Raw genomic sequence first — 284036 nt, forward strand, 5'->3', positions numbered from 1 at the left:
AGTGTAAACGACCCAATTTCCCCACAGGGATGAAAAAAGTGCAATTATTTCATTATAATTTTCAAAAGTGATATTGTGCTGAAGGGGCGGTATGGTGGCGCAGTGGTTAGCACTGTAAGGGGCTGCATGGTGGCGCAGTGGTTAGCACTGTAAGGGGCGGCATGGTGGCGCAGTGGTTAGCACTGTAAGGGGCGGCATGGTGGCGCAGTGGTTAGCACTGTAAGGGGCGGCATGGTGGCGCAGTGGTTAGCACTGAAAGGGGCGGCATGGTGGCGCAGTGGTTAGCACTGTTGCCTCGCACCTCTGGGACCCGGGTTCGAGTCTCCGCCTAGGTTACATGTGTGCGGAGTTTGCATGTTCTCCCCATGTCGTCGTGGGGTTTCCTCCAGGTACTCCGGTTTCCCCCCACAGTCCAAAAACATGCTCAGGCTAATTGGAATTACTAAATTGCCCATAGGAGTGCATGTGTGAGTGAATGGTGTGTGAGTGTGCCCTGCGATGGGCTGGCCCCCCATCCTGGGTTGTTCCCTGCCTCGTGCCCATTGCTTCCGGGATAGGCTCCGGACCCCCCGCGACCCAGTAGGATAAGCGGTTTGGAAAATGGATGGATATTGTGCTGACAGAGTTACATGAGTCTCTGCATAATCTTTTATCATTTCATCTGCTATATGTTGAACTTGCTTATGCAATTGAGTGACCAGAGAGGAATTATTCTATAAACAGGAAAATTCAAACAAATAAGTGGACAACTCAAGCTTGAAATTAAAATCTGTCAGCCAGTTGTGTTGCATTCCACGAGCATGCAGGTAGCTCTGTGGCTCGGGGCAGTCGGTCGTGAAAGAAAATGTGTATAAAACATGATCATACAACCATATATTGGGTTCAAGTGGTTTAATTTATGTCAGTCATAACAAACTTACCGGGTTTTGGGACAGCACCCTGACCATTTAAAAATCTCTTGAAAAAATAAATTAATTATGGACTAAATATTTTTCGAAGCTTTTGTTCTGAACTATTTCACTGAGTAGAGCATAAGACCCCATTGCACTTCTTTGTAGGCCTTAATAACTTACCGCTAAGAAAATGACTAAGGCGAATACTTGAAATTCCCGGCAGGCCGCGTTCCTCTTCTTAAATTGCTCCCCCTCGAGACTGTTAATCACTCTACATGAAAAGATCCTAATGGAATAGTAGTAACTTAAAATAATTAAGCAGGGGGGCTATTTTAAAAACATGACTCTGGCTACGTAGTTGTCATGAGTTAAATTTAGCCCTCTTGCTCTAATTTGCTTCATAGCTGTGACATACCAAGAGAATTTGACCACCGGTTATGTTAAATAACTGTATGACCACGGTCGCAGACGATCATGTGGATCTTTAAATTAATTTCATTAATTTAAATTAACGTTTAAAAAATCTATACAAAGGACGTGAGCAGTAAAATGTCGTGGACCACGGCAGTATCTGCAGTCAATATCCCCTTCCAACACCTGCACAAGATGCAGAGAATGATGCAACTACGTTCATGCAATTTCCAGCCCCATGACAAAGAGACACTCTCTCGCATTGCAATTTCATATATGATGCTGCACTGCTAATGGCCTCAAATAAGACACCCTGGTGCAAGAAAACGGTCGTGCATCCCGATCGCATATTCAAGGATTTACGGAAACATACTCACGCCCGTCTATAAAATGACGCGAAGCCGCTTTTCCCTGACAAATTCTAGATTCTTCTTTAATGGAAAGGAGGCCAAACCAATCGGCATTTAGGTAAGAGAGCAGGCAGACAATGAGGGCAGGCGGGAGGCGGGTCTTACAGGTCTTTACATCCTTTTCTCGGCAATTGCGCATGTTTGCTTGTGCTGCCGGCAGCTCGCTGCAGTGGGGGTCTAGAGAATTCTGCAGAATCGGTCTTTCATTCGTGGCTGTCTAAATAATCCTAATTTTACTTAACATCTAGTAGTTCGGCTTGGCAAAGAAAAATCTTAAAGCCGCACACAAAAGGAAAAAAAAATCAGGCGAGCAGAAATTCCAACCCTTTAGGGCCGTGGAGGAATAAGGTTCTTTTTTTCCCTTTATGCAAAAAACTGCATTGCTAGGGGAGCGTTAAGTTTGTCAGCATCCCCCAAATCACCATGTCAGTAGTGGGCTTCGATTTGGGTTTTCAGAACTGCTACATCGCGGTAGCCAGGAGCGGCGGCATCGAGACCATCGCCAACGAGTACAGCGACCGCTGCACGCCGTAAGTACCGCGCCGCAGCCCGGCGGGCCGCTCCGGCCGGTGACAGCCCTCCATCCCTGCGCACACCTCCGCCTGTCATCCTCAAATGGGTCGCTTCGCCCTCCCTCCGACTCCATTGCATTTTCCTAGACAGGGTGACCTTTCTGCTTGACTATCTCACCCAGAGACAATGGCACCCATTTAACTCCCGTGCCGCCGGCGTCTGGAGCGGCGCAAAATGCGCAGAAGTGCGCGGCCAGGACGCGTTAACATGGTCTGTCAGTGATTATCCTCTCAGCCGACAAGGTTATATCAGCGTCGCTGTGGGTGTCGCACCCCAGGTCTTTCCAGGCTGGGAGTGACCCCCCCACCCCGAAACATAATCGCTCTTATCATAATCCTTTTTGTTATAAAAACCCAGAAACATGCCTTTGATGTTTTTTATGAATAGTGCGCGATGCTGTGACCGTAGTAAGAAACGTTTCATTTTGTTTAATATTTCACGCGGCTTCTAGTGCTGGATCTGTGATGCTAAAATCCTCCGATAAAAAACAGGGATGGCTGCGATGCATCCCTGGGATGGGAGAAAGGCAAGGATATAAATCCCTTCAGTGCATTATGATTACAGAACTGATTGTGCTGCATATTAGTGGGTGAACTTGACAACGGTGTACAGCAGAAAATTCTCAGCTAGCACCTTTTTAAGATCTTTCACCAAAATACTTTTTAGTTTGTATTTTTTATACAGCATGGTTTTGTGACTTCCAGATTTGACATATTGCTAATGTACGCAAAATCCCCGTGCATGTCTGTTCTGCAAAGCTGTCATGTTGCAAACGACATCTGGAAGCTCACAACCACAACATCAGAATCTTCAGCCAACACTTTCTCTATAATGCAGATCTCCGTTTTATTTCTGCCCCATGACCCTTCCCAGATAAGACGATTGTTGCTGATGTGTTAGAAAGTTGTATTGCATCATTTTGGTCCCTCCCTGTACAGCCAATTACCCATCCTGTGAATACCCAGAAGGCCTTGCTTACCACCAGATAGGTGCTTGGGGTTTCAATCCACAGCAGGTCACAGGTTACCCTGCATTGTGACTCGCGAGACTAATGACTGAAAGTTGACTGCAGTGTTGCAGTTTTCTAGTTGCACGTTCTGGTCCTTAACCATCGACGCTCATCACTGCCGCACCTTTGCTGTCGAAGCCGTTTCCGTGATCGTTAGTATTGAGTCTGATTCTTGCCGTTTCTGAGTCGATCGCCAGAATTCCCATCCGGTTCATGGTAACACGCGTTGTCTCGGGGAAGGAGCGAAGTGCTGATTTGGTTTGGGTTCCCAGCCTGTATGACTGGGACCTTGGTGGGAGGGGGGTTTACCGGACACCCAAGGAAGCTGGTCAGTAAGAGAGACGTGGAAGTTTGTCCGGCAAAGCGGCATCAACTTCTCGCTTGACGTGATTGGCCGTGAGAGGACTGAGACGTGATTGGCCGTGAGAGAACCGAGGGAAGAAGTATGTCGCTTGACTGAGTTTAAGAAGTGATTATGTTTAAATGAGGTTCCTCCGCCTTCCAAGGTGATCTGTTCCGCCTTACTGCCCTAATTCTGGGCTCTTTAGTGATCTCCCGAGTGGAATCAGAAATTAACTGCACATTAACTTCCAACCTCCATCCCTGCCCCTGCAGAGGGGGGGGGTCTGTGATGCACCCCCACTGACCCCCCTCCCCCCCCTTTGGAAAACCCTCTGAGAAAGTCTGAAAAGCAGCCGTCCAATAGGAGGCTCCGTGTAGAGCCTAATAAGGTGGGTGGGATGCAGGAGATGCGGGTGCAGCTGTGCAGTAGCGCAGCCTAAAAAGGTTGCGGCCTCTTGTGCCATGCGGCGGCCGCAAATGCGACCGAACTCCGAGAGCATTGCTGGGTGGCCTGGTGAGGGCGGAGTCGCGGCGTCCGCGGTGGGGTTTCGTGGAACATTCCGGTTACGGAGTCGTGTTTAAAAGTTTCCCTCAGCTGTGGCAGTGGGCCAAACCCCGGGGTATTAACAGGCGCAGGACGAACAGCCCGCAGATGCCAAGTTCATGCCTTTGGGCCCAAATCTCACGCTCGTGCAGCTACGCCTCGTTCGGGTTTACGAGGAGGAAACACAATTAAGGCATTTCACCAGTGTGGAGGAAATTCTCCCAGTTTTGCCACCTGAGCTGCGTGTAACTGCTACTCCGCGGACTGAAGGGCTCAGCTTGGGGTATGCAGTACATGCTGTTGTTAAACCATCATGTTCCTGTGGCCCCGTATCTGACCTCACACACCTCCACGTTGGACAAACAATGTAGCAATTCATCTCCAGCATAAACACACACACACCAGTGGCCATTTTATTGGGTACGTCCGCCTAGTGCCGGCCCCGGCTCATTCCACGCACCACTGGTGTGCAGGCGTGTTGTTATTGGTCTTCCAATTAGCGTTAACGAGTGTGGCCATTCTGCTCCGACCTGTCTCATCAGCGAGAGGTTCTCACCCTCAAACATGTTTACTGACAGGAAGGTGACTGTTTTCGAGAAGCGGGCACCACGTCCGGACCAACAATAACACGACGTTCGAATCCGTCTACTGATTCTTCATCAAACTGTAACTGGACCCCGTGACCCTGTCTCCGTGCTATATGCGGTATATTAAGTTTCAGTCACATGATTACCTGTTTGGAGAGGCAGACTGTTTGCATTGACAAACAGGTTTCCCTAATGTACTGACCATTCATTAGGTCTAGCAGTGAAGATTTTGAGGGGACAGCCCTGCTGAGGGGAAGTGTGGTTGTAAACGACCTGAATGTGCTGAGAAGGAAAGCCGTCTAACTTTCTGTGGAGACATTGATAATAATAGATCCTACAATTGCCCTTTTGCACATCAGAATTCTTCTTTTCACCGACCCCATCTTGGGGGGTGACAGTGCAAGGCCAGCCAGCATTGGGCACCTTTGAGGCTGGGGGTTAAGGGCTTTGCTCAAGGGTCCAACACATGTGACTGTTCGTCCAAGGCTGGGGCTTGAACCAACAACCTTCAGATCGTAGCCACGCAGGATTTGCCCACTGAGCGGCTCATCAAGTACAGTTTGTTGATCAAATCCCAGTGCTGGGTTCTCAAGCGGTACAAGCATCTCTTAAGTTGAGAGTGCAGCTGTAGACAGAGCTGCCTGCTTTTCTGCTGACGTCCCTGGGTAACTGGACACAGCGGGCATGCTGAGGACAGTCCCAGGGGGTCCATTGCAGTGCTGTCACTGGTGCTGCAGTGCTTCCTCTGACGCTCTGTGCTGGAGGTCCAGTGTAGTGTCATTACTGGCCTGCCAGACCCAGACTTCTCTGCAGTGCCAAGAGCCCCTGAATCATGCTAAGAACCGCTAGGCAGAGATCTGCAGTGAGAGTTGGACTTAGGGGGGTAGATGGGGGAGGCGAGGGGAGGCCAAGGTGCTGATGGGAGCAGGGCAGTGACCCCAGCCGGCAGCCTGATGGAGCACGGCGGCAAAGGCCGCCAAGCATGTCCACGGCCTTCATCAGGCCGGCACCATCCCAGGATCTGCTCTCAGATTCGCTTTACCTGTCATGGGCTCATTAAGCAACAGCGTCTTAAAAGATGAGATATATTTCCAGGCAGCATGTGGCTAAGCGGGTAGCAAAGTTGTGGATTTGATTCCTGCTCCTGATCTATACGTCTTTGCCCATGAGTTTGCCGATGTCAGTATCTCGACATTATTACTGATTGTCTGTGTGCCTTTTGATTGACGGGCATCCCGTCCAGGGTGTATGGATGGATGGATCCTCCTTGGATCAATGCCGAATTTCTCTCTCTCTCTCTCTCTCTCTCTCTCTCTCTATCTCTCTCATCGCATCATAATAACGTTCCCTTGCGTCTCTTTTGTCTTCCCAGGGCCTGTGTGTCGTTAGCATCCAAAAACCGCACCATCGGCAACGCGGCTAAAAGCCAGGTAGGTCTGCCGACCCAAACACCGCATGAGTCCGCAGGGTTAACGTCCCCAAAATGAAAGAATCCTGTTTCCTTTCACGCTTTGGGGATCCGTACCTGTGCTGGTGCCTGTGGTCACTTTTCGGTTGATTTAGGTGGTTGTGAGAGTGATCAGAACAAGTTGTCAAACCATGAACATAATTCAGGTTCTTCTTGGAAGGACAGGCTGTGATTAATGCTGTTCCAGGCCGAGAACTGTGAGGCCACAGTGTTCCACGCAAGGGATTTCCCCTTAAGATGGCCGCAGAGTCAAGAAACGTTACAAAGAAATATGCAGGAGTATTTTTTTTATTGAGTTTGTGATATTCACAGTATTCATGAGTTTAGGAATGAAAGAAAATGAGTCCCAGTGGAAAGATCTCTGTACTTTTAAGAGCTTCAGTAGTAAATTAAAATTTTTATAACTGCAGATAAAAGGAAAAACTACTAGAGCAGCCCGTCTTTGGCTCTCAGGAAAGGTCGGCTTCTGGATATCAGTCCTTATCAAACGTAGATCTAAAATTTATAGAGTTAAAATGGTGAAAATCACTCCAGGCCAGGAACCTGAACATTTTCATCGTCTGTCTGCAGAGGTTTTAGGGACTGTGCGTCTGTCTGTGTTTCTTATTACGTATTACGATCTGCTGATGTCATCCCCCCCCCCCCCCCGTGCTTGACCACCATGCACCCCCTTCTGGCCCCTCCTTGTGCCCAATGCGTCATCTTTTTTTCCAGATTATAACAAACTTCAAAAACACAGTGCATGGCTTCAAGAAGTTCCACGGCAGGGCCTTCGATGACCCCTTTGTGCAGGGGGAGCGAGTCAAGCTGCCCTACAGCCTGCAGAAGCTCCCCAACGGGGGGACTGGAATCAAGGTGGGCCCCCGACAGCCGACACTAGCGGAGTCGCGTTCAGCGCCGTGGGATAATCAGGCCCAGTGTTGGGAAATAGACACACAGACGGCATCCAGGAATGTCTGCCAGTGGAAATCACTGTTTTGATGTGTCATGCCTGCTTGGATGTCTGAGGGGTCACTCTGTGCCTAGGGAATGTACACTTAGCAGATTGACTTAAGTCTGGTCTATTTAAAAACGGTGTTTAGGACTCGTGTTTGTGCGACACGTCCCTGGCAACGCGAGCGAGCGCCACATTCCACAGAGCTCTGCTATGGTCGGGGCGGCGGCAGCGAGGGCGTTGAAGTTTGCGCCGGGGGGCGTGTCGGTGCAGGACATGCGGCTGCATCTCTCTATCTGTGCAGAGTCATCTCTTCATCTATTCATCTATCTATTTATCTGCCTGCCTGTCTGTCTGTCTGCCTGTCTGCCTGCCTGTCTGTCTGTCTGTCTGTCTGGCGGTCAGGTACTTTTGGACTCCCAGCTTTGGTTATTGTGTTCATGAGCTTAGGTTCTTTGCGGTGCTGGTAATGAATCACCACGCATAGCTTAAGGACTTTGTTAGTTGCTTGGGAGATGTCTGCACCCCCCACCTCTCCCTCTCTGCCTCCCTTTATAAGCTGCCTGGCACCGTGCCCACAGGCCGCCTGGTAACCGAACAGGGCCTCTCTGTGTACAGGTGCGCTACCTGGAGGAGGACAAGGTGTTCACGATCGAGCAGATGACGGCCATGCTGCTCACCAAGCTGAAGGAGACGTCAGAGAGTGCCCTTAAGAAGCCGGTCGTGGACTGCGTCATATCGGTGGGCACCGGCACAGCGACCGGGCGTGGTGCAAAGCTGTGTTCCTCAACCTGCCCTTGTTTCAGTGACGGTGCCTGCAGCTAGGCCTCATGGGAAATGTAGTTCCACTGAGGCCTAAGGCCGGGGTGGGATTACTGAGGGATTGCTTAGTTTTTTTTGCTGCTGTTTGATGGTAATCCACGGTGGGGGTGGGGGTGTCCTCTGCAGGTTCCCAGCTTCTTCACAGATGCCGAGCGGAGGTCCGTGATGGACGCCACTCAGATCGCAGGTCTGAACTGCCTGCGGCTGATAAACGACACGACCGCGGGTGAGTCAGGGGCCGTGGCTAAAGGGTACTCGGGTTTGAATGGGCGGAGCCAAGGTGGGAGGAAAAAAAAAAAACCTTGTTCTATACGAACAGATGAAAGAAAAAGTGTGTGGGAGGAATATCCTGACATCCAATCACCTGACTGATCTGATATTGGCCCCGCCCCCTTTCACAGACGTCCTAAAATGAATTAAAACGTAATCCCTGACTTCAGGCTGCCTGTTCAGATTTATTTTCTTAATAAATACAAGACAAACGTCCTGTAATTGAGAGTAAAAGCCGCGACATGATGAACAGGGACACGCCCTCAGACTCCCCAGAAGCTACTTACTGAACGTGTCTGCGTTCGCCTTCAAGAGTGAAATGTGTCTTTGGGTTAATGTTACTGTTACAAGGACAAATGCTGCTCAGCAGAATTCTATCTTTGTTTCAGTGTTTTTTTTTTATTTTAGCACGAAGTTATCGTTCATTTCATGTTGAGGTTATTTAGTAAATTAAAATCTAAATAGGGGCGGCATAGTGGTACAGTGGTTAGCACTGTTGCCTCGCACCTCTGGGACCCGGGTTCGAGTCTCCGCCTGGGTCACATGTGTGTGGAGTTTGCATGTTCTCCCCATGTCGTCGTGGGGTTTCCTCCGGGTACTCCGGTTTCCCCCCACAGTCCAAAAACATGCTGAGGCTAATTGGAGTTACTAAATTGCCCGTAGGAATGCATGTGTGAGTGAATGGTGTGTGAGTGTGTCCTGCGATAGGTTGGCCCCCAATCCAGGGTTGTTCCCTGCCTCGTGCCCATTGCTTCCGGGATAGGCTCCGGACCCCCCGCGACCCAGTAGGATAAGCGGTTTGAAAGATGGATGGATGGATGGATGGATGGATGGATGGACATTTAAATAAATAGCTTATCCTACTTATCCGTAACCAGCAGTTACCCTGAAGTACACTGAAGCTTTAAAAGCAGGCCGGCATCCCATAGAGACTGGAGCCTAGGATGCAGTTGGTCCCATGGGGGGGGGGATTGTCACAGGGTCCAGATCAGGGGCCTGAACACCAACAGCTGGTTTGTGCTCCAACAAGTTCAAGTCAAGTGGAGCTTTATTGACACACCAGCCGTACACAGTGACAGCGTGTATCTATCAGGCTTTTGGGTGCGGATGTGACGTTCAGCGATCGCAGGGACGGGACTTCTGGGTGGGAAGCTGAGGCTTTTGTATCTCTGTGGCCCGCAGTATCCCTGGCATACGGCATCTACAAGCAGGACCTGCCCACTCCGGAAGAGAAGCCCCGCAACGTGGTGTTTGTCGACATGGGCCACTCGTCCTATCAGATCTCCGTCGCTTCCTTTAACAAGGGCAAGCTCAAGGTCCGCGTCCGCCGCCTCTCACACGCTAATGCTAAGTATCGGCGCCGTCCAATGAAAACTGCGCATGTCCGCTTTCCGATGATTGTGACTTTTTGCTATAGGTGGAATACGCCCGTTCCTCCTCTGTCTACTGATATAACTGACCAATGGAAAAATGTTTTATGACGTCATCTATTTACCTAGTATTTATGTTTGTGCTATTTAACATTTCTGTGGTCATTTGTGTGGATTACTTTATATCTCAAATTTTAACAACTTAACGTTGATAGCTAACTAACTAACGTCGTTGTTAATTGTGAGTATAAAGCGAGATTAGTTTTGTATCTTTTTAACACTGACATATTGTATTTGGCTCTCTAATAACGATCTATTTAAAATCATTCACTAACGCCTGTGTAAGGATAGGTTTCTATTTCTGGTAATAAAGGTGTCGAATTACGCTGTTTTCTGTTCGTTCGTAAAGTAGTTTAAGAGAAAGTATGTTTTTCACGCTGCTGAAAAAATGGATTTTTGCATGAGAAGCATGTTTTTCATTGGACAGGGACATTACTATTGTCTCACTGACTTTTCGAATGTCAAATTGGGCCCTAAATGTCTTTGTTGCTCCCAGGTGTTGGCCACGGCCTTCGACCCCTACCTGGGAGGACGTAACTTCGACGAGTCCCTGGTGGATTACTTCTGTGAGGAGTTCCGGACCAGGTACAAGCTGAACGTGAAGGAGAACCCCCGCGCGCTGCTTCGCCTGCACCAGGAGTGCGAGAAGCTGAAGAAGCTCATGAGCGCCAACTCCTCCGACCTGCCGCTCAACATCGAGTGCTTCATGAATGACATTGACGTGTCGAGCAAGATGAACAGGTGAGGGAGGCGTGTCCTGGTGGTGGTGGGGAGGGAGCTCCCAGAGGTGGCTGACTGAGGCGTCCTGCTCTCCTGCAGGGGCCAGTTCGAGGAGATGTGCGCCCACCACCTGCTAAGGGTGGAGGCGCCGCTGAAAACCGTGATGGATCAAGCAAGTGAGTGTCGACCAAACCTCCGCGCGCTTCTTTGCCTGCGGGCGTGTAGATCGAGGCGTTTGACTGGCCGTCTTGTTTGTTTTGCGTTACATTTACGCTTCATTGATTAGATCGTGCTTTCATGCAAATGCTCTTTCAGTCTCTCGCACACCCGCATTGCCAGAGACTCTGGGATTATTCCAAGCTGCTGAAACTGCTTCGCGGAATGCAGCGCTGCACAAGCCTCGTTAACATGCGTTGCCTGGGAGGCGGTGATGCCGATCTTCAGTCGCTCTGCCGATTCTGAAGCATCACGGCTCTTTTGGTCTGATTTTGTTCTTGAGCCATTCAGCCTGACCGACTAACCACTAATAAAACCAGCTGTATCCCATTGGCCCTCTCACATTGCCAGCCTCTAAATTCATCCATCCACTTTCCGAACCACTTATCCTGCTGGGTCGCGCGGGGTCCGGAGCCTATCCCGGAAGCTGCCTCTAAATTCAGTTAATGAAATTAATTTCATTAATTTCTATCAGTCTTGCTTGAGGTAGGCGATGGATGGATAGATGGATGGATGGATTTTATAATTAAACGATGCTGGATCCCTGTTGGTTTCTTTATGTTTGTATTCTAGCTCTGCCCTCTAGTTTGGTCAGACAGGTCATTCTGACAGTATCAGCAAAGCTATCAGAATAGTTACTGCTGCGCTTGCTGTCAGGGTGGTGCAGTGGTGCAGTGGTGCAGTGCTCAGCACTGTTGCCTCACCCTTCTGGAGACCAGGGTTTGTATCCTTGCCTGTGCATGTTCTCTTTGTGCTGTTTTATTAGGGTGTCTAAAAACTCCGTTACTAAGTTGTCCATAGGTGTGAATGTCCTTGCGATGGGCTGGTTTTCTGCCCATAGTATGTCAGAGACTGCACACCCCCTCCATATCCAGTACCCCTCTGTAAAAAAAGGCAGGTAGAGTAAATGGATGGATGGAATTTGCTGTTGGAATAGCCTGAGTGAAGAATTGCAACTTATGTCTGACATCAGCTGAAATAAATTCTTTGTCACCTTCCTTTGCCGTAGTAAATTAAAGTTTAAAGTAGGCAATCAAGCTTTTAATAGGTTCAGGCTGCTACACCGTCAATATTACTGTCATATTGCGCTCGTTTTTGTGATGATAAAGATTCAAAGCACTTCTGTCAGCTGTTACCCAGCTGGCTGGGTTCTGCAGATAAGAACGTTTAGTATGGAAGTATCTCTGTGGTCGCTTTCTGAAACAAATCTGTGAGATGAGGTGGTGGTGTGAAGGGCCAGTCAAGCTGCTGCTTTGTGCCGTCGATGTTCGCATGGCCAGTACAAGGAGATGTAACATCGACATCAGTGATTGGTTCTGGTAAAATCACTAGTAACCCAGAGAACTGCATAGTGTGTAGAATCCCCCATGGCAGCCTTGGGGAAAATCTTCCAGTTTGAAGAGGGCATGGAAAGAATGAAAGTGTGAAGTTCTGACAGTGTGTGCACGAAAGATGGCTGTGTCCGTATGCGGCTCGCACACATCGGCAGTTGAAGTCTGGGCCGCGGTGACGTGCCTTGTGCTGGTGCCGCGCAGAGCTGACCCGTGACGACGTCTACGCGGTGGAGGTGGTGGGCGGGGCCACGCGGCTGCCCGCTGTTAAGGAGCGCATCTCCAAGTTCTTCGGCAAAGACGTGAGCACCACCTTGAATGCGGACGAGGCTGTGGCCCGTGGCTGTGCTTTACAGGTATGCCAGTGACCTTTAACCTTTACTGTGCCCTGTCTGACCTCTGACCCTTATTGCCCTGTACCCTGTCTGACCTCTGACCCTTATTGCCCTGTGCCCTGTCTGACCTCTGACCCTTATTACCCTGTGTCCTGTCTGACCTCTGACCCTTATTGCCCTGTCTGACCTCTGACCCTTATTGCCCTGTCTGACCTCTGACCCTTATTGCCCTGTGCCCTGTCTGACCTCTGACCCTTATTGCCCTGTGCCCTGTCTGACCTCTGACCCTTATTACCCTGTGTCCTGTCTGACCTCTGACCCTTATTACCCTGTGCCCTGTCTGACCTCTGACCCTTATTGCCCTGTACCCTGTCTGACCTCTGACCCTTATTGCTAAATTAATCAGATGTATATTATTGGCCTGTGTGTGTCCTCTGACCTTTACTGGCCTGTGAACCACATCCTGAGTACTGCTGTACTGAGACAAGCATGAGAGAGAGTTACGCTAACTGTGTGTGTGTGTGTGTGTGTGTGTGCTTGGCATGCAGTGTGCCATCCTGTCCCCAGCCTTCAAGGTGCGTGAGTTCTCCATCATCGACGTGGTGCCGTTCCCCATCATCCTGCGCTGGAAGTCGTCCACAGAAGAGGGAGTCGGGTGAGTGGTCACTTTCCTCGCCGCAGCACATCGCAGTTCCTTCCTGCTTACCTTTGTAACTTTTGTTTACTTGAATCTTTAGTTTAATTGGGTGTCTGTGCAGGAGAGCTTAGTGACGTTCCACTTGGCACTATCACTGGACACAATTTTTCCCTTAAGTGATTTTGGGAAATTGCTTCCCTGCTGGAGTTGCCCTGGTCAGTCGCAAGTGAAGCGATTGTGAAGGTCAGAATACCCTTGGCTTCGGGCTGGGATGCTGAACAAACTGGAATCCGTATAAATTTGGTCATATAGTCACAGATGAGTCCATTCATCCTTATTGGATTATATAACAATAATACTGCAGTGTTTCGGGTCCTACTTGGAGCGTTTCGCAGTACACAGCAGCTGTGGGCTCTGTCTGTCTGTCTGTGGTTATCTACCTTCCTATGGGCAGGCTTGTCATGTGGCTCCCACATCTGCTCCTAGGGGCCTGGTCTTTGTGTCTGGTAGTCATTGGTTTTAGGTTTTCCAGGTTATTTAGTCATTTAATTGCGTCACTTATTCAGTCAAACTTAATAAAAAGGTTGGTGAACATACATGGTTTCTGGCAGGACCGGGTTGACAGACACTGGTTTGATGATATTGTTTCATTGGCAAAGGACACATCCCCAGAGAGAGGCATCGCAGTGGCTTCTGAGCCAGAAAGGTTTTGCTAACTAACTTGCAAATGTACTTCCGGCGTACCTGCCTTATTGTTTTTATCTAAACTTTGACACTAAGTACTATTGACGTTTGAATCAAACGTGTGTGTTAACACAAATTAGCAAATGATTACTGATATCCCTCCTTAGGTACATTGATTTCTGGGAGGGGCTCTTGGGAGTGGGGGTGCTTGGCGATTATTACGGCTCTGGGATCAAAAATACTGCTCAGCGGATGTTATTGGGAAATGCAGGAAACTGGGTTGCTTTTTAAATATAGCCACAATACAGTATGACGGTATTAAAACGTATATACCGCCCAAGCCCAGTGATGGCGGGGGTTACGGCGGTTAATCTTCTTGCCGGCTAATTTTACTTCCACGGAATAGCAGAGTGACAGATTTCCGGTACATTTGTGGGTCAATTTTCAGGAAAGATCGGGTTTCTGTTATTAAAGTTAACTGCAGTATTTGGCCAGAACTTAAAAGGCCTGCTAATTTAGCGAATAAATCAAATGTCTCAGTTTCTTCTTAAGTACCTCTAGAGTTTGTCAGCTGACCATACAGTGTGGTACATGCGCGTGTTACAGAGGTGGATCATTCAGGTCCAGAAAGTAAAAACCCTAAAATATTTTGTGTTAACTAACCAGTGGAATATAAAGAGTCACAGTCACACTCAGCTGGTTGGTTGAAACAAAATCCTGGTCCGCAATTTACTGTCTGGACCTGAACTATCCATCTGTGGCATGTTACCTGTAAATACGTCACGGTTTAGGTAAATTGTGGAGGAATTTGTCACCTATACTTACAGTTAATTTCATGTGAGATCTAAGTTATTAATTGGGCTAGACACAGATTAAATTTCAGCCCTGGACTTTGGGGTCCCGGACAACCCCGCTGTAATGGAGGAGGGGGGTGGTCCTCGTAATAACTTTTGCCAAGCAATACGAATTTAGAGATTAATGGTCATTGTTGACACACCACAGTGCACAACAACGAAATGCATCCTCTGCATTTAACCCACATGTGACTTTCGTGACATACAGGGGGCAGCTAATTCAGCGCCCGGGGAGCAGCTAATTCAGCGCCCGGAGAGCAGGGCTTGGGGGCGGCACCTTGCTCAGGGAACCTCAGTGGTGCTTTGCTGGTTGTGGGTTCAAACCTGCAATCTTTCAATTACAAGTGCGCTTCCCTAACCATCAAGCCACCACTGCCCAAACTGCTGGGATGCATTTTGCCATCCGGGGGGGGTCCCCACGATAATTATGCAGATCTGGGGGTGGGAGACCCCATGATAACTTTTGCCAAGTGATACATTTTGGCCCCCTAGGGGGGAAAGGTCCCCATGATCATTTCTTCTGTCCCACATAACCGTTGGTCCACCGGGAAAACGCCCGGTATTCCAGGTGGCCAGTCCTGCCCTGGTTATTAATATATAAGGGTAATTGCCCTTGGTACTGTGTGTTCAGATGCTGTTCTGGATCTGCATTTCACAAAGACATTTAATCTGTGTTGACAATAGATTTATTTCTGAATATAGTTTGTGATTAAAAAGCCCTTCCTGTTCCTTTGAGCCCTTATTTAAAAAGCCCTTCCTGTTCCTTTGAGCGTATTAATGCCACGGTTCACAGTATGACAGGCTTCAGTCTGTGACATCGCTCTCTCAGTTTACACATGAATACAGTCCCGGCTGATGGCTGATGTTTGTTTTAAGGGGATGCTGGGGTGCCGTGCTCTCTGCTCTGTGATAAACATTCTGTGACAGTCGGCAACAAAACGAATGAAGTCACACTTTGACTGATATACTGAAATATATTTCTTCCTAGTTGGAGAGAGGCACATTTACGAATAAGGCTGGTGGCATCTTGGAATCTGAATGTGCTGGTTTTAGGAGAAGGTCATTTTTGTAAGAAGTTCTCTCTTCCCCTCTATATGCGTTTTTAAAGTATGTTCTGTTTTGGAAAGCAGATTTTTCTGGAAGTAAGTGTGTGTGCGGCTGTGTGGGGGTGTGTGCGGCTGTGTGGGGGTGTGTGCGGCTGTGTGGGGGTGTGTGCGGCTGTGTGGGGGTGTGTGCGGCTGTGTGGGGGTGTGTGCGGCTGTGTGGGGGTGTGTGCGGCTGTGTGGGGGTGGGGAGTTCACTTTCTTTCCAACACTGTGTGCCAATTGACTGCTTTGTATCTCCCTGTCGTACCGTCTCTTATCTGTATTGTTTAAACCAGTTTACTAACCGGAACTATTTAGCTGATGGACTGAACTGGAATGTTTACCTGGAGACCTACAGTACAGCACTGTGCCGAAGTCTTAGGCAGTCAAAGGAAATGTTACACGCTGTTTAGCTGGGTAGTACGTCTATATGTGCGTGGCACAAAAAAACACTATATTTTTTCCATGTATTCGTTACGTTTCTCAACCAGCTCACATAATGAATCTAACTAGTTGTAAAAAGTCGATGAGGTATTTATTAGCGATAAGTGTTGTGCGAGTGGTCGAGTTAAAAAAAAAAATAAATGCCCGGGTGTGTTAAATGGTCGCTGCAAGTACTGGTGTGATTTGGGAGAGGTTTTGAAAAGGTTAAATTGACACTTTGACAGGCATAATATTATCGTTCTGCACCAACATAAAGATCATTTAAACATCATATTCTTCAGCTGCGTAAGCCTTAGGCACAGTTCTGTTGATCGCTCCAAGTCCTCTACTCCAAGGGGACACTATGTCCTTGTTAGGATAAAGCAGCACTTCCCAACCCGCTCCTGGGAGACCCACAGACGGTTCACATTTTTATTCCCTCCCAGCTCCCAGTAGGAGCAAAATCCTGGGCTGCCTGCAGGTCCCCGAGGACCGGATTCTGAAACACTGGCATAGAGCATTACATGGCTTTGTCTAAAGGGTCCCCCCCGTTCCACTTGTGCCCGCAGGGAGTGTGAGGTGTATAGCAGGAATCACCCTGCGCCCTTCTCCAAGGTCATCACCTTCCATAAGAAGGAGCCCTTGGAGCTGGAGGCCTTCTACAGCTCCCCCCAGGACCTGCCGTACCCGGACGTGAGGATCGGTAGGTGCAAGCAGGGAGATTAAGGGCACTCTTCCACCGCACCAGCTACTGTACCTCTGGTACTTCGAGAAAGTACCAAAAGTGTGGTTCTTGAAGGTGTTGGTTTTCCACTGCCGTAAAAACTGGTACCGCTGCCGAATGACATCATAACACCAGGTGGGGTATTTTGTAATGAATTAGAAAAATAGCTTTAGTGTATTATAGGGCTGGAGGATGTGCAATATTAATACCAATATAATTTTGTTTACTTAGTTTATCATGAGTTCGTAACTGTTTTCAAGGTGGCGTTTGTATTGTGTGTCAGCAGCAGGCTATTTGCATAATCAGTCGGCGTTTGAAGTTTCACCCCAAAGTACCAAAGAAGTACCCCAGCTGGTTTGGCACTTTTGGTACTGGAACTTTTGGGTACCTAAATTGGAACTTTCGGTACTGGAACTACAGGTACTCGACCGGAAGTCAATGGGAAAGCGAAAGTACCAAAAGTATCATAGCAAAAGTACGATATGTGGTGCAGTAGGAAAGCACCTAAAGTCTGATCTGCCTTAATATTAAACCTTCAAGGGAAGTAAAACCAAAATGGCAGAGGTGGAAGGTTCAAGTTCAGAAACTACAAATCCAGACCAAGATTTTGTTTCAACCAACCAAAATGGCATCTAAGCAGACCATTGGTTGTTGGCTTGTCCCTTTGCTTTTAAAATACCATAGCAACCATCATGGTCTGTATGCTGGATGGCTCATGAAAAATAGTGACTGATTTGCTCCTTAAACTTCAATAAATAGGGTAGGATGTCCTAATATCAAAGCTTAGCTTAGCTTGTCCTTATGAATTCAAATCTGAAAGAAAATTCCCGTAGCCCTGGTCAGTGTATGCTGCATGCTAAACGTCGTCATCAACTGCTCCATGACAGTAAAGTAGACAGGAAGACTTCATGAGAAATCAAAAGTACTAAGTCCCTTAGCTAAAGTAAAGCCCATATATCTGTATCATTCCAATTATGGCCTAAAAGTAAGGTGTCTTCAGGCTAGCAGCTCCAATAGAGTTCATTAATTTTTTTCCTCAAGCATTGACCCATGTGTGGGTGGCACACTGGGTAGCTTTGCTGAATCGTACCTCCAGCTGTAGCGGTTCGGGGTTGGCTTGCTCTCCTCCTGTAGCCCAAAGGCATGTATTTGGGTTGACTGTCAATATATTACCTCCTGTTATGCGAGTCTGTGTCCTGCGATGGACTGTTGCCCTCTGCTGCCCAGGATAGGTTCCTTGGCAACCTAGACCTGTTTGGAAGATGGATGGATGGATGGATGGATGGATGGATAACCCATGTGCTGAAGAAGCCATTTGTGGCTTTTGTCTTGGGCCTCCCCAGGGACCTTCTCAGTGCAGAACGTGGTGGCCCAGCCGGACGGGGAGAGCTCCAAGGTCAAGGTGAAGGTGCGCGTCAACGTGCACGGCATCTTCAGCGTGTCCAGCGCATCCCTGATCGAGAAGCAGAAGGGGGAGGGGCCGGACATGGCCATGGACACGGAGCCGGTGGTGCAGAACGAGGGCCGGCCCGAGGACCAGGTGAGGATGTCCCACAGATCGCGGAAGAAAGACCATACGGGTTCTTGAGTTCAGCTCAGACTTGGCCCGAGTCGGTGGTGGGCCATTTGTGGTTCCTCTTCTCCTCCAACCGCAAGCCTAGTGGAACATGACTGGTGGGGCAGAACCTGAAGACAAGGCCTCAGAGCAGGCTTGATAAATGTGCCTGTCTGAACGTAGACAAGTTCTCATGGATATCTGTGCTTCGGAAAGCGTCGAGGCCAGATACAGATGTCAGGCCTGTAGATCTCGAATCTCGATTTTACGCTCGGCTCGGGCGGATCCGCCTCCTCTAAATGCCCCTTTTCTGTTGCCTCCTCTAAATGCCCCTTTTCTGTTGCCTCTTCTAAATGCCCCTTCCCTGATACTGTCTCTGATCCGGTGTTTCTCTGTGCCCCCCCCACCCCACCCCCCCCACCCTTCCTGTACTCACCTCCTTTTTCTCGCTATTCCTGGCTCTGAAGCTGCACCCCTCTGTTCTCATTGAGGACGACACCTATAACTATGAAGAGGAGGTTTGTGATCCTCGTCTCGCATTACCCGCCCCAGAGCAACACCCCCCACGCCCACGCCCACGCCCACCCCCACCCCGCGGACAGATGCGAGTTCCGTGTGCGTGCGTCCGCGTTGTTTGTGTCCATCAAGGCTCGGCCTGGATACGCAACTGGGAAGCGGCGGAAATACTGCCCCCTTCTGAGTTGTTTATCCACTGCAGTGTGTACCACCATGTTCATGATGACGTATCGTTTCACCCCGATGTCCAACCCCCCCCCGGCTCCCCCCACCACTGTAACGTGTGTCGTTTGCCGCCTGCAGTGGCCTTCTTCCTGCGTCTCATGGCCGGTGGCCATTGCTTTTCAAAATGACTCTGTATATAAAGCGAAGCCACACTGCTTAATCAAACATGATGTGCTATAGCAGGTATTTAAGAATGTTTTGCGGGAATGACTGTTGGGGTAATGAGTTCTGACGAGGTCTGTCGTTCTTCTGTTGGATGTTGGACATTTACCTTTTATTTTATTTATCAGACAGTTTTGTCCAAAGCAATGCAGAGGTGAGAAAAATAGCACATCGCAAACATTTTGCGATTGGATAAGGGATTGTTATGTAAAAGTGATCTTGTCTTATCTCTTCCCTAAATAGACCAGCAACTTCTATATCCGGATAAATGATCGTATCGGAGTGAGGAATTCCTGACGTTGAGGGTCTTGGGTGTCCAGCTTTTAATGACCCATCAGCCTATAGTATATGGTCAACATACTATTTGTCCAGTGACTGAGCATATCTATGTCCTTTAGGCTTGAGTGCTTCATCCAGGCCTGAACCCTGAGTAGAGGAGTTCTGTGTTTTCTTTGCGAGACGCACCGTCCATAAAGGTTTCAGCCCTTGCTCTGCACCAAGAACCATGAGGGCCGGAATCATTTACTTACGGCATTTTGACAAGGCAGTTATTGGGCGGTTAAACATACTGTCTTCATACAGAACTTTGTAGATGAGAGTTTCTCATTGGAAAAGCATTTTTCACAATGCATGTCATTTATTACGGCACAGACCTGTTGACCAGCACTAAGAAAAATGAAATGTGCTTTGTGTTCTGCAGTCTGCAACCCTTAACATTCTGCTGCCTCATATCGAGCCTTATAACTGTAAATTGTAATATGAATCCATTGCCTTTTGTTTGGGGTAAGAGCAGGTAATGCATTGGCTGTGTAGCCTGTCATTTGTTAAGGTGTCATTTCCAGATTTTGCTTACGTTTCCCTTTTGGTCCATTGCTGTTTTTTGGAATGTATTTTGTGAATCGTGTCTCGATGTCCAAGGTGATTAATAAAGCCACTAAACCCCCTGAGGTTAATGTAAGCGTATCTTCCATGAGCTTGGTGGCTGTACAGGACCCCTGTGCTCAGATCTTGACCTTTAACCTTAAAGCTTAGATTTCCTTATGGTCAACAAGTGCTCAAGTTACAAGCTTTTCATGCAGGAAATTAGACCCTCAACTACAATCCAGTGTGACGGCCAATGAGTTGATGGTTTTATAAAGGGACTTATGTTTGTAGCAGGCCTTCAGTGTCACTGGAATCTCGGCCTTCTGTTTTGGACCCATGGACTTATTCAGGCCTGATTTATGAACTTCACGACAGGTCGTGTAGCTCCAGCGAGCCACGGGTCTCGCCTGCATCGGCCCAGATCCTGTGTCACACAGCGGGTCCCACACCAGAGCCTAGCCTCAGGCGAGCGTGAGGAGTTAAGCGGACAGGCGTGGCCTTTGAGGGAGTGTGACAGACTGTCGTTCTGTTTTTCAGACCAAAATGCAGGTGGAGCAAGAGGGCCACACCCAGGGGGAGGCGGGGAATCCGGCTGGAGACGAGGGCACAGCCGCGGGCTCCACTGGCAAGGTAAGTGCCCGGGACACGTACAGCTGTGCCAGTGTGAGTCGGCGTGGATCTGAGCACATCATTTCCATGAATGAGTCTCTCTGAGGGCAGCTTCCTCGTGTGGGAAGAGCGGATTATATCCTGTCTGCACACAGACAAATTCTCTCTTCTCTATAACATGAAGCCAGCTGGGCAGTGTTTCACTGAGAATTGCAGTGCTAGGCTGCCCAGTTTAGACGTTGCTTTTGAACAGGACTAGCCAGTAGTGAACAGGACAAGAATGACTAATCCTTAAATACCTTCTTGGCCAAAACGGTGCCGATCTGCCAACACTTGTTTTGGGGGGTCAACTCTGGGACAAACCTGCCCACACTTATAACGGGGGATATACACCAGGGCAGACCTGCCTAAACTTATCGCGGGGGGGTCTACACCAGGGCAGACCTGCCTAAACTTATCGCGGGGGGATATACACCAGGGCAGACCTGCCTACACTTATGGCGGGGGTCTACACCAGGGCAGACCTGCCTAAACTTATCGCGGGGGGGTCTACACCAGCCGAGCTCTTCATGTGCTGCCCCCATAGACCCACCGGCCACTTTTCTGCCTGCCTGGGGGCTTCCCCAGAGCGGCGACTGGCTGCCCTCCCTGTGGCGGCTGGGCAAACCCATGTCCTCGTTTGCAGGAGGGGACCACCGGGGAGAAGCAGGAGCAGGGGGCAGGAGCCTCCAAACCCAAGGTGAAGGTGAAGAGTGTGGAGCTGCCCGTTGTGACCAATACCATCCGGCAGCTGGACAGAGATGTCCTCGCCAGCTTTGTGGAGAATGAAGTAAGTGCCGACTGTGCCCCCGTGACTGTGCCCCCTTGCCTGTGCCCTCGTGCCTGTCCCCTCGTGACTGTGCCCTCGTGACTGTGCCCTCGTGACTGTGCCCACATGCCTGTTCTTGTGATTGTTCCTGTAATTGCGTCTGGTGATTCTCATGGTTGTGCCTGTGCACGTTTGTCTTTATTCTTCTTGATTCAGTGGGGCAGATATCTTTCTCTGCATGTTTCTCTGACCTTCTGATGCCTCTCTATATCTATTATTACCTGTATGCATAATGGAAATATAACAGTTCAGCCTTTGATGCAGAGCTCACTGTGGCCACTAGGAGGCATCAGTGAGGCATTTGGTTACAGTAAGGCGGCCGCTCCAGTGCACTGCTCCTCTGTTTTTAGGGGAAGATGATCATGCAGGATAAGCTGGAGAAGGAGCGCAACGATGCCAAGAATGGCGTGGAGGAGTATGTCTATGACCTACGGGACAAGCTGTGTGGGATCTACGAAAAATGCATCGGTGAAGATGTAAGGGTGATGCACACACAGACCCAGAGAAGCATGGTCACAGAGGCTGGCAGAGGGGTGGAATTACTGAGCCAATATAGCAACACTGAGGCTCAGAGTAGGGCAACCAGACGGACGGCACAAACACTCAGGCTCAGAGTAGGGCAACCAGACTGACTGCACAAACACTCAGGCTCAGAGTAGGGCAACCAGACTGACTGCACAAATACTCAGGCTCAGAGTAGGGCAACCAGACTGACTGCACAAACACTCAGGCTCAGAGTAGGGCAACCAGACTGACTGCACAAACACTCAGGCTCAGAGTAGGGCAACCAGACTGACTGCACAAACACTCAGGCTCAGAGTAGGGCAACCAGACTGACTGCACAAGCACTCAGGCTCAGAGTAGGGCTACCCCAATGGATGATACAGACACTCAGGTTCAGAGTAGGGCTACCCCAATGGATGATACAAACACTTAGGCTCAGAGTAGGGCTACCCCAATGGATGATACAAACACTCAGGCTCAGAGTAGGGCTACCCCGACAGACAGTACAAACAAAAGGCATAAGCTTGTAGAACATTGCCACCTAGTGCTTTTCATTCCTCACCATTAATTCTCTTTCACAGAAAAAATGTGTATCTTTTTGTTATCAGTTTATTTTGTTTCCATACAAAACATTTTATGTGAGTAAGCATGTAAATGAGCCCCGTCACTTAAGCAGCCCTACCCTCCATGTGTGCAGGAGAACAGTCGACTGAGCTTGGTGCTGGAGGACACAGAGACCTGGCTGTATGAGGAGGGGGAGGATCAGCCCAAGCAGGTGTATCTGGACAAGCTGGCGGAGCTGAAGGTGACCGAACAGTCGCAATGCAGCCACTCGGCCTTGCTTTGTAACTGCAGCTCTCCTGCTTTGCAGCTGCACTGTCTGCCATACAAACAAAACATCACCTGTTCTACAACTGCACTGTCTGCTTTGCAGACAAAACCTCTCTTGCTCTGCAACTGCACTGTCTGCCATGAAAACCTCTTCTCTTTGCATTTGTTTAGCACTTGCTTTTATCCAACATACAATTGAGAAAGCAGAGTCAGTCATTTCAGGGAACAATTGAGGGTTAAGGGCCTTGTCAAGGGCCCAGTGGTGACGTCACCCTGCCATCCCTGGGAGCTGAACAGGCAACCATCCAATCCAGTAGCACAATATCCTATCCCACTGAACCACACACCACATCTGTAAATGGTCAGAGTGGAGGTGATGGAGTTTGAACCTCGGATTTCAGGCCAACATGCAAAAAGCGTCGGTCGCCATTTACCCAGCTTGCCTTTTCTCCTCAGAGGTTCGGAGAGCCCATCCAGGAGCGGTACAGGGAGCAGGCAGAGAGGCCTCGGGCGTTCGAAGAGCTGGGCAAGAAGATCCAGCTGTTCATGAAAGCTGTGGAGGCCTACAGGCAGAAGGTCCGTAAACGCGTCCTCCTGCCGCTCGGCGTGAGCGATGGAACCTTGTAACGAAGGTGCCTCTCCCTGTGCAGAACGAGCGGTACGACCACCTGGACCCGGCAGAAATATCCACGGTAGAGAAGAGCTGCAGTGAGGCCATGGCCTGGATGAGCAACAGAATGAACGCTCAGAGCAAGCTGCCTATCACGCAGGACCCCGTGGTCAAGGTGGCGGAGATCTCAGCCAAGACCCAGGTGGGTCTGCCTGTGTGTGCGTGTCCCATGTGACCAAAACGATGGTCAAGATTGAAGATATTGGAGAGATCTGTCACCAACTCCTCAATGCACAGGACTAGCCCATGATACCAGAGTCACAATTCAGTGCACGGTTCAAACATGATTTTTCCATTGTGTCCTGATGGTTAACACTCCAATATTGCAATAACGGAATTACTGAAATTTAAAACAGGCCAAATTTTAATTAAAAGCCATTAGTAGCCTTTAATAACCGAGGGTGAATCAGAACCTTGCATGAAGTAATTGCACACTTCCAGGTGCATAAACTGTTCACTTCTTGGTGCATATTTCTGTTTTTAAAACCGCAAATGTGAAAAGAACACAGACTGAAACATTTGATTTGTACTTTAACATTTCTGGGTGTTTTTGCATTTCAGTACACTTAGCATTATGCATATATCATAGGCTACATAAACAGCATCTTTTTAATTAGCAAATATCGAAGCGGTGTTTGTAAACTTTGTAAACATTCTATCTGGTGATGATGAAAGGCACTGCTATAAATGAATAAATTGTTGCAAAAGTTAGTTGCAAAAATAATCTATGAAAAAAGTGGTGTAACAGTTAATCGCAATACTGATGCAGCTCTAATACATGTGTGTACATCACATGTGAGTCCCATGGGGCTACATTTGCTGAACGACATTCTGCATACCTAGAATTACTAAGATGCACTTGTTGATTTGATAATTTGCTTCACGTACGACATATTGTAAAAGTACGAAGAGGGATGCAAAGATATACTTCATATAAGCTGGATGTAAACAGAGTCTGAAGTGCAGAACAGATTTTGTTTAAGTGTCCAAGTGCTGAGGGTGAGGTAGCGATGTGAGGAGGTGCCAGGGGGGGTTCAGCTTCTAGGGGTGGGAGCCAGCGTGGTGTTGATGTCACTTTCCGGTCTTTGCCCAGGAGCTGGACGGGATCTGCAGTCCCGTCATCAACAGGCCCAAACCGCAGGTGGAAGAACCAGAGGAGGAGCAAGACAAGGGCAACGGCGCTCACAACGGCCCAGCTAGCCAGCCCAGCGGCCCTGACGCCCAGCCTGAGCCCAAGGCGGGCCACAACCAGCAACCCAAAACCGGCACCGGTGAGATGGAGGTGGACTGAGATGGAGCAACCCCCGAGGCCAACGAAACACACGCCATCCACCTGGAAACGTCCCCTGGATCCACCATCAATGGGCCGTCTGTCTCCTCTTCACAATATCACCTTTATCTTCCTCGTTGTTAATTCTTTCTTTATTCCCTCTGGGTTGTCGCAGAGTGTCCTGTGTCGGGTGAGAGTTAGGGCACCTAATTTCCAGTCGTACCTGTATGGTTAGAACCTGTTTGTGTTACCCAGTGCCGGTTCAGATCCATTAAAAAAAAAAAAAAACAACAACTCTGACCGTACCTGCCAGCATCTGGGGAGATGAAGGAGTGTTTAATCTCAAGTGGTGAACATTACTGCAGTCTAGTGGAACATGCGTAGAATTACTGTCTGTGACGCTCCAATGGCTAAAACGGAACAATATGTATGCAATAATACATATATATTTATATTTAAGATGTGAGTCTGAAAACTTGAGTTTAAAATCTGTAAATATTATTTTAGTTATTCAAATTGGCCTGCAGGTTGTAAATAGGGGGTGCATATCCCTCGTGTTTCGACATCAAATCTGCGTGGACACTGTCACCACTGTGGGAGGGACCTCCATGCATTCCTGTGTGTTCACCGCTAGAGCAGAACATGGTGAGAAAAACCTACATCTTAGTCTATATTACAGATATCACACAGATTAAGGCCACCGGGGGCTATTGGCATAAAAAAAAAAATAAATAGAAGGTTTCTCTGCCAGCCCTGTTAGATAATCATCTAAGACCATCAGACACGTTTCCCCGCAATTCAGTCTGCCTGTAACAGATTATATGCATTAAAAACACGAGTATCAGCATTTACCAACAATACGAAGTGTGGCACGATTTCAAAGAGTTTAGACCATCAATGAAGATTATGCAAGCTGGGAAGCGGGGTGAGCTTACTGGGGGACGCCCGCCCACGTGGTTGGTGTCTGAGGGGGCCTTTCTTGGGTTTGCACTATTTACTGATAACCTAAGACGAAGTCTGACTCTTACTTAGAATAAAAACCCTTGTGGAATGTGGACTGTTTCTCAGAAGGAAGGGTGTCCTTCGAGGGTGCTAAAGATCACGTTAGGAGCGTACCAGCGGCGCGCGGGACCGAGCACTTCCCGGGCATGCAGACAGGGGGCGCCGTCACTCCTGAAGTAGACAGCTTCTGTTTCTGTTTCTTAATGGCTTTAAGACACCAGTACGGCTGTGTTGCTACTGGGGAACAGTAATAAACCTCTAGCCTTCCTAAGCCTCTCCTGTTGTGCTGTGCTCGCCATTTGTCTGTGTGCTTTCTAAGTAACTCGGTGGAAGAGAGCGGCTCGCTCTGCTGCCCGGGGTTTCCACCAAAAATCTAACCCCCTCTCCGGACCGGCCCCAGAGAAGCCGTTTCCACACCGGTCAAAGCCTCCTGCTTTCCTCTCTTTTTCGCTCCAGCGTTGTGTCAGTGAAGATCAGACCTGCCCGGTCGATCTCTGGGGGCTCTGCCTTAGCTGGACTTAGCTGCCCGTTGCCGCCTGCAAACCAGAACAACCTGACGTTGCATCGGTTTCCCAGGAAACCTGTTATGCTCTTGCCAGAGCAGACTGCGTTATGGAATTTACAACCCCGTTTCCAAGAAAGTTGGGACGCCATGTAAAATGTAAATAACAGAATGCAGTGATTTACAAACGGTGTAAACCCATATTTAACCGAAAATGGAACAAAGAACAAATCAAATGCTGAAACTTAAAAATTTTATCACATATGACAAAAATATGCTCAGTTTGAATTTGATGCCAGCAAAACATTTCAAAAACTTTGGGATGGGGGCATTTTCACCACCGTGTTGCATCACCTCTTCTTTTAATGACACACTAAACGTTTAGGGACTGAAAAGACCAGTCGCTGGAGTTTTGAAAGTGAAATGTTGTCCCATTCTTGCCTGATATAGGATTTCGACTGCTCAACAGTTTGGGGTCTCTTTCGTTGTATTTTTTTGTTTCATGATGCGACGAAGGTTTTCAGCGGGTGACAGATCTGGACTGCAGGCACCCAGCCTCATCTACTATGGAGCCATGCTGTTGTATTACACACAGAATGCAGTTTGACATTGTCATGCTGAAATACACAAGGCCGTCTCTGAAAAAGACGTCTGTATGTCAGCATTTGTTGCTCTAAAACCTGTATATATCCCTCAGCCTTAATGCTGCATTCCCAGATGTGTCAGCCGCCCAAGCCATGGGCACTAACGCGCCCCCATGCCATCATACTGGCTTCTGAACTTTCCACTAATAACAAGCTGGATGGTCCCTCTTCTCTTTAGCCAGGAGGACTCAGCGTCCATGATTTCCAAAAAGAATTGGAAATTTTGATTTGTCAGACCACAGGACAGTTGTCCATTTTGCCTCAGACCATCTTAAATGAGCTCGGACCCAGAGCAGTCAGCGGCCTTTTTTGGATCCTGCTTAGATATGGTGTCGTCTCCGCGTGGTAGAATCCCATCCTGCATTTGTGCATGCAGTGACGCTGACAGTGGTTTTCGGAATGGTCCCAGAGCCCCAGCCGTGATTTCTACTATATAATCATGTCTGTGTCTGATTCAGTGCCACCTGAGAGTCCGAAGATCACATCTGTATTGGCTTCCAGCCTTGTCCCTTGCGTACAGGGATTTCTCAGGATTCTCTGAATCTTTTGATGATATTATGTACTGTGGACGATGAAATTCCCAAATTCTTTGCAATATTACATTGTGGAACATTATTCTTAAATTGTTTCACTATTTGCCCATGCGGTCTTTCACGGAGCGGTGAACGACTCCTCATCATCACTGCACAGAGACTCAATCTCTTGGAGGCTCCTTTTATACCCAGTCACACACACACACACACATTCAGAACCCTGGTATTTCTGCAGTAATAGCCAACAGTAACTGCTAATTCCTGCAGTAATTAGCAGTTGCTGTTGGCTACACACTACTTAGCCACAAAGTTAATTATATTTTGTAACCTTCGACACAGCGATAAGCTGCAGAGTTATTTGGGGCTATGATATACCCCAGACGATGGGCTGGCCCCCCATCCTGGGTTGTTCCCTGCCTCGTGCCCATTGCTTCCCGGATAGGCTCCGGACCCCCCGCAACCCAGTAGGATAAGCGGTTTGGAAAATGGATGGATGGATGGATACACTCATACTTCATTAAGACATTTAACTCAAAACCACGTTTATGTTGTATTTACAGAACGCTAGTTTTCTTAGTAATACCTTGGACGTTGATAAAAGGTGGGCAGTGATTGGCCAGCTAGCTGCCTGACCTTCCCCTGACCTGGCAACATGAGGCAGCAAACTGATGTTTCTCTCTCCATGCTGATAACTATAGCAGGATTAAAAATACAAGGCTTTTAATAGTACCCTTAGCTACCCACAAGGCCTGGCAAAATAAGCTGGACTACTTCTGCCATTGTTTTTTCCGATCCCCTGGCATGCTGAAGTGTGCTAAATGTCTAAATAAAAAACCAAGTGGGTCATCGTAGCAACGCTGAACTAATTACTGAAGTGGGTGAGGCTCCAATACTGTCTCTGGAATTAAGAAAAAAAGGTTAATGTTAAAAAAAAATGTGGATTCACGCATGCATTTTTTTTTAAATGACAAAATCACAAATATTCTGACAGTGTTTTCTTTACCCAAATAATGCCCTAGAGAACAGGAAGGATCTGCATGTGTTGAAAGAACAATCTGAAAATCTCACAGGGGAAATCTTAAAGAAAAAAGGTTTGAAAAAATGATAATAAGAGGTGTGATTGCTCTTTTATCTACTAGCGTGTCAGCTGTTAAGTGCTGCTTCGGAGGGGGCGATCCAAAGGAAGTGAATACAGATGAATCCAGATGGAGGTTCTGAACAGCTAATTATACTTCTGTGTCATCAGCTGGACGTTCCGTGGAGGTTTGCCTTAATGAGCCCTAGCTGTGACCACACAACTGACAGCAGCCGCCATCTGCCTTCGGAACATCGGCCTATCGACTTTCACTCGAAGGGCACGGAAGCTGCTCTTCCGCATTTGGAATAAGATGCAGATCCAAATATAAAAGGCTTATATATATATATATACATACATACATACATACATACATACGTATGGCTGCAAGGAAGATATCCAAATACACGTGGGGGTGTTACTGGCCCTATAAGTAGTTCCTGTATGGTGAGTAAGAGATGAATATGTGAATGAGGAGCTGAGGATTATTTGATTCTGATTGTACAGCAGTCTGAGCTCAACTGGTTAGCTGGGGCTACGGGGGGGGGGGGGGGCGGGGGGTTGGCAGGAGCTGCAGATATTGTTGATTGATTATTATTGAAATGATTTATCGGGCTCAACACAATGGCGAATTTTGACGGACATTTTGATCAAAATGCTATTTTTACCATAGACATAGTATTAAATCCGTAGCCTATATATTTTTTTTCCTCAATCAAAATGTTTTAATACGGACACGGCAGGTTAACTATCCCTCACGGTTACAATACTGTGAAATGGGAAGTTAATTTGCACTGCTATTCTATACATCAAATATTCAATCAAATACTGAAAATGTCATCAGGACTGGAGGTCAGGGGGAAAAAATTGAAATCACCAGCTAAATTAATTAAACGTTTAAACTTTAAGATAAAGTCTTATCAAAGTTTAAAATCCCAAATCAGGCTGGTGGAGGATTATCTTCATTGATGGTCTAGAGTTGCGGCGGATACGGTGTCTGAAGCAGCATGGGAGGGGACGCGACACACCCCGCATAACTTCCCTTTAAAATGACCTCTATGGGGACTGGCATCCCAAACACGGTGGCCGGAATCATACCCAGTGCTACAGATCATCGCAACAATTTTATAATTATAAAATTATAAAATAATACAATAATTATAATCTATGCCTAATGATTAGAAAGTGAAACTAACACGCCTCGTATTATTATTATTATTATTATTATTACTGATTATTAGTGGAAGGGTTGCAACGCAAAGATCCTAAAAAGGCGCCAGCATTTCTTTCCGTCAACGAGTGCTCAACGAAACGCCCCTGATTGGCCGGATGACGCCGCGTGCTTTGCTCTGTGAGGGCGGCGATTCGCTGACTGTCCGATGACGCTGACTGACGTCTGCGCAAGACTAACGGGCGCATATTTTCAAAATGGAGGAAGCGCTGACAATTTTCCCTGAGAACAAAAAGATGGAATACAAACGCTGTTTCAGAAGTTGCGTTTCAGCTGACAGGCTTAACAAATGAGTAGATACGCACGTACGCATAAACGGATAACTGTGTGGATTACAAGTTTGACAAGATGAGTGTTTCAATCGGCAATAAAATCGAGGTGAGTGGCTAACATTGGACCTGTAGACACATCGTAGGCCGTGAATCATTTTAAAACACTGACACCCGTGGAAGCAGGTCGTGGTGGACATTTATCCCGTCCGTGTTTTCCGTCTGGCGTGATAACAAACATAAAGCTTCTTATTGCCAAGCAACAGTCGATTGCGTCAAGTTATATTACTTTGCATTAGTGCAGAAGTACACGCCCTCACTTTTCGTCTGCTAAAATGACAAAAAGATGTGGCTGAATATATAATCGCAACTATACATTCCGGAGTTATTCATTTACAACACATAATGTAATATTTGCATTTTCGGGCGGTTTACAAATTATTTGAACAACATTAATAATTTGCGGCGCAGTTGTTGACAAGAAATTGTAGTTGTTCGTTTTGGGATTTTTATTATGTGGCTTGTTAACTGTGGCTTGGTTGAATAAATTACTTATAAATGACCTCTAGTTTAATATCTGCGTTTTAATATTTTATTTAAAGAGTGAATGGTAGTTGTGAGGATAGTGCGTTCTGGGTGTGTTTTCAAGCGCAGCTGTTGGCTGTGAAGAAGCACGCAGATCTGTAACGCATATGGACACTGCATTGTCGATTTTTCAGTTTTTTTAGATGGATTTGTTTTCTGTTGTTAAATCGTGATTAATAACAGGCATTTTTGTAACTTATACGTCATGACTTTTTTATACCTATGACATTACAATCAGTGCAAATATTAAAAATAGAGACGATGCATGTGTGCACGTGTAACAGAGGCTGCTTTTCTTCTCCGGCTCGCGTTAATTCGCTGTTTATCCACACAGTCCCGACCAGCAGCAGATGGAATGACAGCAGTAGTCTCAATGTTATTCAAGAATTGGTCCCGTGTGCATTTAAAGCATCCCATGGGATACCTGTAATGTTGCTAGGAAACGGTGACAGCGTCGTTTCTTGCAAGTATTAGCGCCGTAGCGGGAAACAAACCGGGAATATGCTTTTCAGTTACTGGGATAACAACCGCAAACATTCGATTACCCATCAAGGCAGAGAGGGCTACACTACCGGCGATCTGAAAGTATTTTTAAAATGTTCGATCGGGTCCTTAATCTATTTCAAAATTTGACAAACAAAAGCAAAGTGGCAGAAGATGAGAAGTTTCTTTCATCTGCAGCCCACGAACTCGGGATCGAGGTAGTTCTGTTCACGTTTGATCGCTTTGTTGCATATCATGTCATGAACGCCGGACTCGCAATGTACTGGGCAAGTGTCTGGCAATAAGTGTCTGCAATTACAATTTTATAAGCAAAATGCTTCTGTATTGTCGTTTTTACCATTATTTAGTTACCTTTAGTTAACTGTTCTGGTCTGTAATGATTGTGGTGGTCGTACTGCTTAAAAAAATCACCATTTACAATTTTTTTCTTTTTCCCGCAGGATTTCAAAGTACTCACCCTGCTGGGGAAGGGGTCGTTTGCTTGTGTTTACAAAGCCAGATCTGTAAACACAGGTTTGGAGGTTGCCATTAAGATGGTAGGTATTCCTTTTATTTACGTTTTATTTTAAAGTGCGAACTTCCATGCGACCAGTTAATTTACGAAGCGTCGCCGAAAGTGGTGCCAGACGCAGTTAAGCGTATTAGTAAGTTCTTCGATGAATCAAGACTCTGTCTGTAAAATAACCTTAAACCTGAGAGATTAGGTGACCGCGACGCGGAGGAGTTCGTTACGGAGACACCTGTGCGCAGTAATTACCAGCTGCCGCTGTCCCGCCTCCGCAGATTGACAAGAAGGCGATGCAGAAGGCGGCCATGGTGCGGCGTGTCAGCAACGAGGTGGAGATCCAGTGCCGGCTCAAGCATCCCTCCATTCTCGAGGTAGAAGACTGCAGGTCGCCAGAAGCTCATTAACGTAGTATAAAAGCAACCGAAGGGATTGGTTTACAGCGTAGTGATGCTGTAAAAAAAAAAAGCGTAGTGATCGTGTCAGTTTTATACCTTAGATTACTGTACGGTTGTTATAACATGGATAACACACTATTGTTTACTGAGTTAATTAGGGTGTCCCACCATTTTTATTGATCTCAATTTTATTGATTCTGTAACTCAATTATATGAAAGCATACTTGAGCTGGACACAGGCCTGTTTTTGATTGTGTTAATAGTTTTTGGTAGATGTTAAATTTAATAAGGCTGTGTGTGATTGATTTCGTTTTAAGCTAAAAATCAAGTAAGGTAGACGAACTTCCATTTTAAGTCTAATGGATTTCTAATGCTACTTCCAAATCTTCAATTATTTGCCTTAACCTAATTTAAATTATATAAAGAATTAATGCAATAGTCCAGGCAAAGTCCTCAGTCTTTCCTGTGCTAACAGCGCCCTCTTTCTTCCAGCTGTACAATTACTTTGAAGACAGTAACTACGTTTACCTAGTTCTTGAGATGTGTCACAATGGAGAGATGAGCCGATATCTGAAGGACAGGCAGAACCCTTTCACAGAGGATGAAGGTGTGTGAAAGTTTTACTGTATGTACTGTGCTGTTGGGCCTGTTCAAATATTAATGTCATTATAATGTTTATGGAAAAAATGTACAAAGAATTTAATCTTACTAAAAGAGGTTTGGTAATGCAGTAGTTTACTGTTAGTTTTCAGCTCTGTTTGGGAGTAAGAAAAGGCGAGAAAGGCTCTGCGTTGCAGGGGTATCTAACCTGGTGTGTTTGCTGTGGGGCAGCGCGGCACTTCATGCAGCAGATCGTGAAGGGCATGCTGTATCTGCACACCCACGGCATCATGCACAGGGACCTGACCCTCTCCAACCTGCTGCTCACCAGCAGCATGAACGTCAAGATCGCCGACTTCGGTCTGGCCACGCAGCTGAAGCTGCCCAACGAGAAGCACTTCACCATGTGTGGCACGCCCAACTATATCTCCCCCGAGGTGGCCACGCGCAGCGCCCACGGCCTGGAGTCCGACGTCTGGGCGCTGGGCTGCATGTTCTACGCCTTCCTGATGGGACGGCCGCCTTTCGACACGGAGACGGTGAAGCACACTCTCAACAAGGTGGTCCTGGGCGACTATGAGATGCCTGCCCACGTGTCCCGGGAGGCCCAGGACCTGATCTGCGCCCTTCTGCGCAAGGACCCGGCCGAGCGGCCCAGCCTCTCAGCTGTGCTGGAGCACCCATTCATGACGGGCTGCGGTGGGGGGAGATCCCTAGGGCTGCCTAGCAACTCCATGGACAGCGGGATCGCCACCATCTCCACCCTGTCCGTTGGAGGAAGCACCAGCGGCGCCGGCAGCCGGCTGCACCGCAAAGCCCGGCAGGGAATGGGGTCGGCCCTACCCAACCGCATGGTTCTTCCGGCTAATGTGGCCCCCCAGGGCCGGGGAGGCTGGCCTGGCCCGGAGGCTGCCGCCCTTGCGGGACGCAGAGCCGAGGCGGGTCAGAGGAGCGACGACGAGAGGCCACACTCCCGATACCTGAGACGGGCCCATTCATCTGACCGCTCCGGGTCCTCGCTCCCGGGAAAGGTGGGGGCCAGCCTGGAGAGGTGTCGCTCCGTGGAGGTCCTACCCAGGTCACATGGGCGAGCCCCCCCGGAGCCCATGTGTCCCCCCTCCCCTCCGGTGAAGCTGACTTCAGAGTAAGACGGACCTGTATAATATATGTGGCTCCAGTCTGATGGATAGGCAGGTGGTGGTAAACTGACTCGCTAAATGCTCTCTCTTCTAGCTCTGGGTGCTTCGTACCCACACATCCATCGCTGTCGTTCGGTCAGCAGGAGACAGAGAGCCGTTCGGGGAGGCCGGCTGATGGTGAGTATGATTCTCAGAGGGGCGCTGAGATGACAGCAGTGATGTAGCTGTACTGGCAGCCTTGATGGTGGCGGTGATGTGGGGTTCAGTTGAAACGAAGCGTAGCAATAGCAGTTAGGATGGAGGACAATCTATCCAGAAGTAGCAGCTGTGACGCGATTGGGATCTGCGGCTTGAACGTGGTCAGAACAAGTCTCTGCTTTCCAGGTTCCTTCCCCAAGCCCACCGACACGAGCTCCCACAGTAACAGCAGCTACCATGGAAACGCAGACACTCGGGCTCTCCCTGGGTCCTGGGGCCGGCCTCCCAGTCCTCACGCAAACCCTGGAGCTTTCGGTGACTGCCAGCCGCCATGCGGAGCAGACCTGCGGGCCCTTCTGCCTAAAGAGCCCCCAGGCGATGACAAGCAGAAACGCCCCCACAGGACGGCACTCACACCGCTGTCTGCAGCCAGACTGAAGCCCATTCGACAGAGGACTAAAAATGCTGTGGTAAGATTAGCCTTAGCTCCCTGAATACTGGGGTCTGATTAGCATTAGCATGCGGATCACTTTAAGTCAGACAAGCATTAGAAGACGTGGTAAGATTTGCATTGTTGCTGGATTTCCCCTAGACTTTGGTTTTGCCTTAAAACACTGTGGTAACATTACCATCAGCTGTTTGAACAGTGTGGTCAGATGGGTGCTGGCACTGCAAACACCGTATAATCATAACATTAGTATTTTGCACAAAATCAGGACCCCTGAAAGAACTAGTGCACCTCTATTGGCCATACAGAACCAGTGACCCACTGAAATAGCAGCCAGTAACCATCTGCTAAATTGATTGGTAAATATAAATTACATTTATTATTATCATACAATTTACGTTCTCCCTGGGATTTGAACCCATGACCTTTGCGTTGTTAGTCCAATACTCTACTTATTGTGCTCCATATTTAATATTTGTTCTAATAAAGGACATAATGTTTAGTGTAGTGTTCATTGTCGGCTCTCTACAAGGGAGAGAGAGATGAATCGCATTCTTAAAATGTGATCATATGCAGAGATGGTGGCATTGCTACATGTGGTGTCCTCTTTCCCATCCAGGTGAGCATCCTGGAGACAGGCGAGGTTTGCATGGAGCTGCTGAAGGGCCAGGGCTCCCAGGAGAGAGTGAAGGAGGTGCTCCGGATCTCCTGCGATGGCTCTATGGTGGGTGTCCGACCTACTGCCTTCCATGTGACAGTCATGGGGACTCGAGCTGCAGCGAGCTTTCGGTTCATATCCTCACAGTGAGATTTTGGTCCTTAGGTGACCATTTACCAGCCGGTTGAAGGTCGAGGTCCCCCCGTCCTGGACTGTCCCCCTACCCCACCTGAAGATATTTTCATCTGCAGCTATGAGGACCTGCCAGGTAAACAGGATGGAAGCCTTAATGTCATGTATGATGTCTGCTCAATGCATAAAGAAGTCGCATCCAACATTTTTATCCTTTTTTTTATTGGAACATGAACAAGTTACATTCAGAACAACCAGTTTCCGATTCCTTTTTGAAAGTATAACCCAGCCACCCCTCTCCCCTCAACCGACCAATAGGATAATGCCTACCAACCCATCGCAGGGCACACTCACACACCATTCACTCACGCATAAACACCTACGGGCAATTTGGTAACTCCAATTAACCTCGGCCTGTTTTTGGACTTTGGGGGGGAAACTGGAGTACCCGGGGGAAACCCCACAATGACACGAGGAGAGCATGTGAACTCCACACACATGGAACCAAAGCGGAGACTCAAACCCTGATCCTAGAGGTGCGAGGCTACAGTGCTGATCGCGCTAACATACCGCTCCCTATCAGATTTGTCCACATCACTGTTGTGTGTGTGGTTGTGCATCCTTGACTGTCACTGATGATGGTTCCATGTGCTTCAAACATCATGAGGAGGTTTCAAGTACTGGACAAAAACCTTCTGCTGTCAGGCCTTGCCTGTTTTTCCATAAGGAAGAGGTGGAAGTTGTCATTTAAATGATGTGCAGTGAAGTCCGATGGTCTTGGTTCCCTGTTTACTTCTGTAAGAGCACTAATACCCTTCCCCCACAAAGCAGACACACCTGAACATCCCCATAAGCATTTATAAAAGTCAATGATCCCATGGGGGCAAAATGAACGATACGGGCCAGGAACCAGTCCCATCTCATACGTACATCTCAGTGCTAGATATGGCAAAATTGTATATACTGATGTCTTTTTATTTTTAATTGTCTTCGTAGAGAAATACTGGAAGAAGTATCAGTATGCCAGTAAGTTTGTTCAGCTAGTTAAATCGAAGACGCCAAAGGTCACCCTTTACACGAAGTATGCCAAGTGTATGCTGATGGAGAACTCGCCCAGCGCCGACCTGGAAGTCTGCTTCTATGACGGTGAGCATGGCTGGCTTGGTTTTTGACCCAGTGTACGATTTCCTTAAGTCATGATCCATGATGTGGTTTCAAACACCAGGTCACTTACAATTAAAGAAAGCGATTTTGAGGTCTGATCACAGACCTCAGTGCTTGAAACACCCTTTCATAAAGGAACTGTTTGAAACCTGCAGGCTGAAGAGAGTTGGAGTATTCTGGGAAATGCACTTAGACCTCTGGGGGAAAAAAAATTGAGACTACAGCAACATTTTTAGTTTCACTTGTTTCTCAGTTTATGAGAATGTGTCTGTAAAATTTACATACAAGGGCTTCTTTCGTGCTTTATGGGTTTTTAAGGGCTTCCAGGAGTCCCAGCAGTGCACCTCACACCACTTAATGCTTCCCATTCTTTTTGAAGGTCACTTGAGGTCATCTTCCGATTTTATGAGGAACTGTCTGATAAGTTGACGGTCACCTCTGGCATTAGAAGGCTGCTTCTGCCCTTTACCTGACTGGTTTCTGGTCCATCCCAGTGTCTCCTGCTTTGCCATATTGTTGTGTACTGCTGTCTTAGAAACTTGGAACCAGCCTGCCTCGCAGCATAGACTTCTGCCAGCAGAACCAGGATTAAACCAAGGTTTAAAAATGCAAAAAAAAAATAATAATTGAGTGGTCTCTTATCATATGGGGAATATTGGCAGTGAGGCTCAACGCTTCACTGATTTATGCTGGATCTGATCGAGGCCAGGCTCACCGCTGAAAACAAGTGTCTGGGTAGGATGGGTGTGCTGATGGTATGTTGGATCTCCTCAGGAGCAAAGACACATAGATCTGCAGAGCTGGTCCGCGTGGTGGAAAAGACGGGGAAATGCTTCACGGTGAAGGGGGACGTGGGGCTGTCTGGCCTGAGCCCAGAGAGCAGAGCCTACGTGGAGCTGTCTGACCAGGTACCGCGAGCGTCACAGACACCGTCGGCCATCTTGGTTCAGCTCCCTGGCAAGATGGCTTCCCAAAGAACAGCACTGTAGAAGCCCAATTTGAAACTGATAGAGAAAAATATTCTACTTCGGATATTTATATGTGTACCTGTTTTGGGTGGGAAGGTCTTAGTATGGGAGGCATTAGTTTGACTCAATATATGCGAGTGCCTTGTGATGATTGACAGCTTCTGCGTCCTATCCAGGGGCACCGGATGTGCCTGGCTTTGGAGGCTGCAGTTGGCGCGGAGGAGCAGCGCAGCGGCAAGTCCACACCCTTCTTCCCTATCGTCGTCGGCAGGTAATGTGCCTCCCTGTAGACGTCCCTCCCCTAACCGACGCTCTAATGTAACGTCGGATGTTGGTGCGCAAACGGTATGTTCATAGATGATGACGGATATTTACTGCGATATTTTTCTTTATTTTGTCTTAAGATATAAATGTGTGTGTCAGCTGTTAGTATGATTGGCAGATATGCATCAGAGTCATTCTTAAGCCTCTTTGTCTGGATTTTGTGGTTCCTCCAGGAGGCCCATCCATCCTGACGTCCCGAGCTCCACAAGCCAGACGACCCAGACCAAGCAGCCCCCCCACAGCCCTGCTGAGGAGCCCGCCCACCAACCTCACATCACCCCCTCGGTGAGACCTCGTGCCCCTGGATGAACCCCACTACAGCTGCCTGCCATTGTTCTCTGTGGTCAGTTTCTCATCTTGGTACTCTCCTGTCTTTTAGATGATGTCCTACAGTGGTTCAGACTTCACCTCCGCCAGCCTGGCGAAGAGTCGGTCTCTACCATCAGCTAACGCAGGGAATGTCCTGAAGTCTGTGTTTGTGCCCAATGTTGGCTGGGCCTCGCAGGTACTGCCCACTTTTTGTGCTGAGCCTCACCTTTTTCTATAGTCTGATTAGCTTTCCTGGAGGTGACGGTATTCGTGTTAAGGTCCCCTCTGTGTTGGTGCTCTGCAGCTAACTAGCGGGGAGGTCTGGGTGCAGTTCAACGATGGCTCCCAACTTACGGTTCAGGCAGGGGTCTCCTCCATCAGCTACACCTCCCCTGAGGGACACACCACCAGGTAGGACTGTGAGCTTCTAACCCATGTTAACATATGATGCCGTCTTATAAAGGAGTGGCTCAGCGTTTGCGTAAACTTCCACTTTAAAAATGAATCTACATTATGTTTCAAAGCGCACGTGCAGGGTTTGTTGTATATTTTATGCACTGATGTGTTATGATGGACAACCCAGAGTATAGACTGCAAATAGTGGGGTGGTGTGCGGTCCAGTAGGTTGTGGGTTTGAATCCCATGTGATCATATCACTTTTAGTTCCTTTGATCAATGTGCTGCTGCCCAGCTACTGAACCACTGGATTCTGCCTGATCCGGCTCTCTGACCACAAACTGGCCTCACTTGTACATTACATTGGACAAAAGCATTTACTAAATGAATGAATGTAAAAATGTGATGTGAAGTGCAGGCAGTAAGTATAGTACTTTTAAAGGGGGAGTCATAAACTTATGGCAAGTACTACAATAAAGACAAAGAGAATAAAATGTGTGAACTCTGTGTTCAACGGAGCAGAATATAAGTGTGTATCTTAACTAGGGCTGCGAAGGGGTGGGATGTTTTCAGAAACTTTCCATTCTATGGGAAGTTAAGCTGGGGAATTTTGGGAATATTCCAGGTTGGAAACTTTTTCCATGAGAATTAATGGAAATATAAAGGAATTAACAGGACAATTCCCGGAATTTCTGTCTGTAGATACAAAGAGAACGAGAAGCTTCCGGAACATGTCAAAGAAAAGCTGCACTGCTTGTCTTCCATCCTGGGACTCCTGGCCTGCCCAGCAGGGCGGCGCTAAAAAGCTTTCTGCCTGTAAATATTTTTAATTGTACAGTTTATTAATATAATGTAAAGGAATTTATATTTTTAATGTTTTTGTACTGTAATGTTTTTTTACACTGTCATACTTCTATACCATAGCTTCGATCCGTTGTAAATGCATAGATAAAATGAACTTAAGCAATAAACATCTAGAAGCTGTGTGTACAAAAAGTCTTGTTAAGTGGTCTTATATCCTAATTTTTCACGTTTTTGCAGAAAATTAAAGGTGGTTACATTTAAAAGTGACGATGAATCTGAAGATTGTGCGAACATAATTGACTATATCTGCTTTCCGTTATCTAAGGCGGAATAGCGAATGAACAATGCGTCACGATGGCACAGGGTTTCGGTGTGAATATGAGGCCCTTGCTGAAATCTACAGCATTGATACATTATTTCCCAGTTACACGCATAAGAAATTTCCAAACCAGAGGAGGTTATTCGGCCCATCAAGCTCGTTTGGGGACACTTTAGGGCACAATGAATACCGCCTTAAATTAAGGAAAATAGACCATCTCAAAGCCTAAGAGACGTTCTCAGAAGGCGTGTATCTAACGCTGGGAAGAATATTTGTTTTAAAATTTAAACATTAATATATACAGCGGGTCTCTGGCTATGGGACTCTGTCTTCTCATTTTAAATAAAATAATACAACCAACTCAAACTGATACGACCTAGTAAATGGTATTCGTGCGTTATACGCAGCTATCTGCACAGCTCCAGTTTCAACAATTGTTGTGGTTACCTTCCGCAGCTCTGCGCGTCTTCCGCAGGTCTGCTTGTGATCCGCAGCTCTGCGCGTCTTCCGCAGGTCTGCTTGTGATCCGCAGCTCTGCGCGTCTTCCGCAGGTCTGCTTGTCTTTCGCAGCTCTGCGCGTCTTCTGCAGGTCTGCTTGTGCTCTGCGCATCTTCCGCAGCTTTGCGCGTCTTCTGCAGGTCTGCTTGTGCTCTGCGCATCTTCCGCAGCTTTGCGCGTCTTCTGTAGGTCAGCATCTCGCATTGCAGCCGCTAGTACCGCCGACTATATTTAAACCGCTACGTTTTAGCACTGCGGCTCCTCCTGCTTCCTTGTGCTTGGTTTGTTTCCAGCTAACTTAATCTTGTTTTACATTTATAGTATTTATAGTTATGCGGTCAGTTGCACTTTGCTTTTAAATACGTTTCATGAATGTAAGAAAAGGGGTAATTAATCCTCTTACCTAGATTTAGACAGTAAATTCTAGCGGGACGGGGACCGACATTCCACGGACATTTGTTTGATTTTTCTAAAGATAAGATGTTAAAACACTAAGCACACAGTATTTTATTGTTTTGGCTAAAGGGTGACTGTATTCACAATATTTACGGCAACTGGTTGCCAAGGTTAAGCTTTCTAATGCCAGTAAATTAATTGCCACTCATTGACTAAATTTAATTTATTGTGTAGCGTCATTATAATTCCCGGGATGCAGATATAACATAAAATCGTGATACTGGGTGGCTTGCATGGAAAAAGTGAAGAAACACAAGCAATCACACGTGTCCATTTCGGACTTCAGTGCAGCGCACTAGGGGCGGGCGGCGGCGCTGCGGCGCGTCCTGCCAGTAAATATACTTGTTTTTAGACTTGATTTTTTTACAGCTACTCGGGTAGTTGTTTAACTAGCTAATGATAATTTATCTAAGGATTTAGACTGGTTTTCACTGGGTATTTACTTTGCCAGCGTAAGATTAAGAAAAAAAACACGGTAATTTTGAAGGCCGTATATTTTAAATTGTTGTTATTACTCCGTGTCTGTTTTAAGTGAAATACACAGCGTCCACTTTCAGAGCTCGGGTGGTCGGCATATTTTAACAGGAAAGAGAAGCGAACTACGGGACGCCCGTGGAAGTTGAAACTAAAGGCGAGGTGACAGCGGACTGCAGACAGAAAACAGCCCGGGGTCTCAGACACCAGAGCAAGCAAATGCGCCTGTGGAGGCACGGCTGACACGAGAGGAGGGGCGCCGAGACCCTAAATCTGACTGCAGGAGCCGGGGGAAGGGGGTCATGGAAACACGGGCAATAGGCAGAACCAAGCCGGACCGTGCAGAAAATGACGGCAGTGAAGATCAGGGGGAGAGTTCAGGTGAAAATATCATTGAAGCACCGACACCGAAAGTAAACCCTTGGACAAAGAGGCAGTGCGACTCCGATGACACTAGAAACGCCAGCATTCAGGAATCAGGTTAGTGGGTCCGTGGTCTCGACAAGAAAACATACTAGAAGAACAGTATGTAAAATAACCGTCAGTAATATGCCGTCAGTAGCGAGTTGTTAATTGGTACGTTTGTGTAGTTTTTGAGGCGAAGTGACTAAGCTACTTTTTTTTTTTTTTAAATCGGAAGTGCTGGAAATTAAGGAATAATTCACGAAATTACTTATACCAGTTTCGTTACCATATCTGAATGCCATTGATTTTTGTTATTTACATACATGGACATGAAAAGTGACCAATCAGCGTCGGGGGCGTGGCTTACAGGCGCTTCTTAATAGCGCTAGTTTAACTTTCTTGATGATCTGGTTGTATAACATCAGCGGGTCTTGTCAAGTCGTATTTCAGCTTCCTCGGTCGGGATGCTGCGTGTTTTTGCCTTCTTCCTTACGATCAAATAGGATTTCCAGTGGAATTCGCAAAAGACAGCTTTTGACTGGAACATATTTGGTTTGCTAGTAAAAACAAGCGTACTTTGTGTTACCTCTTGTCTGAAACGAAATAAAGGCAGATAAGAAAATCAAACAAAGGTCGTTTGAGTAACTGTCAGGAATATGTACTTTATTGCAGCCGTTTAGCTGAAATCTTTCAGGGATATCAGAGAGGTCCCGGGGTTGGTAAAAAAAAAGAAGTTACAATATCATTAGATACAGTCTTACTGCATACGCAGAAAATCTTGCAGCCTTTCTCTAGTTATTTATGAATTAGCTGTTATCAGTAGCATGTCAAGGTTGCTTTAGTGAGGTTTATTGGGCTGCTGATAGTGGAACATTCCGGCTGTCCCACCACCCCCAGGTCCAGTTGCAGTTAAACATCAAATTGGGAAACACTGTGGCACAGGTGAGGGACAGACGTTTGTGCTGACCCTGGAACCCCGCCATGTTTACGCACAGTTCCCTTTACGGTCAAACATATTTGCCAGTGTGCATGGTGTTGAAGCTGCGGAGAAAAGCTGCATGTGTCACACGTTCTCATGCAGTTTGGGGGCCGTATCCCTGTAAATGGCGTTTATTTGCTGCGTATTCTAATGGTAGAATCTGGTAGGATGATCTGAGAACACAATCATTTTCAAAATATCTAGTAAGAGAAATGGATTCACTGTAACATTCTAAAGGATCATACAATAACTTATACCTAGCAGCTGACATCTGTACTGCGCGAGTCACACGTCATACCCCTTGGCCTGTTAGCTCAGGTCGCTAACACATGCTGCTAATGACAGTCATGGCTATGGCCCTTGATAAGCTTCTATGTGGGTGGCTGTCAGGCCTTTGTACTTGTTTTGGAAGGTTGTGGGTTTGAATCCCATGCGTGGTGGAATAGTTATGTTGCCATGAGGCTGTTAATCAAGATCCTTAATCCCCTGAAAAATGCTGTGAGATATTAGATAAACTTTACTTTTACCTGCGTATGTGTCAAAGAAGCACATATCCCAGTATGGTAAAGTTAGAGAATTCCTATGTATATGCACGGGATGTGACACCAGAAATTTAAAAGCATGCGATTCTCTCCTTACGTAAGTGTCAGCATTTGCTGAAAATGAAATTCTATCGCACACATCAATAAGCATGGCCCCTTTATGGAATTACGGCGCGTAGCGGATGTGCAGAATCCGCGATTTGGGGAGAGACACAATTGTACTTATTTCATGTGTCTCGCGTGCGGAGAAGCCACACAGAGTAACGATGGAACGTGTCGCTGCCCCCTGTCTGCCACTCGCTGATAAACATGATGTTATTTTGGTTTAAGACCCAATGAAAAGAGTGAATCCCAGGGACACAATTTAAAAATGTAAATATAAACATCTGTCTATTGTTGGTGGATGACTGAAGCCAAATTAAATATTGGGCTGGGACGTATATCCCCCTCCCCCTAGGTTCCTCCGTCCTTCTTTAAGACGACCTGCCATTTGCACAAACCTTTAAAAGTGATATTTCATTGGAACACATGAAAAGCACTTAAGTTGTCATCCTTCATTTTTTAAAAAGCGAGGTTAGTCCAAATTTAATAGAATTCTTACTTCTACAGGGAAGAAAAGTCCAACCAGAGTCATTCGTGCTGGCAAGCCCAAAGCTAGGAAACCGAGCAAGGTACGATTTATATTACGTTCTGTTATGTGTCTGCTATTGGTGATTTTCCCATGATGATCACAATCTGTATTTGGGCTGAAGTGCTAAACTACCAAAGGCCTGGTCAGAAGAGCAGAGAGGAAAGTAACTATTATATCCACTGGGAGCTGCAACAAATGACTGTGAACATAAGATAACAATCGTATTAATAGCTAATGGCTCATTGGACACCAGATGTGACCTCATCATAGGCATTATGACATAGCACCAAAAGTTCATTTCATTCCTTACAGTGTATAATCAGAAAAATCATCCTATGTTGACATATTATTACGTTGTGGTTTTCAGAATTGTTCTCATTCTAGTTCTCTTTCTGTACTTTAAACGTGTTTTAAATGATCAAGTATGTAAAAAAGAAGCTATTTGCAGGATCAATTTCCTGTAAATAAATGGCATTGTTACGAAAATGAGTGACATATTGCCGATCGTGCATGACGGTGTGGGATCAGGTAGATCAGCCTGGCAGACATTTGCTTGTCCGTGAAGCTGTGGAGCTGATTGCAACCTGCAACCTCCTTGTCTCTCCACCACAGCCAGGCGACTTCAGTGACAACAGCAACTGGCCCACACCTGCAGAACTTGCCCAAAAAGAGGTGAGACAACAGGTTTCGTCTCAAGAGTTTTATGAATTTACGGACTTTCGCCAGTGTGCTGGGTGGATTGCAATGACTTTTTCTTACTTGCATTATATTTGCAGTAAATGGGAAGCACAGTTGCAAAATTAATGTTTCTTGTGATGGAGTTAAAGTTCGTATGTTACGGTATGTTTCATGAGTACAGGGTTTGTTTTCAGTAATTGGAGAGCAAATTCCCAAAACTCACTCGGCTGATCCTTTTGTTGCCTTTGCGATGAGACTGTGAGGGACCTAAAGTCAGGCCTCCTAATCATCAGCTACAGAATTCACGAAAACTCACTCAAGCTTCCTGTAATCCAATGCAGAACTTTCCCTGAATTTCCAAGATTCACTGATATTTTCTTGGGCTTATCCTGTGGACTGAATCATCCATCCATCCGTTTTCTGTAACTGCTTCTCCTATTCAGAATCACAGAGGGTCTGGAGCCTCCAGGCACAGAGAACAACCCAGGATGGGGTGCCAACCCATTACAGGACACACTCACATCTATGGGCAATTTAGCAGAGACTCGAACACTGTTCCTAGGGTTGTGAGACAACAGTGCAAACCAGCACCAGCATGCTACCCTGGAAATTTGCTCTCTAATCAATCCTGGGTTCTGCTTGGTTAGACAGAGGCTACGTGAGATTGTTGGGGGTTGATAGGGGTTAGCAGAGATGATGTAAATCGGACAGGAAATATCCTGGGATTGAAATGGTAAGAGATGGTGGATGATGCATCGCACTTTGCCTCGCAACAGCATCAAGACACCCTCAGCAATCAAGCCAGGAAGGGACCCCTGGCACGACGGAACGACAGGGTGGAGAGCAAGACGGGTCACACCGAGGGCAAGGGGAACCAGGAGGGCAAGGAAGAGACAACCAAGGCGAATACACATAATGGAGTAGTAAGGAGCAGAGGGGGTAAGACTGTAGCAAGAAGAGAAAAGGTATGAGTGCAGCGGCAATACAGCAGGAGTAAAGGGTGTAAGAGTGATACCAAAAAGAGACATCTCCCCCTGCAGGCTGGAGGAGGGAACACAGGGAGGATAAGGATGAGGGTTCCAGCGTGCGTAGTGATGATGACACTGTGCGTGGAGGTTTCCGTGGGAGAGGCCGGGCTCACAGCAGAGGAAGAGGGCGCGATCGAGGCAGTTCGCACAGCGCACACAGTGAGTCCTGAATCTCCTTGCCAGTGGACCTGTAGCCCTGGCAGTACAGGTGAATGGCACACTGCCTCAGGGTCCTTGAGTAAAGTGGTGTTTAACAAGCGTGTTTGTCTAGGACACAGTTACAGCACCAGGGAGCCCCGTCCTCACGGAGCAGCCATGCAGGCTCCCGCCGAGTACAACACCAACATGATGTATTACTATGACGACGGCACCCAGGTTCAGATGTACACCGTGGATGAGAAGTTACTGAAAGAGTACATCAAGCGGCAGATGTGAGTGGGACTGAAATGCAGCCAGACCTTCTACCTACCCGGGACGTTTGGTTTGGGCTGTGATTGTATGGTGGAGCATTACAGAGTAGTACAGCTGGCATCTAGTGACATTTCTTATAGAGTTCAGTAGTTCGGAAGCTGAATGGAAGTACTTTGAGACTGGATGACATTTTCAGCATTTTACCGTTGAGCATCATGAACCACAGCGTGCTGTAGGACCTTAGGAGGTCTTTCCATAAGATTGACACCATGTTCCTGAATGCTCCATCTCCCCTCTTTTTTAGTGAATATTACTTCAGCCCAGACAACCTGGAGAGAGACTTCTTCTTGAGGAGGAAGATGGACAAACATGGCTTCCTCCCTGTCTCCTTGATCGCCAGTTTCCGCAGAGTGCAAGCACTGACCACGGACATCAACCTCATCTATACGGTACCAGCTTTTCCGCACCTCGTACAGAGCTCACCTCAACCAAGGGTCTCCAACTCCGGTCCTTGGAGAGCTATTGTCCAGTAGGTTTTCTATCCTGCCTGGCTTCTGATGAGCCACACCAGCTCTCAGGTAAATACCAGGGACAGGTGTGGCTGATCAGAAACCAGCTGGAATAGGAGACCTACAGCTGCAGGACCGGAGCTGGAGAGCCCTGAACTAAAAGATCCATTTTCCGGAGTCTCTGGCCTTCTGTGCTTATATGTCTTATATATTACTGAGTGTCTGTGTCTCTATGGACACAGTCGCCAGTTTATTAGATTTGCCTGATTGCTAATGCTAACAAGCAGTGAATCACATGGCTGTAACTGAATACGTTCACCACACAGACAGGGTTACGAGGTCCAGTTACCTCCTGACCGCACATAAAAACGGCCAAGATATGTGATCTTAGTGGTTCTGTATGTGTTATGATTGTTGGTGCCAGACGTGCTTCCGGCATCTCAGAAACAGCTGGTCCTGGGATTTTCACACATCACAGCGTCTAGGGTGGTGAGATAAACAAAAACACATCCAGGAGCAGCATCTCTGTGGATAGAAACGCCTAGTTAATGAGAGAGACGGAGCAGAATGGCCAGACACGTTATAACTAACAGGAGGGCCGCAAGTGCGAAAATAACGGCGTAGTCTGTTAATGCCAGATGGCTTCTCTGAATGCCCAACTCACTAATCCTTGAAACGCTTTGGAGGGAAAAGTAGGCCCTACCCGATACTAGCCAGCTGTACCTAACAGAGTGGACGCTGAGTGTTTGTACGCATGTCGGTGTGATTATCCAGGCTTTAGAGGGCAGTACAGAAGTGGAGCTGATTGAGCAGAAGATTCGCAGAAGAGCGGAGCCTGAGCGCTGGCCAATCCCGGGCCTGCCTGCTGTGACCACGCCCCCTACTGACTTCTCTCAGCTTGTCCACTGTCCTGAGTTTGTCCCCAGACAAGGGCCTTTGGCTTGTCCCGGTGAGACATGCGGCGATCTGTCAAAGAGGGAAATCAATGCAACGATAAAACATTTGGTGCTCTTGGAAGTGGCTTGTGGCTGAAGGTCGAAAATTCATAAAGTCACACAGTGGCTGCAGGTGATTCTGTCAAAGGTGTCAGTATTATACTGTGGCCTGTGTATTATTAAATGGTGAATTAAGCAGCGTTGGACAGCACTGAGTAATACTGATCGAGGTTTAGCTGTGTGACGTACAGGAGGTTTCCAGCCCCTGACTTATGACCTTTGACCTGTTCTATTGCTCAGCTTTGCCCCTCAGCCCCCCACCATCCCGAGTGGCTGACGACACCCAGCTGACCCCTAGCCCACCCAGCAGCCTGACCCCCCCTTCTGAGGAGCCCTCCACCTGTCTGCCCACCCCAGGAAAGCCCGTGGTAAAGCAGCTGCCTCTGTAGAGACGCCCAGCCCCGCGTGCAGTATCAGCACAGAGCCGGTGTGCTGTGTAGGGCGTCGTAGGCCTGTGTAGGGCGTCGTAGGCCTGTGTAGGGCGTCGTAGGCCTGTGTAGTGGCTTAAGGTGGCAGCCTGCTTCAAAAGAAATCCATGAAATCAATGTCGTTTTAGCTATAAGATTAATATGTCTATCTCAGTATTTATAATCTATTTACAACCTCATGTTAAAATCAAGGTTTCTGCATTTGGTAGAGACTGTCGTGAAGATCATTGGTCAAAAGGATCGATGTAATCTTAAGTGTATTTTTGTACAATGTGTATTCAAAGAGCTGGAGAATTCCCAGTGATCCGTCCATCAGGCGTCGAACCGTTCTAAGAACTGAACCGTTTTAAGAACTCTTTCATTCCCATATCTGTCATTTGGATGTCATATTACTTGGAAAAATAATCTTAAATAAGAAAAGAAGTAATGGCCATATTTATGTATTTACTTAATCATTCATTGATTGTATTTTTCTACTACCTCGTCTGTTGTGAGGGATGTGTCTGCTCGTGTTTTGTATGAGGGAGGGATGTGTCTGCTCGTGTTTTGTATGAGGGAGGGATGTGTCTGCTCGTGTTTTGGTAGATTTTAGTTTGTCTGGACGTTGTTTGAAGTACACAGCCTCCTGTGGAAATATAAATGAATCTAGACTGTGGATTGACATGATAACAGGACAGCAGACCGTCTGACTGACTGCTGGGCTATAATCATGCTGCCGGAATATAGAGTGAAAACAGGACTTTAGGTTGAGGGTATCGATTGTCTATCGAGCTGCTTGGAGTGGTGCATTGTGGGTATCTCTTTGTGTGCTCCTTCCTGTGCAGGACAACTCTGCAGTGGCGTGTCATGCCAGCCAGGGGGAGCCAGAGCAGGAGGAGCTAGACTTCCTGTTTGACGACGAGATGGATCGACTGAAACTGCGCAAGGGCACCTTCTCCAGCTGCTCCGAGGACGACTCTGACTACGAGCTGGACGACCGCGACGTCAACAAGATCCTGATCGTCACGCAGACGCCCCCGCACCTACGAAAGCATACTGGTGGGGGAAACCATGTGACCCGCGCCAAGATCACCCCGGACCAGGCCAAGGCCATCAATGACGGGCTGCACTGCTATGAGCAGGACCTGTGGATGGAGAAGAGCCAGGCAGACGTCCCAGGCAGCAAGGTGAACCTCGGAGCCTCAGCTGCAGCAGAGCGATGATGTTCAGCCGGGCTAATTAACGAGAGGCTTCCCCCTATTCAGGTGGCTCCCACTCTAATCTGAACCAGCTGGTTATTAGTGACGGTACTTTGGCAGCAGCTGGCGAGATTCTGTGTCACTCCCCCAGGGTTTGGCCTCAGTCCTGTGCCTCAGCCTTGAGTCAAACAGCGCCACCTTGTGGAGGCATAAATGTCACACATTTCCAAGGATAGTTTCTATTTCTCTGTCACGTTCGGCTGGTTTAAGACAAAAAATGAAGCCTTTCTATAAAAAGCTCGTGGACATGCACCTCGAAGTGCCCTGACAAAGCAGCCATTATCCTGACAGTCTCATCTAACAAGCCTTTCATTTTAATGCCACTTCTGCCCTACATCGGGGGACTTACTGGGGACCCACTCTGTATTTGTGCCACTTTTTGACATCACACTAACGATTTATGCTAGTTCTAATTTACTGTTACCACAGAAACCAAGAAAATGCAATATGTCACAAGCTCCAAAAGGCTATTTATTGCATCGGAAGACGTCCTTCATTTCTGGTTTAGTTCTTTCACAGTTGAGTTCATCTCGTTGATTAGTCTTCCAAGTTTTCAACTCCATTTGGATTATTTCACCAGTGTTTTATTTCTTGAGAGGGTTTGTGCTGATGGGTATGGTCTCCCCCTCTAAGGAGGAGATGGAAGACTTCAAAACGTTACATCTGGCCAGTAAAGATGACGTCGTTCACCTGACTGGAGAATCTCCTGTCAATCAAAGACAGGAGGCCCTGCCCAGTGTTTCTCAGACAGGTACAGGTACTTGGCTATTGCCTTCTTGGTCCTGTGCCATGGTCTCCTACATTTAAGGTGGGATTTTCCATGAATGAACGCTGCCATAATGTACCAAGTTATTGCTCTTAATGGTCAATTGAATATCAATATTAATGCTCAGTGTTATTCGGAGAACTCGTTAATGTTACACCTCTATACTCCAGCCACCTTATTTACCATATGTATCATGTAGGTACCTTGTGTATATTTTTATCTATTTGATCACTTAATTGGTACCACTTTGCAATAAGGCTCCCTTTCGCCACTTGTAAATGGTAGTAAGTCATTAATAAAAAGCAAACTGTGTTATAGCTTGTTCCAAATTGTCTATTAATAATTTACAAAGTGTTGAACTTAATTAATAGCCAGATTATAAATAACCAGATTATAATAACCATTCATGAACTCTTTATATGGGTAAACTTTCACCATTTAATTTTTATTGTAAGACCTGCATAGTCTTTGCCACCGTGCATGAATTCCAGCGTACTTGTACTTCTGTATCGTGCAAATGGCAAATAAGGTTTCAGTTCAGCATCAGTTCAGTTCCGTAAAGCTCTGTGATCTTCACAGGTGGCTCAGCCAGCAGCCTGAACGGTGGGGAAGCCCTGATCGCAGGTGTGGCCCAGTCCCTTCCAGCCGCAGTGCCCAAATCCCCCAAGAAGCCGTGTGCCGTGGGCACGCCCAGCCGGCACGAGCCAAGCAAGACGCCCCGCTTCTACCCCGTCATCAAAGAGACTGGCAATATTGACAGAAAGGTAGGAGCTCACTGACTCTCTCTTCATCAATATGCACATGCCAACAAAGATGGTTTTCTCACACTGCCCCCTGGTGGACATAACTTTTAATCCTCCAGGTTGACATAAACTATGCAAAGAATTATGTGCAGCGACACCAGTTGCATAGCGACAGTGCGAGTAAGCGTACGTGTTGAAAGCGAACTTAAACTGGCCTTTAGGTGTAGGTGTTACGCCTGTGGGGGGTGCGAGTCTAATCCCTGTGTCTCTTAGACTCCTCGAAAGAAGAAGACGAGGCACAGCTGCAACCCCCCACTGGAGAGTCACGTGGGCTGGGTGATGGATGCGTGTGAACACAGACCTCGGAGCTCCTCGCTCAGGTACTGCTGAAACCGGGAACACACATGCATGTAAGACATCTGAAACAGTGGTTCCCAATCTGCTTCTTGTGGACCCACAGACAGTCCACATTTTCGCTCCCTCCTGAGAGCTGGGAGGGAGCAAAAACATGGACCGGCTGTGGGTCCCCACAGACTGGATTGGGAACCACTGACCTAGAACCAGCAGCACTCAGTGTGGACAGTCAAGCTGGATGATCGTTCTTAATATTTGGTTCCCTTCCTCGTCCCCGAGCTCCTCGTCACTCACATCCTCTGCAATCTCTCCCCCCCCACAGTAGCTCCAGTGTATCTCCCGCTGATGGGCCCCCCCTGGTTGGGAGCCAGGGCTGCAGCCCTAGCTCTCTGCCTCAGTTCCAACACCCGTCCCACCGACTCCTGCAGGATAACGGCTTCACACAGCAGGTTTACCACAAATACCGCCGCCGATGCCTGAGCGGTAAGTCTGACAGAGCCCAGCCAATCACATCACACCTAGATGGTGTTATTGATACAGGAAACTGCCGTAACGAAAATCCAATTGTTTTCATCTTATGGCTGGGGCAAATCATTGTTTGTACAATAACTTACTTCACCTCCCCTATTTGTACAGGATGTCGCCTTACTTGTTTTACTGCTTGGTTAAACCAGCTGCTTATAATGATAAATAACAACCTGCAACTTTTAAGGACTCTAATGTAACGCTAGTAAAAATGAAAATCTATCCATACTTAGAGCTATTGTTTCTTTAGTTATATTGGAACACACATTTAATGTCTATTGTACTCTAAAAACGTTTTGTTAGCAGATATTGAAACAGAATTCTGTTGTATTTTCAGATCTGTACTGTGTATGTCACTGCTAACAGCATTTCATCGGCATATTTGTTTATTTTTTCTAAACGTGTTTCAGAAAGAAAACGGCTGGGAATTGGTCAGTCGCAGGAAATGAACACTCTGTTCAGGTTCTGGTCGTTTTTCCTGCGTGATCACTTCAACAGGAAGATGTACGAGGAGTTCAGGCAGTATGCGCTGGAGGATGCTATGGAAAACCACAGGTAAGACATTATCGACAGGCAGGTAGGGAGGGCGCGGATAAGCTGACGTCGTTTTTGACGTGATCGTCCCGAGCTGAGTAGCTGGGAACAGGGCAGGGCAGCTTGGATTGAGATTTTCTTAATTCATTCACTCACACCTGAAACCTGAATGAGTTTGTGTGGAATCTCTGGGAAGAGATGGGTGTTTTTCAAGTAGGTCCTCTGTTGTCCTTCAAAGGTATGGGCTGGAATGCCTCTTCCGCTTCTACAGCTACGGTCTGGAGAAGAGGTTCAGGAAAGACATTTTTCAAGACTTCCAGGAAGAGACCCTGAAGGATTATGAGAAAGGTAGCTGCCTCATTCACAGGGTGGGGACCAGCCTGCAAGACAGAATTTCCATAGCGTCCCCTAAAGTGGTGTTACGGCAGTGAGCAGTGCATACAAGCCTTTCTGTTTGCAGGACTGCATGTCAGTGGGCAGCGCTACGTTCCGGTGTCACTGCTTTTCTGTCATCTTCTACTCCAGGTCAACTGTATGGGCTGGAGAAGTTCTGGGCTTTCCTGAAGTACTCTCAAAGCAAGAACCAGCCAACTGAACCCAAGCTGCAGGAACACCTGGAGAAGTTCAAACACCTGGAAGACTTCCGGGTCGATGTAAGGGTGTGTCTGTGCTCAGGTGACAAGAATGAGGTCCTAAATTGTCTCGCATTGTTCACCGCCGGTAAAACTGAATCACAGCTTTCCTTCACGTCTTTGTTTTGGAGAATTTTTTAGAAAACTGTTCTTAGATAATAGATGTATAAACTTTCTAGAAACCTAGAGACCATATTAGTTATAAGAAGGTTCAAGTTCAAGTTTATTTATGTGACACATTTACAGACAACCGTTTGCTGTCCCAAAGTGCTTTACATATAACAGAAACACACCACAACAACCGCAACTGCAGCAAAGTAAAAACAAGAAGCAAAGAATACAAAGAAAATAAGTCATATTACAATTAATAGTGTAACTAAACTATAAAATATATAATAATGTCAAGCGCAACTGGAATGAAAAGCCAATTCAAATAAATGTGCCTTAAGCAGAGACTTAAAACTTTCCAGGGTCTGAAGGGTTAACATTTCAGCTGTTAAACAGGCTTGTCATGGACCCAGAAACACTCTGAAAAGCAGCATTCATAATATCTTTGAAGGAAGTAACCAGATGTGCCCAGGGGGGTGTATATAGGTGTAGATTCGCTAAACAATGCCTGTAGTTGTTAAGGGCTGTGTGATTAAGCTGTTACTACCAGGGGGTACTTCAGTATACTGTACACAGGATTAACTCGGCGAGAGCGGCATGCAAATTGTGTACGGCACCAAAGATAGGAGAAGTTTCAACATCTTTCAGTTTTTCAACAGATTGACTTTTTAAGTTGTACTAAACGGCAGAACAGAACTGAATCTGCATAGGGGTCTGTAAAGGTGTATTACAGTCTCCAAGGTGGCTACAGGTTACGTATTAAAACTGAGATAGATAGGCAAAATAGATTTATTGCGAAGGCTAGAAAATTGGTATAGAATGGCTAGTAAAATAGCTATGAAAGCAGTAATAGATCAGCTATACACTAAATTAGGATATAGCTATTAAGTGTGTATTGGACTGGCTATAGGAATGATACTTGAATTAGTCCGCAGCTCAGTGTTGTGTGTGTGTGTGTGTGTGTGTGTGTGTGTGTGTGTGTGTGTGTGTGTGTGTGTGTGTTATGTTGCAGCCCCCTATGGGAGAGGAGGCGGACAAAAGACGCTCAGGAGATGAAGAGGAAAGCTCACAGACGCGGGCCCTTTCCTGTGCCCCCCCAGGCCCTCCATCTGAGCCGATCTGCTCCAATACCCTGCTGGAGTCACCACACAAGAAAGGCGTGGACTGACTGAGAGGCCCATCCTCCGTGAAATCGGCCCCACGTGCCTGAAATCGGGCATGTGCCCTGCCTGCGATGCCACATTCGGCCTGATGACGGCCCTGCTCTGAGCTTTCAAAGCAAGGCCTGTCTGTCTGCAGGCAACTGGGCTGACAGCGCAAGGAATTTTTACTGTTTACCATTTCATCACTTAATGACGTACTCATTAGTTCATTTCATTTATTAGATGCAGTTAATATCAAAATTATATGGCGGAGGATTTTAAGGAGATTTAAGGCTCATTTACCAAGAAGTGTTTCAGGATCTAATTAAACAAACATTTATTTTCAGTGCTCAGGACGTTTAATGCTTTCTTTTTAAAAGAATGTGCAGTTCCGTTCACATGTGATTTTATGCATATGACTATGGTGCTGTTTGGGGTTAAAATGCCCCCACAGGTAGTTAAAAGTGGACATGGGGTTGCGCATCAGGCAAACGTTCAGCTATATGCAAATGTGCAAATGATGACCAGAGCATAGATTTTTTTTTGTGGTTGTTTGAGGTTGAATGATTTCGTTTTAAGTAAAATGGTCCGAAATTACATATTTGAACAAAGGATAAGTAAAAAAATGATCCCATGAAAATCCCATTAACATCAGTCCCGCTCAGTGCACTTTAACAAAATGTTCGCTAATTCTTTAAACCCTTTAAACTCATAATTATTATTTTTATTTGGGATGTTCTGATTTGTTATGAAATGGGTTTGCAAGTTCCTTAGAGGTTTTGCATGGTGTTTATATATTTATTTATGATTTAAGCAAATGAGCACGAATGACAAGCTTGTTTTGTGTGACATTAAGACCATCATATGAAGCGCGCTATGAAACATGATTAAGTGTGATTCGTATGAACAGGCTGCGATTGTGGGCTTTAAGGCTGCCAAATACCCAGTGTCACGTGCCCGAAGTCTTGGCGTGAATGTTGTATATAGGAGCAATAGTGTTGAGTTTTATCTCTGATTGTTAAAGGAAATGTATGTTTTCTGTGGTATGCATGTTAATCTGAAGTATTTTTTCTAAAAGTATAAAAAATGCTCATTAAAAACAACAAAATGATTTTCAGAAAGCTAAAGCTGCGCGTGACATTCTATTCCAGTATACTTTTTATTTCAGTGTTTAGATCTGCTTAATCTTAAAATTCATTTAGAAAGCGGAAAATGTTGAGTCTTCTGCAAACTTCATAACGGAACAGAGCGGCATCCTGCCAATTTTGCTTGATGAAGCACATCACCAAATCAAATTCATTTACATATACAATCCTTACATATACAATGTTTGTATTTATAATAGGTCGTTTGTTTTCGCAATCAGTTGTATGTACATGGTTTTGTATACTTGAGCACATGTTAAATAACTTTGTATCGTTATTCCTGTTTATCACCATGCAATTCTGCAGAAAGTAACGAAAACATACTTTCTCAACATCGCCACGTCAGTTCAGATGTGATATGCGGCTGATGCGGTAGATTTATCCGATTTATCTCCAATCTCTCCAAGATCTTGAGTTAAACAAATAAATATCGTGACACAGATATATGTCAGGCAGAAGCCATGCGCTGCAGTCTCGTAATTTTACGGCCTCCAGAACATTACAAGGCAAATGATTTTTCCACACAAAGGCAGAGCCATTTTTCTCATATAATAACTACTTTACTCAGATAACAGGCTGGTGGGTCATCAATTCAGATCCAATGACGCGAGATTGAGGTTTCGAAGCCCGCGGTGGGCGGGATTACTTTGTGCTGTCAATCACGTCCCAGTTTAGTCCAATGGGAATCGAGAAACTAACCAATGATTGATTGTGTGGATGATTGACAAGGGCCTTTAACCCCGCCCACCACGGGCTTCGAAGCCCCTGCTTCTCCCATTGCCATTTAACGCAGCCCGCTGACAGCACGAACCAATCACTGTGGCGCTTCGTCACTTTGGGCGGGAGCGTTGTGGGTAGGCGCTAACGTGCAGTATGGCGGACGATGGGGAGGGTAGGAGTGCAGCAGCCGACACCGCAGGCGGCCAGGGGACGACGGACGAGACAGAAACGGGCCTCGGACTAGCTGGCATGCTGCTTGATATCACGGTTTTAGTGCTAGTGGCTGTGCTCTGCTATGCGGTGTACCGGCGATGGGGGAGACGGATGGGCTCGGACGCGGCCGAGGGAGGTGAGGCCTCGCCTCTTCCCAAGATGAGGAGACGGGATTTCACTTTGCAGCAGCTGGCGGAATACGACGGCATCCAGAACCCGCGGATCCTAATGGCAGTTAACATGAAGGTCTTTGACGTGACCAGCGGGAAAAAATTTTATGGACCAGGTAAGGATATCCCCCAGGCGGGAAAGATGCGATCCCCGCTGGCGTCCCGACGTGGCTGCATGGTTAGCCTGTTAGCTTTGCAGCTAAAAACAAAAAAGAAGCTCCTCTGGCGCTCTTTCCGCGGCGGTATCCCTGCACTTCCTCTGCTGTCCTTGCGCTGCCCGGGTAATGGCGGGTTTTCTGGCGCTAGAATGCACTTTAATCAGACGTGGGGAACTGCTTTAGGTGCATGCTTATTTCTTTATTGGTTTTGCAAGCGGTGGCTCCCTGCGTTTATATCGCACAGCCCAGACAGCAGCCCCCTTCACGAATCGGCGTGTCCGCATCTCCCATGGTTTCGCCGTTTGGCTGATTAGTAAAGCCCAGCTGTTTTTCGGTAGCTCGCCTTCCTCTGCAGAAAACCAGGTAGTGACTAATGATCAACTAGTTCAGTCTTGGAGCCACATGGGGTAATCGGAATCCGGTGTGAAAGGCAAGGTATGTGAATGCAGAAGATCGGATCGGTATATCTACGGTGTATAGGTGTTTAACTCCGATCAGATCGCCCAGTAAAGCGTATAATGAGTTCATTAGTCTGACCTTCCAAACTGCAATGTTTACTCCAAATACTGGCAGGGCTAGGAGTCTCCTTGCTACTCTTTCTTCGGGCTATATACTCGTCTTTATTCCTGTTAAGGGAGGGACAGTTTTATGCACCCTGTGCTTCAGGCCAGACTCGTCTTGCTCACGAGTCTTTCCACACGCTCTCAGACGCCGCCTTCTGCTCTGAACTGGACCCTTAAGAGATGCAGTGTTTGTGTCTGTTTCTTTCATCCAGCAAAACACTGCCGCGCTGTTTCACCTGTCTGGCACTAGGCAATGAAACGCGTGGACTGATCAGCTGGTTTTATGCAATTTCATTATTTATACTTTTCCCTGCAGCGCCCGTTCACACGTGGTTGTCCCAGAGGACTTAAGATTTAGCAACAGAAAGATGAACGTGATGGAAGGTGGTTGTGCTGTTAAGAGGTGACGCATATTTGTAAGGCAGTTATAGTAGACGTGAAATTCTGGGAGCATGCCAAGTAGGGATGGAAGGTAAAGGTCAGTTGAGGTTAGCTGACTGGTGATGCGTCCTGTCGCTCTGTGGTAACTGCTCCTCGATCTTTGCCTGCAACGTGACAGATATTTCTAAGCTGTTGGGTGAACGTGGCTCCTATGCTTTTCTCCTGAGTCCCAATGGTTAGAAACGACTTGAAATAGTCTAAATATGCATCTGAAAATTAGTTTGTTGTATTCCAAGTCCGTGCTTTTGCTTTGTCTGATTTTCGGCATGTATTTTTGTTTTAATTTGCTTTTGACGTTTTATTGCTGTTTTCTTATTTAGCCTTTTATATTGTTTTACATACTTCCTTAAGCACAATGCAGGAAGCAAGTGGAAAGACATTCCGCTACACAGTAATACCCTGTGTGATTGTGTATGTGATGGGCACAACTTGAAACTTGTTTTACTTAATGCCTTTTTTTGTCTTCAGGATTAAAAAGAGAATTTCCTCTAGATAGACCTTTGCTGGGGGGCTGTGGTTGGTGTGTGAATCTCTGTGCCTGAAACCTCCTCTCAGTTTTATTTCCTCATCCTAGTTTACTTCCAGGTGGCTGTGAGTCTGTGTGTTCAGTGGTGCTGGTGATTACATGAAGGTTAACTTTGAGAAGCAATTTAATGCATAACCAGAACCTGAGCAACTTCATGGTCGTCTTGCGTAATGCCTGATTTATTGTTTGTTGCTGTTTTGGCGGTTTGTTCTATCCAGCCTTGATAGTGAAGTAGCTGGGTTTAACGTTTAAGACTTTTGCTAAAGATTTTGCTGTGTTTTACAGGCTCCTCTGCCTGGTGCCAATGTTTGTGAATTACTTTCATCTCGCTGAGCGACTGCTTTCTGCTGGTCGACCCCAGGGTACGAGCCAGGAGTCCGCTGTCTAGGGAATGCATGTCCTTGCAGGACAGAAATGTCCAACCCTGCTTTGGTGCTACATAAATGGCTACTGATCTAAGGGGCAGCGGGTGACAAAATAAAACCCGACAGCAAGTCAGCACTATGCTGCTATCATGTGTGGGGGTGGGGCAGGAGGGCGGGGCTGGAGACGACAGGGGCGTGGCTATGAGAGAGGGGGCCGACAGCTGCTCTTGAGTGGCCGTTCTGTGCATTTCTCTGCCATTACTATACTTAAGTGCTTTTACAGAGCCTTGCGATAGAAAGACAGCACTGCAAGGGTCCTTTTGATTGTCATGTGGGTGAGAATTATTACAGTACAAAGATCCTTTGTGATGTGATTGGTCAGTCAGTCAGTTGCTCTCTGAATCCCACTGTGCCCTCCGTCCTCCCCAAACCCTAAAGGGAACTCTAAGCTGCTGCTGGATGGCTGTCAAGGGAGTAGGCTGGTTTGTGGCTCTTATATCCTGCAGAAAGGCCCAGTGTGGAGTAGGCATGTCTGGCTTTGGGGTGTCTACACATATGCCTGTTGGGAAATGTTTATTGATCATCCTCAGTCACCGGGCAGGGTGGTGGCCACCTTGGCTCTCAACGCAGATATAGTTACCTGTGGCTGTGCTTTAAAAGTCACCCCCATCTGAAAATGTTGCCCTAGCAGCTACATCCACCCTTACTGGCTAACATCTTTCCTGTGTGATCTTTCTGGCTGACTGTCACCCCCCTCCCCCATTTACAGACGGCCCGTATGGGATCTTCGCGGGTAGAGATGCCTCCAGGGGTCTGGCCACCTTTTGCTTGGAGAAGGACGCACTAAGGGATGAGTACGACGACCTGTCAGATCTGAATGCCGTGCAGATGGAGAGCGTGCGCGAGTGGGAGATGCAGTTCATGGGTAAGTGTGAGTGCGTGTGAGGGTTTAGGGCATTGAAAACCCAGCTCTGGCTGATGCCTGACTGGTTAGTCAGCATTATTGCAGCGAACCAGCTGCCTGTCATTCCATATTTAGGGGAAGGATGAATGTGAGCTCAGGATTTAATGTCTGTCCCTCCTCCATGTATATATTCACATTGTCAGGGGTCATTAAAGGACAACTGGTGTAGACAGTCAGGCTTAGACGTGGCCCCAGACAGTCGTGCTGAGATTGTTAGGATGAATCTCCTTCAGCTGACTGAAAGCATGCGTCCGACACATCGTGCACATGAGTTTTCGTTAATCTGCCTGCACGCAACACTTGTCTAAGATACCAACACCAGGGATTGAGGGCGTTGGTGCAGGGTAGCAGAGAAAATGCCTGCTCGTTCTCCTCTGGACACTCGCTTCTCTGCACCGATCTTGTGTCCACCTGGCCACCAACCGCACTGGTCCTCAACCACAAAAAAACAAACATGGCAGGTGCGTTTGAGCAATATCTGTGTGAAGCTATTTCTGCGGTCTGCCTTGTTTTGAATTTTTCCATTTTCGTCTATGTAAAATAGGTGGTATGACCGGTTTTGTGTCCGGATTACGCATGCAGATATACTCAGTCTGCATGCAGAGAAACTTGTCGGTTGAAGGGGGTGTCGGTCCCAAGGCTGAGGGCCAACTGGGAAAAGGGCAGGACGTGGTGATGACCTGTGTTAATGCTGTTGGGGTGCATCACCCCAAAACAGATGCTCCCCCTACAGAAAAAGACATCAGCTTGAACAGTATTCTTTAGCACGCTGCTGATATGCACATAGAAACCGCTGATAATGCATCATGTGCTCCCTATGACTGATGAGTCCACAGATGCACAGCTGGTCAGCTTCCCCCATGAGGTGCAGAAGGGCAACAGCGCCAAGGTCGAACATTAATATAATCAGCCCATCAGTGTTGTGGGGGTGCTGCATTATGGCAAAAATCGTGATTATTTTGGTCAATACTGAGATCACGATTATTTAATGCGATTACTCAATGAGTTTGGAAATATGCATTTATTGCACTGTTAAAAAAACTAAAAGAAAATCTTACTTGTGGATTTCCTTGAACTTTTAAAAATAACTCGGTTGAGAAACAAAAAGGAAGTAGAAAGAGGTGCACTGGATTGACAGGACAAAACGGGGGCGTCACTGTCAAATGAAATGAGACACAATATTGCTGTTTGTTTTTGGTTTGATAAACGTTGGAAGCCAAAATCATGACTGCATTTCAAATTCAATTAACCATCCAGCCCAGTGCTGTTGCATGATTGTTCCAAAAATGTTTTCTTCCCTGAAAGTCTGTAGTAATTTGTGGTAAAAACAGGACATTTAAAATCAGTTAAAAGTTGTTTGGCAGAAAGTGTCGAAATGTAACACCATGGATTAATAATAACCTTATTCATGCCACCTGCTCCAGTGATCCTGTCCGCTTAAAGCTTTCTAGATGGATTTATATACAAGTCTGAGCAGTGCCTCTCACTGGAGAAGCGACTGTCCTTCACTCCAGTATTCCTCTAAGTGAAATTTAAAATGTTTTGATTTCCTTGATCTTCAGTGGGTAGAGCTGTCTAATTTCTGGGTTTTGCCAGATCTTATGCATCGTACTTAAATTGCGAAATCCAATGAGTTGGCGGCTGAGAGTGTCTCGTGCTGAATGTCTCCCTCTGCTGGCTCCGCAGAGAAGTACGACTACGTGGGCCGGCTGCTGAAACCTGGAGACGAGCCGTCTGAGTACACAGATGAGGAGGACATCAAGGATCACGTGAAGCACGACTAGAGCGCGCACTCCACCAAAGCTCCCCCCTGTGACAGCTGCAGCCGCCTGGCCCCGCCCTCTTCATCCCCCCCCTCCTTACCTGCTTTCCTCTTGCCCCAACCCCCTCCCATGATGCTGCGGGCCTCTGGACACGACCCCCGAGCTCAAACTGCTCTGGTCGTACCCCCGCTGTGGTTGGGGGGGAGGGAGGGGGGCCGGTTGGGGTTTTAATTATCAAGATTATTGAAAATGTCTCCTTTTTTGTTCCTCTCTCTGGGTTTTCTTGTTTTTTTTATGGAGTAGCATATCGTTTTTCGTGTCTGTCACGGGTCACAGAAGCGTTGGACTGGTCCTGGGCTGTTGGAGGTTGCTGGGAGATGGTCCCAAACATTGGGGGGGGGGTTCCCTGTCATTGGCACCTCGCACAATAATTGGCTCTTGCTTGTCATTTGCTAAGCTTCCCCAACATCTCTGGGGTGGAAACCATCATCTCAGGCTTGGGGGAGTGTATTGTCGCCCCCTAGAGGCAGAATGCAGTTTGTTTTGTTTTTTTTTTACCTGTGTGTCTCTTTGTATTTGCACGAGTGCCCACACACAGGCCAGTGTTCACTAGAGGTCTTTCAGCTTATCACCGTGCAGTCGTGCTTAGTGGGGTAGTGTGGTGCCGCTCAGGTGTTCCGATTCACTTAATGCTGAGGTCCTGATCGGTTATGTAAAGGGAAGGTCACAGGTTCAGCTCTGCTTAGGAGACCACACCCATTCGGCTGTCCTACATCACCTGTTTACACGCCACGCTTATCAGCTGGAAGTCCGTTATCCCCAAAAACGATCAAAGTATTAATTGTGCCTTATTTCAGTTTTTTCCTACTAAAACCTGGATCACTAGGAAGAAAAATGGGATTAAAGAGATTCCCCTTGACATTCTCGTTGCAACGGGCCATTCCTGTGTTCGTCAGACTCAAGCTGTGCTCTTGTCAGTCTACAAGACTGGATGGCTATTCTGTGTCACCTATTTGTATATAGTCTGTACAGTCTATATTCAGTGTTACTGCCATATTTAAGTAGTTAATGAGATCCATACTACGGTGTCGTATTGGCCAAAATCCCATGCTTTACGTAGGTTCTTCTCGTTTTATCTTTATTTCTGTGTGCTTCTTTTAAAGTGTGGGGATGTCAGAGGGTCAAAGGTGGACAGGAGGCCCGGGAACCTGTATATAAACGTACCATTTTATTAAAGCATGTGTAACAGCGGTGAGCCTATGCTCAACTCCAGCTCCTTGTATTTAAGTGTCGGGGGTGTGTGCGTGTGTGTGTGTATGCGTGCGTGTGTGTGTGTGGAGGAAGGGATGATGTTCATGCATAATAAACAGTTTGGATATTAAGCCCTCTTGTCAGTTTGATGTCTGTAGGAAAATGTCTTAGTAAAGGTCGTATCCCAACTTGGGTGGGGTGGGGGGGTATGGAACAGAAGGGTGCGAGGCAGCTGCTCGCATGCATGGAGGTGAACCTGTGATCGGCTGTGTTCCTATCTGTATGCGCGCTCATGGACGGTAAGCAGAGGCCCAATCGGTTTACAGTTGCGCTTCAATGTGCTGTTTTTACATTGAATATTTAAATGGCTGAACGCTTGGTTAACTGAATGCATCAGTAAATGTTCTATTTTCAAAATGAAGTAAATGGTGAAAAAGTGAGTCAGTCAATAAATTAAAAAAAAAAAATTCAGCATGCACTATGGACTGGACTTGAGTTACCTGACGTTACCCAGCTTTGTAGTACCTTACCAAATACTGTTCATTTTGTCTACTCAGGAAGAAGAGGCAGCCATTCATTATAGCCCATGATCTGGTTATTTGTACGTGTAACTGAAATATGCGTATTTCCCCATGTGAAAAATAAAATGAATCGTTGCTACCAGCCACAGGCAATGTGGTAGGGATACAGTTTTTAAACAGGCTCAAATCTGAGACATTTGTGGACAACTTTAGTATATTATCCACAAATAGTTCATGCCTTGAATTTCAGTAATTCAGTAGCCGATCATTTGTAAAACTGCTACAATTTTTAAATGAATTTTGGCCTGTTTAATATAGTGCTACCAAAGTTGTATGTCTAAAGTGGGAACGTTCAGAAGCGACCCCCCCCCCCCCCCCCCCCCCCATTTCTCGTTAATTTGAAACCCATAGATCGTGGTTTAAAGGGGCCCTTATATGCTTATTGTCAGTTCTTAAATTTTTTTGCGGTCTACTAGAATAGATTTACGTGCTTCAGTTTTCCAAATTAATTTTTCCTCATGCTGTACGTCTCTTCACGTTGTGTGTGACTGTTTGAGATGCTCTGTTAGAGCCACCCCTGAGTAGCGCGATGCGCTATGATTGGTCAGCTTGCCCTATACCTCCCGCTGCAGTAGGCAGGTCCTTTCAGGTAGGCAGCCAATAAGGATTGTGTTACGAGGTGACCTCACCATGTCGCAGAAGTATGGGCTGGAATTCCAACAAGATGTTTCAGGCAGATTAGAGAAGAGTGGTGTCTGTGGTGAGAGTTACTCCCTTTGGTGTGTACTTTGATTCCTTGATCTTCAATGGGTGGAGCTGTCTAATTTCTGGGATTTGCCAGATCTTATACATTGTACTAAAAATGCGGTAGGGTTACAGAACTAAATGAGAAAAGCGAAATCCAATTAGCTGGCGACTGAGCGTGTCTTGTGCCAAACGTCTCCCACTGCTTTCTCGCATACATGTAACACACTAAAGGACAGGAAAAGCATAATAGGGCCCCTTCAACAAGATGAGCTTCTTGTTTGTTCTCATGATCTTGCTGACGATGCACCAATATTGGCCAATACTTACCAGTGAATCTGCTTGTAGCTTTAACAGCCGATGTAAACCTGCAGATGGCAGCATCCCCAAAATCTGCATATTTCCATTACGGGGTGAGAAGTAACCTTTGGCATCCGGCCTACAGGCAGGGCCCGGTAAGTTTCTTCCTACAGATGAGGAAAATCCAGCTTTGCTCTGCAGAAGGATGTCAGTAGTGGGGGACAGGATCCCCCTGAAAATGGCTTCCTGTCTGTGTTTCATAAAGGCTGAATTTAGGGCTGTGGTGGAGGTATGTGACTCTTCTTTGCACGGTGTCTTTTGCTTGTGAAACTCCTGCCAGTTCCAGGCATATTCCAAACCTGCAGGACGGCGTAACGCAGCATCTGTCTCGTTCCCTGTCACTTTGCCCCCTGATACCACTAAGGGGGGCATATAATTCAGACAACGTCCGGACAAAACAAAGTCAATCGTGAGGGGAGAACAATCCATCACCACCTTAAAACAACGATGCCACCATATTTGTTCTATGTCACGCCACCCTAGAGGGCACAGAATGTTTCCAAGGCAGCGGACCCACATACAGAGGGCAAATAAATGTATTGTGGCAAGTGTGTGAGTCATTTTAATAAAGGAGATGAAACATCTTTTAAAATGGAAGTTGCTTTCTTTATTAACGGCGAGTATTGGTTTAACACTAGCAGTGGCACACACTGGAAAGCCAACAATTTAAATGACACAGTTACACGCCAGTGAAATACACATTCCACGTACCTACTACAAGCTAAAACTTTCATTCTCTGCACGGATGGATCAGAACAAGGCTTTGGATCTGGCTAAATGGGAAACTAGATATATTTGCAGAGCACTAATACCCCCTTAAGTCTGACGATCATTAGTTTCTTATGAAGTTGACTATGTCAAAGCTAAATTCCACGGCAAATCCGGCTGTTACGTGGGGGTAACGGTGTCACTGAGTTGTCTGATTAGGTCTTCAGCTCTCTTCACGTCAAAGTCAGAAGCGCTTAAGTGATAAACTTTAATCTCTTACTCTGTTTATATTCTTTGTATCTGGTGGAGGGGATCCTTCCGGAATAACACTGGAGTGTCTGGAGACGAGGACGTCTACATGATATTCTGTGCCTCTCCAGACCTCTAGAACTCTTGGGTAGATACATAAATCATCCGTGAATGATTACATCAGAGTCTGCAAACAACACAGCAAGATTGCAACCTAATATAAGGACCAAAGAACTTACCTATCAAGTTCAGCATGAAGCTGAAGTTGATCCACCCCAAATTTCACCAACACTGCAAAGATATGTTTTGTAATCTTCCCTTCTCATGAGTGTCTGTAGAAAAAGGAATATAAAAATCTATGAAGCTGACAGAGTTGTAAGAATATTATGGCATAACTTACAGTACCAGTAAAAAGTTTTAAGAACATAAGAACATAAGCCGCCTACAGAGGAAAGTGACTGTGGTCAAGGATCACCCTTTGGAAGGCGTGAAATTAAGCATCTTCCCCATTCAGCAATCACTAATCATCCATCCTATAGCAGACATCTTCACTGTAGTGTTTAGTGAACATGTAGGGGCCTGTTTATAGAAGTAAATCGTAAAAACCATTGGTGTTAATGATGATAATGAAACCATAGCACTACACATCATACTTCTATATATTATAAATAGAAAATGACCAGACATTCAATTCACTTCAAAGTGGAGAAATACGAAATAGAGGACGCCAACTTATACTGAAATACCGGCAGATTGTTTAATGTGCAGTTCTCGTGTTTTCGTGCGTTTCACGACGTTTTCTTCTACACAGCTTATGCGTTTTAATGTTAACAACGGCAATATTGTTGATTACTCAGGGGCTGGGTGCCAATACAGTCCCGACGTACTTTGTAGCTGTACGAAATGTAATCAGTGTTAAGCTTCTTCCTTTATCCGACAGACTGAAATACCGATCCTGCATAATCAGGGAAGGACAGTTATTCTGTTATCTATTCGTACCACAAATTTTAATATCATACAGGAAGATCCTCGCGGCGAAAGTTTTAAATCCAGGACATGGTTACAGTTCCGGTTCAGAAAAGCATAGTTTGTAATGCTTTCTCTCTCTCGGATCCACGGAAGAAATCAGACTGCCTCCTACTGGCAGGATATGGATATAACCCCAAGCAGCACTAGCATGGCGGGGAAGAGAGACGCGTAACACGATTGAAACCTCTGCAGGCTCGCGTATGTTTTTATGGAACCAAACTCTAAGTAAATGTTTGCATTCAAATCATATAAACGTGCGGTGAATTCGACGCGTTTGCTTTATTAATACAGAATGTATTCAAAAAGGGTGAAATGCTTTATCAAAATGCACGTCAAGTTTTACTGCATTTTCATATTAAGGCATGTCAGTTTAATCGCTTGTATCATATTTTTCCTTATTGTAATCGTAATCGTATAATCGTAAAAACCTAACCTCAGGAATGAGCCTTTTAATTGTTATAACAGCTGAACGGAGTAAGTGCTTGGAGGTGGATAGTTTGATGGTGAAGATACCTGCCGTTTCTAAGATAATGAGTTTATATGAAAATTATTTTTTCGGCGACTCGACTTAGGATTTCTTTAGGGTGAATTATTCGTTTACAGATTAGTTCATTTCTGATACATCCCCCGTTAATATGTTTATTAATACCTTAATAAAAATATTTTTGATTATTCTTCATTATGTTCATTAAATTGTATTATGTTCGCAGGTTCTGTCAAACATCTGTACGCGGGGCTGCCAGATCTCACGTATTTGGGGTGACTCACGCTTTCAGACTCTCACGCAAGAAACCTTATGACAAATCTTTATTATTCTATTATAAACCTATAATATAAATATAGTTAACCTATAATAACATCAAAACCGTTGGGATAGTTTTCAAACCCTACAGACTACATACAGGTCCTTCTCAAAAAATTAGCATATTGTGAAAAAGTTCATTATTTTCTGTAATGTACTGATAAACATTAGACTTTCATATATCTCAAAAAATTAGCATATCATGAAAAGATTCTCTAAACGAGCTATTAACCTAATCATCTGAATCAACTAATTAACTCTAAACACCTGCAAAAGATTCCTGAGGCTTTTAAAAACTCCCAGCCTGGTTCATTACTCAAAACCGCAATCATGGGTAAGACTGGAGACCTGACTGCTGGCCAGAAGGCCATCGTTGACACCCTCAAGCAAGAGGGTAAGACACAGAAAGAAATTTCTGAACGAATAGGCTGTTCTCAGAGTGCTGTGTCAAGGCACCTCAGTGGGAAGTCTGTGGGAAGGAAAAAGTGTGGCAGAAAACGCTGCACAACGAGAAGAAGTGACCGGACTCTGAGGAATATTGTGGAGAAAGACCGATTCCAGACCTTGGGGGACCTGCGGAAGCAGTGGACTGAGTCTGGAGTAGAAACATCCAGAGCCACCGTGCACAGGCGTGTGCAGGAAATGGGCTACAGGTGCCGCATTCCCCAGGTCAAGCCACTTTTGAACCAGAAACAGCGGCAGAAGCGCCTGACCTGGGCTACAGAGAAGCAGCACTGGACTGTTGCTCAGTGGTCCAAAGTACTTTTTTCGGATGAAAGCAAATTTTGCATGTCATTAGGAAATCAAGGTGCCAGAGACTGGAGGAAGACTGGGGAGAGGGAAATGCCGAAATGCCTGAAGTCCAGTGTCAAGTACCCACAGTCAGTGATGGCCTGGGGTGCCATGTCAGCTGCTGGTGTTGGTCCACTGTGTTTTATCAAGGGCAGGGTCAATGCAGCTAGCTATCAGGAGATTTTGGAGCACTTCATGCTTCCAGCTGCTGAAAAGCTTTATGGAGATGAAGATTTCATTTTTCAGCACGACCCGGCACTTGCTCACAGTGCCAAAACCACTGGTAAATGGTTTACTGACCATGGTATTACTGTGCTAAATTGGCCTGCCAACTCTCCTGACCTGAACCCCATAGAGAATCTGTGGGATATTGTGAAGAGAAAGTTGAGAGACGCAAGACCCAACACTCTGGATGAGCTTAAGGCCGCTATCGAAGCATCCTGGGCCTCCATAACACCTCAGCAGTGCCACAGGCTGATTGCCTCCATGCCACGCCGCATTGAAGCAGTCATTTCTGCAAAAGGATTCCCGACCAAGTATTGAGTGCATAACTGAATTGGTCGGATGAAATATGCTAATTTTTTTTAGATTTTCATGAGCTGTATGCCGAACTCATCAATAGTAAAACAAAAGGCTTGATCTACTTCAGTTGTGTGTAATGAATCTAAAATATATGAAAGTCTAATGTTTATCAGTACATCACAGAAAATAATGAACTTTTTCACAATATGCTAATTTTTTGAGAAGGACCTGTACAAGGTAATAAAACGATCACGCACGTGCAAATGAGCATGAACACTTGTGTCAAATTGGAATTCTCACACCAGCTAGCTGACCAAAGTTGGCACTCCTGTGGATTTCCATATTGTCTTTTTAAAGGACATTTTTAGAAATCTTCCTTTCTCCTTTCTTTGTTTTTAAACTTGCAGCCACTGCTCATTTCCCACAGTCGTTATTTCCTATTTTGGGATCATTCAAAGCCACCATCGGCCTGTCTGGCTCTCTTTGGCCCTGTAGGCTTGACTGCCATGGCAGAGCGTCTGTCTGGGAGCGAGCTGGACTACCCTTACAGGCTGCTGGAGTATCTGAATGGCTTCAGAGTCTCAAAGGTATGCATTGCTAAAGCCGTACTCTGATGTATGAGAGTACGTAAGTCAACTGAGTACGATCTGCATTGTTCGCTGATATAAATGGTCCTCAGCAGTGTTTCACCGTGTTGTTCCCGTCTGCAGTGTCCTGTCTCCTTTGCTGCTTTTGCATCTCCCACACACAGGTGATTTTCTCTGCCTGTGAGCTGGGGGTCTTTGACCTTTTGGCGCAATCCCAGAAGCCTTTGAGTGCAGAGACCGTGGCCCAGGAGCTGGACATCAGTGCAGATGGTGCCGAGAGGCTGCTGGATGCACTGGTGGGCGTCGGCATCCTAGAGGTGGAAGCCGCGGAGGATAAAGGTGAATTCGTCTAGGGCTGTTTGGTCAGACGCCATTCAGGGCTCGGAATTACAGCCTCCTTAAATGACAAGCGATTTGGTGAAGCACTTTGGGCCGGAAAATGTTTTCGCCGTTCGGTTTTCCGCCTAAAATTGCTGCTCATGTTTTCTGTGCAGCTTCAAAAATGACAGCATACTGGCAAGAGAAAGTTAAGGAGTGAAATGCGTTGATTTCCTTACATGTTATAAATTTATAAATACATTTAAATTTTGAGTTATAAATTTCCTTGCTGTTGCACCCCTCTGCACTGTATAACTTCACTTTCCATTTTGCTCTATACAATACTTATATAGATAATGGTTTGTATGAGTGATTTTTGTGCATTCTGTGGATATTGGACAGAATAATTCAATGGCACCCTCTAGTCGAATTTAGAGGAAATCTATTGCATGATGACGACATTTTTGTATTACTGCGACTGAGTATTCAGTCCTGGGATAGAGCATAAAAATTTTACTTTTAGCTTCATGCAAATGTGATACTGAAACTCATTCGAAGTTGTTCACGTCAAGAAAATGAACTTAAATCCATATATATATATATATGAGACCTTTATTCTGTCCGGCCGTTACCCACAACAGCTCACCCTGTCAGGTGAATGAAAGCCCGTGTAATACATTTCAGATTTACAGTCACATTCATTGTAAAGTATATGTATGAATAGAGTAATAATTTAGTTACATTTGTTGCAAGGAATCCACTTGCAGAGTTTCATTTTAGCAAAATGATGATTTATTGGACAGTAAAATAATATATTGTAATACAGTGTAGACGTACACTGAGGCACTGAAAGGCCTACAAAATAAGGACAGTTCTTTACCCGCTTAAAATCCCAAAGGACCCTCCCCAATGAGATGCTGTGTGCGATTGAATTTGCACGTAATGGGTGACCGACCTTCTGCAGTTGTTACATTTTATGGATTTGTTACGTTCACAAAGCAAAGACTGAAAGGCAGTAAGTTACAGATTTTGTATTTTTTTTTTTGCAAATGAGTAATAGGTACTGCATTCAATGAAGTGCTATTTACAGGGATGTTTCTAGCTCTTGAAAGAAGTTTTCCGGGGGTTTGACTTTTGGAAGGAAGATCAGAATCGGGGCTAAAATACTCGGGGCTCGGCACAAAATGCTCGGCTGTAGCCCCGAGTGATCGGCCTAACGATGCCCACAGGCATTTCCAAGAGCCACTCGGGTTTTCAGGTGATCTCTCGCAGAGGGCTGTCCGGTCGCTGGCCTGTCTGTTCAGTCTCCCCCATGCAGTATCTGCTTCTTCTGGCAGCCCTGTACAGCGCTACAGACGTGTCCAACACGTACCTGACCAAGACGGGAGGCAAATCGCTCCACGGCATGACTGTTTACCTCTCCCAGACTGTCTACCCGCTCTGGGGAAATCTGACTGAGACTGTCAGGTGGGACACAGTGTGCACGGTCCTCCGCATTACGGTGTATGTCAAGCACGATTAGCTTTCTTCACAACGCAGGAATTTTTTAATTAATTGTAAGTCACAGTGTGGATGATGTGGATTTTATTCATGTCATTTTCATATATATATATATTTTGAGATGCACATTTAAAAATCCAGACCGAGTCTTTGCTTCAGCCGTCCAGCCGAGGTCTCTGTGATCGTGACTCTTCATGCTCAGCTGGTTGGTCGAAACAAAAACTCGGTCTGGATTTTTACTTTCAGGGCCTGAACTGTCCACCTCTAGGCCTTTTACATTATTATACATGCTGACTCTTGTGTGCCACTGTGTGTTTTACAGGGAGGGGAAGAATCAGAATGAGAAAACCTTTGGCATTCCATCTGAAGACATTTTCAAAGCCATATACAGGTTGTTTGGAGTTATTTTACGTCATTATTTGTATCGATTTGGACGGAATAGCAGACAGAGAATTGCACACATTTGCGAAGTAGCCACAGGTACTGTGAGCGAATGACTGTGACCCAGTGGGTTAGGACCAGTGATGGAAAGTTCAGGTTCAGAGAGTACAAATCCAGACCAAGATTTAATTTCAAGCGTCTGTGACTGTGAGCCTTTTTGCCTGGTAACTGGTTGGTTGAAACAAAATCTCGGTCTGGATTTGTGGCTTCTGGACCTGAACTGTCCACCACTGGTTAGGATGCTGTGCCCATGATGGGAAGGTAACGGGTTCGGATCCCGCAGTCGGCGGAGTGATGTCACCTTTGGGCCCTTTGGCAAGGCCCCTAACCCCAGTTCCTCCAAGGACTGATCTTGCTTCCTTAATTGTATGGTTCTTAGGATTAAAAAAATCCACTTAGCACATAAATGTAACAGCTCTCTGAAATTCCCCAGTGGTTCAGTCTCCTTCCAGAGATGTTACTACAACACTTTTGTCCAATCGGCAAAACGTCTAAAAGTCTTAACACAGATACTTCAACTGAAAGTATTTCTTTGTTTGCAAAGGGCTTGGGGCCCCCAGGCTCCACTCTGCCCCGGCTGGGGGCCGATTCCGTAGGCGTCCGTGTTTAGGAGCGTCTCTCTCCATTGCAGGTCTGATGAAGAGATGCTGAAGTTCATGGGGCTAATGAACTCTGCCTGGGCCATTGATGGACATGATGTAGTGACCGCATTCGACCTTTCGCCCTTTAAAACAGTCGTCGACCTTGGAGGTACGAGGACTCTGAGATTCGTGTTTTTCTTTTCTATCCATCCATATTCAGTGAGAGAGAATATAGATTAGTTTTCCTTTTGGTGAGTGTGTTAAAACCTGGGCTTGTGGTGGGTGGGGGTTTCCTGGGTGTGTCTGCAGGCTGCGGGGGGGCCTTAGCTCGGGAGCTGGCCCGGGAATACCCCTCAGCCGACATATCCGTGCTGGATGTTCCCAGGGTGGTGCAAGCAGCCAAGCAGCACTTTTCACAGCCGGACGACACCATCCGCTTCGTGGAAGGTGAGCTTCCTCCTGCTCATTGTTCCGGAAAATCAGTGTGTGTGTGTGTGTGTGTGTATTGGGGGTGGGGTGGGGAGTTCAGTAAATTTAGCCAGACCCGGTCCAGATTACATTGTGTCTCGGTCTGGATGACTGTCATACCCCTAATCTATGATGATTCAAACAGGAGTGAAAACCGCCCCGAATTGACACAAGGCAGGCCAATCGCTCCGCCCCTCACTCTGTCTGGTGACCTCCTCCCTCTCTTCACTGCAGGCGACTTCTTCTCCGGAGAGATTCCGGCATCGGACTTGTACATCCTGGCACGGATCATCCACGACTGGAAAGAGGAAAAGGCTCTGCAGTTGCTGCAGAAGGTCCACCGAAGCTGCAGACCAGGTGTGTGAGCCGCGCATGTAAAGACTCTGCAGTCGCTGCAGAAGGTCCACCTGCTCCGTACATCTTCCAGTCACAGGGGAGTCTGGAGAAATGGGCAAAGAGAAAGTGGAAATGGGATTCAAACCCACAACCCTGGAGGCCTGAGTCAACAGTGCTACCCAATGTCTCACCAACTAGGTATATTGTTGCGAGGGAGCATCCTGGATTATGCAGCTTTGGAAAAAATTAAGAGACCACACTGTGTTGTTTTTTTTAATCTGCATTTTTAAATCCTAATTTAATCCTGGTTCTGCTGGCAGAAGGCTACACTGCAAGGCAGGCTGCTTCCAGGCTCAAAGTCTCTAAGACAGCAGTACACAAGAACAATGTGAAGCAGGAGACACTGGGAACCAGCAGAAACCAGCCAGGTAGAGAGAAGAAGAGACCTTCTAATGCCAGAGATGACCGTTAACTTACCTGGTAGTTTCTCATGAATCGGAAGATGACCTCAAGTGACCTTCAAAAGGAATGGGAAGCATTAAGTGCAGGTGTGAGGTGCACTGCTAGGACAGTTCATGTCAGGCTCCTAGAAGCAGGACTGAAGTCCCATAAAGAAAGGAAGAAGCCCTTCAGTAATGAGATGCCAGGTTGTTTTTACACAGAAGCATACCAATTGAGAAATGAGTGAAAGTGAAAATTTTACTGTGGTCTCTTAATTTTTCCCAGAGCTGTATATACCAGCGTGCCCCCCCTGGGAGGCATGGTGGTGCAGTGCTTAGCACTGTCGCCTCGCACCTGTGAGACCAGCGTTCCGGGCTTCACCAGGGCTCCATGTGTGTGCAGTTTGCATGTTCTCCCTGTGTTCTGGGGTTTCCTCCAAGTACTCTGGTTTACCTCCATGGTCCAAAACCATGCTGAGGTTGATTGGAGTTACCGAATTGCCCGTAGGTGTGCCTGTGTGTGTGAATGTGCCCTGTACTGGGTTATTCCCCCCGTCTTGGTTCGTTCCCTGCCTTGTGCCTGTAGCTTTTGGAATAGCCTGAATAGGAAAAGCAATTAGATAAAATGGATGTGCAGTTTGTACCTGCTGCCCATCGACCGCTTAACAGTGTGTCTGTCATGCCCAAGCAGGGGAAATTGATGTTCTAGGTATACAGACTTTGTTATGGGTTCCTCTTCATACTCTTGGTGTCTGTTGGTGCTTCACAGGCAGGGGGTGGGCAGGTTCTGCCCTTGTTGATTATATGCGCTCCTGACAGGCGGTGGGGTCCTGATCGTCGAGGCCCTGCTGTTTGAGAACAAAAGGGGCCCCATTACAGCACAGATCTTCTCCCTCAACATGATGGTGCAAACGCAGGGGAGAGAACACCCCCCCTCGCACTATCGCCACCTGCTGTCTGCTGCAGGCTTCCACAACGTCCAGGTGCATAGGACAGGAAAGTCGTACGACGCCATACTGGGGACCAAATGAGTCCCAGTTATGTGTTGTATGCACTGGGTCCCAATTGCACTGAGTTACCATGAAAGTGGGCTTGTTCATACTCTCTTAAAAAGGAATGGGTGGACATCTCAACATTTCCTCTACTCCAGAGCCTATCCCAGGGCCTCTAGGATTTACCCTACCCCATCCCATAATCCTCTGGGACAGTTCCCCTGGGGCTATTGCTTACTGTAACCACACCTTTCTATTGACGTGAGGATTTCACGTTTGCTAAACATTGCAGTCCAGTATGTTAATAAAACATGCAAGATAACTGTGTCTCAGTATGAACACCAGCTCACAAATACACCGGAACAAAGATGAGTTACTGATGAAGTATTTTGTTAAAGGATTGAGTGTTTTTGCAAGAATTTTCTAACTTAAACTGCATTACACTAATACTGAAGCAGATTATTTTGTTATAATGTACCTAATGTCCCTTATGAAAATGGTCATCGGTAATTCACACATTCGTGAAACATTAGCTGGAAAAGAACAGGAAAATATCATTTAAGAATAATTTCAGTTTACTTGTTTTTCACTGAAATGCCACCCATTTGAAACACCAGGATTAAATACAACTTTCATGTTTAAATTCTAAGCTCTAATATGTGGTCTACAGTATAAACTAAGCTACATAATGTACAGTAGGCCTACATTAAGTAGAGTAATTAAAAATAACGTAAATTAATCCTCAGGGGTTACAGCAAAGGCATTTGGCGCTGTAAAAAGAAATGTTTTCAACAAAAGAAATATGCTTGGCGGCGAAATATTTTCAGTTAACAAATAGGTGACTAATTAAAATATGGAATACGGATATCATGCGATTCCAGGCGCCAAAATATCTCATTATATTCAGCGTAGGGGACTATTTTACAACCACCAGCTCCAAGCTCAGAAAGGGCATCAGTTTTGCGATAAGAGCAAGAACCACATAAAAAATAAAACACTTTCATATAATTCTCTGGCTAATAATTTTAAATAGCCCAACAGAGCCACAGAAGTCCCGATAAGCGTAGCGCGTAATATGGGTGTGGAGATAACGCTGAGCTGCAGGAGCCCTGGGGGCGAGCGGGCGGGGCCCGTGTGACGGAGCCCCCCACCCGGGGTGCCCTCTGCACCCTCCCCCCCAAAAAAAGCCTGCGCAGAAGCAGTACATTCACTTCAGGATCTCACGCATCAGTAACGCACACGCAGCGGAGCCTTTTATTTTACAAAGATCCAAGCCCTGCCGAATTAATTTTGAGCTTTTTGCAAGCAGTAACAGAAACAACCATTCATCCAGAAATGAATATCCAAGATTCAAGAGGTTTATTCATCACGTGCACAGTGGTACACATGCAACATGTAGTGAAATGTCACTCCGAGCGGCTGAACATGATAAATGACTAACAAAATATATAATGATAATATAAAATGAAAAAATAGATTAAATGTTCAGCTCTACATAATCTATAAATAAGTGATCAGTAAACGCGGTTGTGCTGTGCAATATAAGCGCAAAGTGCAAGACCTAGGATATGTACCAACAATTTGGACAGTATGTAAGTCATAGGATAACAAACATCAACAATACTATTAATTATACGTATCATTATAATATTACAATTTAAATGCGTTATGCATGTTGTGAAAGAAATCGATACATTCCGAACAAGTGATTTTGCAAGGATAAGGGAGGCACAATTCGAATGGGAATGCCGCCCCCTGGTGGCCGCGGCTCGATCACTCAGAAATAGGTTCTCCTTTACCGGGGGGAAACGTACGTCAGCCAGGCGGTGTTTGTGTGTCGATGGCGGAGTTGCACGTTCTGCGGCCGCATGTTTTCATAACGGGGGACGGACGTCAGTCAGACGGGCTTTGCCTGTGCGGTGCCTCTATAAGCGGCTGCGTGGGCTCGCAAACCCGCGAGACAGTCAGACGGGGGTTTTTACCGCGCGCGTTAAGCAAGCGACCGGTTCGCGTAACGGCGCTCCCGTCCCCCCCCGACGCCACACTTCGCAGTGTAGGTACTGTGCGTTTCCTCCATTGCTTTCCGGGGGGGTCAGTCCAAGGCGGTGCTTTTAAAACGCAGTGTTCGCCTCCACCCCTTAGACGTATATTTTAGGAAAGCTGCTTTTCACCTCCCTACTCCTCCCCCCGGCTCCGTGCTGGTAGCAGAGCCCTCGGTTTTTGACGCACTTTAAGCGGTTCGTGTGGAAGCCCGCCCGGCTCGGTTCGCTGCCCGCTGGAAATAAAGAAACGTCACTAAAATGGCGCCAAAAGATTAAGTTCGGAGGCGCTCGGCTGTGCGCCGAACCTGGGGGCTCGTGCGGGACGAGAAAGAAAGTTCGGGCCGTCGCCGCCGACCCGCGCGCGACGTCTTATCGGATATATTTAGCCTATAAATGGTTTTTATTTTAAGGTTATTCGTTTCTCCCCCCACTGGGGTTAATGAAGGCGCCATAAGGCGAACTACACGCAATACGAAGGAGCGCCGAACCTGGGCTACTAACTAGGACAGCTGGCCGTGCACTTTGAAGCCGTTGCGGGTAAATGTGGAAAAAAAACGCCGCCGGTCGCTGTGCTCTGGGGACTGGGGAGACTCGTAATGTTTTCCCGACGCTTTATGAGGAATCGCGCTGGCTCGCCGAGTTCTGGACGGAGCGGCTGTCTGGTCGCGCTCAGCCCGCCGCAGGGCTGCTCCCTCCCCTAAATGGAGGCTGTCACTGGCGGGCTGCGGAGCACAGCCCTCTCGCTGCCGTTTCACTTACACTGGGGTGCTCAAGTTCCAGTTACGCCGGGTATGTTAATGCTCGGCTCCAGACCCCATCGCATAAATTATGTGCAACCCGGGAAAACATTAAGGTTTATTAATAATTGTTTAGGCCCCTGGGGATACAGTTCAACTACATAACTTTGCGTTTTGCATCACGTTTATATATTTCTTTTAAAAATACCGTTACAAATTATTTTTTTATTCGTGTGTTATGCGTGTTGGCTGATCGTATGATATATTGGATATTATAGCTGTCCGGTTATATAGCGAAGTGGATGCCATTAGTTAACGCAAACTCGCCGAGGGGCGTGGTCGCGCTCAGCGGACGGCCCCTCCCACCGCCCGACGTCATCACGGCCGGACGATTATAGTTCCGCACGTACAGTTTAAATACATGTGCTGTGAATTAGCTGGTAGACATAACATGGATATACAAGTCGGGGCTATGTAATGGTGAAACAGCTTGTAGGAATAAAACTGAAAGCACCAAGGGTGTTATTGTATCTTTTCAAATTACTTCATGGAGCTGGCCACTGAATGTAGTTTGGACTAATCGGTGTATTCAGAAGGAAAAAATAATAATTTATTTTGGGTGTTGAAGATGTGTGATAAGACATTTTTAAAGTTGATGTATCTAAAATTATTTAACAGCTTTCATTTAAATTCTTTACTTTTGTTGACATTTGTTTTGGGGGTGGGAAAATGTGTGGTGTGTGTTTTCTGAAAAGTGTTAGTCAGAATGACATTTACGTGCCCTGATGTTGTCACATCTTGTTTATGTGTTATGGGATTTATCTTAATGTGTTTGTTGTGTGTCTTTCATTATCTACCACTTAAGGGAGGAAATGTAATGCAAGTCCGAGTATTGAATTTGGAATAAGGACGGCAGTCGCCTGTGAGCTGATAAGGCACACCGTAAGTCCATTTGAGTCATCTTTACGTTCATTGGGAGGATGGTTATTATGCTCTAACAGAACCACGGTCAAGTCGCGTGTCCTGTTTAACCGGAGGCCTGCAGAATCATTTGAAAACTTTGCAAAATGAATTAATACTTCTATGACAGGGCCAAGGGCAACATTCAAGGGACCCCACATCTCCACCTCTCTCCAGAGTGTGGGAAAAAGGGTGCAATTTGGGCCAAATTTTATTCACAGTCCATTTGTATTTCTTCTCAATTTCTAAAAACATGTAATAGTTATTTTTAATTGTGTTGGGGGTGCCATAGTTCTGGTTTGTCATTGGGTGCTACCTAGCTGAAGAGAGCCTTGTGGTATTGTTTGCTGTTGCTATTGAATTTACGATGCCTTCACCCATTGTTTCCAGTCGGCAGTAAGAGATGCCTAATTTTCCAGTTAACATAGCTATTTCCTGAAATGGGCGTTTTGTTTTTGCTGTTGGGTGAAGGCTAATTTTAGCATTGCCCCGAATGGGTTTATAACAGCAGTTTAAATTTTAACCCAAAACCATTTAAATCCTGCTGTTCCACTTGGATTCATGTTTAACATGGCTGCAGTGTTGATGAGATGTTTAAAAACTGCAGAATGGAGCTCTCATTTATGACTCCAATATCAACCTGTATGTTGATGTAACTGTGGGTTTCCCGTTTAGATGTCTGCAACAGAGCTGGTAATGAGAGAAATCGGCAGAGTTGAGGTAAATGGTCATAAGTATTTATGCTGTGAAACGGAGCACAATAGAAACACTGCAGGTCGAATGAGTATTACAGAAATTGAAAAAGCGTTTGACATGGGCTTGTAACCTGAAGGTTGCTGAAACAACCTTCAGCGCTGTGCGGTCTCAGCCTGCTCTAACTGATGTTTGATAAACGCTTCAGCAAAATGTCTGATTGTATGAACGGGTAAGAGTGTAAAATAGTTTGGGTAAAAGTGTCAGGTAAGCAAATACATATAAATGGCTTCACATGAATGACTGAAGGGATTATAATTTCAAGGCAAAATAACATGAGTCCGTTAAGTGACAGATGCTACGATGGCGTAAACTTACAGTTCCTTTTGACCAAATTATGTAAGGAGTAAATGCCATCTTCGTAAAATACTAAGTGATCTTTATACTTTTGAAATGGGCTTTCACGGGTCATAAGCCATATTGATGGCCACACCTCTTTCATACAAAACGTGAGGTTTAGTCCACGAACCACAGATTAGGCCTGAATCTTAGCTGCATCATGGGATTTTCAGACGCAGCTGGTCATGGTTAATTTTCCCTGTCGTCCTCATAGAACCCAGCGCTGCTTGCCTAGACGTCTGACCATGAAGCGCAGCAAACACCCCAGCAGCAGCGATGAGTCCGATGATGGAAGTAAGACCCGGGTCTCTCTCCTGTTTATTTTCCTTCTTTCACCCTCCGTGATTCCCTTCTTTCATTCCTCGGCTTGCTGCTCATTCCATCTCTTCATTCATTCAGTTCTGTCACCCGCCATTTTTTCAGTCATGCGTTTGTCAGAATATGTTGGATAAATTTCCCCCAAGGCCTCGTGGGAATGCTGAAGAGGGGTATCGGCTTTGCTTGTCTAAGTTGGCTTTTATGATTTGATGGTCCACAATTCTGGAAATTGGAAAATTCAACTAAGAATTTTATTCAGTTTTGCTTTAGTAGTAGTTTTTTTTTTTTTTTTTTTTTTTTAATAGAATAATACTGTACTCTATTATGATAGATCAGCAGCTCAGGTAACCTTAATGTACACTTCTGTGATTGGGTTGCAATATTTATATTTTACACTAATGCTCTTAGAGCAGATGAAGTCCATTGTGGGTAAAATGGACAAAGTAGAAGGATTATAGGAACAGGAACCAATTGTGGACATTTAAGGAGGTGGTACCAGGTCAGGAAACCCGACTTTTCATGGAGGACTAGCCGAAGTGGTTTGGTCTCTTGTACGGTTCCTAGTTTAAAATAGTGCCCTAAGGCAACATTAGCATGGTCATAGTATATGGTCTTGCGTGGGTGATGGGCTTCCAGTTATGCCTTGTTGAACCTGAGGCAGATGCAGTGTAAGGCTCCTCTCCTGCCCACTCCAGATGTTTATAGAGCAATTAAATTCTGTGTCTAGGCACAGGGACCCATGAAGCCCTATACCTGATGTTACAGAAATTGCGGGAAATTACCTCATTCGGTCTCTCCACAGGCAGCTCCACCTCCTGGTCCCAGAGTTCTAAGTCCCATCTCAGGAGAAACACATGGCCTAGAGCCGAGATTAGGAAACCCTCTGAGGTAAGTGGCGCAGGTCCTGTGGGGGGTCGAGTAGCGTGTGTGAGATGCACAGGGCGATGTGAAGTGGTTTAACAGCACTGCCGTGTTACAGGTCTTCAGGACGGACCTCATCACGGCCATGAAGCTGCATGACTCTGTCCAGCTGAACCCGGAGGACTTCTTCATCCTGCTCGACTCGTGGAGACAGGAATGGGAAAAGGGGGTGCAGGTTCCCGTCAGTCCGAACTCCATTCCACGACCTCTGGTCCGGTAGGCTCTGTGTGAAATGCGATGTGACATTCTTTTCAGGCTCATTTCGGGGCGGGTAAGTGTGAAACGGACCAGTGCCTGTTGCTTTTCCAGGGCCACTTTCGACAAAACCAAAGCTATCATGTTCAGCCGGCCCAAGAAGCTGATCCGCTCGTCAGGATCCGAGCCGCCGCCTTTGGGCTATGTGGGACTGCACGCCCTCGCCGAGGCCACATGTCGCTACGACCTGTGCGAGTTGGACTTGGCCTGGCTGGAGATAGCCAATGAGGAGTTCCGTGAGATGGGTAAGAGGTGCCTGTTGCATATCGGCTGTGCGAATTCTCACCGTCATCAGAAATAATGGAATTGTCTAATAATGTATCGACAATATCCTAATGGCTTGGACCAGCCTTCCTTTACAAGTGATTCGGTCAGTTTACGATTGAATGCAGTCATGCACGTCCTGGACAGTGTACCGGGGTATTGGACCATTGAAAAAGAAATCCTCCAGTCTGAGTCATGGACGAGGAGCAAATGTACTTTTGTTCTTCTAGAACTTCCCCAGAAGACTTATTGGTCTGGTGAATGTGGAGGCCATTGACGTTACTTGACTCTGTCAGTGTGTGTATGTGGGGAGCAGCATGAGAGAAGTGTTAGTGCCACAGGGTGGACCTGGTACCAGTAACATGGCAATTATACAGAGTACTCTGGTACCGACAGACATCGTGGGCTGTAGGTATCCATGGGCTTCTCCTGATGCTCATCTGGAGTGAAGGGTGAAAGCTGACCCATCAGATCATAATGCTTCTGTTCCCATTGCTTGGGGGTTCTGCTGTTGTGTTCCTCATGCTGGTTATGTGTCCTCATGTACTGGTCTTAGTATACTTGTGATTTCCTGATGGGAGCCCAGCCATGAATCCTACACTAGTTGCAAAAAATCGTGGGAACACGTCCAATTTTTAGAGATTGCTGAACCTTATTCCATTTTCTCCAGTTACTTATGTAATCGTCCAGTGTCTGATATTTGTAACCATCTTTTGATTGTTTATAAACATTACCGCCAATATTCATGAAATAAATTTTTCAAGCGTAATGCCAAAAATGATAGACGCTTCCGCAACTTTGGCTGCCAGTGTTGCTCTGTGAAGCTCCAGATGTTCAGCTTCTGTTGAGAAGGTATCGCGGTTGTACTTTTGTGGTGTTTTGGCAGATGTCCCGTTAAATGTCCATCTGCCCTTGTGGGTGAGCTTAGATTTGGCACTGCTGTCCCTCTGCCGATGACGTTTGTCCATGTTTGGCATACACTGTCATGGTTTTTGTGACCCTCTGGCGTATTAAGTCATTGGGTCACTGACTGTTTGTCCCCTAATTTTAAAGGATCTTGCACTGCGAGGCAACAGTGTCCCAGTGCAGTTGACTGTACGCCTGATTTAAACATGTTTTACCCTCTACAATTTCGCATGAAACCTCACAGGACTGCAGATCATCGATGAGCTGACGATGGAGCGAGTCATGGAGGAGTTTGAGCAGCGTTGCTACGACAACATGAGCCACGCCATGGAGACGGAGGAAGGACTGGGCATCGAATATGACGAAGATGTTGTGTGCGACGTCTGTCAGTCTCCTGACGGGGAAGATGGCAACGAGATGGTTTTCTGTGACAAGTGCAACGTCTGCGTCCATCAGGTAGGGAGTTGTGCAGGAAGACCGGTGCTTATCCTGTGTCCTCTGTGTCATTCCTGCTCCTGATTGGTTACCTGTCTGTCAGCAGGAAACAGAGTAGTGTAAACCAGATTAAACTACCTTTGTGTCTGTGTGAAGGTGTCTAATGTTTACTTTTCCTGGAAAGTAGTGCAGGCCTGTTCACCTGTGTGTGTGTGTGTGTCTCGCTAGGCCTGCTACGGCATCCTGAAGGTTCCCGAGGGCAGTTGGCTCTGTCGGACCTGTGCCCTGGGTGTGTCGCCCAAATGCCAGCTCTGCCCCCGGAAGGCAGGCGCCATGAAGCCGACGCGCAGCGGCAGCAAGTGGGTCCACGTCAGCTGTGCACTCTGGATCCCAGAGGCGAGTGCTGCGTCCTGAAGCGTTACCGCGGCTACTGGCGCTCGCTCGTGCCTAAGCCACTGACGGCACCTCGGGCATGACTAGTTTGGTGCGGTCGCTCAGGTGTTCGGGTCCCCGTGTCAGCTTGTTAGGTTAGTGCCAAATTGGAAACAAGACGAAGGTTAAAGGATGTGAATAAGTACATGGGTCTATTTGGGCGGTTTTGGAATGGGTAAGCAAAAGGCATATATACTGAGGATCCAGTCTTATGGAACACCTTTGGGTATCGGAGATATGACATGCACATTTGTCCCTCGCTGATCTGAAATGTATTAAATTTGTGATTTCCCTGGAACGGGAGATGCCAAGTTCACGGATTTGGTTTTGGGTACAACATTCAGCATGTTGTGAATAATGCAGGGAGTGTGGGTCTGAAAGGTGCTCAGGCGCTGCTCGCCGTAGCCTTGGGTCACGCCTGTCCGGTTCCTGTCGCTGCAGGTGAGCATCGGGAACCCTGAGATGATGGAGCCCATCACCAACGTGTCCCACATACCCAGCAACCGCTGGGCTCTGCTCTGCTGCCTGTGTCAGGATAAGACCGGCGCGTGTATCCAGGTATGGCTCACCCCATCCACCCGCTCGGAGCTGCTCGGTGCGGGTAGCGTCTGCGTGGTGGAGCCCATTCTCAGGGTGCTGAACGTGGAGGAGTGTCGGCTGATGTAATTGTGAGAATGGATGTGGGGCGTGCGAAGCAGTGCTTAAAAACCGCTTCTGCATCTGACGTTTGAATTGATTTAACCATATATTAAAGTGTGATACAGAGAAGACCAAACTCGTGTATCCTGACCTCCATCCCAAGTAATTGCCAAGGAGAGTAAGATGCATGTCTGATGAGTGTGGTCTTTAAGAATGACTTCCTCCCCATTCCCCACTCGCTTTCCCTGTTGACGTATTAAAATCACCTTCCACGTCTCAGTGCTCCGCCAAGAACTGCCGGACGGCGTTCCACGTCACCTGTGCCCTGCACTGCGGCCTGGAGATGAACACCATCCTCACGGAGACCGACGAGGTCAAATTCAGGTCCTTCTGCCTCAAGCACTCCAGCAAGCTGAGGGCCGGGCGTGAGGACGGCAGGGGTGTGACAGCGGCGACCCTGCAGGCCGGAGGCCAGTATGAGCCGACCGGCAGTGGCCGCAAGATGAAACTACAGCAGCTGGAGGATGAGTTCTTCCGCTTTGTGGTGCCGGGCGATGTGGCCCGGTGCTTGAGTCTGTCGGAACAGCTTGTGGACTTCCTGTACCAGTACTGGAAGCTGAGGAGGAGAGCAAACTTCAACCGGCCGCTTCTTACACCCAAGAGGGACGAGGAGGACAGCCTGGCCAAGACGGAGCAGGACGTGCTTCTCTGTAGACTCAGGCTCTTCACTCACTTGCGGCAGGACCTGGAGCGAGTAAGTAGCCGTGCCGCTATCTGGCCGGGAGGGTTTTGGGTCTGGGAGGAGGGTGGGGCTCTGTGGCCAGGTCACATGATCGGCAATCAGTGGTCCAGCGAAACGGCTGAGAGCTCGGCTGCGTCCTGCTCCTTTGCATTATTTTGCCTGAATGGGCCGATGTGGGAAGAGAATTTGCGTTTCTGCATGTTGCAGAATTAAGGAGCCTAATCCAGATGCAGGGATAATGCACAACAGTGAAGGTAATCAGTTTCGCTGAGGAGGAAGACATGACCATTTTTTTTTTGTTGCAGTAGTGGTCCCTAGAGAAAGTATGCATGAGTCAGGGGGAGGTTCAGACAAGGTTGTGGATCAGGAAGGCAGACGAGGCCAAATCAGTGGGATGGCTGTGTGTGCAGTTATAATCGAGAGAGGTCTGAAGAGAGAGTGGAAAACGGAGATGTGAACATCAAAGCAGAGCTTGCAGTAAGAGGAGAAAAGCTGCGCCTGCCCGCCCGGACTGTAAACACTGCTGCTTAGTTAGTAATGTACATCTCTCTTACTACTGGCATCCCGTGCATGGTGAGCCCCAGCCTTGTGCCCTACGCTGGGATTGGCTCCTGGTCTCTCTGCATCCTTCACCCAGATAACCAGTCAGGGGATGGAACATTACACTTGCTGTAATTGATGACTTGCTGCCCACAGGGTTTACATGAATAGCACCTCGTATCCTTTATAACCTTTAAAGCGTGTAATTATCATGCTTCCACTGGGTCATTGTTTGCTTATTTTCCTCACCCGTCATTAGAGAATTGAAATTGTTCACGTTTGCAAAAAATCAAGTGAAATCTCTGCAGACCCGTTAGTATAAATGCAAACACAGCTGACCGGCAAACCTCTCCATTCTCTTCTGTTTCTTCATCCTTCATGCTGTTATCTCAAAAGTACAAAAGAAAACGATTTAAAGGCATATTCTGCTAGGGAAATGTTATTTTGATTGAGTGGTTATTACAGTGATATTGTCTGTCTGACTAGTAAAGGTCAATTCTTTATGATGGCTTGTGGTGCGTGACTCATATTTCAGCTGCAAGCTTTTGGCATTGTAATTAAGGGTAACCTTTGCCGGCTTACATTTTAGGTAATTAATGGTTAGAGACTTCGCCTCCGCTCTGTCTGGACTTCTCTTCCGCTGTCAATGTTGCTTCAGTACTCAGTCCTTCCTTGCCGATTAGTTTGTAGTCTTTCCTGCCCGTTCGGTGCCTCGGTGCTGATCTGTTTGCCCTGTGAACATCCACAAGCTGTTTTGTCTTTGCGGAGACATGCAATGGAAAAAAATAATTGTATTCCGGCACATTATGGTGAGTGTGAAATACTAAAATATTTTCTGTGCTGTTTCACAGTATGTTATTCCAAATTGTTCCTTTTTATTATTTTGGCTGCAACACAATATATGGACTTCTAGTGGTTCCTAATTGCTTGGCTTTCTTCATCTTCTTTTGACGTCTGAAATAAGTGAGCTATGTGTGAGGTCTAATTAATGCAACGGCGAGTGAATACTTTTGCGTGAAATGTGCAGCTTGTGTGTGGTGAGAAGGTTCAGGCACCTCGCGTGTGCAGGCAGCTGCCCTGGGGAAGGCCCCAGAGGAGTCTGGGCACTCGCAGGCCGGGGAAAGCTGTTTAACAGCTCATCACACCCAGTCATTCAGTTTGCTAGGCGTGTGGATTTTATTTTAGCTTGTTTTCCAAATCTGCCTTCAGTCTTCCATGACAAATCGAAATGTGTAAAAACGCTCCCATTGTATGGCGTCGGTTTGGCATTTTCATATTCATTTATGTGGAATTTTCTGAATATGATATGGGGGGAAAAAACATGAGGGTGCCGGTTTACGACGATGTAACAGCTGGAAATCCCAGCAGTGTGGGCTGCCCCTGCAGACTCCCGTACCGTGTGCCCACTTGTACCGGACTCTTTGCTTTACCAAGCCTCCTTTCAGCCAGTGGGATCTGGTAGCCCCTCTTCCTTATGAGCAGCTGTGATCGGCAATAGCTGTGGTGTGATCTGCATACTGCAGGCTAGTCATGATGGAGCTTCATCCGACTGCTGTTGCAGGCAGGACCTACCATGATACTTGGAGAGTGGGGACTTCCCGTCCCCGGCCTTGTGTGGGTCTCTCTGTTTCTCATGTTCCCATGGTGTAAATTGTGCCGCAGGTACGTAACCTGACCTACATGGTGACGCGCCGGGAGAAGATCAAGCGTTCTTTGTGCCGGGTGCAGGAGCAAATCTTCCAGCACCGCATCAGGCTCCTGGAGGAGCCCCGGAGGGCAGGTGAGGAAGCTTGGGAGGATCTTACTTCTTGGGAATCTTACTGGATGTCTGCGTGTTGGGTTTGCTTGTTGCTTGAGAGTAACAGCTGTTGGTGTTTCGGTTGTCAGCTCCCAGGGGGTCTTCCCGGAGTTCAGAGGACACCACATTCCTCAGCTGGGCCTCCTCGCACCCCGTGAAACTGCGGCCCGGGAAACGCGCCGAACCGGCCCCGCAGAGTCAGGACCGAGGGGGGGGCGGACTCCGTGGCTCGACGAGGAGGCCCCCTGATCATGAGCGCGAGCTCAGCGGCACGAGGAGTCATAGGCGAGTCACCAGGGGGCCCGAGGCTCAGCAAGCATCAGACAGACGCAGTGGCCTTCGGGAGCGGGCCCCCCCCAAGGCCGCCCCCCCCCCGGCCCGGACACACAAGCTCTAAATACAATGGCCATCTGCGGGCCAATCCCTGTCCTGCTCTGCAGCGGCCAGCCACTGCCGTCCTGAAAAACTGGGGCACCTTCAAGATCCCGAAGAAGAGCGGGAGGCAGACACAGGTGGAACGGGACGTGGCCCCACGTGGGCTGGCGGAGCGGAACCCCCCCGGCAGGACCCGGAGTCGTCCCTGTGCCAGGGCACAGCTGGCAAACTCCGACGTGGGGACAAAGGGGAAGTGCCATGTGCCCATCACACGCCGCTACGGCTCGGACATCATGCCCCGCGGCATCCTGGCCTCGTGAATGCCGGCCCTGACCTCTGACCCTTGCCCTTTTGGGCCTCCAAAAAAAAGAGAAACTTCAATCACAGATTCCATCAAAGAGCTGGTATTTATTTTTTATTTTATGTATTTTTACATCGTCTTTCTTCCGTGTGCAGCTTCGAGTCCTGCTCGTTTCCCCAGTGCCTAGAAATGTATCCCCAGCCTACGATCACATTCTGCACCCGAAGCGTCCGCAGAGGCGACCTCCTGAAGCGAGGAGCTGGTCTCTGTCCGTGGCTGACGGTCTCCGTGTGGGACAGCTAGTGGGCGCCTCCGGGTGGCGCTACTGAGCACGTGTTATCGTGCTGACTGAGAGCAGTGGAGCGAGGCGTGCTAAAGTGTTAGTGTGCAAGCTCAGTGCAGAGTCTGACGTAGCCAATAACTTATTGGTTCCTGTAAGGACCTGTGACACTGTAAATTTCCAAAAAAAAGTGTAAAGAATCACAGTAATTTAATAAGCTTTATTTAAATGAATGTCCTTATAATTTGACAGGATTTTCTACTTTAAATTGAAAAGAACTGGACACTTTATGGAGCCCTTAGTGAACTTGTTCGCTAATTGGCGCCAGCATGCCTTCAGGGTTGTTGCTTTTTCTCTCTCTCTCTCTCTCTCTCTCTCCTCTCTCTCTCTCTCTCTCCTCTCCTCTCTCTCTCTCTCTCTCTCTCCATCCTCCTCTCTCTCTCTCTCTCTCTCTCTCTCTCTCTCTCTCTCTCTCTCTCTCTCTCTCTCTCTCTCTCTCTCTCTCTCTCTCTCTCTCTCTCTCTCTCTCTCCTCTCTCTCTCTCTCTCCTCTCTCTCTCCTCTCTCTCTCTCTCTCTCCTCTCTCTCTCTCTCTCCAAATGACTGTGATGCACTAATGAAAACCGTCGGCTATGCATCTTGGCATTCTGTCACTTGCTGACATGTGTCTGGGTCTATAATCGTGAGCAATTAACCCAGGTAATCAGTATTCAGAGATACTTGCAGTCCGTCTGCGGTGTGTGGCCCTGGACCAGCTTTGCAGTGAAAAGTGAAAAATCGCATCTGTTCGTCCACCGCTCGTGTGGCGGCTCGTCCGGAGCAGTGCCCGGCGTGGACGTCTGTGCCGCGTGGTTTAGTGACCCAGACTGTGATCCGTCCTTGTGTTTGTGCGCTGCGCCGTGCCCTCGCACAAGTGCCCCTACCTTCTCAGACAAATTTAATGTTTTCTGACAAAAGACGAAATTGTCACCTTCTGTAGTGGATAAAAACGCACTCCATTAGAGGAGATGGTTGTAGTCATTGTTAGATGAACCCGTGATTTTCTGTGACAAATTGGTTGATCTCTCCCCCCAACCTTATGGATAAGAGGGAGGTTTCACCTTCGCCTTAACTTGGTTGATTTAGTTGGTTCTCACTCCTTATGGCCTGACATAGAACATTCTTTTATGCTTCCATAGATCACTAGTTATCAATAGTTCAATAGTTCTTCCAAATGATTCTTACGCGGTAGCTCAAAACCGTTTTCCATCCAAATATTGAAATGGGAAAAAAAGGCACTCATGGATTTTAGGCAATAAGTAACAAGCTACAGTTTGGTGACAGATGCAAGGAAGTGCTAGGTGCCAGGTAGACAAACATAAAGATGCGGCCGTTCAGGCAGTAGCTTCAGGCTCGCTGCTGTGAGGTCAAATGCCCCCGAAGGCACAGGATTCCCTGAGTGAAACTGGGGAACACCAGCACACACGAAACCAAAGGTATTCAGGTTTTGAATACCCAGAAGGAAATGGTAGTCATTTGGAACAATGTCTCTCTGGTCTTTATATATCCGCTGTCCTTGCAGATTTTGTAGTGTTTTTCCGTGTTAGATTTTTCATCAGACCATCGCGAAACCTTTTGCAGGCCATTGTAAAACTGGAACCTTTTTATGAGAAATGACAGATCTGATGGGAGTGTTAGTATTTCCCCCCCCCTCGTGTCAGGCATGCTTTTTCAATTAGGTCACACCGCCACTGTGGAATGACCGCGGGTGTGTCTCGCATATCTGTCATCGTTGCCAAGATGCAGGGTAATGTCTTGTGTCGCGAAACCAGCATAAAACCGAATGGGTCTCTCTCCATCTGTTAATCTCCAGCATTGTCATTGTGAGCTCACTGGAACCACAGCAAAAGGTCTTAAAAAGGAAAACAAAATGTGTCCCGTGCCTGTCCTGGTGTGATACCGACCCCATGCACATGAGCACAGCAGATATGTTCTGGGGAAATGATTTATACCTGAAATACTATTTTGTAAGAGTGGGCTCTGCTGTATTTTTTTATGCACAGATAAAAAATTAAAGTAGATTGATGGCCGTATAAAATGTCACCTTGTCTTTTGTCTATGAATGTCTACAAAATTCTGTGTGTCCCCCCCCCCCCCCCCCCCAGTGGTCAGGATGGCGGTACCTCTGACCAGGAAACCATTTTGATGTTTACAGGTGTGATGACTTTCATCCAGTAGACAGGTACTATAATTGGCTTGTGTTGTGTGGCCTTGATGCTCTCTCTGTTCTGGGCCAGTGCCTGGTGTTCTGCCAGTGTGTGGGTCTGTGTATAAGTGGCAACGTGCAACTCTTATCCTTCCAAGCCCTGCTCATCTGTTGCAGTGCAGCTTTGTACTAGATGGTTTTGCCCCATCAGACATGGCAGGATGTACAGTTTTCTGCCATCTGGACTCTGTATCGGTGACTCCCACTATCTCGTGTTAGTCTCTCAAAGATATGTCTGTATGCAGGAAATACGCAATTAGTTCCTTTTTAGCTGGTGTGCAGTTTAGCGTACTGTTACTTTTTCCCCCCACATTTCCTCAGCACCTAAGCAGCGACTCTCTTCAGTCCTGGGTCTGTAGGAGCAGTGTTTCTCAACCAGGTACTCAGGGACCCTCAGACGGCCCAAGTTTTTGCTCCCTGCCCGGCAGTCCACATTTCCGCTCCCTCCCTCCCTCCTTGGGGTCTTTGTTGTTGACCTTTTTAAAATGTATATTTTACATGTTGCTTGGGTGTCTGATGCCCTTTTAATAATCAACCTTTTCTCAATGATCCTCGAGAGATCAACAGGCCACTGATGTTGGACAAATGGACATGCATTGGATGGTGTGTATGTGTGTGTAAAGGTCCAGCTTTTCAAGCTGCTTAATGGCAGCAAGCATTAAATATACTGCAGAGAACATTTCAGTACTCTTTGGAGGATCTTTGACACTGTGTTTAATTTTTCTATCCCCAAAATACACGAGAGGTAGCAAATGCCGCATGTGTTTCTTCTTTTGACATATTTGGAACTTGGTGGAGGACTTCTCTACCAATATCCATCATCAACTTTTTAAAACTTGCCTATAAAGGAACATACCCACCCCCGCCATTATGGAGGCGGCCTCTGTCTGGCTTTAGCTATTGGGGGTGGAGGTGCTTTAGGGCCCGGGTGGAGTCCCGCCACTGCACCTGCCAGCACGCTGCCTGCCTCATCTGTGCCTCCATCTCCTCCTTTGCCCGGCTGAGCTCCTCCTGGAATCGCTGCTGGAAACGCTGTGTGACGGCACCGACAAACCGGCCCATCAGCGGCGGACCCGAGACCATCAGGAGGGCCCCCTGCTATCCCTCGAGCTTGGGACGCACGGCTGTAGAAATGGCTTCCAGATGCTTGCTGACGTTACCTGGTAGACGGCCTCGCTGGCCTCCACGGTCTTCCGGTGAGCCAGGCTCGCTTTGGCAGTCGTGTTGGCGCCGTAGCTTCTGCACGCTTCTCCCAAAGGGGGATCAGAAGCCGGCTGCAGATATCCAAGCCCTGGCCAGCTTCTATCACAGAGAACTGTCACTCAGCACTCAAGTGACAGCAGGAAGTCTTACAGGCTAGGATTTAGTGGAAAGAACTAAAGCCAGCTGAGGACACTCAGAACTTGGGTTGATTCAACAATGTGCACCGTAATATGCTGAACACTGATATTTTAGTTAGTGTCTTCAATTCATGTTGCAACTGTATTTCGGTGGCAGATAAATGCAGTTCTACAATGTTCAACAACATTCTGTGAGGCACATCATCTTACCTGAAAGCTTTTGGCATCTGAATACTTTCATCCCCAGAACCCTTTGCAAGGAGTATCGTGGTGGCAGTCTGCTGCATAACTTCAGGATCGGGAGAGAGGGAGGGAGAGAGAGCGCTCACAACGGCTCTTGTGGGGGATACAGTATCTGGAAAAATAGTCAGGTCCGGCGTAAAATGATTTAGATTTCTTCTGTCAAAGATAAGCTAACACACACTCCTATGGAAAGCATGGCGATGTAAATTCTGTACCGCATCACCCCAAATGCTCGACTTGCTATGCTCCTTGGAGGCTGCCAATGAGGAATAACCATGTTTCAATTTAATGAATATCCAAAGGGATAAAGTGGCATACGTTCAGCTTGAAGCTCGTCCACAGTCAGGAGGCTGTCCAACTGGGGGAGCAGTTTCTCTGTCAGCGAGGCGACTGCTGCCACAAACTCATCCCCATGTCTCCTCACACAGGCCTAGGAGATGGGGGCAGCCAGTGGCACACATCAGTTCAGTACTGTTGGTCCAGACCAACGACGGCTACTCCTACATCAACACCGCTGCTTTGCAGGCACACAGTGACGTCAACCTGACCTGCAGCTCTTGCTTCGTGCTCTGGATGGCGCTGGTCTCTTCCCTTTGGCGTTCCTCCTCAGCCAGTAGGAGGGTCTCCAACTCTTCCTGGAAGGCAGGGTGACTCAAGGGGGGCGACAGGCGCCTGTTGTGCTCTGTCTGAAGGAAGACGACGGCATAAGTGTTGGCAAGTGCCTGAACCAGTCATTTTCAAACAAGCACAAATCATGCTTTTGACCTGTAATGTAGTAAAGTTCAACTACTGAAATCAGTAAAATGGTGAAGATAAATGTCAAAGCTGGACCAATTTGTTATCTGAAATGGCGGCAGTTAGCTGCAATGAAGACATCAACACCGACGGTAACACTGCTGGTACACCGACAACTCAGTAACCTTACAGAGCATTTCAGGACACCCAAAAATCATGGTAGCTGACTTGTGTACCTTCCGGTCCTCGTGGGTTTGCAGCACTGCCTTCAGGTGCTCTCGGATCTGCGTGGTATCCTGGTCCAGTGCCTTTATGTGCCGTGTTCCCAGGTGGGCGATCACCACCTCCAACACCTGAGCCAAATGTCCCTCAAAGTCCCTCAGCTGTACATAGAATTCTGTGAGGTGAAAGACGTGCACAGATCCATGCCGTTTAAGTGGCTAGAAAACGGCCAAAATCAGTCATGAATGTGACGGAGTCTCTCGCTGGAAGCTTGGCGAGAGCAGGCAGACCTTGGAGATAGCTTCTGTGGTTCTTCTGTGCTTGGCTGCAGTAGAGCAGCAGCTTGCGGTTGACCTGCTCAGCGCACAGCTCAAAGGTTTCTGGAAGCCTCTCCATCCGTGAGACAGGCCCATGCTCCTTCTTGTAGAATTCCTGCTTGGAGAACATGGAAAGACCAACCTGACCCCAGTGCACTCAGACACCCTCACACAGCATGGCCATCCTAGTCATCCTACATGATGAATTTATGGCCGCGAGGGAAAAGAAGCACGCGTTACCTCTGCCACCAGGAGCATTTGATCGTTTGCCTTCCACAGGATGTTGAAAATCAGGCCTTTAAACGTAGCACTGAAACAACACTGCGTTTAGTCTCAGCCAAACAGCATGTGACATACAATGCCGATGTAGGATTAAGTGCACCGAAAGGTCACTTGTGACTCAACTTACACGCCCTGCTCCACTGGTCTGGAACCGAACACCTGGAATCTCTTATCAAAGCGTGTGGGTTTTGAGAACCTTTTCACCCTACACACCCCAAACATCAGTAAATTAACAAGAAATGCAATGAAGAAGCCACTTTTCTTGAGACACTAGCTGGCTTTCCACATACAGCCATTTCATGAAGGCAATGGGAAAGACAACCGATAGCTTTAGTACTTGAGCTTAAGCCTGAAATCAAAGACTCAAAAGGGTTTGCTCTCATTTCTGACACCAGCAGGGAGTTGACTTCTGACCTTTGTGTAGAGGGGGATTTCCTCCATGTGGTGTCAAGTGGGGGCAGACTGCCCAAGGCACACTGCTGCTGACTGATTGCCACTAGGGGGAGACAGTCAGCAATAATGCAGCGGGAATGTATCTGACATTCATTGTAGAGTGGTATTCTGTATTATGGAGGGAGTCCCCCACCTGAGCGGGCATGGAAGCCTTTCTGGGGGGTACCTGCCTGGGACTCTTGCCGGTCTTTCAGCTTGGCCATCCTATGAGATGGTCAAAAAGTGATTCTTGGTATAGTCTCTCTCAACCCGGTCCTCGGGGACCCCCCAGACAGTCGACATTTTGCTCCCTACCAGGAGCTAGGAGGATGCAAAAATGTGGATTGTCTGGCAGGGAACTGGGAGGGAGCAAATAGCAGGAGCGTTTGGGGATCCCAGAGGACCGGGTTGTGAAACACTGATCTAAATAATATATAATGGCCATGAAATGGACAAGCATCCTGTTCAGGTTATACCCATCGAGGATGGATGGATGAAAGGACGGACGGATGATATCACACCCCCTTACCGCATGAGTTCCTGGACCACGCCCACTGCCGCATCCTTGCCTGAGACCACGCCCACACGGCTAGGCTGGATGAGGCCGTCAGGAGAGGGGCTGAAGCTCATGGAGGACGGCCTCCGTTGTGGAGAAAGTGGTGCTGTGTCGGCCATGACGGGTTCCTGTAACCAATAAACAGTCAGCTCGTTAACACTGGGGTCGTCCTCTCACGGCAACTGGTGAGAACGCAGCAAGCAGCAAAGAAAACATTCTAGAATTGATTCGAAAGAATAAGAGAGCCTCACTGGAGAACAGTGCAGGTACTGGAATCTCTCACTCAGCTCTTTGTTGACTGACCATGTGTAAGACATGAGGTCCTGTTCAGTCACTGCCTGTAGGGGGCAGAATGCAGCATGTACATCCACTTATCCATCAACACTCACATAACAACAAGAGAGTGATGGCTACAGCAGAAATACTACCGCTTCCGCTGCACCAGGCCTGGTGTGTGCGTCCATCATCCTTTGCAGCTCCACCAGCATGCCGCACAGCCGTCTTTTCTGCATACTGCTCCGCGCTACCTGTGGAACGGACCAATCAGAATCAGCTCCATTGGCCACGCGCTTCACAAAGGAACGCAATTGCTTTCTGGAAACCGTGAACACTAAACGGTGGATGTCATGAGGACAGGAAACGTGCAATGTGCATGGGGAGCGAAGACAAGATGAGGAGGAGGGAAGTAGACAAGACAGACTGGGGGCTGTCAGTGAGACGTTAACACTAATTAATAGTGAATTAGTCTCAAAGTACAAATAGGGCAATTTAAGAGTTCAGTTCACATTGTATATTATTTTGTACAGTATTGTGCATTAGTCTTGGCTAATCAGAAAATGTGCAAATGATCATATATTGGTGTAAAGCTGACATCATGTCTATCAAAGTGTTTAGCTCTCCAGATTTTTCTGGAGGACAGAAGAAATTCTTGTTAGTTTTTCTTGTGTCACTGTTAATTCGCATGTATTCTAACGCTAACGTTTCTTAATCTGTTTTTCTAAGCAAATAGACACACAGCACCCAGATTAATGGCTTTAAAACATTCCCTCTGACTTCTGCGCAGTGCTGTACGTCCGCCGCGGAGACGAGGCGTCTCTGTGGAAATGAGAAGTCCGGGTACCTCGCTCTTAATCTGGACCTGTGTGGAGGTGAGCACGCGGTGAAGTTTCTCCAGAAACGTCAAATCCGTGGCTAGAAACTGGAACCTGCCCTGAAATTTGTTTGTCAAATCTTTGGCCTTTACAGGAAAAAGAAAAAAAACTAATGAATGATGATCCAGAGTTTGACAAGGAAAGACCTGCAAGCTGAAACGGTTTTACCTGCTGCATGCACTTGAACTCATTCTCTTCCGCGTCGATTGCGATGGCCTCGTCTGCAGAGTCCATGCGCTTGGCCAGTTTCTCCAGTTGCTTGTGGTACAACGCGATCTCTTTGGGGGTGAAGTTCCCACCTTCTGAAAACAACCTAGGAGCAGAAGAGAGTCTGACAAATCCCAATAAAGATGAAAGCGCTTAAGTTTTAATATTAAGACAAAACTGAGGATGTTCTAATGAAGACAGTTAGCACACCAAGGTTATGGGGTGCCGGTGTCCTAAGGACAGCTTATCGATACAGTTTAAGGCAGAAATACTAAACTTTTAAGCAGTCCTATATTTCTTCAAGTGAAGAAACACAGAAAAAATAGCTAGAACCATAACTGGTATTGAATCAAACAAATCAAAAATAATTCAAGAGACTTTGTCATTATGCGAAGCACAATGAAGTTGCAATTGCATAGATGGTGCATTTATTTAAAAAACTTTACACACATATATACAAGAATAAGTAAAACAGAAATATTTCACAGTAAAAATATTTAGAAAATAAAGCCGATCTTCGCAAAGCAGGCGGGATAAGACATCTACCTGAATGATCCTATGAACTGGGCATTGGTTTGCCTTAGTGTCGCCATTTTACGCTCCGTTTCCTCCCTGAAGTGCCTGTGTTCCATCTGGATGTGTGACGTGTGCTTCTCCAGCTGAGACTGCAGGCCGTTATGCAGCTTCAACAGGCTACAGTAATGAAGACGAAAGACAGCAAATCAGGGGCTGACTGTGAATCGAAGACAGAAAGCTGAATGACTGCCTTATGCAGATGGCCACTGTCCCAGCCTCCGCCCGGCCTCCGCCCGCCTCGCCCAGCCTCCGCCCAGCCTCCGCCCGGCCTCCGCCCGGCCTCCGCCCGGCCTCCGCCCGCCTCGCCCAGCCTCCGCCCGCCTCGCCCAGCCTCCGCCCGCCTCGCTCCTCACATATTGGAGCTGGTGGCCGAGCTGAATTTGTCCTCCATGCTGTAGACCTGAGTCAGGAATTCCTCGGTCTGCTTCCGTTGCTGTGTCAGCAGGTCCTGCAGGTCAGTCCTGGACTGGCTGAGGGAGAGTAAGACCGCTTTGCAGTGTCGGTCCACTCGCTCCTGGTGAAGCACCAGCTCCTCTGGGTGGAGAAGGCAGGAGAAGCTTAATGATCTTGGCCTGCCGGTGACTAACAGGACAGCAACACTGGGGCTGGAGAGGGACGACTGACCAGCTCGGGCATGGTGGACGTCCCTCTCCACGCTCTGAACCCGCGTTTCGTGGAGACGCAGCCGAAGGTCCAGTTCAGCCCGTAGCTCCTCCTCCTTTGTCGCCACGACGTCCATCGCGTTTGTCAGGGCGGTGAGATTCCACTCTTCTAGGTGGTTAAAGAACGCCACACACACACTACAGAGCAAAGGAAACACAGCGAACATCAAACAGGCAAACCGCTAAACAGCACATCGTTTGCACTTACAATTCAAGACAGGAACCCGTCACGGATATCATTTTATTATCCTATTGATGATCTCCAAATTATCAATTCATTTTAAATGCTTTACAAACAATTAGCTATATTCAGCTCTCTCGTTAGTCTAATAGTGTCCTGTTTACTACGGGAGGTCGATATGGTTGAGCAGAGCAGACATACATACATCCATCCATCCATCCACTTATCCAAGATAGGGATGAATAGGATGGTAGGTCCATCAGGTGTGAAATCTACACACACACACGCACGCACGCACACACAAACTATGCATAAACAAATAAAATATTGCAATGTTTATGGCAGACTGTGGAATGTGTTCCCTGTACTATCATTGCAGCCATTGCTCGTACACACATTAGCATTAACAGCCCACTTACTCGTCTTGTAGCTGCTCCCAGAAGCTGCTGGGATACACCAGCAGCCCCAACTCCGGCAGGGATGGCCCCTTCCCCTCCCACTGAAACATCCTGGAGCTCGCATGATACGTGTTGCCTCTGGAAGTTGTGAAGACCCGCGTCAGAGTGGCGCTGGACCCCTGTTCGGAACCTTCGCCATCCTAAATCAGAGTGAAAGATTTGGATGTAAGTTCAGAGTTTATACTTCATGGTAAAGGCGTATTAATGCACATACCTCTATGGGGAGCATGTCTGCAGGCGCCTGTGGGTATTCAGTAGCTGGAGTCCTGCTCTGATCCATAGGTCTGCGGCTTTCCATCTGACCGCTTGCATCTGCAAGAAATGCAGCGAACGTTCAGTGTCGCTTAGAAGATGCATGCAGGTGCAAAGGACTAAACTTACAAGACGCCACTTCACTTTAGAGATGCACACTCACCGAGTTTCACTGAGGGAAAATAACGCCGCAGATCTTCAGAGTCCTACAGAAGAGAGTCTGACTGTTTGTAAAGCAACAGATTGACTGACGACGTGCGACTCACTGCCTTGGCTTCGCATTAATTTAACTGAAGTGTTACGTTGAGGAGGCGCGGTGCGGGGGGTGGTGGTACCATACGGTAGGTCTCGTCGACGCTGAAGAACATGCTGACCACGGAGCTGTAGCAGTGCATCTCTTCCAGGATCAGGGCTGGGTAGCATTCAACACTGTCCACTTCAGCAGAATGTAAGCTGCGATACCTACAGAGCACACAACTGTAGGCAATCATCTACGTTCTTCTACGATGGCGTTTTCACAAGTGGAACAACAATTATAGAATGATTCATCTGGGATACCCATTCTTAATGTCCTCCAGTAAAAGGATGACCTTGCCCAGCGTGACCTTGAGAGTCTCCTCTGAACTCTCCTGTCGAAGCTTGTCCATCATCATGTCCAGGTGGGCCTCTTTTTTCTGGGTGCAGAAGAGAAAGTTCCGTCCTTCATCGATGATAGATTCTCCAACAGCAGCACGCACACTTCCAAAAAAGGTTCTCACCAAACGCCTTGAGCGCACAGAAATGATCACAGAAAAACTAAACATCTAAAGAATTAATGTTACAAAGTGAGGGTATACATCTACTGCTTAGAATGGTACAAGGAGTAGCTGAATCCCTAGATTGACACCCCCTACCCCCCACAGCAAAGACGTGGACTGTCTGCAGGGCCCCGATGAGCAGTTTGAGGAACACTGACCTAGATCACCTAGATTCCTGTGGTGGCAGGCATGGCTAGACTCAAGGCATAACCAGTTCTCGCACTGGTGGACGTGGCCAAACACCCTCCTCACCCAGTTCTCACGCTGGTGGGCCTGACGCACTTCCTCCAGCTGGACCTTCAGCTGCCGGTCTGCCCTCTGCAGCCGCGCAGTGTGCACCTCCCACAGCTCCGCGGCTCCTCTCATGAACCTGAAGAGCGACCGACTCACTGCAGCAGCCCTCCGGGCCAGACGCTCGGACGCTGTCTGTGGAGGAGCATCAAAATAACCAGAGGATTTGTCACTGCAGAGAGCAGCAAAATGTTACTGCAGAGAGCAGCAAAATGTTACTGCAGAGAGCAGCAAAATGTCACTGCAGCAGCCCTCCGGGCCAGACGCTCGGACGCTGCCTGTGGAGGAGCATCAAAATAACCAGAGGATTTGTTACTGCAGAGAGCAGCAAAATGTCACTGCAGAGAGCAGCAAAATGTCACACCATTACCATACTAATAATCACAAAATGAATGTTAAATTATCTGGAAACCAGACTGCATTTATTTAAACTGTAGACTTTTTAGAAATCATTAGAAATCTAGAAATCTTACATGCGGTTGTGTGGAGTTTGCATGTTCTCCCCATGTCGTCGTGGGGTTTCCTCTGGGTACTCCGGTTCCCCCCCCCCACAGTCCAAAGACATGCTGAGGCTAATTGGAGTTGCTAAATTGCCCGTAGGAGTGCCTGTGTGAGTGAATGGTGTGTGAGTGTGCCCTGCGATGGGCTGGCCCCCCATCCTGGGTTGTTCCCTGCCTCGTGCCCATTGCTTCTGGGATAGGCTCCGGACCCCCCGCGACCCAGAAGGATAAGCAGGTTGGAAAATGGATGGATGGATGGAAATCTTACATGCAGGGCCTGTATCTGGTCCTCGGACCGGCTTTGGCACTGATCCATCTGAGGCAGGAGTTCATTCTTCACAATGGCATTAACCTGGGCTGCTGAAAGTCCATATTCACGAAAATCTTCCTGTACAAGGAAAAACAGAAGCACTTCACTGAATATCACCCTCTACTCTCCTCAATACTACCGACAAAAATGCAACATTAACGTCACGACTTGAATAGGGCACGGATACCTTGGATATCTGAATCTGCGTTAAGCAGTCCTGCCAAGTGCTCTCATAGTACAAACGAATTTTCTCCACCGAGTCGATATGCAGGGAATCTGAAACGGCAATAAGCAGCTTAAGAATTGCTCACACAGTGAGACTGATGGTATTCAGTTCAAAGATGACTTCACTCGGTCCAATCTAGCTGGATTATACCGATCGCGTGGTCTGGATCAGGCGTCTCTCATCACGATTTCATCGGCACCCCCTGAAAGAGGAACTCCAATCCCGCACCCCCCCCCAGTCAATAGTTGTACTCACCAATCTGTTCATTGAGTGCAGACAGAGAGGAGTGCCACTCACTCACCAGCTCCCTCGAGCACCTGGGAGGTACCAAGGAACTGCAAAGAGACAGATTAACTAACAGATTAACTAAGGACAGTGGCTGTTTGACTGCCAAAAAACATTAGTTCCCTTAATCCACCCAATTCTCTGTTAGTATGATGAAGACACAATATTTATAATGATAACTTGTGAAAACTAGTTTATAGTGTTATCTTCCCAATGGAACATTTCCACCTGATTAAACAGTTGTTGGTTTCTAGTAAAGAGTTGTATGATAATGATAATGATATTTTCCATTTGGACAAGCACAAGTACAGATAAGGTCGGGCAATTCATCTAATTTTAATTTCAATTATGATTTTGGCTTCCAAAGATTATCGAAACATAACAGCGATAAAACGCTGATAATGGAGCGATAATGGAGCAGGCCGAGGTACGGGGGAATTCTTTGGTCTTCACATCTCTCATCCTGCTTTCCTCTGAAACACATAGAAATATAGGTGACGGCGAACCTAGAGGTCAGAGCAGAGTCAGCCATATTTGTGACCCGTCGCCACGAAATGAGTCTTAAGTCGCACTGGTAGAACTGCACCCATAAGACTCATTTCGTGGTGATGGCTCACATTTGTGTCTTTAGGGTTCATTAGTGGGCATTACCCTGCTGGCCTAGGAATTTTAACTGCTGGCCTTCTGAAGATACAGGCGCAGACAGGCAGAGCCGCATCACCCCTGGCATGCACACAGGGGTTAGGGTTAGGGTTAGGGTTAGGCTCCCCCACCTGACCCCCTGCAGCGTAGTCTGGAGCCTCTGGCTGAGGTGCTCCTGCTTCGCCCGCATGCTCTCCAGGGTGTCCTGCACTCCCCGAGGCTGCTGAATGAGTGGCTTGTTCATGAACTCTCTAATAAAACAGAAGGGGTAGAATGGCGTGGAGCAGCTCAGCTGACTGTCAACATACCGAGAGGATGTGGGGAGGATCCCCAAATGCTCTGGAACACCCGATGGGTCAGGCGCACCTGAATCTGTCCACCGAGGCCTGCACCTTCAGTCTGGTCCAGTCCCGCACCTTGTCCTCCCAGTGCAGCCTGAGAAGGAGCACCTTCTGCAGGTGCTTTTCTGTTGCTTGAAGAACGAGTCTGGCCACAGCTCGCCGGTTGGCCAGTATCGCCTGATTAATCATCTGCGGGCACAAACCTCTCAGGCGAGACCTTCCTAAACTTCTCAGCACCTTAGTCGCATTCTTACCATGGCTTCTCCGTCGATCAGTCGGTGGATGTCAGGGGGCATCATGTAACTGATGTCCTCTAGAAGTGTCGAATATTTCTTCAGTACTGCTGTAATCTTGGTCATATAGGCATACAAAGATTTTTCAGAGCAGGAGATACACTGACGGGATCTCAGGCAGCTCCGGAGTTCCTCCCCCTCACCTTCGTGGTCCTGTCAGACTCGTGCTGTCCCAGAACCGTGTCAAGCTCCATGATCCACTTCTTCTGGTCCTCTGACTTCTCAGCAATAGTGTCCCAAAGCTGGTGCAGATCCTATCAGAGAAAGAGAGAGTACGAATAAGGCCAACAGTGAGCACCTTTCCTCCGATTGACCAGTACTGTTTTTGGACAATAGACAAATGGCTGACCTGAAGGGTATAGGTGACATCGGCATTGACAATCTTCTGCATCAGTTTCTCCATGATCTCATCACATGCAGACATTTTACTTAGGAAGTTCTCTCCTGTCTCTCTTAGAGGTGTCTCATAACTCTGGAGGACAGAAGAACCGTAACATGTGTGGCTTGTTGGTCTAGGGGTATGATCCTCGCTTTGAATGTAAGAAGTCCTGGGTTCAAACCGCACACGAGCACATTGTTTGTAGCCAGTGGTGGCTTAATGGTTAGGGAAGCACACTTGTAATTGAAAGATTGCAGATTTGAAAACCTTGACCAACAAGGTACCCTGAGCAAGGTACTGCTCCCCACGTGCTGAATTAGTTGCCCCCTGTTATGTCATATTGTCACATATGGCTTAAATTTTCCAATGGCATGTTCATCAACATTACAATTTGATAAAAACCCATGCTGTGTCTAATTTCATTGTTTCAATAAATCAGTGTTCCTAATTCCAGTCCCAGAGAGCTAATCTGCAACACATCTTACAGATTTCCCTGCTCAGGAAAACATACTAAACCTGACAACTGGCTAATGAGTAAATAAATCTGCAAACTGAGTTCCTGTCTGGCCCTTAAGGACAGGAAATGGGCAATCCTGCAATAAATACAACACTGTGACTCAGATTAACACTCTGCCTTGAAGTATACAACTCTATAGGTTAACCCTGCTCCGTCCATCTTATGTGTGAGAGCTGCATGGTAATTCAGCCTCCTGTCTGAACAGGAACACTGTTCATCAAACCCGTTCACCTCACTGACAGAAGCCAGGTCCCTCTGCAGCTCCGCCATTGCCTGCGTGTGCCGCGTCAGTCGTCTTTCCCGCAGACGCTCATTGATATCAGAGCCCACTTTTTCGGCCACTGTGGGAACACTCACAATCAGCATATACTACATTTATATTGGCTTTGTAATAACCTTACCGTGTTTATACCCCTGAAGTCATCTTTATTATTTTCATTCACGACCCTACAGCTATTTAACCAATTTAACGTATCGTTATTTAAATAATATACTACATATGTATATAAATATGTATAAAGGCCCTCACCAACAACATCAGGCAGCGTTTCTTCTTTCTCCGTGGCACACGTCCGATCCCTTTGAACATGAACGCACACACGCTTCTTACATATTGCCATATTTCCGGGCTTCCCTCCTATTTTAATAACAAAAGACAGTGTGTTTGGTTCCGTACCAGCTGCGGCCGTCGTCTGAGCGCTCGGTGCCGGCGCGGGTCCCGAAGCCCGGCTGCGGGGGCGGAGTGGCGCTGTCCTGGAGCGGAACCCCCGCCTCGGCCGCGCGTCTCCTCCGAGACTCGTGTACAGCCATGGACAGCTTAACCTTAAGCAAGACACGGGCTGTATCTACACCAACAGCTGGATAAATGTCATGTATCTGCTGGTCGCGTTATAAAACAGTTCAGACGTAAAGTTAACCTGTGCGTCAAACATTTGCCGGTAGACTTTCCCACGGGGCACGACGCGAATCTCAGCCATCCTTCAGGAGACGGTACCGGTACCGTCCAGGTCAGCGGCAGAATGTGTCCCGGGACTGTGAAGCACAGATGTGCATCAGGTTACAGCAGGGCTTCACTGAGCGTAATAATCGGCGTGGAAGGGGGTTTTACTGAAAGCACAGGCTAAAAGTGACAGCAGAGATATACTTAAGATTTGTTTTAATTGTTTTCAATGACATTTTAATCCCGTTTGAATCTGACAAGCTTAATTACATTTAAAACGTGTCACTACACATCAGATCGGTGGCGTTTGGAATAGTGAGACTCACCGTGCTACGTCTCCTGTTGTATTACACTTTTCGACGTCTGTAATCTGGTACTGCCCCGGTACTGCCCGGTACTCGGCCCTCTTGGCCACACCGCTGTTTGTGGTTTCCTTGGAAACGCCAAGCCATTCGCTCACGCGCTACGATCAGCGAAATGCGCCTGCGCCGTGTACAGTCCTCATAGACGGAGACGCTCCGCAGCCGGGCTGTCAGACGTGCAGTCCAGAAGGCGGTTTTATAATGCCAGCACAAATCTGAACTTGAAATAAAATCCCTGCTATTCTTAGTTTTTCCACTTGGTGGAGCACTATAGCGCTAAAGAAATATAATTTGTCTCACTAACATGCTCACCGCTTTTAAAAATAAATGGCATACAGGGCTTCATAATAGCGTAACGGTGGACATATTCCTCCCGCCCCCACATTATTTTTTCACTGAACACCCCCAGTAAAACCTATGGCCAGCTGAGCAAAATCATGCCATTAAAATGGTTAAGTTAGAGAAAAAGAAACGGTTCTCAGTGCATCAGTGCAGAATATAAACATGCATTTGATTTTCCTTTGCTTGAGCATCTACTCCATGGATGCCTGACTTCTGATACACACAGACTGCAGACACTTTTCATTCCAGTAAAGTCCTACTATGGTCTGTTGCAAACCTACCTCTCCCCCAAATATCCGATGAGTCTAAAAGTAAAGCACTAAAAATGCATTTAAATGTATTTAATCACTTCTTGTAGGTTCCTCTGTGTAAAAATATTTGGCTGGAAATCCTTGAATTTTATGATCCATATTTTAGAATTTGGGGATCAGTGGCCATTGTTGATACATCACAGCACAACGACGAATTGTGTCCTCTGCATTTAACCCATTTGTGACTTTCGTGACATAGCAGGGGGCAGCTAATTCAGCGCCCGGGGAGCAGTGCTTGGGGGCGGTACCTTGCTCAGGGTACCTCAGTGGTGCCTTGCTGGTCGGAGATTTGAACCAGCAATCTTTCAATTACAAGTGCACTTCCCTAACCACCCACCACTGCCCACACAGGGTCACAGTGAATTCCAGGACATGAATTCTAGTCCATTAGACACACAATCACACACAGGGAAATGTGAGTGTCCAGCTAATCTGAACTGCATGATTGTTGCACTGTGAAGGAAACTAAGTTTCACACAATGATTTTTCACTGCTGTTGTGTTTCACGGCACACTGGTCATTTCCAATAAGCTTCATTATTACCACAATGTACACATTTTCTTTTTAAAAAAATACAAGTTCTTTTTAAACACTCGAGCTTATGAATATCATGGAAACCCAAAGCTACAGTACTGATTGTCAGCTTGCTCAGTGGACTTGGTTGGATTCATCAATGTTACTATTGCATATTTACTGAATAGATATAATGCTGGTTTCAGAGAATGAAATGTGACACGTATTTTACAGAAGCCTTTCAAAGATGGCAGATCAGTCTTCTATTTCTGTGCCAATGCTTCAAGCAATTTGGAATTTTATACAGTTCAGTTTGACACCACTTACTTTCCCAAGGCATAAACCAAAATAAACAGATTCATAATTTGTCACTTATTCTCAGACTGTGTCCATTTTCATTGTTTCTGTCTTTCCTAAGTGGTGTTTAAGCAGGACTGAACAGGGACTTGGAGCAGCCAGGATCTGTTTTCTGAAATAATTTCAGGTTACTATTTCGCAGGCTAATTAGGTATTTTAAAAGCAACACAATTGCCGCATTGAAAGAGTAGCAAAAATTCATCAGTTGTCAAAGTTAGATCCATCTCCAAATTCAGACATGGTTCACTTTTCATTGTGCCACGCGTCTACGTTCTGTGATCAACTAGGAATCTTCTACACAAGTTTTCCCAGATATAATACCTGTTGACTAAGGCCTTAACAATGCTCTTACCTATGTGCTCATGTATTCTCCCCGAGCTGTTCATATCTATCTTACATTACCCACATTTCAGCTGCAGACCATAAAGGTACTCTGAGCAAACTGCAAACCACCCCCTAAGAAATATCAGCAAACTATTTCACTAGCATGTTCCAAATTATACTTTTATTAAAATAAACATTTCAGCATCATACGACTAAATTTAAAAGATATGCCTATATGTATAGTTACTCAGAACCTTTGCGTTAAGTACCTGCTGTGCAGTGCACTTTTCAAGAAACTAACATTAGGCTTGTTTTCATTAGACAGTGTTTACTATGAATCCTTAAAGGTTTTTTTGAACAAAGGACATACTTCAGTCTCACTTCAATGCAAGGTACGCCCACAGTCACATGCATTCAAATACTTATCTTCAAATTCTCTTGAAACAAGATTCATACCCTTGGAATTTACACAATTCCCGAAAATTTAAACGAGCTACAAACAAGACAAAAACTTTGCTATTAATTGTAACCTAAATCTCTATTACATAAAGACTGTTAAGAGCTACTAATAGTGTCTTTCTGTGTTAAAAACAAATTAACTGCCAGCAAGATGTAACTACAATATTCCAGTCTTATTATAATTTTGGTCTTTATTATACACCTCTACTATGTCAAATGATCTGTTTAAGAGAAAAGTAAAAATGTTCAAGTTTGACTGTAATGCTGTGTAAATCATAAGCTTGGTTCCACATTGCGCAGTAAACATTTTGTGCTTACCACAGGTGCCGAACAGTGCAGATGCATGAAACGCAAACTTAAAAGTAAATTTGAAAAAATAAAATAAAGAACGGACCTGTCCTGACGGCTCAATGAAATTCAAAGAAACTGGGCTTCCCTGATGAAGTTTGCTGTGCAGTTGCTGGTTACTGGTTACATTGTGTGCGATTGTGTCTGCTCCTAAGCCTTCTGGGAGCTCTTAGGAGGCCGGTGTCCATCCACGAAAGGAGGCTCAGCCCCTGTGCTGTCTGCGGCAGGTCGCAACTCCAGCTCGTCGTGCTCCTGGCAGCACCACTGTCCCGTAGGCGCCCACAGGCGTAGCGCCCCCTCCTGGTGGTCCTTGCAGAAGGAATTGGGGCATAGCTGGCAGAAGGCCTCAGAGTTCTTCCCACAGACGTCACAATGGTGCCAAGGACAATCCCATCGACCTGTCGAGCCAGACAACCGTGCTAAGTTTTGAATTTAGACACCAGCCTCATAAAGCCTCTCCCTAATCAAGCAACATATTTAAATGGGTCCCCTTCAGCAGGAGATCTCATTCTGAGCTGCTACAATGGAGCAGGAATACTCACCGAAGGGTCGCTTTGTGCGGTCCAGGCAGGAGAGGTGGTAGGCCTTGGTGCAGCTCTTTTTGTCACACAGCACCAGCTGACCACCATCCCCACAGCGGAAACACTCATCCTCGGACTGCTTCTTGCCCTCAGAACGCGCCCGGCGCTTCTTCACCTTTTTCTTGGGCTTCTTTCCTTTGACCTCAGAGGTCAGACCATTGGAATTCTGTGAGGAGGAGGAGCCATGAAGGGGCACTATGCACAAGGTGATGGGGATAATCTCCCAGACACACAATGCAAATGCATATTCTGCTAATGCTGTAAAGTGTATTAATGTAGCAGGAGACGTCAGGGCTCCAGACTGCGACCATTTAGTGATCTTTGGAGACTGCGGCAAATTTATATATGTATTTTTTTTTTACAAACCAACAGCGTACATCACGTGAAACATCAGGAGAGAGAACTGATGTGCGTGTTTGTATGAGAACCAGGAACGTCTGTCATGGTCCAACCTCAAGAACTCTGTCCGGTTGTATATTCTCAGAAGCACTCCCGGTGTGGGCCTCATAGTGCTAACATGCTGACTAACGTGGGTGACCACAAGCACCAAAGCAGCGGAGTAAAAATTAAGCTATATTAATGGATACCTTTTCGCCTGCATGATTTCCATTTTTTTCCTGTATCTGAAAATTTGACTGATAACCGGTGTACAGTAATCTCTAATATCGCCGGTGCTGGCGGTGAAACTCGCCAGAGCTTATTAGCGGAATAATGTTGCATATTTTTTATTCTGTGGAAATGATCAATCTGGTGGCTAGATTTAATTAAGAATTCTAAACATGTCGGGGGTACTATAAATGAAAGGCTATGCGCCATTATGGTCATGACTGATTCCCTAAGTAACAAATAACTAACAAAATGACTTGCTTGGCATCCATTGTTTTGGGATGACAGTGTGGTTTCCTATGAGATTACATGTGAAGTTTGACCTATGACACTTTGTCTCCCATGCTTGTTTAGCATAAAGGTCCCAGCTCCTCTTGTACAGTGGAAAAGTGACCCCGGAACCAGGAACCAGGCTACTGAAATTTGGTTGGAAAACGCCTCAGGAAAACACCCATAAAACACAACAGCTTCTTGCGACTTTTTCCTTTAAAATAAATCACATTGTTCCTTCGGTATTTTCAGTACCAGTAATACAGTTAAGATGGGAAAAAAATATGCATGTGTTACACTACATGTTGATTTAAGTGGTGCACCTATATTTTCTGCTGGTGTTACTAAAATCTTCAGTAGGGAGCACCAGTGCTGCTAGGGGACAAAGTTGTACCCATTGGACATGGAAGGAAGACGCAGGGTTGGTGGAGCGGTATCCGCACCACAGGAGCAAAGTGCCAACATGAAACAGCAGGATACTCGCATGCTTTGCAGGATTACTTAAGATAAGGTCACTACCTTTGGCCTGTCTCCGAGGAAACCGCTGCAGTTGGGGGCATCACAGCGACACACTGTCTTCTCATTGCCCAGACAGTCCAAGTTGTAGTTAAAGGTCAGTTCTGTGCCTGCAGTGCAGAAAACATCTCTGTTCAACTAGTCAAAGGGAATCAATTGCCTGATACAAGAAGAAAAGAATTAGTTTTTAATGGTGAAGTATGTAATACATAGCAGAAATAATCTTATATTGAGTATACCAAACACAGAAATAATGTCTTGTAATAAGACCTCCTGTCCATGAGGGGCTCTCTTACCTGCAGGGATGTCACAGACGGCAAACAGGCCTACTCGTGTATCTCCATTGACTGTCCACTTTTGTGTTTCACAGTTGGGCTGGCAGCTGTGATTCATAAAGCGCGAGTAGTTCCCTTTGGGCCCAGCGTCAATGATGCGGTCCTGAGAGCGAAAACAGAAGCGGCTTTCTTAGGTCCGAGCTCCTAAGTCAGATACGCCAAACACCCATCACACAGGTACCAGCGGTGGTGAAAGTGCCAGTGTGGCATAATCAGGGAACAGTTCACACTTTTATAGTGTATACATGCTCTCTGCATTTTGTATTTGTTTGCTTGATATACACAGGGCACTGACGCCTACCTTATCTATGGTCAGCATGTAGAAGTGGGTGATGTCATTTTCCTGGGCATATCGGATCCTGGCTCGGCACTCCTCTTCATCAATGAGCTCGCCTACATACTCATTAACGAATTCTCCCTGTAGAAAGATGACATCAGTGTTACCACCCTACACAGAGACTGGTACACTCAAAACTTTCCCTCAAGAGAGTGAACTGAAACTGAGACATGATATTCTGGTAGGTCCTGTAGAGTGGGAGACATATCGAACTCATACCTTCTTAATGTCCCTAAGGGCCAGCAGACCCCAGCCCTTGCCAGCTGTCTTGATCACTTTGGTGTCAGGGTACTGGCGCTTGGTGAAGGCCTGGTTGTGGCAGCGGGCACCAGCTGGGCATACCTGTGGGTGGCACTCATACAGCAGCATGCGGTTCAGACACTCCGACTCAAAGCCGCACGGCTTCTCGTCGCTGGGCTTGCAGTTGCACTTTGGGATCTCCGAGACGTCTGCCGTGTAGATCTGTACCCTGCCGCAGGGTTTATTCACCTGGGTCAGAAGAATCATTGCATCAGAGGAAGAAATTTATGGCCAGAATACCTTCAACAGCCTCTTTCGGGTACTAACAAGCAGCCAGAGATGTTCACAACTCACAAAATTAGAGTCCGAGTCAAGTCTGAAGTCTCCATCGTAGAAATGTAGTCACCGGTTAGGATTTTTCTATTAGCAATTGATGTGACTAAATGGGAATCCCCACTTGAACAGTTAAAAAACGGCACCTCTCAGTTCCTAATGCTTATATACATTTCTAAAGTAATGGTGCACTGATGTGTTTAATGCCCTTATGGTTTGGGAAGCTTGGCATGTGTAGGCATTTTAACAGAGCCTTGAGACTCTCATTCTTCCCGAGTTGCTAGCAGCTTAACCTGGACCATGGACCACAGGCTGTCTGAGTTTAGGATGCCTAGCTTTATTAACCTGGACTCCACAGAATTTTTCACCTGTATCAAGGGACCCAAAATTTCACCCTGTCCAAATGTCCATTTCCACCATCTACCTTACATTAAACAGCCTTTTTTCCTTCCCAGTTTTCACATACGCATAAGGCAGTAATGCTGTATTCTCCAAAACCAGTTTCCGGACACAGTCCTGGGGTTCCTCCCAAATCCCCACCATTTTTGAGGAAAAACTGTCTAGGGCAGTGGTATCCAATCTTACTCGCAAAGGGCCGGGTTGTCGTTGCAACTCCCTAATTAGGTTATTAATTGAGGACTGATTGGCTGAAGAGTCAATCCTTTTGAACAGCTGACCTACAGGTTACCCCCAAAACCTGCACACACACCGGCCCTTTGCGGATAAGATGAGGGTCCCCCTAGACCAGGGGTGGCCAGAAGAGCAGATTGGGAAACTGTCCTAAACAACCTGCAGACCCCGGTGCCACATCACTGACCCGGCCACAGAGCACAGACCTTGATGTACTTGTAGGGTGGGGGCTTTTTGTCATTTTCCTGTGCCTCCTTGGCCTCTCGTTCCCTTTTGGTCTCGACAAAGCGTGCTTCGGCATCCATAAGGGCTGGGAGGGAAGGACAGAGCAAATCACGGCACAGGCACATGTCCCACATGAACACACATGCTTACAGAGAACTAAACGTACCGTTCTTAAAGACTTTGCCGATGCCATTCCCCTGATACTTGCTCCCACGATCGCCCTCCATATATGGAAAAACTCGAGCCTGGTGGGTCCAGAAGTAGTCTTTAGAGCCGAAGAAGAAGACCGGGAACTCGCCGATCTCGTGCCGCAGCTTCTGGATGTTGGTAGGAACACTGCGGGGGTGACGGATCTCCGCAGGCCACCACCTATGGAGCATATCAGTGTTCACAGCTCCATGATAGACCAGCACTAGTTATTCAAAGTGTCATATAAAAATGGATTTTTAAATTGCGTAAAATTATAAGACGCTGTCATTAAACACACAGGAATATTTCTTAAGCGATCCAATTTCTCTTTAAGAATATAAAAGTAAAACAAAGGGTATGGCACAGCAGCCCAAAACAGATATGGCTTTCTAAAATTTTCCATCTCTCGCCATCTACATAAATTTGCCACTGCCAGCTGAGGAAATAAATCACAAATTCCAGTCAACTTTATTTTGTACTTTGCTTAACAACCATGGGAGGCTTTACAGGTGATCATTAAAACTATTGAATTTACAACCACCAGACTACACTTTCACCATGGTTGCATACAGAATGTGCTCCTGTGTGCCTCACCTGTAGTTTCCCAGCTTGACCCAGATGATGTCTTTGTATCTGGGCTTCTTGCCAGCCCTACAGTCATTACAGTACCAAGTGCCATCGGGCATAGAAATATTGAGGCAATCTGGGTGGAAGGCTGCAGGGCATGATTCACAGCACAGCAGACTGCCCCCTACAGATCACAGGAACACAAGGCAGGACAGCCAACATTCCTGGTCAGAGCCCAGTAGCACAATTCAGTTACTCAGAAGAAATGCACACTAGCAGATATACACAATGAACAACAGAGCTTCACGAAGTCATGAGCATGGGCCATCAGAAGGAAAAATCCACTGCTTCTTTATAGTTCAGGTACAACATCCAGTAATGTCATAGTCAGGAAATCTAAAGAATTGAACAAAATGACCTTGAACAGGCACATTACAAAAAATTACGATGCCTCATTTTTCACAAATACCAGTTTCTCATTGGAGAATGTTGCAAGTACAGCTTCCCCCCAATGAAGTATCATAGCAAAATTTAATTTTGTCATACAGAAATGGGCTTAGTCTGAATGGAGCAAAAAGACCGAGGGCAAAACGTATCTACTTTGCCTAGCAAGCGGCACCCTGACCTTTAGAGCAGATGAAGCACCAGCTGACGTTGACGTGAGAGTGGTGGCTGTAGCCCTTCTTAGCGGTGAAGTGATTTGTGCAGATTATGGCGTTGGCAGACAACACCTGGCTGCCTGCAGCCATGCAGAGCTCTCCGGCGTGGTAGGCGACCGGACACCGCACACAGCGCAGCATTTTCCCTGGGGGGCACAGCACCACGCGAGCGAGTCAGTGCCCACAGCCTGGCAGTGGCTTTGTGGAGCTTGACCATGATCGAGTGAGAAGTTCCAGAGAGGCTGGTACGTTTTATAGGCCTGACCTTTGGTGGCCTTGGAGCGGCTGTTGAAGTGGCAGCTGAGGCAGACGTGCAGGGGGCAGCGGAAACCCTTGTTCTTAAAGACGGAGAGGGCACTAAGGCGGGCACAGGCCTCGTGGTAGAAGCGGCCGCACTGCTGTACCACGCAGCGCTGGATGCTGCCTTCCGTACCCTTACAGGAGAAGCACTGCTGGACGCCTGGTGGAGGAGAGAACCAGCATTACACACAGAGGCGCACACACATACAGAGGCACACACACTCACGTACATGTACGCGGTGCACCCACCTGAGCGGCATGTCTGACAGAGAACTTTGCCCTGGGCCTGCGAGGGGGCATCCAGACAACGCGAGTGGAAAGCTCCACAGCATTGGCCCTCACACAGAAGCAGGTCCTCACCAACCCCTTCACAGACCTGTGCAAACACACTTCATCTCAAAAGCCTCTCTCATACAAGTTTGTTTATTTATATAAACACAATTAAAATAATTCACCGAGTAGAATTTATTCTCATCTGCTCATTACTGAAATTCAGCAGATTACTCAAGATGTTATACTTGCATATTATATAATGGCTAACTGAAAGGAACAAAATTAGCCTTAACTAGATTACAGTAGGGCTGGGCAACAAGGCAATTTTTGAAATCTTATTCATATCAGTTGATATTGATAATCTTTTCAAGGCTTTATTTTTGCTTAAAATTTCCTTGGGATTCCTTTATACAGACCACAAATTGAATAGATTGCAAAACTAAATCTAACTGTAATAGACAACTCACACAAAAATAAAAAAATAAATAAATAAAATAAAAATACATTGCCGTAGGGCATATACTAGAAAACACCATCAGCACAGTACAGGTCTTTCCCTCTGGCTGCCTCACTACTCATTCCAGGGGGTGGGAGTTACATTGCTGATGTGTGAGACTAAGGGTTTGAATTCTGTATGACCATTTGCAGTTGGCACAAGCTTTCAGCAGAGTTTAAAATACATAGCATCAGTGTTGCATGTCGGACTTCAAACCGCAATAAGTACTGCAACACCAGCAATATCCGTTTACCTTGTTTATCCAAAATATCTTCTTTTTTGAAAAGAAAAAAGAAACTGTGGCTGCTGAGCTGTTGCCTTCTTCCCTGACACCGGAAGCTTCTACCGAGGAGCACTAACCTTTTCCATGACTCATGTATATTACTGTCGCATGGTGTGTGCACCACTAATATCATCAACTTGGCTGCTTGTTTGTCGGGGACTGGTTGTGTGTTCTGAAATACCATATGTGATTGATGGCATACATCAGCCTATGTTCCTTTATTGAAGTTTCACATTTTCGTATTGTTTAAATTTTGTGTCTTGTTTATACTGCCCAGCAATGCGTTACAGTAAGCAAAACCTCTAGCTGTAATAAAAACAATATTTTAAAGACAGCAATACATTTTGTATAAACATTATTCCTTTAGCTTTAAAATAAACTCCAACCAGAAATGTAATGAATTTACTACATTAAGCTCTGCAGATACAAAAGGTAACCAACTGTGACAGACATTCCTGTTTTGATTCATACGAAAACTGAACAGTAAACGTCTGCAAAAGGTCATTCAAACATAGCAATACAAACTACATGTATTCCTGGTTGCTTTCTAAATGTTCTTTATAGAAAATCCTCCCAAAGAAATATCTCGGCGTGAGAACCCTGGTGTGCCGAAAATGCACCGAACCCTGAGCCCAGAACTGAGGTTTGTACCGAACCGTGAATTTTGGGTACCGTTATACCCCTAATTAACACGTACACAATTGAAATAAGGGAGCAATATGCATCTCGTATGTATTGAATAAGGCATTCAAGTTACATAAGAAGTAACAAGCTGATCAGCTAGCTGAGAGACTCATACAGGTGCGAGGTAGACAGCAGAGAGACAATATGCTTAAAGACACAGTAACACACAAACAGAGCAGTTGCTGGCTCACCTGGCAGACATACTCCTTCTTGCCATTTCGCTCCCCTCTCTTAGCAGCATGCAGGTCATCTGTGCTCGCAGCTGGGGAGTCCGGCTGCTCGTCACACAAAGAAGCCTGCAGAGGAAGAGCAGCCATATAAGGCCAGAAGGCTAACAGAGAGGACCATGGAGATGCCGAAACCACCGGGGAGATTCCTCGCCTCTGGCTCGGGAGACTGTTGAAGGCAGCTCTTCCTGGGTGATGTTGCAGGTGACTGGACCTCTGGCTGCTGTCGACGTTTTTTTGCAGGCTTGGGTTTGTCCTGGGTTTCTGGTAAGATAGAGAGCAGCAGTACAGTACTGCAATAGTGTATAACAACAACAGAATAGACACAGCAGATTAACAACCAAGAACAAACTACATCCCGGGAAGAATAATGATCTGAATGTTTACAATGTTTTATTCTTAGATATAGAGCAAAGACAGTACCACGGATATTGGCCTCATCGCATCGTGGGCCCCTCTTCTTCACACTGGTGGGCTTTACTTTTAACTTTTTCTTCACTGTGGGACTCGGTTCCACCTAGAAAGACAGGGGTGAAGGCCTCAGAGAAGTATGCTGAACATGAGAGCTGGGAGCTAGGCGAAGGGGTGCTGCCTTCTCGGAGCTCATAGGTGGATTACCTTCCGTTTCCATACGCGGCCATCCAGCTTGGCCCGTTTATGGGGCTGCTCAGCCTTCTCCTCGGCCCTGCTCAGCGTCCTCTTTCTGGGCTTCTTCGTTTCTGCTGAGCCCTTGGTCCCTGTGGAATGGTGGGGAAGGTTAGTGTGTGGGGCAACAGTTTGGATTGCAGAACAACAATACCGAGGTGAGCAAATACGATAAAAGTTCAGCACCGTAACCTTCCTAGTTTATCTTCTAACCAATTATCCAGGGTCACAGGGATTATCAAAACATACAAAAAAAAAAAAAAAAAAAAAAAGTGTTGACTGACAAAAAAAGTGTTAAAAATAAAATCCGGCTACACTATTAGTGCTGGTAACCCTGCAGGAATACTAAAATGTGACCATTAGTATGGAAGTAACCATTAGTATTTGAAAGTAACCTTTCAAATGGGACTTTGTCCTCCTCTTCTCTGGAGTAGGACAGATCCTGAAGTGGCCATCTTTCTTAGCTAAAGGACGGGAGGAGAGCAGAGAAAGCAGCTCCAGCACGATATGACATTACCATACCAGAGGAGAAAGGAGTAGGGTTTATACAAGACAAGTCAGTATGCAGTGGCAGTGAAGACCAGGGCTTCCAGGCCTACCTGGTGAAGCTAGGAGCTCAGTCTGAGGCGGCATGCTGCCTTCAGCTGCAGCAGTAACAGCAGCAGCCAGCCGGGCTTTCTTCTGTACTGGTCTGCCACTCTCCTGGGACCTGGGTCCATTTTTCTGCTTTCGTTCAAGTAATTTGGAACCTTCAGAAGCAGCTGGCAAAACCTGGAAGCAAAAAGAGGACAGCAAAGTTAGAGGAAACTGGACGGGAGAATCAGGGATGGGATTTAACACAAACTCATGTGTACAAGGTGTAATACGAGGTGCCTGTGCGGAAAAGGTCATGCGGGTGATCGTGGAATCCCTGTGATTTCTCCCTGGAAAAGTACACTCTATGAAAACCTTATGTTACAAAAAAAACTACATTTGTGGCAAAGACTGACAGAGGAATTGTGGTAGAGAGGGCAGCTAACACCTACCTGGGCACGGCGTTTTCCTTGGCTGGGCGCATGGGGGGCAGATACAGCCTGCTGTCGCTGCCTTGCTGGAGCGGTGTTGCAGGGGGTGGGTGGCAGGTCTCTTAGTACATGGGGATTGAGCTGTGGTTGCCCACCAGTGTAGGTAAAGGTAAACTTGGCTATACGTTCCTCTAGTGCCATACCAATGGCCTCTGTGGCCTGGGAGACACCCATACTCCACTGGGCCCTCAGCTTCAGGGGCACAGAGTGGTGTGTCTGAGAGAGTAAAGCATGGCATTAAACACGTAAAGCATGCCATTAAACACCGACACTACATTCAGGGGGAGAATCTGTTAAAAACAGGCACCTTTTTAGGGTTGACCCGGGAAGCCGACTGCTTGGTCCTACTGTGGCATAGCTCCTGGTACTGCTCCTTGCCTCCAAACGTTACCATGCTCCTCTCGAAGATATAGCCCCGCTCTGGCGTGTCACCAAAGTACTGCACATGGTAGAGCAGACCTCTGCGGCTGTTAGTCGCTGTGTATAGGGAAAAGGGGAGCGTGAGCCACACTCGCACATGCCAAGGGCATCTAAACATACCACACACTTCAAACATACAGAGGAGCCCGGCACGTAATCCCACATAGACTTGACTATTGATTTCGCCACAACTGATAAAACAGCATAAGCAAAAAGGCAGCTGAACATAGAAGGCAGGCCGCATGCTATCCGACGTTACACCAGTCGTGAGACATACCCTTCTGCTTAACATGGTGGTTGAGTACTGGGTCTGTGGTCACCATGCAGGGCCACCATGGGTATCCAGATACTTTTGTCCACACCACATCTCCCACAAAGAAACACACCTCCCTCCGCTCACATACCTGTGAGATGGGACAGGTAGGGCTTAACGTTGCAAATCCCCTGTTTTGCACTGCATGAATGTTAAACAGCAGGATTGATTGCAGTTCATTCAAACACCTTATCTGCAGTCTGAACCAGCCACAACCTCAAAATATAGTAACAGACCACACACATTCATAAGATTTATAAACCTTATACCCCCCTCCACACTTATAGCAAGATTACCCAACCAAACACACACATTCCCATACAGTCTATAGAAAAGTTTACAGGTAAACAATTCATTTGAATGGCACTGAGAAAGACAAAAACTGCAACGATTGTGAACAGACAAGCGTGTGTAAAACAGCGAGTCTGAAAACCAGTATCTTATCAGACAAGGCATAGCCATAAATTGCATTATGATGAATAAAAAGGCAGTAACCAGCCTACTTTAAGCCAAACAGTGTATTCCTAACATGTCCCAAAAAGTCTAGCTTACTCAGAGAAAAGAATACCCACTTGATCAGCTCCCATCCCAAGCTAGAGCTGCTGAGGTTTCCAGAAATACTAGTATAACAGTGTTATCAAATATGGTTCTCTCTAAAAATACATCATTGCAACCTCAAAAACATACCAGAAAAAAACAGAGCACCTCCTGCTCTTGCAAACACGGACCAAGCGGAAACAATGACAAGGTGACTGGATTATTTTCAATTAATCAGAAGAAAGTGGATCTACCTTGCCTGGTGTACTGCTTATTGAATCATTTGCCATTTCAGTACCATCCTTAGCCTCCACTGCCTTCGGTGTCTCCAAAGGAGCCATATGAGAAGCCAGCTGGGGGCGAACTCTAGGAACCAAAAGCTTCTTTCGTTTTCTCCTCTTTCCTGGCTTCCCTTTGGTGGGAAGGGATGGAACCCCATTGGGGGGTGCGGCTTGGGCAGGTGGATCGCCATCTTCCCCAAAACAGGACGCGAACAGCGGTTCGCTCTTGGCCACCATCTTGGTGATATGGATCTGGATGTCCGAGGCCCCTTTGCCCTGGGGGCTGGTGTGCTGCGGTGGGGCCTCCACCACTTTCAGGATGGTGGGCTCGGCGGCACACAACTTGGTCAGCTTTTCCTGCTTGCCATTGAGAACGCGCGAGGTCAAATCCTTCAGCCGCTCGTGCGTGTGACTGTGCCCAGCCATGTTTTGGAGGACGCCGTCCTGTAGGGTGACGGCGAGCTGGGCAGCCGCCTGATCCATCAGCAGGGCAGGGTCACCGCTCATGTCCGCACGGCCTTTGCGACCGCCTAGTGACTCCGATGCCTGCTTCATACTGACCGGATTCAGCGGCTCAGCCATCAAAGGCAGCGAGCGGCCTTTGGCATCCATCCCATCCAAGACCCTCGCGTCCAGGCTCAGTCTGCTGCAGGAATAACAACGAGAGCTTACAGACAACAGCACGGTTGGCTCCTTTTCAGTCAGCATGCTTTATTACTAGAAGATGGCTGCTATCAAAATCACACTAAAGGGACTACTGGAGCCATTAACAAGCTGTTACTCTTCAGCAACATTCAAAGGGCCTGATCCGATTATCAGACCACACCAAAAATATCTTCATATAAATATCTAACATACACATATTCTACGTTTTATACATCTTTAATAAATACTTGTTGCGAAATAATCCTTGAATAACTTGTATGAATCAGGTGAGAAAATGCAGTATAGATTCTATACTGCGGTGGGAATACTGACAGATGACGCCACAAGAATCCTTATGGCAGCAAATTCCAAAAACTCTACAGGAGACATATTTAACACTCGTACAACAAAAATGGGAGACAGTGTTATTTAAATTAAAGTGTACATTACATTTATGAAAATAGGTTCTGCCATAAGTTAATTTTGAAAATAACTCGATTCAGACCTTTATATCGCAGTATTACGATAAATGTATTCAGCTCGGGTGCAGGTTTAGATTAGTTGCATATAACTAATTTCAAAAGTCTTGTAACGCTCCACAAAATGCTTCTAAGTAGAAGAAACAAAATAATTTTTTATATCATTTAAATACTGCTAGTCCTCACAAAACATTTTCCCCAAATGGGCAACAGCGAAAAATAAACTTTACCAGGATATAGTGTTTCTCACGGAATTGGTGCCTGGTTACTTACATAGTCAAGAGATTAAGCGCCGTCTTACGTTTCAGATGCGAATTAGTTTTACTGCTTAAATTCACTACGCGGGCGACTGAGCTGCAAGCCAAACATGGCTCCCCATTCATACGCAAAAACTGGTCGCAAAAGTAACATGTCTCACTAATAATGGATAAAATACCAATACATCGGGTCTAAGCCAAACGGGGTTACTTTCCCTAGCATGAAATCGCCGTCAGACTCACATATTATCGTTTTCCCACGTAAAGTTGATGGAGCCAAAACATCGTTATGTCATCGGCCTAAGTCTACAGATCACTGGAGAGCGAAAGCGCTAGCTACCAGAGATTCGGTACCTCTATCCCAAATCAATGCTATTTAACACAGCAAAGTGCACTGCCGTCGCTAGCTACACAGCAACATTTGAGAAAAACCTCTACACGGTTAAGTAAAAATGAATGGAAAACATTATGTCAAAGCTCAACGTTTCACTAGCTCTTTAGCTGGTTACGTGGGTGTGAATCCACCAGAAGAGCTTAGCTGGCCGGCATTCAGAAACTCATCTCTTATGGGACTTCGGCTAACGTTTAAACTGACATGGCGTAATTATTCAACAAATTAAAAAAAAGTGTTTAAACACATTTTCTTATTCATCATATAGCCAAATACCAGCGTCAACATACCCTCCCCTCTTCATATTCGCGCCCGGAATTTCACGTAAAATACGAAGCACCTTAACAAATACATCCGCCCCAAAATCTCATCCGATCCGCAGGCGATATTTTAAATATGGCTTTAATACGGCGACACATTAGCTTACTGGCTAGCGAAGGGACCGATGCCTATTGATCCGAATTACGAACATTTTCGGACAGTCGAAAATGTGCAAGTGTACAACTATTAACGTGTGATCATTTTATTTATGTGGTTTAAAATGTTGCTGAGCGTAACACATACTAACCGACAGCTAGCTAATACTACGGCTGACTGCCTAGCCCCTGTGCGGACTCTGTGGTCACTTGTAGTGGCCATACTGGAAAGAAACTGTTTTCCGCCGTTACTTCTTCGCAGAAAATTATTCGTATTATTTTCACGGGTAATTTAACAGTGCCATAAGACATTATTAACAAAATAACCTGTTAGGAGCATCTTTATGAACATCTTCGGGAAGCAAGGTTACGCACAACTCCGAATCAAGGCTCGCGGCGATCTATACTCTCAACCAGCGCGAAAAATACTCACTTCCGATTGGCTGGCAGCTCTGGAGAGTTTAACCGGCCTTTTCAAAAAAAATCCCTGGCTTTATACGGTCGTACAAGAACATTCCCGCTTTTCCGTATGATGTGAAGGCAGAACGGGTCACATTTAGTATTTCCGTCAATGTCCGCACAGACTTCAGAATCTTATTTTAGAGCTCTGGATGTATATCGACTGGAAAACCTATGAAGCGGCGACCCGAATTCTTAACAAATGAAACGGAGGACAGCCTCTTGACATGACGTCACACCAAAGAAACACTGTAGGGCCGTGGCGGGGTTGCCTGATTGGTAAGAGGGACAGTAGAGTGAGTTCAGGCAGAATAAAGGCAACGAGGGCCTTTCTATTTTGTGCAGAAAACTATGGACTTGAGGAGCAGAATAAAAGGAGAAAATGTGTAAAGGGTGTTTGAAAATAGTACCCGAGAGTTTAAAGCCGAGTCACGTTCCTTCATAAAACAGCATGACCGAAAGCGGATGGAAAAGATGATCAGCGTGGCCGGTTCTCCGGCAGTACTGCAGGCAACCTTTCATTCACGGAAAACGTTGTCGTAAATGCTACGTTCCTACGCCCCTGCGAGTATACATATATTTTGGCCACATTGATTCATTACACCTGTCAAAAACACAAGTAGATCGCAGACCTGAATATCTGGCAACCTCACCTTGGGCGCGCTTCTCCACTGAAACGGCTACGTGCTTGTCAACGCTAGGGCAAGGTGTAAGCTGTACATCAATAAAACATATAATAATAATGATGAACATATGATCTTGCTAAGCACAGTCCAATGACCTACTATCCTCAAAACGACATCCCCGTTTCAACATTTTTTTATTTATTAACAACAGAATCTAATTCGACGTTAATTTCAAGGGTTACTTATATGACACAGGATCCACAGAGTACGTACACTGGCAGGGACACACTCAGTCACTCGCCAACAATCCCACATTGGGGGCAATTTAATGACGGCAATTCACATAAACCGCATGTCTTTGGACTGTGGGAGGAAACCGGAGTACCCGAAGGAAACCCACACAAAGCAAAGACAGGAATCGAACCCACAGCCCCAAGGTGTGAGGCCGTCTTTTGATTGTACTGAACGTGTGAAACAAGGATAACATTATCAACGTCTGATTTTACACGATTCTGTCCAGTTATATGTTTATTCACGTGTCAAGTTCAGTTCTCTTTAAAGTTGTTTCTACCATCACATAACATCTTTATTTCCTACCCAAGCTAAAAACTATATGGCAGATTTATAATGGATTTTTTTATCGCTATATAATGATATACAGCCTACATCATTAGTAACATTTTGCTTAATTATAATGAGCATTATTTTTATGATAATGACGTTTTCCGCACGGACTACTTTATTAGCATTAACAGAAAAAGACTTTGCATCATACCCAGTCCTTTGCAGGGCGTGGTCTTTCCGATTGAAAGTATTACGGCCGTTGTGATGATTTACATCTTACCAATTAAGAAAGATGTAACTCACTTTTAATTTTAACTGGGACTGCAGAATAAAACACTTATCATCCATCTTTCAACCACTTATTTTGGTCAGGGTCGCAGTGAACACATTTTATTTAAGTGTACTTTTATCCTGAGACAAAATGGTTAATAAGTAACCGACCCACAAACTGCAATATTGGCTATTTTCTAATGTGCAGTAAGCAATGACCGCAACGTGGATTTTATTTTTTTTTTTTGTTAACGTAGTACTAAAAAGGTGCCACGTGCTCCCGCGTATCGCGAGATCTCGCGTCTCAGCCTCACGGGGCGAGCGGTCGCAGAGTTTCCGTGCTGTCCAGTAACCCGCGCCGCTCAGCACCGAGGCGGAATGTGACGGCCCGTGACCGCTGTGACTCATTCCGGATAGCTGGGATCCGCTCCAGTCAGACGCGGAAGCGAGGAATGCCAGGGGCGCACCGTGTTACTCACCCAAGAAGGAAAGACATGAAACCGGCACTCCAGTGACTCAGGATCGGGGCTGTGCTAGGCTAAGCTAGGCTAGGCTAGCGGTAACCATCATTCGCTAGTCATTTAGTTATCATTCAGCTGAATCAAAACCACAATGGCTTTAATCCTTTTTTCAAGATCCCGGTCTCCTCTAATTAAGACGTCTAGGTCACTAAACAAAGAGCTGAGAAGAGGTAATAAATAATTTTGATTATTTAAAACGTGATGCTGCCTTGGTAATTGAGCAGGGCTCGGTTATTAGCTGGCAGGCTGTGGGGCTGAGTGACCTTACCGTTTTTTTAAAGCGTTGGCTCGCTTTCGAAATATGTTGCTGGTTATGTAAGTGTGCTTGTGTGACGGTTAAAAAGACCGATTCGTAAGGTGAATATCAAGCAACACAGTGGCTTACGAGACGTCAAGATGGTTACATAGATCAATTTGCTGTGTCTCGGCAATCGACAGCCAGTTAGCCGCATGTGTGTCCGTTTAGTCTGTGCCGTAAATGTGAATTATGAACGACTCGATCTTTGTTTAAATGATTATCTAAATGCTGCAAATGCTTTTTACCCAATTAAGTAGTTTAGTGTTGTATAATAAGTGTAATCCTAGGACTTTACTGGCTTCTCTGCTAAAGCTAACTATCCGGTGTACCGGCGTATCAGTACGGACATCTTTGCACCTGTCAAGTATTACGTATCAAATCCGAGTGTGATTTTTGAGGTTTCTGATGAAATTCCCCATAAATCCCATTTCAGGACTGTTTTTGAAATCTGTTTGATTCATATTTGGATTTAAATGTAAGAACATTTAGCTACAAGCTTTAGATGATGTAGCTAAATCAAATATTGCATGATCTGTGTGTATTTTGTTTTGATTTATTCCAAAATGACAATAGTAAAAACGGAGACACTTTAAAATACGCCGCTTTCATGCTTTTTTTTCTGGAAAGCGCCTGATGTAGGTGCACCTCCAAAGGTTCTCGCGAGTTGTTTCCAAACCTGTAAAGAAATGTCTGCCAGATGTTTCCAAACTGATGTGCGCATCGTCAATAATCCCGTTTACTAGCAGTAGAAAACGGTTGCTTATCTACATATGAAATGTGAGATGTATGTTGTGAAGCTGGTTGTACATAATTAGAATAAGAAGAAGTGCAATGAAACTTATTAAAAGCACTCCTGTTTTGGATGACAGGTCAGTATATGACTGGTATATACCTGCAGAGTCATTGTTTGATTTCATGTATACATACTTTGTCTTTGTTAACTTGTCCAGAGCACTCTCCTGAAAGTATCTTGCAAAAATACACAAGAGTGGGAGTAGGAAATTCTCTTTTATTATATGCAGTTACAGTGTTTTGACGCTTTTATGGTCAAACATCAAAGGTTACAATAGCATTGTATTGCACACCATGGTAAGCTATGTAAAGTGCTGTGCTTATTGCTTATCATTTGGGAGTCATTTTTATTAGATTTTTTTCCCCACGTTTTTTATTAGTTTTTTTTTTGGATAGCTATGGATTTGGTGTTAAGTATTTTCCCTAATATGTGTATATGTCTTTTGTTTGGCTTGTATAACTTTATTGGAAAAGGTGGTTTTAGTGAAAGCACAGAGTGTCTCTCAAAGACAAGTGGAACTGAATGAAGGCCCAGGGCCAAATGTACTGAGACTGACAGGGCAAACTGCTAGCTAAGCCTGGCTATGAGGCTTTAGGGTCAGAGCAGACTGCCAAGTGCCGTGCACCGTACTCCTGTCTGGCTCGCATGGAACGCCCCTTGGGGTGCGTTTGACTGTGCAGAGAAGACGGGTCATACTGTGGCTAGGGCATCCGAGGTTCTCTAAGGAGGCTGTTCCCAGCCTGTCCTCACCTGCGGCACGGAGGTGAAACATCGCCCCTCCCCGCCTCTTGTGCAGACATGCCTCAGGTTGTTAGTTTTGGCTGCAGTCAATCAGTACTTATCCCACCTGATATTATTTGAATAATGATCATGTCTTGGGTTGACACGTACAGCCATCTCTGCAGCCTCACTGTTTTTCCAGCTGGCGTTCTCTGCTTGTCTTTTATCAGACTCATTCTGTAACCAATGTGTCTGATTCTAAGGTTACATATATGTTAAGACTTGTTTGGCTCCATATCTGTCATGAAAAGGCAACATTGCATTTAATTCTGAATGAATTTTAACTTTGAGACGTCTTCCAACGCTTGGTCTATTCGATGAAGCGTTGTATGCCAGTATTCTGGGTAGTTCCCGGTAGGGCTGAACGATTTATCGATTTCAAATCGAAATCGCGATTTTAAACGCCGCCATTAAGGAATTGCAAAGGCTGCGATTTAGGGTATGCATTATACAGCATGTCTGACCCAGGGTTTTATGTCCAGAGAATAGTTTTACAAATTCACGTTTTACTTCCTCCTTGTGGATTCACACCAATCAGCAGTGCGTCAAGGCAACTGAGTGTACGACCACGTGAATCCCGAAGCAAGCATTACATTTGCGAATATTGCAAATATTGATTCCTGCTAAGCTATCAGTGAATGACCGACCTATTTCATGGCCAGAGATTTTCATGTGTCAGAAAGGTCCTGTTATTAAGGGTACAAACAGCGTTAGCTGCAGGATCCCTGTTACCTTTCCTATTTATGTTTATTTTTATTACTTAAACTTAACACAGTCACAGCTTTTGTGATAGTTAAGAATCAAACATAAATCAATTGGCAATTAAAAAAAGGTAATAAGTACATATTGGAAGCAATTCATCTCTTTAAATTCTTGCATCCTAGACCAGTTAATATTTTGATGGCATCTCATGTGGTAATGCTGCGTCGTGTTTTAAATCTCTTGCACATTTAATATTGAATTGAACCTAGACTTTTAAAAAAATACGACAAATCAAATAGCAATCGCAGTATCTGTCATAATAATTATGATTAGCTATTTTCCCCAGTATTTGTGCTGTGTGATATCTATGATTTGCTTTGGTGGGGTTCATCAAAGCTACGCTCTGTTTTTATAAGATAAGGCTCACTGTCGATGTCTTTTTTTTTTCTTTTCATGTGCAATACTCTGTCAGGCCACCTTGGTGTCACGTTCAAAGGCCCTTGGCCGTGTTTGTACACGAGACCCACCCATAAAGTGCCAGGTGCCCTTTGCACTGGTGAAGGCCGTGCTGGATGTAATCAAGCACATGGTGAAATAGCTCCTTCTATTGCCCTTGGACCAGAAGAAGCTATGCTGGGGAGAGTGGGCATTTTGGATGGTACTGCTCTTTAAGACGGCCTGTGGTATGCTCTGTAGATAGTTATGTAATACAATCTGTCACACAAAAACTAGGGTACAAGATGAAATGAAATTCAGTAATTTGTAAACAGAATTATGACTTTTGAACACTTGTGTCAGTATGAATCTGTAAGTCAGTGTTGCATGAGTAGCCCCTTCAGTGTTACCCAGCCGACCTACACGGAAAACAACACCAGTGTAAAATGAACACTTCCAGACCAAATAAACTCTACATGTCCGTTTTAACACAACAAGAGTTAATTTAACACCGGCGATTTTGCTGTGTACCGTCTGTCGTACCCCTCAGCCTGATGATCACTCGCGTCTCTCTCGTCTTACTTTCTGTATACCTGTACATACCCGTGGACACCAGTCTCTTATTGGAATCCTCAGTAACCAGTGAAATTGCAAAGAAATGCATGTACTCATTTATTTAAATTGGTTATGAGGGAGTCTTTGAACGTGTCGTATAAGCATGTTTACATTCGTACAGACAGACAGTGCATGAAGATGCAGTGAGTGCGATTAGCGCAGCTCAGGCAGGCTGGAGGTCTTCTCACATGTGCTCTGGGGTGTCCACTTATGAGTGTCGGTTAATGTTAATGTTAGTGTCCATAAATTAAGATTGAGAACTTTACCGGCACGGTACGACCCCTGCTGGGTTTTCAACCTGAAACCCCTTCCTCTGAAGTCAGGCCGTTTAACCCCTTTTATAGCAGCTGTCTTAAAGTATTGATCTGTTCTGGTGTCTTTGTCCTAGGCCAGCTGTCAGATACGATCTGTTTTCAGTGCACAGCTCTCAGAATGACGAACCAAAGGTAAGCATTCAAGGAGCGCGGCTCGCTGAGTTGTGTGTTGAATTGTTATTGGAATAGAATAAATGTAAAGCAGAGGAATGATTGTATGCAGTTGTAAACATGCTTGTGCTAGCAGAATGCTAATAGTTAAGTATGCTTAAAGCTAGCTGAAGTGTGAGGTGGCATTGAGTTTCCCGGTGCCTTTAGGACCGACGGGCCTCAAAGAGCGCCGGCCTTCTCCCCGCTGTTCTTCAGCCCGTCACCTGGCAGCTCTCGGCAGTCCCCAGGCGCGTGGAGGCTGTACTGCGGCCAGGTGGCGGGTCCCCCTCCCGGTCCCCTGGGGACGTGGGCGGCCGCCGCCCCCGTGCGATGGTGGCACGGCAGCGCCCGGCTCTGCGACGACTCCAAGGTGGAGAAGTCCCTCAAGTCCCTGAAGGACAAGAACAAGACTCTGGAAGAGGGAGGTCCGGTCTACAGCCCCGCGGCCGAAGCCCCGCTGGTGCGGCGTTCCCTGGGCCAGCGCGTGCTGGACGAGCTGAAGCACTACTACCACGGCTTCCGGCTGCTGTGGGTGGACACCACCATCACCGGGCGCATGCTGTGGCGGGTACTCAACGGGAACGTACTGTCCCGCCGCGAGAGGCGGCAGGTGAGCTATACCCGCCTTCGCTCCGGAGTGCGCAATGGAAGAGAAACAGAAATGTTTTGATCCCATGGGGAAACACTCTTCTTTGCCTATCCCATCCTGCCCTCTAAGACACACTGACACATAATCAGGTGAGAACAAGCTTGGGGGTAACACAGGGTCAGCCAACATGCAGCGCCCCTGGAGATGGGCATTAAGGGCCTCCCACAAGGGTCCTATGGTGGCTTCAGTCTGTCGATCATGGGATTCAAACCGGCAACCTTCTGATCATGGATACAGGGTCTTAACCCTCTGACCCGCACACCTCCCCCACAACCTAGGGGGGCGCTATTTGAAGGAGTTGCCGCCTGTAGTATGTGGTACAACTTCAAAGCTAGATGTAGACTTTGGCATTATTTTGCCTTTTTGTCACAGACTTTGGTGGTTTGGATTTGAGGGAGCAGACTGAAATGTTTGTTGACTGCAGTTGGGTCCCTGGTGTGTACGATCTGTGTGTTTCCAGGAGGCAGAGGACCGTGAGCGGGTTTGGTTCAGTCACATCAGACTCTCTGGTGGTTTTTGGTGACTCTGAGAGATGGCGAGGATTGGATTACCGGGATAATGGCTTCAGTCTTCAGCTTGGTTTCCTCATGGGAATTGGGGGGGGGGGACTATCGTCTGTCTCTCAATAGAGAGGCTGCAAAACCTCCCCGTTCCTGGTTTTTAGTGTTTTAATGATGTTTGCAGCATCAGTGCATTTCCCCCTTGGCTGAAAACCCTGTCATGTGACTCACTTTGAGAAAACAGCAGTGCTATTTATGATGTTTGCCCTCAAAAAAGCGAATTTTGCTGGTATGTCACAGAGCCATTTGCTTCAGAGTGCTGATTCAGTCTGTGATGTCTTTACACTCATGTATCCAGCTGTAGACTAGTATGGGCGGATGCATCTATTTTCCATTTTAAGTGCAATTTGCACTGGTGCTGGGAGATGTAGTTTGTCAGCACTTCCAGTCCTGTTTTCAGCTGCAGGTGTACTGGGAATTGTAGTTTGTCAGCACTTGTATTTTTTTGTGACGACAATGCTCAAATTGTAAGCTTGGGATGGTTAGATTAAAAGAAAGAAATTTAGTTCTAACTGAACAATACTGTGTATATGTACACTTTATTCATACCTGTTGGGAAATGGGGTAGTTTTCGTATTTCTCAACTTGCTTTTTGTGACATACATGCCATGTGATGTACATAGAGCACGTTTTTGGGTTATAGGAAAGGGACAGCCAGTGATGATGCCCTGAAGCAGTTGGGGTAAAGGGTCTTTCTTTAGTGTTTAATGATGTGATTGTGCTGTTGGCTCCACGATTCAATCCCACAAAGTTCTGGACAGGCACAGATTCCTGACCTGCTGAAGTACACACTGCCCACTCGGACCTACTTGAACCCCCTTGGCTGTTCAGACTCTCTGCGCTTGCCTGTGACGTGCCAGAGGCGATGCTGTTCCTTTAAGAGCTTGTTTGTTTGTGTGCCTGGTCCACACTCAGCTCCTCATGGAGCCGGAGCTCGCAGGGTCCATCTCCATGCCAATGGATGGAGGACAAAAGCTCTTTCTCAGGTCGACAGGCCAAGCTTTGTCCCCGGTGGACAGGGGAGGGGTTAAACACCACCTTTCACCCCCCCCCCCACCCCGCATCTATGAACGTGTTCCTTCAGGATTACCTACCCCCACATAATCCTCTGTTACCTACCCCCACGGCTGTCTGAACACAGGGGACGTGGCAGCCGGCCAATCTGGTGGCCCCTTAGCCATTAGCATTAGCATTCGGGGGTTCTCTGTGAGCTCAGTCTGGATGTAAATCATGGCTTCCCATTCGTCAGACCCCTGCCAGTGGTGGATATTCATTCTGTCCTATGGCCAGCACACCTGCCAAGGCTCGGCAAATAATCATTTAGTTTGGTCTTCTCTGCTCATGCTGGGTAGAAAGAAATATACAGGACTACCTGTGGTCCATCGTCAATGGAAAAGATGATTGAAATATGATCATTGGCTGAAGCTCTTGAACCTTTCTGCTCTTATTGTAGTTCTTGCGTACCTGTGCGGACGTGTTCCGGCTCCTGCCCTTCCTGGTCTTCATCATTGTGCCCTTCATGGAGTTCCTACTTCCTGTAGCCTTGAAGCTCTTCCCCAACATGCTGCCTTCCACCTTCGAGACGCAGTCCAAGAAGGTAGGAATGGTTTTGTCCCTGAACACTAGCCAGCATGGTGAGCACTAAAGTGCTAACCTCAGGCCACAGTGTAGTGAGTGCTATATTGTTAGCCCCAGGGCACAGCATGCTAATTACTGAACCGCCAAACCCAGGTCACTGTGTGGCGAGCACTAAAATGCTAACCCCATGAAATAGCATGTCAAGTGCTAAACCGCTAGGCTCAGACCCACAATGTAGCAAGTACTAAAGCGCTAGCCCCAGGGCACAGCATGTCCCAAACACGCAGTGTAACACATGCTAAAACACTATCCCCATGGCACAGCGTGCAGAGTGCTCAAGTGCTAGCCCTAGACCCACAGTGTAGCAAGTACTAAAGCACTAACTCCAGGTAACTCATGCTAAAATGCTAGTCCCAGGGAACAGCATGCAGAGTGCTAAAGCGCTAGCCCTGGCCCACAGCATAGCACTAGCCCCAGGTCATTGTGTGCTGAGTAAGCATTAGCCCAAGGGCACAGCATAGCAAGTGCTGAAGTTCTAACCCCAACTGATAACGTAGTGTGTACTAAAGTGCTAGCTCCAGGGCACAACTGAATGCTAAAGTGCTAGCCTCAGCGTATCGGATAGTGAGTGGGTGCTAAAGCGCTAGCAGCAGTGTACCACATAACGAGTGCTAAAGTGCTAGCCCCTGGCCCACAGCATAGCGAATACTAAAGCGATAGCCCCAGAGCGCAGTGTGCTGAGTGCTAATGCATTAGCTGCAGGGCAGAGCACACTGAGTGGTAAAGCGTTAGCCCTGGCACTTAGCGCCAAGTGCTAAACCATTCATTTCAGGACACAGTGCACCAAGTGGTAAAACGTTATCCTTGGGGTACAGTGTGTCAAGTGTTAAATGTGGTGTATAGCTAAGTGCCATGTGTGCTCGCTACAGGAGGAAAGACTGAAGAAGGAGCTGAGGGTTAAGCTGGAGATGGCCAAGTTCCTCCAGGACACAGTGGAGGAGATTGCCCTGCGCAACAAAGCCGCTAAGGACAACGTGACTAAGGAGTTCTCTACTTTCTTCCAGAAGGTAATGCCCATTGGTCAGGTTCCTGACCCCCATTCCCAGTGAGAATCTATTTGCTGGCTCCTTCCGTAAGCAGCTTCATTCAGAGTAAAGGCTTCTGGGACAGTCTGCTGCATCTTCCTTTATGTTCTATTACCCCGGAACTTGATTCATTGTAGGTTTTGGAGATGATGCAAAGAGTCTCATTATGAATGCTGTGTGTGCTAAGTGTTGGAGAGCTGTGTATGTTACATACGTACTGAGTCACATCCTGGTTATGAGTATGTTTTGTGTGAGTTGGCAAGAGCCACGAGACAGCAGCACATGCATATGTAAGCCGTCCTAAACCATATGTCTGCTTTGAGATGCTTTGCCTTATTTTTCCTGACACTATTCTGTATCTGCTAGCTGCCTGACACATTAATGTAATTTACCCTTTCGCGACATTCATCTTTTCATGTGGACGCACGTCAACAACCATTTGTTGAGCATGTGTTGTGTTAGTAGAGTCAATAGTTGTGGTTTTCTGCCTGAGAAGAATGTCGCATTGGGGCCTGTGTTGAGGTGTCCCTGTGTCAGGCGCTGAGCTAGACGTCGCCATCTTCCTCATAGATCCGGGATTCTGGGGAGAGGCCCAGCAATGAGGAGATCATTCGCTTCTCCAAGCTGTTTGAGGATGAGCTGACTCTGGACAACCTGACGCGGCCCCAGCTGGTGGCTCTGTGCCGCCTGCTGGAGCTGCAGTCCATCGGCACCAACAACTTCCTGCGGTTCCAGCTGATCATGAAGCTGCGCGCCATCCGCACCGACGACAAGGTCCGGCCCCGCCGAGCCGCCGACCTGACCGTCGCGGAATTCGAGCCGGAGCGCTGGAGTATCTGAGTGTCTCACACGCGTGACTGTCGTCTCCCGCCTTCAGCTGATCGCCGAGGAAGGCGTGGACAGCCTGAATGTGAGCGAGCTGCAGGCGGCGTGTCGGGTGCGAGGCATGCGGGCGCTGGGTGTCACCGAGCAGAGGCTGCGCGAGCAGCTCAGACAGGTAAATCGGGCCTCTCCGTCACATGGGGCGTGACGTGGCAGGTGGGGTCAAAGGTCACGCTTCCATCACCTCCGCCCCAGCTTCAGACTTCTCATGGTGGCTGCGTTAACCCAGAAAATGATTCAGCCATTGAAAATACCTTTCGTATTTAAGTCAAATGGGGCTTTATTTCCATGCCATATATACAGAGCTGTGCTTCAGCACAGGATAACTGTCCCTTTGCTCTTGATTTGCATGAATTTCTGTGGTAAGATTTATCTTTATTGAGATTTTTTAATATAAATATTTACTACACTACTGACAAGGTTCTCCATACGTCGTTTTTCTCTTTAGGACAGGGGTGGGCAATCTTATCCACAAACGGCCGGGGGGTGTGTGCAGGTTTTTGGGATACACTGTTCAAACCCAGGTGTGAGGCCCCTTCAGAAAATCAGTCCTCTACTTAGTAATTTAATTAGGGAGTTGCAGCAGAACTCCGCACACACAGCGGCCCTTTCTGGGTAAGGTTCCCTGGCCATCCTTTAGATGATTTCGGGGCAGATGGGATGTTTTTAGAACATGATATTTTCTAAATTGGGGATTTTTTTTGTTTTCCAGAATATTTGTTGGCATGAATTAATCAGCAGCATTTAGTGGAGACAGAGCTCTGAAGGTCAAATAGTAAGATCCTACGTTAATTAATATTATTAACAATAATATAAATTATTATTCTGATATTCCCTGCGCACATACCACAGAAGTGAGCTGGCTAGAGAATTATCATGGACACTAGTGAATTGATCACGCCCAGGGTGTTCAGTGCTGCCCGGGTGCACATTTGGAGTGTGGCAGGCGTTCATCCGCGGAGGTGAACAGTGACGTCAAGCGTGTCGTAAACGTTCGACCGGACACATCCGCTAGTATGCGTGCGGAGAAGCATGAACCAGCCATAACATTCAACAGGCAGGTTAAAGAGACTCCCCTCCTCCCTTTTTGGTCGTGCAAGAAACCACAAGCTACATCTGCAGAAGTTACTTCTGATGCTCTGAGAGATAAATGGATGGTTTCCTCTGTAACAAGCCACGCCTCAGGATCTGAAGTCATATAGATACTTTTCAGACTGGCAGAGTCATGCATTGTGAGAATGGGGCGGACGGGATTTTGCATAGCCTGTACTTCTGTGATTATAATCGATCTGTTTGATGTAATGATCTGTAATGTATTTAAATGACTTTATTAGAAATCTCTACTGAGTGCCTGTTTAATTTCTCTTATCTTTTAAATGCATGTTCTAAATCTGATAAAAAAGCAATTGGACAGACGCAGTGTTGGACAAACCATTGAATGTAATTTTATTTGTACGGTTTGATCCAAAAAATGCACACACCTCTAATTTTGTGGGGTTTGTTTTTTTTTTTAAGTCTGCTGTATGTGGTCTGTATGCAATTAAAATGTCTCTGTCTCCCTCTAGTGGTTGGAGCTGCATCTGGATCAGCAGATCCCCACCTCGCTGCTGCTACTGTCCAGAGCAATGTTCCTACCAGACACACTGTCCCCCGCTGACCAGCTTAAGACCACCCTGCAGACGCTGCCAGATGTTGTGGTGCGTGTGCGTGTGCGAGAGATTGTGTTGAATGCGTTTGATTCCATGTGACACTGCATCTGTGTCTGGCTAAGGCTAAGGAAGCCCAGGTTAAGGTGGCTGAGGTGGAACTCTCCAAGGTGGACAACAGGACCAAAGTGGAGACCACACTGCAAGAGGAGCTGGCCATCCAGCAGGAGCAGAGGGAGAGGCTGGCTGAGGTAAGCCCCCCCCCCCCCCCCCAAACACCGTGGTCACATTTGCTGGGGCAGCTCAGGGCTCAGATGGGCGTATCTCATTCCACAGAAGGAGGCGGAGCCTGTTGCCGCCAAGGCCCCGAAGGCGCAGGTGGCTGGGGAGCCTGATCAGGAGCTGGTCAGTGTGGACACCACCATCCATTCAGAGACCCTGAAGGACACTGCCCCCGTTCTTGAGGGTATCAAGGTACGGTGGGCGGGGCTATGCCTTGGCAAGCTGTGGGGTGTGGCTAAAGAGGGGCTAGGAACGTGTACAAGTCCACTGCTTCCTGCTGGTTTTAATATTACAGTCATACAGTTAAAATGCAGCTTATTTCTAAGGACTGACCGCAGATTGTCTCTCTCAACCTCGTTACTGCATCATTACCCACTGCGATTGCAGTGGCTCTTACAGGACTGAAACCTATACCCATTTGGGTGACTTCTGCCGTATGATTCCAGGCAGGTGACAGTGAGGGCACCTCTGGACTTTAGATGAGCGGGGTTCGAATTATACACACAACGCTGTCATTTATGCTATTATGCTATTTTTTTATTTCAGGAACCTCAATGTATAGAAAATATAAAATATAACCTACAACACAAAATTGAACAGGGGAGCCCCGGTCCGTCTCAGGGGAGCCCCGGTCCGTCTCAGGGGAGCCCCGGTCCGTCTCAGGGGAGCCCCGGTCCGTCTCAGGGGAGCCCCGGTCCGTCTCAGGGGAGCCCCGGTCCGTCTCAGGGGAGCCCCGGTCCGTCTCAGGGGAGCCCCGGTCCGTCTCAGGGGAGCCGTGCTCCCCTTAGCTCCCCCGTAATTCGAACCATGCAGATGAGGAATAGCAGAATACTATCATGTTTACTGAGTCATTGCTCCTCTTTTTACCCTGATCTGTAGTAGTAAAGGACTAAGTTTATGAACTGATGAATGCAGATAGTTGTGGAATGTTGGCGTTTTGGCTGGTGTTTCCTGGTTTCAGCACCTCTCTTATGTAGATGACACAGATGTTTGATGCTCCACCTCACTTATCAGTGTTCTGCCCCGTTCAGGGAGAGGAGATCACCAAAGAGGAGATCGACATGCTGAGTGATGCCTGCACCAAACTGAAGGAGCAGAAAAAGCTACTGACTCTGGAAAAGGAGGAGCTGGAGGAGCTGAAGGACGACGTGCAGGAGTACAACGAAGTAAGGAGTCCCAGCCGCTGAGCTTTACCTCTGAGCCGAACCTCTAAATGTTTCGACTGTGATTTCTGATGGGCTTAACTTGGGACACTAGGACCTGGAGGAGATGAAGAAGGAGCTGTCCAAGGCTGGTCAGGAGGCGGTAGTGCAGGAGTCAAAGGCCAGCAAGCGTCTTTCCCGAAGGGTCAACCTCATGATCGGCCGCATCGACAGCATCATCACCGAACTGGACAAGGACAAGGCGACGCTGGATGGACAGATGGACAGCAGGGCGGCGCCACCTCTGGGGTGAGTGTTCACGTTAGTGCGTTTCTTTAGCTTGACTGATTTAACAAGATGACTTATTTCTGTTGGGATGTGTGTGTGTGTGTGTGTGGAGAGACTGCAGTTTATTCAGTCTGCGTCCGTCCCGGTGATTAAAAAATCCCATGTCTGACCTATGGGATTGGCTTGTTTACAGTAAAATGGTGGTGGGGACACTCAGTGATAGACCCAGGGAATTTGTGCAAATGGGGGTCTCCTAATTGGACGATGCCGTCAGGCGAGTTGGTAACTGTGCAGAGTGATTCACGGAGGCAGGTGTGGTTGCTCTGGGCCCAGACTTAAATCCTCCCAGTGCCATGCTGGCTGAAATATGGCTGAAATATGAAGACTTTTGTGCCGTGTTTTACCTGCCTGTTCCCTTCTTTGGTTCTTTCGTCATGATATTTATGGAAATTATTTTTGAATAAATCATATCAACATGGGATTATTTGTTAAATCTAGCAGTCTGGATGTGATCCAGAGCTGTTGTCTAACTGTTTTAGCTGAGTGAAAACGCAGGGATTACTTTGGACAGTTACCAGTAAATTTATGCAGCAAATTGATTAAACGAGTGCTTCTTAAAATTTATCTCTACAAATCACAGCTACTAAACTTTCTCCAGAGATCGAATCGGCGAATCATTGTGGATAGTGAGACTCCCAATCACAAGCCAGCATGGACTTTAACCCACACCACCATCTTACTCTCTGTCAAATTCAGTGATCAATTCGTGTATGCAGCTTGTACTTCAACTTTAGGGAGAACCTCATCAGCATCGACGAGCTGATCGCCATCATGCGGCAGATCCAGAACATTCCGGAGCAAAAGCTGCAGAGCATCGCTGAAGCGCTGGACGAAAACAAGGATGGCAAGATTGACATCGATGATGTCATTAAGGTAGGCTGTCCATCATGTAGACTGATGGGGGAAACATTGAATATTACGTGTGTTCTCTGCAAGTTATTTACTTCTAGCTGCTGTTGTATGAAGTTCTCAGGTCAAATATCTGTAAGATGATTTCTGGCGTTGATATCTTTAGCGGTGCCAAATGAAGCTCCCCTCATCTCCCTAACTGTAAATCTGTATTTAGATCATCAACCCAGAACATCAGGGATCCATGCCCTTAAGGGGTGTGGCTGACCCTAGGCCCCGCCCCCCCAAGTCACATGTTTACCTCTCCGTCCCATAGGTGGTGGAGCTGATCGACAAGGAGGACATAAACATCTCCACCACGCAGATGGCTGAAATCATGGCGATGCTGGAGAAGGAGGGGATACTGGTGGAGAAGGAGAAGGCCAAAGAGAAGGCAAAGCAGAAGGAGGAGCAGGCTGTGGAAGTGCAGAGCTGAGTCCGAGCCTTAGGGGGGCCAGACCGAGTCACAGCATGGCGCACAGATGAGGCCTCGCTTAGGACTCCCAGCATTAGACAGACATGTCATGTACAATTCACATGTAACAGGACATGTGCACCTCCACATTTAGTTCCAATCTGATAAATCTGATTAATACATTTTAAGCCAGAATACTAAGGACGGATAGTAACGTTTGAGTCCATTTGCCTTTCATTAATATTTATATTTGGGAATGAAAGTATTTTAAATATTTTGCTGCGTAGGAGATCATCATATCATTATCATCATCATCATCATTCCATAAGTGCATATTATCATTAGGGGTCCAAGCATGTAGAAATATGTTCCATGACTCCGTGTCTGTGACACATTGGCCAGAACAGAAGGGGCCTCCTTTGCTGGTCAGTAGGTGGGGTTCTGCACGTCCCCACAGAATGTTGTAGGTTTTACGGCCTTGGCTGCCCATTTGATTTTAGGGCAAAAAAAAACCAACAACATTTGAACAAAAACTAGTGGTGACAGCTACATAAACAGTGTGGCCACCAGCTACGCCCAAAATGCCACGCCCTTCACCACGCCCAAAATGCCACGCCCTTCACCACGCCCAAAATGCCACGCCCTTCACCACGCCCAAAATGCCACGCCCTTCACCACGCCCAAAATGCCACGCCCTTCACCACGCCCAAAATGCCACGCCCTTCACCACGCCCAAAATGCCACGCCCCTTCACCACGCCCATCTTAAACCAACTGCTCTAGCTCAAGAGTGCTTTGGCCAGTCTTCACCAGAGGCGAACTCTGGCAGGCATATCGAGGACGGAGCAGCAAACCTGGTGTCATTGCATCCATAGAGGGTGCTATGACATCTGTACCTGTAAAACCACTGGACCAATCCGGTCTATGCCGCCCTCGTCTTAGCCTAAGGCAATATGTACAGTGATGTAATGATACATCAGCCAATAGGATTTCGGCAGCCATTTTACATGCTACCATATGGTCGTCCATTATAATCTGTCTTTCTGGTCTGCTAGCCTGCGGTGCTTGGACCCGGCTGACCACCTCTTGTTTATTTTTTCGCTTCTGACATCAATCATCGATCATTAAATGTAGTTTCAAGGCTGTCCATTGACCAGTGTGTTAAGTGCTGTTTATCCTAACACGCTTACCTTCGGGGCAAAGTGATTGGCTCGCATGAGGCGGATGAGAAGACTGTCCTGCTACTGCATGTACCTTCTCCTTACACGTACCTGTATATCTATGACGTGTATGTGCCAGGGAAGGGTTTGCAGCGCTGGTTTACCAAAGGCGTGTCGACGAAAGGGCACCATGTCATAGGCGTTGTGATGATAGAACTGTAATGGGTTCATTTGGTCTGGCCTGGTGTGTTGGAAATCATCTGTTTGTATTACTTGGGTGTATTGGGTAAACCCAAGCAGCATAAGGCTTCTTTGTCCTCAACAATCGAGCTATTCTCTCGGGAGTAACTTGAAACTTGTGGCTACTGGCAGCTGAAGCGTCGCTTCATGCTTTTTTGGCTGTGATTGCGTGACGGGCAGGAACCCCCGCCCCCTGGATGTGTGTGTGTAAATCACGGCATGTGACCTGGGGTTGTGGACAGCAGTTTGGTGTTCAGGCCTGACGATGCTGTGAGCACCTTTTATGAACTGAAAAGGCCTGTGTTGGGCTAATCTATGATCAAGCGTGGCTTTTAATTTTTTTAAATTTGGACTCAGGTTTAAACGTCTTCTGCAGGCAGCTGTAGGGAGATGGGATCCGTCAGACCGATTTGGGTCAGAAGTGATGTGTAGTGTTTGCTGCACTGGTCGTTCGACTGAAAGAGGGATACCAAGAATGCAAAAGACCTTAAGTAGTTTTGTTTGGGAATTTAGTGTCATTTAATTTGCTGTTAATTAAATAATATTTCTCATTGTTTTGAAAGATGAACTTGTCTCATCTTGATTCTGAAGGTGTTTTCCAGTTTTTGGGAACTGTATGGAGTGAAATGTTTTGGTGCGTTGTGGCCTGTGAGATCTCAAAGCCGCTTAGCACTGCGTTAATTTTCGCTCCCTGCTCAATTTGTCTGCATCGCTTTTGCGCAGGAATGCAATGGGTACTTCTGTAAATGTCAGTATATATTTGAATTTAGTATGAAAATGCTGGATGCAGTCTTGCATTTATTCCTGAAATAAGCCTTTCAGAATTACTATATCCAGCATTTTGTACTATGTAATGCAATGATATTTATATCAGTTTTATTTAAAGTATTTAACAGATTGACTGACACCAAGGATTAACCCATCAAAATATCGGATATAGAAACTGATTAAAATGGCTAAAATTCTCACTTTTAAAGCTACTTTAAATCAGTAGCTGTGTATTTTAGAATATTCTCCAGCTGTGCATATTTACATACTATGACAGAATTTATTTTAATTCAATAAAGTTTGGTTCCTGACGGAGTTCTTTTGTTGTTTTTTTACCCTGTGCTCGTTTCCATTTCCTTCCTTTAACTTTCTCTTTTGGGTTTTCCTTCCTTAACCCTTTCACTGCCCGATACCTGCCCCTTCATCTCCCTGCCATCATCTCCTCACTTGGCCATCAATGGGCTCTTCTGCTGAACCCTAGAAACACAGATGGAACCGTGCAGATTTGCACTATTTCTTGTCACTGACCAGAAGGTGGCGCCAGTAAATCCTGCCCAGGTGATCCGTAGGTCAAGCTAAACTTCACTGCTACAGCTAAATCACTGGTGTGTGCAGCCTGGTGCCAGTGTCCAGATCCTCAATGTAAAAAAATGTGCAATTTTTCCAGACATTATATGGCCTTTTCTGTCATTCAACACAATGATAGAGGTAATTGTGACCTTGGAAGATGACATCGCCATTCATTTGACCTAGTCCTTCAGTTCCCTGTTATGTAATGCATTGGTAGTTGATGTCTTCTTCACTGGGTGCTTGATGTCTTTAGTGGGATACAGATGCTTATCTCCAGACTTCTCAGATGTCGTGCAGAGAAACGAACATAGCGAGGTGAATTTCTATCCTAGAAGAGCCGTCTTCATATTACGATTAAAGCTTTTAAAGAAGAAACCGTTGCAGCTTTTCTTTATCTGGGTACAATTTCATAGACATGAATGCAAAAAGCCCTGGCCTCCCACCCAGGGTGCCCCCTGCCTTGTAGCCTGTGCTGCCTGGGACGGGCTCCAGCCCCCCTCCCCCCAACCTTTAACTGGAGTGGAAGCTGGGCTTATTGATTTAGCCAGTGTGGATCATACCATCATGTAATTGTAAGAAACAGAGGGGTGCGGATGAATTCTGCTTCGGTGGTTCCCATGACCTGAGCTTCATTTGCTCTTGACAGCTGAAAAATACAATGTATTACAATGTATCCCAGGATCAATTTGAATAAAACTATTGATATTACTTTTGCGTCTAGATGAAATATTGTATCCCCACTCTAACCCCCAAAAAGCTATCGGCTTGCACTCATGCAGAACCTGCTTATCAAATCCATTTTAAACTGAATTGCACCTGTTAAATTTACCAAAGCAGCATACCTTTGATTTCACTTTGCTATTATATTTAGGCTGCTGCATAGATGTTTCAGATTCAAGTCACTCATCCGGTCCAACTGTCCTCTCAACACGGCGAGATCCACTGTCACCACGTAGAGGAAAACGATCCCTAATTTGTCTGCGTCACTCATGGCCGAGCCTATTTTGAGAAGTCACCCAACACGAGTACTTCAGTGGTTCCCCCGTTCTCTCGTCCACAGCTGCAGTGGATCTTCAAATGTCGTGACCTACCATTCGCTAACAGATCCTACGCTCCAGCACCGTTTAGGCAGCAAAGACATTTGGTCCTTCGGGAGCCTGTTGTTATGAAGCTGAATATATTGCTTACCCAGATAATTTGTCAGATTTAAGGTAGTCTTGGATAAATGGCAGTGAACAATGATAAGGGCCATTTAGACTGGAGTACCTTAAATCTGACAAGTTATCCAGCTAAGCAAGAAATCCTGCTTCATGATACAGGCCCCAGGTGTAAGTTGCCTGTCCTGGTGGTCACTGGTATTTTATTGTCACCGAGGCTGTATCGTGTTGCAGGTGTTATACTTACCTCAAGAATGAGATCGACGTTATGGGTCCCAGCTGGAAATTATGGTGCATTCAACAGCAAGAACACAGTGCAAATAAACATACATACAGTGCCAGACAAGCTGCAAACAGATTTACGAAGTAGATGGTACACAAATAAGATTCTCAAAAACAGAATATTGTGATACTGTAAGTAAATGTTTAAAGATAATAAATTCTGTACAAATTAAGTGCCACTAGAACAGAAAGCACCAGAGTACCTGAGCACTTAAGCTCCTGAACACAGTGATTACAGCAATTAAGCCACTTAGGCCTGTTTCAGAGTAATATCTAGAAAAAACAAGCAATTCAGAGGTTCAAGAAATATGCAGAGAAGAAGCCTGTGATTGGTACACAAAGTGATTGATAGTTAGAATTACCCAATGACATGGCACGTATTGTCCACTTTTCCCAGTTACATTCCTCAAACATGAAAGACGTTACATCAGATATTATTTAGCTAGCAACATAAGAAATATTACCACAACGTTTTCTTCCACATTGTGGTGTTATTTTTAGAAGCAGGTTTCATACACAACAAAACTGGTCTATTTCTGCCTATTTGGTATGAGCTTTGTTGCAGGATGCTTAAAAAAAACGCAAAAACCTGTGCAATGCGGAGATCTCGAAGTGCAGAAGGTGGAGTCCCATGCTTGGGCAACAGATGGCGCCAAAGACACAGCACAACGGTTCAAAGATTCCTGGCGCGTCTCCTTCGGCAGCGCTGTTTATCACTGATAAGATGCAGTGTCACACTGTGTTGCAAAGAAACACGTGAGTATGTAATGGTGGATGGTTCAAGAGCCAGGCTGTGATGACGGAACCGGGTGCTTGGCATTCAGGCTGGAGATATAAAATGCCATCAACCTCCCTCTACCATAAAAAAATAGGTATCTGATTCAGAGGCAGCCAACAACATCTCGTTATCCAACAACAGTAAATCTCGTGGTGATGAACAGCACCCATCAGCATCCGGCCATTCAGCTTCTGTCAGTGGTCCCATCTGTTTGACAATAACATTTCCGTGTGCCGGTAAATGATAACACTGAGAGCCCCTCAAAGCCCCAGAGTGTCATTTTATTTTTTGAAATATAACCAAGAACCTATACCATACAAAATTTCATGAAAGTATTATTTAAATTTTGTCTCCTTCCACTCTGAAGACCCAGCTGAGCAATCTCATCGCGGCACTGATCCGCTCCGCCTTCACCGGCTATTCCTTAGCTGGACCCTGGGGTGTCTTGGATGTTCTTACGTTTTTGCACATCCCTTTGATCTGAATAGCTCTTTGTAGGATCTTGCAGTGCCTTTTTAACGGAGTGCTTACCTTTTACTTCGACTCTAACTTGTACTTGATCCTGGTCACTCATTGGAAGCTAACCCTAGCAGCACTTAAACCCAAGGCAGTAATTATAATATATATTGGGAGACATCCCCCCCACCCTTCAGATGTCCCTCCATTGTAATGACGCCTTTTGGTGCCCCGTTGTTTCCCTGAATATGGTCATGCTTAAACCTACGTTTTTTTAACCACCGAACGATCATAAAGTTACCAAATCTAGTATAATCCTTTAAGACGTAACAGGATTCTTGATAACGCGTTAATTGCATGTAAAATATTTCAAAGACATTACATTTCTGATATCAATTAACAACTGATTTGAATTGTAGCCTGCGGACTGGTTTTGGTTGAGGCTGGGATCCCATAAATGTGTGCTTTATTGCTTGGCCGCGTGCTTTACGCCGCTTTTTGTGCGTAAATGCGGCCACGCGGCAAGGCGGCGCGCTGACCTGCGCATGCGCCGAACGGCAGGTGCCTCTGATGTAGCCAGGCCGCGCAAAACTCCCCTGATCTGCAAGGGCATGTTTACTCTACTTAACGTGTTTAACGCATGTTGACACGCTCGGTAACTTAGAAACGAGGTTTATATCATGTCGGGAATTAAAAGCAGGACAGAAGGTGCAGCTTAACGATCTGGGATGAAGCAGGTTTATTTTTAACCGGCTTCTCCGTACAGAAGGAGCCGTCAAACGGGATGCCGATTGATGGGTTTATCTTTAAAGCGATGACTTCATCACTCTTTGTAGGCGACCGTGAATTTTAATCAAAAGGACCCGCTGCCGTTACCGGAGCGGCGGCTCATTAAACTTGCAACGGGAGCTGTCAGACGGGCGCAGAGGATACGCTTTGTAGCTACGCCCGTCACCGAGGATTTACCCCGGGCACGTTCTCGGCCGACGGCCTGCCATCTTGCGGGACGTGCGCGTCTGAGAGGAGGCGGGAGGCTGAGCGGGGTTACCGGCAGGGGCAGGTGGCCTGACACGGCCCACATCCTCTCTCTAATCCCTGTTCTTCACGGAGACATTCTGCAGCTTGGCACGGGCCCCTTGGACGGCACATCTGTCGCTGGCCCGGGCCTCACGCCTTACTGGGACCGGCCTGTGAAGGAGATGAGTCATGGGGCCCTAGAGTGTAAACACTGGGAAAGGAATGTGTCCGGAGGGGGCGCAGCATTTCGCCGTGGGGCCGGCAGATGGCACATGTCTGCTTCTGGAGCCCCGCCCCTTCGGCATTTAGACAATCACATTGCCGCTATCAGGAAGCCCCGCCCTCTCCACCCTAACCCCCGAACCACACACCGTAATTGCTTAAATATTCTTCATATTTTGCATTTATAGACGTGCATAGCTACGAAAAATATGCGGATGCGATTTTAAGAACAGCACGAACCACCCGGTGAAATAAATAATTGAAATTTTTTATAAAGTACAACCCATCATCTTCCTGATTTATGTCTCCATAAAGATAATTTGAAAAGATACGGTGGACATATTTACATTTTAATTGCAGATAGATTAATTCTGCATTGTTGTATTAGAAGAATACGTGTCGCGCTGATGAATGTTAAGAGGAGCAGCTTTACACGCAGTAATATGAAAAGACGTCAGTATTATAAGCTGCATTCTCACGCCCGACCGCGTCCAAGCGCTTATCTGCATCGCTGCATTATCTGTCTCCGCATAATTAGGCGCTGCTTGTTTGGAGCTCACGGGGAAAGCTCTTCCATAATTAAAATACAAATTAGTTGTGTTTTTTTCTACATCGTGTATTATTACTTTATCCAATAGGAACTATTTAATAAAATACATGAAATTTAGTTTCATATTCGTAGCGAGGTCGCACCTATAAAAGCGAGCTGATTGGGATTAAGCAGGTGTAGCATTTATTTCTGTTGTGAGTTTAGACTTGATGACCTAGCTGCTCCTGCGACGAAGTTTTTTTTTTGGTCATATTCCTGGGCGCTGGCTGTTGTGTGTTTCTGAAGTCATACGTCTGTGCGGGTAACTGAAGCCAGCTGGAAGGTGGAGGGTGTCTACATCAGCATCACACGCCTGCACAGACACCAGATACCCCCCCCCCTCAAAAAAAATAAAATAAAACAACAATCAGATCAGAATTCACTTCACTGGCCAGGTATAACCTCACGTACTAGGAATTTGTTTTCACAGTATTGGTGATTCCATTCACAAATAACATAGAACAACAAGACGATAAATTATTAAATACAATTTCAGCATTTATTGGGACTAGTGCAGGTCATCGACTCTGGTGACGTAGGTGGCCGTTTAGGTCGGCAACTTCTGAGGGGGCGCCGAGTTAGCAAGCCGATTCCACTTTGTCTCAGATAGCGCGTGCAGTGCTGCATATGTCCTGGAGGGGGCACTGGTGGTGAAGCTTGCCCAGAGCTCCACATGGGCTTGGACCCGCACTGAGTGGGGCCTCACCATCTCGACGATTTACACATATAGGTTTGCACAATGGGCCATAATTCGTCTAATTCGCACATGCTTGCAGCTCTGCTCTCTGTGTGGGTGTCGCCCGTTTTCTGGTGAAAGCAGTTCAGCATGACCAATAGTAATTAACTGTCGAGGGTTGCGTGTGTGTCAGCGATTACGCTCGAACGTAAACGCAGCGGAGTTGCGGGCATATTCAGGGGCTGCCGCAGACACGTGGGCGTGGTGTCAGACCAGCGTCTGCCAGCCTCACCTTGGCCAAGGTGGCTTTCCCAGCAGCCCGTGGGCCCCGGACTTGCTCTCTCTACCTGCCAGGCAAGACGCCGGGCAGCCAGTAAATGGGAGCCTGGGGGGGGGCAGCAGCGGGGGGGCATTTCACATGGATGTTTGAAGGACGGTTCCCCCCTCCCCCACTCTTCCTTTTGGCACGGCGTTGGTGTAGTCAAGGGCACTCAGCTCGCGGAAGGCTACGTGCCAAGCGGTGCCAAGGCGTGCCAAGGCGATGCCAATGCGTGCCAAGCCCAGCCTCAGGCAGCACAGTACACAACACACTTTGAAAAACAGCCAGGATTGTCAGAGCTGTTACCAAGCAATATTTAATTCAGTTTTATTCTCATTATGATTACTATGACTGTTAGTTCAACCCCTCAATTTAGCCTCTTTTCAGAAGTGGGGACATTGCTCGCATGGAAAATTACTGGTGCTCCATCCCTCCCAGAATGCCGCTCTGTACTGCCAGACGTTTGCCGGGCCTGCATGCATGTTTGTGTGGATGCACACAGAGATACTCAAACGTGCCTAACAAGAGCGTGTATATGAACAGGTAAATGATCTCAGACGTCTCGTAAGTTGGTGATAGCGGAATAACAAACTTCTTAAATGATTACAACTGGAGCTAAATCTATTTTTCTTTTTTTCTGGCCATGAGTACTAACACTGTACATTCTGCAGCCTCTCCTCAGGTTACGATGGGCTTCCGTTCCGATAAAGTTATTGTAAGGCAAAAATATCATAAGGTGAAAATGTATTTTAATAAAGTACACCTAACCTAACAAACATGATAGCCTAGATTAGTTTACCTTAAAATCATGGAAAAACTATTAACTATTTCATAATAAAATGTCGCATATCTCATGTAATTTATTGAATAAAATATTTACTCACTGTAACGTCGAAGTATCATAACATGGACCATCGTAACCCGGGGAGTGTCTCTATAGTGATTAGCATTAGGCTATCGGACCCCCTTAGGCGTCGAAATTACATAAATATTTCCTGCTGGGAAACTGTAGAAAGAAATTGGGTGTAAAATCCACACTGGCGCCATAGCAGGGACCATCATCTATCCATCCAGCTTGGTCAGGGTCATACTTGGGCCTGAAGCCTAACCCAAACCCGTGTATATGCTGGATGGGGTGTGAGCAGTAAGGACCAAGGAAAGCTAATTATTTTCCGAGTGCTTTTAAAGCAGATGTTCTTAAGTACATGAACATACTACAGTCCACTTGGTTGTGCACGTAAAGGGTTTAAGTCTCCCAAGTGTCATTCCTCCTGGTGTGGTGTCTTTTTCTCCTCATTCCTGCCAGGACCTGCCATAACGGGCACTTCGGGAAGGGTGTCACATGACCCAGGCCCAGGTCAGCCATGCTGGTGAGGTCATAGCGCTGGCGGGTTCAGCCGGGAACAGATGGCACGTCTCTCAGACAGATGAGCGGGTAACCTCTACCTGCTCCAGCTGTCTGGGAAGCAGACCGGCTTGTTGGGGCTTTGTGGTAGGGAAACGTGTGCCTGGATGCACATGCCCCTTTACTGGAAAGCACTGCATTGTGGGAAACATGAGTCTGGATGTACATGCTCCTTTACTATAAAGCACTGCATTGTGGGAAACAGGGGCCTCGATGTACATGCTTCTTTACGGGAAAGCACTGAATTGTGGGAAATGTGGGCCTGGATGGAAATGCCCCTTTACTGGAAAACACTGCATTGTGGGAAATGTAGGCCTGGATGTACATGCTCCTTTACTGTAAAGCACTGCATTGTGAGAAATGTGGGGTTGGATGCGCATGCCCCTATACTGAAAAGCACTGCATTGTGGGAAACTGGGGCTTCGATGCACATGCTCCTTTACTGGAAAGCACTGCCCTGTGTGCACTGTACCTTTCCCACAATGCAGTGGTAAGGGAAAACCTGTGAAATATATAGAATCTATATTCCTGCATTCATTTCACCAAAATGGCAATCATTTCTTATCAAAGTTAGATAAACATTTCCTGCTGGGAAACTGTAGATAGAAATTGCAGGTAGAGTCACATATTCGATAGAATAGAGGTCCAATGTGTTGTGTTTTAGCAGTTATTTGTAACATGACTTTTCTTATTTGTTAATGTTTCATCACAATTATGGATTTCCCCACCCGATTCAGTGTATGTGTCTATCGAGATGATGTCTAAAATGAGAGGAAGGTGGTTTAATTGCTTCTAAATGCACAGAAATCGCTAGAAGCAGAAGAAATCTGACTTCTCGGAAGATCTGAGTCTGGACGCAGTTGTAGTATTGTACTTTGCATTGTTAACGTCATGTAATACAGCTCAAAAGCATCAATAGGATGAAACACCTCTGTAGAGAGGATCAGGATGATCCTGATGTAAGCTGATGTTTAGGACAGGTCAAGAACAATGGGGAACATTTTCTAGAAGTCATTGCTGCTCGTCATTGCTGCTTGTCATTGCTGCTCGTCATTGCTGGCATTGGCAACCACTAACTTACGTACAAAGAATGACTCTTGGGTCTTAAAAGGATGCAACAAGAACATTTCATAGAAATTTTTGACATTATTAGGATTTACATAAAGGTCAGATATCGTTTTTGATCTAAATAAAAATCTAATATAGATATTTCTGAAAGTTGCACAAATATTCCATGTGGCAGCCTTGTATTTAATTACCCTCTAGATTAATAACTGTATTAGGGGTTATTGCACATCAGTGCAAGTGGGCCAAACAAAGAATGATTAAAAACTTTGTGTTAATATTTGAAGCCACAACAACAGCCTTTCTCAGTCATCCATAACATGATTCTTCTTATTTGTTAACATTTCATCACAAAAGGCTGTATTTACATGGGGGTGACTGTTTATACAGAAACTCCCCATTGTTGTTTATAAAACGGAGCGTAGTTTATATCGTTTATTAGCACTGGTATATTTATTCTAGTAAAACTAATATATAACAAACATATTGCTGTAATGCATGTGTCCTTGTCAGAGTGCATTGTGGGACCTGGTAGCTTACTGTCAGTGAGAACTGTGTTCTCCAAATGTCCAGCAGGAAGAACTGCCTGAGGAACTGGCATAGCAGAGGGCCCTAAGTAAAATTTGTTTATAAAACCGAGTTTAGATGCGTAATTCTTGTTTATGACGTAACACGGCTCATAAATAGTTGTTCTTGTAAATGTTTTGAAAGGCAGCACAAACCATTAATCCCAACAGACAGATCCAAGACCGCTGAGCTCGCCAGGGCTGTGGCCGAATGATCTGACTAAAGTAAGTCACCACACAAGCATTTTGAATCACTGCTATCCCCACCATTACTGTGGTATAGATATTGCAGCGAGAGTCACATACTCTATGGAACAGATGTGCAATGTTCTGCGTTATAGCTGCTGTCGAGGTTTTATTCTGTTATAGATATTGTCAATGTCAATATAATGGGCTGTTATAAATAGTTCTTAAGAAGTACCACAAGCCCTAAACAGACATATTGAGGAGTTTTAATTGCAATATAATTACAATAACTTTAGGTGTATAGGTGCAGGAAGCTTTACTAAGTATTATAGAAATAGTGAGCTATTGACATTATCCCTTTAACAGCAAAGTAACTGTTCACTAATAGTGCTCATTGTGCTACTAGAGAGTGAAAGCTAGAGATTTATGTCATTTTGGGCACCACTTAATGCAATTGACTGCATTATAATACAGTTCTGTCGGTATATTTACTGCAGTTTTTGTCACAGAAAAATAAAAATAAAGAATGATTAACATTTTCAGAGAATGCTATTCACTTAAACTTTTAGTCCCATTTATTTTTATTTCGCAATTCATAATAATAGCACCTTCCATTCTAAGAGAGATAATGGGCTTATGGAGAAGCCTTTGCATGGAAGAATAGAGAAAAGAACATGGAGACACTCAATGAACGTAATAATCCAGCCTTGATACAGCAGGAACGTAACCAATGAGGTCACTTGCAGTTGTGCATAAGTTTGTGGAGGATATTGTTAGAGGTGGAAAGTTCAGGTCCAGAAAGTACAAATCCAGACCAAGGTTTTGTTTCAACCATCCATTTAAGGCTATAGAGTCACAGTCACAGAGGACTCAGCTGGTTGGTTGAAACAAAATCTTGTTCTGGATTTGTACTTTTTGGACTTTGAACTTTTCACCTCCGGACATTGTTAAGGGTGACATGACCCATGGGTTTGCCCTTAGACTCCCATTTCTGGACCCTCCCCTCTTTTCATAAACAATTCTGTGGCTTTAGAGGGAGCCAAATGTGCCAAGAATGACCCCCCCCCCCCCATTCCGAAGAGATGCCATACAAGGACAAGCTAGGAACACCGAAAGTCTTCAGCCTTAAACAAAGGTGGTTGAATGGCTGCAGACTCCAAGTGTACAAAGTGCCAACAAGCACAGATAGTGTCAGTCCAGTGAGTCACTGCGATGTCAGCCCAGAGAGGCACTGCGATGTCAGCCCAGTGAGGCGCTGCGATGTCAGCCCAGTGAGGCACTGCAATGTCTGCCCAGTGAGGCGCTGCAATTCCATTAGACTCAATAACAAAAAGCCAGAATGAAAATAGATCAGTTTAGGTCAAACCAAAGAAAATATTTTCCTACGTAAACGTATCAGGAGTTTCAAAATATTCCTAGTTGTGAAGGGGGTCCTTATTCTCAGTCAGTCCTATATAAAATTCTAAGAATCCTTATTAAAATTGGCCTCTCTTTTGCTATGGAATGTTTCTGCCCAAGAATCCAAGGAGTCCTGGATTGCCGTCAGCCCCTTAATACCTGCAGGCACTTTGCTCCTCTGTACACACTCCCCTGGCCACTGCCAGTGTTGTGGCAACGAGGCCATCTCTGAAGTTAGGAGTCCGTGAAAGATAATGCTTCGCACGCACAGCGTCTCTGCCGCCAACCCCCCAGACTTACATCGTCTTTCAGGTAGTCTGTCAGGAGTCTTTGAAAGTTCAAAAATAACCTTCATCCCTGGAGCTGGGAACAGCCTCGGGGCCGATTCTGACAGGCCTACTGGGAATAGTGTTCTTCTACGCTTGTTATATGTAAGCAGTAAATGACCTACAGGGAAACAATCTATTTCACATCCTAGTCATATGGGTGTTTGCTATATTTTCATGATGTATCTGTGCTTAAATAAAACATTTTGCATCAGCTACAGTTGTGGTTAGGGTTGTACCAATGGAGTCTGTTCAGTTACCCCGCAAAGCAGGACTCCTCAGTTCCTGAATTCCCTGCTCCAATACATCTTAGTAAGCTAATTACCAGGTTTAGTATGTGTGTTTAAGCAGGGAAATCTGCAAACTGTGTTGTATGGCCCTCCAGGACTGGAAATGGACAACCCTGCCTTAAAGGTTCTTGAGCTTAAATGTATATGGAAAAATGTAGTACTAGAAGATATTATTGTAACGCCTACAGAGTTGTTATAAATCGTTAGTTTCTTATATTTTTCTAGATTGTCATGATCCTGTGAAAGAAATATTTAAGCACGTTTTGCGAACAGGCCGTAATTCATAGGATTCCATCACACGCCCGAGGAATCAAAGGAGCTCCAATAGCCTTGTTGACATACTCAGGTGGAAAGTCAACATGAGATCTTCAATCTTAAGCTTTGAAGCTACAAGCATGATTTATTCAGGTCCATCAAAAAAGGTGTTCCGGGATCAAAAGTCAACAGAGAATAATCAACTGGGACAATGCCCCCAAAATGTCGACATTTGATAAATGAAGGCAACGGTAAATATTTGCCTTTTGGAATTTTGAGAACCTTCCAACGGAACCTTAAATGTGTCATTCATTCTTCAGAGAAAATATCTCTCTGGTGTATAAATCATGTTTGCGGCCTGTCTATGAGTTTGCAAGGCCAGCTCATCCACATATTCTGTGTCCACTGGGCTGTCCAGCTAACAGCTGCTACAACTGGAACAAGGACCGTCGTTCTGCTGTGAAGGAATCAATGTAAATTCTTCAGATTACGATGATTAAAATCTGTTGGTATTAAGTTACATAATGAGCCTCGGAGGGAAGTCCTCTCTGCACCGTTTTCGCTGGGGCCGTGAACAGCTGGACCTCACTAGGACCAGGAAGTTTCCGGTAAGTCCGGGGCCCAGAGCTGTGCTGCTCCCCGGATCTCGTCTCCTTCCTGGAGCATTGCTGTTGTCCTTTACGCAACGCGAAGGGCTTTTGCTACATAGTAGGAGCTTGTCTACATGGGAAGAGCTTCTTAGAGATTGAGGGGTTTGTTGTGTGGGAGATGTCTACATGATACATGTACAGGGATGTACAATGTACACATCACAGTTATGCGTCATGTCGTGTTGGTGGGGGGGGGGGGGGGGGGGGGAGGTTTGTAGCCTATCCCAGGCAGCATGATGCAAAAGGCTGGGGGGCACCCTGGATAGGATGCCAGGTGAACAACATTGTAACATGTCAAATTATGTACACATATATTTTTTATAATGAGGGTCCCAGACAACACAACAACAGACAAGCTGTCTATGGTAAGAATTCCTAGACGCGGGACAGCACAGTAGGAAGAAAGTGCTCTACACAGTCAGAAAAAAAGTATACTTGCCTATAGCTAGGGTACAGTTCAGGGACAGCCCCAGTGACAAGTAATTGTACCCTCGAAGGTACAAATTGGTACTTTTTTTCTGACAGTATATTAGGTAATTATTGGGAAAGAAAAACGTAGAGAAATCTGCACCGTTAAGCAGGTTTAATTCAAAACAAGTTTGCCAGAATAGCAGCCTAACATACGAAAGACCAAAATGCAGATAAAATTCCTTATTCAGCAATATAAAAACTGCAGTCGGCTGCTAAACTCTGCTTTCCTCCTTACGTCACTGTCTCTAACTTCAGTTCTCAGCCGAGATGTCTTTTTATATCATTTAAGGTGCTCTTAATTCAATTACAGGCAGCTGGGATTCATGACTGTTTTTCTCCGCACAGGACTGGAAGTGATTAGGTATCTCAGTCGTTCGAAAATTCAGCCATTCGCTTTCTAACTGTTTCTCGCCACCTCGCAGTTTAGAAGCCAAACACAAATGCAATACATCTGTATCTTGGAAGAGGAAAACGATCTGGTTTTAAGAGAAATTAGATGTAATGAAATGAGTGTGGAGAGATTCTGTCTCAGGTCACTGCAAACATACAATTTTTCAGCAGAGTTATTGGTTAAAGACTCCTGTGGATGAGCCTGGGAACATAACCAGAATCTATGGCACCATTTCTATGGGAAATGCAGTCTGAGCTCATATGAAATATAACCTGTGTGTAAATTGGAAACATCCCATACAGTGGAAGTAAATAAATTGTGAATTTTTCACATTGCAAATGTGACCAGTCAGGATTTTTCAGGCAAGACGGCAGAATGTGAATAAAAAAACGAAAGCTAAACGAAAGCTAAACGAAAGCGAAACGAAAGCGCCGTGCTCGAACGAAACGTCTGGGTCAATGAATCCGGCTGTTGCGCCTTTAGGTTGAATCGCTGATGCCGTCGGGGCTTTTGCTTAGCATTTCACTCCCAGGGTCTCCTACTGACAGACAGATGAGTCTTCAGAGGACACTTAGCTCCAGCAGCAGGATTCTCGCCGTACCTACCCCCCCGTGAAACGTGAACGCCTGCGAGGCCTCCTTCAAGAGCCTTGAATGGCAGATGAAAGTCTGCAGCCCGAACAGCAATAATGACCTCGTTCGCCTGCGGCTTCGTGTCTATTTTACACCTGTCCTCTGATCACCTGACAGTCCACCCTCCCAACATGTCAGAGGCCCAAATGGAAGGTGGAAGGGGAGCAATTAAACCATCATTCCATTACATTTCTGTTTTCACTACACACCAAGTGCACCTTCGCGCTAATGCTACCCCACGGGCCTTACACATTATGTCATGCTTGCAGTCTCGCTTATTGATGGCAGAGATTATTATCCTGTTCTTTAGTCTGGATCCTGCTGCATCTGCAAATCTCAGGCAGCTGTGGGATAATTAAGGCTCTGGAATGCAAGCGAGCGTGGGGGTGCAGTGCGGGCCTGAAATGCCCCCCCCACCTCACATACCTTAAACAGGACATGTGTTTGCAGTTGTAGATAAGGATGTGTCCAGGGCAGGTGAGTCACTGAGCACGTAATAATAGCCAACCGGGGAAAGTGATGGTGATATTGTATCTGATTGTGAATGTGTTTGTCCTGCACAGACTGCAGAGATTATAACATGTGTAAGTGCTGGTTGCTGTACTAGTGCTCTTTATGGGGGTGGGTGGAGTCTGTACAGAGCATTCTCTTTATGGAGGTGGGCGGAGTCTGTGTGGAGCATGCTCTTTATGGAGATGGGCGGAGTCTGTGTGGAGCATGCTCTTTATGGGGGTGGGCGGAGTCTATGTGGAGCATACTCTTCATGGGGGTGGGCGGAGTCTGTGTGGAGCATGCTCTTTATGGAGGTGGGCGGAGTCTGTGTGGAGAATGCTCTTTATGGAGGTGGGCGGAGTCTGTGTGGAGCATGCTCTTTATGGAGGTGGGCGGAGTCTGTGTGGAGCATGCTATTTGTGGGGGTGGGCGGAGTCTGTGTGGAGCATGCTCTTTATGGAGGTGGGCGGAGTCTGTGTGGAGCATGCTCTTTATGGAGGTGGACGGAGTCTGTGTGGAGCATGCTATTTGTGGGGGTGGGCGGAGTCTGTGTGGAGCATGCTCTTTATGGAGGTGGGCGGAGTCTGTGTGGAGCATGCTATTTGTGGGGGTGGGCGGAGATGCATGAAGCACGCTCATATTCCTGGGTTTTTCCCCTCATCCAGGCCACCAGTGTTTCCGTGTGTTGGCTCTTTTATTTATTATAGAAGGAAAATTTGAGTTGCTTTTGTCCCTGGTGGTGGTGTCCCTTCAGGGCAACATATTTGTGTGTAAGGACTAGTTTTCTGCCAGGCAAAAACAAGGTCAAACGAAGGGAAATGAATACGGGCATGAGCAGGCACCTGCACCTGTGTGACGATTGTAAGTCTCAATGGTCATCCAGCTGGTCAAGATAAATGATCAGCTTCTGTGAGTGTGACACCATCAAGTCAAAAGCAGACATGAACATATTCACTAAAAAAACAAACTCCAGCTATTAAGTACCCCACCTAGTTAGCTTTCTGCACATTGCCAAACTGAAAAGCATTTGGCTTTTATTTCACGAATCCTGCACATATAAAGAAAGTGATCGACAGCTGCAAAGTTCTGAGAATCCAGTTTACTTCAGAAATGTGACTCTTGGTCTCACTCGACAAATCCCAGTCAAAACAGAGATAAGCTATTTGACTTGTGCATATAGGGTTTAAGATGATCGGTGTGAATGTGTGCACCTGATCAAATAAAGAGCAAGATTGGGAACGTTAAGTAACTAACACAACAAAACAGCACAGTATAACAGTATAAGAATGAATTACATCTGGGGACAGACGAGTACAAACATATATTCAGTACTTGGTTCCCCAGTAGGGTGCGGCATGGTGGTGCAGTGGTTAGTACTGTAAGGGGCGGCATGGTGGTGCAGTGGTTAGCACTGTAAGGGGCAGCATGGTGGTGCAGTGGTTAGCACTGTTGCCTCACACCTATGGGACCTGGGTTCGAGTCTCCGCCTGGGTCACATGTGTGTGGAGTTTGCATGTTCTCCCCATGTCGGCGTGGGGTTTCCTCCGGGTACTCCGGTTTCCCCCCACAGTCCAAAAACATGCTGAGGCTAATTGGAGCTACTAAATTGCCCGTAGGTGTGCATGTGCATGTGTGAGTGAATGGTGTGTGAGTGTGCCCTGTGATGGGCTGGCCCCCCATCCTGGGTTGTTTCCTGCTTCGTGCCCATTGCTTCCGAGATAGGCCCTGGACCCCCCGCGACCCAGTAGGATAAGCGGTTTGGAAAATGGATGGATGGATGGATGGATGGTTCCCCAGTTTCAGTCCAGTTTGCTGCACGTCTATTAAACATGGTACTTAGCTGATTATTTGAACAGGGAAATCCGCAAACTGTGTTGGACTTAGGCTTTCCAGGACTGGAATGGGGAAGCCCTGATGTAGTATATTTCAGAGCAGTGTTTCTCAAGTCGGTCCTCAGTGACTCGCAGACAATCCGCGTTTTTGCTCCAACAGTAGGGTGTTGGGAGGGAGCAAAAACGTGAACGTCTGTGGGTCCCTGATGACCAGCCTTAGAAACACTGCATTACAAAACATAAATAATATATATTACATTTCTGCTCTGCTATGGTTAAAAAAATACTAATTGCTTTGTGCAGAACTGATTCGCTTTGTGATGAATTTAATTAAACACTGTAATAACGGCATGACAGGAAGTAGATATATTATGTACATGGGTCTGGGCTCGGGTAAACAAGCCTCCCTCAGGAAACTGCAGGGCCACATCATTCCAGGCTTGTGGGAACATCACCCCCTTCAGCCGCTCGTTAGTTGCGCTCTTCAGTCCACGGTTCAGGCTCATTGCCTCGTTGTTCCCACTCTGCTGACCCTGGATCGATTCACTCACTTTTCTCCGCCCTGGGTTCAGACAGGGTTTACAGTAAACTGCAGAAATGCAGCCTGAGTAATAAAACGTGTTCATGCCTGTTTTCGTATTGGAGTTTCCGCTAACTGGAGAGAAATCTCTCTGACTGAAGCAGTACATCAATTAATAGAAATTTAATCATTTAATTTAATCATAATACAAGCGCAGTGCTGTTCTCCTACTTGGTACACTGTGTGGTTTTTATTTGTTTAGGATCTGTGTGATTTTACTCCATGATAAATGGTTTGATTGACTGATTTTTTTCTTTTAACTTGATGGATTCGTCTTTCAGCAAAACAAAGTCTGCTGGAAAAATGCCCAACATCCGTTCAAATTGTTGATAAATATATAGCGTACTTTTCAGACAAGATAAAGGGAATTTTTGTTCGACTCTCTCATGGAATTGTTGCCGCAGTGTTGACGTGAAGTTTCGGAGAATATCGCGTGTTCTAGAAGCCGCTGTGAAACCAAAACAGGATCCTTCAAACGCCATTTCTGAGTTTATTTTGCGACGGGGAAAAGGGGGGCATCCGTGACGGGCAAGTGGAGGTGAGGTCATTAACGGGGGGTCACTTGGTCAAGTGTCTAGATTACTGCTTGGCAGCTGACGGATGCTTGTGAGGGGGCCGTGGGGGGGGGGCACCAACTGCCAGATGTGGTAATTGTTCACAGTTGGGGGGATGTGTCAGGCCCCAGGGGCTTGTGGGGTGTGCATGAATTTGTAGACTAATATGACAGTTGGCAGAGACACACTAAACAGGAAGAACATGCCCCCCTAACCTCCAAAACACCCCCGAATTCAAAAAATGTCCTACCCAGCACTTCCTAACGCAGTCATGCTCTCAGGAAGTCAGGCCTGAATGAGGCTATTGACAGGGCCCGGCTGGGGCCCCACAGCACAGCAACTGTCGTCCGGGTGAGGAGCGCAGGCAGCCGAGGCTGGGCCACCCCTCTGCACAGCCTCTCACCACCCTGCCGAGACCGGGGGAGGCTTCAGAAGGGCCCTTACAATCTCATGATAGCCGTAGCCACAATAAGGCCATTTAACATCCACTGCTACAGTAAACAGACGTCGCTCTGGGTGCCTGTGTGGCTGTTTATGAGTGTTTATGCCGTAAACACCCTCTCATGGGGAAAATGGCCACTGTCACAGGGCGCACATAGAATTACCGGGTAAATACCAAGAGCAGCAACAGGTGGTGCTGCGGGCATCAGAATACCTGCCCCTTCTGGTCCGGGTACCTGAACACCTGCCCCTTCTGGTCCGGGTACCTGAACACCTGCCCCTTCTGGTCCGGGTACCTGAACACCTTCCCCTTCTGGCCAAGGTACCTGAACACCTGTCCCTTCTGGCACGGATATCAGAATACCTGCCCCTTCTGGCCCGGGTACCTGAACACCTCCCCCTTCTGGCCCGGGTACCTGAACACTTGCCCCTTCTGGCCCAGGTACCTGAACACCTGCCCCCTTCTGGCCCGGGTACCTGAACACCTGCCCCTTCTGGCCCGGGTACCTGAACACCTACCCCTTCTGGCATGGGTATCAGAACACCTGCCCCTTCTGGCCCGGGTACCTAAACACCTGCCCCTTCTGGCCTGGGTACCTGAGCACCTGCCCCCTTCTGGCCCGGGTACCTGAACACCTGCCCCTTCTGGCCCGGGTACCTGAACACCTACCTCTTCTGGCATGGGTATCAGAGTACCTGCCCCTTCTGGTCCGGGTACCTGAACACCTGCCTCTTCTGGCCCGGGTACCTAAACACCTGCCCCTTCTGGCCCGGGTACCTGAGCACCTGCCCCTTCTGGCCAAATGAGGGAAAGTGCCTCCCTTTTGGGGTCTGGAGTGCCCCTTCTCGATCATCGAACATTGTCGTCGGCAAACCACAACCTGGTGAAATTTTATTCTTGTTTGCCAAGGGGGACTCCTCCCTTGGCTAGCAAATTTCACTGAGGGGGGAGTAGGCGAAATATAAATACTCACCATTACAATAAACGCTTCAATATACAGGTTGGTCAAACGTGCATTTACAGTCGGCCGTATGTATGCAATGTTTTTGGAAGGATTATATGTTCATGTTCTGGGACTTTTGCTTCCGGTTATGTTTTACTTTCTGGTTTTCAGGCCCATAAAACACCATTACAGTGGGACATTTTGAATGTAATAAGACCGTTGTTTCATCCCTTAATAAACATGCTCAGAAAACAATGACAATTCATGTGTAAACCTACTTTCCAGTCACCCTGTGCATAGGGTCGACGATAAATAAATACGGTTTGCCATTATAAACAGTTGCCTCCAGAAGACCCTAAAAAGTTAAGCAGTAACAGCTGCAGTAAACAGCCACAGCTAAAACTCAACAGAATTCAAAATATACACACAAAATACACACTCATACAACTAAAAATAACATACAGTATACAGCATACCAACTATGGTGAATACATGTGCTCTATTGAATACCCACAGCTACAGAAAATACCCACAGCTACAGGAATGGAAGTTAATGGATGGGGGATTTCTGAAGATGTCAACAGGAAATACCCAGAGACCAAGGAGAAAGCAGTGAGTTTGGAGTTTAGTCTTTGGAGGGAAGCTGCTGTTTCATTACTGAGGGTGTAATGTGGATGGTCTCTGGGGATCAGTGGTTAAGATAGACCAGACCTAACATGGACACAGCTGCTGGGGTCAGCTAAACATGTCAGGTACACAGCTCTGGAGGTCGACAGCTGGCTCAGTGGACCCTAAATCCCAGAAGGACCGTGTGGAAGGTTCTAGGGCCCTGGTTTCCTCCACTGTATTGTAGAGGGCTACTTGATGGCTCTGGTCCTTAGACAGAGGGCTCTACATATCATCTAGACGAATGTTTCCCAACCTGGCCCTCGGGGACCCCCAGATAGGCCACGTTTTTGCTCCTGGTAGAGAACTGGGAGGGAGCAAAAATGTGGACTGTCTGGGGCCTAGACCAAACAAGCAGTGGCCGAGAGGAGTGGGTGGCGACGGGGTCGAGGCCTTGTTTTCTCCGCCGCGTACCTTCAGAGGGTAGAGCGGCAGGTCAAGCACACGGAACAGCTTTTCTCCTAATGAGCCATTGCTTCTCACCAAATAAGTCAACACAAATGTGCCTGAATCGCGCTCCATTTATAGCGGGTCCTTGGCAACCTTCTTCCGACTGTCGTGTTAAACAGGACTTCAGACAAGGACTGCCTGTTACTTATCTCGGCCAGATATCACTCGACCGTGGAGATATTCTCCCCCACTTACAGTTTTTCCACTTTTTTTTGTTTCCCTTCGCTGGAGGAACAATTATCTGCATTCTTCCCTCCAAATGAAACAGCCACTTGAAACACTTTTGCTAACATAAAGTCGCCCGGCCATAAACCAGAAATTAATAAGTAAATAAAAGGAATTAACAGCATTAAGCTCGGCTCCAAATCCATACTTCGGTCTGGTGTTCATTCTAAAGGGCTCTGTCTTTAACTTCTGCGTGTCTCTGTGGCTTTCATCTCGTGGTCCTTTGAAGTCAGTCGTGTTCAGCGCGCGGATACCGCTGAAAGCAACGCGATTAGACATTTAGCAAAGCGAAGAAAAGAAATCGGGGAAATCTCTTCGCAGATAAACTTCTGCGAGGCGTTATCAAGACTCATGGCGGGTCTTCTGACAGAGATTAGTTTTCTTGTTCTCGACAGATCAGAACAATTCGAGTAACAATTCAGGAAATTTTTAGGTAGTGACTTTATCAAGGGTGACATTACAAATGTGTTTCTGTGTATGGGAATACCGGATAGTAATGGCCCATAACAGGGTGATTCCTGTGGAAAAGGGGGGCGAAGGCGATTTTAGTGGGTTTTTATAGTGCATGAGCAGACGGCGTTACCAGAGCAGCCCGGGACAGACATAAATACAAAGAAACTGCTGTGGATTGTATGCTTTACAATTCATCAGCGGCCAGAAGAGCGACGGAGCCATATTTACATCGTGGGTGGACATGTCAAAACATCTTGGAGACACCTCCTAACAAACAGCAGCTTCTCCTCACTGCTTAATCCAGCAATTAGGGAGAGTGCCAGAGAGAGGCAACAGATGGCTCTCAAGAGGCGTGGAGAGCCCGGCCAAAGACACTGGGCCCTCCCGCTCTGCTGGGTCACCTTGGAGAGGAGGGGTGCCTTGCATTGGCTACTGACCGTACTGCTTTTGACTCGATTGCATACCTCATGGGAGTTTGACAGATCTGTTTTTTTGAACACAGAAAAGACCAGCAAGAAAACAAAGGTGCTCTTTTACAAATGTAGTTCTATAGTAATTGCAAAGCTATATGATTAAATTGGTGAGATTCTGAGAAAATTGCTCTAATTTGGAGGCAAAATTATTTTTTGCTAAGGTCGAGCAGCTGTTTAGCGTTTGGGCGTGCTCTGCACAACAGCTGGAGAACGTTGGTCCTCGTTGAGGTTCTCCACCAGGGAGCCTGACGTCAGAATGTCTGGACGCCGCCTACTGGGCTCGGGAGGCCGGGCTGCCCCTCAGCACCTGCTCCGGTGCCTCACATCGCCCTGAGCTCGTTGGGAGGCTGGGCGAATCGCTGAGCTGGCACCTCACCAGCAACGCCATTTTGACTTTGTGTTACATGTACTGAGGAAGCCGAGATAGAATATCACCACATAGCCTCAAGCAGGTCCAGGAACCTCATAAACCTTCCTTAGCCTCCCAAGAGGACATACTGAGCCCAACTGTAATTCTATTTAAACTCTGACCTTGCCCCTTTTACAGTTGCATAGGACATTTACATGTTTGTCCCATTTTTAGGTTCTTTACGGTAATTATTCCCACAGTATGACACCTGACTGGGTTTTTATAATGTAGCTATATGAGTTGTTCTGTACTTTCATTCCAAACAAGACCCAGCCATCCTTGGACGGAATAGCAGAAGATTCATCACTATCCAAGAGGATGTAGTCACACGACTCCATAAAGACATTTAAGTGTATTTACCAAATACTTTTGTCCAAAATGATGGACAACTGAGGAGAGCTTGACTGGGGTCAGGGAGGAGTTGAGGTTTAGGGTTCACCGCGGTGATATCAGTCCTCTGCAGGCCACAGGGTTGAGCCAGACCCCACATTTACTGAATGTCTGTTTCTATCTTTCTTTGTTACCCTGCATGATGCACATGCTGTAAAACAGGCATCTGTGCTACAGACAGAATTGGCCGTGTTTAATCCTGAATACCAGCAGTTTGAACGAACTCTGCTTATTATGAAGTACTAATTTGAAGTGTCCTGGACGGAAACTTGGGGAACGAGGGGTTAAACTACGCCCTGAGAACAGCTGGTGTAGGCAAACTCCACACTGCCAGCGTGCTGCCAGAAGAGGCCTGTCTTGGTGCGTTCACGATCCGCCAAGGCAATTTGTTCCAGGTAATTGGAGCTTGAAAGTAGAAGGTTTTCAGCAATGGATGAATGAATCCCGGGAACTCTCCGGAAGGCCTGACCTGGGTATCGCACCACAGCTCGCAGACTAAATATTTAGCTGTCTTGCGCATTTCAAATGTGTCTGGAAATCAGGCAACGAAGCAAAGTATCTCAGGTACAAATTGGGGGAATAAAATCGATAGCATTTCGCAGGTTTGGCCTGGAGCTGTCCTTTGATAACCCTGGGAATGATGGGAGGGTTTTGGAACGCCATCGAGTAGAAACAAATGGGTATCACTGTACGGCTGTGCTGAGCAGCCCACTGCTTTACTGGAATTTCTTTCCTCCATGTAATCATGAACTCTCTCGCCGTGCCTCGTATTAGTACTAAAGCAATCCCTGGGCCGTGTTCTCCATCTCCAAGGGAGTGTGTGGTTTAGTGGGGGAGGATGTTGGGTTGGGAACCAGAAGGCTGTTGGTTCAAATCCCAGGGTCAGTAGAATGATACTGTATTACAGTTGGGACTCTCGACAAGGCTTTTAACCCCGCCCCATCATTTCCTCAGAGACTGTCTGACACTGCTTGCTTTATAAAAAAATGCTGGTGTGGGTAAGTGTCTGATTATGTATATAATTATACACACACACACACACAGTAATATATAAATATATATATATTACTGTGGTAATTAATGGTGGAGTCTGACCATCACTGTGCCTAGTTCCCTATAGTGATTACGCAGAGGGCGGTAGTCTCCCTGTGCATTGCCCCATGCATTGATCTTCTTCCTGGTGACCTAGGACAGACCCTGCACCACAAGGAAGCTGCCGGCTCTAGCGGGAAGGCGGCCTCGTCCGGGACCTCGGCGGGTCGCGCGCTCGTCCATTTATCACCATTTCCAAGCATGACCACTGAAGCTAATACTCTGTAAGCTGTTATTATAGCAGACGATCGTCTCCTCCGGAGCCCCGACTGTGCCACAGAGCAGCCTGTCTGGGAGGATTATTCCTCTGGCCCACGGTTCAGCGAAGCCTTTCATTCTCTCTCTGGCAGCAGTGTGCAGAGTTATTTCCATACATCAATTGTCCACAAAGTTGATATAAATTGCAGAGTTGTGTTAAACCAGACTTAAACGGTTTCCCCCCAGAGAGACCTTAACCAACTAGATGAGAGTCTAAGAAGTCTAAAGGGGCACGGCTCTGAGTTTGAACCTGGGGGGTGAGGGGTGCCCCCAGTTCCAGTAAAAGGTAGGTAGGTAAAGCCAGAGTTCTTCTGAAGGTCCAGTGTTCTAGCACTTTTATGGACAACATGGGCCTAGAAAGTGATTAAAGACCCAGGAGATATTCTGTAGCAAATCATACATGTTTCCTCACTCCATTCTCAACCACGTCTCAGCCAAGTATGTAGGGTGGTTTGTGTGTTACATCACAGGGAGGCAGGAGTCTCACACAGGTAGATCATTAACATGCTCACTAAACCAGTCACAGATAAGCTGTGGGCAGGAGGGCACCAAATGGAAGCCAGTTAAGCAATCTGTCTTTGACTCAGATGTGGAGAATGGATCAATCTGATTATTTTTTCCTTTTTGGTCATTGTGATTTATTTAAGCCAAGAATACGCTCCAGTCTGCAATCTGCGATCTCGAGATCAACGATGCATCACTGGGTTTGTTAATAAATAAATGTGAATAAACGGTGCCGCGTGACGACGCTTAGTTAATGTTCAATGACAGAGCGGCAGCTTTAACGGTGAACGATTAAGAGAAACACCATAGGGTATGAAACTACAGGATAAAGACACTTAGGAAAAAAAGAAACAGGCATTAAAAATTCCACTCACGAAAAGTATGGTTTGTGCAGTTGAGGAACAGGGGAACAGATAATCATGGTTACTGCAAGGAGACTAATGACGTCCCAGAGAAATCATGGTCAACGGATCAGCCGAGGGAAAGTTTGCCAGTGCTGAAGTGAATATTTTACTGACTTGGTGGTCTGTGGTTTTTATTTTTCCTGTCAGCCCTAAAGTATAGATGCTGACTTATTTACAAAAATCTGTTAAATTACTACTGGTGTACAATTTATGTGCAGTTGGCGAAACATTTTCTGCACGTAAGTAATATCGGTGCGAGGAATAAACACTTGCGATTCAATTTCCCGTTTTAAAACAATGCCTTTGAATTCTGTGCAATCAGCAGACACGCAGCTGCGAAGCCTCTCGCTTCTGCTCTCCGAAAAAACAAATCATGCAAATATGCCCCCCACTTCTTTAAAAAAAAAGCCAGCAAATATTTAAGTTGTGGCAGGATGAAAGGAGACGGTAGATTCGGTTTTACGCTTCGACTGAGAGAATCCTCTTTACATATTTTTTTCCTCAGCAAACGTAAATAATGCGCTCCTCAAAAACTACAACACAGAACTGTTTACATGCAGTAAAAATGACTTATTATACCAGTATTATTCATAGTCTTGTATTGTTCTTCCTTCAGGGTAAACAACAGAAATAACAGCTTAGAAAGTGCATGCGATGCAAAGCAACAAGCTATCCTTTGTTCTTTTATGTTTTAATAACATTCGTACATGGCCATTTAGATTAAGGATTTAGTGGTTACTGCGTAATGAAATAAATAACGGGTCCCTAAATTTGAGTTAATCTAGGGAATATGAAAATATTATTATTTTAAATTGTGTTCTCTATGAACATGGTGAATTAATATTATCTTGGCCCTTCAGCACATCTGCATCCCTGCGTGAAGCTGGTCGCCTGCCTGGCATTTCTTATAGAAAGCATGAAGTTATGGAGCACTGCAGCCGACGTCCCGCGCATTAATCACGTGGAACAGAGATACGGCGGGGGGGGAATTAGGCTGCCTGTCAGTTCTGGGCACTTTGTATGCTAGCGTGCTATATCAGATAAATAAATGTTTACCAGTGATATTGGCTTTGGACATATTTTTCAAAATAAAAAAATTACATCTGCTTTAATACAAGTGTCAAGTTGAGCTCTATCAGCTGAACCTCAGCCACTAGAATCTGATAGAGTAGTAATTGTATTATTGTACTGAGATACTAGCACAGTGGGACGTTGTTAGGCCTATATTAGCCCCTGTGCTTTAGTCCCCCCCCCAAAAATGTGTATGTATTGGCACAAGCCGTGAATAGCTTTTTATATTATATATGTTTGCCACCCCCACCCCCCAGTAAAGACTTAGCCTCCCTATCCATTCATCTCTATTTATGCTCTTGCTAACACAGAAGGCTTAATGTGGTCAGTTTAGCTAACAGAGAAGGGCTACGTCCATTTCAATCAGCAGGACAGCAGGGCGCAGCACTTCAGCTCTCCACAGTGCAATGACCTTCCATAACAAGGCAATAAAACCTCGTTTCAACACCACTGTCACGAATATGGCATCTAAGCCCATAGCAGTTCATTCTGGTTTAAAATTAAAAAAAAAGTTTTTTTTTCTGCGCAGTAATGTAGTCCTATGACCCTCTATTTGTAACTCCATTAAAATTATACCGGCACTTGTTTCAAACGCAAGGCTAAGCTGTGTAATGCCTGCTTTAGGCTACTTCAACAGGGAACCAATTAATGTTGTATTTTTTGCATTTTTGTCCTTAAGAACAATTTACTTGCAAAACATTCTGCTAAAATAATGAGGAAAAACGACAACAACAATAAACAAGGATCAGCTTCCCTTTTTGATGTGCCACCGCCATTTGTTGCAGCGCCACTTAGTGGACGGAGGTTGCATTTGATTTTTGTAATGGCAATTTGTGGTTGGTCCTCCTATAGCTCGGGGGGCCTCTTCCATGGTAAGAGTGAAGCATACAGATGACATGCTGGTGTCTCACATCATAACAAAACAGCATGACCAGCTTGGTCCAGTCCTACAGACTCGTTGCAAACTATTTGCCTGGTCACCCTCAACTATGTGCCAAGGGTTTCTGGTTTTGACATTCCTGTTGCAGACAAATATGTTCATTTTATTAAGTTTAGCAATATAAAGCTCAAACCCCACCCTTCATTTTTAACCAGATTGAAACGATTAATTATTTTCAGTCTTTCCAAATGGAGACAGTTTGTAAATACCCCGAACCACAAAGCTTTGTGGGTTTGAGTGAACTAGGCATAATTAAAATACAACTTGGCGTCGCTTGAAACAGCCACCAGCCACAACTATTAAAATGGCTACGTTCTCAACACCAGAGTGAGGTCACTCTCTCTGGGCAACCTCAAGTCATGAGGAGCCTCCTGCTCCACCATTTTGGGTCTGTTTACCTCTTTTCTGGTCAGGAAATGTTTTCAGTTGTTGACTGAGGGTACACAGTGGCGAGCCTGAAATATCTTTCCCAGTTGAATCAGTCCTCCCAGTCCTCTTTCCCAGTTGAATCAGTGTGGGTAGCTGAAGCCACCAAATAACTTTGTTGCCGCAGTGGAAACTTGCATATTGGAAATAGAGTTAAAAACTCATAAATGCAGGGAAAATAAGTTATTAATGTGAAATGGGAACGATTAGACATAAAGCAGCGACGCAAACATGCTCTGACTTCTCACGGATTCGCCAGATCCCTTCATTTTCTTGCGTATTCGATAACCCCAACCCAGGAAAACAACCACACATCATCAAATCATTCAAATCATGCAAAGGACTGATATGCTGACAGTTGTTGCGAATATTGGCTGTTTATTACAATGGAGACCAATAGAAATCCATAGCTTAATAGACTGCGCTTCTTCAGATGGTGAGAGTCACAGACACCGCTCTGTGGCCAAGGATTTAGATTCTACAACTATGAGATTTCGACACAAAGCTATGATCGAATGAGAAAAGAGAGACTGTGTAGTGAAACAAACACCACACCTTGGAACAAAGACCATTCCTAAACGAGCACGTCCCATATTAACATTGCCTATACGTAGTAACCTTGCAAGATAATGTTTACGTTTATTTGTATTATACACTATACCAGTGTTTCTCAGCCTAGCCCTCTGGGATCCCCAGATGGTGCAGGTTTTTGCTCCCTCACAGTTCCCTGCCAGACAATCCACATTTTTGCTCCCTGCCAGCTGGTCTTGGGGTCCCCAAGGACCGAGTTCAGAAACACTGAACTGTTCCTTCATACTCAACGCCCCTTTTGCATGTGTGCATTTCCCCTCCCGGTCCATAGACATGCTATTGGGCATATAGGTGACTCGCTTTTACCCATATTGTGTGACTGAGTGTGTGAGTTCTCGTCCCGCAAACGGCAGGCATCCCGTCCTGGGTACATCTGCCTTATGCTTCATGGGATGGACTCCAGGCCAAAGCTGTGACCCTCTACTGATTAAACAGCTACAGGAGATGGGCAGATGGATTTATATGAGAGTTTGCTGAATTCCATATAGCGTATATGTATTTGTCGTTGATCTGATCGCTCTTTCCCTGAACTGTCACCTGCAATATGCATCATCTGTGAAGAATACAAATTGCAGACAGTCCCGGAGGCAGGTTTTTGTGTACTTAACAGCTAAATAGACAGCTGGTTAGACATGACTGCATGAGCTATAGCAAGCCAAGTCACAGTACCATGCTTACGGAAGCAGGGTGACAGCGACAAGGTGACAACCCCACTGTGGCAGTACCAGATTTCAGCCCTGGGGGGGCCACAGGAAGATCTTTTAGCCAGGAAGACATGAATGAATACATACTAAAGAAGTGATAAATTATAAAGATATCTACTTTAATTTCTTTGCAAATCACATATTTAATTTTCTTAATGACAAAGAGCATGGAATGCACGTACATTTGATGACTTTTTGTAAGAAAATACTGTAAAGAAAAAGAATTTCATTTCTATAATTTTACAAAACGAATCACACAGCTACATAAAATCTACTCCATGTACAATCAGTTATGTAATTCAAGCTATAAATTACTTTTTTTTTTTTTCTCTAATAAGCGCTTTGTGACACTGTGAACGGACTTTAAAGCAATAACAGTTAAATGGAATAAAAGCGATTAGACCAGTATTGCTATCGGCGCCAGCCTGAGAATAGGAAGACAGAGTATTGCTCGTCTGACTGGCACTTTTTACGGCGTCCCTTTGGTGACGCGGGGTCACCTTGCTGAGCTGAGGGATGCTCGGTCTCCATGGCAACCCGGGATCCCGCTCCCCGTGCCGGGACGGGGGCTTGTGAGTGACACCGCTCCACACCGTCCTCTTGCTGAGGACAAGTGTGACATACATCACAATAAATAAGAAGGTGTGGGGGGCTTTAATAAGGGTCGGGCAGGATAAACCAACATAGGTGCTTCCCGCAGTAAGAAACCCACTGTACCCGTCAAGAGGCCTTCAGTAGTAAACAGGAAGTAAACAGGAAGCCTGAAAAATCATCCCTCGCTCAGCCACATTTTAGCAAGAGAACCTGGAGTGCAACAGTTACCCACAATTCTCTTTACCCGCAACGATATTGACAAGAACCTCCGCAAAGACGCAAAAAAAAAAACACCAAAAAACCGTGAGTGAGCTACAGAAGGTCTAAACATATAGATGGCTCTTTGTGAAGAAGGACAGACGCTGAATAAAAATACTCTCACCATAGGGAAAGCATTCACCCATCTCGAAGGAATAAATTAAAGGACACCGACATGCAGCCGAATGATTCTTGCGAAGTGCACTGCGTTATATTTCCCAGGATTTACCCCAACAGATGAAGCCCGTTGTTCGGCGGCCATTCATTTTTGTTATGTTCCGGTCAGATTGTAGAATAGCAATGCCCGTCTCTTCCCTTTCTGTGTGAGCTTTAGGCACTTAAGAGGCTGAAAGACGGCCAATTAAATGCGATAAAAAGTAAGTGGAGCTCTACTAGGGTTGTGGCTGCAACTACAGTTTTCAGTTTTTAGCAGGCAGTGGACACTTTCCCCCACTCGGATATCACTCTCCCTTTTGCGATGGTTGATAACGTTTTGAAACTTGTGACGACTTAAGGAATAACTATAGATGTGCTATAATTATTTGGCAGAAAACAAACTCCCATTCCAGAGATATAGCTTCAATCTGTGACCCTCTGTAGAGCAGTGACTCTGCTCCTTCACATGTGATGTAGAGCAGAGACTCTGCTCCTGCACATATAGTAAAGAGTGGTGACTCTGGCCCTTTACACACAGTGTAAAGCAGTGACACTTCCCCAAATATGTTATAAAGCGCAGCGACTCTTCCCTTGTACTTGTAGTGTGGAGCAGCAACCCTGGCACAGTACATGTAGGAAAGAGTAATGACTCTGCCCCAGTACACATAGTGCAGTGCAGTGACTCTGCTCCAGTACACATAGTGTAGTGCAGTGACTCTGCCCCTATACACACAGTGTAGTGCAGTGACCCTGCCCCAATACACATAGTGTAGTGCAGTGACTCTGCCCCTGTACACACAGTGTAGTGAAGTGACTCTGCCCCAGTACACATAGTGTAGTGCAGTGACTCTGCCCCTGTACACACAGTGTAGTGAAGTGACTCTGCCCCAGTACACATAGTGTAGTGCAGTGACTCTGCCCCTGTACACACAGTGTAGTGAAGTGACTCTGCCCCAGTACACATAGTGTAGTGCAGTGACTCTGCCCCTGTACATGTGGCAAAGAGCAGTGACTCTCCCTCGATACCATATTATTTGGATCCAAAAATCAAAAAAGAAGACGGAAAGTCTTTGGACCCCTAAACTGAGCTGAAAGGGCTCTCAAGTTTCTGCTTGGTGACACAAAAGCATTTGAAATCTTTCACTGTGGAAACGCATTAAGTTAAGAAAATCACATATAAAGACCATTCAGAGTCATAGCATTTCTTTGTTTGCTTTGTGGAATTCTTTCCTTGAAGTTAAACCACAACGCATGCCTTCATACAAGATGGCAGTGGTTAAATCTTGAACAATTTTGTACAATTCTAACTATTCTACACATTTCTTTGGTTGGGGGTTTATAAGATACAACCCCCCCTCCAAATTTTTCAGCAAGCCACAGTCATTACCTGCTTAAATTCAAGATTTATCCGCTGCGAAATTATTGCAAAAAATCAACACTGCAATCCAGGAGAAAACCGACTAAGAATCAGCTTCCCAGTCTCTCTCGCTCCCTCTGTTTTCATTAACCGGTGATTAATTTTGCTTAGATGTATTAAAGCAACAGTAAGTTACTTTTCATACATTCTTTCAACTGTAAACAAAATAAAGATGGATCAGATCAGAAGAATCAAATGGTTCAGAAAATATCTTGTCTCATTACTATTGTTAATAAGTTATAAAATCAAAATCTGAAAAAAATCACCTTGTTTACAGTAAAAAATCCTATACTAACTTTTAGAAACCTTAAGAACAGATATGTTATGTCTATAAATAACTTTACAAATATACATGTTAATTAGTCAAACTTTTTTGAAATATTTCAAAGGCTTAAATGTATATATGATCACAACAGTGTATCCTAGACTGCAATGCTCTAATTTTAAAATGACATATTTCAAATGTATACTTCTCATAAGTCCACTGATACTTTTAGAAATATGATACATAGTTTCTTTTATATATTTACAATACAAACTTTCTGATAAAATACTAGACAATTAATTTACCCCTGTTTATAGACTGTGGCACTCAGAGTTTCTGCTTTCTCCGTGGGATTCGCTCTGTCGTGTTGTTTTGTTCTAAAACTGGCGCATAGCGTCTGGGTGATTTTATTAAGGAGATGGCGCCTCTATCCTTTATGTCCTTCCTCAGCCAAGAGCTGCTTGGGTGAAGGAAAACAGACGTGGGAGACCTAGCTAAGCTGTGACACAAGGCTAGACTCTCCTCATTCATGCGGAGAGCTCCAAGCTCGTTACCAGTGAATCTGAGCATCAGAAACACATCCTTGTACTTTCCACCCTGTCCTCTGTTCTAGTTTAGGCACGGAATGGCTTCAGTGTAATCGGTCAGGGTCTGGGGAAACACGCGAGGAGACAGGAATCTTAATTCTGAGCTTGGAAGACGAGCTCCTTCAAAAGCGACGTCTGGTGCCTTTCTATGGAGAGATGTGGAGGGATCCACAAGGCCGAGAAGGTAGGGGAGCTGCAAGAAGTGTGACGGCGACCGCCGAACCAGCGGGTGGGTGCAGGTGCTGGCGGGCAGCACTAGGGGGCGCTGTGGAGGAGTCTATGTCCTGAGGGCACCATTGCTCTGGTGATGCTTGGGGAGACATGGCTCCTCCGGCAGAGAGTCATGGGCAAACACAGAGTCATCCCCGGAGGAACAGGAGCTGCTGGAGTCCGGGCAGGCGGGGGAGTATTGCTCGAAGGGCACCGATAGGTCCAGGTAGTCCTGTGAGAAAGCAGCAGGTCTAGAATCACCTCGCGGGCAGGCAGGGGAACCACAGTGACAGAAATACGCAAGTCACACACACCGACATTCAGAAATCTCAGGTCTGAACCTACTGCACGACGACTGGCTTCCCGGTAAAGACATTTTGGCACCTCCATGTTCAATATTTGAACAGCTTATTGCTTAAATACACAACAGTCTGACACACCTTATGTTCGTTTAATAATTTTAGAGGCAACACTCTGTGTGTGTTAGGGATCACGGAAAGCTTTCTGCCAGCCGTGGGCTTTGTACATGCTGGCTTTGCAAGCAACACGTTAATCGGGAGCTTTGTACGTAAGTTTTGTGTCCCCAAAATACATTAAACACGCGAGGAACGATTTTACCTTGGAGAAGAACTCATTCCCAGCGAGGCTTTACTTTTAGAAATCGAAAATATCGATTTTCATTTTTGATATTTCTGACAGATGCACACCTGCTGTTCAGTCTTTACTTTCAGCAAATCCATGCATCTCACGTACTCCTGAGGTCCGGGCAGCAGACATACTTAAAAAATAACAACTCAATACATTAACAGTGTTTCTCCTGATAACCACAGCCACTCACATTTGCATTTAAAACATTCTTATTTACATACCGGCAAACCCCTAATTTAAATGAATCCTGGCAGTTTATGGTGATCATACACTTTGGATTAGACTTGTACCATTTTTTTTTTTAAACATTTCAAAATGGCGGCACAATGATCATTTATTTTATTTCATGAATTGTGCAGGTGCAGTGATAACTGCCGCTGATGTCGGTTATTAAATCCGACAGAGGCTACAGAGGCCTTCGAGAGCCGGAATAAGGAGACGGTCATCATGTTGACAAAAGTAAATGGGAACAGTGGAGGACACAGTAGCTGAGGGACGCCTAATGGTTTTGTAGAAGTGTCAGATACCATCAGCTGTATGAGTATGTGTATGTGAATGCCATCCCACAGCAGGCAAAGGTCTTCCAGTTAACAAAACCAGAGGTGGAAAGTTCAAGGTCCAGCAAGTACAAATCCAGACCAGGATTTTGTCTCAACCAACCAGTTGAGCACTGAGTGTGACTGTGACTCTTTATACGTAACTGGTTGGTTGAAATAAAATCTCGATCTGGATTTGTACTTGCTGGACCTGAACTTTCTAGACCCGAACAAAACAACCCATCAGATACCTAAGTGATGGTCAATACGGATCCAGAAAGACTGGAGTGTACAAGCTCACCCAGAAAAAATGAGCTGCACCGCATGAATTGTGGGAGAATATGTTTATATACTGGTTTCCTGTTCACAGTGTTCCCCTGTCATGTGCCTAATGGTGCCTGGGACAGACTCCAACCCCCCTCCCCGCACCCCCCACCCTGTTACCTTTACCGGGATATGCGCTGGACACTGCATAGATGTGCATATGTCTGTATACACCATCTGTATTTTTATTTTTAAAAATCAACTCACGCAACACTTGTTCGCTGCACTAAGCGCTGTGGCTCTTGTGGCGCCAGCAGATTCTCGCCGCTACACTAATTGGGTGTTAATGCACCATACGGCCGCTATATTTTCGCTGTGTTTCCGGTCTTTTTCTTAAAAACCGGCGGCTGGACTGCAAATACACAAAAACTAGTGCAACACTAAAATAATCATCATAATCCACATTCTTTATAATCTTCTGCGCTGAACATTTAACATACTTAAGGTACGGCCCAGCAATTTATAGTAACTATTTATTTAGGATTCATAACTCAAGCAGGTTGGGTGATGTAACTGGGAGGCAGAACCTCAGAGCCCATTTTAGAACTTTAAAATTAAACTTCAGGATCGGCAGCCGTGGTCTCTTACCACCGTCTCTGTTCATAGCTTAATTAGACAGTAGGATTTATATCAGCTTACACAGTGGGATAATTAACACAGACAGATAGGAAGGAAGCACAAAGTAAAGAGATGCATTACGGCGGAAGATCAAGGAGGAATTTTTGGGGAATATGGCACAGATTTTAATGAAGTGCAAAAGAGGGCCAGCAGGGCTTATAATAAGCAAGGAGTTCTGGTTATAGAACCCATGCACTTAGCTGGACCGGAGACGTCGCTAAGCTGAGGTGAACCCGGAGCGTCTGAGAGGTGACCATGAGGCCTGGGGAGGGAGTGTCGACGGCTGAATAAATCTGACAGCTGGGCATGAGATGTTCAAGCGGAAGCACTGGCCATCAGGGGGTCGTTGTCAACCGTGTGCCAACGGTACTAGTTGTCAAGCAGCAGGACACCACAGAAAGCAGAAGACATGTTTTTTAGAATCAAGTGGTCATTAGGTGCCCGTGAGTGACTTACGTCAGCGGAGGCCATGGAGAGGACGCGGTCGTGGTCTTCCACCAGCTGCTTGAAGGTAGGTCTCTGCAGGGGCACGGCGTGCCAACACTCCCTCATGATCATGTACCTGCAGGGGGCGACATGTCCACCTTTAGCACCTGCGCGGCGTCCTTCTCTGTCCCGTTTATTGGACGGGTGGCTGTGGTTATGTGAGGCCACTCACAGCTCGTGGGTGCAGTTGGCCGGCTTCTCCATACGGTGTCCGTCCTTCAGCAGCTTGAAGAGCTCCTCCACTGGGATGCCTGGGTAGGGCGAGCCCCCCAGCGTGAAGATCTCCCACAGTAACACTCCGTAGGACCAGCTGTGGAGGAGAAGAGCCACTTGTCGTTACCCAGAATGCTCAGCCAGAATGGCCCCTTCGTGAGCCCAGCTCTCTACTCCAGCGGCACCAATTCTTCATGCATGTTGGAGGAAATTGGACTTCTCATTAGTTTACTGTCATCCCATCTGCGATGCACCCCAGCCTAAAGCCCTGTGCTGCCTGGGATTGGCTCCAAGCCCCCCCCCCCTTCCTGTGATCAGAATAAGTAGTTGGAAGATGGATGGATGGACGAGTTGGCCAGGTCACTAACTGCTCACTCTCGTTGGTCTGTTCTGAGTTATTTTGCATAGTGAGCATCTAATGTTTAATTAAAAAAAGATGGGTAATGCGCATTCATCACAGTTTAATGTCGGCTTTTGAGATACACTATTGCAGTATATGTTTCGGCTGAATAATCAGCGTTTCTGTAACAAAAGGAAACCGGGGAAGATGCATCGGATCTGCAGGCGCGTGAAGAGGACCGGGGCGGGGGGGTGGCAGGGAGGAGAGACCCAGTTAAATCAAAATGATAAACGGGAGGATAGAACAGGCCCTGTGCACGTCCGTTTGCACGTCGGTACACTCTGGGACGGTGAAATAATCCTATTTACAGTTTTTCCTTTTCTGCCGTGACCTGGGACAGCCTGTGGGGATGTGAGCAGGGGGGGGGGGGGTCGCTGGCATAAGCACCAGGGCAGCCGGCCCCAGCCCAAACTCACACATCGCTCTGGTGCGTGTAGACCCGGTCGAACAGAGCTTCCGGAGCCATCCATTTCACAGGCAGCCGACCCTGAGACGAAACAAAAATCGGGGAGGCCTGGGTCAACAGCTTTGCAATGGCCAGTGGCACCAGCTTAACCCCATTCGCCATCATCTTCCACAGGCCAGTGAGCACGCCCACAATAAGACACACATTACCACATGAACACCACCACCGGAGGTTAATAATTGATACTTTATTGATCCCCTGTAGGGAAATTATTTTTATGCCTCCCTCAACTTGCTCTTTGCGGAGTAAGTTGACTGCGAAGGGCAGCCACCCGTAGTGGCGCCCAGGGAGCTGGGGGTTAAGGACCCGCAGACGTGCTGAGGCTGGGTTCGAACCTGCGACCTTCTGATTACAAGGACACAGGCCCTGAGCCACACGCTGCCCCAAATAATGGAAGGACACTGACCCTATTGTTTCATGTGGGCCACTTTTAACTGCATATTTTATCCACATGGATACCCTGGGGGGGGGCAGCACGTGACAGAGGGTCTTAAATACGTAAAATCATATGTGAAATTGGGCAGGAAGGGCCTAGAAGTACGGTTCTGATGCTACTCATGTACTTTTCTTTAGTATACGTGGGTGAGTGATGTGGTGAGTTTTCTTTACCTGTTATAAAATTGTTGAATTTGGCCTAAGTGTCCACCTACAGTCATCTTTACACTATTAAGATGGGTGCTGCCTCTTCCCAATTTTGGAGCACTGTACTTTTTGATGAATGTTGAATTTCCGCCCTGTTTTCGGATACACTGGTCAGTATTATCAGTTTCTAGCTGAATGCATGGAAATCGACTCACGTTCGTTGTCTTTTTGTAGTAGTCGATGTTGTGCACGTCCCGGGCCAGACCGAAATCTGCGATTTTCATAACGTTGTCCTCTGTCACAAGGACGTTCCTGGCTGCCAGGTCTCTGTGAATGCACTGTTGAGACAGGAGATAAAGAGGTTATATCTAATAAAATCCAATATAAGATTAAAAGCATTAATCTTCTTTGAGCTCCTTCAAACACAGAACGCTGCACTCATTCAGTACCTCGTAGATAAGTATATTTCTTTTATAAATCATAATTTCAAAATTCAGAGATTTCAAAATCCCAGGGCCAGCAGAGTGATGTCACTGTTGGGCCCTTGATCAAGGCTTTTAACCCCCAATTGTTCCTGGAACTAAACGATAATTTAAAATTGTGATTTCACCCATCCACCCGCCCTTAACGTAGCACACCAACCCAGCATTGAAAATAATGACATACAACCAATGCTGGGCATTTCTGGCTCAGGAACTACAAATCCAGACCAAGATTTAGTTTCTTCTTCCAGTTCAGTATAAAGCCAGTTGAGTATAAAGCCAGTTGAGTATAAAGAGTCACAGTCACAGAATACTCAACTTGTTGGTAGAAACAAAATTTTGGTCTGGATTTGTAGTTCCTGAACCAGAAATGGCCAACACTGAATACCACTGATGCATATCTCTAGGGGCATACAGACCTTCTGAGAGGCCAGGTACTCCATCCCTCTAGCCACCTGATAGGCACAGGATACTAGATCCTTGAAGGTGAGCTGCTCATGGGGTGTCTTGCAGGTGTCGAAAGAGTAGTCCATGCCAGGCGGTCTGCGTGCCCGCAGATACTCCCTAAGATTCCCCTTGGCAGCAAACTCCACCAGCACGTACAGGGGGCCTGGATAAGGGTGAAATGCAGGACAGCAGGGAGATGAAGACCAAATACATTCGAGGGACCACACCACCGTGAAGCTCCGGTTTTGGTATAATGGTTTCCAAGAAAGCTCTTTCAGATCCATGGGAAACATCACTTAGGTGTCTCCTTGAATGTGGTTGTCTTGGTAGCTGCACTTCCTGCTACAGCTGGCTTACTTCTTGGCTTCTGATCCCATTGAGAAAGAGACCAAAATCGACCAAAAACTAGGAGGGCATTTCAGATGGGATTATGCTCATATTTCACATGCGAGTGAAACAGTCGTCGTGAAAGATGACTTCACACCACACAGTCTTTTTGTAGTCTGAGGTCTCCTTCTCTGTGTAATGTGTTTGAGCGTGTTATCTGGTATGTGCACCTACTGGCCTTAGGAGGAGGCTCCGTCAGCAGGTGAAAACCGTCGCCCTTACCGTCCTGAGTGCAGGCTCCCAGAAGGTTGATGATGTTTTTGTGCTTTCCGATCATCTTCATCATCTCCATCTCCGACACCAGATCTGACAGGTCTTTGTCAGTGGCGTCATCTGGAAAAGACATCCCCGGGGGGGGGCAGACAAAACGATAAACCCTACTGTTCACTTTAGCGCCTCTACGAACATGTAGAAATGCAGACAAGAAACCACAGAAAAGCTCAGCTGCACGAAACAAATAGAAGAACCTCCAACCAAAGGACCACAAGGATCTCATTCTCTTCATTTGGAATTTGCACTGATGCATTGTGGTTATTATTATTAGGAGCACAGGCATATGACATTAGCAAGGAAATTCTATTATATCTGATTAAGATGCTGCGCATGGAACAGCTATCATTTACTGAATGGTTCAGCAGTCACAACATGTCAAAGCATCATAGTGGATTAGAGATTAATTCTTTGATCGACTGGTATAGCAGTAGATAGGAGCCTAGAAATCTGGCAAAAGGCCTTTCTAGATATTGCTCTAATTTTACTAGAGGGCCTCATTCTACTCTGGGGAATAAAAGATTCTTCATGAATAATTCAGATTCCTGATTAAATGACTCATAAAGGTGCTTAGCCTATTGGAATTTAAAAGAGACCTACTTGTTTGACTTTAGTCCACACTGACTGGACCTTGTAAATCCTCTGCTGGAGGTTAAGTGTAGCCTCTGATTTTCATGCTCATTAATAAGCTCCCTAAGTCTCGTAAACTGTCTGCTCTGACACCCACCTTTCAGCATCTTCACAGCAACTGTCAGGGGCTTGTTGGGTTTCTCCTTGTCAATCCCAATAGCCTCGGCCATGACCACCTGCCCAAAGCAGCCCTCGCCCAGTGGTTTCCCTAGTGTTAGCCTGAAAAGAGGGACCAGACCAAAGCAATTGAGCATGGATCCCTTGAGCTCCAGTCCATTGGCTACACAATACTGTATCTCATAGTATAACTGCCTTAGATCAGTGTTTCCCAATCCAGTCCTTCGGGACCTGCAGATAGTCTATGTTTTTTGGGAGCTGGGAGGGAGAAATAACATGCATTGTCTGGGAGGGAGCTGGGAGGGAGCAAAAACATGCACTGTCTGGGAGGGAGCTGGGAGGGAGCAAAAACATGCACTGTCTATGTGGGAGCTGGGAGGGAGCAAAAACATGTACTGTCTATGTGGGAGCTGGGAGGGAGAAAAAACATGCACTGTCTGGGAGGGAGCTGGGAGGGAGCAAAAACATGCACTGTCTATGTGGGAGCTGGGAGGGAGAAAAAACATGCACTGTCTGGGAGGGAGCTGGGAGGGAGCAAAAACATGCACTGTCTATGTGGGAGCTGGGAGGGAGAAAAAACATGCACTGTTTGGGTGGGAGCTGGGAGGGAGCAAAAACATGCACTGTCTATGTGGGAGCTGGGAGGGAGAAAAAACATGCACTGTCTGGGAGGGAGCTGGGAGGGAGCAAAAACATGCACTGTCTGGCGGTCCCTGAGGACCGGATTGGGAATTACTACCTTAGATCATCAGGCCAGCCAGGGACATGGAGCACGAAATTCTTGCCCAGGACGAAGAAACATTACGTAAAGGAACTGGCCGTTTTTACCAGAATAGGTTTGCATAATTACCCTATTCTCGCCTTACCTGTTTCGGGGAAACTCCCATTTAGGATCCGCGGGGAGCTCCAGTTCTGACACGTTGGCTAGCATTGGTCCATCACTGGATGACAGACGGGCAATCCTGACCAATGGGGTGTTGGAATTCATGGACGAGTTGGACTCCAAGGACACCTGCTTGGGTGTAAGAAAAAGATACTGTTCTATAATCTGAAAAACGCAGCTAGATACAGAGCCTGAAATAGTGTAGGAGTTAGGGTGGGAACCTATGTGGATGTAATATGCTTTCAACTGCATATTATCAAATTTATATTAAGTTTGTGCCTAGAGGAATATTAGCATAAAGCTTAAAAATCACCTCATGCTCATGAGTGTAAGCTACATACAAACAGACCGATAGAGTCGCCTGCGATTCGGCGCAGATTCCCCACTGGGCCGTTCTTCTGTTAGGGATGCCTGGGGAGTCTTGCACAATCACTCGAGGTGTTCAGATACGGACATGTTCCCTTACCTGCCTTATCTCCCACAACGCCCTGTCAGAGATGCCCCTGTGGAGCCTAGCAAACCAAACAAGCCTCCGAAAGAGCGAGCTTTCCCACCACACCTTGGATTCTGTGTCAGGTGTTACATCACTCATCTCAAGGAGCCACACATGCAGTAATAATTCTGCTAATGTACTAAAACCAGAAGGAATTTACCCTGAAGGGGCTCATACCATGAAGTACATGTTTGCACTGGTGGAGGGTCAAAAACTATGAAAACATAAGCAGGAAACCACATCCAGCCCCTTGCCCAGAATGGTGATTGTAATACCTTGTTTTTCAGCACCTGTGGTGCTGATGTTTGGGAGGATGCTTAATTCGTATCACTTTCTCTGTTAATGAATTTACTTGATGTCATAAGTGCACTTGAGTATGTGAGTAGAGTTCATGCTTACATTGTTTGTTTGGGATCAGGTCAAAGGTGTGGAACTAGCACGCATGTGCGAACCTTGTGTCTATCAAGAGAGAACCGGCAAGATGTGCCTCACGCAGAATGTGCCGGGCCGTAGGGTGGGGGATTGAATGTCAAGGAACCTTGTATCTACTTTCTGTTACCTGTCTCTTGAGAGGGAACTTCGAGAGCTTCTGCACAGGAGGGCTGGGCAGCGTCTTCTGCGTGGACATCCTCATGCGGCACAGGATGACGATGACCACGGTGAGGATGAAGAGCACACAGCCGGTGACGTAGATCAGGATGTCGGCGTAGTCGTCATCCTTATCAATCTCATCCATGGCTGCCGGGGGCAGAGTTCAAGGCAAACCTCCGTCACTTTCCAAAAACTCCATCAGATCAGTCAACAAGAATGAAAGAGTCTATTCTGCATGGATGCTCAACATACTTTGTATGACTTTAATAATGGAGAGGAATAGTTAAAAATAGTACTCTTTGTACCCAGCCGTACATATTTGGTGTCCCTATACCATTTACAGAAACAAAGAGAATTTTAAAAGTACATACCGATTCATTTTTGTTCATTATATTTGGTCTGTTAAATACAATTAAACTCAGTATTGCTCGGTGAGAATAAACATCGCTCAACTTGATATCTCATGTGGTTTCACTTTCACTCCGAGATTCATTTTCGGCTCATTTTCAGTCATTCGTTTATCAATGCCGGTGGGTACTAAGTGGGTACTAAGTAGGTACGCTGTTGTTTTCAACTATTCCTCTCTCACGGAAATCAATACATTTGAACCAGCACATTCGTTACATGGAGGTACTGACTTAGCTTTACTATAAGAGTGATTAGAAACCCATATGTTATAGGCAGTCGCGTTGACAATGATGAAATACTAGGGTGGAAATGTAAACGGCGACCAGAAATGGCACGTAGAAAAGAGGAAGAGGAAGGTATTGGGAGAGGATGTATACCTGGGAGCACCGTCAGCCATGCAGAGTGGTAAGCGTACCCAATAGAGTTCCCCGCTAGACAAGTGTACTCCCCTGCATCCTCAAAGGACACGTTGGTCAAGAACAGAATCTCTAGCTCCTTATCCGTGGTGTTTATTCCGGCCGTCTGGGACACAGGGGAGACAGGGGGGGGGGGGGGGGGGAAGAGGACAGTTCATAAGCGTGGAATCCCAAAAAGGAAGAGTATCCCCACACCAAGAGAAGGCCCAGGGCAATCACCAGGATACAGCAGAAAAAACTCCAACTCCCAGCTGGCCCAGAGGAGGGCTAGAAAGAGCCTAACCCAGTAAAAGCACCATAGAGAAGCGAAGAGCAATTACTCAAACGCAGGGGCGACCAGTGAAGCACCACCTAGAGGCTGGGAGGACTCCTACAGAGAACTCCGCAAACTGAAGCGCCACAAAGACATTTTTGGAAAGAGCTTCACACAGCTCTACACAGCGCACTCCCTACTACTTAAGCTCATGGAAGTTTGACTTACACAAAAATGTTCTGAGGGCAGAATGAAAAGCGATTGGTTCAGAGAGATCACCAATCAGATCGTAGAAGAGGTGAGTCCAAGCAACTAGAGGTGACAGGACCAACTGCTTGGATGTCTTTGTCTTGCCTCCTCTAGTTGCTTGTACTCACCTCCTTTACAATCTGATTGGTTATCACACTCAACCAATCACTTTTCGTTCTGCCTTCCGAACATTTTTATGCACGTAAAACTCCCACCAGCACTACATAAGGGGAAACCGTCCCAGCCAAAGCCTGTCTCCCCATTCCACTGACAGCGCGTATCTTCATGAGCTGTTCCATCAGACGGAGAAGGTGGAAGACTGGCTCTGTTCACCACCGGTTATCCACCCACTGCAGCGACACCAGGTGTTACGGGGATCCATCTGGCCGCAGAGCACGATCTATGAAGATCGATGTGTGCTGAGCAGCGGAGCTCTTAAAGGCTATGCCCTACTTACAAGCTCAAGATGTTTCGATCCGGCCGCGGCAACAGCTGCTAAAGTGGGCAGATGCATGAATCATCTGCTGCACGTTGACTTCGGTGCTAGTGGTGGTGGTTGCGGTGAGCTGGGGGGGGGGGGGAGGGGGCTGTTTCACTGGTGAGCAAGAGACCCCTAAGCCAGGTGGAAACAAAGAGCTACCCAGGGAGAGAGATCCAAACCCACCAAACAGTGCAATAAAGGGTGTGGAGGAGGCGAGTTTTGGGGGTGCATGAATGGACCTGGGGTCCTTTACCTGATTTTACAAATAGCCAGAAGGAATTCTCTGATTTTCCTACAAAATTAACGGCCCGGCATCCATATTTGCCTCCATCCTCCTCTGTGACATTGAACAGATCCAGCATCACAAGGGTCTCGGTACGGTCACTGATCTCAGTCTGTAGGGACACACAGAGGGGTGAGCGACAGCAGCCTGTGGGGGGAGAGGCAGCCGAGAGGCCTGCAGCCTTCCGGCGCTCCGTGTTTTCATCTGGCGCGAAGCATACAAACACTCAGACAGACGAGGGAGCCTCGAAAACAACCACAGCGGGAACTTCAGTACATCACATGTTCCAGTCAGGCTCTTCACATTTTATTTGATCATGGTCAGTTTTGACATCGCTCAAGGAGAACTCACCGGGAACACTGTATTCATAACACAGTACGCTACAAATTAGCATAATAATTCTTGTCTGTGCCTGAATCAGATTTTAAGGGCGGTATAGTGGTTTAGCACTGTAGTGTAGCACCTCTTCTGTTGTTGGTTTGAATCCCATTTCTACTCTGTGTGTGCGTGTGTGTGTGTGTCTGTGTAGATTATGTATACATTGTATTGTGGGGACCAAATACTCCACAGAATGTGATAAAAACCTGCCATTCTGATGTTGTTGGGACCATTTTAATTCAATTTTATAAAACTGCAATACAAAAACTAAAAATACCAAAAGTATTGTATATTGTTTGGTTACTTATGGTAATGGTTACGGATTAGAATACCCCAAGAATGATAGAAATGAATGGACAGTCCCCACAAAAATATGAATACAAGTGTGTGTGTGTGTGTGTGGAGGTTGCACTGTCATCTTGAACCTTCCACAGTCCAAAGACATGCAGTTAGGAAAACTGGTGTCTCTAATTTGCCAGTACAGTATAACTAACTAACCAAATTAAACTCGGATTTTCGAACTTTACTGAGAATTGCTTCCATTAATATTATCAGTCTGACTGTCCAGTTTGTGGAGACTCTGGACTGTTGTAGTGAGGAGGCTCATTGCCGTATGACTGCGAGAGTCTTTGGGCTTCTACCTTCTGCCGACCTGAGCGTGCTTCCTGTAGACCTGAGCGTGCTTCCTGTACACACGAGCGTGCTTCCTGTAGACCCGAGCGTGCTTCCTGTACACACGAGCGTGCTTCCTGTAGACCTGAGCGTGCTTCCTGTACACACGAGCGTGCTTCCTGTAGACCTGAGCGTGCTTCCTGTACACACGAGCGTGCTTCCTGTAGACCTGAGCGTGCTTCCTGTACACACGAGCGTGCTTCCTGTAGACCCGAGCGTGATTCCTGTAGACCCGAGCGTGATTCCTGTAGACCCGAGCGTGATTCCTGTACACACGAGCGTGCTTCCTGTAGACACGAGCGTGCTTCCTGTACACACGAGCGTGCTTCCTGTAGACCCGAGCGTGCTTCCTGTACACACGAGCGTGCTTCCTGTAGACCCGAGCGTGCTTCCTGTAGACACGAGCGTGCTTCCTGTAGACCCGAGCGTGATTCCTGTAGACCCGAGCGTGCTTCCTGTAGACGCGACAGAGGGGTGCGCACAGCCGCACACTAGCGCCTCTGCTCTCAAATTAGCTGAAACAACATTTTTCCTCTATCGGCCTGCTCCCTGCTCCCTGCTCCCCCCCCCCCCCCCCCCGACGACCCAGCGGCTACAAAACGCTTTGTTCACATTTTTTAAAAATACAATGTGGGCCCATTTGAGCAGAGGAGAGTGACGGCAAGTCGCCGGTAAATGTTGCTCCAATTATGTGGATCTAAAACGGTCCGCGGGGGTGGGGGCCGCTCTGCTGGCTCAGCCCTCTCCGTGCCGCTCAGTTTTTCCGCGGTGGGGACCTCCTCCTACACGTGGGGCCACGTCTCACTGAAGGCCCCCGAGCCGCCACCCCGGCGGTTAGCGTGCTCCAAACCAGATGTGCTCTCTGCTGGCGTCGCTTGGGAAAGAAAACAGGCCCTTCACTTCTAAAGGAGCAATTCCATATTTAAAAATAAGAGGGATTTACCCCTACGCCTGTAATGCTAACTGGCGTTCGAGGGTCGGCTTAAGGGAGATGAGGAAAAACAATTAAAGCCGAAGATCTGGAGACCTTAAAAATCCTTTAATCCGGAGGTCCTAAGCTATGGACCGGCAGTGAAATCCACTTTTCACTCCAAACCACCTCTTAATTAGGCTTAATCGGGATATCACAAGATACTGCTTTAGATGCCACATCTAGTAATAACTCCAGCTCAGTCAAACATAGATAAGAGGTTAGACTTAATCTAAAACCTCGTATATACTCAGGACACCACTGATACAGCTATATGCATTTTATTCTTATAGAAATAATAGACTGCAGCCCTACGCTGGATAAGGAAGATGGATGGATGGATGGAATGTGCAACTACCAATTATCACCATATGTACGGAACAACATATGACTGTGAGCTGGGGCTGCTTTAGCGTTTATGGGGTCTAAGATTAAGAAAAGCACTGAGGTCTTTGAAAACACTGCGGATGGGACAAACTCAACGAATTGCTCCACCCAGCCACTCCTGGAGAGCCAATCCCGGGAGGGAGGCCAGGGTACCTTCAGGATGTTGACATAGGGCACGCCGTCGGGCCCGTAGCGGCTGCCGTTGACCTCGATGTGCTTCAGCCACTGGATGTGTGGTTGGGCGTCGCTGTATACTTTACAGTGGAACTCGACGTCGCTGCCGACTACCGCCGTCTGATTGGCTGGGAGGCCTGCCTGGAGGATGGGCCTGTGAGGAGATCGCTCTGGGGGGGGGGGGGGAGGGGGGGGTGTGGACACCTCGTTAGCATTCATCAACTTGGAAAACCCCAAGCAACACCTCCTGACAATGTGGAGTGAACCGCCCGTGCACAGGTGAGATACTTGGCCCCGAAGCTGAGCTTTTCAGTTGCTCTGAGGCCAAGGAACGTTGTAACACGATCATGGCCACCTTCAGGGAGGCGGTGTTGTGTTTGGGTATCACCCAAAGCCATGGCTGTCTGCTCCTTCACTTACGGAGCTCACGTGCTTTACTCCCGGTTTCGAGTGATGTGATTGATCCGTGCCGGTCACGTGACCTTACCCAGGACATCCAGCTGATAGGTGTGGCTGATGGTGCCGTACTTGTTCTGCAGTACGCAGGTATAATTGCCCCGGTCGGAGGGCACTGCACTCTCCATGACGAGGCTCCACTGCTGGTGGCGAAGCTGAAGGAGAAAGAGGACAACAGTTAGCTACTGAAAATTATACAATGTTGCTTTGAATAAAAGTGCATGTTAATGAAATATAACATACAACACCCAAGCCCCAAACTTGGCTATACCTTTCGCATTTCAAAATAAGCAAAATTGAGTTGACCCCTGGAAATCAGAATGGAACAGCCCAGCCACATTTAAATATCACGGTGGGACGCTTGGTACGACCGCACGGTTACACCGCATGAGCTCAATCAGGCTCTGGCAGGCAGTAGGCCGGAATGGGCTGTCACATGTGAGGCATGTAACCATGGCGACGGGAAGGGAGACCCCCTAGCAAGATCTGAGACATTCCTCCCAAACCCACCAGCAAACTTTCACACTGTGTCTCTGCCTGACTCCGCCCACCCCTCCCGTAGTGGTCTGCTCTGCTCAATCGCCCAGTCTCTAATGGACGTATTAGCTCCTGTGCAGAGTTCAACATTTTTCACTGCAGGAGCTTATTATGGGGTTTCCAGCAGCAGGTTAAATGGCATTAAACCTGCCCAACTACACAGGGGAGCCGCATCAAAGCTGGTTCTGATTAAATGACAGGTTTTCCGTCTAACCATGACGCCTTCCCAGGCTGGCAAGCACCTCGGTGCTCCGGGAGCAAACGGGGGCTGTAATTCAGGCCACAGCTACCCTGAATGTTTGTTTATGAAGAGCATCTTACTGACTGAGTTGTGGGTTCTAGGCTAAGCCACTCAGGCAAATATTACCTCAAACACAAAGTTATTTAAAATCTCAGTCTAGAAATACAAATAACTCACATTTTCCGGAAGCAAAATTGTATGCAATGAAATACTTAAAAAGGTACAGAAGTTTCTATAATATTTACAGTCATTAGTACACAAAAACAATATTCAGGGTTCCTCCATATATCAGTTTTAGTCTGAATTCTACTTCTAATACGCAGTTGGTATGAACGACAGAAACTTAAGCCAAAACAGGAAGAATAAAATATGTAAAATGCATTCCAAGACATTAAGAAATGTAATTCGGAAATAGGTGCTAGAGTATCAACTGGTAAGCAAGTTAAAACAAACACAAAGCACTGGCTGCCTGCACTGAAGATATCGCTTCCATCAACACTCAAGCACAACTAAAGCCTCAGACCTGAGATTCTTTGTCAGCCTGTCATTGTCCTTTGACATCTCCATCAAAGCCCTGGCTTTTCGACCCTCCTGACACTGCCACACCCCCCCCCCCACCCCCATCACCTTGACCTTTGACCCGGCTGAACCGTGACTCCGTGTCAGATGTCACAGCGACAACATCGGCTCTTCACGTCCGCGGCGCCGCTTAGGAGGGACTCGCCGCCTCCTCCTCAACGGAGCGGCGGCTTTCAAGTTCCCAGAAACATTGAAGATGTCCGAAATTCGTTGGCTGCTCGTCAACGGAAAGTAACCGAAAATATTTTTCTCGGATTCGCGATGGAAGGCAACGGAATATAGAGCCAGGGAACGACTCCAGCGGGTAAAACAGACAAACATTCTTCTCTGGCCTGAGGAAGCCTACCCCTCACCCCCAAGAAGAGGGGATGAATTCACGTGGATCTGCTGTTCCCACGGTTACCTGTGACATCCGTGCGCTTGGGAACGCTATCACTCCCAGGGGATGAGACACAGTTCGGCTCACCGCCTCGTGTTTGTTTAAACGCTCTGCTGCTCTCTGATTTGTGTATCCGGTTATTTTAGGGAACTAAAACGGCTGAAATGGAAGATTTATATACCAATCGCCCACAGAGTGATCTGGCATCCTGCATTACATACAGGTTTCAAGGTTTTTTTGTTGTCGTTACTGTTTTTTGCAAAACAGTCCCGGTGTGAGTTGTGTTGGCACCAAGTGGCGCAGAAAGGTGTAAGCCAGTTCCGCTGAGATGGTCCGACGATTCTGCCAAGCTCTGTCTGGCCTTAGCCCAACAGCCTGCTGGATTCACACGCCATGGAAACCTCACCAGTACAGCCAGACGGGGCCTTTACTCCCGCCTAAACCCAAGACAACGTCTCAGATATTACCGAGAAGCCACCCGCCTCTGCTTTGTATACGTGCAAGACAATTGGCCTGTTTTCGATTGTTATGGTTGCCAAAGCAATTATCTCTTCATCCATGGTGCGCGCGTTAATATGCATGAGGCCGCCAGGATGTGAGTTCTCGGCCCGGATGGCGGGATTGAGATTTGCTGGAGGTATTGTGCGGCTGTCAGGACTCGTCTCCGGCCTCTCAGATGAACTCATCACCCGCGATGTGAGGGCTTGTCATAGGGGAACGCCCTGTGGCAGATTATGCTGGGAGACTGCAGCCGCACCCTGACCCCCCCAGTCTCAATACACAAAGTCGTGGGCCACCATGTCGCAGGGGTGTCGGGGGGTTGGGGGGCGGGACATGGGGCGTGAAGTTGACCCTGATTTTCGGGGGGTGGACATTAGGCATGTGAACCCTGCTATAAGGACGCACGAGCCTGTTAATGGAGGATCCGGTGGGTTCATACGTGTCCTTTTCCACTTCCTGCTGTGTGTCTGTGTGTCTGTGTGGGTGATTCGCTCTCAGGGTTCCGGCTGTCCATAAACATGAGGAGATGCACTTTGACCTCCAAGCCAGGACCCACCTTGATGCCCCCCATCCGCTGCTCGCCCTTGAATTCCTTGCCGTTCTTTAGCCAATGGATGGCGGGCACGGGGTTGCCGCCTGCGGCACAGCGGAACTTGACTGTGTTCGCCGCTGGTACGGCCAGAAGCCTCTTTTCCATGCGATCTGGTCGGGTCCAGTACGGCGGAGCTGTGGGGTAATGGGGGGGACACACATTGTTTATGGCAGGGTGACCAAATGCATTACTATCCATCAGATGTCAATATCTAAGCTTCGAATTTTATATATTATTTTTTATTTTATAATCTGCGTAAAACTAGGCAGTTCCCTTTAAAACGGAGAGTTAAATGTTGTTTACACAGAAACCTTAAATCCCTTAAACACTCTAGAATCACACTGTGTTTACAGTAAAGCTTTATAAAGAAAGTTATAGTGTGGTGTTACACCCAGTTTGCCCTGTGGAGCTACATGCAGTTTACACTGTGAGATTTACACTGTGATCTTACTCTGTGGACTAACACTGTCCATTTTCATGGTGGAACTGCACTTAGGAGTTAGACCCCATTTATACTGGAGTCATTACTATGTTCTCGCAACTATCAAAGAGCAAAGCAAACTGAGCTGGCTTTCATACCCCAGTGTTTGTAAAACCAGAGCTGCAGGGTGAGTCGATGTCAAGTGGCGGCGAAGCTACAATCACAGCCTTTTACCTCCTGTTTACAGAGGGCCTCATCCACAAGCTGTAAGGCCCCGTTTGTTCAATGGGGTTATGGCGCTGGCCCGGCTAAAGAGCCTGGTTCATAAAGGGGGCATTTACAGTGGTGAGGGCGTGGCACTGCGCCCAAAACAACTGGAAACTGTGATACTATCAGTCTGGTGAGTGTCTGGAGCCTGAGTACCAAGGAACATGGAGGCGGACCGGCCAATGGCATACGAGCTGGTCCCCAGCCAATCACATGCAAGCAAGTCCCCAGCCAATAGCATGCAAGTGGGGCCCGAGAGCCTCAGAAGCTACTCCCGCCAAAGCCGACGAGCAGAACGTTTGCCGTGGGGATCGTCCCTGCATTAGGGATAGTCTTCAGGCTGAGGTTAGGCTCCAGGTTTCAGCTACTTCCAGCCGCCTCCATTCCTTAAGCTTCACATACGGTATTAAGTGGAAAGGGACTTATTTTAATGACGCAAAAGAATATGCCATAAGGACAATGAGAATATTATCCATCGGTAAGCTAGGAAAAGTTACGTAAATGTTATCTTGTATATCAGAGCTGGTACAGCCGCACACCTACATTGTTAGAAAAGTCATAAAGATGCGTCTCTATAAATGATACTACATTACACGCACCACAATAACTCTGCTCTACCAACAGAATTATTTTAGTCTAACATTAACTTTTTATGTTTTTATTAACTTGTTCCAGCCTCTGGGGCAAAGAAACATATTTGGGATTGAATAATTCTTAAGCATAATTACATATGTATGTACAAAAGTATGAACATATTATTTTAGCCCAAATTCAATTAGAAATTTGAATATATTCATAAACACAAAACAATCTCCAGAACAAAAGATATGGGCCGCACCCTACTCACAGTATATCTGCCTCTGCTCTCGAGCTTCTGCAAGCAGACAATCTGGGCTTTTTGGTGGCTGTGGTCTATGTTTACGGAGGGATTCTGAGGACTTGGGTGTGATGGAAAAGCAATCAAGCACACCAGGCCTAGCCTAGCAAGCCGTATTTAGCTGCTGGAGAGATCTTTGTGGCCTCCCTCTCTTTTTATGGAGAATGAAACGTTAGATGTGTAGAACAATTGTTCTGACCGTTTGAACTCAAAAGGCCTCAATATGCAGTTGGCCTGTCCCACTTTACTGGAAGCACAGCTCACAGCGAAAGTCCGTACACTGCAGCAAAGGCGTGAATGCTGCCCTACGAAGTGAAAACCGGAAAACGTCATATTTCATCGAACTTGAGTAACCAGAATCGCGCATCTTTGGCTCTGATTTATCTCATGGCGAAATATCTTTGTTCAGCTACGCTCAGTGAAAACTGCGGCAGATGCGAACTCTGCACCAAAATGATGGCGATGCCTTTTTCTCAGCTTCTGCGTCGGCGTGGTCACCGCCGTCTTCTGCCTTTGTAGGGCAGTATACAACAACAACGAACAACAAGAAATTTATTTTTGTATAGCGCATTATCACAACATTACATCGTCTCAAAGCGCTTTACAGCATCCCCACCCAAAGCCCCCAGTGAGCAAGCCAAAGGCGACAGTGGCAAGGAAAAACTCCCAAGAAGGAAGAAACCTTGGGAGGGACCAGACTCAAAGGGGGAGCCCATCCTCCAGGGGCCGGCAGGGAGAGTCAAATACAGACCCGTGACCCTCACCATCAGACAATGGGTAAGGGGCAGAAGCTCGCCTCGCACAGTAGGAGTATGAGGCTTGCTTTGAAGTGACAGAACATCACGAGCACCAACCGTCGTTAACCAAACCCCCAACCCAACCAGCATTCCAGCCGAGCTTATCGCTTATTCTAAGCCCTCTAGTTCATATTAAAAAATATCCCATCCTACCCTATCAGCTCATATCAGGTACATTACTGCTATGGCTCATCGCACAATTGGCTTATTAATATTAACACAGTTCTAACTTATTAATACATTCACTCAAAGGGCTGTGCTGTGAGTCGTTATCTGCGAAGGAGTTTCCCAGGCTCTTCTCGTTATTTTTCCAGGACTGTTATTTCAGCGGTTGGCATTTAGTTCTTCTAAGGCTCTAAGGTCCGAGAAGATGGCTGCAAAGGTGTTTTGGGCCTGCCATGGGGCCCCATGAAACAACTGTGCCTCGGATTTGCCCCCCCCACCCCCCCCCCCCCCACCAGGGACTCCTGGCCCACTAACATGGAACAGCTGAGACAAATGCTTGCCGGGCTTACCTTAAAAGGCAGATGTCTGGCAGTACTCAGCTGTCTATAATGGTGCAAGCACCACGGCATCTTAGCCCAGCTGGTCCGCAGCCAATTGTTCTACTAGTGTCGTCGACAGCAAACTGGGTCCTCTAGACCTGTGTTTCCTAACCCGGTCCTCAGGAAGCCCCCAGACGGTCAACACTGTTGCCTGGTACGGAGCTGGAAGGGAACGTGGAGCATCTTGGGGTCCCTGAAGACCGGGTTGGGAAACACAGACCTAGACCAATGGTTCTCACTCAGAGGGCCACGGTCCAGTAGGGGGCCTCAGTGAGGACAGATGGGGGGGCTGTGCGATTTATTTGTAAAGCGCAGAAAAAACCATGACTTTGATTTAGGCCTGGGTGGTAGTATATATTGAATTTTTACCTTATTCTGATCATTTTTATAAAAGACAAAATACTGTTTTATACCAATATACTTTTGTTGCCCCTTAAAATTAGGTCTCTATTAAAGATTTTTAATAGAAACCAATAGCATGACTTCCTGGTTGTGAATAACATGACAACACAAAATCCCAGAATTCACAGCTAAAATCCAACCATTTGGTTGGCGGCGTCTTGCAGGGAAGCTGACGGAGGGGAGAGGTGAGGAATCGCCGCTAATTGGTGCATTTCATTTCAAAACATTTCTAAAAATATCGGAATTTTCAATATTTGATTTATTTTAATACTATAATAAGGGTCCTTTCATTTATTAATTGTACTTTTGATGAGGCTTCTGATTTTAGAGCCATTTTGCCAAATAAATTTTCGATTTAGTTTTTTTTTTGTTCTTAAACATTTACTTGAATTCGGATCTGCTGATCAGCGTTTAAGCTAATCCGAGGCTTTGGCTTGTCATTTCGCTAGGCTTAGACTGGGCGTTGTAGCCGGTTATTGACAGTCACTGTATGCTTTAACTAACCCCGGGCTAGTGACTGGAGGCTTTGACAGATCCCGGCCTGTTTTCGGGTATTTGGGTGGAGATATGGTTGGTTTGTGGGCAAAAAGTGAATTTACTGCACTTCTAAAGGATCGTTCTATGTTTTAGCGTAACGTTTACTCCTCCGCTGCTCCGACCCACGTTCCAGGTTGGAGGTCTGTCACTGAGGCATACAGTACACATGCATGCACATTATCAGTACTGTGTCTTCCAGGCCGGACTTTCAGGAGATAGGATCAGGCTAATTGGACCAGTAGCCTATAAGTTTCCCCGCCTGATTGCAGTGGGTATTTGCTTAGTGAGGCCTATGGGGACACAATGAAAACACAGCTTGACAACGAAGCCTCAGAATTTTTGTTTTTGCTCTCTGGCCAATATAAACAAGGACACAAAGCTGAGTAGCACAGCTCATTGTGAGTTAGCTCGGTGAGGAGTGCAGGGCGCCCCGACTTAGCAAGAGGCACAGAATGCCTCTGTTTATTGGGGGGGCACAGGGGCATGAGGCCTGGCCAGCAGCCAAGGAGGCTCAAGACAGTTCTCTTGGAATCCAGACCTATTTCAAATCAAACACACCTGACATGTTATGGTGAACCTGAGCTCCCTTTGAATAACTCAACGTCCATGTCTCGAGGTTTGCCCTCATGCTCGGGTCCAAGGGGAGTTGAGGTGGAGTACAGAATCGACAGCTCCACCTCCGGGCGACACAGCCTGTGCCCAGTTAGAGGGATTCCCAGTGACTAACGCCCCGGAATGTGCGAATGTGGCGGGAACCTGGGCTAATTAGGACCGGATTAGCGACATTACGCAAGATTAGACTAATCCCCTCTAAACATGCCATGTCACGGGACCGAGCAATGGCGTTCACGGGACACCAGTGGCAGAGCAGCTCTTTCACTCTGCACCTGCTACAAGGTGACTCTAGCAGATCAAGCAGGACATAATCCGTCACAAAACAATATGCTGAAGGGCGAACACACAATGGACCTTAAATCCGTGGCATCCACAGGTTACAGGTCACACGTTTGGCTGCCTGACAGAGCGCAGTCTGTGCAGATCGGTCGCATGCAAGCAGATAAGCCACCTGTTGTCTATAACGTGGAGAACGCAGTGATCAAAATGCAAAGTGTCAGGCAATCTACACCGTCGTCCGAAACTGAAGGTTCTGAAGCTATTAGTGTTTGGATTGACTGGATTGCTGCACGTTGTTCTGTTTAAGCAGAACTCATACCTGCTGGTGCAGTAATAGACATGACATGAGCCTGGGATGCTGAGGACTGAAGGTCCGAATGAATCTGAAGCTCAGATGTTTTAACAACCATGCTTGCAGTTTGAGAACCCATGGACACATTCGATCTCTGGGCTAAGCTAAGATGTCTTAAAATCCTAGCACCCCCCCCCCCCACCCCGTATGCTAATAATAATAATAATAATAACAGCTGCCAGCTGTTAATATAGCCTCACACCTCCAGGGTTTGGGAGTTTGCATGTTCGCCTCAAATTGCGTAGATGTTCTCCAGATACTCCTGTTTCCTTCCGCTAGCAGGCAGGTGAACTGTGTGTCTTTATATGCATGATTGTGTGTGTATGGCCAGCAATGAAATGGGATGGGCTGATTGTGTAACAATGATAATAAACAACCTGAACTGTCCACAACAGTTAAATACTAAGACACACTGTGTAGTTGATTCTAGCAGTAACACTCTCTATGAATGCCATGTCTGTAAGAATATATGAACACATTCATAGACCATTATAATGCATTCATAAAGTATTATAAACATGGCTATAAATATTTCTAAAAAGGCACAACACATGTTTATTATGCATTATGAATGCTTTATGAAGCTCTCATCTATAATGCATTATAGATACCTTCATATTGCAGCACAAAGCATCCTTAATTCTTTTCCAGCAATTATAATGTATTATGAAGGTATCTATAATGCATTATAAACGAGAGCTTCATTGGAGGTTATGAAGTATTATTATCTACACTATAATGTAGTCAATAGACTAATAGACTAAAGACTGTCAATAGAAAATGCTGTAATGCTTTACGTTTTATACTGAGCATTATAATGCATTATGAAGGTATTTATATTGCATTATAGATGAGAGCTTCACTATAGCTTATGTATACTTAAGCATTATAATCAACGCTAAAATGCCTTATGACTAGAAGATGTTGTAATGCTTTATCAATTCTTATACCAACAATTATAATGCATGATGAAGGTATCTATAATGCATTATAGATGACAGCTTTAAGTAAAATGTTGCTTTTCATGCAATTTTGTGTAAATGGAAAACATGAAAATGAGAACACACTGTCTCTCTCACCCGCGTCCTCCAGGTCTTCGTCGTCATCTTCATCATCACCAGAAGACGCTGAATCTTCAAAGAGAGAGGGGTGCACGTCACATTTCTGAGGGTCGTGGTGGGATGGATCACGTTTTTTGTATCTCTTTGAAAATGCCACATCACACATGAATTGCAAACACATTTGAACGCAAAGAATTATATAATTTTCTCCCCAGACTCAAACAGACGTTTCTGCGTTGTGTCATTTTCAATCTATTTCAAAGCACAGAATATCTGCCTGCCTTTAACATTCAGTAACTCCGCACTGAGCTGGGATGGGATCGCACTCTGGACAAGCTGCTAAAAGTTCAGCTACTGGGGTTCATAATCTGACCATCTGCTGAAGGGTTTATAATCTGATTCTAAATCAGCTGCTCCGGGTTCACGGCCTGACCTTGGATCAGCGGCTGCTGACCCTGGAGCTGCTTGTAAAAGCCCTCGTGCAGCTAATGAAGACCGTATGGTGCCCTGCCTGTGGGGTCTAACGCGCCGAGTCCGCTGCCAAGGCAAGGAGTTTTTTCAGCTTCTGTTCCTGCCTTTAAAATAACGTTTCATTCACATATAGCTTAAGGACAGTAAGGGATGGTTCGCCGGGGTAAGAGTTCTCTCGCATCTCCGGCGAAAATAAAATAAATAAGCGAAACCTAATTTTCGTAAAGTGCATGGAGACCTTACCACTGGATTCATGCCTGCCTGGTTTCAGGTGCTGCGCAACTGGACAAAGTCCAGTCACCAAAAGGACACATATCTCTCTCTAATATCCGACACCTTGCTCAAATATTTAAAGAAGAACACAATACTCTATTTTCAGACGTTGGGAACCGACATTTTCAAATTGGGTAAAAGGGATATTGGTGCCATAACGAGGCGTTTACAAGCGTAACTGGACAGTATCGCGATCCAGACAGAGGAGCTGTAGTCCGTCTTTGATCACGGCCGTAAAAGTCTTATTTACCTTGGCTAGGTGCCCGACGCGCATGCCAGTGTGCCGTTCTTACTCCTCGCCATCCCATCTGTTTCTAATGATGCAGCGTTTCAGGCTAATTGCTTTGTAATTAGTTGTCAATAACAGGCTCAGCTGGTGCCGTGAATGTGCGACGAAATGAAGCGGCCCACATCGCCCCCCAGCCTCCCACCCCCCCCCACATACACACCCTAGCGCAATGGCTTTTGATTCATTTCCCTTTTCCACATATACTTTCAGCACGGTCAGGTTTACGGCCAGCTGTGCGAGGGGGAGACGCTGCCGGTTCTCCACCGTGACGCTACCTGGCGACGTGACTGTTCAGGTAAACCGTGGGGATTTTACTGGCGCCTGACTCCCGTACCTCGTTCAAGATTAGAACCAAGCCCTGGTGTGTGACGTGCAGCCTAGTTACAGTACTGTGCAAAAGTCTTCGGCAGTCAAAAAAACTGTTTAAGGCTATTTATCTGGGTAATAAGTGTATATTTGCTCAGAAATAAAACACAATTTAACATTGGAACATATGCAAATTAACATTAACACAATACAAAATACACAAGAATTTCTTCTGCTCTCCAAAAAGTTACTGATATCTAGTTGGATGGCTAGATGAACACCGCTTCAGTTCCCAAACCTCTCCTCAGGGGCACCTCAGCCATTATATGTATTCATTAAATTTCGCCACCAGCTCACTGAATTAATTGTCTTATTTAGTTAAGAACCTCAATGAGGTATTGATTAGCCAAACAAGGTGAGGTAAAAAAAATGTATTAGTGTGTTGGACGGTTGCTGCAAAAGCTGGGGGTCTTTTAGGAGACGTTCTGAAATGATTAAGCTGACGCACTTTGACATGAAGGTCATTTAAACATAATTTTCTTAGGCTGCTTAAGACTTTTGCACGACTGAATGTATGGCGAACGCTGTGGAGCCCGTTAGCACGGTGAGGCTGTGATGTGTGCAGGGTAAATCAGCGAGAGTCAAATAACAGTCACACATTCCCATGGGTGGCGTGCCATTGTTCTCGGGCTGTGTTTTCTGTTTAATTACTCTTAGTCATGCCCCCAGAGCCGCCTACGCCCACATCGCCGTCAGCTATTTGATCGGCGGTTAATTAGCAAATGTTTCTCATAGCTCTGGCAAGTCCGAGGTGGAGGAAATCTCAGAGAGCTGTATGCGAGAATTAACGCTTATCTCGGTAACATGCAGCAGAACTCCCTGGTCCTACTTGACAGAGCTCAGCTTGTCCTGCTCCCGGTTCGCCGACTTATTGGAAGTTTAATGCTCCGGTCTTACCGTCGATTTCTGCTTCCTAGTTTAGCCCGTGTTAATTACAAGCTGGACGTACAGTGCTGTGCAAAGTCTTAGGCAGTCTAAGAAAAGGTTTAAGGCTATTTATGAAGCATATATTTGTTCAGAACACAGAAACACATTTTAACATTAGCCACATGGATGGCTAGATGAGCACTGTTTCAGTTCCCAGCCTCCCTCGGGGGGGCACCTCAGTCGTTCCATGTGTACGTTAAATTTGACCACCAGCTCACTGAATTAATTAAACTCAGATAAGGTGTACATGGTATTGACTGAGAGTGAGATGGATGCTGAAAATACTGGGGTGGTTTTAGTAGAGGTTTTGAAATGACTAAGCTGACATACTTTGTCAGACATAATATCATAGTTTTACAACAAAATGAAAATCATTAAACATCATGTTTTTTGTCAGCCAAAGACTTTTGGACAGTACTGCATGCCACTGTGTGTATCATGGATAGTAGCTATGAGAGGCTAATGGAGGTGAGATCCATCCAATTCAATATGCCAGATTGTCTGAGACTCACATGTGACTCTGACAGCTGCTGCTGAGACTCACCTGTGACTCTGACGCTGTAGTTACCCAGCAATGGGCCGCCAGGTTCCAGCCTGCAAGCGTACACACCGGAATCCTCGAACGACACATTGACGACTTGGATGCGCTGTCCTATCCAGGTGCGGTTGCTAGGAAACAGGCCCACGCCATCCTTCAGCCAGGTGACGGACTGGGCTCCGGCCGGCGTGCGGCAAGGCAGCTCGAGGGTCTCCCCGGGTCCCAGGAGAAAGTCCTCGAGGAAGGCCGTCTCGCTCGAGGCTGCATCTGGGGGCAGACACCAGAAAGGTGTTCAGGCGATCCGCAGATCACAGGACCCATGACTGCACTAAATCCTTCTTTAAGGATTAGAAACCCCTTGTTCTCCTATGTGTGGCTAAGGCATTGAACCATGGCTGCCTTTTTCCCATGTTTACACAAGGAGGAGGTGAAGCTCACGCATCGCTCAAAGTGACTGCCTGCAGGGCTGCTTGGACGGCTAACGGAGCTCCAGCATCACTTCCTCAGGGGACATTGGGTTTCTTACTAAACATTGCCGCTTGAGAGAAAACCCCTCTGCGCAACAATAACGACAGCCAATAACGGCACAATAAGAGACAATTGCAACCTGCGTTTACTTCCTGGGTCGCATACTGTATGCCGTCGATGGCACAGAGGTGAGCATGAACTCCTTCAGGGCGCATGAAGAGCCCTCTGCTGGCAGAGTTAGCCATTGGAAATAGATTACACTAGGTCAGTGTTTCTTAGCGTTTCCTTAGCGGCCCTCGGACAGCCTACAGATTTCTCTCTCCGAGCTTCAAGCACACCTGAACCGAACAACCAAGCAACGAAGAACCCCGAATAAATGGTACAGGTGCACTGGGAACGGTTTGGGGGTCCCTGGGGTCTGGGTTAAGAACCAAAAGGTATGGCTAACAGTGCATGTGGTGATGTTTCTGTCATTTTTGGCTATTTTTTCGGTCGTTTCTCCGCTGATTGATCCCCGTTGCCTTAAATGGCAAAGCCATGGCTGTACGTGTGTGTTCCTTCACGTCTGTTCCTCTTAGTTTAGCCATGACGCCCAATAGTTCCGCTTCTCTGACTTTAGACTGGCCCCGCCCAATTAGCCACTCTTCATGGCTCCCCCCACATCGGCTCTGCTTTACTGATTCTGCCAAGTCAGGGAAAACAAACATGTTTACGTGATCTTCCCCTGAAGAAACAGCTCGGGGATTCAGGCCAAAGCGCAGAAGGGAAGGCCTTTAATAAATGAGGCCCTGTGTCCCCACCTCAGGCTCCACACAACACTGAGCTCCTTCTTCTTTCCACCCCCTGACTGTAGAGTGGCGGCGGATTCCGCAGAAAAGACATAAGTGTCTGTTCAGGCAGCCTCAAGCGTAAAGGGAGCGACGCAAAGGAAAGTCCATTAGGCCACTAGGACTTTGGGACAACAGAGGCTGCACCGATACTGTCCTGAGGAATTGGAACCTGGAACCCTGAGCCCTTAGTTTGAGTCTGAGGTACTTGAGGCTCACTTTTCCTTCACGCACCGGCACGTGCAGAAGTTATAGGGACGGCACTTAACTGCTCTCTGCTTGCACAAAGCGCGTCTCGACGTTGGCTGGTGTTTGACCACGGGGCCGTGATCAGCGAGGCGGAGGTAGGCCTCCTCAGACTCTCTACAAGCCGCTCAGCCAGGCCTTTGTTGTTGGTGAACGGCTTTTACAACAGCACCTCTCTTGTTTCCAGTTTTGATTCGTATGAATTCACCTGTAGTCTCACAACAGTATTCTAAATACGAAGCGGTAAGCTTTCTTAAAGTGTCTGACATTACGATTTGAGGAAGATGTAAGACTTTTCACTGTTTTTGATCAACTTGATCACTCAATCAGCTCTTCCGTGATCAACCGGACAAGCTTCAGTCCAATTACGCGCTGAGATTCACTGTGTGCTTCTCTCACTCCATAGGGCTGCTCTGCTCTACGTTCCCCTGTCATACCTGGTCTTCCTTCCATAATAGTGTCTCTTTTCAGCACCATGGATGTTGTCAGAGGTAAAATAGTTAGAGCTGAAATATTTTCCCCTATTCTTCGGCTCTCTGAGGGTCTCCTATCTCCTGTTCGGTGTCGCCCACGAGAGAAGGTCTATAAAACGGGCCAATGAGACTTCAGAGAGACCCAATGTCCTTGTACTAAATAAGGGAGACCCCGCAGTCGCATCCTAAATTCGACGAGAGTGTATGTGGCCTAATGCAGAGAAGCCTGATGTTACATGGTGCTTTGAATAAGTCTAATACGGGTGGTCTGATTTATTTAAAAAATCAGCTTGGAAACCAGTTTCCAAACTGGCATTGAACCAAGATCATCTTCCTCAACGTACATTTAACTTCCCCCTTCTCATTCCAGTTTTTGCATTTCTTCTCATAATTTCAAAACATTACCATGTCATGTTACCATGGGGGGGGGGGGGGGTGGTTAATCGCATTTGCTTTTGTTGTTGTCGCCATGACGATTTATGGTTATTTGTGGAAATAATGCCACGTTGTTCTCTGACTCGTTCCACACGATGTGACGCTCAGGCAGGTTAAGACAGGCCAGTTAAACTAAGATTCAGGTGCTTAACTGGTACTTCGACAAGTGGATCCAAGGCAAATGCCGCATGCCTTTAAAGACATACCTCAGCGTAAATGGCGTTCGGGGGTGACAGCCCCCCAGTCACCTCCTCTTCGGTACACGGGCACAAGCGATGACCAGCAAGCAGCCACCTTTATGCTTTTGCTCCATCCATTAGAAACTTTTCAAACTTGGCAAAACACCTAGAGTGGTTCTAATTGTGTTCCTGGTTAACGGGCGACCTATCGTGAGAACCAGCGTGTGAGCATGTGCGTGTCCGTGCATGTCGAGACCGCGTGTCACCCGTGTGTGTGTGGTGTGTGTGTTCAGGGTGGCGTGTGAACGTGGTGCGTGGGAAAGCACAAAGCCGAGCGAGTTTCTGCGTCTGTGACCTCTGGCCGCCGTTTGACATGCTCGCGTGAGTGTGCTTTGCGCGTTCGTTCCCCATGCAAACGTGTGAGTGCGTTCTGTGCTGTCTAGAAGCCAGCTTGCGGCTCTCAAACGTGTCCCTCAGGACTGCACCAGCAAGTCATCCAGGCCTCAGGAACACCTATTATTATGGGCTATTACACTTTAACAGTGGAAAATCTCTGGGCCGAACATTCCGGGGGTTTGCTAATTACCCTCGGACATACGGAAGACATCCAGGAAAGCCACGTGCCGTGATGGCGGCTGGCCCTCACGCAACCTCCGAAAGCAGCCCCTCCGTGGATCATGCTCCCTTTCTCTGCGTTTCCGTCGTGCTGACCGTAAATCCCATCCCCCATGGTAGCGGCCGCCTCAGAGTGCAAGTCCTAATCTCTGTTTAATGTGGCTTGGCCGGATGTAAATACCCTCAGACAATGTCCTTAATCTACAGCCGCCTGACAACCTCACACTATCAAGGGGGCTTGGGGGGAATGGAGACAGAAAGGCAGGCTTATGGTACAGAGATCAAGGACCGGGGGGGGGGTGTGCAGGGCAGCGGGAGGGGGGGTTTAAGACTTTTTTGCCTCTTTTCTTTGCCCTGTTGAGGCATTCTTCTGAGCAGCTCTGATTGTAAAGATGGCCGCCGATGACAAGCATCCCCCTCCCTCCATAAACCCCACCCGCCACCCCCGCTAATTAGGATCGGAAGCTACTGTACGCTCAGGGAGCGGCGTGGATGCCAAGGCCAGCAGCTCCAGCCGGAGCCGCTTGTGGGTGCGATAATTGTCATTCTGAAGGCGAACTGGCCTACTTTCAACTCCACAAGCGCACTGTATGGGAATTCCTTGGAAGAACACTGAGTCCCCCAAACGTAACCGTGTAATATTATACGAGTGTAGCTGGGGCTAAGGGGGGCATGCTGGAAGCTCTCAGTCTCAGAGAATCACAGGTTAATCACAGCTTCTTCATCACCACCTTCCCCTGGGATAAGTTCCCATTGGCGAGTTAACTGGGAAAGGTACTGTGAGCAGCTCCTGGGCACAGCATGTGGCCTCGACCCTGCATGTTCAGCTAACCTGACCTTTGACCTCTGACCCCCAGGTGACCCCTACGATTCCCCGAAGCCTTGACTTTGGGGACACATGAGGGCACGGCAACGGGTTTCGCTGGATTTACGGCGACACAGTGGAAGAGGAATTATCCCAAACTTTTACACTAACCCAAACTCATATCATTGAAATATATTATGTATTTAAAAACGATTCTAAGTTTATGCTAAAAACGCATTCCAAGCTTTTGAAAGTATACTGCCTCAGGTGAAATACGGCTGCCCAGTTCCATGGTGACTAAAACGATCGCTCTTTGTCTGATATTTCCTTCACCACAGTTTAGGGCTTTATCTCACCCTGTCTCATAGGGTTATAACTTGTAGCCTCACTGTGATACTTTCTTGGATGAGGCTTAATATTATGGTCACTCTAGCGCCTCCCCTGGTGGTTCAGGTGTATTGCATCATTATTTCTGTAGGCACGGTGATGGGGGGGGCAGCCTTTGGTTGCACTGCAGGTATGTTTGGGAACAAATGCATGGGGCCAAGCATCACCACCGGCGCCCCCTGTCTGAGATGCAGTGGAATTGCCCTGCGCAGTGAGCGCTCCTTCAGAAGACGGTGCCCTAGGTGACTGTCTATGTTGCCCAGTGAGTTGAGTGGTACTGGCACATGCTAGCAACGCAATAGCATCAAAGTGCCATTTGACCTGGTGAAGGAAACCTGTGCTGTTGGGCCAGAGGTGCAAACTGAAGGTCCAGAAAGTGCGAATCCTGACCACGTTTTTGTTTCAACCAACCAGTTCAATGCTCTGTGAATGTGAATCTTTATTCTCAACTGGTTGGTTAGAACAAAACCTTGGTCTGGATTTGCACTTTCTGGACCCGAAGGGGAAAAAGGTCATGACTGGAAAGGCCAAACAAACTGGGGAGCTGCCTGAGCGTGCGGACAATGATCAGGGCTGCTTCAGTCCTATATTCCACTCCGAATAAGGAGGGAGCCCGGCCCAGAATGACGACCTCCCTGTGTTAACGGCCTCATGGGGGAGTGTGCTCATGACAGGAGCACGACCCGGGGTAATTTAAACTGGGGAGGTGCCCCCCCCCCAGCACATGTGCAGGCACACTGACAGCAACCATGAGGCTGAGATACAGGCAAATAGAAACCGCTCCTTCAAATAAACCGAAACCCAAGATATAAACCACTGCCGAGCATTTAAATCTTAATTACTCTTTAAAAATGCTCTCTGCCGTTCGCGGTCCCCACAATATCAGAGAATGGCACGAATGCTTCAGTGCGTGTTAAGATTCTCAGCGGGAACCATGTTCTCACTGGGGGAGATGGGGAGAGGGGGGAGGGGCTCCGCCTCCAAGGATATTTCACACCCCCGCTAGCTGCTAACAGCTGAGTCAGTCCTCGTGGGGGGGCAGTGGGGAGGGGGGTGTCTATCTAAGCTTACCTCCATCAGGGCAGGTGCCTGCCTTTTTTTACACATGGGGAAGACAGTGTGTGCTGTGAGTGCCCAGCGACGACAGTGTACAAGAGGTGACTCCCTCACCAGGGAGGGCAGGGCACAAGAGGTGACTCCCTCACCAGGGAGGGCAGGGCACAAGAGGTGACTCCCTCACCAGGGAGGGCAGGGCACAAGAGGTGACTCCCTCACCAGGGAGGGCAGGGCACAAGAGGTGACTCCCTCACCAGGGAGGGCAGGGCACAAGAGGTGACTCCCTCACCAGGGAGGGCAGGGCACAAGAGGTGACTCTCTCACCAGGGAGGGCAGGGCACAAGAGGTGACTCCCTCACCAGGGAGGGCAGGGCACAAGAGGTGACTCCCTCACCAGGGAGGGCAGGGCACAAGAGGTGACTCCCTCACCAGGGAGGGCAGGGCACAAGAGGTGACTCCCTCACCAGGGAGGGCAGGGCACAAGAGGTGACTCCCTCACCAGGGAGGATGGGGTGCAGCTGGGGGATATTAGAATCTGCTCGCTAGTCTGGTAAGATGGTGGCATGGAACGCAGACCACTCCATAACTCAAAGCAAACAGAAAACAGACCCAAACCAGCAAAAATACGGAGCTGCTCAGGACTCAATTCAACACAGAACACCGGCCAACTCATAACTCAAACCCAGTCTGAGCGACTCATAACCCAAACCAACACAGAATAACACTGAACATGTAGCAGCTGGTAGCACTGAATCAGCCATGAGCAACACAGATCAACTCATAATCTAAACTACTTCAGAACTCAACCTAACAGAACAAATCCCAACCCAAAAAAAGCCGACACAGATCAACTCATAATCTAAACTACCTCAGAACTCAACCTAACAGAACAAAACCCAACCCAACCAAAATCGACACAGAACACTGGCCAACTCATAATTCAAAGCCACGCTGAGCAAGACCTAACCCCAACCAACATCAACTCAACATAGAACAAAACTCAACTCATAACCCAAACCGACACAGAAAAATAGATCAAAAGATATATCAGAGAGACAATGCAGACCAATGTCTCAAGAAATATGTGACAAGTAAACGCAGGCACATGGAAACACACACACACACAGAGAGGTTGCAGGTTTGTAATTATATCTTTGTGGAGCCTGTCCATCCATTTCTAGGGCCATAACCCTAATCCCAACAATGACAACCCTAACCCCCACCCATCCCTAACCTTAACCATAAGTAACCAAACAAAATACAAGACTTTTGGCATTTTTAGTTTTTTGATTGCAGTCACAGATTTCTAATAAATTGAGGTTCTCTTTGTGGGGCCGTCAAAATAACAAGATTTTATAACATTGTGGGGACATTTGATCCCCTCAATGTAATATATACATACCCCCCCCCCCACACACACACCTCTGACTCTCTATCAGCTGAATATTGGCCAGTATAAAACACAGCAGTGTTCTTTGTTTCCTGGTTTCTCTGCCTTATCTTTCTCCATCTCAACAATTTCCTTAAGGGGAGAAGCTGTAATTAAAATCCAGTTCTCTGTCAAACGAGCTGACAGGGAGAAAAGGCTGCAAACTGCCACAGTCAATCCGCACCGGAAAGCAAACCTTTTTTTTTTTTTTTGCCCACTCAAAGTGAGAGAGGAGGAGAGTGGGAGAGACAGAGAGAAAGGGAGCGATTTGGGAGCACGGCGAGAGAGAGAGGGAGAGAGAGGAAAAGAGGGGGAGAGAGGGGGAGAAGGGGAGAGGTCACAAATGGAACAGGTGGCCAGCGTGCAGAGTGCATGTCAGTATCATATATAACACAACAGGCAGGGGTTTCCAAAGCGAAGCGCATCACAGGAGCAGAGCTAGACGGCCAGTGTGCTGCCGCCGCCCGCTGCCGGTCCACGGATCATGCCGATTCGCTGAGGCTGTTCTCCTTGTTTACGCTCGAACCGCTGGCATTGACTCCCCGGTCGTGTGCATGTGCTGGATACGTCTGCACCAGGCGCGGTCACTGTCTGCTCGTGCCGGTTCAGGTCTGGTTTATAGTTCACGTTGATTCATGTTTATATCAGAGGAGATGCAGGGTCACCACACCCTGCGGAGATCAAACCCGGCTCAGAGGTGAAGCGTTTTGTTCTCCAGAACCTGCTACAGAACATCATCCTATAGAACAGGGGTGGCCAATCTTATCCGCAAAGGACCAGTGTGTACGCAGGTTTTGGGGGTAACCTGTAGGTCAGCTGTTCAAACCCAGGTGTGAGGACTCTTCAGCTAATCAGTCCTCTAATTAGCGACTTAATTAGGGAGTTGCAGTGAAAACCTGACACACCGGCCCTTTGTGGATAAGATTGGCCACCCCTGCTACAGAACACCATCTCAGATTGCTCTGGGCCTGAACTGCTACTGCACCAAAACGACCACGACATACTCACAGCAGAGCTGAGTCGGAACCGTTAGGGGCCCCTAATCGGGCCGCACAGTTGGTTACTCGAACTGCAGAATCGTGCAGAATTTCAAGAGTCCAACAATCTTAGGTCAAATTTGATGAGTTATGTGTGAGACAGCCAGTGATGGTGTGCGGGAGAGGGTAGGGAGGACAGTGTGGGAGAGCAGTGCATGCTGGGAACTCACCTGTGGGCCGAGCAGTGGCAGGGCGGAGCAGTGAGATGAAGCAGAGGCAGAGGGCACAGCTGAGTGCCATGGCCTCCTGGCGGGACGGGCTCCAGCCTGGCTCACACATGCCCCGCACTCATACTGGGGGGGGCGACGTCACCCTCGCTGCGGCTGCCCCTGTCACAGGGACGAGAGCACACGGTCAGCTCCTTGTTGCACACACATACAGATGTGCACCCGTGCCTTTAAGACCCCCCCCCCCCACCCTGCGGCATTCAGCCCCCCACCCCAAATAATCCCCCCCTCCGCTGAGTCTCCTGCCCTCCAGTGCCACGTTTTTATTACCTATAAGGACTCAGATACACGCTAAGGTTTGGACACAGTCTGCGTTGACTCTGTAACCCCTCCCACCCCCCCCCCCCCAGCTGAAAAATGTCACCCCCAAACAATGCAGACGCTTCATGCGACTCCCAGCTCTGGGTGGGCCTTCTCCCGCTTTTTTTTTTCTTTGGCCAGCCCTCGTCTCCCTGGGTAAAACAGAAGCTCTTTCTGCGGCCCGCCGCCGAAATGAAAAGAGACCCCTCGCCTCCCCAGGTTTATTTATACAACTTGATAAGAGCGGCGGTCTCCGCGCAGACCGCGGCGGAGGAGGCCTGCTGTCGGAGGCCTTGGCTGGGAGTTCTGTTTCCACGGGTACGCCAATGGCCGGGCCTAGGACAGGGCCGTCTCTGTCTGGGCAGGCCGAGCCGTGCTAGTCCACCGGGGCCGCGCCCCCCCTCCCAGACCCCCCACGTGGAGGTGAGCGCGGCCGTACGTCTCCGCCCGGTGAGGCTGAAAAGCTGACACGTTCTTGGGGGGAGCGAGTGTTTGAAAGCAGGCCTACTTTAGAGCCGCTACAGACTTAACGTCTTGACATTTCTGGCCAGAAACAAATGCAGAGTGAGTAATTTTTGAAAATAAGAAAAGGAAAAAAAAAGGTTCAGCCAAAACACATTTCAGCCAAAGAGACCTACAATGGAGAGAGGGCTACACTTTAAATGCCCTTGCTGGGATTCGAACCCATAACCTTATGGGGATTCGACCCTATCAGTAGGTTTCAAGAGGTTCAGACTAGCATCCATAGGCAGTCTAAGCCAGAGCCCATGTCAGAGATATGACACAGCTGGCTGGCTGCCTCCATGCAATCAACTAGGTGTACGGTGCGGTCCAGGTGTGTGAGCACCCTGGGCACAGTAGGTGCTGAAGACGGAACCATCCCGCCCACAGCCTGAGCACTAAGGGTTGCCGTTGCTCCACCTGCCTCGCTCTGCCTCTCCAGCCTCTACCTATTCTGCCTGAATGGCCAGGAAGCCGCCCTCGTATGGCTCACAGGAACCAGAGGAGCTGGCGTCAGTGGCATGGAGATCTGCAGATCGTCCAGCGTCATGGTCCTGTCACACAACTCAGCTTCATCCCTGGCGGCGGCGCAGTGTTTTCATTCAGGGTGTTTGTTGTCATTTTTTTTTTTAAATCCAAGTATTTATTGTTTTCGTGATGTTATTTTACAGACCATTTTGTAGTGTTTAGGATGAAACATGCCTCATTTCTAACACCTAAATTAGCAAACATATTCTTCTTTGCTTTTATGAGCGAATTATGCACATATGACTGCGTTTCTGCGACTGCTTCCAGCAGAAGGACGTGCTTGTCGTCCGGAGTCGTCTGTGTTGACGAGGACCTGGAACCGGTTCAGAGCCACCCTCCCCGAACGCAAGGCTGTCAGGAGCAGCCCGGGGCCCATCAGTCAGCTCCATGATCTGTCAATAGAGAGGAGGCCCCTCCCAGCACACACGAGTCCTTCCCAGCTCCCAAAAAAATGTGGACTGTCTCAGAGGGAGTTGGGAGGGAGCAAAAACATGGACTGTCTGTGGGTTCCCAAGGACCGGAATGGGATACACTGCTCTAGAAGGATCCAAAAAGTAACTTCACTCGAGAAAGGGTTCGAATGTTGGCCTTGTCCATTAAGGAGTGGGTGAAGAGCAGCCCAGTACAGCCAGCAGAAAAGATGTTGATTGAGAATCGTTCCTTGCACCGAGGTACAATACCCAGAAATGTGTACATTGGCAGAAGCTTAACTTCTGAAATGACAGATCACGGAGTCACTGAGCAAACATGAACTCTGAAATAAATCCTAGTGATCAGGATCCTGTCTGACCGAATTATGGGATGGCGGAAAGCGAGAGGAGCCGCCGCTCTCTCCGCGCCCGTGGCAACGTGAGCCTGTCTGAGTCACTCTCAGTCTGGCAGAACACATGGCTCGCGCTAATGCATCCGTTTGAAGATTTGCTCCGTCTTAGAAGTTCCTCAAGCTGATAAGGTAGTGGTGGTTCTGGAATAGTTCTGCGTTCTGTGCTAGAAAAAAAAATATCTCCATCGAAACCAGACAGACCTGTCTAATGCAGGAAAAAAGAAGCGAAATTCAGCCTCTACCTTGACTGATCCTCCAGTTTAGACTTGCATCCCTGAGTGTAAGAATAAAAACCAGACTATTCACGACCCAGCCAGCCTAGCCTTCATAATGATTATGACATTCCAGTTATAACTGTGGCAGAACATGTAAAGAGTTTACTTAATTTTGATTTCCAAGTACATTTTCTTTTCTTTTACTCCTTTCCAGACACTGTCAGTGAGGCATTTCAGAGCTATTCCCTGCGAATGCAGAAGGTCCTGCACATGTCAACTGGTATCACGCTGGCAGACGGAGCGTCGCCTTGGTGTCACGTGGTCACGCGGCTATATTAAAGCGTTAATTAATGTAAAGCTGCCACACCATTTACCCACAGACCCTAAAAGGAACCTTAACCGTAAGGTTCTCTCGGCAGACACGTCACACACAAGAAAACGCAATTATGCATCGACGTTATGTCAGGGGAATAACATATAGATTAATGCAAATGATCACTTTCGATAAATACCCAACACGTAACTGACGAGAAAAACAAGACGTGGACTGTGGCCTGCTGGAGAATTTCATTTTATACTGTAAAGTGTCTTCGAGAAAGAAGTAAGCCTGTAGTAGGCAATGAGATATGACAGCCGGAACAATGAGCGTCTCTCGTGGGTGTTGCGCATATTGAAATACAATGGTATGTCTCCCTGTCAAATATTATATCAGCAACGCCATTTAATGTCCAGCGTTGCATGCCCGGCTCCTTGACAGCCAGGTTCCTGCACCATAGCGTGTCCTTTCTGAACGGGACTTTACTAATGTGGCTGCATTTGACGCAACAGAGCGAAGATTGTATTACCGCTTTAGGTCGTTCTCGTCAGCTCGTGTTAATGGTTCTGAATGGGATTTGTGGCTCTGAAGAAAAAAACTGGTTTTGTACGGTATCACCGGAAATCCGGCTAGCAGAATAGATTTGATTAATTAAGTTTCATATCAAGGCTTTTGGACGACCCATTAGAAACCATAACAAAACAACAACAATAATAATAATAATAATAATAATAATAATAATCATCATCATCATCATCATCATCATCATCATCATCATCATAATAAATTACCCCATGATTATTGTTATATACAATTCTTTGCTACATTCCATGTATTCAAATAATTCAATTGAAATCAAAATCTTATCGAGAACATGTATTAGGCTGCTTTAGGTATTCAGTCCCTTCTCCTATGAAACTGTATACGGTTGTTCGGTTCATTAACAAATATTATTCTATTAAAGCCCAGAAATTGTCTTTGCCTGAAACTTTTTCCCCCGTCTAAGACACTGTCACTTTTTCACTAATTCGACGTGTAAGCAAATTATGAGATTAGAAGACTATGCATTGGCGTTAACACTGAATTTAACTGGGGCTAATGCGACGCGTTGTTTCTTTACGGATCGGATCAAGGTGCATGGCTACCTGTAAGTGAAAACCTACGGTAAACTCAAATCATGACGACCGAGAATAACTACTGCCGCTTCACAGCCGGAGTCCGTGGTTTGACGTTTCGGAGGGATCCGGCATTGACTGTTCACGGAAACCTTTTCATCGGATGGGACGCTCCGTTTAAAATTCGGCGTTTTCAGTTTATAAGCAGCAGATACATTCTTTAAAATTCATTGTAAATTTGGGACTTGGGTCAAGGTTCTGCGTTCTAATAATGCACATTCAACACCTGCATAAATAGTGTCTTGTTCTGCTTTTTTTCTTTTTCTTCAATCGGGATAAATGCGTCTGACTAATAATATTTATTTACAGCAACAAATAACCTTTACATATATAGTGACATGAAACACCAAACATTCATCACAGAAGCACCAGATTCTAAGCTTGTGATGATGTAGAAGGAGATCAAACAGACTATATAGAAATATAATTAACAAGCTATGATCTTGAACTAGAAAACGCATAGTTTCGTAAATCTATCATCCCAGCCGTCTGAACCGTGCTCTCTATAGATACCTGGTTCAGGTGATTTATTAGGGACTCTGTACAGCATATAATGCCTGACTGAGGGACGGATTTCTGACAGTCACATAGAAGCCCACTCCTCGTGGCTGCAGCTCACAATGTGTCTGACTTGCAGTTGTTCGCAGTCAGCAACGACTAATCGGAAATAAATCAAACTCAACTCTTCTCCTCACTGACTAAAAATCTCTCAAAACTACGTCGAAGGAGTTGCGAGTCATGATTAGAAACAGCTTATACAGCATTCAGAATAATAATTCCCTGCGCAAAAAAAGTGAAGAAAAAAGTATTACCTGTAGGTTTCCAATGTTACAGTAATCCTGTGTGAATCGTTTAAATCCTCCAAATCCGTACAAATGTACAGTGATATGCAATAGATTCAAAACGTTTAAATATATTCTAAATCCCAAGACTGAGGGTGTCTTCAACTGTTGCGAAGTCTTCCAAGGGTAAGTTGCAACGCCAGAATTTCTGGTGGAGCAACAATTCCTTATCACCACGTAATCATTTGTTGTAAATTATATGTCCAAGGCGGTTGTGTGAAACGTTTTTTGGTCTTTTTCTCTATGAGAATATGCCTTGCATGGTGAATCGGTCCTGGGCTCCCGTCACTTTCTGAAGGTAATGGAAGTGATGGTTCTCGCGTGTCCGCCGTACGCGACGCTCCCTGCCGGAGTGCCCGGAGTTGTAAGGCAAGCGGCTGCTTTTCGTTGGCTGCTCCGGGGGAGTTACGATCGCTGATCCCGATGCGTGTGTTTTGTATATGTGTGAATGCTGGGCTACAAGACGTACAGACGAGAAAAAAAATTAACAAGGATCGGATTTCAGGCTCCAGACCCGCTATGAGCGTTGCGCCAGTCCCAGCCCCCCTCGAGAGTTAAATGCAGCAAGATAGAGGGAATCTGAAGATACGCCGGGAGGGGGGCTGCTAGCACCTCCCTCCCCGGCTCCAAAATTCAATCAACCAGTAAATAAACGTTAAGGCTCTGTCGACTTAACTTGTCCCTGCTTTGTGAGGAATTTTAATACACTCTTGAGAACGATGCAAGAGGATAAGCCTCTTCATTTACACGTATACAAAGGCATTTTCTCATCGACAGCAACCGCCCGGGTGAAGGATATTTATGCGCTTAGCCGTGATAATTTTGTAAAAATGTGTGACATTTAAGTTAAAGAGAGGCTCGTTTGTACGTCGTTAAAAAACTCAACAATTATAATAATAAGGCAAGAGAGACTAGACGGTTATCATTTACCAAAAATAGTCCCGAAGGTGTCAATCTCAGGTCACCGTGGACAAGAAGTGTTCACAATTGTTTAAATAAGGAATGAAAGTTACATTTAAGGTAAAAGGAAATTGTGGGGTCTATTTCTGTATGCTACCTGTTTGTCTCAGTCTATGTCTCGATTATTATAACTGTAGTCCAATATGAACGTGCGTCTTAAAATGGAAAAGAAGTTTAAGGCGGTTTTTAATTCGCAATTATTCATAGTAAATATCTTATCTTTTACGTTTGAAGTCGTTCTCACGCCCTATCTATGCATAAACACTCAGTGATACACTTAAGCCCCCCCCGCCTACAGTATCTCCGCAGCCCCTCATCTCTGCCCGATCGCTCTAAGAATCACTTGGCCGTCACCTCTGGGCACGTCGTGACGCCCTCCTCGCCTTTATTTGCATATTTATCATGAGAATTATACTCATACATACAAAAAAACTAAGGACTTTCTCCCGCAGAACACTCTTAATTATATTCTCCTCATTTACAGAAGCTATTACACAACCACCGATAACAGCTCCAGTATTCAAGGATTCGTCCTCAGCCGAGTCCATTCATTTTAATTAATGTATTATTATCATACTCCTAATTATGTTTTGTACGTTAAATAACTGTAGTCTACAACCCTTAAGGTGCAACGACTGGATTGTGTGAAGCGCAGCCTACAGAGGCGCCCTGACGCGGATTGCCTGCCGAATGGCTTCACTAAATATTAAATGAAATGCAGTAATTATATTTAATAGCTTACATCTTTAAATGCTTTCTCTGGAATGTTAATTTCGGTTTAACAAAATCATTCTAAGCCAAGCTTCAACGAGGCATTGAATGGAATGCATATATATATGCATTTGTTATTTATTTAACAAAGCGGCTATTAAAAATATATGTATGTATGTATGTATGTATGTATTTAACAGTCAGGACCCAATGCATCTTATCTGATAGTCTCCTAAGATATAGTTTTCCAAGTAATTTTCTTAGCGTAGTTTCCTTAGTTATTTTCTTAACTAAATAGTCAGGAAAGTAAACAGTACGGCATGCAGCGGCATGGATCCATATAGTCTGTTTTCTTTTCTTTTTTTTTTTTTACAATGGGAGAGCGTCTTCATAGCGCAGTTTCTAACACAAAAGCGGGGGCTAAGGGGCGAGAGGGGGGCTCTGGGCGTGGGACAGTCAAGCGAACTCCGGCGTGTCAGGCAGTGACAGTTTTACAACGAGGCGAACAATTACCAGAGGTCCCGAACTGATGATTTCAATTTAAAATGCCCAGGACTGAAGGAGCCCCTGCAGCTGCTGTGACACCACCCCCCCCCCAATTCAGTTTAAGACCCCCATGAAAAGAGTCCACATATCAGCACTGCTCCGTCCTCGGGGTGTCCAGGTCTGAACTCACCCCCAGCGCCAAAGGAGGAAAGTCGCAGGCGTCAAACTGAAACCGCAGACGTATTAAAAAAAAGAAAAATATATCGAGGAATCAGACAAAGCCAGCTTAAGCACTCAAATAGAGCGCGAGGTTTCTGACTCTAAGTACTATGGAAATATTAAACAATCGAAAGGCTTGTGCTATTTTAATCCATTAAAAGAAAAAAAAATAACATGAATAGAATTACATTAAAAATTGAATCGCTAGAATAAAAACATATGAATATTTAATCAGTAATGTCCAATTTATTTGTTTGTTTCTTTCCTTAAGGTAACTCGATGACGTCTGCTAAACGGTATAATAAAAAGCAGCTTTAATTGCTCGTCCGGCTACTGTTTGTTTGTACTACGGTAAATCACCGCCGTAATTATCACTCGTCGCGTAAACCTGTCACGCTCCCATTTAGCTTACAAGCCAATCAGCGGTGTAAAACTGAAGTGGCGGCCGTAATTAAGCAGAGCGATTGGCGAAAAGCACCGAGTAGCATCTCTCCATCCCTGTTTTGACAGAGCGATTTTATGACGCCGTAAAGCTGGTGCCGCCCGTACAGTTTACCCAGTAGCGCCCACCAGCACGCGAGCTGCGTCTCGCCTTCGTCACACACAACGCTAGCTGTGTCCGACCGTGTTCTTCGGGCTGTTAGTCATTTCATGGTGCACTACAATCAACAAAACGCCCAATTCAGGGGGGAAGTAAAGCACTTTCTATGTAAGGTTAGGAAAATATGTTTATTTTCTTTATACTGAAGCATCATTCATTATGATCCCTAATAAGTTTATTTCATAGAGTGACTGTTTTCTTGTCCAGCATTAATTTGAAGGTTGTGAGTTAACTTTGTCTAAACTACATTACTGTTTTCCTTTTTTTTGTGCATGGAGTTTGTGTTTGACTCCAGCGAGGTGGGGGTCTGCCTTGGTATCCCCGGCATTTGCATGGCCTGCCTGACCTTTGTTTGGTGTCCCTGGTCTGCGTTGGGGAGAGTGTAGCTGATTTACTAATACGTCAATGCAAAGTCGCAATGCAGGAGGGGAAGGAAGAGAGAGGGAGTGGAGGGCACAGAAAGAACGAGGGATCGGCAGAAAAACAGAGGGAGGAATGGAGGAGAAGAAAGCAAAAGGAAGATGATTTACACCTGGATGTGTCGGCTTCCTTTCCCCCCGAATCGTACATTTTCAGGTGTGTTCAAACTGGGGCCAACCTGCTTCGACACTCTTATCTAATCATGTGACCTCGGAGTCGAAAGCTATCTTGGCGGACATGCTGGCAGGTGTATCTCGATCTGCACGGCGGATGCAGACGATGCCTCTCCCAGGGTCCGGTTGACTGAGGTGCCCCCCACGCTCCCCTCTTGTCCATTGAAGGTGTTGGGTGATTCGGGGCGAGAGGACTGAAGATGCTTTTAGGTTAGGAATGCTAGGAGTCGGCAGAATTTAACCGTGAAGCCCTCTCGCTTTCCTAAATGTACGGCCTGCTCGGTGTTTGAATCCCCTTTCAGAAGTGGGCTGTGTGTGGCGTGTCTTTCTCTTTTAATATGTAATGGTGTTTATTTTTGGTTATTATTACGTTATGTAAATACACTGATGGAAGTCAAGTGCCGAAATGTTTGTTTTACACTCATAGTGGACCAATAATGTAATAAAAAGAACGAAAGCTGTCTGAGTTCGGTCCTCAATATCGTTATTATCGTAACGATCGTTATATCGTTATCAGTCGAATCAGAGGTATCAATCAGGAGGTAGATTGCTGTAATCCTGCACATTATTATTGCATTATTGCCATTTCCTCCCCTAATAATAGGCCTATATATGCTTGCTTGCCTTTTGTTAATGAGTAAATTTGAACAGTGGCGAGGATAAATATTAGAGGAGATCGTTGTGATTGGGCACAGGGGTGCAGAGGCTCCCGGTTATGTGACCGAGGCCGGAACAGAGAGGTGGCTCACCGGTGGAGCCGCACCGTCATCAGAACGACTCTGAGCATCTTCTGACGAGCCGCTGACAGACGGGCGCTGATCGTTCCTGACTTTCTGAATCTGACGTGTAAGATCTGCAGCTTTGTATGGTTTCGGAAGTGCAGGAGAGGGGGCAGACACGGCTGTAATGCTGTCGGGTGTCTGACATGCGTGTGCGGGGGTGACAGGCCGGGCTCCGTGGCTCTGTAGGGTGTTTGAGGCACAGACATGTCCGTGACGGGGGGGCTTGTGGCTTTCATGCATGCTGTGCTTCTTTCTGACGGCAGAAGGAGACACGCACTGTAGGCAATGTTTCACACACACACACACACACACACACACACACACAGACACACACACACGGATGTCTCTCTCTCTCCCTCTCTCTCTGTCTCTCTCTGTCTCACACACACACACACACACACACACACACACACACACACACACACACGGATATCTCTCTCTCTGTCTCACACACACACACACACACACGGATGTCTCTCTCTCTGTCTCACACACACACACACACACGGATGTCTCTCTCTCTCTCTCTGTCTCACACACACACACACACACACACACGGATGTCTCTCTCTCTCTCTCTCTCTCTCTGTCTCACACACACACACGGATGTCTCTCTCTCTCTCTCTCTCTCTCTCTCCCTCTCTCTCTCTCTCTCTGTCTCACACACACACACACACGGATGTCTCTCTCTCCCTCTCTCTCTCTCTCTCTCTGTCTCACACACACACACGGATGTCTCTCTTTCTCTCTCTCTCTCCCTCTCTCTCTCTCTCTCTGTCTCACACACACACACACACGGATGTCTCTCTCCCTCTCTCTCTCTGTCACAGACACACACACACACGGATGTCTCTCTCTCTCTCTCTGTCTCACACACACACACACACACGGATGTCTCTCTCTCTGTCTCACACACACACACACACACACGGATGTCTCTCTCTCTCGCTCTCCCTCTATCTCTGTGTCTCTCTCTCTCTCACACACACACACACACACACACACACACACACGGATGTCTCTCTCTCTCTCTCTCTCCCTCTCTCTCTCTCTCTCTCTCTCTCTCTCTGTCTCACACACACACACACACACGGATGTCTCTCTCTCTCTCTCTCCCTCTCTCTCTCTCTCTCTCTCTCTCTCTCTCTGTCTCACACACACACATGCATGCGCATACACGCACATACACGCACACACCTGCACCGGGACCAGAAGCGACAGCGGCACATCCGGTCCCAGGGGTGTTCGATTTCCCTGTGATAAATTCAGTCTGCCATGCTAATGAGGTCCCAGAGGAACTGGAGAGTCAGCCCCAAAAGTAGCTGCAGAAAGGGGGCGGGGGGGGGGGGGGGGGGCCGGGTCATACGGTTACCGCACAAAGCACTCGCAGAAATGGGGGTCACGGAGTTACCATACCCTAACCCTACAGTTACAGGATGATCACACAGTTACATCAGAGAGTAACACAATTACAGAGTAGGGGCAGGTGCACAGTTATAGCACAGGGGAAAAATACTCAGAGAAACAGCCTGGCAGAGAAGCACAGCTCAGTAGACGCAGCTTTATTAGCATGCTAGAATGGTAGCCGTCTAGCGGTAATGCCGTGAAACTCAGCGGCACGTTATTTCCCTATCAACTTTCATTTGTAGCCGCAGAGTATTTTGGAAAAGTGCTTGCAAACGGTAAAATCAAATAATAAACAGTAATTCCACAGTAGATCTGCGAATGAAATGGAAAAGTGCGCCCTTTTGGAAAGGAGTCACAGGAAAAGAATGCATCATGCACGTTTAACAAAAGCTCTGTTGAGGTGAAGGCAGAATCGGAATGAGTGCGACCGTTTTATGACTAATTACATTGTCCGCTGTGAAGGGGGTGAAATATACTTGTCCAGTTTTACTTTTCCTCATAAAGCTTTGAGAGTAAAAGAGCCTTTTTGTGTAGGCACGTTCTCCCATGTGGTGTTGTGCTCCCTGTGAGCCACCGTGGAACGTTCCGGATCAAACGCGCCTACCTCTCTCACTGAATCAATTGGACTTCAAACGCGCTTGACAGCCAGAGGCCTGAAGCTCAGATATTAGCTCAGAGAGCTGTCTGTGGTCGGGCCCCTGGCCGTGTGACAGTGCCGGGCGGAAACACAGGTCTTGCTGTACCAGGGCCTCAGAGCTGAATGAACACAACGACTCTTTGAAGTTACCTACGGACTGTACCAACAGGGTAAAAATATATACAGGGGTGGGTGTACGGGATACACTGACCTTCATTTTAGGCTGTCCAAGCCTGCCGTCTTTGTCTAGAGTATAAAGGGAAAGCAGCTCTGACCTCCTTCTCTTGTTCGATATTGTACATTCAGTCAGTACAGGAAAAACAGGCTGTTATAGATACGGGGAATAGCATGATAACTGATGTCGTTGTGAGGGACAACATATGGACGATGTTTTTTTGTGTAGGAGAACCTTCTCTGCATTCTCAGACTAAATGACCCCTTCAGCCGACAGCAGTGGGTTCATAGAGGGGCTCCGAATGAACTCCCCCAAGCAGAAAAAAAGGTAACCAACCGCCTCTCCCCACCCCAAACCCCTATAGCCACATCTCAATCCTGCCTGTCCAGTAAACAATAGCTGGAGGACAAAGAACTGGCCCCCGCAGGGAGGCCTTTTTGCAGGATTAGCCTGCCTTTGTTGGCAAAACACAAATTACACGTCCTTTAGTGAGTCTCCTCCCTCTGGGCCTGGCTGGAGGGGGGGGGCAGCGGAGGGACTCGCTGAAAACTTCATCTTCACTGTTATGGGGGCCCGGCGAACGCCGCGTGGAGCGGGTTGCAGGAGAGCCAGGCTTCACAGCCCTCAGTAAGAGAGCCTGCGGTCTGAATGAGCCCATCACACCGTGCTGCTTACGTCCATCTGACGGTGTAGATCAGGGTGCAGGAACGTCTGTCTTTTGACGTCGTGGACACACTGTAGATATTCTATTGACCATAAAGAGCACTGCACCACGCAGTAAGCCTACAGAGCAGAAGTTCTCAAACTTTTTTAATCAAAGGTCCGCATCAGATTCTTGTTCAGTCTTCAATAACAAAACTGCATTTAATGCACTTTAATGAATTAACAATAACTTTCGCCTATAGACGTCAATATAATGAGATGTTTTTGTTTGTTTGTTTTTGTACTTAAAACCACGTTTTTATGTTACCATATTGCTTAGTGAGGTACATTATTGGCTGGGTCTGGATTAACTTGCGGTTTACTCCGCATCTGGACTGCGGTCAGGACCTTGAGAGCTCCTGCTGTAGAGAGACGTATGTAAGGCCATAAGGGACATTCTGTAGAGATCCTGAAGAAGAAACTGTATGGACCTCAGGGGACACCCTGCAGTATTATGAAAAGGGGTTACATAGAAATGCCTTGGGTCTAGAGGGACACTGTAGAGATACCATGGAGGAAGGGAGTATAGAAACACCATGGGTCTAGAGGAGCACTGTAGAGATACCATAGAGGAAGAGTGTATAGAAACACCATGGGTCTAGAGGGATATTGTAGAGATACCATAGAGGAAGAGAGTATAGAAACACCATGGGTCTAGAGGAGCACTATAGAGATACCATCGAGGAAGAGTGTATAGAAACACCATGGATCTAGAGGGATATTGTAGAGATACCATCGAGGAAGAGTGTATAGAAACACCATGGATCTAGAGGGATATTGTAGAGATACCATCGAGGAAGAGTGTATAGAAACACCATGGATCTAGAGGGATATTGTAGAGATACCATAGAGGAAGAGTGTATAGAAACACCATGGGTCTAGAGGGATATTCAGTACAGATTGCCTGTTGGCTGTGGGCAGCCTGACCCCTGACCCAGTGGGTGGATGGGTGGGGGGGTGGATTTGCTCGCATCCCCTGTGTAGTTGAGAGTGAGACGTCAGATCAGACAGCCTCTTTAGTGTGACAGCCCCCGCTTTGTCCTCCTGAGGAGCAGAGGTGAACTGAGGGGTGATAAACGGCCCAGCAAGACTCTCCCACAGCTGTGTCAAATACCCCAGAGCACAGAGACACAAATATTCATATCACACACACACACACACACACACACACACACACACACACACACACACACAAAACATACTAGAAGTGACGTTCTAGAGCTGTCGATAGGAACGAAGTTCTCTAGTTGCATATTCATCGGCTGTGTATATATGTGGTAATTTCTGGTCACCTACGTATAATCATTCCTTGATATGCGTGGTTCTGTGTACCCATGTGCCAACATGTGGCTGTTCTACAGTCATATGCGGCCTTTTGAGGTTCTCCATGGAGGATTGCAGGCCCATATACCTGTGCTCCTGTAGGATCAGGCCTGCCCCGTTTCTCCCTGCATAGCCCAGTACTCAGGCCGATCACCTCTCCCAAAATATCACGGCCCTGGCAGCTCGCCACCCCGGGGACTCGCGCACACACACACACACACACACACACACACACACACACACACACACACACACCCTCAGCAAGCTTGTTTTCTATTCACTGTCGCCTACAGCACCTTCCAGGTTCCTCTAGGTTTTGTGGGAAAAAGGCATTGTGGGAAGGCACAGCAGGCCAGTGAAGTCATACTCCCCTCAGATAAATATTAATAGGTCAGTGTGATCGGCTCTTTGCAATGCTAGACGTGGGGCGCCACGTACCGAACCGCGTGACATAAGCAACATTTCTCCCCAAGAGAGGCGTTGACGTAGACGTCATCTCTACTTGAGTGTTTTGAGCTTTTACTGGCTACATTGGGCACAGCTAAATAACGAGAAGCATTCTAAACTCGTAATTAAATTTGTGAAAGCGATACACGCCTAGCGAGAGGTATGACGAATGCGCTGTGATGTTTCTACATTCCAGAGCTGATCTCATTACATAAAAGGTGGAGACCCAAAGCTGGGATATAAACTCACATTTTAGATAAATTCTTACATTATCTCATAAATTTCATAGGAATTAAGTATTATAGAGAGAACTTTTCAAGCCACAGATTGTGCTAACAGTAAACTAGCCATGGCAGTGCAGGAAACACTGAAATATTTTTTGCAAGCATAGCATTTTTACGCGTCATTTTTACTGTAGGTAGGTAGCATCCAGATGCATGCGATGGTTAATGCTCAGAGCATTCGTGCAGGTTTCTAATGCTGTTGAGTTGACCTGACTGTCTCAGGTCAATGTACCCTTAAGGAGTTCGGTCAGGAGCTTCTGCCACACATGCAGGGATCTGAGGAAGGGGTCAAAGGTGACCTTCCACATCATGCCGTGCCCCCCTGACTCCTAAGGACATTGCCCAGGTGGGGATTGCGTGTAGCTCTGTGTGTTAGGATCCTGCGCTTCTGATCCGAAGGTCACAGTGTGATGTCACTGCTGGACCTTGGGGCGAGTCCTGTGACCTTCTGCTGCTCCGGGAATTGTCTGACACGGCTTTTTCCAGAAAGAAAAAAGGCTTGGATAAAAACGTTTGCTAAATGGAGCATAATGGTCTTACCGTGCAAGTTGGGAATCCTGGGAAGGTCGTGTGGGGTTCTAGCCTAATAGCCACTCGCACTGATCGCACAGGAACAGGGATGGATTACGGACCGGGCCAGCGGGGCCGCTGCCCAGGGGCCCTTGGGGTGCAGGGGGCCCGTGGGGCCCCTAGCCCAAAACAATTTGCAACACTTATCAACAATGTATTTTCGTTTGTCTATTTTAGAGGGCCTACATTCTTTGATCCTCTGCCTACAAGGGCCCCTGACCCTATAGGGAGGGCGTTTGGCTGCCAAGGGCCCTTGAATTGTGGTGGTTGTGGTGGTGGTGCTGGTGGTGGGGGGGGCATCGCAAACGTTTTGCCCAGGGGCCCACACAACCCATAATCCGTCCCTGCACAGGGACGAGTACAAATGGGGGGGGGGGGTGTGTACACTGCAGAATGTCTGCAGAGGAACCGGAAGGTTACTGCTGGGCTGCTGTAACTGCTGAGGCGACAAGCGGTCACACTGAATCCAGACCCTCAGTGACGCGGCGACACCCCGAGCAGCACTGTGACCACTGAGCCGTATATATAACCCTACAGCACTGTTCCCAACTTCGTTTCTATGGATTCATGGTATAAATATCTCTAACTGCATTTACAACTGAAATCTCATTTCTATTTGCACAGATTCGTGATCTTGCATGGGTTTTAGATACTGGGCAGAGCTGTTGGCCCCACAGCCCACATTTACCCTCTTATCAGCTCCTTACACGAATAGCGACTCTGAGAGGTACGTGTTAAAAGACTAGCTCTCAAAGTCTGGACCCAGCCAAGTAAGCGATGACAGTTAGATTCATTCCGGTGCTGTATTTAAGCAGCTGATGATTAATCGCCTGCTTCTATTTCTGTGTGTAAGATAACCTGAATTATTCTATCACTGTTTTCTGTAGCTGGTGATATTTATAGTGACTGATGCATGTAAATAGCTAATGAAGATGATGATGACTCCATTGTGTGGATCCCGTCGGGGTCTGGAGACGCCGTCCGTGCTGATTGGCGGTTGCCAGGTGCACGGATCTTTCAGCGAGGCCTCTCACGTCTGGCAGAGGCACGATCCCACACGTTTGACGGCCAGTGGTTTTCCAGGCGGTCGAATGTTACATTCGGGTATCAAAATGTACCCATCCATCTTACCCTGCGTGCAGGTACATAGAGACTCTCCTGGGGGTGCATCCCGGCGGGGAGTGCCCAGAGGGGGCACACGGGCAGAACGTGGAAACTACACACACACACGCATGTTTGTAATTACATCTTTGTGGGGACTCTCCATTCATTTCTGTGGGGAAAGCTGTAATGCCAACATGGCGACCTTAACCAGCCCTAACCTTAACCATACAAACAGAATATGAGACTTTTGGCATTTTTAGTTTTTCGATCGCAGTCACAGAATTTTATAAAATGAAGTTTCCCTTCAATGATGCCCATGTGAAAACAGCAGGTTTTAATCACAATGTGCAAACATTTGGTCCCAATGTAATATATACATGACGCCCCCCCCACACACACACACACACACAAAGGCAGTATTCGAACCGACAGCCGTGGGGTGTGAGGCCACAGTGTAATCCATATATAAGCATTTGCCAGAAAATAATTAGAAAGATTTATATTCAAGCATAGACTTAATAAGTCATATTAATAATTTATAGAAAAAAAAGCGTTTGCATACAATATTAAAAGCAAGGAAATGTCCGGTTTATTGCCTTTGTCGCCGATCTGCTGAAGTTCCTCCCTTGTGGTGATTCTGTGAGCCAGTGGTTATGCCTGGAAGCTGTGAGTTTGCCGTGGAGTGAAAAATGTGAGCTATGTGGACAGAAGAGTGAGGACATCAGGTGACGGAGAAGGAGAACCTGAAACGTGACGGTCCTCACAGTCAGGGTGTCGGAAAAGTGCAAAACACAGCAAAGTACAGAACATAACCAACAGTTACTACATCTACAGTTAGTGCATCCATCCATCCATCCATCCATCCATCCATCCATATGTGCGTTATTCTGTATATCTGTTACATACAGTAGTAAACACAAAACATAATAAATGGTACCCGTACTTAAAATATATAAAAAAATGTATTTTGAAAATATTACGAGTTAGATTACAAGACAATGTCTCTGAAACTGCAAAATCAAGATTTCATTAAGCAGAGTTTAACCATACGAGTCAGGTGATAAATTCTGTGTGGGATACTTCGCAGGGCTGACCACGGATGCCTGAACTCCTGCATCCGACTGGCCCCGCCCCGTACTGGTATGCGCTCGCCGTCAGGCTCGGACACCGTGTGATGGACCCTCCGCAGGGAGTCTGTGCTTGGTCAGGAACCACAGCGAAACCCTTAAGCTTTGTGACATTTTCACTGCTGACCAGCTGCCTATGGAATCACAGGTCCTGCTGATGGTTCTCTGAGTAGATGGCTCGTTTTTATACTGTTCTATTTCCATCTAAATGGGGTGAGAAAACTATAGCCCTTTCACAGCGATAAGCAAATGCGATTAAAAACAGCATATTACGCCTGCACATCCAAAGTGTTTAAGATGGAAGGATACTTAATTACCGTGATTGAATTTTTAATTGAAAGTTGACCAGTGTGAAGCAGTTAATTAATTTGTCATGACCGGTCTGTGAATTATGCAGGATCTCAAGCTCGGAAACCAAAACCTACGGCGGGTGAAAATTAGTTTCTCGTCAGGCTGCGCGAATCTCAATCAGACACGACGTAATTACACGGTGATTTAATAACAACGCACTCTGCGGTCACGTGACTAATTAGGCTAGCAGATGCCCTTAGACAGGAATCACCTGACGTACTTTCTTCAACCACTGAAAGTTTTAATCTCATGGCTTGGGGCTTAATATATGAGTATGATGGAATTACCCTGGGAACGGGGGGGCTGTGACCTCATAGTCTCAGAAAAAACGTTTCAAATGAACACAAAGCTGATTTACACAAAAAACAGATTTACTAAGCAAAGGAAAGCAAAGAGCCACAGTGGATGAGGAGAACCACTCTGGGCTCATTTAACCTTCTTATAAATTGGCCTCAGCGCTGTCACACAACACAAATACCAATGCAACATAATTTACAAGGATCAGACTGATTAGATAGAAAGTTTTTCAATATACAATAAAAAATAAAAAAAATCAACCAGTCAACCACAACACAAATGAGCAACACAAATAGATGCAATGCCAGGAATATAATTTCAATTTTAAGGAATATCTGCAATAATTAATTACATTTTATAGACCCTGACCAGGGTAAGCAGTTGGAAGATGGATGGATGGATGTTTTCATATGACTTTTGATTTTTAGAATGCAGAAGTGATTAATCGAGAGTTGTCACTGGTAAATCACCAGCTGATGGAGGCTTAAGTGTACAGCAGGCTTATAGACAGAAAGTTAAAGGTGGGGGGGGGGTTCTGCTACCGGACTGATAGGTCCCTCTCGGTAAATTTCACCAACGGCGGGGATCAAAGTCGTTACTTTTACTGCCTGGCTATGTGCCTGATTGGGAGCAAACAAATATTCAGGTGGGGGGGGGGGGGTTCAAATGCATAATTTTATTACGCTACTGGAGTACAGCTGACCACGACAGCAGCGGAGTGCGGTGATTTCATTACTGCTCTTTATCCCTCCGGCCGATAATCGTACCCGGAGCAGAATTCCAAATGTGCTTAGCGAAAGTCTAACAGTAAAAGAACAGTGTGTATAAATCAGTCGTATTATTGAGAATTTATTAAAATCATCCATCAATCGGGCCTCAGTACTAAGCTCTGTAGTCTTACTCCCTGGATACGTGTGTGTGGAGTTCGCATGTTCGCTCTCTGACTTCCCCAGGTACTCAGATTTCCTCCTACAGTTAATAAAACACGTTTTTCTGGTGAATCGCTGCCTCAAAAGTTCACGTGCTTTTTTATTATGACGCAAAATAAATGCATATACAGTACATGTCTATTTACACATGTATAGCAGAGGCATTATATTACGAACTAAATCAAATCACTAGAGGCAATTATATGTGAGATTTATGGCACCACGTTTTTTCGTAAATGTATTTTAGAAGGCAAGGTAATAGACAGCTTTAATCAGAGGTGCAACAGTAGCAGAGAGGAAGTGTATAGGGGCTGAATGAGTTAGACACATACGGTCAGTCCAGTTCCCTTTTCATTAAAACCAAAATACACCCAGACTCAAGTGCAACTGTTGATACGTGGCAGCCCCGCTAGACCACATGATTACATACAAGCCCATGCTGTCAAATTTCTCCACAGGAAGTTCTCCTTGGACTAAATTTACCACTTCTGTCTATTAATTAAAGTCCAGCTTTTAAAATGCAGCCGGCAGTCTGGCCCAGTAAAAGCCTTTATTGATTTCACTGTAAGTAGTGGCACTCAGTTTTGCCAAGAACTATGAGTGAAATTCATTTAAAACTCCTTCCTTTTGTTCATTTAACAAAGTTGCTTCTCTTCATAAGAAGTATAGGAGTGTTACAAATGAGGCTCGGACTTTCAGTGGGTCCCGCTTGTTGGGACATTTAAGTGTTTGCAATTTTTTTTGCACTGATCCAAATCGACCTAAGGACTCTCTCTCTCCTCTATGCCATTAGGAGGTCAAACGCCCAGCACTCTTTGTGTAAATATTATTTTTTGTTATAAATCGGTCCCAACTATTTTCCATTTGGAGCCTCGCGATGTTGGCGTATTAATATTAAACGGCTTAATTTATCTCGGCTCCTTGTGCCAGTGTGTGCGCTTGTCACCTTTGCTCAGGGCTCCCTTGATTTAGGGCCACGTCACCCTCATGTGGCAGCCCTTAAACACTGGGAATCATCCTCGCTGCCACTCGCTGAAGTCGCTCCCAAGTGCTTTTTCGCTTTTTGAAGCGGGGGGCGACCGAAGTTCTGCACTTTATTGTAAGCGATGACTGATGGGAGTGTTTTTCAGCCCAGCATGACTTTCCTTTGACAAATTTTACACACTTACAGATGTACCCAGATGACTTGTTTTCTTCTTTAACCACTTAAACACAAAGCAGTAATAAAGCCTCATCTCTGTGAACACCCAGATCTCAGTCGAGAAATGCCCCCCCATAAACTATACAGCATAGCAAATTAATTTACTTTGATTTTTAATGGCATACATTTCAGTAGTCCTCTTTAATTTATTTCTGTAACTCTTCTAACTCCAGTCATTTACAAATGATAGTACTTAAATGGCATTTGTTATGCTAAAACTATTATTGGTCCTCGCATTGAACCTTGTGGTACCCCATCGATTTCTGTTGCCATTTTGAAAACACTTCCTTATAATATTGCTCTCAGATTTCTCCGGTTTCTCGTCTCGTTTCAAGATCAGTCTTTTCCCTGGAGTATTATTAAAATGGGGTAGCTTGTGGCTCAGTGGGCTAAGCCTGTGTGTCTGTGATCAGAAGGTCCCCAATTCAAATCCACTCTTGGCGCATCTGTGGGTCTTTGAGCAAGGCCCTTAACCCTCAGCTTCCTGGTTGCCACTAAAGGTGGCTGCTCTTCACAACTTGAGCAAGGTGAGGGAGGTGTATGGGGATCAATAAAGTATCAGTTATTATTATTATTAAATCTAGCGAAATCACAGAGTGGACAGAGTGCCAACTGATATTCTTGCATACTCAAGAAATTTGCAAGCTGGGCAGGGACCTACCTGCTCCAGATTCCTGCTTACTGTTAGCGAACAGAGTCAGCTCCTTTAGACAGAATGGAAATCCACAGAATTACCCGCAGCAGGCGTGGTGAGCAGGATTGTGGAATTTTTATGGGCTGGTCTTAGATATTTTCAACCTCTGGTCAATATTCTGACATTAAGTATTAAACATAGCCCCTTTGATAATAGGCAGTGAAATACTATCAGGTAGTTTCACACTCACAGACACACACACACACACACACACACACACACGCACGCTCGCACAGAAGACTTTCTTCTTTCTGTAATGCAGAGTCAGTGAGCTCACAGGATTTTCAGAGAGGAGCATGAAGGCCCTCATTGTTCTGCTCGGTCTCCTGTGCCTGGGGCAGCAGGACCAAGTAGGACAGCAGCAGACATCAGTCAAGGGAGCTTCAGCTGTTAGCTGCAGGAGCAGCTGTCAAATACCAATGGGGGGAGGGGGGGGGCCTACAGAATGTGAGGGTGCTGGGGACGGTCAGGGTGATCCCCGCGTCAGTTACCGCCAAGAGTTCCAGGCAGCAGCTCCGGGTTGTTTGCATAAGGGCCCGGTTTGCTGCAGCGGGCTCCTGGACGCGTGTGTCTGCACGTTGGCGCGCCAGTCATGTAGCCCTTTACCCTTAAGTGGTACAAGCTGAAAAACACACTATCCTGCTCCCTGGGAATATTGCATGGCCTGAGATATTACATACAGTAGCAACTGCTGTTGCCCCAGCAACAGCTGAAATGTTTGGGCCGGAGGCCTTTGCAGCCAGCGGCCGATCCAGCATGGCCGGGACCGCGCCCGCTGTACCCTTTAAGTGATCACTACCCTCCCCTTCGCTTCCATTTAAAACCAAACCAATCACTGCCAAGCCACTTTGGTGTTTGGTTTACAGTTTATTTCTTACTTTCAATAAAAAAAGTTATAAGACTGTGTTTGACCAGCCTGAACCAAGGTGAGAGTTTATATTAAACTTAAAAAGCGTATCACAATCTTACAAAAGTATTATGAAGTTAATTCACTATGAAACTATATGTTGCAAAGACTGCACCAAAAGTAGTGCTTCCCAAGACTGTCATTCAAAAGTAGAACTAATTATATCTATTTTTAAAGTACTGTGAGATCAGTGTACAGTGTGATATATCTGTATGCTTCGTATTATTGATATATCTTGCATTATCACAGCGATGAATGTATGGTAATGCTTTATGTTACCCTATCTGCACCATCCCAATGCATTTATAATGCATTCATGGGCCATTCAGTGCATCTTCATGATGCATCCATAATGCATTCATAGAACATTCATAAGCAGCATATAATTATAACATACCTTAACAGCTTTAATATGCATGAATAGTAAATACACAACAATTACACTATTATGTTTGTTTTAGTCTTATGATTTTTGTTATTGATGTGTATTAAGGGAGTTAAGGTATGTTATGACATTAATGCTGTGAAACATTTCAAAAAAATCCAAATTCAAAAAGATCGCAGCATTGACGCAAAATACTGCCCTTGCAAAGACTTGTTTTCAAATTGCTTCACCGTCTATTTATACAAAGCCGCACTCAGGACCCGGGTGCTGGTACATGCTTTGCGTCACACGCAGTCTGATTACCCGAAGCTTACTGATCATCAGTAAACTGCGAGCTCTAGAGTGTGCTTCTTGCACAGGACAGGAAGATTCGTGCAATCTGTGCGAGATTTTTGTAATATTTATCAACACATTCCGCGAAGGGTGCTGTCATATGTATACAGTAGATACCTTTTTAGATAAGACAACTCAAGCGTGACAACAGTTTCATAATGATATTTCCATCCGGCCGTCATGGCAAAGTCCTCGGGACCACACAGGCCACAGGGTACGGGAACATTCCGGAAAGGATGGCAGTTCACGGGACACCCTGCTCGCAAGCACCCAATCACGCACCATGAGAGATCAATTAGGACGACTGTGGGGACTGCAGAGACACCATTAGCTTGACTGTAGGCGGAGACCAACACAACACAGAGAGAGCGGGCAAGGTCCACACACACTGAGGGAAGGTGCAGTCAGAGTCCCTCTGCCTGGAGGCATGAGGCTACAATGCAGCCCAATTCGTCAGCGTGCCTCTCCAGAAGTCATCAGATTTTAAATGAAGAGACAGTAGAGGTGGAAGTTGTTTTTTTTTTTTTTTACAGGAGCATTTTTAAATTCTCTCTGCGGGAAGTGTACATGCACAGCCCCCCCCCCACGGCCCTCATATGGTTCAGCCTATTATAAATGCTATCTTAATGCCTTCCCTAATTAGAGTAATGTGCCCGTGTTTGGCTCTGACAGCTATCCACTTTGCGCATGTCTTTAACTGAACATAATAAATCAGCACAAAGGCTGGTAAAAGTGTGGACTATTTTTAGTCATACGTTCACCCGATGCCCCAGTCTCAAATTAAACAGAGGGGAAGTAGGGAAGCGAAAGGGATCTACATTTATAGTCTCTTAATCCCCCTTATTCCGGTTTGCGGATTGAAACAGGAGGCGCTTGGCTTTTGTGGTGCGGCGTGTACCGACAGATCCCTCTTATGTGATCCTGAGAACCGTGCTGAAGTGTGTTCAGCGTGCAGCTTTGGCGTTAAGCGCCAGGCGGAAGTGAGGTCTGGGTTTTAGCCTGACATTCGCTCTAAGCTTAGGACTGATGTGAGTTTTAGGTGTGGAGCTGAAGTGAGGCCTAGGTGTAGCGCTGATGTGAATCTAGGTGTAGGGCTGATGTGAATCTCGGTGTAGGGCTGATGTGAATCTCGGTGTAGGGTTGAAGTGAATCTAGGTGTAGGATTGATGTGAATCTAGGTGTTGGATTGATGTGAATGTAGGTGTAGGGTTGATGTGAATCTAGGTGTAGGGTTGATGTGAATCTAGGTTTTGGTTTGATGTGAATCTAGGTGTAGAATTGATTTGAATCTAGGTGTAGGGTTGATGTGAATCTAGGTGTAGGATTGATGTGAATCTAGGTGTAGGATTGATGTGAATCTAGGTATTGGGCTGATGTGAATCTAGGTGTAGGGCTGATGTGAATCTACGGGTGGAGCACTGATATAAATCTAGGTGTAGGATTTATGTGAATCTAGGTGTAGGGCTGATGTGAATCTAGGTGTAGCGCTGATGTGAATCTAGGTGTAGGGCTGATGTGAATCTAGGTGTAGCGCTGATGTGAATCTAGGTGTAGGGCTGATGTGAATCTAGGTGTAGGGCTGATGTGAATCTAGGTGTAGCGCTGATGTGAATCTAGGTGTAGGGCTGATGTGAATCTAGGTGTAGGGCTGATGTGAATCTAGGTGTAGGGCTGATTTCCCCACAGTCAAACTGTGTTCGTGCATCCACACATGTGATCCGGACATGTAGTTTTTCATACTTCTGTGGTCAAGCCTGCCCAATTCGTTCATGTGCGAAATGTTGAATGTGTGAAAGGAGGAGGGCAGCAGTGCTGAGGTATTCTAAAGGCTGACTGGCACTTTACACTGTGTACCACAAGGCTATAGCAGCTACTTACAGACTGGGGAGTCTGCTGGAGGCTGCACACATGTCGCACTGAATGCGAGACTCGGTATGATGAGAAGTCAGAGAAAAGTGCCATGACACGAAAAGGCAAGACAAAGAGGACTTCTGAACGATGATTTTATTTGTAAAGCAGCATTACAATTAGCTTGGGGTAGTGATAAAATCTGTTAATATCCTTGTGCTTGGAATGAATTGAAACACGCCATCTCTGTGTCTGAAACATCTTTAAACTCTTTAAGCAGCCGGTAAATAGGAATCAAAATTAAATGGTCTTAAATGGTGTCTTAAATGGAAATATGTTAAACCGTTATCGAGATTGCAAAGTGTATCTGTTTGTTTGAAGAAATATTCTCAGATGAAGCAAAGAGTCTGGTTCAGATATATTTCCTGCTCCACGTGGGCTGGTTTCAATTTTTACTTTGGATTTTTGAGTCATTGTAATTCAGACAAATCCGGTTTCCCTGTATAGTCCAACAACATGCTGAGGCAAATTGGAGTTACTAAATCGCCCATAGGTGTTCCTGTGTGAGTGAAGGGTGTGTGAGTGTGCCCTGCAATGGGTTGGTGCCCCATCCTGGGTTGTTCCCTGCCTCGTGCCAATAGCTTCCGGGATAGGCTCCGGACCCTCCGCAACCTGGTTACAGAAGATGGATAATTCAAACATGTTGGGCCATACAAATGTCTATAACACCAAACGTCTTCGCAGAGATGTTCTTCAAACTTGTCTGTGATGTTTGTGTTTTTGTGGTTGAGGGCCAGCGTGGCCGGTGACTGCGCAGACACAAAGTCTTGATGCTGCACTCGTTCGACTGCAGAGAACCGCATTTATGTCATTCACGCCGTAAGCGTTCACGCACACGCACACGCACACACACACGCATGCATGGATTAAGAATAGGCCTTAAGTGTGAGACTGTCAAGTTCTACATTTAGCCATGATTCGAGCTTTAGGTGTAGGGCTGATGGGTGAACTGTAAGTTAGACTGACTGCTTCTGGGCTTATGGTTGATGTGAGCTTCAGCTATAGGGCTGAAGTGAGCTCAAAGAGTAGAGTGCATGAGTAAACTCTCAAAGTGTGACAGGTTCCCCTGGCTTAAAGTCAGCTCTAGGTACGAAGCTGAGAACACTTTTAATTGCTGCCAAAGGTGTCACCCAACTGCGTAAACAGTCAATAGATTCCAGTTATCTTTAGGGAAATTTACCTCACTATATAACAAGCTGAGTTGCAAAAAAACCCCCTTGACCAGTGTTATGAGCCCGGAGCAGAATATCAGCATGTAGATCAAACTTTTCACGTACAGTGACTGTGTGGAGGTCTTTCGTGAAACTGTGTGATGTCTTGTGCTCCTTTCTTCAAGATAAACACAGCGCAGTGGAAGCATCTCCGGCGGCTGCTGGGAAGCCAGTTTGCATCTCGAATCGCTCAGACCAACTGCTGGCATGAATAAAGCACGAGCAGCCCAGATGCGTGGCTTTGCTGCCAGCTGCTTCCATATTTAATGCGCCTTTAATGCAGCCACATGCTACCTGCCAGGGAAAGCAGGTGCCGCTACTCCGAAGGTGAGCATTTTATCATCAGAGCGAAGGCAATTGGAAGCATTGTAGCCTCTTACCTCCACACGACCCATGTTTCAGTGGGATTCTTCAGCTATTCTGCTCTACTGCAAGAGATATGATTCGATGAATAGGTGTCCCTATAGCTGGCCGTCACATGTGCCCTGCTACTGGCTGGCGCCCCACCCAGGGTGTTCCCCTGCTCTGTGCCCTGTTCTTCCTCGGGCAGCCTTGCCACGACTCTGCGACAAGTTGGATGAGGGATAAAAGGCACAGGAGCTGTATGACATGAGGAAAATATGAAATCATCTCAGAAGAGCGTTGTCATAGTCTGCGATGACATCATAAGCAACCGCACACAAAAAAAGCTCTGTTGCTACAGGAGTACAAATGATTTCTAAAACAAATTGACAGTGCAAAATTGCTCGCTCACCACCTTTTGCTACTCATTAAAACAGGAATGATGCACATCTGTTGAGTACTGATCTATGGTAAAGCAACATAACTACAAACCTGCTAATTTGATGATGTTTTGAGAGAACCTTCTGCTGAGCTAACAGGGTTCGGGATAACTGTGCTAATATTACAAGGATGATGTTACAAAAAGATCCTACCTCTTGCTTTCCTCTCTGTATATTCTTTATATTCACTTGTTTGTTATTCTGAAACATGCTGCAAAAGCTTATACTTCTTTAGGGAACGGAGAAGATGCTCATTAAGTATTTCCTGATAAAACTTGTTTACAGAGCATCTGGCAAAACTCTGGGCTTGTGAGCGACAAGCCGGCCATTCGACTGATGTCAGTACAGTGGCTGTGCGTTACTTAGCAACCGCTAAAAACCGACGTCCTGTTACAGCGTGGCAACGGTGTCCCAATCATGGAGCTAGACTGCGTGCAAATGGACGCAAACGTTAAAAAGTAGCTGTGCGCACACCTTTGCCCGTGGAATAAATTTGTATGCTGTCGGCCCTTACTGTGATGCAAGCGAATGAAAACGTATTTATGCAAATGAGCTCTCAATGCATCATAAAACTTAGTACTGCTCCATATTTCAAGTTCATATGCATAATTGTTGAATTTGTTGTTTTTGCACGTCGCTGCTTCAAAGCTCCAGAGGAGGCATTCAGGTGGCTGATTGCTCACTAGTAAATCAATTGAGAAAATGAAATTACATGCTAACGTGGGCGAGTTCACCTAGACGCTACGTCGCTTAGCAGTGGCTGGTTGGGAGCAGCCCAGTGAAATGAGGTCTAGTTCCACTCCCTCGCTCTCCGGAATACAGAAGGCGCAGTTTCATTACGCCGAGTTCGGCTTTTCAGACAGGAGCAGAGATAAAATTACATTATTTTGACTTTCCTGATGTGCTTAGACAGCTGTGCTAAATCCCTAACAAACGTTCATGAGAGAAAAGAGCATGTAATGACCCCCACACCCCCCCCCCCCCCCCGGTTGGGGAATTTTTCCCTTAGTGACCCTCCCAACCTGGGTATTCTACTCTTAGTGGCCCCACCCTCATCTGTCTGGGTGACACCCTCCCACCGGCCTGGGATATTACTCTTAATGACTCGCCAAGCCTTGGTATTTCACCCTCAGTAATGTCCTACTCTCCCAAAAAAACGTTGCCATCCTCATCGGGATGGCTGCCGAACTGTAATACAAGAACTCATGACTACAGCAGAACGTCTCAGACACGCTAGATATTAGCATCTAGTGTGAGTCAAATATACCCGAAAATTTTCGTCTGAAAGTAATATAACTGACAAAACATCGTTCCTTACCCAAACATGATGAAATAACATCCGCAATGCCGAAATTTTGTGGACTGGTTATCAACCACTGTTGCCATGGCAAATCTGATATTCCATTGTCCTTCTCGGCAGTGAGGCCGAGGTTTTATTTTTTTGGCCGCTTACGGATTCTGAGATTGTAGGTGTTGTGCGGGACCTGGATCGCCCCAGCTGACTGCGATTGTAGGTGTTCTGTAGGATCGACATCGCCCCAGACGGCTGGCAAGGAAGATCTGAGGCCAGCATTGAGACAAACCGTGTGCCTGTTTTAATCTCACGGTGTTTCATCCCACTGCTCTGTATTTTCTTACCATCACATTGGTACCTTTGCTCTTGTACAAATCAATATCAATGAAAATCCAAGTCATGCATAATTCTTCAGTTTTCTCTTTACTTGGTAGTTGTTAAGCATAGTCTACAAAGCACCTATAGTCTGCAAAGAGCCAACAGTCTGCATTGGACCCACAGTCTACAAAGCAGTTGTAGTACACAAGACCTACAGTCTACAAAGTGCTTATAGTGCATGGGACATACAGTCTGCAAAACACTTATAGTAGTTGAGGCCTACAAACTGTAAAGAGCCTGCAATCTGGAAGGGGCCAACAGTAGCCACAGAACCTGTGGTCTGTATGGGCCCTGCAGTCTGCATAGACCTGCAAACTGCAGAAAGCAGTAGTTTTGCATGGGACCTGCAGTGTGATCAGTTATGTGTAGGCATGCATAGGTGCAGTAGTTCACTGTAGGACCTCTGTGCTGGGCCTCCAATCTCAGCATAGTGCAAAGCTGCACATTGCCTTCTGGGCGCCTCCCCCAAAAGGATTCATACACCCAACAGCAATTAAGTCTGTGAACCAGCCTCACTGTCTCCTTTTTCGCAATAGGCCTTTGCTGACAGCTCATTAATCTTCAACAGAGAGTTTCATCTGCCAGGACAAGGCTGACAAACCTGCTTGAACAGCATGAACAATGGCTGACTGATGACAGGCACCACGCTCACAATGCCGCAACAGGCATCTGCTGTTTCTAATACCACCTTGCAGTTTAAATTCCCAATAACACGCCCTCCCGGCCGCTGGGATCCGAGGCCCTAATGCCGGGGTTCCTCTGCATTTGCCGGCTTTCGTTTCAGCCGAACCTGGCCGGAATAATGAGGCGTGACAGAGCTGTTGATTGAATCTTGACCACGTTTTGACATTTGCTGACATTTCGCAGAACCTTTCGGAATGTCTGTACTTATTAAAAAGACGAGGGGAAAGACATTCCCTTTATTGCCTCTGAAAAAGGCAGAAACAAATGCAAGGTAACAGAATGAGAGGCAGATGCATTTTTGGCTGCAGCCAAAGTAAGTAACAGCAATTCAAAATAGCACTAATAGGATATAATCATCAGTAGGTGCAAGGCTGATCTTCCAACAGGAAGAACAATTCAGACAGATTAAAAACAGCAAATTGAAACATCAAAATCTAACTTCTAAGCTAAACACAGGTTTGCTTGCGGCACATTTTGCAGACCCATCTTATCCGGAAAACACTGGACAAGACTGAGCCCTGAGCAGAGCTCACACTGAATAACCTCTGAAAGCATCTCTTCCATACTGGGATGCAGCTAACCGTCTGGGTGTAGGAAAAACAAAGACTACAGGTACAGTAATTTTACAAGAAAAGTACCAAGTGCAGAGAAAGTACTTGAATGTCAGCTCATAGACTCATAACAGAGGCACGGAGCAGGAAACATGAACCAACAACAAACAGCCACAACAGACCGTAGACAGTAAAAATAATCCCGTAGTCTGTGACACGTCACATGTGTAATGTTACGTTGTATTAAAAACGTGATAAGGAGTGGGTGACTAAAGCAGCAGTGGGATGCATGGAATTAATAGAGTATTATTATTAAAGAACAATGTAAATGAGTGCTTGTTAAGGAGAACCTCTAACATTATAATTAATGTATTTGTTTAAAAAATAATGCTTCATGTAGTTGCTTATGAGATATTTTGTGGATGTACCTGCTTGTATAAGTAACAGACCAGATGGATACTTTTGGTGTCTTTGTGAAAATTTCAGTCTTTGCAGATGAACTGTAAGGGGTTAACTATGAAGTGAACTGTATTCCTAATAGCGCCCTGCCCACTCGTGATACCTGGTCACACCCCACCTCAGTTCGGAGCCCCTTACATCGCCACACCCTAACATACCCCTACTCAATCCCCCTCCTGGCCAAAAATATAAAATCCCAAACTGCCTTTTGATTCTGCAAAGTCATGTGCTGCTTGAGGTTCTGAACTTTTTTGCACTTAAACCGTTGTGAACTTTGGGACTGGCTCCTGCCCTCGAATATTGGCAATGAGATCATCATTATTTTGACATGAGTTACGGCGTGAGTCAGACTGATGACTGGAGAGCTGTTTACACGTCTCACAACACACCCATCTGCTGCTAGTGAGCTGCGTCGGTACGTCAACTGCATGCCCTCTCAGCAGTGACGCTGCTGGTTCCTCGGGGATTTCACTCAGAGCGCGACTCACACCAGCCCCGCCATGTCCTTAATTTAACACATCAGCAAATTATTCAAGACCGTAGCACTCAACAGAAGACATCAGTGATGTGACTGGTATTATGTGAAGGGATAGCTATCATTTCTGTCCAATAACAACAGCACACATTGCAATGATAAACATCATTTTGATGCAGTTACACAATATGGTTCTTTTTCGGAATTTTAATCAGCGTTATCTACCGAAGGAAGTAAGGGTTGCTTCTAGCTACTAAGCAACAAGCAGCAATGTGCATTAGCAAAATGAAAGCTATGCTCTTCAGGCTTATTTGCATAATCAACTCTGAATGAACCCAAGCTATGGAGCTCTGTGTCGGCGGGGTAATGCTGTGAAGGAGTATCAGTGCAGGGCGCCAGTGAGAGGGGGAGTCGGTGTGAAGGGCAGTCAGTTTGGAGGAGAGTCGCTGAGGAAGCGCATCAGTGCTGAACGGCGACAGTGCGGAGGACCAGTGCAGGGCGCCAGTGCCTAAAACTGTAATAGCCAGCACTCCAGGGGGGAACTGCGAGAGCACGCTAGCAGAGCCCAGTGTTCCGAAACTGGCACCGGCAGCCAAACCACAAAGGAGAAGGGGGCAAGTGAAGGGTGCGGTTTCTGCTGGGGGGGTTACCGGAACAGATGGGGCGTGGTCAGGCCCGGGAGAATATTGCAAACTGAGAAGAGGATCCCTCCTTTTTTGGAGTTTTCGAAGCGTCACTGGTGACCCGCGTCAATACAGCAAACCCCGCACACAACATGTCCTGCTGCCCTTCAAAATGTTCTAGTTTTGATTTTGTCTCCATGGCTGAGCGGCAGTTTCCATCGTCCCCGACACAGGAGTCGGGCTGGTCAATTCCGGAATCAAGTGATCTTCTCTTTCGAGAACTATATGAAACATGACGTAAAGAGGCATTTCATGTCAAAATGGCGCAAAAGCAAACATGGGTCGTCTCCAATGTGGGATAAGCTGCACCTGACATCACGTCTGGAAAGAAATGTTGCTCATAAAGTAGCTTATTCTGTTTAAAACGGGTAGAGTGGCGGCAGTGATTGCTGCCATGTTAGCTGTACATGTAGCAGAACTGCTATATAACATTTTGACAACTACTTTTCAAGGCAAACAAAGCCTCTTAGCTGGGAAAATAAAAGGAAACATGGACAACCTGGTGCTTTCTTAGCTGCCCCTCTGGAGTAGAGTCAGCAACATCTTGAATATTTACATTTCACACTTAATTCTTGTGAAAATGGACTTTCCGTCAGTGTAAGGATGGAAAGCAGGAATGCAGTGCAGCCTGACGCGGCAGACATTGTAAGGGTCACGAAATGTACGGGAATCCGTTTGGCAGTGCACCGCGATTAAAGAATGCCGCCAGATCGATCGTCTACTGATATCACCATTAGTGGTTAGCTACACTTTGATGGGATCCTTAGCGCTCGGTTCGCTCGGTACGTGATGATGCCGATAGCAAGCCGAGCGTGAATCCCTCGTTAGCTTTCTCCAAGGTGAATGGAGACTTTCTCCGGCTCCTGGTCGACACTTATCTTCTCAACATAGCGAGAAGTCCCCGGCCGACCCTCCGCTCAGCCTGGAGCCTTTTCGATTGGCAGTGCTCACAGACTAATGATGGCAATTTATTTCAATTAAACAGAGCTGTTATTATGGCTAAGCGCTTAGCTTGGCGTCTGGGCAATTACGCCGCCCTACGAGGCAGCAAAAGCCTCAGTGAAAGTCACAGTCCGACGCGGACGATTCCCGCCAGCCATCTCCGAGGCGTCGCAGTCTCTTGTGCTCGAATCCCTCTGCGTTTTCAACATGAGTATGATAAATCGCATCTCTCGGCTTTCAAATGTGTGCTCGGCGTCAGCTAATGAAGAATTACTGTGCTGCTCAGACCTGCGCGATTTCTGTAAATATGATTATGTGAGGAACATAGAGGGTTTATAGCCGAAAGTGTCGCTTCCCGTTTTGAAAAGGATTTGGCTCCAGAGCTCCTTTTCATCCCTCAATCCCGATTTTATTCACGGATACCAGAAGCAGTGCCCGCTACACTAGATGCAAATCTGTGCTTTAGCAGATTTTCCGAACCGCACAAGGCTTTTCTGTTTTATGGCGTCTGGTTGGCGTTCCTGGCATCCGCCAGCACGTCTCCTCTCCATGGCAGGACGGCAAGGAGATGGCGTGAATGTGGCAGAACTCCACAGGAGAAGAAGGACTTCATTTTCTTAACACAGGTCCAGGTGAATTCCCTTAAAGTAGAAAACAGCCGTATTACAGGCTGTCTCAGGTCCAATATGGACCAGGATTTTGGAAATGCTCTAAGAATCCAGATTACTGCGTAATATATGCATTTTTGTCTTGTTGCAGTGTACATAAAACTGACTGTAGATGTTGTATGTGAGGCCTCCAGTGTCTCCAGGCTGGTGGATAATGAGCAGGATGGGCTGGACAGTGTAATGAAGAGGGTTTTCACGTGCCAGATGAACACGGGGAATTTGTGAGGAAGCCGTCGCTGACTGAGCCGACTGTGTGTCTCGTGGTCGAAAGCACGTGCTTGTTTTATGGCGAAACGTCTTCGCTGTGCGCACAAGTGTCCCGTTCGCGCACGCAGATTCACACCCACGCGATATAAGATTTGTGAGCTTTGCGAGCTCCATGAAACTCGAGAGACGTCCGCGAGAAAAGTTTTAGCTTTTAGCTACGCTGAAGACGGACGTTCACATGGAGCCTTCCTTTCGTCGTTTTCATTTTGCCCAGAAATCTCCACACAAGGTTCGAAATGGCTATAGATACATGTACACACACACATACATACATGTTTATATTGGTAAAGTCGCACTTCATCCTGTAAGCTGCTTAAATAACCACAAATGTACTTTATTTCCATACCGATGCACTTTTTAGTGAGAGCAATAAAAACAATTGCTACCATGCGAAAGTAAGCGCAGTGTCTGCTTATAAAAGGCCGAGCTGGATCCCTGCAGAATTTTTATGACGATCAGAGCTAATAGAACCAAATAAAAGTGTAACTGTAGAGCATCCATCCATACAGAAGCTCCTCTGTTTGCCTTGAGGAAACACTTGGTTCTTGCATTAAAGTGACACTTGGACAGAGATTTGTGGTCCGTTGTCATGCTCTCCAGGCTGCTGTCTCTGTTCAATCCCACTGTAATCCTTGATGAATGCAGATTGTACTTGTTTGGCTCTTGGTCCTATTTTTAGGTTGACAAGGCAGAGCGAACTTATCTGGAAGGTGTATACATCATTGTTGTGTTGTCGTGAGTGGTGCCCGGATCTTTTCCAGACCGTGGTCAGGGTTAGGGAATGGATGCAGTTTGGACAGCAGGTGGGGTGGTGTTTAAAAAAACAGGTGTATGATCTGGCCAGGAAACTGGGCCGAGGAACTGAAATATTCTAAATCCATCCACTCATCTATGCTACAGCTACTCAGCTACCTCGGCCTCACAGAACGCCCGGGAAATAACACGAAAGCCGAACAATTCAGTTCTGAAAATCTATTTACCACTTAAATAGCATTTTATGCGGTGAAGAGCAAATGTAGACGTATGTATCTATGGCTACAGGGCACAAAACCATTAAAATACAATTAAGCGAATATGAGCGGGAGCCATGTTCAGTCCCAGCCCATGAGGCACCACAGGAAATTCCCTGAAACACCGCGACCCTCAGCGGCGCAGAAACATCACCATGACAACGGCCATAAAGCAAATCGGAAAGCAAATAGTGTCAGTGGCTGAGGACGGAGTTTGGTGAGAAGGCGCTTTGTAATAGCCGAGTGTCGAAACAGTAAATCCTCGCTCGGTTTCTGATTCCTGTCCTTTCGGAGATTCATCAATTAACCACAGCGACGTACAGAGCAATTAATAGACACTGTTTTTGCAGTGCTGATGGAAAAGGTTACGGCAGAGTAACTGCTGAAGCAACCTTCTGTCTTTTAAAAGTGTTGAGAGGAGTTAAAGCCCTATTTCTGCTGCGTAGTAAGTTTTACACACTGCATATTTAGATTACAGTTCTCGAAATTTACCAACTTAAAGTAGATACCTGATTTAAAAGATCTACGTGAGAGACTAACTGAGCTAAAAGTAAGAGCTTCTGCTAAATGAGACGCGATCGGAGAGAAGCCTTGTGTATCTCTTCCCCCGTCTATCTGTATTCAACAGCAAACAGAAGTGATCAGTTCTGTTAATCATCACTGGAGTGACTTTAATATATCCTTCCATTCCCCAACATTGCTGGTGAATGGGAACTTCAATTAGTAAGCAGTACCAAATTTCTGTTTCAACGAAACATAAAGGCACAGATGTGACATATGGCGATAGGCGGAAGTTAACCAAACTCCACTGGGGAAAAAAAAAACAAATCACGACACAAAAAAACATCAATAAACAGCCATCCCATCAACATAAAAATAAGTTAAATGCTCTCTCTCTGTGCTTACTTTGGCTTGAGATTGTGCTGCAACATCAAAAAATATTTGTGGAAGTCTACAGAGGAATCCCACAGAATGCGACCGATGTAACAAACATCAGGAAGGCTGGGAAGGACGGGAATGACTCGGGGTTCGTCGGAAAATACCACACAAAAGGAAAATACAAACCCTTTTGTTTGCTCATAGAATCTTGGCTTTTCTTTCAGTTACTTTAATTCAAGTTCCAGTGCATATGTCGGCATTTTTGTCAATAAACACTCCTGCCCCAAATAAATATAAAAATGTTGTTATGCCACAATATGTCTCCATATTCATATTTCACTTTCCCCCTCATTTGATTTTCTTACTTTGTCTTATTTTTTTTCCAATCAGTCAACCATTTGTCAGCCACTGAATGTTGTAGGAATAAGCAACCCTGATATTTGTTTTATTTTGTGAGTAGAACTGATTTTGCCTCCTACTGAAGTCAGGAGAAGGCCTGTTCATTGGCTACTGAAATCAGGAGGAGACCTGTTCATTGGCTACTGAAATCAGGAGGAGGCCTGTTTATTGGCTACTGAAATCAGGAGGAGACCTGTTCATTGGCTACTGAAATCAGGAGGAGGCCTGTTCATTGGCTACTGAAATCAGGAGGAGGCCTGTTCATTGGCTACTGAAATCAGGAGGAGGCCTGTTCATTGGCTACTGAAATCAGGAGAAGGCCTGTTCATTGGCTACCGAAGTCAGGAGGAGGCCTGTTCATTGGCTACTGAAATCAGGAGAAGGCCTGTTCATTGGCTACCGAAGTCAGGAGGAGGCCTGTTCATTGGATACTGAAATCTGGAGGTGGCCTGTCGGTTTGTGGCTAAAATAAGGAAGAGACCTGTACATTTGCTACTGAAATCAGAAATAGATCTGATTTCTACAGAAATGAGACCCAACCATTCAAACAGACTTACCGAGCTCCATACAATGTTGCTGGTATAACAAACTCTGAGCAGTTATTTTTAAAGTACCTGAATGTGGATCCATGGGTAGGATGGAGTCAGCTCATGCGGCAGTACATCACCCTTACCTGTGTGTAGATTTTGAATTTAAATAGAGCAGACAGACTGAGCTGAACGTAGATATTATGTGTAAATAGATCCAATTGTAGATAGTTATTGTGCATAAGTATCACAGATAGGCCTCGACAAAAGTAGATATTATGTATAAATAGAGTAGACAGATGCAGCTATGAGTAGATATTGCCGGTAAATAGAGTAGATAGGCCTGGCAGTCAGGGGCTGCTGCTCCACAGCATGGGTTCAGCTTGGCTCCTGAGCTGTGCTGTGCTGTGCTGTGTTGGGCTGTGCTGGTTTGGGCTGGGCTGTGCTGGTCTGGGCTGTGCTGTGCTGGGCTGTGCTGGTTTGGGCTGGGCTGTGCTGTTCTGGGCTGTGCTGGTCTGGGCTGTGCTGGGCTGGGCTGTGCTGGTCTGGGCTGTGCTGTGCTGTGCTGGTCTGGGCTGTGCTGTGCTGGTCTGGGCTGTGCTGTGCTGGGCTGTGCTGTGCTGTGCTGGGCTGGGCTATGCTGGTCTGGGCTGGGCTGTGCTGGTCTGGGCTGTGCTGTGCTGTGTGCGGTGGTACAGACAATCTGGGCTTGTGGCCGCATGGGGAGGGTGCTCCTGCCTCCGGGGAGGGGGGTTGAGGGGACCGGGCTAATTTTGTCAGCACAAAACTGCACATTTGTGGCGATGTGGTCATGACTACAACACCATCTGCGAAATATATCGAGGCTCTGAGCAGACTGGAGTGTTACCATGTATAGGGGGCCAGTGTTTATGGGGGGGGGGGGTGATACCTGCTCCTCCGCGTCACGTCTGGACTCCCCTGCCCCTCACTCCCCAATTTCCCTTCCCTAACCGTCCCAAATGCACTGTAGCCCCTATACCAGGGGTGTCCAACTCCAGTCCTGGGGGCTCGGAGCCCTGCACATTTTTGGGATTCCCCTCATTTAACACACGTGATCCAACTCCTTATGCCAATTACCACTTGTGGTGCAACAGGGAAAGAACTAAGCTACACAGGGCTCCGGCCCCCCAGGACAGGAGTTGGGCACCCCTGCCCTATACCAACAGCAACTCCTAGTCTCTGAAAATCGGAGGGAATTTCAACTTTCCAGTCCCCCTCCAAAAAAGAGCAGGACACAGGGGCTCCGTTTGCTCTGTTCCCTATTCATCTGTATACAAACACCGCACTGTGCCTACCCTTCACCTCCACCTACCGCTGTCAGCGCTCGAAACAATGACCAGCCATATTCGTCGCTGGAATCGTCTCCTAAATCAGCCGCGGCATCAATGCATTCATGAAGTATCGCCGCCTTCTAATTCTCAACTTGGAGTCGCTCCGGGTCGAAATATCACAGCGAAAGTTACAAATATTATTGTATTAAAAATACCAGGCGGGCATATTTTCCAACCTTACCAGAAAATAATCTTTCATAAATCCTTCCACACACCTTGGCCCTGCCAGTCTGTAGTTCAGCCCAGTGTTCTTTGCCCTTGGACTAGGGAGTTTGGTAAAATAAACAGTTGTTAAAAAAGATTTCAGCCACACAGAGGGGTCTTATTCTATAGCAAAACCACACGCTCTCTCAACTGCTGCCCCGCTCTTAACTTCCTTTTCTGGCTCCGACATTCCTTTGGCCTGACGGGACTGAACTGCACTGAATTATAATTAATTAGTGGTCGGAAAAAATAGAGACTGAGTGGCTAAGTCAAAATTATATAGTACGTTTCCAGTGAAAGGGAAAACAGAAAATATTATGTTGCAGGAAAACAAGCCTGCTTTTGGGGCCACAATAATTGAACATTTACCAGCACTAGATCGACCATCTCTCACCAAAATGAGAAGCCTTCACACACAGCCATTGAAGAATGAACTGTTTATGCCTGTAAAGGTCGAGGTAGGGTCAGGAAGGGTTTGGCTGGAAGGTAGGCCGACAGCCTGTCTATGTAGATTACACGGTAACCCAGAGGCTGGTCCTGAACAAATCCTTGATGTCCTGTCGAAGGTTTGAGAAGCCTGAATGGCAGGAGAACTACATCCTAATGGTAACAGCAGAAGACTCTGGCTAAATTTTTTAGCAAATGCTTTTATCTAAAGGGATGCACATTTGAGCAAGCCGGGGCAGCCAGTCCCTAATGCATTTGGGGGGGTCAAGGACCCAATGGTGATATCATTTTGCCAACTATGGGTATTTGAGCTAACAACCTTCTGATCACGAGCATAGAGGCCTGACCTGGTGAGCCAAGGACTGCCCCCGAACTGCTAACCTAGAAGCAAGAAAGAGAGTGAGGAAGGATACAGATGATTTTGTGAATGTTTGGGGAATTATGACACAATCCAGGCAACGAGAGAGAGTCCATACCCTGTGCTCCGGTCCGCCTTCAGCTTCCTCTCTAAAATGACAATAGTGTGAGCTTCCAGGCTACCTCAGCTGGTAACCTCTTCTAACCTTCAATGAATCCAAACAGCTACAGGTGCTTTTATCAGATGGGTAACCCTGAGGGATTATAAGCAAACGCTGCTTGTGCGAACTGTAGAGATGCTGGTTTATAAACAGATAAAGCTCATGCATTTACCAGCTTTCAGAGGCCTAGAGCGTTTATGTGAGGAACTGCAGACCTTGCCAGCGAACGGTTCGTCCCGGACTCTGGTCCATCAGGGATAACAGCCAGCTCTGGCTGCCCAGCGTCATGACGGCCAGAAAGGTACCAGAAAAGAGACTCACCCCAACACTGGGCTTTGGCCTATTGAGCTTTGCAGTGTTGCATTGTTTGGTCTTCATAGTACAGAAGGGAAGGGATAAATAATAAGCTATTGATGTTGTTAAAAGCAAGTTTGTGCCACGTGTCTTACGAAACAATCGTAGCGTCAATAATAGGTCCGGTCAGCAGTTTTTTCTGGAAGTTGATATTTCAAACATTGTTCCAGTAAGGGAGCCTTAAAGGAATAAATGAAACATCAATGTGTGTAATGTTTAACTTCTTCTGACGGGTGGGCATTGCGAGTGCGTCGTGTCACTGTGTTTACTTACGCTTTCAGTGCAGGTGAGCTACGTCGTCATTCATCACGGAGTCATAAGGACAGGCTTAAATATTTACTGAGAATCTGAGTGCTGGCCGTCATCCGCAAACACGTCATCCGGGTTTAATGTCCGATCAGTTATGGGATACGTCATGCAGCCTGGTGTCCATCTAGTTATTAAATGCACCATTGGGCTTGATGTCCAGTCGCTCATTAAATGTATTGTGTGGTTCCACGGCAAATGTATGAGAATGCTTTCATCTTTCCGTTCAGCCTCCGGCGTGTTTGCCTCGCTCGTCTTGTCGTGTGGATGAGGCTCCAGACCCTGTTCTTTGTTCTCCATAATCTCGGTTAACGGCAGAATATTTTGTTTACATTTTCTGCTCCTTTTAAAAATCCGGAATCTGGAATCCATGCTGAATTTGAATCTTTATTTGTTTGTCTGCCATTGAAATAGAATTAGGCCCAGAGCCTGGTTTACTTGGCCAAGCATAGCTGATGTACATACAGTAGGTACAGACACAGCTAAGATGTAACCGGGCAGTGGTGACATGCAATGCTGCTTGTTATTCCCGCCGCCCAACATACATGTCTCCCCATTGCCAGGCTTAAAAACACCTCAGGCCCTATAATTTGATTATAAACTATGGTTATATGACTTATTCGGAGCCTCTCTTTGGGTTTAGCCTTTTCCAAAGCAACACTGGGGAGCAGGTACTGGGCCTTGCTAATCTCACACGACACTCGGGGCAGCGTGTAGCAAGATGAGCCTGCAGATAATTCCTCACCCCCCCCCCCCCCCGGAACATGGAGTCGTGGCGCAATTCTGAGCAGGATCCAAGCGCAAATTTGAATTCATCCCTTGCAAGTTTTCTCTATAAGTGGGCCCTCTCACGGTCTTTGTAGAGCCGGCCATAAATGAAGGAGGTGTGGGCGTGATTCCGAACAGCGAGGGCCTCTTTGGGCAGGGGGCAGGCGGCGATGCACACGCCAGTGGACCCTGCCCCAGCAGCCACTGGTGTCGCCGCTGCAGGCTCTGGATCCTGTTGTTTATGCTTCCCGCGCGCTGATGGATGTCCTGCCCGCATGCCATGGCACCGGCCTCAGACAGATAGCGGGCTCTGGCTCCTGTCAGGGCCGCGGCAGAAAGTCCTGAAAGCCGGAGCTCCGTACCAGCGCACGCATTACCGCTGGGGCCTCGACTTTCCACTCGGTGACGGGCGACCTTAAATATTTACAGCGCTTGGCAGGGGTTGTGCCCAGGTATGTAAAGTGTGGGGCCGTGGAGGCACGGCGGGATCTAGGCGAGGACGAAACCGCCATCCAGGGCCTCGCTGAGAACAGAGATGCTATTCGATGAGCGACTTCCTCCTGTTTAGCTAATTCCGCTCCCTACTCTACAGTGAGGTTTAATCTACGGTGGACAGAGCTACATTTCAGGGACTAACTTAGACCTCTGTCAAGATTCAGGAGCCTTTTTTGTTCCACACAAATATCTGTGTGCCGTGTTAAGCACGGCCGCCAAGATGAATCGGTTGTCTTGGGGCCCATGAAGTGATTTTGGATGATGTATAGATGAGTTTAGAAATATATATATCGCATAAAAAAGCATTCACTGATCATTCACGCCTCACTATTTATTTCCTGGTATTGTCTGCATCCTGTACATATCATAACTTATCTTAGGTACCACCTACATTCTGTATATACCGCAATTTATTTTAGGTATTATCTATATCCGGAACTCCAGTCTTTCAGTCTGCTTTCATTGTGTGTTTTCTGTTTTTATCGCTAATGTTACTGGCACTGAGAGAGTAGCAGAATGCTTTTTGCGATACTGTCAAGAATATTGATGATAAAATGTATTCAGTATACAAACACGTAAGACCTGGGCTTAGGTTCAGAGGAGAGCGCCGCGGAGTGTCCCTGTTAGAGATCCCGTTAACTTACATCTCTTTTTAAGCTGTGCCATAACCTGGGGGGGGACACACTGACTAACAGGAAATAAAATTCTTATATTTACTGTTATTTAATTTACACCTCTGATAGTTTTATTCGTTAATTTAGTTTAGTTTAGCAGAAACTGAAGTACCTGGAGGAAACCCCACGACGACATGGGGAGAACATGCAAACTCCACACACACATGTGACCCAGGCGGAGACTCGAACCCGGGTCTCAGAGGTGTGAGGCAACAGTGCTAACCACAGCACCACCATGCCGCCCCTTACAGTGCTAACCACAGCACCACCATGCCGCCCCCCCTCATGAACATAATTCTATGAAATACATAGACATAAAATTCTACTCTCTTACTGGGATTTGCACCAGTAACCTTTTGCTGATGTGGGCAGTACCTTAAGTACTATGCCGGCCAGTATATTCTGCTTTGTTTGATACTATTGGATCACACCTAGACCTAATACCATTGGATCACACCTAGACCTAATACCATTGGTTCACAACTAGACCTAATACCATTGGCTCACACCTAGACCTAATCTCATTGCTGCATATGTACTTGATTAGAGCCAGCTAGGGTGTGGTCCTGCCTGTCCTCTCCCTGTGCGCTGCGCCATTATTTACAGCATAATTTCTCGGCTGCTGTGCGTCTACCTGTATATCTGTTGTACTCACTGTGTGTTCTTGTGCCACTCTTTGTTTCTCTCTGTTCCAGTCTCTGTTTTATTATTTACTGTGTCTGTCCCTGTGCAGTTTCTGGCTGTGTCTCTCTGTGCTATTATTAATTGTCTGCCTCTGTGCTGTTACTGACTGTGTCTGCCTCTGTGCTGTTACTGACTGTTATTTACTTCCATGCATTTTTTAAAATATTTTTAGGATGGTATTTATATTCTTATTTAAATGTGAGTTATTGTTTTGCTGGCCACAAATCATGACCTGCAGCTGAACTTTATTAAAGGTGAGTCGCATTCTGTTGCAGATATTGTAAGTCATACAGAATTAGAGGCTCTGAACACCTGAGTGCTCTGAAAATGTTCACGTTCTCCTTCAGAGAACATGACATAAACTACACGTGTCCACATGTGACGTGTGCAAGCGTGGCTGTACATACGTGCAACGGAGTTGCTTTTCCATGCGAAATCTTACTAAAGCACTGTTTACCATTTTTAGTGAAACATTAACATATTTTCCTCCCGAGGTTGATTATGTTCTCAACATACTGAATATTGCAGGACTGAATTTTTTTTTAAAGAAAAACACATTTTGAAGGAAACCAACAGATTCTAGTAGTTTGATCCAAAAATAGTACTGATAACCACATCCTTTTTATAATAATATGAAACAAAGATATTCCTTACGTGCTGAAGTTTTATTATTCAATGTGAAGTTGGACGTACGAGAATTGTGTGGGCAGAATACTGTGAATCTGTGGGATCTACCTACATGTAGGACTCTGTAACCACCCAGATAGAAGATGGAGGAAAGTCCCTTGTTAAATGTTGTTGCCTGTTTGTGTGTTTATAGACGTTTAGCGGGTGGCTATGACGTTAGCACCGTTGCTGATGAGGAACGCGGTTTCATTCCAGCACATCAGCATCCTCCGGGAGGCGGACGCTCACCCCGCCCTACATTTCACTCTTAATTTCCAATTACATCCGCAGCCAACCCTTCATTTTCCACCGCAGCGTATTTGATTCCCAGCAGTGAGGACTTCTATGCACAAACAGAAGCAGACAGACTCAGACAGACGCACACACAGTGCTTAGCACACATTTACCCAAAAGGAGTCAATGGATGTACCGCGCTTAACCACATTTGGTGAGGTAGACCGGGGTTTGCACAGAACTACGACCCTAATGTCAAAATCTTTAATATTTTCCTCTCCTCAATAACTGCCACTTACTATTCTAATTTTATACTAACATGAAGTTCTCAAGAAAAATATGGTTTTATAACATATGCTTGAGAATATACTGGACGTCTCAAAAGCAGTTTTATAGCAAGGAGTAAGTAGATTATGTTTGTGTGAGGATAATATATCTGTGTTATGGGACTTATGCTTCCGTTTTAACTTAATTTTTTATTTTTTAGATTTCTAAAACACTGTTATGGAGGGAAATTTTGAATTAATATGACCATTGTTTAATAGACATCTTTGTAAAATAAAAATTCTACTTTCGAGACACGCCATGTCTGCTTTTGTAATTTTTATTTTTTTTGAAAGGGCAATGACAACTAGCAGTGCAATAAATATAATAACAAACAGGATGCCGAGAAATGAATAACAGGAGCAAAAAAACAGCAAACGGCATCAAGAATTCAGCTGAGGCAATTTCCTTTGCAGTTTTCGGATATTGTGCAAATCAACAAACAAAATCCTCCGGGTTTGCAGTCTGACACACGGAGGTGATGAAATTATTTAATACATGAAGGATTTTTACGGAAAGTTTTCTGACTCGACCGGGGAAACGTCTCTCTTACGCACAGATTGCTGCAGCCGAATGAGTGAGCGAGCAGATTTCAGACCTGCAGCTACTGTACGCCGCACAGCTGTCGGCTGATTTATCTTTATCGTCACCTCTGCGGTCCTCAGCTCACTTTGGTTCAGCTTATTGGCTGCGGACGACGCGGCTACCTGTCCATACCATGATGAGGCCTTCGCAGCCAAACCCTGGGCCCATCTGGTGGGAGTCCGGGTCCAACTAAAAATACACAAGTTTACTTACTTATTGACACACTGATTCTTGACTGGGGGGGTCGCGACGAAAAAGTGGGTCATGGGAGCACCTTCAGTGGGTTGCAGAATGTGTGATCACAAAGCTAACATCCATCTATTTTCTATAGAGGGTCGCTGGGATCCATATCTTATCCCAGAAGCTATAGGTGCAAGGTGAGGATCAGCCCAGCATCGGGTATTGGCCCCTCATGTAGCTTAACGAAAAGAGGGGTATGCTGATCATGAGAAGGTTGTGGGTTCAAGTCCCTCTGGAGTGTGCATAAACTTTCCTGTACTCTTAGGATGACAGATAAATGAGTTAATGTAATGTAATATTCATGCCTATGGATGGTAACGTAATTTTGCATGCATGGATTTGGACTCTGGGGGGGAAACCAGAGAAAACCTCCCCCCCGAGTCGGTAATGAGGGTCATGAACCTAAACCAGTTAAGAAGCACGCCAGTAAGTCACCTAATGCAGGAGACACATTCTTTTTCCTGTACAGACCCGCGACTCGAAGGCCGATTAATCCGCATTTACGGCCCAGGTAGAGTAACTGGCCATTCCAGGAGAGGGCCGAGCTGTTCGGGGGGAGGTGGGTGGGCCCGGGGGATGCAGGCACGCCGTGGAGCTGGTGGCGTTCCTGCCGCCTTTCAAAGGCCCGGGCGGTGCTCACAATGCCACAGATGTCTGGTCACTGGGCCGGCTCTGCGGGAGCTGCTCTCGGCCGCCGCCTCCCCCGCTGCCTGGGCCTTAATTACCCCTCTCCAGATCCATGTTCGTTGTGAGAGGGGGTATAATGGAGCCCCCCCACGGCCCCCCCTCCGGGTGGCATGGCAGCTCTTTGAGGTAGTGTCACACAGGCTCGCCCGGGTCTCCTGGTTCTCACATCTCCCTCCATCCAATCACATGAGCCTCACGGCGGCGGCGACCAATTGCGCGTGGCATTCAGCTGGCCCGGCCAATGGGGGCGTTCCATTGATTCGGATTGGCCCACTTATGAGCGGCGCCTCTTTTCCATGCCCCCCCCCCCCCCCCCCCACATACACACACCTCCCGTCCTTTTATGGCATCTGTGAAGAGCGATGACAGAATGCGGCTGTTTCTTCTCCCAGCTCTGTTAACATACAGCAGCAGCACCCACCCCCCCCCCCACCCCCAACAGCAACCCCACCCCTTCCAAGGTAATTAGGGGAAACTTTCTATAGATGCGAAATTCATGTCTTTGAGAGCACGCCAGGCTGGGGACTGAGAGGCTGCCTGGAGTGATTACGGAAGGAGACAATAGGCACAGGCCCAACTGCGCTAATAAGTATTAACGTGTGAAGCTAAATGAGTAAAAAAAAAAAAAAAAAACAGGATTCGCGGGAAAGGAGCGGGCAGCCCTGCAGACGCGCGGAATCCTTCCCTGCCTGTTATAATACGCCCGCTGCTGGCCGGCTCCGATGGGATGACATCATGCCTTCCTGCAGCAGACAGGTGTAACATGAAGGAAAACCACCCTAGCTTCTCTGGGCCTCGTCGCTGCCAGATAGCGCCTCGCCGCTTGGAAAGCGTCCGCATCCCGCTGTACTTACTAAGTACCTGAATCTAATTAATAAAGGCCCATAGGATTATTCCCTTGGCTGTGTGAGACGCAGGGTGACAGAATAAAGGGGGGTCGTTTCGGTTAACTGACAGGCTACATGTGGCCTTGAAACAGCTACAGCAGGATGATGGACAAGCAGAGACAATCGGCTCGCATTAAAACGGCACGCTCGCCTCGTCCCCTGCGGGAGGACGGCATGCGGTTACCAACCTTACAGCAATCATGCCGCATTGGAATACATGCGTGTGCTGAAAGAGAATCATTTGATTTAACTAGTTAAATCTCACAGTTTCAACGCTGAGTAATGTTGTGTTTGTCGACCAGGCCAGAAATGATATGAAAAAACCAAACGTCTGCCACCAGCGACCACGAGCCCGGTCTCCTCCCCATGTACCTCGGAGCAAACATTCCCAGTGATTTAATGATCACTCCTTTCCCCTGCTTTTCCCCACATTAACTGGATTTTTTTGGGGAGAGACCGGGAAGAAAATGCGAAAACAAAATAAAAAATATGATCCTATCAATAAAGCGCGGCGGTTTTTGTTTGTTACTGACTCATCAAAGAAGGGCCCTTACTGTCAGAATAGCGATAGAGACCTGTGAGGGAGGTGTGACAATGGGGAGGGGGCGTGTGGGGTGCAGCGAGGGGTTAATGGGGGAAACGCCCGCACCGCTGGGACCTCGAGTGGCTCTTTAGTGCAACCTCTTCTGGTGCTCTTTCCGCGGGACGGGGCAGCCATTGTTCGCTTCTCTAGGTAGCTGCCCCCGAGGGCCACCTTCCTGCAAGAAGGCCCTCCTGATGCAGAGCGGTCCGCTCTGTTGAGGCGCACATAAAAGGGGCTCTTCTGGACGTGAAGAGGAAGGAGCAGATTAATGGAGACGACTGAAAGGAAGTGGACATTCCTCGCGGCACTTTACGTTTATTGGTTTTGCGCCTGTTGTTGTCCAACGGATGGCTCCCTTGCCCACTCTTGTGTTGCTCTCCTCCCCCTGTGTGTTCATGTGAAGTGCTAACAGGCAGCGGTCAGAGGCGTCGCCCTGGGGTGGGGCTAACATAAGGGGCGGAGCCATCCGATGGGGCGGAGCCACTTGAGTGGTACTGTATGCCATGAATACAGTCTTAATGACCCCCACAGAGAGCCTCCTTAAATATTCTCCTCAATGGGGGGGGGCACTACAGCTTTTAAAAAAAGTTCTCTCCGCAAACATTTTAGAGATGTACAGAGAGCCACCTTTTCACCTGAAAGTTGCAAGGCAATCTCCAAAGAACAGACCCGCTTTCCTTAATGTTTAATTCCATCTCCTGACCAAACGGGGGGGGGGAGGGATTTCTGAGTTTCTATTAATATTAATCCAGGCAAAGGCGAGCAAGTGACCGCACTGCTTTTCCCCGCGATTTTTCGAAGATCAAACAAACCAAGGCAAACAAGTTGGACCTCCGGGGAACACCTGGCCATCAGTACCGTTAGAAGTCAGGGTCTGTAGTAGAGTCCTAGCGTAGTTTAAAACCACTTTAAAATGAGTTTCAGTAGCATGGCCTGTCTCAATCTTTTTTTTAATTATTTTTTATTACTTTTTTACTCATTATTCTATTTTTAGTATGCATATAAAATCTGACTGTAAAAAATTAACTTTCGGGCGACAGCATAGGACAATAAACAAAAATCCTGTGCGGTAGCTATTTGAGGAAGATCATTTGAGAATCCAAGAGCAACTGGCTGCATGGGAACGATAACATTGTGGGAGTCAGAAATAAGCGTGTAGGTGGTCAGAGCCAGGAAGGGAATGGTGGGTCTCTGATCGGACGGGAGTCAGAGGTGGGAATGGTGGGTCTCTGATCGGACGGGAGTCAGAGGTGGGAATGGTGGGTCTCTGATCGGACGGGAGTCAGAGGTGGGAATGGTGGGTCTCTGATCGGACGGGAGTCAGAGAAGGGAATGGTGGGTGTCTGATCGGACGGAAGTCAGAGAAGGGAATGGTGGGTTTCTGATCCGGACAGGAGTCAGAGAAGGGAATGGTGGGGGTTTCTGATCGGACAGGAGTCAGAGAAGGGAATGGTGGTGTCTGATCGGACAGGAGTCAGAGGTGGGGATGGTGGGTCTCTGATCGGATGGGAGTCAGAGAAGGGAATGGTGGGTGTCTGATCGGACGGGAGTCAGAGAAGGGAATGGTGGGTTTCTGATCGGACGGGAGTCAGAGAAGGGAATGGTGGGTCTCTGATCGGACGGGAGTCAGAGAAGGGAATGGTGGGTCCTCTGATCGGACGGGGGTCAGAGAAGGGAATGGTGGGTTTCTGATCGACGGGAGTCAGAGAAGGGAATGGTGGGTTTCTGATCGGACAGGAGTCAGAGAAGGGAATGGTGGGTCTCTGATCGGATGGGAGTCAGAGAAGGGAATGGTGAGTGTCTGATCGGACAGGAGTCAGAGAAGGGAATGGGTGGGTCTCTGATCGGATGGGAGTCAGAGAAGGGAATGGTGGGTGTCTGATCGGACGGGAGTCAGAGAAGGGAATGGTGGGTCTCTGATCGGACAGGAGTCAGAGAAGGGAATGGTGGGTTTCTGATCGGACGGGAGTCAGAGAAGGGAATGGTGGGTTTCTGATCGGACAGGAGTCAGAGAAGGGAATGGTGGGTGTCTGATCGGACGCGAGTCAGAGAAGGGAATGGTGAGTGTCTGATCGGACAGGAGTCAGAGAAGGGAAGGGTGGGTGTCTGATCGGACCGCGAGTCAGAGAAGGGAATGGTGGGTCTCTGATCGGATGGGAGTCAGAGAAGGGAATGGTGGGTGTCTGATCGGACAGGAGTCAGAGAAGGGAATGGTGGGTGTCTGATCTGACAGGAGTCAGAGAAGGGAATGGTGGGTGTCTGATCGGACAGGAGTCAGAGGTGGGGATGGTGGGTCTCTGATCGGACGGGAGTCAGAGAAGGGACTGGTGGGTGTCTGATCGGACGGGAGTCAGAGAAGGGAATGGTGGGTGTCTGATTGGACAGGAGTCAGAGAAGGGAATGGTGGGTGTCTGATCGGACAGGAGTCAGAGAAGGGAATGGTGGGTGTCTGATCGGACGGGAGTCAGAGAAGGGAATGGTGGGTGTCTGATCGGACGGGAGTCAGAGAAGGGAATGGTGGGTTTCTGATCGGACAGAAGTCAGAGAAGGGAATGGTGGGTTTCTGATCGGACAGGAGTCAGAGAAGGGAATGGTGGGTCTCTGATCAGATGGGAGTCAGAGAAGGGAATGGTGGGTTTCTGATCGGACGGGAGTCAGAGGTGGGAATGGTGGGTTTCTGATCGGACAGGAGTCAGAGAAGGGAATGGTGGGTCTCTGATCAGACGGGAGTCAGAGAAGGGAATGGTGGGTGTCTGATCGGACAGGAGTCAGAGGTGGGGATGGTGGGTCTCTGATCGGATGGGAGTCAGAGAAGGGAATGGTGGGTGTCTGATCGGACGGGAGTCAGAGAAGGGAATGGTGGGTTTCTGATCGGACGGGAGTCAGAGAAGGGAATGGTGGGTCTCTGATCGGACGGGAGTCAGAGAAGGGAATGGTGGGTCTCTGATCGGACGGGGGTCAGAGAAGGGAATGGTGGGTTTCTGATCGGACGGGAGTCAGAGAAGGGAATGGTGGGTTTCTGATCGGACAGGAGTCAGAGAAGGGAATGGTGGGTGTCTGATCGGACAGGAGTCAGAGGTGGGGATGGTGGGTCTCTGATCGGATGGGAGTCAGAGAAGGGAATGGTGGGTGTCTGATCGGACGGGAGTCAGAGAAGGGAATGGTGGGTTTCTGATCGGACGGGAGTCAGAGAAGGGAATGGTGGGTCTCTGATCGGACGGGAGTCAGAGAAGGGAATGGTGGGTCTCTGATCGGACGGGGGTCAGAGAAGGGAATGGTGGGTTTCTGATCGGACGGGAGTCAGAGAAGGGAATGGTGGGTTTCTGATCGGACAGGAGTCAGAGAAGGGAATGGTGGGTCTCTGATCGGATGGGAGTCAGAGAAGGGAATGGTGAGTGTCTGATCGGACAGGAGTCAGAGAAGAGAATGGTGGGTCTCTGATCGGATGGGAGTCAGAGAAGGGAATGGTGGGTGTCTGATCGGACGGGAGTCAGAGAAGGGAATGGTGGGTCTCTGATCGGACAGGAGTCAGAGAAGGGAATGGTGGGTTTCTGATCGGACGGGAGTCAGAGAAGGGAATGGTGGGTTTCTGATCGGACAGGAGTCAGAGAAGGGAATGGTGGGTGTCTGATCGGACGCGAGTCAGAGAAGGGAATGGTGAGTGTCTGATCGGACAGGAGTCAGAGAAGGGAATGGTGGGTGTCTGATCGGACGCGAGTCAGAGAAGGGAATGGTGGGTCTCTGATCGGATGGGAGTCAGAGAAGGGAATGGTGGGTGTCTGATCGGACAGGAGTCAGAGAAGGGAATGGTGGGTGTCTGATCTGACAGGAGTCAGAGAAGGGAATGGTGGGTGTCTGATCGGACAGGAGTCAGAGGTGGGGATGGTGGGTCTCTGATAGGACGGGAGTCAGAGAAGGGAATGGTGGGTGTCTGATCGGACGGGGGTCAGAGAAGGGAATGGTGGGTGTCTGATCGGACAGGAGTCAGAGAAGGGAATGGTGGGTGTCTGATCGGACAGGAGTCAGAGAAGGGAATGGTGGGTGTCTGATCGGACGGGAGTCAGAGAAGGGAATGGTGGGTGTCTGATCGGACGGGAGTCAGAGAAGGGAATGGTGGGTTTCTGATCGGACAGAAGTCAGAGAAGGGAATGGTGGGTTTCTGATCGGACAGGAGTCAGAGAAGGGAATGGTGGGTCTCTGATCAGACGGGAGTCAGAGAAGGGAATGGTGGGTTTCTGATCGGACGGGAGTCATAGGTGGGAATGGTGGGTTTCTGATCGGACAGGAGTCAGAGAAGGGAATGGTGGGTCTCTGATCAGACGGGAGTCAGAGAAGGGAATGGTGGGTTTCTGATCGGACAGGAGTCAGAGAAGGGAATGGTGGGTGTCTGATCGGACGGGAGTCAGAGAAGGGAATGGTGGGTCTCTGATCGGACGCGAGTCAGAGAAGGGAATGGTGAGTGTCTGATCGGACAGGAGTCAGAGAAGGGAATGGTGGGTGTCTGATCGGACGCGAGTCAGAGAAGGGAATGGTGGGGTCTCTGATCGGATGGGAGTCAGAGAAGGGAATGGTGGGTGTCTGATCGGACAGGAGTCAGAGAAGGGAATGGTGGGTGTCTGATCTGACAGGAGTCAGAGGTGGGGATGGTGGGTCTCTGATCGGACAGGAGTCAGAGAAGGGAATGGTGGGTGTCTGATCGGACAGGAGTCAGAGATGGGAATGGTGGGTGTCTGATCGGACGCGAGTCAGAGAAGGGAATGGTGGGTGTCTGATCGGACAGGAGTCAGAGAAGGGAATGGTGGGTGTCTGATCTGACAGGAGTCAGAGGTGGGGATGGTGGGTCTCTGATCGGACAGGAGTCAGAGAAGGGAATGGTGAGTGTCTGATCGGACAGGAGTCAGAGACGGGAATGGTGGGTGTCTGATCGGACAGGAGTCAGAGATGGGAATGCTGGGTTTCTGATCAGACGGGAGTCAGAGAAGGGAATGGTGGGTGTCTGATCGGACAGGAGTCAGAGATGGGAATGGTGGAGGTGCACCTCAGGCCCAGGTAGCACAGGTGCTGGGCATTTTCAAAGTGCTGTGTTTCAGCCTGCTGCTAGCCTAGCCCAGGGCATGGCACTGATGGATACATTACAGACATCAATTCCAGGATTCAAAGGAGTCAAACTTATTTGTATGTAACAACTCATTTCTATGTCTATTAATGTAAAATCATGGCATATAAACACTGTACTGTGTGGAACATTGGCACTATATCTTCTCAGATTGTACAGGCTATAATTGGGTAGCATTACAATGCTTAAAGCAATTATGGTAAAGGTCAGCAGTAACGACCCATTTCACACACAGGAGATATGGACCACGGAAAAGCAGACGGGCCGAGAGGCGTAAAAGAGGCCAATGAACATCGCCCGCTCATATGAGGAGAAGCGTTTAAAGAGCCGCGTTCGTTACCAATGGTGACAGAACGTCGAGGTTTATGTCAGTTTGCTTCTGGATTCCAGTATCAATATACTGCTGTGGAATTTTCGGTTTCCTTAAGCTATTTGTGCCCCCACCCCCCCCCCCCCCCACCCCCCCGCAAGCCCCAGATACAATGAAGAAGTATCTGGGTTTACGGTCTGGCCTTTGCACCTGCTCATCGAAGGTTTGGCCTAAGGGGGACACCGTACTGATGAGCTCACAATAAATCTAATAACCGGGAGTCAAAGGTCAGACAAGCGCCATAGAAACGCAGGGGATCGGGTCCTTGATCTTAATCCTGCACATATTATAAACTGTCTCGAAGGACTGCGCCGCAATTTAAAAGTCTTTCCTCAGCGTTTCTGTGTGAATCCCCCAGTCTGTATAGCTCGCTCCAATAACTCCCAGCAAACATGGAACAGCTAACGTTAGCTTCTCCTGTGCTTGGTTTTACAAAGACCTTCTCATAACATTTAGAGTGTTTGCTCCAGGTTTTTAAGGCATCTGAACATTTCCCAAACTTTTTGGAGCTAAAAACTCCAGTGTTACATGAATATCCCTATAACATTTAGAAACCCTAACTGGAATGTTGTCAGAAGGCTTGTCATGTATTGCAATGGTTAGGGGAACGTTGTCCAAAGGTCATCCAAAGGTTCCCACATTGCAAGCATTAGGCGGATGCTCCACAAACCATGCATCCAATAACAAACGGTATAGTAACGTTAAAAAGACCTTCCCGGCTAAGCATAGGACAATCAACAACCCGGGAAGGAACATCTCCATAACTGAAAAATACCAGAACGTTCTAGGAACTAAAAATTGTTAGATGGGCTGCAGCTTTGCCCTTATCTGTGACAAAAAATAAACTGAATCAGAAAAAAAGTATTTGTGAAGTAAGGTTTTGCTGTGCTCTGTTAGAAGCTGCTGTGAGGATACCTAAGCTGCTGTGAGGGTACCTAAGCTGCTGTGAGGGTACCTAAGCTGCTGTGAGGATACCTAAGCTGCTGTGAGGGTACCTAAGCTGCTGTGAGGGTACCTAAGCTGCTGTGAGGATACCTAAGCTGCTGTGAGGATACCTAAGCTGCTGTGAGGGTACCTAAGCTGCTGTGAGGGTACCTAAGCTGCTGTGAGGATACCTAAGCTGCTGTGAGGGTACCTAAGCTGCTGTGAGGGTACCTAAGCTGCTGTGAGGATACCTAAGCTGCTGTGAGGGTACCTAAGCTGCTGTGAGGGTACCTAAGCTGCTGTGAGGGTACCTCTGACCTGTGACAGAAAAGCATTAACAGCATCTGGGAAGCTGTGCTTTTTTTGAAGTCCTGCTCCTGAGCTTTCTTTGTTGTTCTTGCGAAGCCTTGAAATATTCAATACGGATGAAAAAAGTGAAATGTTCTGCGATTTGGAAACAATAACTTTTGCCGTGGTTCGTTGGGTTTTTCGACGGACGGATTCCCAGTACATGGGTTTCCAGGACATCCAGTTGACGTTCATTTCAGGGAAACCCGAGAATTATGGCACCGCAGTAACCTCAGCGCATCCATCTTCACCACCAGCAACTCCGTTTTTATCTCCTCTAGCTTTCGATTCACACCACTGCCTCCCGCACCTCCTCCAGTACCATTAGCAGGAGCTCAAATATCTCCACCACATCCTCCCTCTCACTCAGCTCCACCAAATTTTTGCATCTCCGCTAGATTTACTATGTCCACCAACTCCGCTGTCAGCTTCGAGGCTGAAGTTCCTCTCAGCCACATCACAGCCACAGTACTGTTTGCCACTTCCTGCTTACTGTGGTCCTCAGCGCCAGTCCAGGCGAAACCTGATCACGCAGCTTCTAGGCGAGAGCTGAATTTTTGCTTTGAAAATAACCATGTTTAGAACATTGGCTGCAGGCGTCTCTGAAGTTCAAAATGCACGATGAGTCCAGGATCCTAGATGAACCTTTCGCTTAAATCTTTGTAATCAGAAAAATCATCAAGTAAGAGTACATTTTAGAATATGTACTCTATAGATACCTTTATAATACATTATAATGGTTGATATAAGCATTAAGGATGCTTTGTATTGCCTTATAACAGTATATGTAGTGCATTACAGATGAGAGCTTCATAAAGCATTCATAATGCATAATAAGCATGGCTATAATGTGTTTTTATAAATAGCTATAGGTGTGTTTATAATGCTTTATGAATGCATTATAATGCATTCTGAAGATATCTGTAATGCATTATGATGACTGCTTTAAGTAAAGTGTTATATATATCTTTTTAACTTCGCTGATATGTGTGAGTCATGGTAAGTCGCGTACTTGTAAGTCGGAGACAATCTGCGGTTCATCGGTAGGCAGTGCTAAACACAGTAGCGATCAGACCTTTTCCCGTTGAATGCTTCAAGGGGGTCTGGAGCGTATCCCAGGCAGCATATGGTACAAGGAGGGGGGACACCTTGCACACACACCGGGCAAATTTACCCTCCTGAGGGAGACCACAAACTCCACACACATTCGATAACACCGAGCACAGCTGCGACAGAGGCTCCCAACCATGGAGGTGAGAGCCAACAACACTGCCCACTGACCCGCCATGCCACCCGGGGTGGGCATGGAAATACACTAATTTTGGTACGAAAAAGTTAATCTTCAATTCAAAGATTCATTCCGTGAACCTGAATATTTTTTGCAGACGTATATTTTTCTCCTTCAGGATTTTTTGGTCTGGACTGGTCTCAGTATAAACTAACCGCTCAGCAAGAACGAGACGCTGTTAGACTGACAAACCTCCGTCTCGCGCCTTCATTTTAGCAGCGGTGCCAGTAACCGGGGGAGAGAGAAATTCTTTAAAATATTTATTGCGCTGATGTGACTCTCACACCCTCAAGCTCTGGCATTTCTCTTGGTGTGTATCAAACAGTGGCTTTAAAAGACAAAACTAGCTTAGCTTTTATGATTAGCTTTTGTCATTATTTTATGATGCTTGTATCCTGGTTTTTACAGTTGTCCCGCAGCCATGTGTCCGGTGCTGTCTGGGATTGGCTTTGGATAAGCGGTTGGAAGATGGATGGATTCTTTAATTCTGCATTTCCACTATGATAAACTGGACTCCCCAGCTCACGTTAAATGAGGCACCGTCAGTGACGAGCCCTGGCTCTTCCAGAATCTTGCGCCACTGCGACAGACATCCCTGACAGCTGGAAGCCAGGAGCTCAGTGGCTCTCTGTACAACGTCACTTTCCATTGTGTTTTACACACTTCAAATAAACACACACAAAGGCTCAATTCTGTTTTCATCGGATGGCTTTAACGTTATTTCAACAAAGTGGAAAATATAATTGAGCGAAAGAAAGTTAAATGCATTATTTTGGCCAAAGCTGTAAAAAAATAGTTTACAAATGTGTGGATGCACGAATCCGTTTCCTAATTTTAACCCGTGATTTTGCATGAGCCGCTAAACCAGATGTTGTGAGTTAAACTCCAAAACGCAAAACATAATGTTCCAACAAACGCTTTTTCTCACTTACTCTTCTTTGTTCTTGGAATCCAATTTGTTAGAGCTGAAAATCAAAGTCATCCATTCTATTTGTTTTTGCATGTGAGTCGTTTTAATGTTAACACACAACCCACACATATGAAAGGATATTTGGGCACTATTTACACCGCGATGTCGGACTCACCGCCAGCTAGGGTCTCCCTAGAGCATTCATTAGAGGAACGTGAGCCTTCATCTCTCCCTGTTTTGCAGTTCACTGTGTAATTGCAGGCTTTGCAATTTATTCTGTTTTAATTGTGCATTGTACTGTGCTTATCATGCACTCGCCGGTATGGGTTTTTCTTACTCGTATTGCGGTGAGAGTCTCTGAGTTGGATTTAAAATACAATAGTCACTGAACAGAAATAGTTTCCGTGTGTCCTGTGATGGACTGGCTTCCTGTCCAAGGTGTCCTGTATTTTCTGAGATCGTTATAATCCTGCTGGATAAATGGATTACAGAAAACAAATGAATCGATGGATGGATGGATGGATGGATGGATGACAGGGCGATACCTCTTTATCCTCAGCCTTAGCAATCTCATTTACAAGAAATTCCAGTTTTTAATGCAATAATTATTATTTGATGTAATTCATATTACACGGTTATATATCATTATTATTGTGATCACAGCTATATTACCAGTCTTAAACGTAAACCACATTTTACTAACATTTTACAGATGGGGCCAAACATCAAGCACGTATCCTGTAGCAGGGAGCCAATCGCAGGCAGCTCAGGCGGGGGAAACGCCCACCTCTGCATGCTGGCATGACCGAGGGAACACACAATTATGCTTTAAGGGTATCAATTTTGGGAAAAAAAGGAATGGCATTCGAACCTCAAACCCTAGCAGGGTGAGCTGACAACGTTGTTCACTGCCTCGCCCCGAAGTAAAGTTAATCAGAAACCGATTTTTGACGAGTATGACCGGAACAGTTTAGCAGCTTTCTGAATACGACTGCTTTGAAATGGCTTATGACCAATAGGATGGCGGCGTGTTTCCTTATATGGCTTGTCATTGGTGCATTACAGAATGCAAAACAGTCTCATACAAGTCCAGCATTCACCGGGAAACAGAGAAAAATGGGCCCATTTTACTGCAATTAAGATCTGAAAGTATGTTTTCCTGCTCAAATCACCCTGACTGCTTTACTGCAGCCATGAGGCATGGATACCGATCTGCCTTTTTCTCATGTGAGATACAGGCCTTATTCATAAAGTGCTGTCATTATAGCAATTCATAGTAATGCTGTCCCCCAGTGTAAAAACATGCTTAAATCTGCATTTATTTATTTAATTTTTTTTTTAAGTTCTGGAATTCTCATTTTGAAATCAAAGTATCTTTGTCTTCTGAACTGAACTGCACCTCTGTCTATCTTTGACGCCACTTACAGGGTAGAGGGTCACCGTGAATTTTCTGGGCTATTCCTCGTAAAGCTTCTACTGGAGCCATAAATAGCATGATCATAAATTCGAACATGAGATACTGGGGCTCATATAAGTAATGACTGTGATTTAGCTTCAGTGGAAATGAGGAGAAACACTTGAGATTTTCCCATAATATCTTTTCAAGGCACCCTGAGGCGCTTTGAGTGAAGATGTTGTGAGGCTTTACCAAGACCGTGTGGCGATACTGGTCGGTGTTGATTTTCTGAGAGACCGACCTCAAAAGCGAAATCTGACGTAAAACAATCCCCAGCAATCATCCACCATTTTTCAGGGATCGTGTTTTTAATTAGGAGGAAGGGAACGGAAAAGTCGGGGTTGTTTTCATCTTCTCGCAAACTGCTCTCCGAGTTACTGCCGGTGACCCGTGGAAATCCTGAGCCGGTTAAAAATAAAACGAGGATCCTCTGGGCGTCGACGATGTCGCGAGTCAGTAACCATGAGCCCCTTTTACCTCCTCTTCACCGGCTCAGAAAACTTCATCAGCCCTTTCCCTGTCCCAGCCCCCGCCGCATGGAGCGTGCTCAGTCCCGGGGGGTGGGGGGCACGTAGACCCTTGGCGAGGATCGGAGGCGTCAGTGCAGCTTGTCTCGGGACGTCCTGGCAGCGCGTCATACCCACAGCCCTGCAGCAGAATAATTAGAACCACCCGTCCCCCCCCCCCCCCCCCCCACGCTGTCTGAGCCCGTCTGTCTGAACCCTGCTTCCCCGAGTCCCGCTAGATTCCTGTTGAAGACCTTCTCCACATCAGCGCCAGCCTCTCCGTCACCCTGCCCTAACCTCTTGCAATGGCTTTCGTTCAACGACCTCCTCCGATGGTGAAGACTAACATGAGCTGACCTACAGGGGGCGCTGAAAATGTTTTGCCGGCCTAACATGCGTTCATGGCATGAAGCATCCCACTAGCTGTGATCTGGTGGGGAGAGAAACAGCAGGAGGATGTGGATCTTTACAGTAACCATACTACATAGATGGATGCAGATTGAAGGTTATAATTAATTCTACGTTAGTAGGACAAATAAACCGTTAAGCAGACCTACAATGGCTCATTTGGGAAGTGCTTTGACCATGGAAACGCCATGGCAGAGAATCACTGGAGAAGACTCTGATGTTGGAGTTCGGGGTGTGGGCGGGGGTCCCACTTGCCTCAGATACTCTTTCAGTGGGCTACGGTTAAGTTTAACTTGGGAGAAGATCTGCTCGCGTGGTGTAGTGCCTTTGGCTTGGTCTCAAAGGGCAGAGTTTACTTCACAACACACTGAAACGGCAGGAAAGAAGATTAATTTAAACCGAGCCTGGGTCTTTGAAATCCCTCCTCCTGACTGTAAGCCATTTAAGATGTACCACCCACACTGAAACGACCTCCCAATTACCTCACTGCAGACTTCAGGGGGGCTGGCCTTCCCAATACTGTACGGTGTATAGCACATAAAAACGACCTACACCATCTAATTATGCCGTCCCGTTCATGTCCTGACTGCCGATTGAAACAAGATGTGCTTCAGTCGCAGACGGACCCTCCCCATGGTCACGTCTATGGAAGTGCTAACCTCTGCGGAACACTCATCAGATGCTCGTCATCCTCGATATCACCCAGGAAAAACTCCACGGCCTAGATTCACCGTTACTGTGATCTCACTCGTTTTTTAGCCTAACTGTAACTATCAGTCAGCAGTTACTGTATTGTCTTTTTCTAATCTCAACGTACACATAAATTTTATACAATGATGAGATATAACTTTACTTATCAGAATTGGCATCCCATGCAAGCTGCATATTTATTTGCAGTTTAAGGTTAGACATATTTATTTTTCAATAAAATATTTTTTTTTTTGGGGGGGGGGGGGGGGGGGGGGGCATCCTGTATTCATGTTTTTCTTCAAGGAGCTGTGACCTCCCTAAGGGACAAATCTTACAATTGCCCTAGGACTAAACCTCTACAGCCCCCACTAGTATACATGGATGGAAAACGGATGGATGGATGGATGGATATGGATCTATACACAATTGTGCAATTACTATATTGGTACTCCTTCTATACTTTCACTATACTTGTCAGATTGCTGTTACTATAATCCCATTGTTACTGTAATGTCACAGTAACAACATCTTGACTCAGTACTTATCTCAGTGTTATTATGTCACTATTACGGATATCTGAGCCATACCGGTGTGTGGAGTTTGCATGTTCTCCCCGTGTCTTCATGGGGTTTCCTTGGAGTACTCCAGTCCTCCTCCCCCCCCACCATGGTCCAAAAACATGCTGAGCTTAACTGGAGTTACCAAATTGCCCCTAGGTGGGCATATATCAGTGAATGGGGTGTGAGAGAATGGTGAGTGAGTGTATGGTGTGTGAGTGAATGGTGAGTGAGTGATAGGTGTGTGAGTGAGTGGTGTGTGGGTGAGTTAATGGAGAGTGAGTGTATGGTGTGTGAGTGAATGGTGTGTGAGTGAGTGGTGTGTGAGTGAATGGTGAGTGAAGGGTGTGTGAGTGAATGGTGAGTGAGTGTGTCCAGCGATGGGTTGGTGCCCCATCTTGGGTTTGATCCATAATGATTAACAACTGGGTTTATTTCTTACCATCACGCTACAGATAATAAATTGCTCTAAAAATATCAAGACCAAGGATTTTCTTTGCTGGTCTCATTACATTGCAAACACAGAATATAATATGTATATATAATATATAATGCATCCTCTTTTCAGGCTGCATGTTTGAACTGGAATCATCCCAGCGTAATGAAATCTTCTCCCCTTTCTCCAGGTTTTAATCAGCAGCCGTAGAAATGGCCCAATATTGTATGCAGCGAAATTATAGTTCGAAAATATTTTCCCATAAAACAGAGGCCCTCTGTGGTTGAACGGTATCATTTTTTCCTTCACAATCCTGTACTTCCATAACATGTTGGCTTCTATTATGCTCCAAATAACAGAGTCTGATGACTGGAATTTCCAAAGCTCCCTCATCCAGAGGGGACCCCGGGTGCGTTTGCGGAAAGTCTTTCCCGGCGCCACTGCACCCAAACCGGCAGAACTTCCTGTCCTATTAGATGACAGCGACTTGGGGTCTGGCTCAGTAAAGGCGTACAAGCAGGGAACCTTAAAGCGGCAGACAGATTCTCCTGTTTCGGTGCAAACTGCTGTGTTCATGATTGTCAAAAAAGAATATATTGTAAAAGAATGTAAGGAATATAATATGTAATTACTTCAGCATGCCTCCTATCATTAGAATATTTGGGGGTAGATCATTCACAATAAAAATTATAGGTTTCATTATGCAATCTTTATTTCGACATTAACTTAATTTTTTGATACAAGATATTTTCTAGATTGCATTCAGCTAAAACATCAGTCATCGCATGGCCAGACAGTTGGGAGACATAGCAGTAACCAGAACTTTTCTTATAAATAATGGACTGGATTTTCAAAATAAGCAAGATTCCCAGCCACACAGAGAAGACAATAATGATGCTATTGCACCATCTCAACCAGACGTTAATCGGTAAATTGGACCTTGAAATCGTATCTGCGAAATAAAAATATAACGAATAAAGAAAAATATACATGAGGCAAAATATTATGTTTGTGCTCCAGGAGCAGTAGGTGGCAAATTTACTTGTTCAATGCAGTACAATGCAGTTCAAGAGGATCTGACTGGGACAATGTCTATATAATTAGTTGTATATTTATATTTCGGCATGATGGAATGTGGAGATGATGAATGCCACGGGGAATCTGACAAGGCCAAAAAGGTCAAAATAGCCTTAAGATGCACATGTACTCAAATGCGGTTTGTCGAGAAGTAACCTGCATGACACAACACTGCTGGAATTAAAAGTTTAACCCATCTCTTGATGGGTTCAAATAAAGTTCAAATAAAGAGACCTAAGGAATGCAAGCACATCCAATCAAATCTATCCAGGTTCTTTATAAAGAGTAAGTCTATTCCTTTGCCATTACAGCTGTTCAATTGGCCCACCTCCTCCCCTCCACCACCTTGGGCTTCCCATCCTGGTCCGGGATTGGCTCCTTCGCCTCCTGCCTGGTCGCCCAGCCAGACCTGTCAGAGTCGATGGAACCGACGACCAAGAGACGGGCTTCGCTAAATCACTGTTCTCATACTCATTTAACTTGTTTAATCAAATAAACACTCGTGTCAACTATCTACTGAGGTCTCCTTGGTTGAAATAGTTCTCTTTAGTTCACATAGCAGCTCAACAGAATTCCTTTATGGCTAGAAAATTGTTCTCGATGACTAAGCGAGGTTTTTCAAAAAGCTATTTTCTGTTCAAGGCTCACGTAAATGTATAGATTCCTTTGGCGCTTATGAAATGACTGACCATGTATGGAAACCTTAAATGTAAATGTAATTGTGATGCATAGACGGAATAGAGGAGGCTGACTCCGAAATGCAGTGGCGAGAAGGTTTATTGAATAAAACGAGAGCAAACGAATCCAAAAGGGCAATCCAATAGAGTCGTCGAGGGGCAGGCAGAAGTCGTTCACCGGGGAGGTCAGTCCTATACGGAGACACAAGAGAGAGGGACGACGGGATTGGAGGAGCAGGATCACCGGGGCAGGTAGGGCAGGACGGAGAAGACAGGGCGAGTAGGGAAGATTTCTGGTGTGTCCGCTTTAAGAAGCGGAGCGATTAGTTGGTAGTTGATTGTAGGTGATTGGTCGTGCCCGTGTGGGAGCGACAGTAATCTTCTGGGAAAATTCTCGTTTAGAATAAGTTTCAATGTTGTGGTAAAACAGTATTGACATACTTATCTGATTTTAAGGGTTACCCAAAATGTCGTATTTTGGTTTATTTTTTCATGATCATTTTTATGTTTTCACCTCCGCTGTGTGTATGAGTTTGCAGGCTCTCCCCCATAACGTAGGTTTTCCTCCTGGTACTTTGGTTTCTAACCTCAGGCCAAAACATGCAACTAATCACAGAAAGAAATGTCAATAAGGGGAGATGGCTATGTAAAAAAAACAGCCAATGACAGAATAGGAGATGTATTAAGGGGGAAGTGGCTACCTAAAAAAAACAGCCAATGACAGAATAGGAGATGTATTAAGGGGGAAGTGGCTACCTAAAAAAAACAGCCAATGACAGAAGAGGAGATGTATTAAGGGGGAAGTGGCTACCTAAAAAAAACAGCCAATGACAGAATAGGAGATGTATTAAGGGGGAAGTGGCTACCTAAAAAAAACAGCCAATGACAGAAGAGGAGATGTATTAAGGGGGAAGTGGCTACCTAAAAAAAACAGCCAATGACAGAATAGGAGCTGTATTAAGAAGGGAGTGGTTGCCTAAAAAACAGCCAATGACAGAAGAGGAGATGTATTAAGGGGGAAGTGGCTACCTAAAAAAACAGCCAATGACAGAATAGGAGATGTATTAAGGGGGAAGTGGCTACCTAAAAAAAAACAGCCAATGACAGAAGAGGAGATGTATTAAGGGGGAAGTGGCTACCTAATAAACAGCCAATGACAGAATGACATGTCAGAAAGGGGAAGAGGAGCCAATAATAATCTATAAGTAGTAGTCTCTTTAAACAGGAGGCTGTTCCAGTGAGGTGAACGGCAAGCACAGTCTACCTGAGCACAAATATTTTCATCTGTCTTTTATTGTTTTTTTTTCATTACCAACTGGAGGCGGCCGGACAGCTTATGTCACTTTTTACGTCAGACATTTTCCCTTCTAACCAAACCACCGGCTCTGCGTCCAACGATTCCCTCAGAAGAAGGAAAAAAAAAGTAAAAACAACATGGGAGCTAAACAGGGCACAGATCAGGCAGCGGGAAGCGCCCGCGGATGCGGAGACCCGGTCCTCTCTCAGCCTCGGAGCTTTGTCTCGCGCATTTTCTGAAACGTTTATAAATTCAGCGTAACCTCACACTTCAGATGCCGTCAGACATAGGATGGAACGAGGTGCCCGAATACTAACTAACCGCGCAGAATGAAAACACACGTGTGGCTTGGATCACCCCCATCCCAGGGAACCGACATGGAGCAGGACGCCATATCCCATGTCACCGCCCGGAGAGCCGCAGTCGGGCAGTGCCGCAGAAACACCCCCACCTCCCCAGCGCGCCGACCCTGTCTCCTTCGGTCAGGGCGGTCTCAGCTCGTCGCAGGCTACCGTTCTTCGAAAAACACAGGGGAAAATATGAGGTGGAGAGTCAGATTGGCTTGGCGAACCGCTCTCCCAGTTAAAGTACAGAGCAGCCAGACTCATTTAAAGAAACGATGCTATCGGGCCTCCCCACAGTGCAGTGGTGCCTTTAACCGGCGACAGCAACGGACCTGAGGCGCTTCTCTGTGTCTGTCTCTCTCGTGAATTCACCCAAAACGCTCTCAAAATGACGATAAGTAACACAGGTAAATTTCACACGTGTCAATTTTCCTGCGAACATTTATTATTAAATCAAACTCCACTTCAACACGCCTCTGTAAGTCTTGTCATTTGATATTTCTTTACATTCTCCTTCATATCGTGCTGCCCAAATTCACGAAAAAATGACACGTATCTATCGCAGTTCCTTTTGAGAGGTGCTCGTCCTGTTCGTCACAGTCTTTATGGAAAGAAGGCATGAAATTCTTCTTAAAAGCACAGGTGTAAACACACGGTCAGGAACAGCAGGGGATTTAATGGGGCCCGATCCGTTTGTTTGGTGCGAGAGTCTATAAAGGGCGAATTCTCGCAGGCAGTTATTAGGGAGGGAATCTCATGTCGTCCCACATAATTACTGTCTAGCTTTAAATAAAAGTTTCCCGTTGTGACCACAGTTGCAGGCTCATAAAGACCCGCCTCAGTGCCAGGCCTGTGCTCCGAAAGCAAATGATTTTTAAATGCTTCCACGTTTAGCTGAAGGCCTCGGCTATTTGGGGACTTGGAGACCACTGACGTCCTCGCCGTGTATAAACACGCGAAGGTCACATGTTAGCCACATGCATGCAAGTGCGTGGAGATGGGATTGTGGGAGTCGCGTGTGGTACTGCTGTGTGACCTGGGAGTGTTCGAGTGTAGGGCACGCGGGTGATATGTGTGGCTATGATTTAATGACCAATGACAGATCAGAATATATATGTGACCGTTGTGACTGTTATTTTTTTTCCAGACCAATATACAATTGAGGATCAGGGACAGCCAGTTCCTGGAGCAATTGTGGTTCAAGGCCTTGCTCAAGGACACAATGGCTACTCTATTAGCCAAGGGACTTGAACCCATAGCCTTCCAGAGATGGGCACAGATCCTAACCCATCAAGCTAAATATCAACTGGAACTGATTTTGAATGGCTAACTAGACATCTTTGTTCTAAAGAATCATAATAATGCTGGTTGTGCAGGTTTGGGCGATTGGGGGAGGGGGAGGGCACTGTGGGTGACACCTGCAAGGGTTAGGGTTCAAATCCTGCCCGTCTCCCATCCAAAACGTTCCCTGGCCTTGTGGCCCGTGCTGCCTGGGATCGGCTCCAGGTTCCCCTGTACTGGATAAACAGTTGGAAGATGGATGAATATTGAAGACATATCCCTGTTAGAACATTGCTAATGCGCTGTTTCTGAATGCTCGGAGCTTTAGCGGAGAGGATGCCCTTTGTCACGATGGCGCAGGGTCCCGACTCGAGCGCAAGAAGTCAGAAGGAGGGTTAGTGTCATTCCAAGGGTTTATTATGTAGGACACCAACAGAAGAAGAGTAAGAAGGTTTGGAAACACAAGGGTTGGTAAGTATTTTAACCAGCAAAGAGGACTGATTCGCAGCTTAAATGAATCCACTAACTCAGGGTGGGGATCTTCTCAAGACTCAATGATTGAGGAATGGGGATGTACATCTGCCACCCCCAGGTGGGGAAAATCATTACTTAATTGATCGACAATGTCCCCCCGCCCCCCTCCCTCTATGCCTCCTTATAGGAGGTGCTTCCCTGCATCAACACCATACACTCCTGACACACTGGGCTTTTACCACACAGCAGAATGTACTCTTCAAAAAAACCGAAATATCAAATAGCATAGTAAATTAAATTATAGGTTGGCCGGGGCATTAAGATAAAAACAATTACTTTCATGCTACAGATAAAATATGGAAGCTAGAGCCTATATTTCAGACAAAATGTATCTGGGCTATAATGAAAAGAGCATTTTAGTTGGGTCAGTGTCCAGTGGTGTCATTAAGGCGTCTAGCCGCCTTCTTACCTGGTCTGTCAGAAGCTGCTCTTTGTGTTCCTTTATAATAAGGCTCATGGTCAGTGTGGCACTCAGCGTTATGTAAAGTCAGGAACATTAAGAGTGTGCTTTCATTTCACGGTAAGCCTGTTTTCACACCGTGTATTGAGATAATTTGGATCTACGGACCAGAGCAGCCCCCCCCCCCCCCCCCACCCGGCTGATGCGCAGCCTCGTTGGTACTTGACCCTGATTTGAGCACAGAGCCTAACACTCGTCCGTCGAACTCCACTGGGCCGTCCACGGAATGCTGTGCGTGAGTCAGTATGACTGCTAATTCGTGCCGGTTCACTGAGCACCTCGTACAATTTATTGAATACGGTCGTTTCTGTTTTCCCAAGCTTGTTTTGCAACATTCTGGCTGTATTTTCGTGCTTCTCAGTCGTGATGCAGACACTTATTGTAAGCGAATTTCAAGTGAAGTCAACGTCACTGTCCCTCCATCCATATCAAGCAGATGAAATTATTCGCCTCCAGGATCAGGATGCGAAACACAAGAAAGGACAGGATGCATGTATATACAGGAATGTAAATTCAGGTATTTATGTGTTTACAAGGACAGATTACACCCTGGACTGGATGCCAGTCCATCACCGGGCACACACACAGACACGCTGTCATGCTCTGCAGGCAATTTAGAGCGATCGATCGGCCTATCGGTGTGTCACTGGGCCATGAGCGAAGACTGGAGAACCTGGAGGGAACTCTATGATGTGGGGAAAATGCAAACGAACAAACAAACAAACGTAAATAAATAAAATACGTTTTGGCACCGGTTTTTGCTAATTCACCAGCCCTGTGATTGAGTGTTGTTAGTACATTAGAGAATTCATTGTCGGGAATGTTTACAATCTCCTCAGATCTAGTAAAGATGACGCCTGGCAGCATGGACCTGTGTTACCAACGTCGCGTTTATGGTACAGTGCATAACCTTATTAAACACAGGCTGTAACACTGCAATTATGTTTTACGCTGTCGCATTAGCTCTGCACTATTTAATTTAATCCGCACAGTTTGACAGGTCTCATTACCTTGGCGACTGAGCTCAGCCCGTCGGCGTGAAAGGCGTTTTGTTCTGATCGACGGCGTTTTCTACGCTTAGCAAAGTCAACAGAACAGAGGACGTCTGACGACAAAGAGCCTATTGGTGGGAAAACAGAACGTATGACCTGAACAAGCGTGACGGGTCATAAGTTACCCTATAAAAAGGCTCCCATAGCAGGGAGTGCAGAGCGTAGCCTCCAATAAGGCCAGTGAACTGAGCAGTATGTCAGAGTCTTCGAGCCCCAAATGAAAGGTCACTGTTACTTCGTCTCACCCACTTCAGTGCCAGCAAGGCCGAGATTCTCCTTTCAAACGTTGCACTTGCGTATAAATCTCCCCTTTGCCTCAGATCCTTTACTGGCTTGAAAACACTCTTCACTTTTTGAATTTCTCTTTCAGGGGCTGGTCTCCACTACCTCATTCTGGGCCTCTTGTCCTTTCTGAATTCTTTCAGTGGACCCCGTTAGCGTATATTTAGGGTATATTTAACTTTTATTGTTGACGTATCACTGAAACATTGAGTTGCGTTTTGCAAAGTGTGTTTAAAAGCATATTTGAAAGGTTGGTGTTGGGGAATCGGAAGCTGTGGGGACAAACGGTTGTGATTAAGTTAACCATGGACTCCATTGTAGAGAAGCACCGAGAGCCATTCAGAATAGTCAAGGTTTTCCTGAACAAGGCAGTTCCTTCCAGTTAAACGTTTGAAGAGCAAACTGTAGCTACAATTTAGGCAAGAAGAGGAAAGGCTTAATTGCAGTGCAGAAAGCAGCCAAAACCATGAACATCTCCCGCTTTCTTGATTTATGAATTTCTACTCTTGAAATGAAAAAAAAAAGCAAACTACCTATATTTGCTTGCGAGCACTTCAATCTGCCTTTTTCTCGTGTTTTCTTGCCAGTTCTGCTGCTCAGCTCCAGACTGTGAAACATTCAGGGAATAAGACAGGCCTTGCAAGATAAATAGTACAGCCGTCGAAAAAAAATGAAGTGAAAAAAGGAGAAGCAATTAGCAATCTTAAACTAAAATGATAAAAATCTACCGAACAGAATGAAGGTCACTTCAGACCTGTAAAATGTAAAGTGTAAAATGTCTGTGAAGCACATTGACGTGCATTTAGTTGCCACCATACTTACACAGGAACTGCCAGTGTCGAAGAAATTAACGATTTGTTTATATTTTCAGATCATTGTCGTATCTCGCGCCTTGAGTTTTTGAAATTAAGTGCCACTTTGGATATTCCACGTCAGGTAACCAGTGACTGGTCACTCTGTTTCCATCCTGCTAGAGAGATGTCAGTGTGTTAGTTTGAGTAAATCTCAAGCCTTTTGCGTATCGGTTCCACTCAGAATTATAAATGTTACTTTGCAGACACGTTATTCCGTCGGTTGTCTTTCGGATAGTCTGATAACAATTTTTGTATCTTATTTTCTTTTTACGGGACAAGGCTCGTCACATGACTCGCTTGTGAAAACGTGGTGCTCAAGACATGAATCTGACTGGTTGAGATTGGATAGGAGAAGCCGTGTAACATCCTGGGGACAAATATACATTCTTTAGCCTGACATTATATCTTTGACAGGACGTGACAGTCACCAGGTCTAACCTTTTGGAAAGAGAGTACAGGGAACATGCTTTCCTCTCCTCATTTTAGTCGGTATATGCTATTGTTTTGCACAGCTACGGTAAAATTAGTTTTGACTTTGGGAAGTGCTTGGGGCTTAGTCAGCTCTTGTAACTAGATCCTCAGCGGAAGAACCTACCTGGTCCTTCCTGACTTAGTCTATTTGCATGGCTAAAGTTGCATTTGAGTTATTACTGAATCTATTGTGCTGGTAAATTCCAAGTAACAAAATATATTTTATATCCGTCCATCGTAGAAAGTGGCACTTTTTCAATAAAGTAACTGACAATGTTTCATTGTAGGAATGTTTACCGAATGTTAGAATTAAGGTATGGAGACGTTCAGAGGGACCAATAGTTTGCAGAACATTATCCCATTACTACAACTACTACTACAAGTAAGATTAATAATACAAAACAAATAAAGGTACCACTATCATGTTATAACTCTAAGGTCATGGGTTCCGGGCTGGACAGTGTGTTCTTATAGTGTGTAATATAAACACATATACACTAATAGCCAAAATCGTGGAAACACTTCCAATCTTTAGAGCAGGGGCGTCTGAAGCATTTTGAATGTGGGGGGGACACACTGGCATAAAACTAATATTTTATGTTAAATGTGGGGGGGTCCAAACGAATAATTCTGAAATGTGAGGGGGGCACGTCCCCCTCAGATTTAATGACGGCGACGCCCATGATTCAGAGATTGTAGAACTTTATTCAACTGTTGCTCCAGTTACTTATTTAATCATCCGATGTATATCTGCAACATCCTTTGATTGTTTATAGACAGCATAATGCCAAAAATGCTAGACGTTTCCACAACTTGGGCCGCTAGTCAGTATTTTACTATAAAATGATATTTTTCAACATTAATTGCGTTAGATGGATGCTCAGGTGATGTTATTGTGCTGACATTGACAGACCTTATGATTACGTTAAAATATAAAGCTTGGGAATAACATTTCGTTAATGTTACAGTAAGAATGGACCCTGCCAACTTTGAGAAGACCCTTACGCAACATCGGCTAAAGTTCAGGGAATTTTCCCTGTTACCTGGCTAGGTAATTATTTATCACAGTATGGAGAACTTTTCGAAAGCTTTCTTCTGGGTGTGTTCCACATCCGCTATCACGGTAGTGCCAGGGGGAGACTTGGCTGGGAATTGGAAACTGGGTGAAGACCTTCTCCAGCTCTTCTGACAAATGCCTGTAGCCGTGAACTGCACCCCACGGCGGAGGAATCGCGTCTCGCCGCTTGAGCGCCAGATGCTGGCGGCTGAGGAATCCCACGTGTTCGCTACAGGCTGGCTGAAGCTGCACTTCCTGTATGCATGTGAGGGGTCAGCGCTGGGGCACGTGCGGCACGTGAGCTCAGTGCAGAGGAAGCAGGAGAAACATTTAGACAGACACCCAGTGTATTCTGTCACACTGGCCTGTTTTCTCTGCTCCTCGAGCTGGGAAAGTCTCTAGCAGGAAAGACACACACCCCTCCTCGATCACACCCTGCAAGCAGGATGTGTAACACTAGACGAGCCAAGGCAATTTAATCAATCCTCCTACTGCAAACGTGTCTGTCCTTAAAGGGAAGGCTACACATCTCATGCTACACCGTTTGCTACGTCCTTGCTCACACTAATCCGGAAGCAGACCCAATGCCCAACCCAGCCCAGCAGAACCAGCCGTTATTGGTCCCCTACTGATCTGCAGCTAACTTGACCCCCCCCCAGCTCGATGGCACTGGCATGTCCCTGCTCATTCAGCTGTAAAACTCCCTTCTGTGTGAGGCACCAGTACCTTGCTGGGTTGAATGTTCATGACCAGTCGGGTTCATGACCAGTCAACAGTGTTCACCTTCAACAACCCAAGAACAGGGAACTTGCCTCCGACTGGCTGGGACAAACTTCCTGCTGTCATGCTTAGTTTCCCATAATACAATGCTGTATCCCTGAGGATGAGTGTATTACAGCACACGGAGTTAGTAAGGCACCTGTTGTTAATGGGAGGGGCTAGAATAAAGATCTACAATCAGTTGTGTTCAGCCCCATGGCATTTAAGGTGTTACCTAAGCCCATTTATTTACAGTATGCATAATGCTTTATATGCTTCTAAAAACTTGAATCACAGGTTTAGATGTATAACCCAGAGGAAAAGGTAAACCTGCAGGGTTTTAATTAGCTGTTTTAATTAGCAATTCAATACAGCAATAAAGATGGATAATACAAATGTTTATCTCAGTAAAGTAATAAAACTACCACCCCGCAGGCTTGAAGGATCCCAGGAAGTTCACCTAATAAGGCATTTTCTTGGGATGGGAAGGTTTTGTTACTACAATCACAGGCACTGTGTCCTTGAGGAGGCGTTGCGGTGGCTTGGTGGGCAGCAATACAGCGGCCGGTTTTATTCCTGCGCACTGCTGCATGTGTGAAGATCGCAGGTTCTCCCTATATTTCTGCAGGGCTTCGCCAGCTACTCTGGCTTCCTTCAGCTAGTTTGGTGATTTGGTGAAGTCTGAGGTTCCCTAGCATGAGCCCCGTTTATGAGATATACAGTTACGGAAGGTGCATGGATTTTGTAAGGAATGGCTCTTCAGACACTAGGGATGCGCGCTACCATCACTGTGGCCAATGCAATACGCACCTCAATGCATCGCCAATAATCCGATACATTAAACACAAATATGAAGCATCTGCTAATGCAATACGATACACCACTGTTGTAATTTGACACAATTCGACTTACGAGACGATGTCATACAAAAGAATACGATGCTATGCAAGTCAACATGGCACAGACATGGAAATGGTTTAGAGGGGCAGAATCAATCCAAACGTAAAGTTATTGTTCAAAACTTTATTGGTGACATTTCTAAATAATAAAGGTATAGGGCTACGGCTAATAATTATACATCGATAAATCGTTTTTTTACCGGCGCAAAGATGTTGGAAATGATGCATCCATCATCATTCATCCATCTTCCCACCACTGGGTCAGAGACAGTATGAAATGCTTCTGAATGCTTCCCAAATAGGGAGGTTTCCCGTGAATCGGTGGTGTTTAAAAAGGGGGTTAGATAATCGGTTTGAAGGACAAATGAAAGATCATTAGCATTAGACCATTACACACAGTTGTTAGGGCACAAAATCTAATTAGTCACATTCTGTTCGTATATTATCGGTGGCATTAACAGCCATGGCTTAAATGCTAATTGTTTAATTAATTAATTTTTGTTTGTCGGTCAGCAAGTGTAGCCGTTCAGATTAACTGGACTAATTCAAGTCTAAGACGGTTTACTGCTTCCTTTTCCTGCCTCTGCGAGTAAATTGAGGGTATTTAGGTGTTTTTCTTAGTTTTTCATTTGACACTCCATACAGCATAGAGTCATTATGCTTTCATACAGTGAAAGTACCGGCGCCCAACTTCATCACAGCGAGGAAATGCTCTCTGGGTTTAGATCTATATTTACCTGTCGGTCTACATAACGAAGTGGGTCACTGTCGTTTGTCCTAGTGCGATGCTCCAAAACGCCTGTTTCATTGTGACCACTGTCGTAATGTGGCTATATACTTATACTATGACATATTCTCCCTCATGATTACAATTCACTGTTGCACACACTTCTTTTAATGTTTGTGCTTTTCTTGTAATGTTTTTATGTCTGATTGCCAAGGAAGTATGACTTCTCATCCGGTGAAGAAGAGCCTTCAGTTTGATCGCCCAAGGACTTGCCATTGCTTCTGCATATAAACAATATCCAGTAATGCTTTACATTATCTGCACTTTCATTTTAAAATGCAATTGTAGAACGTTCAGTGCACCTTAATAATGCATTCATAGAACATTCATAAGCAGCATGAAAGTATGCCTAAACATCCTAACATACCTTAACAGCTTTAATAAACATTAATAACAAACATTGTATGATTATGTTTGTCATTATATAATGTTTGTTATTAATGTATATGAAAGATGCTACACGCTGTTTGTGAATGTTCTATGAATGCATTATGAATACATTACCCAACATCCTATAATAAAATCCGTTTAGTGTGCTTGCATATAAACAACTTCTTGTAGTCAATCCTTCCTACCTATGTTTATTACCAAGTTCGTATATAGTCAGTAAAAAGCGATATTGATTATTAACAAAGTCATCGACCAATCAGTTTTCAATTATGCTTAAAAAATGCACAGATTGGTAGAAACGCTTAAAATCGGGAGGCTTAGGAAGTTAGTTATGTCAGGGTACTTTGTCTCAATTGTGAGCAGCATAGAATAAGATATTTCAAGGGGACAGAACCCACGGTCTAGACACATATGGAGGCGGTTGGTCTATGACAAGAGCTGTGCTGGAGATAGCAGAACAGATTGGCTGGCTAATAGCTTCTGCCAGATGATTCTGCGTGGGCAGTGAGGCCATGCGCGTCAAGCTGCAGCGCAGACTGCCAGACGCGTCGTGCAGAAACACCAAAGGGATCCACACTTATTAAACGTACTCTTGATCAGCGCCGAGGTCATTGAATAAATTCTGCAAACTCCTGCTGATTTTTATGGTGTCAGTCTCTTTCTATTTACCCCTTGGTCCTTTATCCCCTTACAATCTTTCGCAGATTTTAGGGAGAGTACAGTGGTGGCCGAAGAAGGAAAGGCACTGGCAGCCATCAGACGCCCAAGCCCTTTTTGTAGAGCTCAGAGATCTGCATGTAAGGCAAGGATTTTAAAATACGAGGGCATGACGTGAAAGTACAGTTTAAGACGGCATATTTATTCCTGCTTAACATGTTTAAGCAGTTTTCTGGCATTCGGTGAATAGTTGTCAGTGTGTGGAGCTGCTTTCTGTACAGTGTAATGTGTGGTGGTCAGTGCGTAGAATGTGGTGGTCAGTGCGTAGAATGTGGTGGTCAGTGCGTGGAATGTGGTCGTCAGTGCGTGGAATGTGGTGGTCAGTGCATAGAATGTGGTGGTCAGTGCGTGGAATGTGGTGGTCAGTGCGTGGAATGTGGTGGTCAGTGCATAGAATGTGGTGGTCAGTGCATAGAATGTGGTGGTCAGTGCGTGGAATGTGGTGATCAGTGCGTAGAATGTGGTGGTCAGTGCGTGGAATGTGGTGGTCAGTGTGTGGAATGTGGGGGGCAGGACTTAGCATGTGGCATTAAATGGCGGGAGGTGTCCGTTGTTTTTTGCCTTTAAACTTCTATTCTCTTGTCTCACCACATTTCTTCTCTGAACTGGTTCACAAACGTATATTTTCTGGCTTCCAGCTGCTGTAAAGATTGTTTATTGTCTTAAATGTTACACTTAAAATATGTGCTAATGTTAATATATTAACAGTGTCTTCACCATGTTCCATTATTCCTACTCTAAACTTTGTCTTCTAATTATGCAAAAAAAATGTACTATCTTTCGACGGTTATGCTTTATATGAAGTGCGCTTAATGATGCATTACAGATGCATTCATAGAACATTAATAAGTAGCATGTAAGTAAGCCTTAACAATGTCTTAAAGAATTGCATTCATAATACTCTCAGTGAGCAAGACATGACAGCTTTATTATACATTAATAGCAAACTCTGGTAATGATTTACACCATAATGCATTTATAATGCATGCACAGAACATTAAGTGCGTTCATATTAAGGTGTACTTTCATGCTACTTATTAATGTTCTATGAATGCATTATAAATGTATTACGCAAAGTGTTACCCTTTCATCCAATCATTGCAGCCAGGTTTTCCTCATTCAACTGGCTTGAAACAGCCAATGAAACGGTGTCCCCTGTGAATGAAACGCTCTAATGAATGAGTGGCTATAGAACATCATGGACTCCTGCTGCTGATTCGTCTAAAGCACTAATGACAATGTGTTCTGCACCAGGGCCGTCGCCGCGACGATCTGTGATGATCCGTACATATCCGGCAGGCTTTTCTTTTTTTAGAAAACTGCCTCTTTTGTTGCCGTAGGGAGAGTGCCGAGATTAAAAAGCTCGTGAAATCGTGATATGTTGAATTCATTATCCGTATCTGCGCCCTCATTTCTTTCAAGTGCCATTGAGTGGGAGTGAGTCTCTTCTATTCAGGGGCCATTAATTGCCGTTCTTAATTTATAATCTGCTTCCATTCTGCTTTTCAGGACTGATTGCTATTTACAATGCCCTAAAAGGTGTGTCGACTGCGCAGCAATGTGAAAAGTTTTCATATTATTTAGTAAATGGGTTTACGGTTAATCAAAACTTCATTCCACTCTTAAGTCACGGAGGAATACACTGTAACCGAAGTTTTATTGCATCAGGTGAGGAATTAGAAAGTTATGCACCAATGAGTGTCAGTCCTTTGAATCGCCACGATAAAAGCATCTTTGAAATGATGCAATCTGCAACATTTTAAATGCATAGAGGGGTTTTAACGAGATAATAAACCCAGCTATGCTGTGGGCCAGAATGTCTCAGGGAGGAGCGTCTGAGATGAGCCAATGCATGTATCTGTACTATCACCTGTGGGAGTGTTTTGGTCCCACGTGCCATGACCTTTGACCCCATGACCTTTGACCTCAGTATCGCTCACAGCTGGATACAGTTCGCCGTATCCCATCATCCCTAGAGCCCTGACTTGACTATGAATATAAAATGCAGGGAAAACGTCCATGGGCACGGAGGTTGTGATACTTGAACCCATCTGCAATCCTGATTTATGGCACTTTGAGGCACCAGAATCGCAAGACTCCATAAAACTACCAAATGTCTGACCTTGGTGATAAACTCCAGTCTTTATCGAGTCCCTCACAAGTATGAGTGATGCTAGTTTCTGTTGCTTGATCTTCTGGAAAAATCCACAACACATTGATTATGCATCACACATTAATTCACTAATTGTACTCTACAAAGATATTATACATGTAATAGAAGCTTGAATTTAAGCGCTTTAGAACAAAATTGTATAAAGTTACATTTCTTAGGAATTCAAAGAGAATTCATACATACAAAGGTGTCAGTCTTCAGTTGTGAGTCAATATGTACGGTGCGAATGTATTTTAGAAAAGCTTAAGATAAAATGAATGAATAAAAAAACATACTGGGTGACAGTGAATGAACATACTGGCTGACAGCGAGAAGAAGACTTAAGAAGACTGGAGTTTTTTTTATCATTTATTTGAGGTGAAGTATTTATGAGATTATAAGGCTGAGGCTGACAGAGGAAAACACTGAAGTTCTCCCAATGGAAGCCAAGGGAGGTGGGCATCTCTGACAGAACCGCGGCGAGAATTCAAACAGTACTGGCACAAAGGCAAACAAACACGAAATCGCTCTTAATTTTGCTGACAACAAAACTCGTATTTCTAAGTATTAGAGTAAAGCATGTTTTAGAATCAGAATCCTTTTTATGAGCCAAGTATGTTTCCATAGAAGGAATCTGCCTTGGTACAGTAGTGGTTTTTTAATTTGCAAAGCAAACTGACCGATTTTCTGATAAACGGCAGAATTTGGTAATTAGCTACAAAATACAGATTATTACAGCAGTTGCTTTCGGGTTCCTCTGTTTGCTGTGTGTAATACTGTCGGTTATTATAGAAAGCGAGTTTCAAAACTTCCCCCCAGACTATAAAGGTGCCAAACAGCAGCAGTCAGATGACGGAATCGCACCAATCAGTTTAGTAAAGTGCGCTAGAAATCGTATTTGTCTTCGTTAACCTTCCATGCCGACCGAAGCAGCTTCCAGTGTGGGCGTGCCGTTCATCTTCTGCCGTTTTCCAGCCTGATATCTGGGTCACCTTGTCCCACTGTGTGCCTGCAGTGGTTGCGTTCCCTGGATCGAGTCCAACTTCAACAGTTGCCACAAGCCTGCGAAGAGACAAACTGATCCCATTCCAGACTGCCTTGACAGACGCGACCCGCTGAAGGAGGTTTTTGAATACCCTTTTTTTGAATTCCCGTTGCAGTTTTCTTTTCTGCATTACTCCAAGTCCATCTTTCCAACCATTTTTCAGCTACATTATCCCGTGCAGGATCACAGGGGGTCTGGAGCCTATCCTAGGTAGCACAGGGCTGGGGGGGCACCCTGGGAGGGATGCCAATCATACAGATTCACACACACACTCGCACTAATTCACCTAACTGCACGTTTTCTCGACAGTGGGTCAAAACTGAGGATCCAATAGGAAGCAATTTTGGGAAAATATGTAAACACCACACACAGAGCAGGGAGGGACATTACAGTCAATCCAAGTGTAGTAGAGAAAAGCAAAATTATTAATGGTGAGAAATTAATTGCCAAAACCTTGGTCGATTCATTGTCACAAATGCCATTATCTCCACTTGGGTTACTCTGAATCCTGTAAACTGTACAGGCAGTTGGAATCACCTTCGGGTCTTTGAGATGACTGAGTGGGTTTGGAATCCCAATGCAGGTTTCCAATACCCAACACATGATGAGAAAGCCTGACTTTACGTCATCGGCGGTCTCTTCTCAACAACAAAAAAATGGACTTTTGGAAATTTGCTCTCCAATTCCTCTGCTTGCTCGCTGGTGGCACTAAGAAGATCTGGGTGCAGCTTCACTCCCTGGCTCAGAAGATATGAGGTACTGGTGATTCTACCTCTTACACGCTCTTTGTCAAAGCCTGTTTCCATGATAAATGGCCTGAGGATCATCTATCCTAGTCAAAGCACCAAAGCTTTACCCTGTGAACTGGGAGGAATGATAATCCTTGTTATAGGAACTCCCACATACTCTCAGGCTGAGCAGTACTGGCCAGCACCGGGGGGTGAAGGTCCTCACCTGTGACCCTGTCATGACTTTGTTAGCCAGTCCTATCTGGGAGAACTGGAAAGTCTGGTAATTGTGCTTCAAAGTAATGCAGATTGGAATACTGTCATGAATGATCTGACAGCTGGAGAAGAAAAACAACATACTTCGAACAGTGAATGTTGACATTTCATAAACTACACTCAGTGGCCTGTTTACTGGGGATTCCTGATTGCCAGTGCTAGCGGCCTGGTCCTGCAAACTGGGAACCATGTGGCTGCAAGTGAATACACAGCATGCAGGCAGAGTCTAGAGGTTCGTTTGAACGAACGAACGAACGAACGAACGAATTACCGAATGCCCTTTAATTGCATTGCAGTGGCCAAGGTGTGTGATTTAAGTGATTTTGAATTTGACTGTGATTACTGGTACCAGTTACGATGCATCCAGCATCTCTGAAACCTACAGTGTGCAGAGTTTATAGAGACTGGTGTGGTGAACAGAGAAGACCCGGTCATCAACATGTCTGTGGCCAAAAACACCATGTTATCGAGCAGAGGAGGATGGCCAAGCGCATTAAAACGAACAGGAAGGCCGTAACTGCAAAGATAACAGCTCAGTACAATGGCGGCCATGTCATGTAACCCTGAAACAGCTCCGAAGGCACAAGTGCATCATACCCAGTGCTACCTAAATACATACAAATGAGGTGACCAATGAGGTGCATTAATTAAAGTTATACTTATTAATATAACTCAATAAAAACCTATTAACTGCTTATTCGGTGCTGAAGATTTATTTTATAGGTATGTGCAAACTACTCAGGAGGTAGTTCTGCTCCGTTTCTCCTTAAGGATTGGGGGTCTGAATCATTAATTTCTTAATTTAATCGCCTCGTATTGCCATTTATTAGAATGCTTTATGCGTGCATTTTTATTCACTGAAAAATTTACATATGAGAACATATGAACAAGAATTTTATATAAACAGCTAATCACAGCGAACAAAATGTAATTTTTTTTTTGTGCGAAACACTCATTATAAATGCATTATAAACAATATAATGAGAAATTAATTGTTTTGTAGGCACGACATTCCGGGGTACGTGCTCCGACATCACAACCCAAAGACTGCGTGACCTTTGACCTCTGGTCCAGGTGCCTGCTGACGTGTCTGAGGGCGGCGGGGCAGGCCGGTCAGACACGTGGCAGAGGGTGCCTCGATGACCTCGTGCCTTGGGTGCCGCGCTCAGTATTTGTTGACACGTGTAAGTGAGATTTATCAGGACGCGCTTTTAGTGGAAGGGTGAACCGGCCCACTAGTCTCCACGAGGAGTCAGGGGACCTTCGCCCTGCAGCGGCCGCAGCAGCCAAGTGCGACCAGCAGATCGATCTGCAGGTATTAAAGAGGACTGACGTTAGAAAAAAATAGATATATGGCTAAAATGCTTCTGTAGGATTTTTTGAAAAAGACATAACAAACAAGAGTGTAGTCCAAAGCAGTGTCTGTAATCTCTATAAAGTATATTTTGTAGGAAAGCAGTATTAACTGGGATATTGTACATGGCTTTCAGCTGAACCGATTTAGCTTTGCTAAAATGTGTCATAGCAATCTTGAGCATTTGATTTTGACACCATCCCCTATCCCTGTAAAAACTATGTGAGTATATTTATGATCATGCTCATATGAACCGATAACGGATTGGTAATGTCAGGTTGCCGGGACCATGGAAAAGTGGGGGTGGTCTTGCCGCCCGTCTCATATATTACGGAATCGTTTCAAACTGAAAAGGAAGAAGCTGTGATCCACGTACTTGCGTACACATCTCGTACCCCAATGCTCAGCAAATACTCCATACTCAGATTCTACGTTCGGACATGGAAGCCATGGGAACTCCAAGGCTAGAGAATGTAAAGGACCCTGTCTTCCCCCTGAATTAAAGTGCAGCCATGCTTGCGTGGCATGAAGGGATTAGATTGGCCGTGTGTCTGCAGAGCTGGGTCATGTGACCAGAGTCCCACCCAGACTAGGTGAATGCAGCTGGAAGATTGAGACGTTGAACTTGTGGCAGGGTGAGCTGCGGGGGGCGTGTGTGGGGGGGGGGGTGTTGTGTGTGACGTGGCTGTTGGTTTGGTCACATGACACGTGCTCTGAGAACACGTCCCTCGGTATCCTTCACACCCCTGATCCGTCGGACTGCTCTCCGCCGCCCCAGAATGAAGACGTTCCCACCGCCGAGCACACAAAAGACGCCCCTCTGCCCCCTCACAGCGACCCCCTGCTCCCATCAGCCCTTTCAGAGCACTTGACCTTTCCTTTAAGGGTGCAACTTGTGTTTTCTTCCTCATCCAGACCGCCTCCTTTGCAAAGTCAGGAATCTCGCCCTTTCATTCCCGCCATCCCTGTTTTCCCCAAGCTGAGACCCCCGTGTCATCTTTAAATGGATTAGTCTGCAACCACGCAACACAAACCAAAGCCTGAGTGCTCTAATTGCCTTTCTGTAATTATTAAATAAAATCTTAGGTGGAATACATAATAATGCAAAATAAACGAATAAACGCCAGCAGCATAAATAAAGCCTGACAGCCCCCCATGACTGCTCTCACTGAAGGTTAAAACAAAGTAAATCACAGCTTTAGAAGGACTCAGGCGTAAGAGTCGACTCTAACTACTTTGCATGTACTTTTTTTCCTAGTATGTAGGGGCTGTAAATAAGGAATTTTTCTTCGACTGTTTTCCTCAGGACACAAATTACGACCCACTGACGCTGTTGCCGCCGTTACAGTCAGATTTATCCTCCCGTTGGATGAAAGCAGCTTAATATATTCCTTGTTTACAACAAATATGCTAATATATAATTGTAAGAAGCCCCCTGGTCGCAATGGTGAACAGAACAGAACTGTGTAACGCGGAGATTGGGCAGGGAAGGGATGAGTTTCCTTTCTCAGGAAGAACCGAGTCTGTCTGCAGAAAAGGTTGCAACAACGCAAACAGTAAACAGGAAAAGTACAGGAGCTGCCTCAGCAGTGGAATAAATAAAAAATCAGCTAGACGTGTTTGGATGAGAGAAACCAAACTGCTCCGGAGACAGTGTCTTATTTTTGATCCAGGTTATTTGTTGACAGATAGTGTAGGAAATACTGGATGGACAACCATGTCCGACTCGCCAATCGCCTGTCCCCAGACTCTCCTTCCGGAGCCGGACTTGGCTCCCCCCGTCCTGCTGAATACTGGCAGAAAGTGTCGACCTGTGTAGATACATGAGGATTATTCTACCAGCCCCTGCTGAAACTCTCATTCACTAGATGTATTTATTTATCTATCATTAACAGCCCTTTATAATGCAGGCCTCAAAGTAGCGTGCATTCTGCTCTGCAGATTCTTCCTGCCGCAAGCTGACCACAGTTAGCCATCAGGCCAAATGCTCTACTGACATATCTACAGTACCTGGATGACCTGGATGGAGGTACCTGCCAGTCTGTCAGTGGCTACAGCGCCCTCTACTGGTAGGGGCAGGACGAGCAGCCTTTGTGAATCGCTCAGGTTCGAGCATGGGACCGGGTGTGAATAAGTTAAGCATTATTTGGTGGGTAGTTTGAAAACTTTCCCGAACTAGTCGTGATGAAACTGGGAGAATAAGGAAGCAGCCATATGTCAATTCTTCACCATAATTTTCTCAGAAAACCTGAGCATCGGTCTGGGCAAATCTCAGCTCGTGGAACATTACAAGCCAGTCTAATGAGGGAATTCTCCCATCTACCACTATTGGGCCAAAACTCACCCATGGGGCAGTGCTCAGTAGATCGGATGAGCAAAACAGACGTTAACAAACAGATTTGAACAAAACGTCTTCAAAAGCGTTTTCTCATGCTGAAACGTCTAAGCTGTGGTAAACTGCATACCTGCATTGTGATTATGCATGAAGGTGGACCATCTGCAAAGGGAAATGATTACAGGCGTAAACAGGCTGGACGGCGACGCTCCTGGGAGCTCAGCTGGGTGCGTTAAGGCTGCCGCTCACGGTGTGAAGCGGCCAGAGATGCGGGTTCATCAGGTTGCCTGCCCCACTTGTCTTTCCCATGACACTGCCGGTCACCACCCCCATCCCCGTCCCCGTGGGTGAGGTCCCCATCTCAATGGAGCTTTTAAAATTCTCTGGGGGGCGGACGGCCCCTCCCCCTCCTGCTCATTTCTCCATTTGCTTAGCATTCAGCAATGGGGGGGGGGGGGGAGATTCTGCCAGAGAAAAAGACCATCGGATTGTCCTAGGAAGAGACTGGTGACGGACCTCAGGTCAGCCCCCGGGGGGAAAGGGAGTCCAAAGGATTGGTCTTGTGGAGTAGAGACTGCCCAAGGGGGAGAGAGTGAGCATGAAGCTACCCAAGGAGCAGACAGACCATAATGTTACACCAGGAGGTCTTTGCTTTCCGTTAGGGCCTTGTGTTGAATGCTAAGTACGTGGTGTGCAGGGCGGGGGGGCACGCCAGAGTGGGCCGTACCCTGACAGCTCAGTCAGCGGCTCACACGCGCACAATGGACCCCGACGTGCACGGCCCGGAACCGCAGTTATAAACCCAATCGCTGTATGCACTGCTCGCGGTCGCCATGGAGACCGCGGAGCCGCAGAGAGAGTCCCCAGTGCGAGAGATGGATAAACTCCGCCGCTGCAGGCTGGGTGTGAAAAATGAGTTAGACAGCAGGTCCAGCTCATCACCCATTTCCCGACCCTAATATCTTCCGTCCCGCGGTAATTTTCCTTTCAATTAATGCCATCCATAGCATTTAAAAGCTGCCTGCATTTTTTTTCTAAATAAACTGCACAACTTCTCCTTTAGTTTTACTGACTTTGTTATTTTTGCTTTGTTTTTCATTCCTGATGATGAATGAAACTTTGGAGAGGCTTTTTATTCCATATAGTCCGTGTGTTAAATGTAGAATTTACTGCCGATTTTGCGTAACAATCCACACCATCAGAAGTGTATTTGTCTTATATTTTCTTCCACCAGAAACCATCTGGTTAGAAAGATCACCAAAGTTATACTGATCACTGCTAGTCGTGAAAATCCTCGACATGTGAATCCCAGCGGTCAGGGTACGAGCCACACGCACGCAGCAGAGCAGAAACGCCATCACAGGCTGAGGTGGGAGATCTGAACCGCATATTGAATCGGCCTCTCCGAGACTCCGGCATTGTTCCCAAATGCCGTCGCTATTTGCCCGGAGTGCGGAAACACGTCCAAGGGGTGAGAGACAATGGCTGTGCTTCATTGTCTGGTGTTTGCTGAACGGGGATCAGCAGCCAGCTAGCCGAGCCTGATCAGGAACACTGCGGGGAAATCCCACAGGCTCCAGCCAGTTTGTGGAGGTAGAGGTTTCGGCTCGGACTGTTCTGTAAATGGAGAATTTGCGCGCGAGAGAAATCTTGTAAGGTCATCCCACACTTTTTAAGAGGCAGATAGATGAAAAACTTTCTTATTAATAATTCAGTCTCATCCACCAAGCCGGCGGCGAATCACGCTAGGAATGAAAACGTGCACGGAAGACGAGCGCACCCCCTATGCGATAGATCAATGGCATTTTAAACATGCAGAGCTATCTGCAGTCTGGCAATATGGAATAACTTGCCTTTCATTTTCTGGATAAACCAAGTCTTAATTCGACTGAGTTGTAAATTATCAATGCACCGCTGTAAAATTTCTCTATAATTTTATTTATACTTTATACATATATAGTACCTATTAAAATTATATACAATATGTAACTATACAAATTGAAATCTTTTTATGTAAAGACATTTACATTTTAATTGTACATATTTAGCCAGATAAATTCTTTGACGGCTTAATTTTTCCTGCTCTTTCAATGGTCGTCATTGCAAAACTATGACATAATCACTCGCCAAAGCCGAATATATTCATTTTTAGCCTTTCATTCATTCATATTTTCCTTTCGGCTTATCCAGTTGAGGGTCGTGCCGCACGTCCTTTATCTAAAATTTAAATAAAAATAAAAATCCTGTGAGATTTTTCTCCCCCTCACATTTCTAATACTTTGGTTAGAATTTGGCCACAAAGGGGCAAAGAGATGTTCACGGAGGCCTGACTGGATTTGGGAGATTGCAGGGTATTTATTAAGCTTCAGGAACAGAAAAGGGAGAATTCTACCGATTGAAATAGCCTGTGAAAACATCTCTCCCAGCACGGATAAATATTTGTATTAATCCTGGTTTTGTCATGCAAAGCGACCTCGCTAGGCCTTGCCGATGCCGGTCATCCCACAGACACGGGGAAGCTAAGCGAGAGCAGATTAAATAGATCAAACCAATCCCCTTCGCTCTCTTCTGCCTCAGCTCAAAGGCCACCTTTACAATTGAGATGGAGACATTCATCCGAGAATCGGGCTCCGCGAAGCTACTGCGGGCCCCGTTTGTAGCCACGACCATCTTAATCTCCAGCCTTATAAAGTGTTAAAAATGGACCTTTTTCCTGGACAAGGGGGATTGTGGGTCTATTGACAACAGTTGCATTTTCCTGGGGATTTTCTTGATGATTCCATAATCAATGCCTGACTGAACCGCAATGGATGAGGCCTTTTAGGTCTCAGCGTCCGGCCGAGTCTCTCCCTCTCCTGGGTGTTTTGTTTGAGGAAGCAAGTGGTCCGTCTTTCGAGCATGAAGGGAAGTTTAGGCACTCCCTACCAGCCGCCAAACTGGCAGGAGAGGCCTGGTCCATCCTTGGGGCGGTGAGGGTGACAGTCCTTACATCCAAAGCCCAGTTATGGTGCAGGCATCGCTTTCGTTATGACCTCTTCTGAGTGACAGACCGGCCCACGGACGGTGTGAAAGCCGTTGCGCTGCTGTGTCTGTGGCTTGTGACTTACCGCATTTACATCGATCTCAGCTGCCGGTTGGCAATTGACTGCGATTCTCAAGAGCGTCTTTTTTGCCACACAAATAAACCGTGAAGCTACACCAGGAAAGTTATGAATCGCACGCTGTGATAAAAGCACAGGCTGTGGAAAGTGTGTCCACAGTCAATGACTAAACACACACTGAGATAAGTGTAGCTCATTAGATGCTAAAGACTCACTTAGTTTGTATGAAGGCAGGCTAAGTCAATCTGTGGGAATGTTAGTAGGCTACGACAGTCAGCCATACCCAGGAGTGTTGGGAGGGCATGGGTACCCTGTCAGAATTCAGGGGCCCAGTACTTTCTTGGGGCCCCAAAAACTACCATTGGGGGCCAGCCATAGCAGGGGATCCAAAGTGGCATCTTGTCAGGGGGCCCAACTTTCTAGCTACACCCCTGTGTATACCTGTGAAGATCTCGAAACCAACATCCAGTTGGTATTGGTTCACATATATAGATGCTCCTCTACTTAGAAACGAGTTACGCTCGGAACGGCCATTCGTAACTTGAAATGTTCGTATACTCGAGTACACTAGGATGCTGGGAGTACGCACGCTACGCTGCTGCGCGGTGGGAGTAGCGGCCAGGAGTTGTACTAGGTGGGACTGGCGCACTGAAAAAAATTTGATGTTGCATACAGGAAACGGGAGCCCAACGAACACAATTTGGACTCTTCGTTCGAATGTCTGAAAGTTCGTAAGTTGAAAGTTCGTAAGTAGAGGTGCATCTGTAATTCTTCTTGGTAGGTTATTTCAGTAGTAGCCTGAAATCTATCTCACAAATCAAAAGATATATGACAGGGAACACCCTGGCCAAGATGCCAGTTAATAATAACAATAAACAGTTATAATGCCTTTAATAATAAACAGTTAAGTAACAAATTTTTTATACGCGTAAAATGATACTACAAAAGTCCAGTGCAAAGTTGACAGCGCAGGATACTGATTCTTCAAACCCAGGCTGATCACAGTCGAAGTGGCGCTGATGAGTTTTAGCTGGCAGTGTAAGACCAGCCCCCTCTGATGGAGACCGGCAGAACTGCATTCCTCTGCTTACTTAACATGCTGACCTCATTACATTGCTTTGGCAGCTGGGATGAATGAACTGCTGTTCTGAGCCTGGTAGAAGTGTGCTGAGGTTCACTGGAGATGTTGATAGCACTTCCAG

The 284036-nt window shown here is 46.5% G+C and overlaps 10 protein-coding genes and 3 long non-coding RNA genes across 50 annotated transcripts; 8 read left to right on the forward strand and 5 right to left on the reverse strand.

Annotated features, from left to right (window-relative positions):
• The first annotated feature begins 1838 nt into the window (after positions 1-1838).
• hspa4l (heat shock protein 4 like) lies at positions 1839-26054 on the forward strand. Of its 2 annotated transcripts, XM_048995966.1 has the most exons (20): positions 1839-2244; positions 6142-6199; positions 6952-7092; positions 7790-7912; positions 8120-8219; positions 9446-9579; positions 10190-10434; positions 10513-10589; positions 12165-12316; positions 12844-12950; positions 16548-16681; positions 18046-18242; positions 18725-18775; positions 20562-20654; positions 21319-21462; positions 21852-21977; positions 22703-22810; positions 23293-23412; positions 23487-23648; positions 24600-26054. In XM_048995966.1, the coding sequence occupies exons 1-20, from the start codon at positions 2138-2140 to the stop codon at positions 24795-24797; spliced, it is 2577 nt and encodes an 858-aa protein (XP_048851923.1). In that variant the 5' UTR covers positions 1839-2137; the 3' UTR covers positions 24798-26054. The 2 variants fall into 2 exon arrangements, with proteins under 2 accessions (XP_048851923.1, XP_048851924.1); XM_048995967.1 differs by lacking the exon at positions 18725-18775.
• LOC125720504 (uncharacterized) lies at positions 24809-31853 on the reverse strand. The gene is made up of 2 exons (XR_007385480.1): positions 31579-31853; positions 24809-24957 (listed from the first exon to the last, which is right to left on the reverse strand). It is a non-coding gene; the product is annotated as an uncharacterized LOC125720504 (long non-coding RNA).
• On the forward strand, positions 29924-39349 carry plk4 (polo-like kinase 4 (Drosophila)). The gene is made up of 16 exons (XM_048995965.1): positions 29924-30141; positions 31562-31657; positions 31905-32000; positions 32517-32631; positions 32856-33768; positions 33858-33940; positions 34148-34431; positions 35029-35133; positions 35233-35335; positions 36196-36345; positions 37138-37271; positions 37508-37602; positions 37829-37940; positions 38035-38160; positions 38269-38375; positions 39063-39349. The coding sequence occupies exons 1-16, from the start codon at positions 30112-30114 to the stop codon at positions 39160-39162; spliced, it is 2649 nt and encodes an 882-aa protein (XP_048851922.1). The 5' UTR covers positions 29924-30111; the 3' UTR covers positions 39163-39349.
• Positions 39350-40708: 1359 nt separating this feature from the next.
• larp1b (La ribonucleoprotein 1B) lies at positions 40709-54680 on the forward strand. 4 transcript variants are annotated; one of them, XR_007385538.1, is made up of 18 exons: positions 40709-41391; positions 43447-43508; positions 44081-44140; positions 44923-45085; positions 45187-45333; positions 45446-45605; positions 45890-46034; positions 46869-47043; positions 47330-47457; positions 48342-48683; positions 49389-49506; positions 50101-50285; positions 50538-50644; positions 50941-51101; positions 51554-51698; positions 51916-51969; positions 52200-52330; positions 53430-53570. XR_007385538.1 is itself a non-coding variant. In XM_048996449.1 (18 exons), exons 1-18 carry the CDS (start codon positions 41214-41216, stop codon positions 53471-53473), a joined length of 2580 nt encoding a protein of 859 aa, XP_048852406.1. In that variant the 5' UTR covers positions 40709-41213; the 3' UTR covers positions 53474-54680. The 4 variants fall into 4 exon arrangements, 2 of the variants coding, with proteins under 2 accessions (XP_048852406.1, XP_048852405.1); XR_007385539.1 differs by having other exon boundaries at positions 52200-52352; positions 53430-53565; XM_048996449.1 differs by having other exon boundaries at positions 51916-52025; positions 52203-52352; positions 53430-54680.
• Positions 54681-55508: 828 nt separating this feature from the next.
• pgrmc2 (progesterone receptor membrane component 2) lies at positions 55509-61969 on the forward strand. Its single transcript, XM_048995575.1, has 3 exons — positions 55509-55923; positions 58630-58785; positions 60511-61969. The coding sequence occupies exons 1-3, from the start codon at positions 55578-55580 to the stop codon at positions 60606-60608; spliced, it is 600 nt and encodes a 199-aa protein (XP_048851532.1). The 5' UTR covers positions 55509-55577; the 3' UTR covers positions 60609-61969.
• A 2078-nt stretch (positions 61970-64047) lies between these two features.
• LOC125720321 (uncharacterized) lies at positions 64048-65491 on the reverse strand. Of its 2 annotated transcripts, none has more exons than XR_007385416.1 (3): positions 65420-65491; positions 64660-64752; positions 64048-64563 (listed from the first exon to the last, which is right to left on the reverse strand). It is a non-coding gene; the product is annotated as an uncharacterized LOC125720321 (long non-coding RNA). The 2 variants fall into 2 exon arrangements; XR_007385417.1 differs by having other exon boundaries at positions 65308-65485.
• Positions 65492-65521: 30 nt separating this feature from the next.
• Positions 65522-73550, forward strand: asmt2 (acetylserotonin O-methyltransferase 2). 6 transcript variants are annotated; one of them, XM_048995569.1, is made up of 10 exons: positions 65524-65674; positions 66160-66208; positions 67973-68152; positions 68317-68491; positions 69808-69937; positions 70293-70361; positions 71043-71161; positions 71302-71439; positions 71695-71817; positions 73056-73550. In XM_048995569.1, the coding sequence occupies exons 1-10, from the start codon at positions 65658-65660 to the stop codon at positions 73265-73267; spliced, it is 1212 nt and encodes a 403-aa protein (XP_048851526.1). In that variant the 5' UTR covers positions 65524-65657; the 3' UTR covers positions 73268-73550. The 6 variants fall into 6 exon arrangements, with proteins under 6 accessions (XP_048851531.1, XP_048851526.1, XP_048851529.1 ...); XM_048995572.1 differs by having other exon boundaries at positions 68061-68152; XM_048995573.1 differs by having other exon boundaries at positions 65545-65647; positions 68061-68152.
• A 1472-nt stretch (positions 73551-75022) lies between these two features.
• Positions 75023-86657, forward strand: jade1 (jade family PHD finger 1). 8 transcript variants are annotated; one of them, XM_048995561.1, is made up of 13 exons: positions 75024-75285; positions 76873-76949; positions 77643-77687; positions 78274-78353; positions 79180-79265; positions 79357-79514; positions 79608-79798; positions 80968-81179; positions 81387-81554; positions 82032-82148; positions 82510-82983; positions 85174-85291; positions 85399-86657. In XM_048995561.1, the coding sequence occupies exons 4-13, from the start codon at positions 78305-78307 to the stop codon at positions 85704-85706; spliced, it is 1881 nt and encodes a 626-aa protein (XP_048851518.1). In that variant the 5' UTR covers positions 75024-75285; positions 76873-76949; positions 77643-77687; positions 78274-78304; the 3' UTR covers positions 85707-86657. The 8 variants fall into 8 exon arrangements, with proteins under 8 accessions (XP_048851524.1, XP_048851525.1, XP_048851518.1 ...); XM_048995563.1 differs by having other exon boundaries at positions 75024-75281; XM_048995564.1 differs by lacking the exon at positions 75024-75285 and adding an exon at positions 75295-75465.
• A 2549-nt stretch (positions 86658-89206) lies between these two features.
• On the reverse strand, positions 89207-102151 carry ccdc180 (coiled-coil domain containing 180). 8 transcript variants are annotated; one of them, XM_048995553.1, is made up of 38 exons: positions 101971-102151; positions 101622-101777; positions 101381-101526; positions 101234-101283; positions 100936-101045; positions 100158-100280; positions 99952-100062; positions 99770-99865; positions 99541-99704; positions 99306-99425; positions 98503-98582; positions 98209-98297; positions 97980-98099; positions 97173-97346; positions 96682-96797; positions 96459-96585; positions 96287-96329; positions 96086-96183; positions 95833-96011; positions 95195-95370; positions 94924-95104; positions 94541-94687; positions 93956-94118; positions 93757-93873; positions 93065-93163; positions 92888-92974; positions 92610-92764; positions 92235-92305; positions 92063-92144; positions 91776-91853; positions 91607-91676; positions 91340-91484; positions 91064-91224; positions 90641-90778; positions 90411-90522; positions 90060-90204; positions 89670-89811; positions 89207-89541 (listed from the first exon to the last, which is right to left on the reverse strand). In XM_048995553.1, the coding sequence occupies exons 2-38, from the start codon at positions 101679-101681 to the stop codon at positions 89407-89409; spliced, it is 4410 nt and encodes a 1469-aa protein (XP_048851510.1). In that variant the 5' UTR covers positions 101682-101777; positions 101971-102151; the 3' UTR covers positions 89207-89406. The 8 variants fall into 8 exon arrangements, 7 of the variants coding, with proteins under 7 accessions (XP_048851510.1, XP_048851512.1, XP_048851514.1 ...); XM_048995555.1 differs by having other exon boundaries at positions 100945-101045; positions 101622-101824; XM_048995557.1 differs by having other exon boundaries at positions 93956-94100; positions 101622-101824.
• On the forward strand, positions 93159-94144 carry LOC125720322 (uncharacterized). The gene is made up of 2 exons (XR_007385418.1): positions 93159-93784; positions 93882-94144. It is a non-coding gene; the product is annotated as an uncharacterized LOC125720322 (long non-coding RNA).
• A 1864-nt stretch (positions 102152-104015) lies between the features above and the next one.
• nsd2 (nuclear receptor binding SET domain protein 2) lies at positions 104016-118843 on the reverse strand. Of its 8 annotated transcripts, none has more exons than XM_048995768.1 (23): positions 118729-118843; positions 115645-116317; positions 114818-114944; positions 114428-114597; positions 114082-114336; positions 113656-113827; positions 113452-113520; positions 113030-113148; positions 112835-112928; positions 112566-112675; positions 112376-112480; positions 110698-110824; positions 110414-110608; positions 110115-110294; positions 109517-109673; positions 108900-109102; positions 108715-108818; positions 107525-107794; positions 107270-107386; positions 106930-107071; positions 106637-106743; positions 105203-105407; positions 104016-105058 (listed from the first exon to the last, which is right to left on the reverse strand). In XM_048995768.1, exons 2-23 carry the CDS (start codon positions 116281-116283, stop codon positions 104811-104813), a joined length of 3915 nt encoding a protein of 1304 aa, XP_048851725.1. In that variant the 5' UTR covers positions 116284-116317; positions 118729-118843; the 3' UTR covers positions 104016-104810. The 8 variants fall into 8 exon arrangements, with proteins under 8 accessions (XP_048851725.1, XP_048851723.1, XP_048851720.1 ...); XM_048995766.1 differs by lacking the exon at positions 118729-118843 and adding an exon at positions 118293-118545 and having other exon boundaries at positions 115645-116314; XM_048995763.1 differs by lacking the exon at positions 118729-118843 and adding an exon at positions 118293-118545.
• Positions 118844-120082: 1239 nt separating this feature from the next.
• On the forward strand, positions 120083-136343 carry letm1 (leucine zipper-EF-hand containing transmembrane protein 1). Of its 3 annotated transcripts, none has more exons than XM_048995769.1 (14): positions 120083-120469; positions 124311-124368; positions 124555-124996; positions 127049-127192; positions 128103-128240; positions 128829-129032; positions 129136-129255; positions 130706-130837; positions 130912-131037; positions 131123-131260; positions 132100-132234; positions 132326-132519; positions 133275-133431; positions 133724-136343. In XM_048995769.1, exons 1-14 carry the CDS (start codon positions 120391-120393, stop codon positions 133880-133882), a joined length of 2226 nt encoding a protein of 741 aa, XP_048851726.1. In that variant the 5' UTR covers positions 120083-120390; the 3' UTR covers positions 133883-136343. The 3 variants fall into 3 exon arrangements, with proteins under 3 accessions (XP_048851726.1, XP_048851727.1, XP_048851728.1); XM_048995770.1 differs by having other exon boundaries at positions 133293-133431; XM_048995771.1 differs by having other exon boundaries at positions 124603-124996.
• Positions 136344-163726: 27383 nt separating this feature from the next.
• Positions 163727-206121, reverse strand: fgfr3 (fibroblast growth factor receptor 3). 5 transcript variants are annotated; one of them, XM_048995591.1, is made up of 18 exons: positions 205516-206121; positions 200789-200947; positions 192668-192928; positions 189804-189869; positions 183609-183778; positions 180847-180970; positions 180339-180529; positions 176474-176618; positions 175657-175835; positions 174588-174733; positions 173702-173823; positions 172927-173037; positions 172290-172480; positions 171604-171726; positions 170757-170827; positions 169900-170037; positions 169698-169803; positions 163727-167347 (listed from the first exon to the last, which is right to left on the reverse strand). In XM_048995591.1, the coding sequence occupies exons 2-18, from the start codon at positions 200895-200897 to the stop codon at positions 167183-167185; spliced, it is 2418 nt and encodes an 805-aa protein (XP_048851548.1). In that variant the 5' UTR covers positions 200898-200947; positions 205516-206121; the 3' UTR covers positions 163727-167182. The 5 variants fall into 5 exon arrangements, with proteins under 5 accessions (XP_048851548.1, XP_048851547.1, XP_048851550.1 ...); XM_048995590.1 differs by having other exon boundaries at positions 174588-174736; XM_048995593.1 differs by having other exon boundaries at positions 174588-174736; positions 189816-189869; positions 205516-206120.
• Positions 206122-284036: the final 77915 nt, after the last annotated feature.

The sequence above is a fragment of the Brienomyrus brachyistius genome, chromosome 25, assembly GCF_023856365.1.
Source record: "Brienomyrus brachyistius isolate T26 chromosome 25, BBRACH_0.4, whole genome shotgun sequence".
NCBI classification, from domain to species: domain Eukaryota; kingdom Metazoa; phylum Chordata; class Actinopteri; order Osteoglossiformes; family Mormyridae; genus Brienomyrus; species Brienomyrus brachyistius.

Coding starts and splice junctions, on each gene's coding strand:
- nsd2 (XM_048995760.1), bottom strand. CDS start 117,178: ATGAATGGGGAGCCATGTTTGGCTTGCAGCTCAGTCGCCCGCGTAGTG. Junction 116,318..117,068: donor GCGCTTAATCTCTTGACTAT/GTAAGTAACCAG, acceptor TTATTCCTGCAG/CAGACTGAGCCTGGACGCGA. Junction 110,295..110,413: donor CCGCTCCAAGGCCACCAAAG/GTCAGGCCTATA, acceptor TGTGCCCCCCAG/GGAAAATGCTGCGCTGTGTG.
- letm1 (XM_048995769.1), top strand. CDS start 120,391: ATGGCTTTAATCCTTTTTTCAAGATCCCGGTCTCCTCTAATTAAGACG. Junction 130,838..130,911: donor AGACGCTGCCAGATGTTGTG/GTGCGTGTGCGT, acceptor TGTCTGGCTAAG/GCTAAGGAAGCCCAGGTTAA. Junction 132,235..132,325: donor ACGTGCAGGAGTACAACGAA/GTAAGGAGTCCC, acceptor TTGGGACACTAG/GACCTGGAGGAGATGAAGAA.
- fgfr3 (XM_048995590.1), bottom strand. CDS start 200,897: ATGTGTGAGCCAGGCTGGAGCCCGTCCCGCCAGGAGGCCATGGCACTC. Junction 192,929..200,788: donor TGCCACTGCTCGGCCCACAG/GTGAGTTCCCAG, acceptor GTCTGCCCCCAG/ATGCAGCCTCGAGCGAGACG. Junction 176,619..180,338: donor CCTATGTCAACATCCTGAAG/GTACCCTGGCCT, acceptor CCTGTGTCCCAG/ACGGCCGGAATAAACACCAC.
- pgrmc2 (XM_048995575.1), top strand. CDS start 55,578: ATGGCGGACGATGGGGAGGGTAGGAGTGCAGCAGCCGACACCGCAGGC. Junction 55,924..58,629: donor GAAAAAATTTTATGGACCAG/GTAAGGATATCC, acceptor CCCCATTTACAG/ACGGCCCGTATGGGATCTTC. Junction 58,786..60,510: donor GTGGGAGATGCAGTTCATGG/GTAAGTGTGAGT, acceptor CTGGCTCCGCAG/AGAAGTACGACTACGTGGGC.
- hspa4l (XM_048995966.1), top strand. CDS start 2,138: ATGTCAGTAGTGGGCTTCGATTTGGGTTTTCAGAACTGCTACATCGCG. Junction 7,913..8,119: donor TCGTGGACTGCGTCATATCG/GTGGGCACCGGC, acceptor TGTCCTCTGCAG/GTTCCCAGCTTCTTCACAGA. Junction 22,811..23,292: donor ACAAGCTGGCGGAGCTGAAG/GTGACCGAACAG, acceptor TTTTCTCCTCAG/AGGTTCGGAGAGCCCATCCA.
- asmt2 (XM_048995569.1), top strand. Junction 68,492..69,807: donor GGAAGCCGCGGAGGATAAAG/GTGAATTCGTCT, acceptor TTCTTCTGGCAG/CCCTGTACAGCGCTACAGAC. Junction 71,818..73,055: donor CCACCGAAGCTGCAGACCAG/GTGTGTGAGCCG, acceptor CGCTCCTGACAG/GCGGTGGGGTCCTGATCGTC.
- plk4 (XM_048995965.1), top strand. CDS start 30,112: ATGAGTGTTTCAATCGGCAATAAAATCGAG. Junction 35,134..35,232: donor TCTCCTGCGATGGCTCTATG/GTGGGTGTCCGA, acceptor TTTGGTCCTTAG/GTGACCATTTACCAGCCGGT. Junction 38,376..39,062: donor CCTGAGGGACACACCACCAG/GTAGGACTGTGA, acceptor TTCTGTCTGTAG/ATACAAAGAGAACGAGAAGC.
- ccdc180 (XM_048995553.1), bottom strand. CDS start 101,681: ATGGCTGAGATTCGCGTCGTGCCCCGTGGGAAAGTCTACCGGCAAATG. Junction 99,705..99,769: donor TGATCGACGGAGAAGCCATG/GTAAGAATGCGA, acceptor TTGTGCCCGCAG/ATGATTAATCAGGCGATACT. Junction 93,164..93,756: donor AGGTCCAGATTAAGAGCGAG/GTACCCGGACTT, acceptor TCCGTTCCACAG/GTAGCGCGGAGCAGTATGCA.
- jade1 (XM_048995567.1), top strand. CDS start 78,305: ATGAAGCGCAGCAAACACCCCAGCAGCAGCGATGAGTCCGATGATGGA. Junction 78,354..79,179: donor CGATGAGTCCGATGATGGAA/GTAAGACCCGGG, acceptor GTCTCTCCACAG/GCAGCTCCACCTCCTGGTCC. Junction 79,515..79,607: donor ATTCCACGACCTCTGGTCCG/GTAGGCTCTGTG, acceptor TTGCTTTTCCAG/GGCCACTTTCGACAAAACCA.
- larp1b (XM_048996448.1), top strand. CDS start 41,214: ATGGAAACACGGGCAATAGGCAGAACCAAGCCGGACCGTGCAGAAAAT. Junction 45,606..45,889: donor GAGTACATCAAGCGGCAGAT/GTGAGTGGGACT, acceptor CCTCTTTTTTAG/TGAATATTACTTCAGCCCAG. Junction 50,645..50,940: donor CCTCGGAGCTCCTCGCTCAG/GTACTGCTGAAA, acceptor CCCCCCCCACAG/TAGCTCCAGTGTATCTCCCG.